Source organism: Schistocerca americana, chromosome 2, assembly GCF_021461395.2.
Source record: "Schistocerca americana isolate TAMUIC-IGC-003095 chromosome 2, iqSchAmer2.1, whole genome shotgun sequence".
NCBI lineage: Eukaryota > Metazoa > Arthropoda > Insecta > Orthoptera > Acrididae > Schistocerca > Schistocerca americana.
In genome coordinates this window covers 185,651,717-185,940,074 of record NC_060120.1, presented here as the reverse complement: position 1 = coordinate 185,940,074, position 288,358 = coordinate 185,651,717, and the positions used below count along the sequence as shown (strand labels likewise).

General features: G+C 44.0%; 1 protein-coding gene and 1 non-coding gene across 2 annotated transcripts; both read left to right on the top strand.

Moving 5' to 3' along the window:
* Nucleotides 1-50,619: 50,619 nt before the first annotated feature.
* LOC124593864 (carboxypeptidase B-like) lies at nucleotides 50,620-263,444 on the top strand. Its single transcript, XM_047132212.1, has 9 exons — nucleotides 50,620-50,673; nucleotides 50,716-50,817; nucleotides 50,875-50,996; nucleotides 178,862-178,961; nucleotides 226,889-226,994; nucleotides 233,469-233,636; nucleotides 242,027-242,402; nucleotides 243,565-243,926; nucleotides 261,551-263,444. The coding sequence occupies exons 1-9, from the start codon at nucleotides 50,620-50,622 to the stop codon at nucleotides 261,724-261,726; spliced, it is 1,566 nt and encodes a 521-aa protein (XP_046988168.1). The 3' UTR covers nucleotides 261,727-263,444.
* Nucleotides 113,045-113,117, top strand: Trnat-agu. Its single transcript has one exon. It is a non-coding gene; the product is annotated as a tRNA-Thr (tRNA).
* Nucleotides 263,445-288,358: the final 24,914 nt, after the last annotated feature.

Below are 288,358 nucleotides of genomic sequence, written 5' to 3'. Positions count from 1 at the left end.
GATCACATAGATAATATTGTGGGTAGAGGAAGCCAAAGACTGCGATTCATTGGCAGAACACTTAGAAGGTGCAACAGCTCTACTAAAGAGACTGCTTACACCACGCCTGTCCGCATCAGGTGGGACTGACGGATGACATCGAAAATGTACAAAGAAGGGCAGCTCGGTTTGTATTGGGAGGAGGAGGTTAGTGTTTAACGTCCCGTCGACAACGAGGTCATTAGAGACGGAGCACAAGCTCGGGTTAGGAAAGGATGGGGAAGGAAATCGGCCGTGCCCTTTCAAAGGAACCATCCCGGCATTTGCCTGAAGTGATCTAGGGAAATCACGGAAAACCTAAATCAGGATGGCCGGACGCGGGATTGAACCGTCGTGCTCCCGAATGCGAGTCCATCGTTTTGTATTATCGCGAAATAGGGGAGAGAGTGTCACAGACATGATACGCAAATTGGAGTGGCAATTTTTAATACAAAGGCGTTTTTCGTTGTGACTGGATCTTCTCACGAAATTTCTACCAGCAGTTTTCTCCTCCGATTGCGAAAACATTCTGCTGGCACCCACTTACATAGGGAGAAATAATCATCACGATAAAATAAGAGAAATCAGGGCTCGCACAGAAAAACTTAAGTGCTCGTTTTTCCCGCGTGCCGTTCGAGAATGGAACGGTAGAGAGACAGCTTGAAGGTGGTTCCTTGAACCCAGTGCCAGGCACTTTATCGTGAATAGCAGAGTAATCACGTAGATGTAGATGTAGATAGACAAAAACCACGAACAGGCAGAACGAGGAGATTTAATCCCTCCACACATGCAAAGCATTAACGAGGAGAGGAGGGCATAAAAACTTATATTAGTACAGGTAAAGAGGACATTCCTGGCCAAGAGAACTCTACTACAGTAGTATCTAAGATAGTTCTTAATCTGAGGAATAAATTTCTGATAATGTACTTTTGGAGCACAGTATTCTTTAACAGTAAATTATGGCCTGTGGGAAAACCAGAACGGAAGAGAAAGCAAGCGTCTGAGATGTGGCGGTACAGAAATGTGATGAAACTGGGGAACTCTTAAGATTAAAAATGAAGAGGTTCTCCTGAGGAACTCGAAGAAAGGAACATATGGGAAACACTGGAAAGAAGAAGGGACAGGACATGTGTAAAGACATCAGGGAATAACTTACCATGGTATTAGAGGGAAAGGTAGAGGGTAAAAACTGCAGGCAAAGACAGATATTAGAATATGTGCAGCAAATGTTTGAGAAAGTACGGTATACTGATACTCTGAGATCAAGAGGTTGCCACAAGAGAAACCACTCTGGTGATTAAATTAAAAAAAAGACCATCTATCCTCTCCACCAGAATTTTACTACTATGTCCAAATCGTCAACGCCACGCGTCGTCTTCCATATCCATCTAACCTCCCACATTAGGGGACTGTATGAACTTATTAGTTTAGCCCTGTTCCCTCTTTTACATGGAACCTGCTCAGAATTACTACGTTTTTCTCAAATTTGAAACCAACCACTATCACCCTTCAGTTCCACGTTATCAACCCTCATACACTTTCACGTTTGTACCGACGCATTCCCCTATGTTTACTCTTACACACTCTCCACACCCTATCCCAACGAAACATTGACTACCTCCCACCACCTAATCATGATATCCTTCCAGACTTAATAGAACACACCATGTCCATGCGAAGGCTCATCTTTGCCCCACTTTACTCCCTCGCTTTCCAGCAGCTCGTTTCAGGGCCATCTTCTCCAACTTCTCCATCCAACAATCTAGTAATGTGAAGTGCACAATTTTGATAAAGGCTATCATCAGCTTTCTGTATTTTAAAAGACTGAGCCGCGTGCGGCTCGCGTTCATGCCGTTTGTTCTTTGGCATTTTGTCACATCGAGTGGCGTCTTGTTTCTTCCTTACTTACTGGCGTAACGAAGTTGCTGGCTTGCCTCCTTGAGTGGCAGCAGCAGCGCTTATCGGTACTAGTACTGTCGTACTACTTTTGGTGTGACCGCTAGTATTTCCGGGTGGTGGTGAAGTGTGTGGTGGTCAGTCAGCTGGGACGCAGCACCGAGGAAGTCCCCGTGGCGCGAGGCCAAGCAGGAGCAGGTGGGAGAGAGACAAAAAGCTTAAGGACAAGTCCGAAAAACGATGGAAGAATACAGTCTCTCTCCCTTTTATAAAGAAAGTAACGGATCAGATTGGAAAGATTTTAAGTAAACATGATATTAGACCTGTTTTTAGACCAACGAAGAAAATTTGTCATGTTCTTCGGTCTGTAAAAGATAAACGCGCTCCTCTATCAGCCAGTGGCGTATATAAAATTCCGTGTACATGTGGTAAAGTTTATGTTGGAGCAACAAAAAGAAGCGTAAATACACGGTTAAAAGAACACAGAAGTCTTTGCCGATTAGGAAAAACAGATAAATCGGCTGTAGCAGAACACGCTTTTCAGCCAGGAAATCATCAAGTGAAGTTTTCCGAAACAAAAATTTTATCTACGACGACGAACTATTACCCACGGCTTTGTAGAGAAGCAATTGAAATATATAAACATAGGGATAATTTTAATCGGAAAGAAGAGACCATGAAACTTAGTGATATTTGGACAGTAGCACTACAGAATTGCTAGACAGTTTTATCCGTGACAAGATTACGATCGATAGTTAAGTTTTATCTCTGACAAAGGTTATCTCTGCATATCACGTGTAACTCTGGTCACGCCCACTTTCTACGATACATAAGTCGCTCTCAGACGTCCGACCCGTCAGCCGGCAAGACTCACCGGAGGAGAAACACCCCTCTGAAGATGTCCAGCGCAGCTCTGGACGAAACGTTAGGAGCTGAAGAGTTTCATGGACCACGACCTTACATCCCGCAAGGTTTACCAGAAGATAACTCTTCGTTCATTTGCGGGTTGTTGCTCCCTGGGCCGTTAGGGCTAGCAGCAACGTATGATGTGTTGGAATCTTGCAGTCGTCTTCCTATATTATGATTGATTACTAAACTGACTGTTACTTGCCAGTGAAGTGCACCAGCGGTATTTTCTGCCCTGTGGCCGTTACCGCCCCAGTTACCCGCCCTGGTCGTTAGCGTAGTTTTCTGGCAGTGTGCCTTTCCTCGTCGTGTTGATGCTGTCTGGCACGGCGTGTAGTTCGACAGCCTTATAAGTTATTTGGTTCGTATTTTGCTTAGAGTGGTTATTGTTCCCTCGGCTGTTTTTAGACTCCAATTTCTGAAGACATAGTGCTGTTGGTATCCTCGTCCTCGGCCGATATTTTCCATCATTGTGTCGTTGGTCGGAGAGAAGGGAATTGGTTAAATTTTGGGTCGGTCCTTAGGCGGTCCGTAGTTTGGATTGTCATCCAGTTATTTAACTTCAACTCTTGGCTGCCTGTCTCACCTCACCTTACGTTTGAGCTACCTTCTCAGGCCGACCCTTGGAACACTTCTGAGCACCACTTGTTCTGTTTGTTTTACATTGTGATTTTCATTTTAGTTTGAAGTATTGTGCGAGGCCTTCGGCCGTGTATTAATTCAGTTCTTAAATTTTACATAAAGGCCTTCAGCCGCGTTAAATTAAAATTTTGAAGGTTGATTTTTTTAAAAATATTTTTTCCTTTTTGTTGTATCTGAAATTATTTGTAATCCAGGCCCTAAGCCGTTAATTGTTCGATGTATTATGTGTGGCCTTCAGCCGAGGATTTACGTGAGCCCCTTTTAATAAGGTCTTCAGCCGTCTGTATTCTTTAAAGGAAAATTTTTTATAAGAAGGAAGGGGTTTATTTCAAATTGTTGTCTGACTTGTTGTTCACGTCTTCAGCAGTTGTTTCAAATTAGTTTGTGGCCTTTAGCCGTGCAATAAGTTAATATTTCTTTAATTAGGCTTTCGGCCGTTCTGTTGTAAGTTTAAAAAGAAATTTCTTTGTTAGAAAAATTGTTTATTAATGTGTTTTAGTTAAAGTTGTCGTCCTTCAGACATGTAGTGTAGGCCTTCAGCCGCTAATTGCTTTCAATTGCATGTTTTTTTTTTAAGTTTTACCTTCTATTTTTAATTGCCTTTGATTTCTAAGCCAGGCCTTCAGCCGTTCTTGTTTTTGGTATGGTTTTGGGCGTCCAGCCCAGAAAGCATCTCAAGTTGTCTTTAACTAGGCCTTCAGCCGTATCGTCTAATTGTGATCTTTTAAAGCAATGTGTAAATAAGTGGTTCTTAGAAAACTAAAGCTGTGTGTTTGATTGTGCAACTCACAGTAGTCTTAACTGTTTACGGCCCCATCCACAATCGTAACCTTATTCTGTGTGCTCTCTGAGTACCTACCAACCAGGTTTCAAAGACAACAGTATTTTACTTAAAATCTTCAATGTAGAATTGGCCATTTTATTAAGTTTAAAAGTGGTATATTCTAGACTCTTAATTGTTTTTAGAAAGCCTTACTTATATATTACAGAAATTTTCTCGGATGAAAAGCGGCAATGTAATGCTGCAAGAACAAAGAACCAAAGAGATGGGTTGGATAGTAAAATATCAGTCAATAACAGAAAAGAGATCATCGCATCCTACAAGATACTTTTTGACCAACTGAATTAGATCCTGTGAAAATAGTTGATCGAGCTGGAGTCACTGGAAATGAAGTGAAATGACGTTAAGAAAAACCGGTTAATATCAATGGTGTTTCCAGCTACGATTTCCTGACAGTACTGTCGGATGTTCTCCCATGGGGAATGCGGAAAAGGTACTCTGGCTTACCTTGCCTTAACCGTATTTTACGCACTGTAAGACACTTTTTTCTTCGAAAAATTGCCTGCACTATTCAGTTGCGTCTTATATTCGAAATTAATATCAATATGTCCAGTGTTTGACTTAAAATTCCCGCAAGTCGTAAAGATGTCATATATTTGATGTCACGGGAAACCAATCTCTGTGTGGCAACACTGGATTAAACAGGCAGCAGCAGTGCATCGATGTGTCGGTCATGAGTTACGGGGATTCACAAGCTTGCTAACACTGCCTCCCTCCCGCCGCGCCATCACAAACCCAGTACACTGTGTAGTTTATGATGCGTCATTGGAGTCTAGGCTGCCAGTGAACTAGAATTCAAAGTGATTTGTGTTCTACATCTACATCCATACTCCTCAAGCCACCTAACGGTGTGTGGCGGAGAGTACCTTGAGTACCTCTATCGGTTCTCCCTTCTATTCCAGTCTCGTATAGCTCGTGGAAAGAAAGATTGTCGGTATGCCTCTGTGTGGGCTCTAATCTCTCTGATTTTATCCTCGTGGTCTCTTCGCGAGATATAAGTAGGAGGCATCAATATGCTGCTTGACTCCTCGGTGAAGGTATGTTCTCGAAACTTCAACAAAAGCGCGCTGCTCTCCGTTGGATCTTCTCTTCTATCAACCCTATCTGGTACGGATCCCACACCGGTGAGCAGTATTCATGCAGTGGGCGAACAAGTGTACTGTAACCTACTTCCTTTTGTTTTCGGATTGCATTTCCTTACGATTCTTCCAATGAATCTGTCCGGAATCTGCTTTACCGACGATTAATTTTATATGGTCATTCCATTTTGAATCACTCTTAATGCCTACTCCCAGATAATTTATGGAATTAACTGCTTCCAGTTGCTGACCTGCTATATTGTAGCTAAATGATAAAGGATCTTTCTTTCTATCTATTCGCAGCACATTACACTTGCCTACATTGAGATTAAATTGCCATTCCCTGCACCATGCCTCAATTCGATACAGATCCTCTGCATTTCAGTAAAATTTTCCATTGTTACAACCTCTCGATATACTACAGCATCATCCGCAAAAAAACTCAGTGAACTTCCGACGTTATCCACAAGATCATTTATATATACTGTGAATAGCAACGGTCCTACGACACTCCCCTGCGGCACACCTGAAATCACTCTTACTTCGGAAGACTTCTCTCCATTGAGAATGACATGCTGCGTTCTGTTATCTAGGAACTCTTCAATCCAAGTGTTCTCGGTAACAGTATAATATTTTTGTTAGTAGCTAGTTTCGTGTTGGAAAAAATAAAAGGTATTCATACGATGCGGACTATAAACTGAAAGTAATAGTATATGCAGAATAATATGGAAACAGAGCAGCTGAGCGGCATTTCACCCCTCCACCAACAGAAAAAAACATTCGCGACTGCTGGGCTACTAAAGAAGAACTGAGAAAAATGAGGAAGACTAGATGTGCAAGTAGAGGACTCAATGGAAAATGGGCAATACTGGAAGATGACACATTGAAATGGACTCGAGGACACCTTAAAATGGTATTGGAATTAATACAAAAATGATTCAAATACACGCTTGTAAACTAGCGCTAGAGTGGAACTTAACAGACTTTAAGCGTTGAGTTGGTTGCTGCTACAGGTTTATGAAGCGTCGTGGACTTAGCATGCGAACCAATTCTCAAATATCTGAGAAAATGTCACAGTGAGTATGAAGAGAAAATGTTAATCTTACTTCCCTTTAATATCTGACATTGAAAGAAAACCAGAGTGTAATTAAGCCAAACAGCTAATGTGGACGAAACTTCTCCGACATTTGATGTTCCGAGTAACAGAATCACATGAAAGGTGCTCAAACTGTAACTATAAAAACAAGTGGACATGAAAAACTGCACTACACTGGTGTCCTTTCATGCTGTGCCAACGGTACTAAGTTTAATCAAGTGATCGTTTTCAAGCGCAAAACAACGCCAAAACCTTCAGAAAGGTGCTTCACTAAACAAGAGTTTCTTTTCTTGTGCTAGATCAGTTTAGTAATCTTTTGAAAAATTCTATGAGAGAGAAACTGAGACAGGGAAATACAGAGCTTGGTGTTACTCCGAGAGGACTTACTTTACAATTGCAGCCTCTTGATTTATCGATAACAAAACCATTAAAAGTGTATATGAGAGAGCAGTGGAACAATTCACGCCGAAGTGAGCTTTAAAACGACCTGCAATCAAGCAAGTGTCAGTGGATAAAACAGCTCTGGTCTAGAGTGACAGAAGACATTATTGTTAAATTTTTCTAAAAGAGCGACGTAAATAATGCTCTCGGTGGCAGTGAAGAACATCTTATATATGAAGAAGTCAAAGGTGACGACGAAGAGGAAGAAGAAGAAGGTAGAGGAGAACATAGTTCAGAAGAAAATTTTCATGGATTTGAAAGACGAGAATGAGATTTTCACTCTGCAGCGGAGTGTTGGCAGAAGTAAAGCTGTGAGGACGGGGCGTGAGCCTTGCTTGGGTAGCTCAGTTGGTAGAGCACTTGCCCGCGAAAGGGAAAGGTCCCGAGTTCGAGTCTCGGTCCGGCACACAGTTTTAATCTGTCAGGAAGTTTCAATTCAGCGCACACTACGCTACAGAGTGAAAATCTCATTCTGGAAACATCCCCCAGGATGTGGCTAAGCCATGTTTCCGCAATATCCTTTCTTTCAGGAGTGCTAGTTCTGCATGATTCGCAGGAGAGCTTCTGTTAAGTTTGGAAGGTAGGAGACGAGGTACTGGCAGAAGTAAGGCTGTGAGTAGGGGGCGTGAGTCGTGCTTGGGTAGCTCAGTTGGTACAGCACTTGCCCGCGAAAGGCAAAGGTCCCGAGTTCGAGTCTCGGTCCGGCACACAGTTTTAATCTGCCAGGAAGTTTCATTTTAAAGACGAGTTTGGTTTTATAAGCGAAGATTTCTTTTTTAGTCTGGCTTTGTAATCTAAAAGAAATTGCTTAAAACATTAAGGTGTGTCTTATAGTCCGCAGCGTTTTATAGTCCGTAAAATACGGTACGCCGATAAGCCAAAAAGTTGTGACCACTGTCCACCTCGAGACATAACGCCACCTGGTGGCGTAGCGAGCATGTGGCGCTGCAAGGAAAGTATACATGCGGAGCAGAGACGATTGAGGAATCATTCTAGCGAGGATATGACTCGAAAATGGGGAAATCCACAGACGTAGAACCGATGGCCTTTGAAGTCTGGTCCCTTCAACTCTCAAAAACCAACCAACCAACCACAGACATAAGTGACTTTGACAAATGAAATTTGTTACGGCCCGGCAGCTGGGAACTACCATCACGGAAAGTGGTCGAAGGGTGGTGAAACCACGAGTGGCGAGCATGCCTCATCGTAGTACGTGTGAGTTGTGGCCTGACACCGATTTCATGTCTGGTTGTGACATCAATTTCCTTCCACAGTCTGAGCACCTTTACAGGTTGTATCAGGTATAACTGCGGATTTTTTCCATATTTGGTGTTCCGGCGTAACGGCGGGCGACGGCACGAAGATGAAGAATGCAAGAGCAGAGAAGGCTGTGAGACGACGTCAGCCAGTACTTCTCTGACTAAGACCGCACTACGGCAGTAGCTGCCCCTAGCCGAAAAGAATATAAGCACCGCTCCTGCAAGGCCCCGGCCGGACAGTAGAAGACAGACGCTATCAGAGGCACTAGCAGAGGGTACTAGAGGAGCAGTGATATTACCGATAGAACTGACTTGTGGGCGAGTGTGAATAACCTGCATAGACATTGTAATTAGCGAAGGACTTTGATTATTTGCATGTCGCCATTTGATTACGACCCAAAGTTAAGCATTGTCAATTTACTTTATTGTAATAAAAACCATTCATGTGATTTCCTTGAATTGTTGTATAGCTATCCGAGGAAGCAGCCTCCTTTAGGCACCCTCTAAGAGATGAGTGGGCAGGACCCCACATTTGGTACCTTAATAAGCACACACGTCACTGTATTGGCTGTTTTTCTCTGCGTCGAACAGTCTTCCTACCAACACGTCACAAAATTTACACCCTGATGTGCCCTACATGGCTGTAACTGCACCACTAAGTGATCTACGCCTCTCACTATGAACTAACCGTTTTGCGTCCATGCCTCCACACTTCAACATTGGACCTCCTGTCGAAGGGAAAATAAGCGTTAACGGAATGCTCTTGTCCCATTTACTTGGAGGTACTAACCAACCGAACAATATACTACTCTATAGGGCGTAGAAAAATTTCCGGTACCAGTCACAATAAAAGGTTATTTATTTGTCACACGATCGGTTTCGGGCTTGCGCCCATCCTCAGGCGTTTATACATTCACGTACATGTTTATATTGCTGGAGATCACTGTATAAATACAAAAAAATTGTTTGCTGCTTAGTCACCAGCAAATAATTTTTTTTGTATTTATGCAGTGATCTCCAGCAATATAAACATGTACGTGAATGTATAAACGCCTGAGGATGGGCGCAAGCCCGAAACCGATCGTGTGACAAGTAAATAACCTTTTATTGTGACTGGTACCGGAAATTTTTCTACGCCCTATAAAGGAACAGTCACGGAGTTCAACAGCATCCACTATGGATAAAATTCATTTAATATACTACTCAATCATAACTACAGTTATTAGTCTACAAATGAAGCAAATACTGATGTAATGTTGTTTAGGACATCGTTCTCATTCACCATTAAAAATATCTGCACTTACCTGTTACACCGTGTAAGCTTGTGCATGTCAGTACTGCGTGGGGCAAATAAAAGTGACACAGAGTTCCAGGGCACGAAGAAAGACACCAGAGGAAAGGAAATACAGTACCAACCTGACTATAGCAGCTGTAGAAAGCGAGCACTTTTTATCTCTTGGCACTTTTGGGTCCTGGTCTGCGTTAGTGAAGGCGGTTCGAAGCTGGACTGATGAAATTGTTAAAATCTCATCCGAAATGTTCTGCAGTAGTTCTTGACGACTATGAGGGCTATTGCGATGTACCTTACTTACACTCGAGGGCTCTGTACACAAAGTAATCGCACACTGACAGATCAGGTGACCTGGGTGGCCAGTTAGGGCCGCGACCAAATTGAAATCTTGTAACAACTCTGTCAGGCGTGAAGACTATGTAAATATGCTCCAAAATGTTCAGTGGTTCACATGGCGGGTGTATACGTGGTGTGCGCACCACGGGCCGTGGTTATGTTCATACATTCACGACCCGTCGTATCCAGTTGTCCTGCCCACTTTCATTTGCCCACCTGTATGTAACCGAGACTTTGTTACAAGGCAAATGATTAAAACAAATTAGGTGTTGAATAAAAGCATAGTCACTATGCTTTAACACCTGGAAAAGGCAGATGTAGGCTATGTTGCTCTTCATGTCTGCGTGAGAGTTGCAACTCAACTTTCCTAATCAAATATTATTAACTGGTGGACCTTACAAGTTGTGATGACACTTTCGCACCCACAGACACAGTAAACTGACACCGACATTCAGTTTAAATAAAATTATTACGTAGACTGACTCAGAAGAAATACATTAGAAATAACGCAACAAGTAACTAAACAAGTAGCAAATTATTTACACAGCTAATTATAGAGACTCGTCCATGTGAGCTGCCGCACTTCCATGGAACTCACACGCAGCAAGTCCCTGGCTGGTGCCGCCTAGCACTTCATTGCACTATCTTGAAACAAGCCAATCGGCGTTCGCTAGATCCCGCACGTCCCCTTGTTCCAATTATACTGACTTCAGAATGAGATTTCCACTCTGCAGCGGAATGTGTGCTGATATAACTTCATGGCAGATTAAAATTGTGTGCCGGACCGAGATTCGAACTTCGGACCTTTGCCTTTCGCGGGCAAGTGCTCTACCATCTGAGCTACCCAAGCACGACTCACGACCCGTCCTTACAGCTTTAATTCCGCCAGTACGTCGTCTCCTACCTTCCAAACTTCACAGAAGCTCTCCTGCAGGAGAGCACCTGCCCGTGAAAGGAAAAGGTCCCGAGTTCGAGTCTCGGTCCGGCACACAGTTTTAATCTGCCAGGCAGTTTTTTTATACTGACTTATTGACCAATATTTATAAAGTATGACTCTCCCTTTAGTAGGAGTCTTTATTTTTTAAACTTCATATTGCTTTATATCGGCTTTAAATATGGCTGCTGTTCAGTAATCCTACTTTCTAGAGCTTGAATGGATTGGAAATAACAGCCAACTAGTTGCGACGTAAAGGTTTACTAAACCTTGACTGTGGTTTCGATAGTTTTAAAACTGTCTTCTTCAGAAGGTATTGTACATAGAATTACATATCCATATCCGATGTAGGAGTCATTGACTCTTTGTTGTATATATGTGTGTCATCCAGTTAATCACCATTTGAAACATGTGACTTAAAGGTAGTAGTTGGATCAATTGTCAAAAAATCTTCAAATGTGTGTGAAATCTTATGGGACTTAACTGCTGAGGTCATCAGTCCCTAAGCTTACACACTACTTAACCTTAATTATCCTAAGGACAAACACACACACCCATGCCCGAGGGAGGACTCCGCCGGGATCAGCCGCACAGTCTATGACTGCTGCGCCTTAGGCCGCGCGGCATCAATTGTCATATGTGTCGTATTTTAAGAAGTTTTAAGACAAAGCCTTACAATACAGAGCTACTACTTTTAAATTATGTATTTTAAATTTTGATTAAGTGGTTGATGTGCAAAGTACTAGACAGAATTAATGATTAGCACGTGGAATATACATTGAACAGCCAAAGGAACTGGTACATTTGCCTAATATCGTGTAGGGCCCCCGCGAGTACGCAGAAGTGTCGCAACACGACGTGGCATGGACTCGACTAATGTCTGAAGTAGTGCTGGAGGGAACTGACACCATTAATCCTGCAGGGCTGTCCATAAATCCGTAAGAGTACGAGGGGGTGGAGATCTCTTCTGAACAGCACGTTGCAAGGCATCCCAGCTACGCCCAATAATGTTCATGTCTGGGGAGTTTGGTGGCCAGCGGAATTGTTTAAACTCAGAAGAGTGTTTCTACTACCACCCTGTAGCCATTGTGGACGTGTGGGGTGTTGCACTGTCCTGCTGGAATAGCCCAATCCGTCAGAATGCACAATGGACATGAATGGATGAAGGCTGCCTCCATGCCCGTACGCATCCATCCGCTCGATAAAATTTGAAACGACGCTAGTCCAATCAAGCAACATGCTTCCAGTCACCAACAGTCCAGTGTCTATGTTGACGGGCCCAGGCGAAGCGTAAGGCTTTGTGTCGTGCAGTCATCGAGGGTACCCGAGAGGGACGTCGGGTCCGAAAGCTAATATCGGTGATGTTTCGTTGAATGGTTTGTTCGCTGACACATGTCAATGGCCCAGCACTGAAATCTGCAGCAATTTGCGGAAGAGTTGCACTTGTGTCACGTTGAACGATTCTCTTCGGTCGTCATTGGTCCCGTTCTTGCAGGATCTTTTTCCGCACGCAGCGATGTCGGAGATTTGATGTTTCACCGGATTCCTGATATTCACGATGTTGTTGTTGTTGTTGTTGTTGTTGTGGTCTTCAGTCCTGAGACTGGTTTGATGCAGCTCTCCATGCTACCCTATCCTGTGCAAGTCTCTTCATCTCCCAGTACCTACTGCAACCTACATCCTTCTGAATCTGCTTAGTGTATTCATCTATTGGTCTCCCTCTACGATTTTTACCCTCTACGCTGCCCTCCAATACTAAATTGGTGATCCCTTGATGCCTCAGAACATGTCCTACTAATCGGTCTCTTCTTCTCGTCAAGTTGTGCCACAAACTTCTCTTCTCCCCAATTCTGTTCAATACCTCCTCATTAGTTATGCGATCTACCCATCTAATCTTCAGCATTCTTCTGTAGCACCACATTTCGAAAGCTTCTATTCTCTTCTTGTCTAAACTATTTATCGTCCATGTTTCACTTCCATACATGACTACACTCCATACAAATACTTTCAGGAACGACTTCCTGACACTTAAACCTACACTCGATGGTAACAAATTTCTCATCTTCAGAAACGCTTTCCTTGCCATTGCCAGTCTACATTTTATATCCTCTCTACTTCGACCATCATCAGTTATTTTACTCCCCAAATAGCAAAACTCCTTTACTACTTTAAGTGTCTTATTTCCTAATCTAATTCCCTCAGCATCACCCGACTTAATTCGACTACATTCCATTATCCTCGTTTTGCTTTTGTTGATGTTCATCTTATATCCTCCTTTCAAGACACTGTCCTTTCCGTTTAGCTGCTCTTCCAGGTCCTTTGCTGTCTCTGACATTGTCGTACGGGAAAATCCTTATTTCATCGCTACCTCGGAGATGCCGTGTCCCATCGCTCGAGCGCCGACTGTAACACCACGATCAAACTCACATCTTGATAACCTCCCACTGTATCAGCAGTAACCGATCTAACAACTGCACCAGACACTTGTTGTCGAATTTATATTGGCGTTGCCGACCGCAGCGCCGTATTCTGCCTGCTTACATATCTCTTGCATGCCTATACCGGTTTCTTTGGCGCTACAGTGTGGGATACAACGCCGTGACTTTGCCCTTAATTTCTTGGCGCGTGTTGAAATGGAATGACTTGGCCGGAGAATATTCTCTGGACGGACGAGGCACATTTTACTCTGCATGGTGCCGTGAATGCACGGAACTGTCGCATGTGGGGTCCTACTCCGGCATATGTTGTGCAGGAACATCCACAGCAGTCAGCTTATGTGACTGTGTGGTGTGGTTTCACAAGCTCCTTCATTCTCGGTCCTTTTTTCTTCAACGAGATGACACCTAAAAATGGTTCAAATGGCTCTGAGCACTATGGGACTAACTGCTGTGGTCATCAGTCCCCTAGAACTCAGAAATACTTAAACCTAACTAACCTAAGGACATCACACACATCCATGCCCGAGGCAGGATTCGAACCTGCGACCGTAGCAGCAGCGGGGTTCCGGACTGAAGCGCCTAGAACCGCTCGGCCACCCCGGCCGACGGATGACACCTCGTTGGCCTCTTAGGTGTACGGCGACATCTGCATATTGTATGGATCTGCTTGTGCAAATGTGATTCCAGCTTTGCAGGAACGCTACTGTCTCCACAAGCAACATGGGGCGACACCACATGTCGTTTACCATGTAAAAGATTTGCTTCGAGAAACTTTCGGTAATGGCCGTATAGCCCGTAGGCAATTTGAAGGTGTATGTTCTTCCAGATCCCCCGGCCTAAATCCATCTTACTTCCAAATGTGGTGATAACTGAACGGTCGTGTCTATCAGGGATGTACCCGGAGTCTTCCTGATTTTAAGGACAGCACACGACGGCATATCGCTCTGATTACACCAGATACGCTGCGATCAACTGTCGACCGTGCCACGCTTATTGCGAGCGGCCGCCTTACCATTTGGCTGTCCGAGCACGGTTCACGGCCATAACCAAACTTTCATAAGGCTTCAAGCAACCATTATGTATATTCCCGTACAGGGAAGACATTGTCAGGTGTCGGCCGGATAAATACGATATTGCACTGCCTGTGTTATTCCGAATTACGATCCAATTGTGATGTCGTCAGTCATACAGCCACACCGCCACCTGAGAGATCGATCCGTCGGATGCGATTCTCCCGATAAACGGAACTGAAGAACGGCTGTGCTAGCCAAACAGTACACAGCCAGTCGCTAGGCCACTTCATGTGCAGCAGGAGAGTAGAGCAGTGGTGCCAGTCTACAGTTCGTAGCCGCGCTCAGTGGTCAGCCAGCGCCGATGTTAGTGAGTCATCGTCTGCAGCTCAGTCATTGCTGCCATCAAGTCTTTGTAGCTCCGTTCCAGGTTAGTCTTCACATTCACCGGATTGGACATTCAAGATTACGAGAGATCAATTCTTCACTGCAGGATTTGTGACTTTAAATTATGTCATTCTACAGACGCTTAGTCTAGTCGCGTCTTCTATAATTGTCAATCAACTGATCATGGACTACAGCAAAGTAATAAATACTTTCTTATTTGGTACTCCTGCTAATTAATTGTGTTTTCCTGTTGTAGCTACCAAGCAGTCTTGGCATAGTAGAACCCACTTTTCCACCTTCTTGGCTACCTCATATTTGCCACCTCATGTTGATGGACTCGATTATGGTGGAAGATCTAGAGCCATCACCAATGATCCTTCGGATATGCATGCATGCCCAAAGGAAAAGGCACAGCGGCGACTACAATCGTTACGATGCTATATTCCTTCGGACGTTTCATGTTTCTCACAACGGCTGTAGCTGCTGCAAAAAAATGGCTCTGAGCACTATGGGACTTAACATCTGAGGTCATCAGTGCCCTAGAACTTAGAACTACATAAACCTAACTAACCTAAGGACATCACACGCACCCATGCCCGAGTCAGGATTCGAACCTGCGACCGTAGCGGTCGCGCGGTTCCAGACTGTAGCGCCTAGAACCGCTCGGTCACTCTGCCCGGCTGTAGTTGCTGCAGCGTCACTGAACATTAATCAGTATTTTGTAATAATACAGGCACTGCAATATCGAATTCATCCGCACGAGAACATACAAACTGGATGTATGAATACTGATTGTAGACACATGGTTGACGACATGTGGAAGTTTTGGTATGGCAGTGAGTCGTGCTCGGATAGCCAAGTGGTATCCGTGTTCGAGTCAGGGTCCGGCATAAATTTCCATTGTCGTCATTCCATTATACAGTTGATGGTTGTCCACGTACGCAACTGCGAATACATTTCTTGTATTTGATGACGGCTGTAGTCAGAAAATTGTCTGCAGAAAGACTGGTGTCCACATAGATCGTACAAAAAAGCCTACAGGGTCACGGACGGGCAATACGGTGACCATTGTTGCGGCTTGCCTTGACGTGGCAAAAGATAGAGGCGCGACGACAACGGCAACAAAACTGGCCACATGAGTGGCGCCACGTCGTCCTATCGGACGAGTGCCAGTTGACTTACAGTATAGCAATGAACGTATCCCCGTCTGAGGAGGAACCGAAGAGTACGAACGTTGCTACGTTCCATAGGTCATCATTGTAATGAACTCATCATGTGACGTGGTAGTATGGATACAAAGCCGAATCCCTTCTGGTTAGCCTAGCAGGTAATGTGGCTGAAATTTTTCCATTTCTGACATGTTAATTCTATAATCCGTTCATCATAAGAATAAACCTGATGTAAACATTGCACTATGTATTTTTCCGCGTTTACTGGAACCTCAATGGATTTCCGTTTCGCGTGGGACTGCAGTCAAGCTCTCTCGAGTATAGTCAAGTACGATAATAAGGGTACGTTTTGTGCCGTGCGTTACGCGCACATCCACTTAGCGATAATACTGGACAACAGCTTTACCTGCGCGTTTAACTTCGACAGCACTGGCCGGTGAGCTGGTATAGCTAGCCTGCAGTGACGTGGTGAGCTGCAGTTCACACGTAGAGAGACGAGCGGAGGAGCAATACAGCTTCGAATGTCATCTAATTTTTAAGCAGAATGAAATACTACACTGCAAATCTCCCACTATACGCTTCTTAGATGACTAGACGGAAACCGCAACACGTTATCGTTTTTATCTAACGTACTATTGTAATTAAAAACTAGAATGATGAAAATTCCTGTCTTAACGACAGGGTAATTTTTCTGTATAAGCTGTGTGTGACGTAAGAGAGTACGGTATTGAAGGGTTTCACCGTATAGTTAAATACTGAAGTCACTGAAGGTATTACTTACAGTCAGTCGTCTGGTAAATTCTTAGCTCCTTCCTTATCCGAATCCGAGAAATACATTTCAGTTCTGGAAGTGTCACCTGCTACGCTCGTAACGAGCCTATCAACAACTGAATCCACGAAGCCATTTTCTCTTCTTCTTTTATGATGAGCCGTTCTATATACCGCCAGCGTTCGGCAGTGACAAGTGAGAAAGTTGCATGCGTTTTATTCCAGAACGACTGGCAGCAAAACAGTCTGGTTACTTCTCGGGCCAAAGCCCCGCAGCTTGGCTCCAGATCTGTTCTGCTGGGTTCATATTGTAATGGTACAGCAGCAAGTGCGAAAATGCAGTATTTGTATGATGTGCTCGATGCTGTGAAAATGATTGTTTTTCATCTTACTACGATACTTACAGGGTGTTTCAAAAATGACCGGTATATTTGAAACGGCAATAAAAACTAAACGAGCAGCGATAGAAATACACCGTTTGTTGCAATATGCTTGGGACAACAGTACATTTTCAGGCAGACAAACTTTCGAAATTACAGTAGTTACAATTTTCAACAACAGATGGCGCTGCAAGTGATGTGAAAGATATAGAAGACAACGCAGTCTGTGGGTGCGCCATTCTGTACGTCGTCTTTCTGCTGTAAGCGTGTGCTGTTCACAACGTGCAAGTGTGCTGTAGACAACATCGTTTATTCCCTAGAACAGAGGATTTTTCTGGTGTTGGAATTCCACCGCCTATAACACAGTGTTGTTGCAACAAGACGAAGTTTTCAACGGAGGTTTAATGTAACCAAAGGACCGAAAAGCGATACAATAAAGGATCTGTTTGAAAAATTTCAACGGACTGGGAACGTGACGGATGAACGTGCTGGAAAGGTAGGGCGACCGCGTACGGCAACCACAGAGGGCAACGCGCAGCTAGTGCAGCAGGTGATCCAACAGCAACCTCGGGTTTCCATTCGCCGTGTTGCAGCTGCGGTCCAAATGACGCCAACGTCCACGAATCGTCTCATGCGCCAGAGTTTACACCTCTATCCATACAAAATTCAAACGCGGCAACCCCTCAGCGCCGCTACCATTGCTGCACGAGAGACATTCGCTAACGATATAGTGCACAGGATTGATGACGGCGATATGCATGTGGGCAGCATTTGGTTTACTGACGAAGCTTATTTTTACCTGGACGGCTTCGTCAATAAACAGAACTGGCGCATATGGGGAACCCAAAAGCCCCATGTTGCAGTCCCATCGTCCCTGCATCCTCAAAAAGTACTGGTCTGGGCCGCCACTTCTTCCAAAGGAATCATTGGCCCATTTTTCAGATCCGAAACGATTACTGCATCACGCTATCTGGACATTCTTCGTGAATTTGTGGCGGTACAAACTGCCTTAGACGACACTGCGAACACCTCGTGGTTTATGCAAGATGGTGCCCGGCCACATCGCACGGCCGACGTCTTTAATTTCCTGAATGAATATTTCGATGATCGGGTGATTGCTTTGGGCTATCCGAAACATACAGGAGGCGGCGTGGATTGGCCTCCCTATTCGCCAGACATGAACCCCTGTGACTTCTTTCTGTGGGGACACTTGAAAGACCAGGTGTACCGCCAGAATCCAGAAACAATTGAACAGCTGAAGCAGTACATCTCATCTGCATGTGAAGCCATTCCGCCAGACACGTTGTCAAAGGTTTCGGGTAATTTCATTCAGAGACTACGCCATATTATTCCTACGCATGGTGGATATGTGGAAAATATCGTACTATAGAGTTTCCCAGACCGCAGCGCCATCTGTTGTTGAAAATTGTAACTACTGTAATTTCGAAAGTTTGTCTGCCTGGAAATGTACTATTGTCCCAAGCATATTGCAACAAACGGTGTATTTCTATCGCTGCTCGTTTAGTTTTTATTGCCGTTTCAAATATACCGGTCATTTTAAACACCCTGTATCTACCTCTATGGTATAAAACGATGAACATAGTGCAAATAAAGAGGATTTGATTTTTCAGATATACCTTAAAAAATTAAATTGTTATGTTTTCTTAATTTAAACAACTTTTATAAATAATCTTTCATAAAACATCGATAATTAAGATTTTGTATTTGCAATGAAAACAGGAATTTCTCGTCCAACATGTAGCTCAAATTGAACGAGAAAAAAACTGCACTACGCGTTGCCAGTATGGTTGTTTATCAACTGCGTTATGTACAACGGTGGGGAAACTTCAAAGCCGATTATCTCCGGCAATTTATTAAGAACAGCTTATTTCTCGTCACTTTTTAAGCGTGTTCCACGCGCGCCATTTTCATACTGCGCATTAAAAGCGCGACAATCAGACCACAACTCTGCAGAGGCCGTGTCTGTACACGATTTTTGAAATAAAAACTACGTAGCTAAAGCGTGATTGAGAAAAACGTTGATGGCTGTTAATACATTTGAATATCTTAAAAGTTTCATTTAACATAATTTATTAATAGTATATCTAATACATAAGTAGGACCTACTTTCAGGAGCGTAACAACACCAGTGCACATGTGCTACGGCTTCTGACAAATCACCGCGTTTGTGTTTGTTTACATCAGGTTTATTCTTATGATGAACGTTTTATAGTGGCTGTGACCTGTGTACGAGGTCTACGTGATGTTATCTTTCTACGGGATAAAAAAGACCGCTAATTACGAGGGTTGCCCAGAAAGTACTACTCCGGCTTTTTTTTTTTCAACAATTCTTTATTGGACATAATGAGAATTACACACATAAAAGTGTGATATTTTATCTACACACCCTATTTTTCCACGTAATCTCCACCCCATTCTATGGCCTTTCTCTTCCACGAAACAAGGGCGTATATGCCCCGTCAATACCAAACCTTGTCCTGGTACGGAGCCAATGCTTCACCGTGTGAATCACCTCCTCATCGTCCTCAAAATGTCCAAACAAGTGGACGTCCGAGGGGGCTAGGTCAGGGCTGTAGGATGGATGGGGTAACACTGCCCAACCCTGTTTTGCGCTGTGTTCAGCAGTTCTCAGACTTCTTTGGGGATCGAGCGAGGTGGCGCAGTGGTTAGCACACTGGACTCGCATTCAGGAGGACCACGGTTCAATCCCACATCCGGCCATCCTGATTTAGGTTTTCCGTGATTTCCCTAAATCGCTCCAGGCAATTGCCGGGATGGTTCCTTTGAAAGGGCACGGCCGACTTCCTTTCCCGTCCTTCCCTAATCCGATGACACCGATGACCTCGCTGTTTGGTGTCTTCCCCTAAACAACCCAACCCAACTTGTTTGGGGCCGAGTATTATCGTGTTGCAGCAACACATCTCCCCGTTTTCTGTGGTATCGAAGCCGTCTGAAGCGCTTACCACCTCTTGCCATCACATCAATGAGAATCACGCGTTCACAGTCCCAGAACACGGTGATCAAGACCCTACCGACGGAAGCAGTTGCTTTCAATTTTTTCTTCTGTGGGGAGTGGGAATGGCGCCATTCCATCGACTGTCGTTTTGTTTTGGGCTCAAAATGGTGAACCTAGGTTTCATCACCTGTCACAATCCGGGACAATTAGGCCTCATCCTCAGGTTCAAAACGTTGCAACAAATCAAGACAAATGTTTTTTTCTGTGCGATTTGTGATCCACCGTTAGACACTGTGAGACCCAACTTGCACACACTTTTGAATATCTAAGCGTGCAGATAATTGCATCCCCACTTCCTTTGCTGATTGACAGATGCAGCGCCAACTGCCGAGTCGTAATGCGTCTGTCTTCGCGAATGACATCATCAGCTCACTGCAGAATGTCGGGTGTGACAGCCGTGGTGGTCTCCCCAACCACTGCAAATCGTGGAGCTCCATCGAACCGCCTTCTGATGACCTCACTCTCCGTGTCCAGCGACTAACTGTACTTCTGTCGACAGCAGATGCTTCATAGACTTTGCACAAGCGTTTGTGAACATTCCTCACAGTTTCTTTCTCTGCAGTGAGAAATTCAATGATGACACCTTACTTGAAGCGTACATCACCTACGAACGCCATTTTGAAACTGTCCTACAGCTATGCTATCTATCAGAAGTGACGAAATCTTGGCGCGCTCACTCAGAATACTTCAAATAATACATAAGTAACGATTCGCATTCGTAGCATTGTTTTCGGCTGAGAAAAAAAATGCGGTGCGTTACTTTCTGGGCAACCCTCGTACACCTGCTTCGAAGCTGATCTGCTGTTGCCCTTGCCAGCACGTTCCTCCGATCTCTCACCCACTGGAAGCTTCTGGTCGTGGATCGCCGAGAGACTTCCGCGCCACTACTCGCCAGCCACTACGATTTGGAGCTAAACGAATGACATAACCCTTTCTATCACTCACGCTCAGTTCGACTTGACGCCATAGTAGCCATTCTTGCTTACGGAGGTAGCAGCTCCGTCAGTTAAATTTCGCTTCCCGTGCAGCCCCAATCACCTACAAATCTATTCATGTATCTTTCCGAATTTCGTTGTTTTCTATTCTTCCCAGTGCTTCAATTTTAATGCCTAGCAGTGTGATGCCTCTGGAAGCAGTTGTTTGTTTATGTGTGTGTGTTTATATGTGCCAGTGCGTTTTGTGTGTGCAGTGTTGCCAACGTACCTGTTAGTTCTGGTTATCACTATATCTTAAAATGTTCTTTCAACGTGTGCTTTGCGTTGTATGTGTGATGCTGTTTTGTTTTTGTTCATGTGTATTTATTTAATAGGTAAGTGGATGAAGGAGTAGTGTAGGAATTAGAGGATGCATTGGACGAGGAGGTGAGAGACAAATATGAGCAAAAGTAGTGAACAGTGAATGGATAGCAGAGGAGGAGAGAGTGAATGGTAAAGAGGGTGAGACGAGGGGAGCGGGTGGAGCTGAAAAGAGGGGAGAGAAAGAGAGAGAGAGAGAGAGAGAGAGAGAGAGAGAGAGAGAGAGAGACGAACCAACAATCGGATATAAGTCGAACAGGCTCAGTAAGATCATTCTAAACACTCCAGATTACCAAAAAGCGATAGAGCATTGAAAACGGAGCAAAAAAACCATAGTAGATATTGAACAATTCCCATACGTATTTTGTGCGAGCACACGTCAGTGGAGAAAGGATATTGCGGAGATTTGGCTTAGCTACAGCCTCGAGGATTGCTTCCAGAATCATGTTTTCACTCTTAAGCTCAAGGTGAAACATTGTAGCAGAGCAAAACTAAGTGCTGCACCGAGACTCGAACCTGGAAGCATAATTTCCGCGGATGACAAGAGCTATTCCAGCAGTGGATAGGCGACAACATCTGCGAAATTTGAAAGGTATGAGAAATGATACTGATCGAAGTAAAGCTAAGAGGACGGATAGTGAGTCATGTTTGGATAGTTCATTCGGTAAGAGCATTGCATGTCCCATTAACAGTAACAGTCGAGCATACAGTTTTAATTTGCCGGGAAGGGTCAACTGTAGACAAGATTTATGTTGTTGTTGTTGTGGTCTTCAGTCCTGAGACTGGTTTGATGCAGCTCTCCATACTACTCTATCCTGTTTAAGCTTTTTCATCTCCCAGTACCTACTGCAACCTACATCCTTCTGAATCTGCTTAGTGTATTCATCTCTTGGTCTCCCTCTACGATTTTTACCCTCCACGCTGCCCTCCAAGATTTAGAGGTTCAGTAAAACACTGCCGGAAGAAAGACTGTTTTCTCTGAGAAAAGCTCGCAGATTTAGTATGAAACGATTGTAAAACTTGACGATGCATCTTACGTTGCTACCTTTCATCAAGTTTCGACTCAAAATTCGTTAATGACTTTTTACATATTTTTTATTCTTTCTTTTGCTGTCTCAGTTGCTCGCTATTTTTATGGCGTGACTAGTTTCGATAAAAGTTGTCGTCCTCAGGTGTATGTTTGTCCCATAAGTAACCTGTTGTGTGAATATGAGACTATAGATTTCATGCAGTCGACAGTATTCTGATGTGTATTTCGATACGACTGGTTACTTACACGACAAACATAGACCTGAGGATGATAAAAAAAAAATTGTTCAAATGGCTCTGACATCTGAGGTCATCAGTCCCCTAGACTTAGAACTACTTATACCTTACTAACCTAAGGACATCACACACATCCATGCCCGAGGCAGGATTCGAACCTGCGACCGTAGCGCAGCGCCCAAAACCGCTCGGCCACACCGGCCGGCGAGGATGATCAACTTTGATCGAAACTAGTCGTACCATAAAAATAATGTACAACTGTGACGGCCGGTTATTCAGTTTCATTTTCCATTGACCATTTGTACGAATGATCGTAATGCTGCGGAACGAATAATTTTACATCCACATTATGCGTTAATATGTAAATGTGGTTATATGCTGACCATTTAAAACTAGTAATTACTTCCCACCTCTGTTTAAACTTTACAAAAATAGAAATTCTGCTACGGGATGGAAGGAGCTGTCAAGGAGAAACTTTCTTAATTTATTTACAGATTTAACTTTCCCGTTTGTCAGACATTTTATGTCACTGGGCAGGTGATCAAGGATTTTAATGAAAGCGTTGAGCACCACTTTCTGTGCTGAAGACAAGCTTAATGTGGAATAATGAATATCATTTCTTATTACGATAATATAATCATGTGCATCATTGTTTCTTTTGCACTGCTGTGGATTATTTTGTAACAAACTAGGAGGGAATAAATGCACAGTGAAGTAGCAATCAAAATGCCAAACTTCTTAAGCAGATATCTATAAGATGATCGTGGTTCAGTACCACATACTATTCATAGAGCGTGTTTTTGAGCACTGAAGATTTCCTTTCTTTCCCCCAAAACATTATTCCGTATGACATTATTGAATGAAATTAAGCAAAATATGTCAACATACAGATTTGATCTCTCCATGATCTTTAATTATTCGAAGTGCAAATGTAACTGAACTAAATTATTTTAGGAATTCAAAAATGTGTTTTTTCCCAGTCTAAATTCTCACCAACATTGTTCAGTCTCCGCTGCACATTTTTTAAATTGGAATACATGTATGATCACCCTGTATCTTCTTTAGAAGTAAGTAGTTGCGTCAGCAACCCATCTTGTCTACCACACGTCAGAGTACTTCAGTGCTGGTTGCTAACGCAACTACTTATGTTTGAAGATGATCCAGAATGAGCGAAAAATGTAATCCAACATTAAAAATGTGCAACTGAAACACACACTCACTCACTCACTCACTGGTCATACCGGGCTCGAGAGTCCATTACTGCAGCGACGTATTTTCGTCATCTGTCCCTGTCTTGGGCTATTTCCTTCCATTCACCTTCAATACCTAGGCTCCTCAAATCAGCCTTCACATTGTCTTCCCATCTACGCCTCGGTCTCCCCACAGGACGTTTTCCCCCTAAGTGCACTACCAGTACTCTGCGCGCTGCCCTACCCTCAACCATTCGAGCTACGTGACCCGCCCATCGCAGCCTACGTGATTTAATAATACTGATTATGTCAGGGCTTGAATAGAGTTCGTGAACCTCTTCGTTATGCAGTTTTCGCCACTCTCCGCTAATGTTATCCCTTTTTGCTCCGAAAATTTTCCTCAAAGTTTTTTTTTTCGAATACTCGAAACGGCTTTTCATTTTGCACAGTGGGAGACCACGTCTCACATCCATACAGCGTAACTGGTTGAATATTAGTTTTGTATATTCTAATCCCTAAATTCCTAGACAATATCCGTGATGAAAGTAATCTATTCGGTGAAGTAGCACGCATTTCCCGCCCGTAATCTCTTCTTCAGTTCGGATTCAATCTCATTTCTCGAAGTGATGTCCACACCTAGATACTTAAAAATGTCCACTTTTTCAAACTGCATGTCTCCAACTCTTAACATTTCCTGATCTACTGCTACTAGTAGTAACCAGGTATTTAGTTTTGTCTTCGCTTATCCTTAGACCCACATCTTCACTAGCCTTGATTAACGCATTCGCATTTGCTGTTACAGATTTTTTTCTATCGCTAATGATGTTTAGATCATGTGCATACCCTAATATCTTAATATTTCCATTTAACTCCACACCCTCTGAATTATCTGCTGCCATTCGTACAATATATTCTAGGATTAAATTAAAAAGTAGCGGAGACAGGGTATCTCTCTGCTTAAGTCCGTTCTTTATTTTACAAATTCTTCTGACTCCAGTTTCCCCAAACGTACTCTACCTTATGTGTTTTTCAAACTCGCTTCTATAAGTCTAACATACTCTTTGGTATTCCAAGTTCCAAAAGAATTCTGTACAATTTTGATTGCAATACTGAATCATATACTTTTGTAAAATCTATTAAAAGATTATGAACTGGTTTATTGTATTCCCATTTCTTTTCCAAAATTTGACGCAGGGTGAATATTTGGTCTATAGATGATCTGTTCCTCCGAAAGCCAGCTTGGCAATCCCCAACTGAAACAGAACAATAAATGAGAATTACATTAATCATCTAAAACAATTGCCGATTCTCTCAAGACGATTACGTCGACCGCAGTGTAAATACGATATTGCAGTGCGTTTGTTATTCGGAATTGCGGTGCAATGCATGCATACATGCAAAAGAGCACTGCGGTGACTGCAGCAATTATGAAATACACGAATGTACTCGCAGCTGCGAATATGGACAACCATTAGCTGTATAATGGAATGACGACAGTGAAAATTTGTGCTGGACCGTGACTCGAACTCGGATTTCCGGCTCGCGATAAGCTGATGGTGGTCCATATTCGCAGCAGCTAATAAATTTCGTATAGTGTAAAGTCTCATCAATATGGATACCTATAATTTTTAAGGTTGCCAACCTACTTCTTATATCCTCACCACACGTTAACATTTTTGGTGAAGTGCCTCAAAGACGTACAGAACTGAATGTTTTGAGTCTTTGTGAAATTGGGAGTGAGATCATTCACACAAAACGACTCAGCAATACTTTTAAGAACATTATTTGCCATTTATTCTGTTGTTGAAGATAAATTTTAAATTGATTTTCAGTATCACGAGGAAAAATAACTACACTCATGCTAATAAATTAAGTATAATTGCAGAATGTGGTGCCACACAACACGGCACTACAGAAAACTGGCGCTAATAGCATAGGCACACAGGGAACACACACGACACAGATCTGTTAAGTCCACGGTATTGGTAATAAGTTGAGAAAACTGTCCCGAAACATATGTGCTACAAAACGCCACTGTTTCCTGCGCATGTACCCCAACATCAATATGAAATATGATCATCATGCACATGTACACAGACCGCACAACGGGTTGGCATACTCTGGATCAGGTGGTCGAACATCTGCTGGGGTATAGCCTCCCATTCTTGCACCAGTGCCAGTCGGAACTGCTGAAGTGTCCCAGAGGTTTGAAGACGTGCAGCGATACGTCGACCGAGATCATCCCAGACGTGCTCGATGGGGTTTAGGTCTGTAGAACAGGCAGGCCGCTCCATTCGTCTGATATCTTCAGTTCCAAGGTACTCCTTCACGATGGCAGCTCGGTGGGGCCGTGCGTTATCATCCATCAGGAGGAAGGTGGGACCCACTGCACCCCTGGAAAGGCGGACATACTGGTGCAAAATGACGTCCCAATATATCTGACGTGTTACAGTTCCTCTGTCAAAGACATGTAGGTGTGTACGTGCACCAGTCATAATCCCACCGCACAGCATCAAACCACGACCTCCATACAGGTCCCTTTCAAGGACATTAAGGGGTTGGTATCTGGTTCCTGGTTCACGCCATATGAAAACCAGGCGAGAATCACTGTTCATACTATACCTCGACTCGTCCCTGAACATAACCTGGGACCACTGCTCCAATGACCATGTACTGCGTTCTTGACACCAGGCTTTAAGGGCTCTCCTGTGACCAGGGGTCAGTTGATTGCACCTTGCAGGTCTCCAGGCGAATAAACCATATCTGTTCAGTCGTCTGTAGACTGAGCGTCTAGACAACTGTTCCAATGGCTGCAGTAAGTTCCCGAGCAAAGCTACCTGTGGTACTCCGTGGCTGTCTGCGGGCACTGATGGCGAGATATCAGTCTTGTGTGGTGTTGCACACTGTGGACGTCCCATACTGTAGCGCCTGGACACGTTTCCTGTCTGCTGGAATCCATTTTCAACACACAGTTACAATTAGCACGTCTGAAAACGTCTGCACACTTGCTGCGCCGTACACTTACATGCACCAACACACTTCTGCGTATGTGGACTGCTGTCAGCGCCACCGTGCGACGACCGCAGGCCAAATGCACCGCATGGTCAAACCCCGAGGTGATTTAAACCCGCAAACCGCCCATCAGAGCGTTGTTTCACCATGTATCAGCATTATCCTTAATTTATGAGCATGAGTGTAATTATGCTCGTTGTATTTTGGGCGGATGATATTTTGGGCGGATGGTCGTTTACATGTGACGGGAACAACAGTGGACCTAATATTGAGTCTTGGGTAACCCCATAATCGATACCTGCGGTGTCAGAAGAATCTCCCCTGCTTACATTGGTTCTTTTCGTTGGTTAAGACATTATGCATGACTCGGCTATACCATTAAGTCCACAGAACCACAATACATGTAGGAGAAAATTATGAGTCACGCATTTAGAGGCCTTAGATAGATCACAGAAAATACCAAGTGGCACTGTTTTGTGATAAAAAAAATAGACGATAAAATTTTTAAATATGAACGCAGTTGCTGAATAGAACCCAGTACGCTGTCCTCGATGGTGAGTGTTCATCGGAGGTGAGGGTATCACCGGGAGTGCCCCAGGGAAGTGTGGTCTTTTGGATGAGGTGGATAGCAATGTGCGGCTGTTTGCTGATGATGCTGTGGTGTACGGGAAGGTGTCGTCGTGAGTGACTGTAGGAGGATTCAAGATGACTTGGACAGGATTTGTGAATGGTGTAAAGAATGGCAGCTAACTCTAAATATAGACAAATGTAAATTAATGCAGATGAGTAGGAAAAAGAATCCTGTAATGTTTGAATACTCCGTTAGTAGTGTAGCGCTTGACAGTCACGTCGATTAAATATTTGGGCGTAACATTGCAGAGCGATATAAAGTGGGACAAGCATGTAGTGGCAGTTGTGGGGAAGGCGGATAGTCGTCTTCGGTTGATTGGTAGAATTTTGGGAAGATGTGGTTCATCTGTAAAGGAGACCGCTTATAAAACACTAATACGACCGATTCTTGAGTACTGCTCGAGTGTTTGGGACCCCTATCAGGTCGGATTGAGGGAGGACGAAGAAGCAATTCAGAGGCGGTCTGCTAGATTTGTTACTGGTAGGTTTGATCATCACGCGAGTGTTACCGAAATGCTTCAGGAACTCGGGTGGGAGTCTCTGGAGGAAAGGAGGCGTTCTTTTCGTGAATCGCTACTAAGGAAATTTAGAGAACCAGCATTTGAGGCTGACTGCAGTACAATTTTACTGCCGCCAACTTACATTTCGCGGAAAGACCACAAAGATAAGATAAGAGAGATTAGGGCTCGTACAGAGGCATATAGGCAGTCATTTTTCCGTCGTTCTGTTTGGGAGTGGAACAGGGAGAGATGATGAGATTTTCAGTCTGCAGCAGAGTATGTGCTGATATGAAACTTCCTGGCAGATTAAAACGGTGTGCCGGACCGAGACTCGAACTCGGGACCTTTGCCTTTCGCGGGTAAGTGCTCTACCAACTTAGCTACCCAAGCACGACTCACGCCCCGTACTCACAGCTTTACTTCTGCCAGTACCTCGTCTCCTACCTTCCAAACTTTATACAGAAGCTCTTCTACGAACCTTGCAGAAGTAGCACTCCTGAAAGAAAGGATATTGCGGAGACATGGCTTAGCCACAGCCTGGGGGATGTTTCCAGAATGATTGTACATGTCCTCTCCTACGACAAGGGTAACACTGAGCTTCTCGGGAGGGGCAGTCTTGGCGTTTGTGTCATGAGTAACACCGAGGGCAAGGCTTAATTCTGTTCGCCTGTGTAGCCGCCTGTTTAGCGAGTGGTTTACGCGCTGTGGAACATTGTTTACTCGCCATGACTAGCACAAGCTGCTGCTGAATGTGTCGATTGCGAACAAGAGACTCAACCCAACAAATAGCTGGCTGAAACTTCCTGGCAGATTAAAACGGTGTTGCGGACAGAGACTCGAAATCAGGACCTTCGCCTTTCGCTTGCAAGTGCTGTACCAACTTAGCTACCCAAGCACGACTCACGCCCCGTGCTCACAGCTTTACTTCTGCCAGTACCTCGTCTCCTACCTTCCAAACTTTATACAGAAGCTCTTCTACGAACCTTGCAGAAGTAGCACTCCTGAAAGAAAGGATATTGCGGAGACATGGCTTAGCCACAGCCTGGGGGATGTTTCCAGAATGATTGTACATGTCCTCTCCTACGACAAGGGTAACACTGAGCTTCTCGGGAGGGGCAGTCTTGGCGTTTGTGTCATGAGTAACACCGAGGGCAAGGCTTAATTCTGTTCGCCTGTGTAGCCGCCTGTTTAGCGAGTGGTTTACGCGCTGTGGAACATTGTTTACTCGCCATGACTAGCACAAGCTGCTGCTGAATGTGTCGATTGCGAACAAGAGACTCAACCCAACAAATAGCTGGCTGAAACTTCCTGGCAGATTAAAACGGTGTTGCGGACAGAGACTCGAACTCAGGACCTTCGCCTTTCGCTTGCAAGTGCTGTACCAACTTAGCTACCCAAGCACGACTCACGCCCCGTACTCACAGCTTTACTTCTGCCAGTACCTCGTCTCCTACCTTCCAAACTTTATACAGAAGCTCTTCTACGAACCTTGCAGAAGTAGCACTCCTGAAAGAAAGGATATTGCGGAGACATGGCTTAGCCACAGCCTGGGGGATGTTTCCAGAATGATTGTACATGTCCTCTCCTACGACAAGGGTAACACTGAGCTTCTCGGGAGGGGCAGTCTTGGCGTTTGTGTCATGAGTAACACCGAGGGCAAGGCTTAATTCTGTTCGCCTGTGTAGCCGCCTGTTTAGCGAGTGGTTTACGCGCTGTGGAACATTGTTTACTCGCCATGACTAGCACAAGCTGCTGCTGAATGTGTCGATTGCGAACAAGAGACTCAACCCAACAAATAGCTGGCTGAAACTTCCTGGCAGATTAAAACGGTGTTGCGGACAGAGACTCGAACTCAGGACCTTCGCCTTTCGCTTGCAAGTGCTGTACCAACTTAGCTACCCAAGCACGACTCACGCCCCGTACTCACAGCTTTACTTCTGCCAGTACCTCGTCTCCTACCTTCCAAACTTTATACAGAAGCTCTTCTACGAACCTTGCAGAAGTAGCACTCCTGAAAGAAAGGATATTGCGGAGACATGGCTTAGCCACAGCCTGGGGGATGTTTCCAGAATGATTGTACATGTCCTCTCCTACGACAAGGGTAACACTGAGCTTCTCGGGAGGGGCAGTCTTGGCGTTTGTGTCATGAGTAACACCGAGGGCAAGGCTTAATTCTGTTCGCCTGTGTAGCCGCCTGTTTAGCGAGTGGTTTACGCGCTGTGGAACATTTTTTACTCGCCATGACTAGCACAAACTGCTGCTGAATGTGTCGATTGCGAACAAGAGACTCAACCCAACAAATAGCTGGCTGAAACTTCCTGGCAGATTAAAACGGTGTTGCGGACAGAGACTCGAACTCAGGACCTTCGCCTTTCGCTTGCAAGTGCTGTACCAACTTAGCTACCCAAGCACGACTCACGCCCCGTACTCACAGCTTTACTTCTGCCAGTACCTCGTCTCCTACCTTCCAAACTTTATACAGAAGCTCTTCTACGAACCTTGCAGAAGTAGCACTCCTGAAAGAAAGGATATTGCGGAGACATGGCTTAGCCACAGCCTGGGGGATGTTTCCAGAATGATTGTACATGTCCTCTCCTACGACAAGGGTAACACTGAGCTTCTCGGGAGGGGCAGTCTTGGCGTTTGTGTCATGAGTAACACCGAGGGCAAGGCTTAATTCTGTTCGCCTGTGTAGCCGCCTGTTTAGCGAGTGGTTTACGCGTTGTGGAACATTGTTTACTCGCCATGACTAGCACAAGCTGCTGCTGAATGTGTCGATTGCGAACAAGAGACTGAACCCAACAAATAGCTGGCTGAAACTTCCTGGCAGATTAAAACGGTGTTGCGGACAGAGACTCGAACTCAGGACCTTCGCCTTTCGCTTGCAAGTGCTGTACCAACTTAGCTACCCAAGCACGACTCACGCCCCGTACTCACAGCTTTACTTCTGCCAGTACCTCGTCTCCTACCTTCCAAACTTTATACAGAAGCTCTTCTACGAACCTTGCAGAAGTAGCACTCCTGAAAGAAAGGATATTGCGGAGACATGGCTTAGCCACAGCCTGGGGGATGTTTCCAGAATGATTGTACATGTCCTCTCCTACGACAAGGGTAACACTGAGCTTCTCGGGAGGGGCAGTCTTGGCGTTTGTGTCATGAGTAACACCGAGGGCAAGGCTTAATTCTGTTCGCCTGTGTAGCCGCCTGTTTAGCGAGTGGTTTACGCGCTGTGGAACATTGTTTACTCGCCATGACTAGCACAAGCTGCTGCTGAATGTGTCGATTGCGAACAAGAGACTCAACCCAACAAACAGCTGGCTGAAACTTCCTGGCAGATTAAAACGGTGTTGCGGACAGAGACTCGAACTCAGGACTTTCGCCTTTCGCTTGCAAGTGCTGTACCAACTTAGCTACCCAAGCACGACTCACGCCCCGTAGTCACAGCTTTACTTCTGCCAGTACCTCGTCTCCTACCTTCCAAACTTTATACAGAAGCTCTTCTACGAACCTTGCAGAAGTAGCACTCCTGAAAGAAAGGATATTGCGGAGACATGGCTTAGCCACAGCCTGGGGGATGTTTCCAGAATGATTGTACATGTCCTCTCCTACGACAAGGGTAACACTGAGCTTCTCGGGAGGGGCAGTCTTGGCGTTTGTGTCATGAGTAACACCGAGGGCAAGGCTTAATTCTGTTCGCCTGTGTAGCCGCCTGTTTAGCGAGTGGTTTACGCGCTGTGGAACATTGTTTACTCGCCATGACTAGCACAAGCTGCTGCTGAATGTGTCGATTGCGAACAAGAGACTCAACCCAACAAACAGCTGGCTGAAACTTCCTGGCAGATTAAAACGGTGTTGCGGACAGAGACTCGAACTCAGGACCTTCGCCTTTCGCTTGCAAGTGCTGTACCAACTTAGCTACCCAAGCACGACTCACGCCCCGTACTCACAGCTTTACTTCTGCCAGTACCTCGTCTCCTACCTTCCAAACTTTATACAGAAGCTCTTCTACGAACCTTGCAGAAGTAGCACTCCTGAAAGAAAGGATATTGCGGAGACATGGCTTAGCCACAGCCTGGGGGATGTTTCCAGAATGATTGTACATGTCCTCTCCTACGACAAGGGTAACACTGAGCTTCTCGGGAGGGGCAGTCTTGGCGTTTGTGTCATGAGTAACACCGAGGGCAAGGCTTAATTCTGTTCGGCTGTGTAGCCGCCTGTTTAGCGAGTGGTTTACGCGCTGTGGAACATTGTTTACTCGCCATGACTAGCACAAGCTGCTGCTGAATGTGTCGATTGCGAACAAGAGACTCAACCCAACAAATAGCTGGCTGAAACTTCCTGGCAGATTAAAACGGTGTTGCGGACAGAGACTCGAACTCAGGACCTTCGCCTTTCGCTTGCAAGTGCTGTACCAACTTAGCTACCCAAGCACGACTCACGCCCCGTACTCACAGCTTTACTTCTGCCAGTACCTCGTCTCCTACCTTCCAAACTTTATACAGAAGCTCTTCTACGAACCTTGCAGAAGTAGCACTCCTGAAAGAAAGGATATTGCGGAGACATGGCTTAGCCACAGCCTGGGGGATGTTTCCAGAATGATTGTACATGTCCTCTCCTACGACAAGGGTAACACTGAGCTTCTCGGGAGGGGCAGTCTTGGCGTTTGTGTCATGAGTAACACCGAGGGCAAGGCTTAATTCTGTTCGCCTGTGTAGCCGCCTGTTTAGCGAGTGGTTTACGCGCTGTGGAACATTTTTTACTCGCCATGACTAGCACAAACTGCTGCTGAATGTGTCGATTGCGAACAAGAGACTCAACCCAACAAATAGCTGGCTGAAACTTCCTGGCAGATGAAAACGGTGTTGCGGACAGAGACTCGAACTCAGGACCTTCGCCTTTCGCTTGCAAGTGCTGTACCAACTTAGCTACCCAAGCACGACTCACGCCCCGTACTCACAGCTTTACTTCTGCCAGTACCTCGTCTCCTACCTTCCAAACTTTATACAGAAGCTCTTCTACGAACCTTGCAGAAGTAGCACTCCTGAAAGAAAGGATATTGCGGAGACATGGCTTAGCCACAGCCTGGGGGATGTTTCCAGAATGATTGTACATGTCCTCTCCTACGACAAGGGTAACACTGAGCTTCTCGGGAGGGGCAGTCTTGGCGTTTGTGTCATGAGTAACACCGAGGGCAAGGCTTAATTCTGTTCGCCTGTGTAGCCGCCTGTTTAGCGAGTGGTTTACGCGTTGTGGAACATTGTTTACTCGCCATGACTAGCACAAGCTGCTGCTGAATGTGTCGATTGCGAACAAGAGACTGAACCCAACAAATAGCTGGCTGAAACTTCCTGGCAGATTAAAACGGTGTTGCGGACAGAGACTCGAACTCAGGACCTTCGCCTTTCGCTTGCAAGTGCTGTACCAACTTAGCTACCCAAGCACGACTCACGCCCCGTACTCACAGCTTTACTTCTGCCAGTACCTCGTCTCCTACCTTCCAAACTTTATACAGAAGCTCTTCTACGAACCTTGCAGAAGTAGCACTCCTGAAAGAAAGGATATTGCGGAGACATGGCTTAGCCACAGCCTGGGGGATGTTTCCAGAATGATTGTACATGTCCTCTCCTACGACAAGGGTAACACTGAGCTTCTCGGGAGGGGCAGTCTTGGCGTTTGTGTCATGAGTAACACCGAGGGCAAGGCTTAATTCTGTTCGCCTGTGTAGCCGCCTGTTTAGCGAGTGGTTTACGCGCTGTGGAACATTGTTTACTCGCCATGACTAGCACAAGCTGCTGCTGAATGTGTCGATTGCGAACAAGAGGCTCAACCCAACAAACAGCTGGCTGAAACTTCCTGGCAGATTAAAACGGTGTTGCGGACAGAGACTCGAACTCAGGACTTTCGCCTTTCGCTTGCAAGTGCTGTACCAACTTAGCTACCCAAGCACGACTCACGCCCCGTAGTCACAGCTTTACTTCTGCCAGTACCTCGTCTCCTACCTTCCAAACTTTATACAGAAGCTCTTCTACGAACCTTGCAGAAGTAGCACTCCTGAAAGAAAGGATATTGCGGAGACATGGCTTAGCCACAGCCTGGGGGATGTTTCCAGAATGATTGTACATGTCCTCTCCTACGACAAGGGTAACACTGAGCTTCTCGGGAGGGGCAGTCTTGGCGTTTGTGTCATGAGTAACACCGAGGGCAAGGCTTAATTCTGTTCGCCTGTGTAGCCGCCTGTTTAGCGAGTGGTTTACGCGCTGTGGAACATTGTTTACTCGCCATGACTAGCACAAGCTGCTGCTGAATGTGTCGATTGCGAACAAGAGACTCAACCCAACAAACAGCTGGCTGAAACTTCCTGGCAGATTAAAACGGTGTTGCGGACAGAGACTCGAACTCAGGACCTTCGCCTTTCGCTTGCAAGTGCTGTACCAACTTAGCTACCCAAGCACGACTCACGCCCCGTACTCACAGCTTTACTTCTGCCAGTACCTCGTCTCCTACCTTCCAAACTTTATACAGAAGCTCTTCTACGAACCTTGCAGAAGTAGCACTCCTGAAAGAAAGGATATTGCGGAGACATGGCTTAGCCACAGCCTGGGGGATGTTTCCAGAATGATTGTACATGTCCTCTCCTACGACAAGGGTAACACTGAGCTTCTCGGGAGGGGCAGTCTTGGCGTTTGTGTCATGAGTAACACCGAGGGCAAGGCTTAATTCTGTTCGCCTGTGTAGCCGCCTGTTTAGCGAGTGGTTTACGCGCTGTGGAACATTGTTTACTCGCCATGACTAGCACAAGCTGCTGCTGAATGTGTCGATTGCGAACAAGAGACTCAACCCAACAAATAGCTGGCTGAAACTTCCTGGCAGATTAAAACGGTGTTGCGGACAGAGACTCGAACTCAGGACCTTCGCCTTTCGCTTGCAAGTGCTGTACCAACTTAGCTACCCAAGCACGACTCACGCCCCGTACTCACAGCTTTACTTCTGCCAGTACCTCGTCTCCTACCTTCCAAACTTTATACAGAAGCTCTTCTACGAACCTTGCAGAAGTAGCACTCCTGAAAGAAAGGATATTGCGGAGACATGGCTTAGCCACAGCCTGGGGGATGTTTCCAGAATGATTGTACATGTCCTCTCCTACGACAAGGGTAACACTGAGCTTCTCGGGAGGGGCAGTCTTGGCGTTTGTGTCATGAGTAACACCGAGGGCAAGGCTTAATTCTGTTCGCCTGTGTAGCCGCCTGTTTAGCGAGTGGTTTACGCGCTGTGGAACATTGTTTACTCGCCATGACTAGCACAAGCTGCTGCTGAATGTGTCGATTACGAACAAGAGACTCAACCCAACAAATAGCTGGCTGAAACTTCCTGGCAGATTAAAACGGTGTTGCGGACAGAGACTCGAACTCAGGACCTTCGCCTTTCGCTTGCAAGTGCTGTACCAACTTAGCTACCCAAGCACGACTCACGCCCCGTACTCACAGCTTTACTTCTGCCAGTACCTCGTCTCCTACCTTCCAAACTTTATACAGAAGCTCTTCTACGAACCTTGCAGAAGTAGCACTCCTGAAAGAAAGGATATTGCGGAGACATGGCTTAGCCACAGCCTGGGGGATGTTTCCAGAATGATTGTACATGTCCTCTCCTACGACAAGGGTAACACTGAGCTTCTCGGGAGGGGCAGTCTTGGCGTTTGTGTCATGAGTAACACCGAGGGCAACTCTTAATTCTGTTCGCCTGTGTAGCCGCCTGTTTAGCGAGTGGTTTACGCGCTGTGGAACATTGTTTACTCGCCATGACTAGCACAAGCTGCTGCTGAATGTGTCGATTGCGAACAAGAGACTCAACCCAACAAATAGCTGGCTGAAACTTCCTGGCAGATTAAAACGGTGTTGCGGACAGAGACTCGAACTCAGGACCTTCGCCTTTCGCTTGCAAGTGCTGTACCAACTTAGCTACCCAAGCACGACTCACGCCCCGTACTCACAGCTTTACTTCTGCCAGTACCTCGTCTCCTACCTTCCGAACTTTATACAGAAGCTCTTCTACGAACCTTGCAGAAGTAGCACTCCTGAAAGAAAGGATATTGCGGAGACATGGCTTAGCCACAGCCTGGGGGATGTTTCCAGAATGATTGTACATGTCCTCTCCTACGACAAGGGTAACACTGAGCTTCTCGGGAGGGGCAGTCTTGGCGTTTGTGTCATGAGTAACACCGAGGGCAAGGCTTAATTCTGTTCGCCTGTGTAGCCGCCTGTTTAGCGAGTGGTTTACGCGCTGTGGAACATTGTTTACTCGCCATGACTAGCACAAACAGCTGCTGAATGTGTCGATTGCGAACAAGAGACTCAACCCAACAAATAGCTGGCTGAAACTTCCTGGCAGATGAAAACGGTGTTGCGGACAGAGACTCGAACTCAGGACCTTCGCCTTTCGCTTGCAAGTGCTGTACCAACTTAGCTACCCAAGCACGACTCACGCCCCGTACTCACAGCTTTACTTCTGCCAGTACCTCGTCTCCTACCTTCCAAACTTTATACAGAAGCTCTTCTACGAACCTTGCAGAAGTAGCACTCCTGAAAGAAAGGATATTGCGGAGACATGGCTTAGCCACAGCCTGGGGGATGTTTCCAGAATGATTGTACATGTCCTCTCCTACGACAAGGGTAACACTGAGCTTCTCGGGAGGGGCAGTCTTGGCGTTTGTGTTATGAGTAACACCGAGGGCAAGGCTTAATTCTGTTCGCCTGTGTAGCCGCCTGTTTAGCGAGTGGTTTACGCGCTGTGGAACATTGTTTACTCGCCATGACTAGCACAAGCTGCTGCTGAATGTGTCGATTGCGAACAAGAGACTCAACCCAACAAATAGCTGGCTGAAACTTCCTGGCAGATTAAAACGGTGTTGCGGACAGAGACTCGAACTCAGGACCTTCGCCTTTCGCTTGCAAGTGCTGTACCAACTTAGCTACCCAAGCACGACTCACGCCCCGTACTCACAGCTTTACTTCTGCCAGTACCTCGTCTCCTACCTTCCAAACTTTATACAGAAGCTCTTCTACGAACCTTGCAGAAGTAGCACTCCTGAAAGAAAGGATATTGCGGAGACATGGCTTAGCCACAGCCTGGGGGATGTTTCCAGAATGATTGTACATGTCCTCTCCTACGACAAGGGTAACACTGAGCTCCTCGGGAGGGGCAGTCTTGGCGTTTGTGTCATGAGTAACACCGAGGGCAAGGCTTAATTCTGTTCGCCTGTGTAGCCGCCTGTTTAGCGAGTGGTTTACGCGCTGTGGAACATTGTTTACTCGCCATGACTAGCACAAGCTGCTGCTGAATGTGTCGATTGCGAACAAGAGACTCAACCCAACAAACAGCTGGCTGAAACTTCCTGGCAGATTAAAACGGTGTTGCGGACAGAGACTCGAACTCAGGACTTTCGCCTTTCGCTTGCAAGTGCTGTACCAACTTAGCTACCCTAGCACGACTCACGCCCCGTAGTCACAGCTTTACTTCTGCCAGTACCTCGTCTCCTACCTTCCAAACTTTATACAGAAGCTCTTCTACGAACCTTGCAGAAGTAGCACTCCTGAAAGAAAGGATATTGCGGAGACATGGCTTAGCCACAGCCTGGGGGATGTTTCCAGAATGATTGTACATGTCCTCTCCTACGACAAGGGTAACACTGAGCTTCTCGGGAGGGGCAGTCTTGGCGTTTGTGTCATGAGTAACACCGAGGGCAAGGCTTAATTCTGTTCGCCTGTGTAGCCGCCTGTTTAGCGAGTGGTTTACGCGCTGTGGAACATTGTTTACTCGCCATGACTAGCACAAGCTGCTGCTGAATGTGTCGATTGCGAACAAGAGACTCAACCAAACAAACAGCTGGCTGAAACTTCCTGGCAGATTAAAACGGTGTTGCGGACAGAGACTCGAACTCAGGACCTTCGCCTTTCGCTTGCAAGTGCTGTACCAACTTAGCTACCCAAGCACGACTCACGCCCCGTACTCACAGCTTTACTTCTGCCAGTACCTCGTCTCCTACCTTCCAAACTTTATACAGAAGCTCTTCTACGAACCTTGCAGAAGTAGCACTCCTGAAAGAAAGGATATTGCGGAGACATGGCTTAGCCACAGCCTGGGGGATGTTTCCAGAATGATTGTACATGTCCTCTCCTACGACAAGGGTAACACTGAGCTTCTCGGGAGGGGCAGTCTTGGCGTTTGTGTCATGAGTAACACCGAGGGCAAGGCTTAATTCTGTTCGCCTGTGTAGCCGCCTGTTTAGCGAGTGGTTTACGCGCTGTGGAACATTGTTTACTCGCCATGACTAGCACAAGCTGCTGCTGAATGTGTCGATTGCGAACAAGAGACTCAACCCAACAAATAGCTGGCTGAAACTTCCTGGCAGATTAAAACGGTGTTGCGGACAGAGACTCGATCTCAGGACCTTCGCCTTTCGCTTGCAAGTGCTGTACCAACTTAGCTACCCAAGCACGACTCACGCCCCGTACTCACAGCTTTACTTCTGCCAGTACCTCGTCTCCTACCTTCCAAACTTTATACAGAAGCTCTTCTACGAACCTTGCAGAAGTAGCACTCCTGAAAGAAAGGATATTGCGGAGACATGGCTTAGCCACAGCCTGGGGGATGTTTCCAGAATGATTGTACATGTCCTCTCCTACGACAAGGGTAACACTGAGCTTCTCGGGAGGGGCAGTCTTGGCGTTTGTGTCATGAGTAACACCGAGGGCAAGGCTTAATTCTGTTCGCCTGTGTAGCCGCCTGTTTAGCGAGTGGTTTACGCGCTGTGGAACATTGTTTACTCGCCATGACTAGCACAAGCTGCTGCTGAATGTGTCGATTGCGAACAAGAGACTCAACCCAACAAATAGCTGGCTGAAACTTCCTGGCAGATTAAAACGGTGTTGCGGACAGAGACTCGAACTCAGGACCTTCGCCTTTCGCTTGCAAGTGCTGTACCAACTTAGCTACCCAAGCACGACTCACGCCCCGTACTCACAGCTTTACTTCTGCCAGTACCTCGTCTCCTACCTTCCAAACTTTATACAGAAGCTCTTCTACGAACCTTGCAGAAGTAGCACTCCTGAAAGAAAGGATATTGCGGAGACATGGCTTAGCCACAGCCTGGGGGATGTTTCCAGAATGATTGTACATGTCCTCTCCTACGACAAGGGTAACACTGAGCTTCTCGGGAGGGGCAGTCTTGGCGTTTGTGTCATGAGTAACACCGAGGGCAAGGCTTAATTCTGTTCGCCTGTGTAGCCGCCTGTTTAGCGAGTGGTTTACGCGCGGTGGAACATTGTTTACTCGCCATGACTAGCACAAGCTGCTGCTGAATGTGTCGATTGCGAACAAGAGACTCAACCCAACAAATAGCTGGCTGAAACTTCCTGGCAGATTAAAACGGTGTTGCGGACAGAGACTCGAACTCAGGACCTTCGCCTTTCGCTTGCAAGTGCTGTACCAACTTAGCTACCCAAGCACGACTCACGCCCCGTACTCACAGCTTTACTTCTGCCAGTACCTCGTCTCCTACCTTCCAAACTTTATACAGAAGCTCTTCTACGAACCTTGCAGAAGTAGCACTCCTGAAAGAAAGGATATTGCGGAGACATGGCTTAGCCACAGCCTGGGGGATGTTTCCAGAATGATTGTACATGTCCTCTCCTACGACAAGGGTAACACTGAGCTTCTCGGGAGGGGCAGTCTTGGCGTTTGTGTCATGAGTAACACCGAGGGCAAGGCTTAATTCTGTTCGCCTGTGTAGCCGCCTGTTTAGCGAGTGGTTTACGCGCTGTGGAACATTGTTTACTCGCCATGACTAGCACAAGCTGCTGCTGAATGTGTCGATTGCGAACAAGAGACTCAACCCAACAAATAGCTGGCTGAAACTTCCTGGCAGATTAAAACGGTGTTGCGGACAGAGACTCGATCTCAGGACCTTCGCCTTTCGCTTGCAAGTGCTGTACCAACTTAGCTACCCAAGCACGACTCACGCCCCGTACTCACAGCTTTACTTCTGCCAGTACCTCGTCTCCTACCTTCCAAACTTTATACAGAAGCTCTTCTACGAACCTTGCAGAAGTAGCACTCCTGAAAGAAAGGATATTGCGGAGACATGGCTTAGCCACAGCCTGGGGGATGTTTCCAGAATGATTGTACATGTCCTCTCCTACGACAAGGGTAACACTGAGCTTCTCGGGAGGGGCAGTCTTGGCGTTTGTGTCATGAGTAACACCGAGGGCAAGGCTTAATTCTGTTCGCCTGTGTAGCCGCCTGTTTAGCGAGTGGTTTACGCGCTGTGGAACATTGTTTACTCGCCATGACTAGCACAAGCTGCTGCTGAATGTGTCGATTGCGAACAAGAGACTCAACCCAACAAACAGCTGGCTGAAACTTCCTGGCAGATTAAAACGGTGTTGCGGACAGAGACTCGAACTCAGGACCTTCGCCTTTCGCTTGCAAGTGCTGTACCAACTTAGCTACCCAAGCACGACTCACGCCCCGTACTCACAGCTTTACTTCTGCCAGTACCTCGTCTCCTACCTTCCAAACTTTATACAGAAGCTCTTCTACGAACCTTGCAGAAGTAGCACTCCTGAAAGAAAGGATATTGCGGAGACATGGCTTAGCCACAGCCTGGGGGATGTTTCCAGAATGATTGTACATGTCCTCTCCTACGACAAGGGTAACACTGAGCTTCTCGGGAGGGGCAGTCTTGGCGTTTGTGTCATGAGTAACACCGAGGGCAAGGCTTAATTCTGTTCGCCTGTGTAGCCGCCTGTTTAGCGAGTGGTTTACGCGCTGTGGAACATTGTTTACTCGCCATGACTAGCACAAGCTGCTGCTGAATGTGTCGATTGCGAACAAGAGACTCAACCCAACAAATAGCTGGCTGAAACTTCCTGGCAGATTAAAACGGTGTTGCGGACAGAGACTCGAACTCAGGACCTTCGCCTTTCGCTTGCAAGTGCTGTACCAACTTAGCTACCCAAGCACGACTCACGCCCCGTACTCACAGCTTTACTTCTGCCAGTACCTCGTCTCCTACCTTCCGAACTTTATACAGAAGCTCTTCTACGAACCTTGCAGAAGTAGCACTCCTGAAAGAAAGGATATTGCGGAGACATGGCTTAGCCACAGCCTGGGGGATGTTTCCAGAATGATTGTACATGTCCTCTCCTACGACAAGGGTAACACTGAGCTTCTCGGGAGGGGCAGTCTTGGCGTTTGTGTCATGAGTAACACCGAGGGCAAGGCTTAATTCTGTTCGCCTGTGTAGCCGCCTGTTTAGCGAGTGGTTTACGCGCTGTGGAACATTGTTTACTCGCCATGACTAGCACAAGCTGCTGCTGAATGTGTCGATTGCGAACAAGAGACTCAACCCAACAAATAGCTGGCTGAAACTTCCTGGCAGATTAAAACGGTGTTGCGGACAGAGACTCGAACTCAGGACCTTCGCCTTTCGCTTGCAAGTGCTGTACCAACTTAGCTACCCAAGCACGACTCACGCCCCGTACTCACAGCTTTACTTCTGCCAGTACCTCGTCTCCTACCTTCCAAACTTTATACAGAAGCTCTTCTACGAACCTTGCAGAAGTAGCACTCCTGAAAGAAAGGATATTGCGGAGACATGGCTTAGCCACAGCCTGGGGGATGTTTCCAGAATGATTGTACATGTCCTCTCCTACGACAAGGGTAACACTGAGCTTCTCGGGAGGGGCAGTCTTGGCGTTTGTGTCATGAGTAACACCGAGGGCAAGGCTTAATTCTGTTCGCCTGTGTAGCCGCCTGTTTAGCGAGTGGTTTACGCGCTGTGGAACATTGTTTACTCGCCATGACTAGCACAAGCTGCTGCTGAATGTGTCGATTGCGAACAAGAGACTGAACCCAACAAATTGCTGGCTGAAACTTCCTGGCAGATTAGAACGGTGTTGCGGACAGAGACTCGAACTCAGGACCTTCGCCTTTCGCTTGCAAGTGCTGTAGCAACTTAGCTACCCAAGCACGACTCACGCCCCGTACTCACAGCTTTACTTCTGCCAGTACCTCGTCTCCTACCTTCCAAACTTTATACAGAAGCTCTTCTACGAACCTTGCAGAAGTAGCACTCCTGAAAGAAAGGATATTGCGGAGACATGGCTTAGCCACAGCCTGGGGGATGTTTCCAGAATGATTGTACATGTCCTCTCCTACGACAAGGGTAACACTGAGCTTCTCGGGAGGGGCAGTCTTGGCGTTTGTGTCATGAGTAACACCGAGGGCAAGGCTTAATTCTGTTCGCCTGTGTAGCCGCCTGTTTAGCGAGTGGTTTACGCGCTGTGGAACATTGTTTACTCGCCATGACTAGCACAAGCTGCTGCTGAATGTGTCGATTGCGAACAAGAGACTCAACCCAACAAATAGCTGGCTGAAACTTCCTGGCAGATTAAAACGGTGTTGCGGACAGAGACTCGAACTCAGGACCTTCGCCTTTCGCTTGCAAGTGCTGTACCAACTTAGCTACCCAAGCACGACTCACGCCCCGTACTCACAGCTTTACTTCTGCCAGTACCTCGTCTCCTACCTTCCAAACTTTATACAGAAGCTCTTCTACGAACCTTGCAGAAGTAGCACTCCTGAAAGAAAGGATATTGCGGAGACATGGCTTAGCCACAGCCTGGGGGATGTTTCCAGAATGATTGTACATGTCCTCTCCTACGACAAGGGTAACACTGAGCTTCTCGGGAGGGGCAGTCTTGGCGTTTGTGTCATGAGTAACACCGAGGGCAAGGCTTAATTCTGTTCGCCTGTGTAGCCGCCTGTTTAGCGAGTGGTTTACGCGCTGTGGAACATTGTTTACTCGCCATGACTAGCACAAGCTGCTGCTGAATGTGTCGATTGCGAACAAGAGACTCAACCCAACAAATAGCTGGCTGAAACTTCCTGGCAGATTAAAACGGTGTTGCGGACAGAGACTCGAACTCAGGACCTTCGCCTTTCGCTTGCAAGTGCTGTACCAACTTAGCTACCCAAGCACGACTCACGCCCCGTACTCACAGCTTTACTTCTGCCAGTACCTCGTCTCCTACCTTCCAAACTTTATACAGAAGCTCTTCTACGAACCTTGCAGAAGTAGCACTCCTGAAAGAAAGGATATTGCGGAGACATGGCTTAGCCACAGCCTGGGGGATGTTTCCAGAATGATTGTACATGTCCTCTCCTACGACAAGGGTAACACTGAGCTTCTCGGGAGGGGCAGTCTTGGCGTTTGTGTCATGAGTAACACCGAGGGCAAGGCTTAATTCTGTTCGCCTGTGTAGCCGCCTGTTTAGCGAGTGGTTTACGCGCTGTGGAACATTGTTTACTCGCCATGACTAGCACAAGCTGCTGCTGAATGTGTCGATTGCGAACAAGAGACTCAACCCAACAAATAGCTGGCTGAAACTTCCTGGCAGATTAAAACGGTGTTGCGGACAGAGACTCGAACTCAGGACCTTCGCCTTTCGCTTGCAAGTGCTGTACCAACTTAGCTACCCAAGCACGACTCACGCCCCGTACTCACAGCTTTACTTCTGCCAGTACCTCGTCTCCTACCTTCCAAACTTTATACAGAAGCTCTTCTACGAACCTTGCAGAAGTAGCACTCCTGAAAGAAAGGATATTGCGGAGACATGGCTTAGCCACAGCCTGGGGGATGTTTCCAGAATGATTGTACATGTCCTCTCCTACGACAAGGGTAACACTGAGCTTCTCGGGAGGGGCAGTCTTGGCGTTTGTGTCATGAGTAACACCGAGGGCAAGGCTTAATTCTGTTCGCCTGTGTAGCCGCCTGTTTAGCGAGTGGTTTACGCGCTGTGGAACATTGTTTACTCGCCATGACTAGCACAAGCTGCTGCTGAATGTGTCGATTGCGAACAAGAGACTCAACCCAACAAATAGCTGGCTGAAACTTCCTGGCAGATTAAAACGGTGTTGCGGACAGAGACTCGAACTCAGGACCTTCGCCTTTCGCTTGCAAGTGCTGTACCAACTTAGCTACCCAAGCACGACTCACGCCCCGTACTCACAGCTTTACTTCTGCCAGTACCTCGTCTCCTACCTTCCAAACTTTATACAGAAGCTCTTCTACGAACCTTGCAGAAGTAGCACTCCTGAAAGAAAGGATATTGCGGAGACATGGCTTAGCCACAGCCTGGGGGATGTTTCCAGAATGATTGTACATGTCCTCTCCTACGACAAGGGTAACACTGAGCTTCTCGGGAGGGGCAGTCTTGGCGTTTGTGTCATGAGTAACACCGAGGGCAAGGCTTAATTCTGTTCGCCTGTGTAGCCGCCTGTTTAGCGAGTGGTTTACGCGCTGTGGAACATTGTTTACTCGCCATGACTAGCACAAGCTGCTGCTGAATGTGTCGATTGCGAACAAGAGACTCAACCCAACAAATAGCTGGCTGAAACTTCCTGGCAGATTAAAACGGTGTTGCGGACAGAGACTCGAACTCAGGACCTTCGCCTTTCGCTTGCAAGTGCTGTACCAACTTAGCTACCCAAGCACGACTCACGCCCCGTACTCACAGCTTTACTTCTGCCAGTACCTCGTCTCCTACCTTCCAAACTTTATACAGAAGCTCTTCTACGAACCTTGCAGAAGTAGCACTCCTGAAAGAAAGGATATTGCGGAGACATGGCTTAGCCACAGCCTGGGGGATGTTTCCAGAATGATTGTACATGTCCTCTCCTACGACAAGGGTAACACTGAGCTTCTCGGGAGGGGCAGTCTTGGCGTTTGTGTCATGAGTAACACCGAGGGCAAGGCTTAATTCTGTTCGCCTGTGTAGCCGCCTGTTTAGCGAGTGGTTTACGCGCTGTGGAACATTGTTTACTCGCCATGACTAGCACAAGCTGCTGCTGAATGTGTCGATTGCGAACAAGAGACTCAACCCAACAAATAGCTGGCTGAAACTTCCTGGCAGATTAAAACGGTGTTGCGGACAGAGACTCGAACTCAGGACCTTCGCCTTTCGCTTGCAAGTGCTGTACCAACTTAGCTACCCAAGCACGACTCACGCCCCGTACTCACAGCTTTACTTCTGCCAGTACCTCGTCTCCTACCTTCCAAACTTTATACAGAAGCTCTTCTACGAACCTTGCAGAAGTAGCACTCCTGAAAGAAAGGATATTGCGGAGACATGGCTTAGCCACAGCCTGGGGGATGTTTCCAGAATGATTGTACATGTCCTCTCCTACGACAAGGGTAACACTGAGCTTCTCGGAAGGGGCAGTCTTGGCGTTTGTGTCATGAGTAACACCGAGGGCAAGGCTTAATTCTGTTCGCCTGTGTAGCCGCCTGTTTAGCGAGTGGTTTACGCGCTGTGGAACATTGTTTACTCGCCATGACTAGCACAAGCTGCTGCTGAATGTGTCGATTGCGAACAAAAGACTCAACCCAACAAATAGCTGGCTGAAACTTCCTGGCAGATTAAAACGGTGTTGCGGACAGAGACTCGAACTCAGGACCTTCGCCTTTCGCTTGCAAGTGCTGTACCAACTTAGCTACCCAAGCACGACTCACGCCCCGTACTCACAGCTTTACTTCTGCCAGTACCTCGTCTCCTACCTTCCAAACTTTATACAGAAGCTCTTCTACGAACCTTGCAGAAGTAGCACTCCTGAAAGAAAGGATATTGCGGAGACATGGCTTAGCCACAGCCTGGGGGATGTTTCCAGAATGATTGTACATGTCCTCTCCTACGACAAGGGTAACACTGAGCTTCTCGGGAGGGGCAGTCTTGGCGTTTGTGTCATGAGTAACACCGAGGGCAAGGCTTAATTCTGTTCGCCTGTGTAGCCGCCTGTTTAGCGAGTGGTTTACGCGCTGTGGAACATTGTTTACTCGCCATGACTAGCACAAGCTGCTGCTGAATGTGTCGATTGCGAACAAGAGACTCAACCCAACAAATAGCTGGCTGAAACTTCCTGGCAGATTAAAACGGTGTTGCGGACAGAGACTCGAACTCAGGACCTTCGCCTTTCGTTTGCAAGTGCTGTACCAACTTAGCTACCCAAGCACGACTCACGCCCCGTACTCACAGCTTTACTTCTGCCAGTACCTCGTCTCCTACCTTCCAAACTTTATACAGAAGCTCTTCTACGAACCTTGCAGAAGTAGCACTCCTGAAAGAAAGGATATTGCGGAGACATGGCTTAGCCACAGCCTGGGGGATGTTTCCAGAATGATTGTACATGTCCTCTCCTACGACAAGGGTAACACTGAGCTTCTCGGGAGGGGCAGTCTTGGCGTTTGTGTCATGAGTAACACCGAGGGCAAGGCTTAATTCTGTTCGCCTGTGTAGCCGCCTGTTTAGCGAGTGGTTTACGCGCTGTGGAACATTGTTTACTCGCCATGACTAGCACAAACTGCTGCTGAATGTGTCGATTGCGAACAAGAGACTCAACCCAACAAATAGCTGGCTGAAACTTCCTGGCAGATTAAAACGGTGTTGCGGACAGAGACTCGAACTCAGGACCTTCGCCTTTCGCTTGCAAGTGCTGTACCAACTTAGCTACCCAAGCACGACTCACGCCCCGTACTCACAGCTTTACTTCTGCCAGTACCTCGTCTCCTACCTTCCAAACTTTATACAGAAGCTCTTCTACGAACCTTGCAGAAGTAGCACTCCTGAAAGAAAGGATATTGCGGAGACATGGCTTAGCCACAGCCTGGGGGATGTTTCCAGAATGATTGTACATGTCCTCTCCTACGACAAGGGTAACACTGAGCTTCTCGGGAGGGGCAGTCTTGGCGTTTGTGTCATGAGTAACACCGAGGGCAAGGCTTAATTCTGTTCGCCTGTGTAGCCGCCTGTTTAGCGAGTGGTTTACGCGCTGTGGAACATTGTTTACTCGCCATGACTAGCACAAGCTGCTGCTGAATGTGTCGATTGCGAACAAGAGACTCAACCCAACAAATAGCTGGCTGAAACTTCCTGGCAGATTAAAACGGTGTTGCGGACAGAGACTCGAACTCAGGACCTTCGCCTTTCGCTTGCAAGTGCTGTACCAACTTAGCTACCCAAGCACGACTCACGCCCCGTACTCACAGCTTTACTTCTGCCAGTACCTCGTCTCCTACCTTCCAAACTTTATACAGAAGCTCTTCTACGAACCTTGCAGAAGTAGCACTCCTGAAAGAAAGGATATTGCGGAGACATGGCTTAGCCACAGCCTGGGGGATGTTTCCAGAATGATTGTACATGTCCTCTCCTACGACAAGGGTAACACTGAGCTTCTCGGGAGGGGCAGTCTTGGCGTTTGTGTCATGAGTAACACCGAGGGCAAGGCTTAATTCTGTTCGCCTGTGTAGCCGCCTGTTTAGCGAGTGGTTTACGCGCTGTGGAACATTGTTTACTCGCCATGACTAGCACAAGCTGCTGCTGAATGTGTCGATTGCGAACAAGAGACTCAACCCAACAAATAGCTGGCTGAAACTTCCTGGCAGATTAAAACGGTGTTGCGGACAGAGACTCGAACTCAGCACCTTCGCCTTTCGCTTGCAAGTGCTGTACCAACTTAGCTACCCAAGCACGACTCACGCCCCGTACTCACAGCTTTACTTCTGCCAGTACCTCGTCTCCTACCTTCCAAACTTTATACAGAAGCTCTTCTACGAACCTTGCAGAAGTAGCACTCCTGAAAGAAAGGATATTGCGGAGACATGGCTTAGCCACAGCCTGGGGGATGTTTCCAGAATGATTGTACATGTCCTCTCCTACGACAAGGGTAACACTGAGCTTCTCGGGAGGGGCAGTCTTGGCGTTTGTGTCATGAGTAACACCGAGGGCAAGGCTTAATTCTGTTCGCCTGTGTAGCCGCCTGTTTAGCGAGTGGTTTACGCGCTGTGGAACATTGTTTACTCGCCATAACTAGCACAAGCTGCTGCTGAATGTGTCGATTGCGAACAAGAGACTCAACCCAACAAATAGCTGGCTGAAACTTCCTGGCAGATTAAAACGGTGTTGCGGACAGAGACTCGAACTCAGGACCTTCGCCTTTCGCTTGCAAGTGCTGTACCAACTTAGCTACCCAAGCACGACTCACGCCCCGTACTCACAGCTTTACTTCTGCCAGTACCTCGTCTCCTACCTTCCAAACTTTATACAGAAGCTCTTCTACGAACCTTGCAGAAGTAGCACTCCTGAAAGAAAGGATATTGCGGAGACATGGCTTAGCCACAGCCTGGGGGATGTTTCCAGAATGATTGTACATGTCCTCTCCTACGACAAGGGTAACACTGAGCTTCTCGGGAGGGGCAGTCTTGGCGTTTGTGTCATGAGTAACACCGAGGGCAAGGCTTAATTCTGTTCGCCTGTGTAGCCGCCTGTTTAGCGAGTGGTTTACGCGCTGTGGAACATTGTTTACTCGCCATGACTAGCACAAGCTGCTGCTGAATGTGTCGATTGCGAACAAGAGACTCAACCCAACAAATAGCTGGCTGAAACTTCCTGGCAGATTAAAACGGTGTTGCGGACAGAGACTCGAACTCAGGACCTTCGCCTTTCGCTTGCAAGTGCTGTACCAACTTAGCTACCCAAGCACGACTCACGCCCCGTACTCACAGCTTTACTTCTGCCAGTACCTCGTCTCCTACCTTCCAAACTTTATACAGAAGCTCTTCTACGAACCTTGCAGAAGTAGCACTCCTGAAAGAAAGGATATTGCGGAGACATGGCTTAGCCACAGCCTGGGGGATGTTTCCAGAATGATTGTACATGTCCTCTCCTACGACAAGGGTAACACTGAGCTTCTCGGGAGGGGCAGTCTTGGCGTTTGTGTCATGAGTAACACCGAGGGCAAGGCTTAATTCTGTTCGCCTGTGTAGCCGCCTGTTTAGCGAGTGGTTTACGCGCTGTGGAACATTGTTTACTCGCCATAACTAGCACAAGCTGCTGCTGAATGTGTCGATTGCGAACAAGAGACTCAACCCAACAAATAGCTGGCTGAAACTTCCTGGCAGATTAAAACGGTGTTGCGGACAGAGACTCGAACTCAGGACCTTCGCCTTTCGCTTGCAAGTGCTGTACCAACTTAGCTACCCAAGCACGACTCACGCCCCGTACTCACAGCTTTACTTCTGCCAGTACCTCGTCTCCTACCTTCCAAACTTTATACAGAAGCTCTTCTACGAACCTTGCAGAAGTAGCACTCCTGAAAGAAAGGATATTGCGGAGACATGGCTTAGCCACAGCCTGGGGGATGTTTCCAGAATGATTGTACATGTCCTCTCCTACGACAAGGGTAACACTGAGCTCTTCGGGAGGGGCAGTCTTGGCGTTTGTGTCATGAGTAACACCGAGGGCAAGGCTTAATTCTGTTCGCCTGTGTAGCCGCCTGTTTAGCGAGTGGTTTACGCGCTGTGGAACATTGTTTACTCGGCATGACTAGCACAAACTGCTGCTGAATGTGTCGATTGCGAACAAGAGACTCAACCCAACAAATAGCTGGCTGAAACTTCCTGGCAGATTAAAACGGTGTTGCGGACAGAGACTCGAACTCAGGACCTTCGCCTTTCGCTTGCAAGTGCTGTACCAACTTAGCTACCCAAGCACGACTCACGCCCCGTACTCACAGCTTTACTTCTGCCAGTACCTCGTCTCCTACCTTCCAAACTTTATACAGAAGCTCTTCTGTGAACCTTGCAGAGCTAGCACTCCTGAAAGAAAGGCTAAGCCATGTCTCCGCAACACCCTTCCTTTCAGGAGTGCTAGTTCTGCAAGGTTCACAGAAGAGCTTCTGTAAAGTTTGGAAGGTAGGAGACGAGGTACTGGCAGAAATAAAGCTGTGAGGACGGGTCGTGAGTCGTGCTTGGGTAACTCAGTTGGTGGAGCACTTTCCCGCGAGAGGCAAAGGTCCCGAGTTCGAGTCTCGGTCCGGCACACCGTTTTAATCTGCCAGGAAGTTTCAGGGAGAGAAGATGATTGTTGTGGTACGAGGTACCCTCCGCCACGCACGGTATGGTGGACTGCGGAGTATGTATGTAGATGTAGATTCTTTCGCGACGAACATGTCGGCAATAGTTAGATTTTTTTTCCGCTAGCTAGATTCGAAACAGTTACTTTCGCCTTGGTTGTTGCAAGGTACCGTAAAACGGCGACTGTGGCCACGGAGGTGGGATTTTCGGGGTAGCAGCGACCGTAGCTACTTGCAGTCGTAATGACAGCTTCCGGTGCGTCCCACCCGGCGCCCTCAGCGGCGCGTGGCGCCCACACATGCATTGTCCAGCGCTATCTGGGTCGCGCCGCGTTAATATGCACGTACGCTGATGGAGCGCGCACTGGCTGGGAGGTCCAGGGGACACGCCCCGCCGTGCACTGCCCCCCCCCTCCTCCCCCTCCCCCCGCCCAACTGTCGCCACCACGGCCGGCGGCCTCGACCGTGGCCCAGAAAACTGTCCGAGCTCATACACAGCCGCTACGAGGCGGCGCAGTGGCTCAGTCGCGGTCCGGGCAGCACGCGAACAGGTTAGACTAGACACCTGTTACCGGCCAAGCGGAGGGAGGCGCACACGCGCACCTGTTGCTAGCGGACTGGACACTCGAGGAGTCATCAACTGCTAAGACCAGTCCTCCGTACTGTGGAACTGCATTCGGTTACTCGTTCGCTGGTTGTGGTGGTTAGATAGTTGTGACCGAATTTGGAAAACACTGGACTGGTTCCGTGTCGTATGTCGCGAGTTCGCGGTAGGCGAACTGGTGCGGGTGTCCGCTGTCTGTGATGACCGCGGTGGAGCCTGGCGCGATGTGAGATGCGCCGCCCGCCGCCGCCGCTGGTGTTGATGACGGCGCTGCTGCTGGGGGCGGCAGCCGCGGCCGCTTCCGCCCCCGGGCCGGGGGCGGCGCAGGCGCAGGAGAGCCCGCGCGGTGGACCGCTGAGCGTGCTGTCCGCGCTGGTGGAGTACTTCAAGACGGGGCTGCGCGTCGTCGTGGGCGCCGCCGTGGGGGCGGTCACGGGCTCGGGGGCTAGGGACAAGGCCTCCGGGGGCGGGCGCGTCTCGTACCAGCGGTGGCAGGTGCTGCGCGCCACCGCGCCCACGCAAGACGCCGCCGACCAGCTGGAGTCCATGCTCAACGAGCTCGAGGAGGACGGCGCCGCCGCTATCTGGGCAGACGTCGCCTCCAACAGGTAAGCGGGCAACCCTCTGTCTGGGCAAAGACACCTCCAAAGTCAAAGCTGACGGCTGAGTCCTGCCTTGACACTCTCATTCATAGCCATTCTGTCCGTCCCGATAGCTGAATGGTCAGCGTGACGGTCTGCCGTGCTAAGGGGCCCGGGTTCGATTCCCGGCTGGGTCGGGGTTTTCCTCCGCTCAGGGACTGGGTGTTGTGCTGTCTTCACCATCATTTCATCCGCATCCGGCGCGCAGGTCTCCCAATGTGGCGTCGAATGTAATAAGACCTGCACCAAGGCGACCGAGCGCGCCCCGCAGGGGTCTCCCGGCCAATGACGCCAAACGCTCATTTCATTTCATAGCCATTCTATCACCACAAAAGTGTACGCTTCCAATTCATTTAGTGACGAAGTTATGGAAAGGTATATAAGTAAAGGAGCATGAGATGCTAGTAACTTACTACCACGACATTTCGGCGCAGAGTCTTCTGGCCATCTTCAGGCATACGCATATAGGCGACAGTATATTGCGTTCCGTTATTTAAGCCATAGTCTACCAAAGAGTCACATGTGTGCCACGATAGGTCATCAGAGTACAGAGTATCAATTGGAATTTGCTGCCATGTTATTGCTATGTATGTGTCCCACTGGTAACGGGAAGCCTACTAATGAGGTAAGAATTCTTATGATTTACAGACTGCACCTGTGAGCTCGGAGTATTGTCACAACAAATTAGTTTGCACCAATAGATAGACAACCCAGTTACCAGATTATCAAAGTGGGCTTCCTTCACGCCTACACGGACACATGGCACCAACGACTTGCACCGGCAAATTGACGATTGCCACATCACAAACGGAGCCGATATTGAGCACTTGTAGTACTAGTTACGAACTTGGAGAGATACTCTGGCCAATTGTGTGTGACTGGTTTCAGTATGTCGTCTAGGGTTTTGCGCAGTCGCATTCTGAAACACTGGAGTTGTTTATGAATAATTCTGTATGTCCTACCTTCCCCCCCCCTCTCCCCACAACCCCTTTCTAAGCGAAAAGTCGTGAATAATCTTGTATGTCCTACCCTCCTCCTCCCCCTCCCCCTCCACCAACCCCTTTCGAAACGAAACGACAGGAAAAATTCTTTTCATATTGTTACTTCTAAGTTACTAATTAGTATAACGGTACATGGATGTTTTTGAAATAAAACTGGCAGTCAAAGTGTTAAGACTCCGCCGGCGCATGCTTGGTGCATCCAGTTGTCGATGCGGATGCGCCTGTTCAGGCCGTGTGCTTCTACTGTAAGTCTGCGTGCTGCTGAGAGATCACTCTAGGGTGGAAATTCGCCTATAAGTCAAATAGTTTACAGGCCAGGAAAGTCTCAAGCTTAAAAAAGACATCAGTTGGCACACCATGAAGCGAATAGATAGGAGTGAATATGTAATCCTGCGTGCGGCACTTAAACAGTAAACCTATCCTTCATTAACATCTTCTCGGGTATACACCTGCGTCAAGTGGTTGAACAACCAGCTGTAGGCCGAATGCTTCTCGGCCATTGTCAAGGATCACTCGACCGGAAGCTCGTGGATGTAAAGCCAGTTGATGTGGCTGGAAGCCCGAACACATTTTATTCAGTCATATCACCGCGAGTCCATGCATGCATTCATCCAGTTCTAACTCTTGTTTCAAATGTGAATACCATCCGTGTGAACTTATAAAGGACGTGCAACAAAGACGGTAGTGAACAGGCGCGTCTCCATCCACTGGTTCCGTCACTGAACACCTTTGTCCCCCTTTCACCCCAAATGTAAGTCACCGTCACCCGCACTTTAACGAGCGAGAGATGCCTAATATTATAAAAATAATGACATTATTATTATTATTATTTGCGAATAAATGCATTAGGACTAGACAAAGTACAAAGAGGTGGGCATTTGCCTTCTTCTGTGCCCATATTTCTTTCAAAGACTTCCTGTGGGCTTCCTTTCTTTTTTCAGACCATATAGTTCCAGTCTTCTTTTGTTTCTTCCCTTGGTCATCTTGCCATTTGTGAATTTTGGACCTAAATATTCCGTAGTTTTCGACATCTTTTGGTGTAATTTCTGCCTATTTCGATGAGTTTTTAGTCTCGCCAGGTCATTTCGTCGTGTTCGTTTCAGCTTCACTCCTGTCGTCAAAGATTAGGACTATTTTATTTGTAAGTCTCTCCGAGTACATTCTTTTAATGTGTCCATAGAATCTTAACATGCGTTTTCTAATGTCACTATGGATGTTTGTAGATTGTTTGAGTTCCTGTTTGCCTCTCAGTCGGTACTGCTCGTCTACAAGTGTTGAACCTAGAATTTTTCTTACGGTTTTGTGTTTTTTATCATTGTTTACAGCCTCTGTTTCCCTGTTCGAATATTATTACTATTATCATTCTTATTACAGTATTAACACATTTCATATAATTCTGACAACAATGTCTAAAACATCGCTTTAGCATAGCATCCAAAACTCAGTAATTCAGATAAATGCATCTTCTGAAACTCATTCTTCCAAAACTTTGAGAAGTACCTGCCTCATGTAATTGTTTTAAGAACTACCTTATAACTGCAGCAAACTTCCACAATTTTGACACCTTAATGTGTGCACTTACCCTTATCAGAACTTCACTTAGCTCTAAGATTATTACACATGTATGCCTATTGCGGCTAAACGAGTGTGTAATGAGGGGAATGCGGTTACTTGCTGTCGTTTGGACCTAAATACGTGAAAGTAAGGATTTATGTTATTTTGTTTTAGTGGGGCGTCATCCCCCTTCTGTTTTGCCTCCCGTCAGCTTACTGTGGTTTCCCAATTGCACATGTGGACTCACGACCTGTGTCAGATTAGTTGTTGACAGCACATATGGTCAACCCGTGACTGGGAACCTTTTCGTGGATAGCACGTTTCCCACAAGCAGTCAGGCCGCAAGTTATCCACGTGGACTAGCCATCAGGAACACAAGGGAAATGTATCCTAAGTTACACGAAGCTCGTAATTTTTTAGAATTATTGGCGTTTTTGAGACCCTTACTTCTCACGATACTATATTTTCCGAAAGTTAGCTGAAAAATGTGGGAATTAACGCTTGTAGTAAAATGTTGTTTGGATCCTCACATGATGGCGAATCGACATGGGACACGACCACACAAATCTTACGATTCAAGCACGCTAGTGCGACCAGATCTACTGTGCTGCTCTCACGTTCGAAGTTCTTATCAATCGGGCGTCACGACAGACCTAGAATGAATATAGAGACGTGCTACTACGATCGTAATAGGTGAGATCAGCCTATACGAAGACATAAGAGAGAAACATAGTTAACTCAAATATTGTGAGAAGAACCGACGTTGTTCTCGCAAAACCCCGTGGTACTTCAGAAAGACTTCGATCGTCCGTGGACTACATCAGTCGTTTCATGTGAATCCGATTGTGCGATCTATAAATAAGTTAAGCTTCGATTTTCTTACCTAGAGACCATTACTTTATCCAATATTAAATGTTTCGAAGAGTGTTATAGCAAACTCGATTTAAAAGGTTTGAAATTACTGCGAAAGACATGAGTGTTTAGTTTATGCAGATTGAACATCAATCTGTAGATTGTTAAGATCGGAAAGTAGACAAGCGTCTTGGTTATGGCAAGTAAGGTATGGTCCTCCTACAACCTTGACTCCTGTTTTGCTATTCCCACATTCTCTTGGGAACATCTCTGTACGTAGCATTCCGAGATAATAGCAGTGAATATCAGTGACAATGAAAGTTAGATTCAGGTCTGCAGGCATATTCAGATAGCCTAATAAACAACAAATGTTTGAGTCCACTACTCGCTATAAACAGCACATCCGTTTTCGAATCCCGGTGGTGCAAAAGTTTCATTTGTCGCGACATATTTCAAAAATAGAATATTTATGATTGGTACAAGTGAGGGAATATTTTATTTGCATGGACCTCGTCGTCAGAGGGGGATTAAATAAGTTCTTTCCTTCTATTCAGACCCAAGAGTCGGAACACGGGACAATACCAATGCCGGTATATCCATCGAGTGTTTTGGCATTGCTTGCATTTTATTACCGAGACTTTAAGTGTAATTGTGAAGGCGATAGTCATGTCAATGTGCAATAAATGATTTTTTTCTTAAGGAATTCATGATTTGGCACAATATATGTATTCTAATTTACTAAAACTGCTTGTTTCTTTCAAGCAACATAAAACGACACAAGCACATAAATCGACATTAATTAGGGAACATGCGGCCAATTATCATTTGTTTCTACATCAGTGGTACACTCGTGCATTCAATGCATCAAAATTTGAAAACGGAGGAAATTGCCCGATTTATACAGTGGGCAACAAGTTAACAGATCAGGCTGGGTCTATATGTGGGTCCATAGCTGGAGAAGTATTTTCCCTGGAAATAACAGGTCCTTAACACAGCAATTTATTTCACTATTTGCTGCTAGTTTCGGAATCGCAGCGCCATTCTCAAGCGCTGATTCTCATTCAGATCATCCAAGCTTCCGTGATGCAAGATGGTATCATCACTGCCCCTAATTAGAGTAAGGCTGCAAACGAACAAGCCATACGCTAAACAGCACATACATTTTCAAGTGTTGACACTAAATGTGCTCAGTACCTTTCCAACAAGTAACTGGTATTGTCACTAACTTATGAAACTGATGTCCATTGCTGCACGTTGTTTGTGGTGGAGGACAAACCAGGAAAGAAAAATAAGCAAATTCCCAGTAAGCGTCGTTTAATCAACGCTTAACTTAAATGAGCCTGTGATAGAATTGATTAAACGACGCTTATTGGGAATTTGCTAAGCGTCGTTTAATCAATTCTATCGCAGACTCATTTAAGTTAAGCAACCCAGTTTTCTTTGTCTGCACTGTGTGTGGATGATGCAAGTTGGGCTGCCTGTCTAATAGTACGTAAATTATATTCCAGGCAAGTTTTATTTTTAAAGCACTTCTTATTTATTCTTCCGTCTCAGTTCCATATTTTTAAATGCATAACATGTTTCGATCTCTTTGGATCATCTTCAGATCTATGCAGTTCCATCAGTAACCCGTCGTGTCTGTGTCAGAACCTCAAATCAGACAGTACTCTGATATCAGGTTCTGACAGAGAAACAAGGGGTTACTGTTTCAACTACACAAATCCGAAGATGATCTAGCGAGACTGAAACATATCACGTACTTAAAAATTGGCAAGTGACACTGAAGAATGAATCAGAATTGTTTTAAATAACAATACAGCTGCTGTTTTCTCGCGAAGAATATGTCGGCTATAACGAAGCTTTACTTTGCGTACACTGGCCGATGCTGCGGAGAAACTCCTCATTCCTTATCTTTTCAGTCCACCTAATTTTCAACATTCCTCTGTAGCATCACATCTAAAATACTTTTGATTCTCTCCTGTTCCGGTTTACCCATGGTCAATATTTCACTACCATACAATGCTGTGCTCCAAACGTACAGTCTCATAAATTTCCTCCTCAAATTGAGGCCTATGTTTGATACTGCTGGACTTCTCTTGGCTAGGAATGCCCTTTTTCCAGTGCTACTCTGATTTTTAAGTCATCTTATAATTTCTGCTACTTCCCATTACTTTCGTCTTTCTTCGATTTACTCTCAATTCACATTGTGTAGTCATCATAATATTTATTCCATTGAACAGATTTTATAATTTTTCTGCTCTTTCGCTTTGGATAGCAATGTCATCACCGAATCTTATCATTGACACTCTTTCACCCTGAATTTTAATCCCACTCATGACTCTTTTATTTCCGAGTGCTTCTTGGATGTGTAGATTGAACGGTATGAGTGAAAGACTGCATCCTGTCTTACACCCTTTTTAATCCGAGCACTCGGTTTTTGGTCTTCTACTCGTATTGTTCCCTCTTGGTTCTTATACATATTATACATTACCCGTCTCTCCCTACAGCTTACCCCTATTTTTCTTAGAATTTAGAAAATCGTCCCCATTTTACATTGCCGAAAGCTTTTTCCAGGCAGACAGATCCTATGAACGTCTTTTGCTTCTATTATCAACGCAACGTCAGAACTGCCCCTCTGGTGCCTTTACCTTCCTTAAAACCAAACTGATCGTCATCTAACACATCCTTGATTTTCTTTTCCATTCTTCTCTATGTTATACTCGGATGCATGAGCTGTTAATCTGATTGTGCGGTAATTCGCGCACTTGTCTCATGCAATCTTCGGAATTGTGTCAATGACGTTTTTCTGAAAGTCTGGTGGTATATCGACTGTTCCATACATTCCGCACACCGAAGTAGAAAAGCTGTTTTGTTGCCATTTTTGTCAATGATTTTATAAATTCCGATTGAAGCTATCCGTCCCTTCTGCCTTATTTGATCTCCAAGCTTTTTGTAATTCTAGTGATCGGTACTCTATCTTTTCACTGTCGACACCTGTTTCTTCTTTTATCATGTCATCATACAAGTATTTCTCTTCATAGAGGCCTTCAATGTACTCTTTCCACCTATTCGTTCTCTCCTCTGCATTTAAAAATGGAATTCACATTGCACTGGCAATGTTATCGCCCCTGCTTTTAATCTCACCGAAGGCTGTTTTTACTTTTCTGTATCCTGAATCAGTCCTTCCATTTCGCCTTAGTGTCTCTGCATTTACTGTTCATTAAGTTCCTAAGTGACTAGTTTATCTACATTCCTAAATTTCCCTGAACATTTTTGTACTGTCTTCTTTCGTCGATCAACTGAAATATTTCTTCTATTACTCATAGTTTCCTCGCAGTTACCTTCCTTGTACCTCTACGTCTACTATTGCTGTTTTTAGAGATGTTAACTGTCAATAAACGTTGAAAGGACCCACTACATGCATTTCAGAACCTGTAAAAGATTTCCATCCAGCATGTGTGTAACGTATGAAGACATGCAAATCGAAGAGGTACACATTGTTATATTTCTGGGATTACAACACGATAGTAAATTCAGATGGGAAGGGCATACTACAGAACTGCTGAAGCGCTTAACGAGGTCTGTCTTTGCAGAGAGAATGATGTCAGATTTAGGAGATATAAATATAAGAAACTTTCATACTTTGCTTATTTTCATTTTATTATGTCATGTGGGCTCATATTCTGGGGTGACTTGTCAAACAGAGTAAAAGTTTTTAGCGTGCAAAAGTGGGTAATAAGATTCATTTGTGGTGTAAATTCAAGAACATCATGTCTGTTTAAGTAAATTTGTTTCTTACCACTGCTTCCTAGTTTATTCATTCCTTAATGAAATTCGCTGCAAGTAATATGTGCCTATTTCCAACCAACAGCTCAATACACACTATCAATACTAGGAATAAGAACAATCTATGTAAAGACCTAAAGTCAATTCCTTTGGTCCAGAAAGAGGTCCAATATTCAGGAAGACACATTTTCAATAAATTGCCAACAACCATTCAAAACCTGGTTTCATATAAGGCCCTGTCCAATATTCAGGAAGACACATTTTCAATAAATTGCCAACAACCATTAAAAACCTGGTTTCATATAAAGCGCTGTTTAAACAGAGTTTGAAAGACTTTTTGATAGGCAACTCCTTGTACTCTATAGATGAATATCTTAACAGAGACTGTTAGATCAACTTAAATAAAAATGTCTGTTAGATTTCAGTTTTGACTGCACTTGGTCACAACAGTCAACATTAGGTATTTTGTGTATGATAAATTTATTAAAAGTGCATAACTATGTTTCATTCTGACAGGGTATTAATTCTGTAAAAATAAGCAGTTCCACTTCACTGTAATGTATTCACATATTTTGACAATCACCTGACAAATAGTCAGGGTAGTGAGCATTATATTCAAATGTTTTATTTTTTTATTTTAACTTATCTGACTTGTTCCACACCCACGAAAATCATCTCATTTTTGGGTCTATGCAACGAAAACGGAATCTAATATCATCTAATCTAATCCGATCTAATCTGAACCGCCTACTGAGCTATTCGTCATCGCAGAATCTATTGCCTTAGAAAGCTTCAAACGCATCTCTTTATTTCTTAGTATTTCCGCACCCCACTTCCCTGTACATTGATTCTTTCTGACTAGTCTCTTAAACTTCAGCCTATTCTTACAATATTAATGATTTATTGAAAACACCTTAGCTGAGTGATTACACATTTATAGTGGTACGACCGGTTTCGTTCTTAGAACATTTTCAGGTTGCTCAGCTGTGCTGCTACCTGGAGATATTCGAACCGGTCGTACCGCTATAAATGTGCAGTCATGCAGCTGAACTGGTTTTCAGTAATCATTAAAATTTGTCAGGTATTGTGCTCAATACTGTCTATATTGTCAACAACGATACTTACAGCGCATCATCTTGTTGCACCAGCCGTCTCACACTGTATGGTGACTCGTGGAGTGCTGTAGATGTTGACGACGAACTCCTAAAAAATGAAGGAAGGAAGATTAGGGTTTATCGTCCCGTCGACGTCGAGTTCGTTAGAGACGAAGCATGCACTCGAAATGTTCCGAGTACGGGGAAGGAAGTCGTCCGTGCCCTTTCAAAGGAACGACCCCGGGATTTTCTTGGATGGAGAGATCTAAGAAAATGACGGAAAACCTACATCTGGATGGGCGGATTTGAACCGTCGTCCTCCCAGATCCGTGTCCAGCGCCCTAACCAATACGCCACCTCGCTCAGTCGACGAACTTCTGGTTTTCTGACTGGAACAAGTGAGATCACAGGACAAAATGTCGTTCACGCCCTTACAGAGAACACTGACTGCTTTCGACGGTGATATATGTACAGTACTTAATAATCACTTTCTGAATATAGCAGGTGAACTAAATAGAAACCTAGTCCCAACAGGGAATCATATAGCGCTCTTAGAATAAAGAGTTCCGAGACTGTTACCTGAAATGCTCCTCCATGATACTGACAAGAGGGAGATTGAGTTAATAATTAAATCACTAAAGACCAAGAACTCTCATGGATATGACGGGGTATCTAGCAGAATACTGAAGTATTGTTCCACGTATGTTAGCTCAGTACTTAGCCATATCTGTAACTTTTCCTTTAGGAGTGGTCGGTTTCCTGACCGATTAAAGTATTCAGTAGTGAAGCCACTTTATAAAAAGGGAGACAGGGATAATGTTGACAATTATAGACCTATTTCTATGCCATCGGTGTTTGCTAAAGTTATCGAGAGCGTTGTATATACAAGGTTACTGCAGCATTTAAATTCACATAATTTGCTGTCAAATGTACAGTTTGGTTTTAGAAATGGCTTAACAACTGAAAATGCTATAGTCTCTTTTCTCTGTGAGGTTTTGGACGGATTAAATAAAAGGTTGCGAACGTTAGGTGTTTTCTTTGATTTAACGAAGGCTTTTGACTGTGTTGACCACAAAATATTACTGCAGAAGTTGGAACATTATGGAGTAAGGGGAGTAGCTTACAATTGGTTCGCCTCCTACTTTAAGAACAGAAAGCAGAAGGTAATCCTCCGCAATATTGAGAGTGGTAATGATGTTCAGTTCCAATGGGGCACTGTTAAATGGGGCGTTCCCCAAGGGTCGGTGCTGGGGCCACTGCTGTTTCTTATTTATGTAAATAGTAGTAAATAATGTAAATAATCTAGTATTACAGGTGATTCAAAAATATTTCTGTGTGCTGATGACACCACCTTGGTAGTGAAGGATCTTGTGTGTAATATTGAAACATTATCAAATAATGTAGTTCATGATATAAGTTCGTGGCTTGTGGAAAATAATTTGATGCTAAATCACAGTAAGACTCAGTTTTTACAGTTTCTAACCCACAATTCAACAAGAACTGACATTTTAATCAGACAGAATGGGCATGTTATAAGCGAGACGGAACAGTTAAAGTCCCTAGGCGTACGGATAGATAGTAAGCTGTTGTGGAAAGCCCATGTTCAGGATCTTGTTCAGAAACTAAATGCCGCTTTATTTACCATTAGAACAGTATCTGAAATAAGTGACATTTCAACACGAAAAGTAGTATACTTCGCATATTTTCATACGCTTATGTCATACGGTATTATTTTTTGGGGTAATTCTTCTGATTCAAAAAGGGTATTTTTGGCTCAAAAACGGGCTGTTCGAGCTATGTATGGTGTAAGTTCGAAAACCTCTTGTCGACCCCTATTCAATAGTCTGGGAATTTTGACATTGCCCTCACAGTATGTATTTTCTTTAATGTCGTTTGTTGTTAGCAATATTAGCTTATTCCCAAGAGTTAGCAGCTTTCACTCAGTTAATACTAGGCAGAAATCAAATCTGCATGTGGAATGCACTTCCTTGACTCTTGTGCAGAAAGGAGTGCAGTATTCTGCTGCATCAATTTTCAATATGCTACCACAAGAACTCAAAAATCTTAGCAGTAGCCCAAACACTTTTAAGTCTAAACTGAAGAGTGTCCTCATGACTCACTCCTTCTATTCTGTCGAGGAGCTCCTGGAAGAGCTAAAAAATTAAGCAAATTCCAGTGTTACATTCTTGATTTTCTTTATTTAAACTAACGACTTGTCACCTGAATATGTTTCTTATATTTCATTTTATCTGTTTCTACAATCGTGTTATAATTTCATGTATTGACTCGTTCCATGACCATGGAGACTTCTCCTAAATGTGGTCCCACGGAACAATAAATAAATAAATAAATAAATAGACGGTAGAGAATTGGTAACAGGCGCTCATGCGACACTCACGACTGACGAAGTCATGACAGCAAGGTAGTGTGTATCTGTCAGTCATTTGTATGCAGTCAGCGGTATAAGATGGGTCGATCTGGTGATGCTACTGTATGGTTAAAGAGCATTGTGTGTGCATGTCCCCATGGGCACATAAAAGGTTATCCGATTTGTTGGGGGTATCACTGGCGAATGCCCAACGTCTCTATAGCGACTGGCGCACCAGTCGCAGCCACCTAGCATAGCGTAGTAACAGTCGTCGAGAAAACATTCAAACCAACAGGGATCTTGTCAGTGACACCCAGTTTCACGACATGAACATCTGCTCTCAGTGAATCCACGTCCCTCCCAACACGCTTCCGAGCGAACATTACAGTGGTCAATTGAAGTCTCACTGTATGCTGGATCGGCAACTGCTAAGGTTACAAGACAGGCCCTTCTGTAAATTTAAAAATTATTGTATGCAGTAAAAGTGAAGATATCTGTTGGACGTAGTCATCACAGTACATGCTACACATCATAGGAAATGTTGTGCAATTTCGATATGGGCCAACAGGGTTCGAATAACTGGCACTGAAGATGGTCACACAGTGACCGAAATCGAGCTGTAAAATAAAGTATTTCAGTATTTACGACTGATGCTACCACTTATCCAAAATATATCGGTGGTGAGCACTGTTTTCAGTATAATTAGACGTCAATAAATGCACATGTCAGCAATGGATCAGACAGCACAGAAGCTTGACCGCGGCTGACTGGGGGTACACAGTAAGACACGACAAGTGGTGATTTCGCCTCTTTTCAAACGTTGTAAGATGTAGAGAGCACCAACGGCCATATAAGTCGTTGAACCTGCAACATGTGGTGGGAGCAGTTCGAACCGGAGGTAGCTCAGTGACGTTTTAGTGTTTTTCCTACCACAAACTGAGTTTCTCATTCAGATTATTGCGAACATTATAATCCCTCTTTCTCTTAATTAGAAGATTAAAGGTGATTATATCTAATTATTAGCAAGAAGAGAAAGCGTAATTATCTTAATGATGTGAGCTACAGCAGAAATAGGTGTAATCAGTGATCGCTGGCTCGTTGCTAATAGGGTGACGCGTGACCTTGACTCGGTATTTTAATGCTTCTAGGGGAATTACAATGCAATGATTCTTTATAAGGTATAGTGTGATAAATTTATAATACACGCAGGTCCTATTATTGACCTTACTATGTGCATTTAAGGCTGATACAATGGTACCTGATCAATGGCATCGCCATATTAGCAACGTCCAGCTTAATTCGTTGCTGACCGTCACAAAAAGCTTCAAAAGCATTTAAAACCAATGTTTGAACAAGGAATCATGATATAAATGGAAATGCCGTGTGGCTAGGGCCTCCCGTCGGGTAGACCGTTCGCCTGGTGCAAGTCTTTCGAGTTGACGCCACTTCGGCAATTTGCGTGTCGATGGGGATGAACTGATGAAGATAAGGAAAACACAACACCCAGTCCATAAAGAGGAGAAAATCTCCGACCCACCCAGGCATCGAACCCGGGACGTTAGGTATGACATGCCGTCGCGCTGACCACTCAGCTACCAGGGGCGGACGGAATCATGATAATGTTATATAAAAGCTTCTCCTACAAACTATTATTAATCTAAGAAGTATAAAAACTAGGACGTAACCACCTTTTACTAGCCGTTCGGAGGCGCGCTGAAAAGAGTGTTTGATTCCTCAATTATTTTTTAACAAAATCCCAACGATTATCCATAATTTACACACATATTTTCTGAGAATTCATAAGGCTGTATAGCTTTTATTATAATATGAACAAGGATGTTTATTTCAACACTCTCGGTAACCTTCTCCTACACCTTCATGGTGAGAATGTAACGGACACTCTCGTCTTCCAAGATGACAACAACCGTGTTGCCTGGTTTGACGGTTGGTTGGTTGGTGAATTTGCGGGAAGGGGCCAAACCGCGAAGTCATCAGTCCCAGCGGATTAGGGAAGGATGAGAAAAGAAGTCGGCGGCGCCCTTTCAGAGGAACCATCCCGGCACTTGCCGGAAGCGATTTAGGGAAATCACGGAAAACCTAAATGAGGATGGACGGACGCGGGTTTGAACCGTCGCCCTCCCGAATGCGAGTCCAGTGTGCTAACCACTGCGCCACCTCGCGCTGTGCTTTGAGGGAAACCGCAATGCCTCTCCACTGACCCACTAAATCATCTTGTATTAAAATCATAGGAAACGCCTGGGGGTAATTGGAAAACAGGTGAACGTAGTATCCACGTTACACTGTACATTCACAGTAATGTGGCCATCGCCAAAGTCCTGAATAACCACATTTTTCAGTGCAGATCGCTGAGAGATGTGCAGAAAGAAAGTCAGTGAGGTTCTGGAAGGGAGATGGAGCCATGCCGACTTCGGTGCCGTGACCAGGTGCGCTAGGTTTCTGGGCCTAGAATCCGTGGGGCTAACAGCCCAATCGAGGTGGTCCCACAAATTCTCGAGTGGGTTCAAATCCGAGGAGTTTGGGGACCGGGGGAGTACGGTAAACTCATGCTAGTTCTCCTCGAACCACACGCTTACACTGTGAGCTGTGTGACACGTTGCATTGACTTGCTGGTAGATGTCATTGTCCCGATAAAAAAACGAACTCCATGTCGGGGTGGACATGGTCCCCAAGGATAGATGTCTTGATCCATTGTGCCTTCAACAAACACGAGGTCAGCCAGGGAATGCCACGAAAATATTCCCCAGACTTCATGCTCCCGCCTCCGCTCTTTCAGATCTTTCACGCCGTATATGCCGACGGCCATCTGTCCGATCGAGCACAAAGCGCGATTCCTCTGAAAAGGCTACCTGTCGCCCCTCAGTGGACGTGCAGTTGCGATATTGGCGTGCAAATCCAAGCCTTCGTTGTCGATGAATAACAGTCAGCATGGGTCTATCCACCAGACGTCTGCTTCGGAGATCCACGCGCAGTTGCTTAACAGTTCCACATCTATTCACCCGTACACATCTCCGCAGTCTCCCTGTCATCTGTCATCTGCCGGCCGGTGTGGCCGAGCGGTTCTAGGCGCTACAGTCGAGAACCGCGCGACCGCTACGGTCGCAGGTTCGAATCCTGCCTCGGGCATGGATATGTGTGATGTCCTTAGGTTTAAGTAGTTCTAAGTTCTAGGGGACTGATGATCTCAGATGTTAAGCCCCATAGTGCTCAGATCCATTTCTTTCCCTGTCATCTATGGCCCGTGGAGCACCACAGTTAGTCGGCGCCGCTTTTGGGTAGCGCCATTTTGCCATTCACATTATATTTTAACCACGGCGTCAGGTGAACAGTTTAAAAACCTAGCCGTTTCGGAAATTCTCCCGCTCTTGACCCAAAAGCCAATGATCATGTCCTTTTGGACGTCAGACAAATCTCTCTGATTCCGCGTTACGACGACTACACAGCTTTCCACATCCCTCCGACACGCTTTATATACCGTCCATAGCCAGTGCTGCCACCTGCCATCTGTGATCACATTGATATGACTGGGCCGTGTATCTTCAGTTATTAGCATGTCTTTCGGCCTAATTGAAGAGTATTTGAGGATTCTGTATATACTCAAAAGATTCCGTAAAGGTTAGTGTGCAGATTCTTACAGTCGTTTCACAGAATTTTTTTTAAAATAATATACATGTGAATACAAATTGTATTCTGCGATTGCGTATTAATTTCTACATTTTAATATATCAAAGATTATTACGAGAGTTCACATTTTAATATCAGTGTAACATATTTGAAACTCATCTTTGATACACTAACATCTTTGATAGTAGTTTGGCGCCAAGTCTGGCAGAGAGAGTTGTTGTGAGCTATGGATAAGACAGCGATGTTGGTAATAAAAGTAGCAAGCGCGGACCAAATTTTTAAAATATCTGCGTGGAATTTGACTGCCCCTGGCCATTGACACCACAGGGAGATGAATATTTTTTCTTTACTTTGCTTTCTGGCACCTCTACTACGCTATTATTTACTCCAGCGCTATAAATGTGTTCGTCACATATGACCAATGTAATTTTTCGTTCTTTAGACGACATTTGTAATAACACTGAAGAGCCAAAGAAACTGGTACACCTGCCTCATATCGTGTAGGGCCCCCGAGAGCACGCAGAAGTGCAGCAACACGACGTGGCATGGACTCGAATAATGTGTGAAGTAGTGTTGGAGGGAACTGAAGCCATGAATCCTGCAGGGCTGTTCATAAATCCGCAAGGGAACGAGGCGGTGAAGATCTCTTCTGAACAACACGTAGCAAGGCATCCCAGATAGGCTCAATAACGTTGTCTGGAGGGTTTGGTAGCCAGCGGAAGTGTTTAAACTCAGTAGAGTTTTCCAGGAGCCACTCTGTAGGAATTCTGGACGTGGGGATGTCGCATTGTCCTGCTGGAATTGCCCAATTCCGTCGGAATGACCAGTGGACATGAATGGATGCAGATGATCAGACAGGATGCTCATCTGCCGGCCGGTGTGGCCGAGCGGTTCTAGGCGCTACAGTCTGGAACCGCGCGACCGCTACAGTCGCAGGTTCGATTCCTACCTCGGGCATTGATGTGTGTGATGTCCTTAGGTTAGTTAGGTTTAAGTAGTTCTAAGTTATAGGGGACTGATGACCTCAGAAGTTAAGTCCCATAGTGCTCAGAGCTATCTGAACCATTTTGATGCTTATCTACGTGTCACCCATCAGAGTCGTATCTAGACGTATCAGGGTCCCATATCAATCCAACTGCACACGCCGCACACCACGACAGAGCCTCCACCAGCTTGAACAGTCGCCTACTGATATACAGGGTCCATGGATTCATGTGGTTGTGTCCATACACGTACACGTCCATCCGCTCGATACAATTTGAAACGAGACTCGTCCGACCAGACAACATGTTTCCGGTGATCAACAGACCACTGTTGATGTTGACCGATCCAGGCGAGGCGTAAAGCTTTGTGTCGTGCAGCCATAACGGTACACGAGTGGCTCTTCGGCTCCGAAAGCCCGTATCGATTATGTTTTGTTGAATGGTTTGCACGCTGACACAAGTTGATGGCGCAGCAATGAAATCTGCAGCAATTTGCTCAAGGGTTTCACTTCAGTCACGTTGAACGATTCTCTTCAGCCGTCGTTGATCCCGTTCTTGCAGGATCTTTTTCCGGCTGAAGCGATGTCGGAAATTTGATGTTTCACCGGATTCCTGATATTCACGATACACTCGCGAAATGGTCGTACAGGGAAATGCGCACTTCATCGCTACCTCGGAGATGCTGTGTCCCATCGGTCGTGCGGCCGACTATAACATGATGTTCAGACTTACTTAAAACTTGATAACCTGCCATTGTAGGAGCTGTAACAACTGATCTTCAAAAAAAAAAAAAAAAAAAAAAAAAAAAAAAAAGAGTTCAAATGTGTGTGAAATCTTATGGGACTTAACTGCTAAGGCACCAGTCCCTAAGCTTACACACTACTTAATGTGTGTGTTTGTCCTTAGGATAATTTATATCCTAAGGACAAACACGCACACCCATGCCCGAGGGAGGACTCGAACCTCCGCCGGGACCAGCCGCACAGTCCATGACTGCAGCGCCCTAGACTGCTCGGCTAATCCCGTGCGGCTGTAACCGATCTAGCAACTGCACCAGACACTTATGAGGGCATTGCTGAACGCAGCGCCATATTCTGCCTGTTTACATATCTCTGTATTTGAACACGCGTGCCTATACCAGTTTCTTAAAAAACGGTTCAAATGGCTCTGAGCACTATGGGACTTAAGATATGTCATCAATTCCCTAGACTTAGAACTACTTAAACCCAATTAATCTAAAGACATCACACACATCCATGCCCGAGTCAGGATTCGAACCTGCGACCGTAGCAGCAGCGCGGTTCCGGACTGAAGCGCCTAGAACCGCTCGGCCACAGCGGCCGGCTTACTAGTTTCTCACTTCAGTATATAATCCAACAGCACTGGGATTGAATCATCTTGCGTTTTCAGAAGGAACTGGAGGCTTCACTGCATTGCCTAATAACACTGTAATTTCGTGATGTTTTACTTGGTATGAACAGTTTTTTTGTCTCGTGCCCTTACGCTAGACAATTAATTAAGCTTGTTAGGAAGACATGTTGTGACACCCGTGGAGTCTGATTTTTAGACGTTCGCAGCGCAGAAAGCAAAAGTTTTGTGCGAAGTTTCGAGAAGCTGCGCGACAGGGCTGTGGGGACGGCGACACTGAGCCAGCCGCTGGTTGCTGACGTCACAGCCGCGGGTCTGCTCTCCGGTTTCTTCCGCTGGCCGGCCTCTGGAGGTAGGACGGCGACCGTGCTCGACGCTCCACTGGCGCAGTCCTGTCACAGGAGGTTACGCGGCCGGGCCGGGCACCGCCGGCGAACGCCGGGTTCAAAGGCGCAGCCAGCGCCGAGCGTTAGCGCAAAGCTCGCGGGTTCCCTGCAGCCCCTTCCCGGCGAGCAGAAATACAATCCACTACAGCAGCAAGAGAAATCGGGATGCAAAGACAACAGAAAAGAACAGTAGAGAAACTATCTTCGTCGTCCCAGATGCGCAATAGACATGCTTTCAGATCCGGTTGCGGGGGAACGGGACCACTTAGACAAACAAAGACTAAAAAACAGGAGAAGAAAAAAAGTAGGATATTGCCTTGCTCGCGTGGAATGACAGTGAGAAGAAGTAGTTACATTTTACCACAGTCAGTCGCCCCACGTTTCAATACAAGATGAGTTTTTTTCCCTTTCCATAGTAACTGCTCGTGAAGTGATATGCATACATACTTTGCATGCCACCATGTAATGCATGGCAGAGCGTCCCTGTACCACTCACTGCAATTCATCCCCTTTCCTGCTCCACTGGCAAACGGAGCGAGGTAAAAGCAGCTGTCCATATGCTTCTGTCGAGCTCTGATTTCTCTTGCCTTGTCTTCGCAGTTCTTACGTTACATAAATTTAGACATCATTGTCCGTGGAGCTCAGCAATCTGGTGCTATACTTTGGCTAAAACAACAGCCTGTGGGGCTGTGGGTGGAAAATAAAGTTATTATTTCTATTATTTGTATGTTGCCGTTCTCAACACCGGCTCTCTAACTATAATTTTGGCAACCAGAAAGTAATTAGCAAAAATGTGTTGCCTGTAATTAGAGTTCACTGTGCCTACTCTGATGGAGAATAAAAGTTATTGATTATTGAAGTTCATTACTCTGAGGATTTAGGATGATATCTGGGATTCACAGAAAATGCAGTTTACTATAACAATTTTCACTATATTCTGAAAACGATAAAGCGTAAAATTCCAGACAAATGATTACTCATATCACCTATTGTACTATCTGAGCTGTTCAGTGTCTATTGCGTGGATCCTATTCTCCCTAGATGACGAAACTGTTCAATAATCATTATCGATGTAAATGTTCAAAGCGAATGCTCGCCAAAATTTGATGATAATACTCATCAAACGCCACGCTAGTAATGGTAGAAAGTCTGTCCTGCGGCGACACGTGAATATACGACATACGCAACTGAGAAAAATTCACTGGAGTCGTTCCGCTATTAACTCTTTACCTCAATGCGAACTCATTGTTAAGTGCATAAATTATCGAGTTACGTAATACGGCATCCAAGGCTGTTCCTGGCAACTGAACAAACGCGACGCAGCTTCCGACATGGAGTGCACACTGATATCAATCTAGATGAGAACTAGGGCCTTACTCTAGCTCGCATGCTCTTATTTATATAGCCGCGGTGCGTACCGCCGAAGGCGCAGCCGACAACATTGCCTTACTGACTAGCCGCTGGGCTAGCAAAACACCACTTCAAGTTGCTAAATAATTAATTGCTTCATTCGCTGAAGGTCAATGAAGCTCTCGATTTAATTGTACACTCAACACACAGGTAAGTATCTATAATAAAATTCTAATGTGGCTAGGTTAAATACTTTTGGCGAGAGAATTATTTTGGTTGTACTGCACGCAATAGATGAGCTCTGAACTTGCCCTTTGGAGAGACGCTACAGCTATAGTTTTATTGCTACCTTTTTGAAACTTCTCACATCTTTCTTATTATAGCGTATCTCCATTCTACCTAAATATAAACATCCTAGCTTTATCTAATCACTTACTTAATCTATCTCGCTTCCGAACTTTTAGGACACAGAAACAGAAAATCATGAATTTCAACCAAAATATTAATTTGTGAGACCCAGCATGCTGCTTCCATTAAATTACAATGAAAAAGGAATCCGAATATAAATTTTGAAGTTGCTAGCTCCTTCCTGTTGCACCGATGATTTTTACGTAAAACATCCAAATTTCGAAAACTGTTAAAGTTACCAAACTGAAACTTAACACATTATCATTTTAGTATCACTCCTGACATGCTATCAACATTTCAGATTATTTACTTTATTTTTAAGGTCTTGCACAACATTCATGACGTCATAGCTAGTTACAGTGGTCTAGGTTGGCACACAATGGAAAGCATATGAATTTTATATGGCGTGAGTAGGCTGCTTCCCTACAAGCTGAGATCGCAATTTTGCTTGATTATTGTGACCGGTTTCGTCTTAAAGCCAACTCAGATTTTTTTTTGTTTCGACGTTAACGTAAGCCGAAACCGGTCGTAATAAACAAATGTTATTGCGATCTCGACTGTAGTTTTAAGAAAACTTCTTACGTTAGATGTATGTTGGTGGGAGTACAGTAATTCTCCAGTTTGTCGCCAGTTTCAGTTGCCTGAACGCCTGCTCCCCACCAGGGATTCCCCGTTTGAGCTTACGAAGCAGTTCCTGCAATCCGCGTGTTGATCGAACCTACAATCTGTCGGCACCCTCTGAATTGCTTGAATGTCTTCTTATAATCTGACGTGGGGAATCCACACACTCTAGCAGTACTTAAGATCGGGTCGCACAAGTGTTCTATACTCCGACTCTCAATAAACTAAAGTCGACCAATCGCGTTGCCCACTACGATCGTTAAGTGACTGTTCCATGTCATATCACTTTACAACGTTATGCATACATATATAAATGATACAATTTCACTGTTTCCAGTGACTGTTTATCTTCACTACGCGGTCCGCCCCGATAGCTGAGTGGTTTGCGTCTTTGGACTTTAGTCAAGCTTTTGATAGGGTTGACCATTCGTTCCTTACGGCCGTTCTCCACCATATGGGTTTCCCAGTCGCCGTTATCACGGTGGTGATGCGCCTTCTGCGGGGTGCCTCATCCAGGATTATGTACAATGGCAGACTCACTCCTCGATAACAATAAGTCGATCCGTACGTCAAGGTTGCCCTCTATCAGCGATTTTGTACGCCTTTTCCTTGGAATCCCTGCTATGTGGCCTACGACAACGTTTGGTAGAGTCGTCCATAGATCGCTACCGATTCTGTTGCACGGTCTATGCTGACGGTGTAGTCATTTGTTTACGTAATGCCGACGATGTTCGAGCTGTTTTGACGTGGGTAGCGACTTATGGTGAGGCGTCGGGTAGCTCTTTAAACGTACGTAAGTCACAAGTTATGTTCATTGGCACGGGACTTCCCGTGGAGTGCGTTACACCTCTCACCGCCGTTGATACCATTCGCTGTTTGGGAATAGATTTTTCATCTGATCTCCGGCGTTCAGCCACCATCAACTGCCGTCGCCTCCTTTTAATGATCACAGCAGGTCTTATGGACCATCGCCTTCGATCCCTAGATATTCTCCAACGAGCTCGATATGTAAATATATATATCGCATCCCGAGTTCCCCATGTAGCACAAGTTCTACCTTTCCCGCTTACTGTGGCACGTCGCATGTTGACAGCATTGGCATCTTTCGTCAGCTCTGGGCTGTTGTTCAAAGTTAACTATGCAACCCTTACTCTTCCCCGTGAACGAGGTGGGATAGGTCTGTTTCACGTGCCGGATAGTGCTCGCGCCCTATTTGTCAGCTCCCAGATGACGATATGGACACGTTGCCCAACGAGCCTCACTGGTCTCCTCCGGTCAGCATATACGCCGGTCTCATTGTCAGCCCCAGTGATGATCTCGGATGTTCCGGCCCAGTTCCATTATATACGATATTTCTTTCTTGAACTCAGTTATCTACGCCTCACCTTGCCAAGACAGCGTTTACTCAAGACAAAGGCAGTATACAACGTCCTCCAGTTAGGTCGTCCACCTAATCCGATTGAACAAAAGTTCCCCCAGGTTGACTGGGGTCATATATGGCGCGCGGTGTTCGCCTGTTACCATGACACGAATGTTCAATCTGTCTGGTACCTAACTGTCAATGGTAAACAAATCAACCAATCTCGCCTTCATCGTATCCACCTCGCCCAATCACCTCTATGTTCCATGTGTGGAGTGCCAGACAATGACGAACATCGGTTTGTTTGCGGACCGGCGGCGGAGGTTTGGCAATTGATTCGTCGTATTGTGGCTTTTCTAACGCGGGACATTCCGGATCGGATTACTCCCCTTTCATTATTATTTCCGGAACGTGACTATTTTCCTCGGACAAAGACCAATGTTGTGAATTGGATTAGCGGACATGCCATTCACTACCTATTTGGTCAAACTGTAGACTCTGTACTCGATTTTTGGACATACCTCAATGACCGTCATTATGTCGTTGTCGTTGTCCCAAAATACAGACAATTTTTCTCGAACTTCCTTGCGAGTACTTTCCACGACCCGCCTGGCAGCTGGAATGTGTTAAGCCAAGAGAGAAGAAGGTTTCCTGTTTGAACCAACATTTCTGAACAATTGAACGGAACACATGAATTTCGAGAAGACGTGAGTCAACATATTACCAACGGAGCGCAGAAGGCCTCTGATCAATTACACAACAAATATAAACAAAAAAAAAAAATACAAATAAAAATAAAATTCAGAAAAAGGAAGATTTTTGTTTTAACCTTGAATTCCCATATTTCCCCTGGTAGGGTATATATAGGCAGCTCTCTGGGGTAGGTTTAGTCAGGAGCCAACGCCTGAAGTGGACCAGATTTTTTTGTTATAGGATGAAAAGTGGCGGTGGCACTTAGTTTCTTTTTTTAGTTCCATTTTCCTAAGGGGCTTTAAAATAGAGGAAAAAAAAGTGGTCAGCGTGACGGGTTACCGTCCTACGGGCCAGCATTCGATTTCCGGTTGGGTCGGGAAATTTTTTCCGCTCAGGGACTGGGTGATGTGTTGTCTTCATCATCATTTCATCCTCATCCGGCCCGCAGATCGCCCAATGTGGCGTCGAATGTATTAAGACCTGCACCAAGGCGGCCGGACCTGCCCCGCAAGGGGCCTCCCGCCCCATGACGCCAAACGCTCATTTCCATTTTTCACTACGCGTTTCAAAGTTTTAAACCTCCGTCATCAGGTGGATTTACATTCGTTAGTATGACATATGTGTGTGTTGTGTTTCGAGTTTTTGGAGGACCTTGTGGCACTGTCTCCAGTGGTCACAGGTCCCTTTCACTGCCGTAACAAGTCAGATGTATACTGACATATTTTGTAAACAAAGTTTACAGAAGTGCAACCCTTGCTCAGATCGCTACAGATTTCAGTGCTGGGCCATCAACAACTGTCATCGTGAGAACCATTCAACGAAACATCATCGATATGGGCTTTCGGAGTCGAAGGCCCACTCGTGTACCCTTGATGACTGCACGACACAAAGCTTTACACTTCGTCTGGGCTCGTCAACACCAACATTGGACTGTTGATGAATGGAAACATGTTGTCTGGTCGGACGAATCTCGAGCAGTTGAATCCAGGGACCCTGCATGTCAGCAGGGGACTGTCCAAGCTGGTGGAGGCTCTGTTATGGTGTGGGGCGTGTGCAGTTGTATTGATGCAGGACGCCTGATACCTCCAATATGACTCCGACGGGTGACACCTACGTTAGCAACCTGTCTGATCAACTGCATCCATTCATGCCCATTGTGCATTCCGACGGAGTTGGGCGATTCCAGCAGGACAATGCGACACCCCACACGTCCAGAACTGTAACAGATTGGCTCCAGGAACACTCTTCGGAGTTTAAACACTGCCCTGGCCATCAAACTCCCCAGACATGAACATTATTGAGCGTATCTGGGATTCCTCGCAACGTTCTGCTCTGAAGAAATCTCCACCCCCTCGTACTCTTACGGATTTATGGACAGCCCGGCAGGATTCATGGTGTCAGTTCCCTCCAGCACTACTTCAGACATTAGTCGAGTCCATGCCACGTCGTGTTGCGACACTTCTTCTTGCTCGCGGGGGTCCTACACGATATTAGGGAGGTGGAGCAGTTTCTTTGGCTCTTCAGTGTATAATCAGTGTATATTCGAATATTACAGGATTCTGTTTCATACTTAATATTTTCACATTTAGCACAAGCTGCCATTCATCACACGAAATAGAAATTCTCTCAAGGCCACCCAGTATCCTCATACAGTCACTCAGAGACGATATTTACTCGTTCACTACAGTGTCATCAGCAAACAGTCCCACGTTACTGGTCAGCTTATCCGCCGGGTAGTTTATGTGTATAGAGAACAAGAACGGTGGTATCACATTCCGCTAGAACAGTCATGACGATACAAAAAGAAAAAAAAAATATTTTAGCGAAATAACCTGCGAACAGGATCTTTTGGTGCACACCTCAACCACTTTTCCATCTTAGATCCACATCAGTTCCGTATTACATGACGCATAGTAATGATTCCTACACTTCAATGAACCTGGCATCCCTTCAGCTTCCAAACAACAGATTACTTGCGAATAGCTCACATATCACTATTTCAGGCCTTCTTTTTACTGTCATCATTTTGGCTGATCAATTCCACTGGCCCAAAATCGTACTGCATGTTAGTCACCACCTCGCACGAATCTTCCAGAACGGTTAGTTGTTCTACATGACTATCATTCTACAAGAATTTATGATAACGCTGTAGAAGCTGTTCGTGAAAACAGCACATCGTATTATGAGTGAGTAACTACAGTCACTTTGCTTGATTCTGAGCTACGTAATCGTAGCAAAGTTTAATAAACGTAAACATCGTCCGTAGCAGGCTGTAATGCAATGTTTATTGAATCGTGCGATTATCTAATTTTGACTAAGTGTCGTTGTCAAGCATATTTGTAACATCTGTATTCATGTCATTCTCAAATCACTCTTCATTGAAAGATACAATTACAATACAGATGTTGCACAAATGTGTCTGACAATGATTCTTAGTCGAAATTAGCTAACCGCACGATTAAATAAGCATCGTATTACAGCCTACTGAGGACCAAGTTTACGTTTGTTAACATCTGGAGGCTGTAGATCCCCCACAAATTCAAAATTTTTAGCAGCAAAGTTCTTATCGCATGTCTCATGTCAATGCAATGTGTGATGTTTCTGGCGTTACCTGAAATATTTCACGGGATTACGTTCATTGTATTTCACTTGTGATTATAAGACAGGATAAGATCTGGTAATAAATGAAAAATATTTTTTGTGCTGTAAGTAGGGTAAGTATCTCGTAGCTGCCACCCTGTTTAATTTTTCCCTCTCTCCTCCCCCAGTTTTTCCTTCGCATATCTTTTATCGTTTGAATATGACACATCATGAAACGAAAATTATTTTCTCTGCTAACGGAATGGGAAAGTGATGGAGTACTCCTACTGCCATTATAGTGTACAAGAATAGACACAGCTCAAGTGATGCAGCTTTTAAGAGTGATAGTGGCTCATCTTTACTTCAGCTGGCATATCCATAAACATTCTTGTTGAACTGGAAACTAAAATGTTGCTACTAACATCTTAAAAATTACTTACTGTTTCATATTACAACAGCACGTAATGGTCTCTGTGTGTCCTTCTGTACAGAGATGGTTGCGGGACTCGGGTGTTCAGTACAGAATGTCAAATCAGACACATATCAGTCGTCTAATTTCCAAACCGTTATTTTATTGAGCTACCAGTTTCGGCGATACATTACGCCATCTTCTAGCCCCTGACCGACGTTAGGAAGATTCCAATCTCGGTGACGGTCAAAATTGGAGCCAGCATTCAAGGACTGTTATCCGTAGATTTCCGTTTGATACAGCGGTGCTGGCCGGAGTGGCCGAGCGGTTCTAGGCGCTACAGTCTGGAACCGCGTGACTGCTACGGTCGCAGGTTCGAATCCTGCCTCGGGCATGGATGTTTGTGATGTCCTTCGTTAGGTTTAAGTAGTTCTAAGTTCTAGGGGACTGATGACCTCAGATGTTAAGTCCCATAGTGCTCAGAGCCATTTGATACAGCGGTCACTTCAAACATCATCTGCCGACCAGGAACCTGAAGATGGTGTAATATATCGCCGAAACTGGAAGCCCAGTTAATAACAGTTTGGAAATTAGACGGCTGAAAAGTGTTTGATTTGACATTCTCACAGGATGGTGGTTAATTGGTGTTGAAAATTGTGCCAATATGTTACTTTTTTTTCGAAATCTAATTTCCCCGAATCGAATGAATGCTTTGCTCTGCAGGTGAGTGCGTGCTATTATAAAGCCTGCTAGCGTGTAGGAAGGGTGACAGGCCGGGCGCTGAACCCGGCGCGTTGCCTTGCGACTCATGAGTTGTCCTTAGATAACTCGGTGAGAGCGCTGTCCACGAAAAGCGACCGTGTTTGAATGCCGGTGCGTCACACGGTTTTGATCTTTCTGTAAGCGGCAAACATCAAAATGATTCCAAAGAACGAGCCCTGTAGAATAATGAAGGAAAGAATACAATTCTTTAGAAAAGTATTTGGCTAAGGAGATGAGAGAGGGTACTGGGACGAAGAGAGTCAAACACGAACAACACTTAGGAGCTTCCTACAGGCCGACAATTATTGAACTATATGAAAAAAAGTAAATTGATTGCAAACTACGGCGTGTTCACATTTTATTAAACACGTAAACATATCTACAAATATTCGAATTTCGCTTATGACAAGTTCGATATGCCTGCCATCATTGGTGATTAGCGAAACTCTGCATGACCCGCTGAAGTGCCGCAACATCGATGCAGTGTATAATCTCCTAATTGGTTGTTTTCAGCTCAGCAATGGTTTTGGGGTTATTGCTGTACACCTTGTCTTTAACATAGCCCCACAAAAAGGAGTCATATGTGTTCAGATCAGGAGAATATGGCGGCTAATCGAAGCCCGTTCCAGTGGCCTCTGCATTCCCCAGAGCGAGAATGTAGTCCCCAAAGTGCTGCTCCAGGACATCAGACACTCTTCTGCTTCGATGGGGTCGAGCTCCGTCTTGCATGGATCACATCTTGTCGAAGTCAGTGTCACTTTGGATAACGGGAATGAAATCATCTTCTAAAAGCTACACGTACCGTTCGGTAGTCACCGTGCTGTCAAGGAATATCGCATCGATTATTCCGTGACTGGATACGCACACCACCCAGTCACCCGTTGAGGGTGAACAGGCTCCTCGATCGTGATATTCGGATTCTCAGTCCCCAAAATGTGTCAATTTTGCTTATTCTCGAATCCATTCACGTGAAAGTGGGCTTCGTCGCTAAACCAAACCATGCATGCACATACTAATTTCCATCATGCCCCCGGCCAACTGTGCAGTTTGAACATCCTAACGCAAACAGTTCAGAAGTGATGACGATTTTATTTCACATAGTTCAATACTTGTTACCCTGTATGTACAGGACGAAGACAACATAATACAGACAAGTGTGAAAATAAGGAAGGAAGGAGCATTAGCGTTTAACATCCTGTCGACATCGAGGACATTAGTGACGGACATATGAAACGAGACAAAATATTACTCACCTTCCACGCTTATGACATAATACAATCCTTTTAAATTGGTTTTTTAGAATCTTTCCCCTTGATAAAAGACAATCTTTCTTTTTTAACAAGACGTATTTCTGTGAAATTAAAGCATCAACAGACGATTTTTATTTGTTTTTATATCAAATAACAGGAAAAGTTGCTTTATGTGTCGTAAGTACAGTATTTCAAATTTTAAGCGAATTTTTCACCAGTCTGAAACAGTTGAAAATACAATAAAATAAAATAAAATTCCAGCAGCAGAGATGAGGTTCGTAAGAAAGAAGAAGGGCTGCAGAAGACGAGGCATGATCAGAAATGAAGATATTAGAATAGGATTAAATATTGTCAATATGAATGAAAAAATTCAAAAACATCGTGAATATTGGAGACAGCTCATGAGAATACCAGCTCACAGAATTCCCAGAAGTTCCTAAACTAGAAGACGAATGGGAAAAGAGATATTGGAAGACCTCGAAAAAGATGGAAATGATTTTGTTTGTGATTTCGTAACGGGCAACAGCCTAATCCCAGAAAGGATGATGATGATGATGATGATGATGATGATGAAACAGAAATTTTTTAATTCCTTCTTAATACTTGCTGTGGTATCTGTAGCTTTCTATACTTTGCACTATAGCAGTTACTTTTTCATAGCTTGTCATCAGAAACCATGGAGGACTTAAATACAGAAAAGCTACATACATCAAAAATTGCGTCTAGTTAGCTTCAGCCTCAAGACGCAATCCGTTTAGTTTTCTTGATCGCCGCGAGGCATTAGCCGAGCGGTCTAGGGCGATGCATTCCTGGACTGTGTGGCTGGTCCCGGCGGAGGTTCGAGTCCTCCCTCGGGCATGGGTGTGTGTGTGTGTTTGTTTGTCCTTAGGATAATTTAGGTTAAGTAGTGTGTAAGCTTAGGGACTGATGACCTAAGCAGTTAAGTCCCATAAGATTTCACACACCAAAATACTATTAGACACATATTATTTGACATTCTGTATCTTTCTGTATCTTTTGCAATCGATTAGGCGCTCACTTGAGCAAGATACATCTTTGCCGCCAAGCGGTTCTCAATTGTCATCCGCAAAAGATGAAATAATTGAAAGTGGAAAAAAACGTCGTTCTTGTCGTGTGCCAGCCTTGTAGCGCGGGCGCATGTCAAGAAGCTCCCTCGTATTTGTAACAGATTGACAATAGGAATAGCGAATTTCTTTCAAATTTGCGTTGCTTAAAGCACTTAAAGCACCATCATTCAGTTTTATATTCTGAAGCAATAAAATCAGAAATCAGTTCAGTAGCCAAACGGGAGCAGGTACTTACTACCGACCATCCTTTTTCGTGAACTACAGCTTGTATTCGACATGCAAGTCACGTGAAACAATCAGAGGGACACATAACCATTCCTTTTGCATAAATTTCCGTAATTCAGGTACTGTCTTTGACAGAAGAAATTAGTCACGCTGCATGTGATCCAAAATCCCACACTGACGTTCATTTCTGTTACGAAAAAGAGACCAGAGAACTACAGAGGATGTTGCACTTGATCGCTTTCTTTTAAGCCAGTCTTGTACAGCTCGGTATGTTTGAATATCGGCGTTATCGTAAACCTATAGCGACGGCTGACAAATTTACGCGACATTTGGTTATCTGTGGTCGCCACGAGAGCTGCCTGAAACTGCCGTTGTCACTGATCTTAAGACCTGTGATTTATGAACACTACCACAAGAGTTTCTGGCACGGGGTATGTCGGAATGACATCGCTGGTGGCACGAAATCGGAGCGTTGGAAACCAGTGATGGTGACGAGTTTGACACGGTCATTCTGGTGTGTTCACGTAACCTAAGTGTCCGTTTATCCGATCGATATAAGTGCGCAACAAAATATGTTAAGCTGCGTTTGGTTGGGCGCGCCACCAGACGCCTGTCGCTACTGCACGAGCAGAGAGTAAGCTATTACGGCGTCCAATGCTAAAATGAAATCAACAATTATTGGTTTCACTGCGGCCGCTGCATTGAATATCAAAAAAAGAAGAAAACGGGCATTATAGGTAAAAAATGAATGAACAGACGGAAGAGTATTGAAAGCGTGACATCTTTCCAAAACATATTCGTTCGGAGAGCATATCGCTAAAAGTAATAAACATGACCGGTATCATCATACGTAAATAAATATTTTCTGCTGTAAATAATCGAGTGTATTTATTCAGCGATCCGATCCTAGCTGCAGATTACACACACTACTCCCATCTGTTAAGAGTGTGTTTGAAAAATAAAGTCTGCCTGACATCATTTTCGAAAATTTTTGAGAAGGTGATGTGTTTTAGAATAGTATCTCATTTTAGCAACAATAATATCCTCAACAAAACACAATTCGGGTTTCAGAAGAGATTGCCTTTTGCATTTTCACTCACCAGATTTTACAAGCAACAAATTATCGCAAGTTGGTATTTTCTGCAACCTACCTAAGGCATTTGACTGTGTGAGTCAGAATATTCTCCTAGATAAATAGAAGTTTCGTGGGATGGATGGTAAACCAACCAATGGACGATGTCATATCTACCCAAAAGAATGCAGAAAGTTGTACTTAGCAATTCAACAAATGGAGTCAGAGGACATAATTCTGACTGGGAACAAATCACACATGGGATTCCTCAAGGCTCAGTGTTAGGTCCACTATTATTCCTCACATATGTAAAAGATCTTCCACCTAAAATACAATAAGCAGAATTACTTCTTTTTCCAGGTGCTACCAGTATTGTAATCAATCCAAGCATACGTACAGAAACAGAAGAATTGTAAATAAAGTTCTTAATTGACTGATTTTCTGCGAATGGTTTCACCCTCAGTTTTAGAAAGACCCAACGTATTCAGTTCTGCACGTCTTTTCGGGTGTCCATATTTATGAGAATTTAAATTGGAAAAAGCACATTTTGGAACTCCTAAAACGACTTAGTTCAGCCACATTTGCACTTACAATCGTTGCAGATCTTAGGAAGAGAGACATATCAGTAAGTTGACATAGTTTGTATATTTTCATTCAATAATGTCATATGGAATAATGTCCTAGGGTAACTCAGCTTTACGAAAGTCTTCATTGCTCAAAAAAGCTCTGTAAGAATAATACGTGGTGCTCAACCACAATCATATTGTTGACATTTGTTTAAGGAGTTGGGCATTCGACTACTGCTTCACAGTATAATTATTCCCTCATGAAGTTTGTTGTAAACAATCCACAATGGTTAAAAAGGAACAATGATGTACGTAATTACAAAATTACAATACCAGAAGGATAAAATGACATTCATCACTCCACACTGAGGTTGACTTTAACATAAAAAAGGATGCACTAGGCTGCAACGAAAATTTGCGATCACCTAGCCAGTGATATAAAAGTCTGACAAACAGCAAAGTAAAATGTGAAAACAAACTGAGAAAGTTTCTCCTTGACGACTCCTTCAATTCTGTAGAAGAATTTCTATAACTGTAACCTGTAAAAGGCGGTATATCTCTTTCCTTTTTGTAATATATATATATATATATATATATATATATATATATATATATATATATATATATACACAGGGTGTTTCAAAAATGACCAGTATATTTGAAACGGCAATAAAAACTAAACGAGCAGCGATAGAAATACACCGTTTGTTGCAATATGCTTGGGACAACAGAACATTTTCAGGCAGACAAACTTTCGATATTACAGTAGTTACAATTTTCAACAACAGATGGCGCTGCAAGTGATGTGAAAGATATAGAAGACAATGCAGTCTGTGGGTGCGCCATTCTGTACGTCGTCTTTCTGCTGTAAGCGTGTGCTGTTCACAACGTGCAAGTGTGCTGTAGACAACATGGTTTATCCCTTAGAACAGAGGATTTTTCTGGTGTTGGAATTCCACCGCCTAGAACACAGTGTTGTTGCAACAAGACGAAGTTTTCAACGGAGGTTTAATGTAACCAAAGGACGGCAATTAACAGACTTTGAACACGGAATGTTAGTTGAAGCTAGACGCATGGGACGTTTCATTTCGGAAATCGTTTGGGAATTCTTTATTCCGAGATCCAAAGTGTCAAAATTGTGTCGCAGATACCAAATTTCAGGCATTATCTTTCACCACGGAAAACGCAGTGGCCAACGGCCCTTCAATTAAAGACCGAGACCCGGGTTCCCGGGTTCGATTCCCGGCGGGGTCAGGGATTTTCTCTGCCTCGTGATTACTGGGTGTTGTGTGATGTCCTTAGGTTAGTTAGGTTTAAGTAGTTCTAAGTTCTAGGGGACTGATGACCATAGCTGTTAAGTCCCATAGTGCTCAGAGCCAAAGACCGAGAGCAGCGGCGTTTGCGTAAAGTTGTGAGTGCCAACAGACAAGCAACACAGAATGAGATGACCGCAGATATCAATGTGGGACGTACGTCGAACGTATCCGTTAGGACTGTGCGGCGAAATCTGACGTTAATGGGCTATGGCAGCAGACACCCGACGCGAGGGCCTTTTGCTAACAGCGCGACGTCGCCTGCAGAGCCTCTCCTGGGCTCGTGACCATGTTGGTTGGACAAGAGACGACGGGAGAACAGTGGCCTGGGCAGAAGAGTCCCGGTTTCATTTGGTAAGAGCTGATGGTAGGGTTCGAGCGTGGCGCAGACGCCAGGAAGCCATGGACCCCTCGAAGCCATGGACTCAAGGTGTCAGCAAGGCACTGTGCAAGCTAGTAGTGGATGCACAATGATGTGGGCTCTGTTGCTGGAAATGGACTCGGTCCTCTGGTCCAACTGAACCGATCATTGACTGGAAATAGTTATGTTAGGCTACTTGGGGATCATTTTCAGTCATTCACGGACTTCATGTCCCGAAACACCGAAGGAATTTTTGTGGATTATTATTATTATTATTATCGTATGCATCAATCACACTAATACACACTTAGCAAAGCAAAGAAATATATACAAAATGAACATGTGAAATTATATACAGTACACAAGTTTTAAAACGGCTCAGAGTACACTCGGGTGCTGATGAACTCGATCCAGCGGAGTGCCTCGTGGGATGCTTGATGGAGCTTCCCAATGCCACCAGGGAAGCGTCTAATTGGGCATTCATTCACAATGTGGCTCATTGTTTGGGTGTCACCACAGTCACACACCCTGTCACTTGAAAAGTCCCACTTGTGCATGTTGTATTTGCACCTACCCTCTTCAGTCCGATATCTGTTTAACTGCACCCACACCTCCCTTGGTTTGTGGAAGCCTGGAACTGGGATTGTTGGATTGTCTACATGTTCGTGGTTTCGGGTTCTTGTAGCTTGCCACTCGCATTTACACTCTGCGTCCTGGACAAATCCTGTGGATAGCATATGGACTCCCATTTCATATGCTGGTCTTCTAGATTTGAGGCGTTTCCTGGACAGTGACAGCAAATCGTCATGAAGAGGGATCGAGTTGTCTTCAGAAACTTGCTGACAGTGGTTGTAAAGAGCAACCTTTCGACGGAGGTCTGGTGGACAGATGTTTGAAAGCACTGGTAGCCAGCAAGTAGGTGTGGGTGTGTACCGCTAATTACTCTCATAACTGAGTTCAGTTGGACGTCTACTTTCACTACGTGGGCGCTTCGGAGCCAAACTGGTGCACAGTATTCTGCTGCGGAATATACCAGTGCAATGCGCCATGTCACCAGGCCACAGCTGATCGCTATTGTTTTGAGGAAGATTCTGGACAATTCGAACTAATGTCTTGGTTACCCAGATCGACATAATCGAGAGGTCAGTTCGTGCACAAAATCCTGCAATGGCAACACTTTCCCAGTTATGGACGGCTATAGAGGCAATGTGGCTCAGTATAAATGTAGGGGAATTGCAACGCCTTGTTGAGTGCACGCCACGTCGTGTTGCTGCTCTATACTGGGAAAACGGAGCTCCGACACGATATTAGGAGGTATTCCATTACTTTTGCCACCTCGGTGTACACTTGCTTTTGGTTCCGTGCAACATGCAGCAGTGAAGGATAAGGGAGGGTTTAGGCAGTCTGCAAACATGGTGTCTTGCTGTACACCAAAAAGAACCTGTAAATAGGCGCTAAGGGTTATGATGACGATGATGATGATGTCCTCCTCACCGTGTTCGGCGACAGCGACTCCGTCAGTCGTTTAGTCCGTATTGTGGCGGGCTCGGATGTGGCTTGCCAAGCCGAGCTTTTCTCTGTAGATCCGGTCGCACGAAGAGCAATACGAGGTGCATTCAAGTTCTAAGGCCTCCGATTTTTTTTTTAATTAACTACTCACCCGAAATCGATGAAACTGGCGTTACTTCTCGACGTAATCGCCCTGCAGACGTACACATTTTTCACAACGCTGACGCCATAATTCCATGGCAGCTGCGAAGCCTTCTTTAGGAGTCTGTTTTGACCACTGGAAAATCGCTGAGGCAATAGCAGCACGGCTGGTGAATGTTCGGCCATGGAGAGTGTCTTTCATTGTTGGAAAAAGCCAAAAGTCACTAGGAGCCAGGTCAGGTGAGTAGGGAGCATGAGGAATCACTTCAAAGATGTTATCACGAAGAAACTGTTGCGTAACGTTAGCTCGATGTGCGGGTGCGTTGTCTTGGTGAAACAGCACACACGCAGCCCTTCCCAGACGTTTTTGCTGCAGTGCAGGAAGGAATTTGTTCTTCAAAACATTTTCGTAGGATGCACCTGTTATCGTAGTGCCCTTTGGAACTCAATGGGCAAGGATTACGACCTCGCTGTCCCAGAACATGGGCACCATCATTTTTTCAGCACTGGCGGTTACCCGAAATTTTTTTGGTGGCGGTGAATCTGTGTGCTTCCATTGAGCTGACTGGCGATTTGTTTCTGGATTGAAAAATGGCATCCACGTCTCATCCATTGTCACAACCGATGAAAAGGAAGTCCCATTAATGCTGTCATTGTGCGTCAACATTGCTTGGCAACATGCCACATGCGCAGCCGTGTAGTCGTCCGTCAGCATTCGTGGCACCCACCTGGATGACACTTTTCGCATTTTCAGGTCGTCATGCAGGATTGTGTGCACAGAACCCACAGAAATGCCAACTCTGGAGTCGATCTGTTCAACAGTTATTCAGCGATCCCCCAAAACAATTCTCTCCACTTTCTCGATCATGTCGTCAGACCGACTTGTGCGAGCCCGAGGTTGTTTCGGTTTGTTGTCACACGATGTTCTGCCTTCATTAAACTGTCGCACTTTCGACACATCCATAACTCCATCACCACATGTCTCCTTCAACTGTCGACGAATTTCAATTGGTTTCGCACCACGCTAATTCAGGAAACGAATGATTGCACGCTGTTCAAGTAAGGAAAACGTCGCCATTTTAAGTATTTAAAACAGTTCTCATTCTCGCCGCTGGCGGTAAAATTCCATCTGCCGTACGGTGCTGCCATCTCTGGGATGTATTGACAATGAACGCGGCCTCATTTTAAAACAATGCGCATGTTTCTATCTCTTTCCAGTCCAGAGAAAAAAAATAGGAGGCCTTAGAACTTGAATGTACCTCGTACAGTTGCCCAGTGGAGTTAAACGTATAGATATAATTAGGCTTGGGCTTAGATCTGCGGAGCTTTCGTTTATCGTCCAGGTTCTTTAGGCGGATATGCTCGAATTGTTCCACACTCTTGTGCACAGTTGAGCGCCACTCTGATCGGTGCAATTCAAGCTCCTCCCAACCTTTTCTCGGAATGCCACAGCCAGTGAGGAGGCGTTTGATGGTGTCTTTGTATCGCAGGTGTTGGCCACCCTGCCGTCGCTTTCTGCACGAGAGCTCTGAGTAGAACACCGCTTTGGGAAGTCTGCTGTCGTCCATTCGTATGGTAGGGCCACTCCATCTCAGTTGGTGTTTCATTAAGAGAGCTTCAATGCCAGGCAATATCACACGACGCAAAATCTCCGTGTTTGGAACACGGTCTTCCCATTTTATGCGGAGAATTGATCTCAGACAGCGAAGATGAAAGGTGTCTAGCCTCCTAATGTCAGATTTATAACAGCACCACGTTTCCGAGGCGTAGAGTAAAGTTGATAATATTATTGCTTTGTAGACCGCAATTTTAGTTTGTAGTCTGAGATCATGTGATTTCCATACTCGGTGATTCAGTTTGCCGAAAACTGAGGCTGCATTGGCTATACGAGCTGCAATTTCTGTTGTCAGGCTGTTGTTGCTTCTAATTTCGCCCAAAATCAAGGAAGATAGCACCCATTTAAGACATCACTCATCATTTATGATATCACTCTGTTGACGCAACAGAGTGATATCCTTGCTCGGTGGGCAGAACATTTTGATGACGTTCTTAATTCCAACCACCAGACGACTGATATTCCATACATAGAATCACTTGAAGGCCTGCCAGTCGATGAACAACTTGCTGATGCCCCTCCGTTCAGTGAATTCATTTCAGCACTGGCTAAGCTGAAAAATAACAAATCAGCAGGATTAGACAACTTACACTCAGAACTTTATAAATATGGTGGACCAAACATTACGAACCCACTGTTTGTTCTAATTTCAAAGATTTGGGACTGCGAAATAATTCCACAAGATTGGAAAGATTCCTGCATTTGCAAGATTTACAAAGGCAAAGGCGCTAAGGGTTAAAGCAAGCTCGCAATAAGCAGGAAATCCGGATCCGAATCCCGCTCTGGGATAGATTTTCAGTTGCTACCGTACGGTTTTTAGGTAGTAATTAGAGAATCTATGAATGCGCAGATATCATTTCATGTCGTTTCATCTGGAATGATTATATCTCCATCGATCCATTAAGTTCATTTAACGGCATTTAATGCTTAATGGGCGTTAGCCCTTTAGTACAGAAGCCGTTCACCAGAGACAGTTTCTACTAATGGGTGAAAGTGGTCGATAAGAAACCCGCCCTGTAACCTGACCATGCAGAACGACAAGTGCTCGAAGGTCACTGTCCTGCACTGAGACTCATAGTGTCACTGAAACGTCGCCATGCTTCATAGTAAGGCGGAGAGCGTCAACGTGATAAGCTTCTGCTGTGTTCTCTAACGGTAAACTCGTCGACTGCCAGAGAAAAATGTGAACGTGCTTCTTCTGACCAGATCCCGTTCTCTCACCGTTTTCGTGCCAAATTTGTGTTTATCATTTCAGGTCACTACGGAGCGAAAAGCAATAATTTCGAAACAACTGTTCTACTGTGTAAGTATTCCGCGTGAAGCTCGAGTGGACGCTGTTATTTCTAAAAAAAGGTACTGCCTCTGGTCTAAGTATTTTCATTTCGTATGTTATCTGGAACGTTCTGTAGACTCGTTGGGTGTTAAATGCACTACTGGTCATTAAAATTGCTACACCAAGAAGAAATGCAGATGATAAACGGGTATTCATTGGACAAATATATTAAACTAGAACTGACATGTGATTACATTTTGACGCAATTTGGGTGCAGAGATCCTGAGAAATCAGTACCCAGAACAACCACCTCTAGCCGTAATAACGACCTTGATACGCCTGGGCATTGAGTCAAACAGACCTTGGATGGTGTGTACAGGTACAGCTGCCCATGCAGCTTCAACACGATACCACAGTTCATTAAGAGTAGGGACTGGGGTATTGTGACGAGCCAGTTGCTCGGCCACCATCGACCAGACGTTTTCAATTGGTGAGAGATCTGGAGAATGTGCTGGCTAGGGCAGCAGTCGAACATTTTCTGTATCCAGAAAGGCCCGTACAGGACCTGCAACATGCGGTCGTGCTTTATCCTGCTGAAATGTAGCGTTTCGCAGGGATCGAATGAAGGGTAGAGCCACGGGTCGTAACACATCTGAAATGTAACGTCCACTGTTCAAAGTGCCGTCAATGCGAACAAGAAGTGACCGAGACGTGTAACCACTGGCACCCCATACCATCACGCCAGGTGGTGCGGCAGGATGGCGATGACGAATACACGCTTCCAACGTGCGTTCACCGCGATGTCGCCAAACACGGATGCGACCATCATGATGCTGTAAACAGAACCTGGAGTCATCCGAAAAAATGACGTTTTGCCATTCGTGCACCCAGATTCGTCGTCGAGTACACCATCGCAGGCGCTCCTGTCTGTGATGCAGCGTCAAGGGTAACCGCAGCCATGGTCTCCGAGCTGATAGTCCATGCTGCTGCAAACGCCGTCGAACTGTTCGTGCAGATGGTTGCTATCTTGCAAACGTCCCCATCTGTTGACTCAGAGCTCGAGACGTGGCTGCACGATCCGTTACAGCCATGCGGATAAGATGCCTGTCATCTCGACTGCTAGTAATACGAGGTCGTTGGGATCCAGCACGGCGTTCCGTATTACCCTCCTGAACCCACCGATTGCATATTCCGCTAACAGTCATTGGATCTCGACCAACGCAAGCATCAATGTGGCGATACGATAAACTACAATCGCGATAGGCTATAATCCGAACTTTATCAAAGTCGGAAAGGTGATGGTACGCATTTCTCCTCCTTACACGAGCCATCATAACGACGTTTCACCAGGCAACGCCGGTCATCTTCTGTTTGTGTACCAGAAATCGGTTGGAAACTTTCGTAATGTCAGCACGTTGTAGGCGCCGCCACCGGCGCCAATCTTGTGTGAATGCTCTTTAAAGCTAATTATTTGCATATCACAGCATCTTCTTCCTGTCGTTTAAATTTCGCGTCTGTAACACGTCATCTTCGTGGTGTAGCAATTTTAATGGCCTGTAGTGTAGTTCTCTGAAAGATCTTCGGGACAATTCTCGAATGGAGAAATGTGTAGCTTACGTGTCCTTGACCCACAAAAGCAGCAGTAAAGTAGCTCGCCTCAAGGATGCAGCGAGAGGGTGAGACAGCTGGTGCGTGTGTTGTGGCGACGGCGGAACTGAGGCTCACGAACCACAGCGCCTCGCCGTCTTCACGCGTCAGCTCGGGTCTAATTGGCGGCATCTCGATCCATCTCTGCCTGTGCTGGAGCCGTGAGACACGCAACTTCCTCGCCGCTTCTGGTGCGCGGGAGCGCAGCATCCGCCCGCTTCGCTTGAGAGCCGCACCGTGTAATTCCCGCACTCTTGCGTATCCCCACTGCCATGTAAACTGAAACGACAACATTCGGTGTATCAGATGTCGCTTAGGGCTAGGCGCACAGTGCTACGCAGGCGACGCAGGGTAGGGTAATTCAGCGCATACGTTAGCAGTTTACAGGTTTGTTTATGCACACACATCAAAAAAAGTTTTGCATCACCTCGGTTCCGAGAGTTCCGGAACCTGTACAGAAAATTGGAATAGAGGTCAACATAAGCATCATTTTCGCCCTTATTATTGATTGCTCATGAAAACCACACATTGCATTTTGTACCACCATACAGAGAGACCTTCAGAGGTGGTGGTCCAGATTGCTGTACGCACCGGTACCTCTAATACCCAGTAGCACGTCCTCTTGCACTGATGCTATACTATCCACAAGTTCGTCAAGGCACTGTTGATCCAGATTGTCCCACTCCTCAACGGCGATTCGGCGTAGAACCCTCAGAGTGGTTGGTGGGTCACGTCGTCCATAACAGCCCTTTTCAATCTATCACAGGCATGTTCGATAGGGTTCATGTCGGAAGAACATGCTGTTGACTAGTCGAGCGATGTCGTTATCCTGAAGGAAGTCATTCACAAGATGTGCACGCGAATTGTCGTCCATGAAGACGAATTCCTCGTCAATATGCTGCCGATATGGTTGCACTACTGGTCGGAGGGTGGCAGTTACGTATCGTACAGCCGTTACGGCGCCTTCCGTGACCACCAGCAACGTACGTCGGCCCCACATAATGCCAAGTCAAAACAGCAGCGAACCTCCACCTTGCTGCACTCGCTGGATAGTGTGTCTAAGGCGTTCAGCCTGATCAGATTGCCTCCAAACACGTCTCCGACGACTGTCTAGTTGAAGACATATGCGACACTCATCGGTGAAGAGAATGTGATGCCAATCCTGAGCAGTCCATTCGGCATGTTGTTGGACCCATCTTTACCGCGCTGCATAGTGTTCTGGTTGCAAAGATGGACCTTGACATGGACGTCGGGAGTGAAGTTGCGCATCAATCAGCCTACTGCGCACAGTTTGAGTCGTAACAAGACGACCTGTGGCTGCACGAAAAGCATTATTCAACATGGGTGGCGTTGCTGTCAGGGTTCCTCCGAGCCATAGTCCGTAGGTAGCGGTCAACCGCCGCAGTAGTAGCCCTTGGGCGGCCTGAGCACGACATGTCATCGACAGTTCCTGTCTCTCTGTATCTCCTCCATGTCCGAAGAACATCGCTTTGATTCACTCCGAGACGTCTGGACACTTCCCTTGTTGAGAGCCCTTCCTAGTGCAAAGTAACAGCCGGCCTCGGGGGCCGAGCGGTTCTAGGCGCTTCAGTTTGGAACCGCGCGACCGCTACAGTCGCAGGTTCGAATCCTGCTTCGGGCATGGATGTGTGTGATGTCTTTAGGTTAGTTAGGTTTAAGTTGTTCTTAGTTCTAGGGGACTGGTGACATCAGATGTTAAGTTCCACAGTGCTCAGAGCCATTTGAACCATCTGAACGAAGTAACAATGCGGACGCGATCGAACCACGGTATTGACCATCTAGGCATAGTTGACCTATAGACAACACGTGCCGTATACCTCCTTCCTAGTGGAATGACTGGATCTGATTGGCTGTCGTACCCCTTCGTCTAATAGGCGCTGCTCATGTATAATTGTTTACATCTTTGGGCGGGTTTAGTGGAGTCTCTGAACAGTCAAAGGGACTGTATCTGTGATGCAATATCCACAGTCAACGTCTGTCGTCAGGAGATCTGGGAACCGGACGATGCAAAACTTTTTTTGATGTGTGTACAACAGTGCGACTTTAGGGAATGACAGCACAGCATAGCTGAATACTGCACCTGCTTCTACCAGCGCCACGCCGTGTTCGCGACACAGTTCATCCGCGACATAATTCACTGCGCGCGTGTCACGAAGTTCTCATTGAGACTATAACTTCACCAAAAAAAATACGTGGGGTAAAGAACCTTCTCTTTCATTTCGCTTCGACTAAGGATCATGTGGAGATAATTATTTCTATTCTCCGTCATCCTTCTCTGTAACTCTTTAATTTTTCTCAGAAAGAGCTCGTTCCGTTTCATCTGACAATTTTTCAGAGGTTTTTGCATTTGTTCTATATTCCCGAAAACATTTTCTACATCTACATCTACATCCATACTCCGCAAGCCACCTGACGGTGTGTAGTGTAGGGTACCTTGAGTACCTCCATCGATTCTCCCTTCTATTCCAGTCTCGTACTGTTCGTGGAAAGAAAGATTGTCGGTATGCCTCTGTGTGGGCTCTAATCTCTCTGATTTTATCTTCATGGTCTCTTCGCGAGATATACGTAAGAGGGAGCAATATACAGCCTGACTCCTCGGTGAAGGTATGTTCTCGAAACTTCAACAAAAGCCCGTACCGAGCTACTGAGCGTCTCTCTTGCAGAGTCTTCCACTTAAGTTTATCTATCACGTCCGTAACGCTTTCGCGATTACTAACTGATCCTGTAACGAAGCGCGCTGCTCTCCGTCGGATCTTCTTTATCTCTTCCGTCAACCTTATCTGGTACGTATCCCACACTGGTGAGCAATATTCAAGCAGTGGGCAAACAAGTGTACTGTAACCTACTTCCTTTGTTTTCGGACTGCATTTCCTTCGGATTCTTCGAATGAATCTCAGTCTGGCATCTGCTTTACCGACGATTAATTTTATATGGTCATTCCATTTTAAATCACCCCTAATGCCTACTGCCAGATAATGTATGGAATTAATTGCTTCCAGTTGCCGACGTGCTATATTGGAGCTAAATGATAAAGGATCTTTCTTTCCATGTATTCGCAGCACACTACACTTGTCTACATTGAGATTCAATTACCATTCCTTGCACCATGCGTCAATTCGTTGCAGATCCTCCTGTATTTCAGTACAATTTTCCATTGTTACAACCTCTTGATATACTACAGCATCATGCGCAAAAAGCCTCAGTGAGCTTCCGATGTTATCCACAAGGTCATATATATATATATATATATATATATATATATATATATATATATATATATATATATATATATATATATATATATTTTGTGAATAGCAACGGTCCTACGACACTCCCCTGCGGCACACCCGAAATCACTCTTACTTCGGAAGACTTCTCTCCATTGAGAATGACATGCTGCGTTCTGTTATCTAGGAACTCTTCAATCCAATCACACAATTGGTCAGATAGTCCATATGCTCTTACTTCAATTTCTTGACTTATAATTTTAAATAGTCTAAGTTGAGTACGGTCTCCTATTCAGTCTACATTTCTTCTAACTCCTCTTCCGTCTTGCCTCCCCACTCTTTGTTTTCCTGTTTTGAAATGGCGTGTAAGTCTTCTTTCTTAATTTATCTTCCTTCAGTCTCTCTACAGGCTGTCGCAGGAGGAATACTCAGAAAAAATTGCCAGGTAAATGTTGGCTCTAAGACGCATATGAACGCTTGTTCACTAGAAAAGATGTGTTTCAGAGTAGCGAAGATGAAGTGGCCATAGCTCTTGCGGTACGCACTTTACAGCTAACGTTTACTGGACTTATCTGCTTCGAATGGCCGTTCCTGTCATATCCCTGAGTAATGGCCATTCCTCATGGGGTGCAGATGTCCGCAGAATGCAACTCGCTTTCTCCAGACCCGATTTTAAATGCTTTCTTCTCACTTCGTATGTTTATATTTACAGCCAATTAGTTAATATTGGCTGCCTTCTTAATATTGCTAGGCTTCATTTTTAAAATCCTATTCTGCAGCTGCCTTTGCGGCTGTATCCTTCAGAAGTTCTAGTGTTTTCCTTACATTCTCTGAGGTTCAACTATTATCACAAGATTGTCCGCAAAGACCAAATAATTTACTGATTTTTTTCGATCTCCCAGCTTTATGTAGTTTTTGATTTACTTCCTTCATTTCCAGTCTCTTATAAGTCACAGAACTGAATAATAGTGGTGGAAAACAATCTCTATGTTTGACTCCTGATGCGGTTTGAAGTCTTAATTATCCTCAGAAAAAATCAAGCAGTCACCATGAAACTTGGTGACGTGCCGATCTTCTGTCCACCCTTCAATGCGACATACGGAGCTACTATAAATGATTCATTCGCTTTCGAAGCTCTATATTTTCCAAAGTACTACGTGTAAAAATATTATTGATGCATGAGTAGAACTGTAAACTAATCAAGTTTGCCTTCTGCATTCTTCAAACGTTCTATGAGTGCCCCTCTAGTCATACGACACAGGCCCGAGCGGTAATTAATTTCGTTCAGTATGTTGTGTAGCGACTAGGACTGTTGCTATTTTTAAAAATATCGGGAATCCAATATATATCAGTATTTAAAATATATCGTTATCGGTCCTAGATACATCAGGGAAAGTATCGATATATCGACAGAAAAAATGTCGGCGAACTGACGTGTAAAAATATCGTAAATATACCGAAGTTTTAGAGCCGTATATTTAAGTATTTAGTTATCATTAGACATTCTGTACATCAACAAGCTAGCAGTCTGGTTATCTCCCTTAGACCAAGAATTGAGAGGGAAACGATGAGCGTTCACACTTGGCCATATCCACTTTTCTAACAATGGAAACTACATGTAAGCGGCACAATGAAAGCTAAAATTAGAATGAAGGTCAGCGTTGGCCATAATTTTGAATATTTATTAACAGCAAAATAGATTTTCGATCACATAATCATCGTCTTCAGTGCTTTAGCGTACAAATTAAAGCTCGTAGGCACTGGTGTCTAGTTATTAGCAGTAGCAAAAGCTATGAAACCATCACAATAACTCCCTTCTAATTTTACTTATCATATGGTGGTTGTGCACACAGCACTCTATGGAGTCGCCAATTAATACAATGAAAGCTGTCCGAATGGACCGTCGTTCGATTCCGTCACATATAGGATTTGTCCGGAACACTTCATGTCGACTTCTCTATTTTTTTCATTTCTGCAAACGCCAGTGACCTAACAGATGTAGTGTCAATACTGGATGTGAAGATAAATGATGCAGGTTCTGTTGGTAGCGACGAGCGTCAATTACGTCAGCATTTCCCCCCACACGTCTCTGCCCACCGGAAAGACCAATCTTATCATTTAGATTTTTGTTCGTCAGTTTCAGCACCTGGTTTTGAAGAAAGCCGAATTGAGGAAATTGCACACAAATTGTATTAAAATTGTTGTGCTATTTCTTCACATCGGAAATTTTGTTATTCCATTCGCACCACCACCCTCCACTGCAATCTGAATTATTCTTTGTGCCATCTGTTCTTGCTTCACACAATCAAAGAGAAAGACTGTACTTGAGGAAAGCTCAAAACCTAATGACACTCCCTGACACAGTGAAAGTAAATTTATGTCCTACTACAATTTCAAAGGACAATTTCAAATATTTACCGATAACTTCGAAAAAAATAATATAAAATAAAATAGATGTCATTCCAGAAAAAAGAAAATTCAATATGAAACCTCCACACCGTAAATATGATGTACAAAAGATAAATGGTAATGAATAATTTATAAAAGAAACACAAAATTTAAAACCACAAAATTGGCAACAACTGCAAGCAGGACTTTTAAAAGCAGCTGAAACTGTAGCACCGCAAACAAGAACACGTAGAGACCCATGGTGGACAGATGAGTGCGACCAGCTGATAAATCTCAGACAACAGGCGTGGCAAAATAGGTTGTGCAACAAAAATCGAAAGACCCTGGAAGATCTCAAAGATACCAGGAAAACAGTCATAAAAGCAATACGAACAGTCCGTAAACACTAAAATTACAAGACATAGAAAATCATTTCAAGAAAAACAATTCCCGAAATTTCTACAGAGTATTCAAACAAAAATTAACAAAGTACTCGCCTCCATCACTCCAATTCAGAAATTAACATGGGGAAATTGCCCATACCAACACCGAAAAATGTGAAATTTTTGCTAAATACTTTTCTAAATTACTGAATTGTGGAAAGCCTGCAGAAAAAATCTGAGTTCAGTCACACACAACGAAACCCAGACTCAAAGCCACCAACTTTACAGCAGATTAAAGAGATAATTCAGTCACTGAAAAATAACAAAGCATCAGGAGAAGACCAGATCATCGCAGAATTATGGAAAAATGCAGGAGAAAATCTTACTGCAAAACTCAAAGAAATTGTATCAGAACGATTTTCACTTATAAGTCTCGAGTCGACAGTTTTCAGACCAGGGTCCTTTGTCTCAGACTGATACATTTACCCTTCTCCATCATCCCTGAAAGTCTGTGACATCACGGTATCGCCTCCTATAGCTGACACGGCCGTGGTTTCATTCGCCTGTTTCATTCGACTGAAAAAACCGAGTGAACGGAAAAACAATCGGCTGGCCAATCGATTGTTAAAACCAGTCTAATCATCACAGCAACAGTAACAAATTGAAATTCCAGTGAGATGACCTCTAAGGACGCGAGTTCGACGGTCACACGTGTGTGGAACTGCTGCTCCAGATGTGAGGGCGTGTCGCGTCCGCATTCCCGCCTCCAGCCGAGGACCAGACGGGCAGGCAGCTGGCGCCGCTTTGGTGACTACTTGTCCTACTAACCACTCCGCCCCGCCAGGTCAGCGGGAGGTCAAGGTGGGCCGCTTACCTGTGGTACAGAAGCTAAAAATAGGGAGACAGCCTGGAGTTTGTCACGACGATGGGGAAGGATGAAACGCGCGTTTCTTACGAGGGAACTCAAGGAACAAAGTTACACAGTGTTATGGTAAGCGAAGTAATTTTTATTGAATGTTACAACCCACCTCGAAGTGTCACAGATACATGACACTATTTTTCGACTTAGTAACTAATCTCCGTGAACAACGGTCGGGATGTTTTATCAATCGTCCAGTTTCTCGACGACACACATCCGCCCCTTGGTCAAAGAGCCATTCCAGAACCGCTGTAATGACCGTCCTCAATGTTGGAAAGTCTCTGTGCCCCAGATGTTCTTTGAGTTTATCGAAAAGATGGCCACCGCACGATCCAAGATCTGGACGTCCTGATCAGCATCAACCACGTCTCTGCTGTCTTGGTCAACTTGCTGGCACCACTTTACTACTGCTGGACATGAATTTGCATTTGGTCCATACACCAACAGAATTTCACCATGAATCTGCGTTTAATTTAGACGTTTAGGCCACAGGAATCGGACTGTCACGCGTACTTCAATTTTTGAGCACGTTCTCAGTTGCTTTGGCATTTTATTCGCACACTGTGATGCACATGTTATCCGTACCGCAGCAGAAGTGGGTCTGCAGGTGCCTTGGAACATGTAATCTCTTCTGACAATGCACCACACTCGTTACGGAATGGTTATTTCATTTACTGGCATAAACGGCAAGAAAGGTATACCATAATTTGAACAAAAGTAATTTTCTCTTTTAAGCACGTCACAGTACGTAAAAAATTTCTCACTATAATGACTGTTTACAATAATTTTCGTCGAGAAGCAAGACCACATCGACAGCTAGTAAAACTCTAACAGATATATAAACTATATTGTATTTATAAGAAAAAACGGTTTGAAGTGACAAAGAGATTAGTACCCTCTACATAGCAAAGTTACACCAACCATCCATTTGGCTAATATTTGACGCCAACTATGAACTATTTAGTAAATAAGAGGAACAATATACCTGTTATGATGTTTAAATAGAGGGAGAAAAATAATACAAAGATAAAAACATTTAAATCAAATCAACTCTAATAGTTGCATATAGCACGTGCCTTCTTGTGTCTTATAAATAGTTTTTAAAAAAGGTTTTACCCATCTGATGTTACTTAGATGCTTAAAGAATAAAACAACTGTCTCACAAGGAGTGAACCTGGAAATTTTCTTATATATATATTTTCTATATTTAATAGCAAACATGAAACAAGTCGGACAGCAATGTAAAGAATTTTACTTATGTCTTATTTTATACACGGCAACGGCCTTGCTGCATTGGATACACCGGTTCCCGTGATATCACCGAAGTTAAGCGCTGTCGGGCACGGTCGGCACTTGGATGGGTGACCATCCAGGCCGCCATGCGCTGTTGCCATTTTTCGGGGTGCACTTAGCCTCGTGATGCCAATTGAGGAGCTACTCGACCGAATAGTAGCGGCTTCGGTCAAGAATACCATCATAACGACCGGGAGAGCAGTGTGTTGACCGCATGCCCCTCCTATCAGCATCCTCCACTGAGGATGACACGGCGGTCGGATGGTCCCGGTAGGCCACTCGTGGCCTGAAGACGGAGTACTTTTTATTTTATATAATTACGATGTAAATTTGAAGTGTTTTACCCCCCTTAAATATTATATACGTAGTCTTTTAGAGGGCGCCATACAACCAACCAATGGGTTCTCCACACAGCCTACCTTCTTTATACAGTAGTATTCTAAGAACTGTGACTGACGCCCGAAGAACAGGGACTTACATGCACTGAAAATAGAAAATAGTGCTATGTGATATACAAGCCATATAAGTTATACCATTAGTTGTAACTTTTTATTATATCATCTGACTATGTGCTTCTTGTATTTTTAGTACTGAGAATGGGTAGCTACTAGCCGAAATCTGGATTTGCGTAATAAAATCTAAAAAAGGACGACTGATTGCTGCACTCTATAACTTTTAACTCACATGACGGTCGCTGAGTGCACCCAGTTTCCGAATGGAAGGTAACACTGACAGATGTCACTAAGACAAACAGTCACGGGTACAGTCAAAGACAATGCCATGGCCGGCCGGTGTGGCCGCGCGGTTCTAGGCGCTTCAGTCTGGAACCGCGTTACCACTACGGTCGCAGGTTCGAATCCTGTCTCGGGCATGGATGTGTGTGATGTCCTTAGGTTAGTTAGGTTTAAGTAGTTCTAAGTTCTAGGGGACTGATGACCACAGATGTTAAGTCCCATAGTGCTCAGAGCCATTTGAACCATTTTTGAACAATGCCATATCAGAGATAAAACTCTAGTATATGCTAGCAATTGCAGTATCAATCTACTACAGGATACATTATAATATTTGGTTCCCAGTAAACACTGTACATTATGAGCTAGATCGTGAAATTCCATATGTACAAACGTAATACATCAAGAAATGTCACACTGGCAGCTTTTGTAATCTAAAATACATCATAACTGCCGAAAATAAATCAGATTAAACCGTAGAAAACAATTTAATGACATCAAAAGACCAGATAAAGCCACACTGGCGAAATTTTGTATATTACAAAACATCGTAATTGCCGAAAAATAAGTCAGCTAGAATATATTACTCGGCTAGGATGTTATATTAACAGATAAAAACAAAAATAGCGTATACTAGCGGGTAAACATCACCTCACAGAATGATGCATCTTAAAATTTCATGTACAGTGTGAGTAAAAAGAAAGCCATCCTCACACAGTATCTTACACCAAAACATACTATCACAGTAGCATGTATTTCTCTTGAACGCAGACGGTAATTCCACACACCGAATGGAAGATCTGGATGGGAGTCGAGATAGTAGTAAGGGGGGAGGGGCTTAGTACTTTCTAGACAGTAGACATTTTATGATGAATGTGAGTATAGAACACACTACAGAGAAAGCAGGAGGAAACAGTACTACTCGCCCTAAAGAGGGGGACGATCAGCTGATAGAACGATAGGGATAAACAGTCGAATACGCCTACAGCTTGAATAGTGACATAAATAAATTAATTTTAGAGAGACTTAACAGGTGGGAATAGAGGGGGAGAGGGAGATTGATTAAAAAAAAATTATCAAAATTACAGAGCACCTCTAAGATCTGGCGGTCAAGATCTAACCAAATAAACCCATGCAAGATGTAGGAACCCAGGGGGGTTACTCCTTTTTAAGAGAGCGATTGTACTTGAGTAGTCATGATTTCTTCTTTCTTCGTTCTCCCCAAATTCTCTTCATACGTTCACTGTGTTCTCTGCGCGGGAAGCGAGAACGCCAAGGCAAGACCAAGAACTGCGTACGATATGTGCTTGTACGGAGTTATATTAACATCCGACCATCTTATGGGTGCTTCATTTTTTTGTGAGGCAGTGTAATTTGGTGTAGATTATGTTAAATAAATACCTATTCAATAAGTATATCTTTATGTTGCTGTAGAAATACAATTATTCTCAAGAGAAAGATTTCTTCCTGCCAGTCCTTGTTTGTTATATGAGAGTACTCACACATCGATGTGAATACTACCATGCGCCAATGATGCTACTTTTTCTTTGCGATAACGTATGGAAACTTAAAGAGAGTCTGACCAAGAAATACATTCATTATTGCGACACAGCAGCAAGGTCGTACGCACTGGCATATGTTTTAGTAGGGGGTCTGTTTTGTGACAGGTTACAAAAAACAGGAAGGGTAAACGAAGGGGATAGTGGGGGGACTATGGTGGAGGGGGCAGAAGAAGGAGGAAAAATGCTTAAACGAACGGAAGGTACTACTCATTGTATGAAACATTGAAACATGTACTTTTGTAGTAACGTAACTGACAGTAGCCTGCAACATATCTGTTAGAATAGGAAGGGCATGCGCTTCGTCCTGTACTGAACTTATCTGAATGCGAGAATGTAAACTGTCAATAAATTTAAACCAAACTACATCTGCATAAATTTACGTAACACAAAAACTGAATCTGATACAACACTATTGATTTGAATTTGGCCCTGGTAATAAAACAAAACTTGATAAATTTGAAAATAATGGTCCCTCTGCTTAATGAATTCTATCGTTGAAATAATAAGATTTCTTACCTGTATCTGCGCAATGGTAACGCTCTTCGCACTGCTTCTTGTTAGTACTTTATATTGTATAGTTGGCAAACAGCTATTGTGCAAGGCTGTTGTTTAGCATTCATTTTAATAAAATCGACTATGAGTTAGACAATAACTTCTTGAGCAAAATAGTTAATCAAAAATGACATGAATCTGGGAAGTGGTATTGACTTTTACTGACTTGGGGTAAGTAACAATATGGCACTAACTTTAAAACTTGTATATTGACTCTTTGAAAATTAATAATGCTCTCAATTAACAGACAATAAACTGATTATACATCAACAATTAGCTTTACAAAATCACTGGATGTGAGGGCTATATATTGTCTTAATCATCACTTAGGAATACTCTCATTTCAATGGTAACGAAACAACTTTCTTTACCTTAATTATTTCCAGTATGGTGTCCTGCAAATAAAAAATCCTTACCGCCCGTAGCGAATAAGTATATATCCAGCAGACATCAGATACAACACGTCTTGATACTTGAGACTCTTCCATACATCTCTCTAAGTTAGTTCTAACATATTACTCCTAATACCTTGAACCAGAGATCTCAGTTGAGCAGCGTCGCTACTATTCAATCAATACTACATTTGACCACCTCTGGTTTAGTGTAAAATTTTCTCACAAAATTTTATCCTGTGTATACACCTTTCAAATTAAAAACTTCGGCTTTCTTCTCAGCACATGAGGGCTATGCTGCGATGCTGACAAGGAGAACCCGAGGAAAGTTTTGACAAAATTTACAGTCGCGATGCTGATGGTGAACAAAGTACTAGGCAAGTCTCACAAAAAAATCCAGCGCAGTTGAATATGACGTAAGAATGTTGGACGCTAGTGCCATTTCCTCCTCGGTGTTACCACTGGGTCCATTTGCACTGCGGTAGCGGGACGTGTAGGTGGCCTAGTTTTGATTTGCCGCGTCAAAGCGAAACGTCCATCGACCCGGCATTTTCAAGCGATGTCGTCCCAGCATGGAGAGAGGACGATCTTGAGTGCGCTGCTTTTGCTGTGAGGCCTTAGTAGCACTGCCAAGAAAGAGGTTCTCTTTCATTGAAATAATGTTTTCCGGTCGCCAGTCATTTTTTACTGTGCACGTTTCTCCAGACGAAACTGAGAACTGTACAATGACGTGGTGTCGTAAATGTGTACGTCTACAGAAGTAAGACGCAAAGTTACTAATCATTCTTACTGGTAATACTACAATTCTTTCTCATTTTCATTCAAGTAATCTATATTGTTAACATTTCAAAAACCAAATTACACATTCCTAAATTCAGTTATTCCCTGCAATGCTAGCAGAGTCAAGATTTTAGACGCTCTCAGCAAGCCATCCAACCTGACTGTGCGACCTCTCCACCAACAACAGAACAGTTCGTCGCGAAATATTTCGCTAGTCGGTCGTCGGCGTGAAGCCGATGACACACGAAGTGACTCAGCTCTTTCTAGTTAATTAAATGTTTTCTCAAAGTTAATAATAATGGCCGGCCGTTGTGGCCGAAAGGTTCTAGGCGCTTCAGTCCGGAACCGCGCTGCTGCTACGGTCGCAGGTTCGAATCCTGCCTCGGGCATGGATGTGTGTGCTGTCCTTAGGTTAGTTTGGTTTAAGTAGTTCTACGTCTAGGGGACTGATGACCTCAGATGTTAGGTCCCATAGTGCTCAGAGCCATTTAATAATGATGTTTTGATTACTTAGTGATGCCGCAATACTAAGAGCATCTTCCGTATCACTATACAAAAATCTGAATGTCAGTTTGGTAGTAACTGACAAATGAAATTAAGTTTCGTTACGCTGACTGGAGCGGAGAAATTTCCCAGAATTGCTGTAACTTTGTCGTAGCATCTGTCGCTCCTTGCGATGTCAAGCGTTAGTTATTGTATCTTCCCTCAACTGAGAAGTGTTACGTGGGAGTACCAAAGTCCGGAGGCGTTACAGTATGCCGGATTCTGTGATCAACGACGGATTCCATCCAGCTATCAGGACCTCAAGGACTCTTGCAGCTCAATGTTGAACATTCTGACAAAAGCGTCTTCCCAAATTGAACAATGGTCATCAGACTCATATTATTAGGTGCTGTCTCCATGTCTAGCTGCGAGATACACTCCTGGAAATGGAAAAAAGAACACATTGACACCGGGGTGTCAGACCCACCATACTTGCTCCGGACACTGCGAGAGGGCTGTACAAGCAATGATCACACGCACGGCACAGCGGACACACCAGGAACCGCGGTGTTGGCCGTCGAATGGCGCTAGCTGCGCAGCATTTGTGCACCGCCGCCGTCAGTGTCAGCCAGTTTCCCGTGGCATACGGAGCTCCATCGCAGTCTTTAACACTGGTAGCATGCCGCGGCAGCGTGGACGTGAACCGTATGTGCAGTTGACGGACTTTAAGCGAGGGCGTATAGTGGGCATGCGGGAGGCCGGGTGGACGTACCGCCGAATTGCTCAACACGTGGGGCGTGAAGTCTCCACAGTACATCGATGTTGTCGCCAGTGGTCGGCGGAAGGTGCACGTGCCCGTCGACCTGGGACCGGACCGCAGCGACGCACGGATGCACGCCAAGACCGTAGGATCCTACGCAGTGCCGTAGGGGACCGCACCGCCACTTCCCAGCAAATTAGGGACACTGTTGCTCCTGGGGTATCGGCGAGGACCATTCGCAACCGTCTCCATGAAGCTGGGCTACGGTCCCGCACACCGTTAGGCCGTCTTCCGCTCACGCCCCAACATCGTGCAGCCCGCCTCCAGTGGTGTCGCGACAGGCGTGAATGGAGGGATGAATGGAGACGTGTCGTCTTCAGCGATGAGAGTCGCTTCTGCCTTGGTGCCAATGATGGTCGTATGCGTGTTTGGCGCTGTGCAGGTGAGCGCCACAATCAGGACTGCATACGACCGAGGCACACAGGGCCAACACCCGGCATCATGGTGTGGGGAGCGATCTCCTACACTGGCCGTACACCACTGGAGATCGTCGAGGGGACACTGAATAGTGCACGGTACATCCAAACCGTCATCGAACCCATCGTTCTACCATTCCTAGACCGGCAAGGGAACTTGCTGTTCCAACAGGACAATGCACGTCCGCATTTATCCCGTGCCACCCAACGTGCTCTAGAAGGTGTAAGTCAACTACCCTGGCCAGCAAGATCTCCGGATCTGTCCCCCATTGAGCATGTTTGGGACTGGATGAAGCGTCGTCTCACGGGGTCTGCACGTCCAGCACGAACGCTGGTCCAACTGAGGCGCCAGGTGGAAATGGCATGGCAAGCCGTTCCACAGGACTACATGCAGCATCTCTACGATCGTCTCCATGGGAGAATAGCAGCCTGCATTGCTGCGAAAGGTGGATATACACTGTACTAGTGCCGACATTGTGCATGCTCTGTTGCCTGTGTCTATGTGCCTGTGGTTCTGTCAGTGTGATCATGTGATGTATCTGACCCCAGGAATGTGTCAATAAAGTTTCCCCTTCCTGGGACAATGAATTCACGGTGTTCTTATTTCAATTTCCAGGAGTGTATTTTAGCAAACCTAACCTCATAGTGTTGTATCTCGTGGTACCTATGGGACGAAGCTGTTTCGCTGAAAAGCTGGTCCACTGAACTTTCTTTGGTTACTATTGAATATGATGAGACAAAAAAAAAGTAATTTGATGCAATTATTGAGCAGTTAGAGCAGCGAAATAGCGAAAAGCATTTTTTTATTTGCGTCAATCAGGTGTTATATATGTTAAAATTTTACTGCTTTTGTAGTTAACACACACACACACACACACACACACACATATATATATATATATATATATATATATATATATATATATATATATAATGTTGGTTTATCACAGAATATTGGTCACGATACGCTGTGATTCATTAAAGTGATCGCTAGATGGGTCAGGTGACTTTTAGAATTGATAAATCGTCACGTGATGCATGTGAGGAACATGTGTCCTTTCCAGGCTGATTATAATGAATTTCTGGTCAGAGTGTTTGCGGGATATGAAACGTGACTGCACTATCACCAAACTGAAACCAAACACTCGAGCAAGGAATGGCACCATGTCTCTTCCCCAAAACAAAAAAAATTCGCACTGCACCGTCGGCAGCAAAAGCAATCCACTTTCCATTTTGGGATGCAAAAGAGATAATTTTGGACCATTACATGATAAATGGGTTAGAAGTAATCAATAATTCCTATTCAAATCCACTGCGAAGTCACCTTCGGTTTGCCATCAGGAGTAAAGGACTGTAAGTGTTTTGTTGCAACATGGAAGTGCTCGGTCCCATACTGCCCGCTCAACTGTAGCAACATTACAGGACAGTAAATCTGAATGTCTCTGCGCTACTGCAGAAAGACGTGGAGGAATGTAGCCACTGTAGATGACTGCTGGCAGCCGTGGTCAAGGGAAATCACGGTGGCAAGAAGACCTGGCTCGGGAGACCACGTGACCCTACCGAGAGGGAAGACCATCGTGTTTGGTGTATGGCCCTGGCACATCGTACTACACCTGCGGCAGCAATCTGAGCAGTAGTTGGCACTACAGTGACACAAAGTACTGTTACTAATCTATTACTCCAATGCCAGCTCCGGGTCAGACACCCTGTAGTGTGCATCCCACTGACCCCAAATCACCGTCGTTTGCGACTTCAATGGTGTTCAAATGGTTCAAATGGCTCTAAGCACTATGGAACTTCACATCTGAGGTCATCAGTTCCCTAGACTTAGAACTACTTAAACCTAACTAACCTACGGACATCACACACATCCATGCCCGAGGCAGGATTCGAACCTGCGACCGTAGTGGTCGTGCGGTTCCAGACTGTAGCACCTAGAACCACCATCCACAAACAGCTTTAACAGTCCCTGTACTGACCGACCAAGCGCTACGGGTATGGAAGTCCGTCCAGGTGCTGACATCCAGCAAGCAGCTGTGCAGCGCAATGCATGCATGTTTGCATATATTCAACATTCTGGCGGTTACACCGGTTCTTAATGTACCAGCATATCGCACTTGCAATGGCTGGTATGCCTCATGCATTAACCTGTGGTCTTGCAATGTCAATCACTTGAATATGTTACCCAGACAAATGCATTCCCGCAATTTCGTTATTGTACATTACTTATTTTTTGGTATTGCGATTTTTTTCGTCAGTGTATTTATCATTAGTGGTTAGGCCATCGGACAACGGGGAGAGATGAATTAGATAACCATGTAGACAACGTAAGGAAACAAGCAAATGGATCAGGAGGGAAATTGGAGTGTGTAACCCTACCACAACAAAGGTCAAACATTTAATGATGATAGTGGTGTTGCTCACGCTGCTAAATACTACATTTTCGGGCAACAACAAAGTTATATTATGTGGCAGGTGTCATTAGAGCACAGTTAATAAAGTCATTTCATGTAATAATGAATAAACTAGGCACTCATCTTTTCGTGTTTCCCACGCTGGTCTCGTTGTAAAATCATGGCTCAATCGTCGAAAATCTAGGTGGTGGTGATGATTCCAAGCTCGGATGCAAAGAGGCCTAGGTTTTATTCTGATACATTCAAAAGTTTTATAGATGTGTTTCACAAACCATTCTTGGAGATTAAACCTTTCAAAGTTAGCACAATGGTAATGTAAAAAAATAATCAGCACTCCGAATTTAAGTTACACTTCCTTTTTATTGCTTTTGCTGCAATATCACGTAACACACAAAACATCACTTCACAATACAAAACATACTTGAAAACATCTTCCTCACTGTTAAAGTTCACATTTTATAAGCTGACTACAATATGCGTCTTTCCAACATGACGTCCAAGACTTGACTTTCTCATGGTACGACTCTCTAACTAGTAATAATCGCTTACGCGCCCAAAAATCAGAGTTACAAGTACATCAAAGAACATAGTGACAAAAGAAAGAATACACATAAGAATAATATCATTGCAATATAAACATATCGATGTATCAAAGTACCTCTACATTAATCAAATCAAATCTGAATGTTGTCTCAGAAATATGTCAACTACTTTACAGAAACTCAGTAGAATATTGCTGGTATCGAGATGTTCTGGTGAGCTGCCGTAATGGTTACGTAATTCAAGTACCATTACAAGTGGAAGACGAAATTGTGACAAATTAAAATGAAATGGAAGAGGGTGGGGCATTCAGGGGGAGGGGGACGGAACACAATAAAAGTTGAGACGATCTAATGGGAATTTGGTGGAATACATTGGAAATACGGCGGAGCATCATAGGTGTATATCGCTGAAGCCTGTATGACATGGAAAAGCGTAGAGGTCTTTATCAGCAGTGGCTGTCGAATGCTTGATGATTATAATGATGCTGCTAAAGATTAGTGTTCATGAGATATCACATCTCGTTGCAGTATATGCAAATTTTGCGAAGAGTTCAGGCGTTGAGTTTTCGTTGCGCCACGGGAAGCTACACACAGTGTGGCAATGCCGCAACACATTTAAGCCTCCCGCGTCACACTCCGTTGTTTTATTAGCGACGTTGACATTGCGGGGTCACAGAACGACCGTTGCAAGAGTTGGCATCTTGTTCCCTCGCTGCCGTAACTTGCTGGACCTGTTCTCAGCTTCTTGCACGCGGCTCTGAGTGCCAGCAGCAGATCTTCGGACACACAGACTACGTGAGGGACGACTGAAAGGACACGCTGCATTTGCTTACTTTATCAATGACGTAGACGGCGTTTTTTTTTCATTGTGCTTCTTTTTCTGGCGTTTGGTGCACATGTCACGCATACAGCACATTATTACAAAGGTGGTACGTCTGATCATTCGAAAAATTATATATGAGCCAAAGGATACACAAGAGTTCGAGTTGTTGTTGTGGTCTTCAGTCCTGAGACTGGTTTGATGCAGCTCTCCATGCTACTCTATCCTGTACAAGCTTCTTCATCTCCCAGTACCTACTGCAGCCTACATCCTTCTGAATCTGCTTAGTGTACTCATCTCTTGGTCTCCCTCTACGACTTTTACCCTCCACGCTGCCCCCCAATACTAAATTGGTGATCCCTCGATGTCTCAGAACATGTCCTTACCAACCGATCCCTTCTTCTAGTCACGTTGTGCCACAAGCTCCTCTTCTCCCCAATTCTACCAATTCTACCCTCCTTCCAAGACACTGTCCATTCCGTTCAACTGCTCTTCCAAGTCCTTTGCTGTCTCTGACAGGATTACAATGTCATCGGCGAACCTCAAAGTTTTTATTTCTTCTCCATGGATTTTAATACCTATTCCGAACTTATCTTTTGTTTCCTTTATTGCTTGCTCAATATACAGATTGAATAACATCGGGGATAGGCTACAACCCTGTCTCACTCCCTTCCGAACCACTGCTTCCCTTTCACACCCCTCGACTCTTATAACTGCCATCTGCTTTCTGTACAAATTGTAAATAGCCTTTCGCTCCCTGTATTTTACCCCTTCCACCTTCAGAATTTGAAAGAGTATTCCAATCAACATTGTCAAAAGCTTTCTCTAACTGACCATAAGAAAATACCTTAGTAAATAGCAACGAATGCAATTTCTTTTAAATTATTGACGAAAAATATGTACACTAATATAAATACATTAATTTGCTAGCAAATGAAATTCTTATTTAATCGTCTGGTATTGCTTTTTACGAAGCCTATGTCGACTGGTAGAGAGGAGTACAAATGTTATATAATTAAATGTAACTGTGTATGTTTACATCGCTAGAATTAAGCACTACTTTTCCACCAAAGAAACGAAACAAGATATCAAATGAAAGCACTTGCCATGCAGGATAACGTGCAAATGACATTTTTCAAACCCTATGTAAAAAGGTTTGATTCTTTGTTGTCTGGAGAGGAAACCGTGTCCTGACACCCAGAGCACAATGCTGGACCGTCGTATACTCTGTCCTGCGCAGTCGCGTCAGGTGCTCTAGTTTCTTCCGATCATCTTACTGCCCTTTTGCTGTGAGCCAGGAACGCTCATCAAGTCCCAATCAAATACACTCCTGGAAATGGAAAAAAGAACACATTGACACCGGTGTGTCAGACCCACCATACTTGCTCCGGACACTGCGAGAGGGCTGTACAAGCAATGATCACACGCACGGCACAGCGGACACACCAGGAACCGCGGTGTTGGCCGTCGAATGGCGCTAGCTGCGCAGCATTTGTGCACCGCCGCCGTCAGTGTCAGCCAGTTTGCCGTGGCATACGGAGCTCCATCGCAGTCTTTAACACTGGTAGCATGCCGCGACAGCGTGGACGTGAACCGTATGTGCAGTTGACGGACTTTGAGCGAGGGCGTATAGTGGGCATGCGGGAGGCCGGGTGGATGTACCGCCGAATTGCTCAACACGTGGGGCGTGAGGTCTCCACAGTACATCGATGGTGTCGCCAGTGGACGGTGGAAGGTGCACGTGCCCGTCGACCTGGGACCGGACCGCAGCGACGCACGGATGACGGCAAGACCGTAGGATCCTACGCAGTGCCGTAGGGGACCGCACCGCCACTTCCCAGCAAATTAGGGACACTGTTGCTCCTGGGGTATCGGCGAGGACCATTCGCAACCGTCTCCATGAAGCTGGGCTACGGTCCCGCACACCGTTAGGCCGTCTTCCGCTCACGCCCCAACATCGTGCAGCCCGCCTCCAGTGGTGTCGCGACAGGCGTGAATGGAGGGACGAATGGAGACGTGTCGTCTTCAGCGATGAGAGTCGCTTCTGCCTTGGTGCCAATGATGGTCGTATGCGTGTTTAGCGCCGTGCAGGTGAGCGCCACAATCAGGACTGCATACGACCGAGTCACACAGGGCCAACACCCGGCATCATGGTGTGGGGAGCGATCTCCTACACTGGCCGTACACCACTGGTGATCGTCGAGGGGACACTGAATAGTGCACGGTACATCCAAACCGTCATCGAACCCATCGTTCTACCATTCCTAGACCGGCAAGGGAACTTGCTGTTCCAACAGGACAATGCACGTCCGCATGTATCCCGTGCCACCCAACGTGCTCTAGAAGGTGTAAGTCAACTACCCTGGCCAGCAAGATCTCCGGATCTGTCCCCCATTGAGCATGTTTGGGACTGGATGAAGCGTCGTCTCACGCGGTCTGCACGTCCAGCACGAACGCTGGTCCAACTGAGGCGCCAGGTGGAAATGGCAAGGCAAGCCGTTCCACAGGACTACATCCAGCATCTCTACGATCGTCTCCATGGGAGAATAGCAGCCTGCATTGCTGCGAAAGGTGGATATACACTGTACTAGTGCCGACATTGTGCATGCTCTGTTGCCTGTGTCTATGTGCCTGTGGATCTGTCAGTGTGATCATGTGATGTATCTGACCCCAGGAATGTGTCAATAAAGTTTCCCCTTCCTGGGACAATGAATTCACGGTGTTCTTATTTCAATTTCCAGGAGTGTATCTTCGAAGTTAAAAGTCGAGCCCACTACGGCTCAGGTGTGTATTCCTGAAAGTCATCTGCGGTTATTTAATATCACGGCTAGTTGAAGATTCTACTATCAGCTTCTCTGATAATAAGGACTGTGAGACCTCGGGGAAGATCAGTTTGGATTCCGTAGAAATGTTTGAACACGTGAGGCAATACTGACCCTATTACTTATCTTAGAAGATAGATTAAGGAAAGGCAAACATACTTTTCTAGCATTTGTAGACTTGGAGAAAGCTTTTCACAGTGTTGACTGGAATACACTCTTTCAAATTCTGAAGGTGGCAGGGGTCAAATACAGGGAGCGAAAGGTAATTTACAATTTGTACAGAAACCACATAGTAGTTATAAGAGTCGAGGAGCACGAAAGGGAAGCAGTGGTTGGGAAGGGAGTCGGACAGGATTGTAGTCTCTCCCCGATGTTATTCAATGTGTATATTGAGCAAGCAGTATAGGAAACAAAAGAAAAATCTGGAGTAGGAATTAAAATCCAGGAGAAGAAATAAAAACCTAGAGGTTTGCCGATGACATTGTAATTCTGTCAGAGACAGCAAAGGACCTGGAAGATCAGTTGAACGGAATGGACAGTATCTTGAAAGGAGGATATAAAATGAACATCAACAAAAGCAACACGAGGATAATGGAATGTAGTCGAATTAAATCGGGTGATGCTGAGGGAATTAGAGTAGGAAATGAGACACTTAAAGTAGTAGATAAGTTTTGCTATTTGGGGAGCAAAGTAACTGATGATGGTCGAAATAGCGAGGATAGGAAACGTAGACTGGCAATGGTAAGGAAAGCGTTTCTGAAGAAGAGAAATTTGTTAACATCGAGTATATATTTAAGTGTTAGGGGAAGTGTTCCCTGGAAGTATTGGTATGGAGTGTAGCCGTGTATGGAAGTGAAACATGGACGATAAACAGTTTAGACAAGAAGAGGATAGAAGCTTTCGAAATGTGGTGCTACAGAAGAATGCTGAAGACTAGATGGGTAGATCACATTATTAATGAGGAGGTACTGAATGGAATTGGGGAGAAGAGAAATTTGTGGCACATCTGGACTATAAGAAGGGATCGGTTGGTAGGGCATGTTCTGAGGCATCAAGGGATCGCGAATTTAATACTGGAGGGTAAAAATCGTAGAGGGAGAAGAAGAGATGAATACACTAAGCAGATTCAGAAGGATGTATGTTGCAGTAGGTACTGGGAGATGAAGAAGCTTCCACAGGATAGGGTAGCATGGAGAGCTGCATCAAACCAGTCTCTGAACTGAAGATCACAACAACAACAACTTAGATCTTTCAGTAGCAGTGTTGCATATGAACGAGTACAAAGGTGCAGCTCGTGTCGTGGCTCCAGATTGCAAACGTTCAAGTTTTAATGGAATTCTGATTTATTCAGTTGCGTCCTCGGTATTTGTTACGTGTTAGCGGGATGTGCCTCTAGTTGGATACGAGTGTGAGTAGAGACGACAAGCAATCGGTCACTCACACTGCTAGAGTGATAAAATGAAATATATAAAAACCCTAGCCATCCATACGAACATTTAATACTTTAGAACGCATGTAACAACGACAGCGGCAGCGTAACCATTCTTACTATATGGCTCTTTTTTTCACGTTGTAGGGGAGAAGCATCAGTCAAAAATGGTTCAAGTGGCTCTGAGCACTATGGGAATTCACAGGTCATCAGTCCCCTAGAACTTAGAACTACTTAAAACTAACTAACCTAAGAACAACACACACATCCACGCCCGAGGCAGGATTCGAACCTGCGACCGTAGCGGTCGCGCGGTTCCAGACTGTAGGGCCTAGAACCGCTCGGTCACTCCGACCGGCAGCATCAGTCATCTGACTGGTTTGATGCGACCCGCCTTGAATTACTCTCCTGTGTCAATCTTTTACTCTGAAAGTAGTATTTGCACCGAACGTCATGAATCATTTATTGAATACTCCGACTTTTCCATACAGTTTTTTCTTACCTCAGCTCTCTCTAGTGCCACAAAAAGTTATTTCCTGGTGTATTAACATACGTCGTAGCATCATCTGTCTTTATCTAGTCAGTTATTCCTTTTTACACCGTTCCCGCGAATGATTTCCCCGGTTTTACTATGTTACTCACACCCAATTTTCTGAAACGTTCTGTACGTCGCGTCTCAAACATCTCTTTTTTTTCCGGCTTTCCCACAGTCCACGATACACTCCGTAGAATGTCGTCTTCCAGAGGTACTCTCTCAGAAAGAAAAGCTATGCAAAGCTTCGTGTTCTTGCCCTAATGCGCCCATCAGAACCGACCGATCGTCATGTCATCCTCTGCTAATGGCGTCAATGGATACAGTACGGACGGTCAAGTGCTCTGCTTTCTTGACCGTGGAGCCACTATTTCTCACGCAAGCAGCTCCTGAATTGGCTTCACGAAGCCGAGTGCACTCCAGTCCAGTCCTCTCATCCAGGAAAAATCCCTGCTAATACCGGGTATCGAATCTGGATCTTTCACATAGCGGCCAGGCTGCCCTATGAAAACGGACATTCTCAAAGAAAGTATATGTATTTTTGTATGTGTGTGGCGGTTCCACCTGCTTTTACTTCTTCGTTTGTTGTTGATTGTCCTCGGTGTCGACTCGACGTAATGCGTTGCCGCGCTGGCTGAAAAATGGGTTGTGGATTCCGACACACACCACTGTGAATCGTGTAGCCGACAGGTGCACAGTTGCGTTTCACAGTACTTCAATTTTCACTTTGTCCAACCCCCAATAATACACAGTTATATGGCCAGTGCACTACTGTTTAACTTGCGATAAGCGTCATAATACTTTGCAGGCGAAACTCCACATACTGTTGAACATCTACAGGCAGTAAAACCTATCCACAAAGTTTACAGTTCTTGAATAATAATCATATACATATAGAAACAGTCACTGTCAGTGTTTTAAGACATGGTCTAATTGTTTAACACTTATTTCACAGTTTAATTGAAGCATTGTTGTTGTTCTAACCAGCACACGTTACTCGTCTGAAGCTCGGCCGTGGACAGTGTCTCGTGACCAAAAATGGGACCCTTATATATTAAATTTACAGAAATTACAATTAAAACTTAACTCATTCAATTAACTGAATACATCGAAAAATTGCGTCTGTTTAGCAATTTCTCCTACTAAGAGGTTTCGGCTGAATTATTTGTTTAAATCATGAAACTAGCAACTATATTATGCAAACAATACTTTTGACAAAACTGTTAATTACTTTGGAATTAATGAACGCCTGGTTTTGCTAACATGTTTTTGAATAGAGCTAAATAGATACTTTAAGATTATTAGTACTTCGTCTTCAAATGTTTACAATTGTTACAAACTTTATACTTGTTTATATGTCAATAATGATATTTAAGTTACGAAACAGTCACCGATTTCACCCTGTAACAAACGATACTAACTAGGAATAGTCAAAATAAATTAGAAAAATTACATACATAAAACTAAGCACAATATTAGATCTGGTGTCATATCCTTTAAAACTGAGGGTCAACCTTTCTCTTTATTGAAAATGTCGATTATATTCACGTATGCTAATGGTAAACAGTTAAAATTGACAAAATGAATTTAAGTAGGCAGATGGTAAAAAAAGAGGCTTGCTTCGTCATATGTGGTGCCGGTTTTCTCGGACATGTCCGAAAGAACTAAGACAGTTTTGATTGTACAATCGCTATGAATCGGTACACAAAAGATACAAAGACATCAGCTTCCAGTGGGGATTAATTCATATCAATGGGACAAGGTAGATGTGCTGACCACTACGGCATCCGGACACTGGTTACCACAACTACACGGATTACCCCAGCATACCTCCCGTCAGACTCAAATTCTCAGCTTATACCACACACTACTGATGTAGTGCCCCAGCCCATTAGCCTCATTACTCACGGCATCTCGCCGATTCCCATACGAGTTCAAGCTTGGTATGCATCCACTCTGAAGGAATCATGACCCGTCATTGCCATTTTGATCCTCCAGCACCTATGAATCAAGACACAAAGGAATTAAAGACGTTATGATATCTTCATTGCAGATTTACGCCAACTTCGAACTCTCACGGGAATTGGCGAGATGCCACGAGTATTGAGGCTAATGAGGAGGGGCACTACATCAGTAATGTGTGGTTTAAGTTGAGAATTTGTGTCTGACATGAGACGTGCTAGGTAGTCCGTGAGGTTGTGAAGGCCACTGCGTCCGGATGGCGTAGCGGTCAGCGCATCTGCCTAGTAAGCAGGAGACCTGGGTTTGAATCCCGGTCCGGCACAAATTTTCAACTAATTTCATTGTTATAAATGAAGCCTACTGGCAGCTAATGCCTTGAATTCCTTTGTGTCTTGGTCTCTGCTTTACTGGTAGGTTTCTTTTATCAAGGAATGCCACGTTTGCCTGTGCTAGGGAGCTTCCTACGTCCTCTTTGCTTCGTCCGAAGTGCTTTAATGTGCTTCCTAAGAAGCACAATCCTTCCTCTTCGTCTAATGAGTGGTCCGCAATTTTATCCCTAACATCGTTAATGTTACTCATTACTTTCATCTTTGGTCTACTCTCAGCCCACATACTGCGCTCGTGGTACTGCACATACTCTAGAACAGGTGCTGTAATTCTTCCTCACTTTCGGTGAAGACAGCAGTGACAACAATGAATCTCATCATTGATATCCTTGCCGGCCGCGGTGGTCTAGCCGTTCTAGGCGCTCAGTCCGGAACCGCGCGACTGCTACGGTCGCAGGTTCGAATCATGTCTCGGGCGTGGGTGTGTGTGATGTCCTTAGGTTAGTTAGGTTTAAGTAGTTCTAAGTTCTAGGGGACTGATGACCACAGATGTTAAGTCTCATAGTGCTCAGAGCCATTTGAACCACTGATATCCTTTCACCCTTAATTTTAATCCCATTCCCACAACTAGCGTTAATTACCGTCATTCAGTGTTTGGTAGAACAGTAGCCAGGGGCGGGTTAGTGGATGGGATGCAATGGGTGGAGAGAAATACTGCACGCCTGTCTTGTGCTCTATGTGTCACGCTTCTTCTATTTATGTAATTATTTCGATCTAGGTTTATAACACTACCGTCCGCTGCTACTGCTATACCATAACCTTAAAGTTGGAGGCAGATCGTATAATGAAACTATCTTGTTAAAGCAATTATAGTATAAAGCATCTGTGCAGTGTTACCCTCTGAAAGGAATTTAGTTGCGTTGACCGTGATATACCTAACTGAGGTGGCTTATCGGAAGTGAAAGTCAGAATTACGTAAATATTTAAACAGTAACAAGCAATAATTTACCTATCCACACTGTCCAAATGATAATAAAAACGGTCACCAGCCTAATTAGGCATAAGAATGAGTAACATTCTTGTTCAAGAAACTGAAAATAAGCACCTTTAATGGGCAAACACAGCCTATACTTTGTCACACGAGAGTGCAATGAATTCAGGCATCTGCATATGTTCACGTTAAGGTTGGAGCTGACAGAGCAGAACAAACTATTTGCATAAATATAACATAATGATACACACTATTACCTTCAGGACTTAGTCAAAATGAATGGTCTCAATAACATTACTATTAATATTCACTGTAGAATCATAAATCGGACATAGGTTCAGTATTATTTTTCAAACATTTTCCTATCTGTCAAATTGTAAATGTAGTTCACTGCAAAATTATGAACTGGGCATAGGTTAGGTCTCTCTCAGCTAAATACTTTTTTATTTAGAATGGAAGTTAAACGTATTTCACTAACAAACACTTTCTCACTGACCTTGGAATAAAAGAAGTCTATTAATCGTTAATTAGCTTAGCACAATAGACAAACTGTGGGTCCTGTTACATTGTTAATAAGCACTTTCAAGAGGAACCCAGTGCTGTACCGAACTTGACAGGAATAGCGGGAGTAATTGAAACTTTCTATAATTAAGTAACTTTGTGCATTTGGACTACTTTCAATGGGGGGGGGGGGGCTTAATCTTGACCACTGTAATAGAGCAAAATAAACGCACTTTCATTACATTAGTGAAACAAGCACTTAGCAAGCATGTAACTCTCAACAGTTGCAGTTCTGAACTTTTGCTGCAGTGGAGCACAAAATTGAGATATTTGTAAGATCCTTTCAACAAACAATATTAATTTTAGCACATTCTATTGCCACATTAACTGTAATATGCTTTCAATAAAGGACACTCGGTAAGTACTTTAGCGTGGGAGGGATCCTAAGTGGATATGTCACTGAGGATAAATCATGGTAGGTACATGAGTTCAGTTAAAATTTAGCTTATATTTGACTACATTATTACATCCAATGAGCTGATCCTTCACTGTACATTACTATAGTTTATCTGTTCCATTACAGTGATTGCGCAATGTGGTGGCGAGTGCATGTTGGTAGGTGGATTTGCAGGTAGAATTGCAGGACTCTGTCATTTCTTGGTGGCGGTGATAGATATCAATTCCAACATAATTCCAGCTAGTTATGAAACGTCCCCTTAGAAAAATTATGCATGACTGTGCTTAAACTGACACACAATATTTTTAGCGCAACGTAATATGACTTTCAAAAATCCCTACAAAAGAATGGCCCTGACTAACATTAACCTATACGTTTCACAAATCACTTACCTCACAAAAATCTTGGTTACTCGAACTACTGCAATACAGCGACCGCCACTACTGCCAGCTAAATAAAAGATTCAAACTACGGAAGGCACTAACTACTGATACGCATAGTTAGCAAATGAAAGATTTCAATAGAGAACAAACAATGTATTTACCTTATTAGTCATCAAAAGTCATAATATATATAGCAGTTCATGAAATCCAGTCTCACAAATTTCAAAATTCCGCCATTTCTCTCCCCACATCCACCACTGCTGGCGGCTCACCTCCAACTGCGCAACGCTACGCGCTGTTAACAGCCAACTGCCCAACACTACAATGGCAAATTCCAACAATGCCACCCAGCCACAGACTGCCAGTGATTTTCACACAGAGCGCTACGTGGCGTTACCATTAAAAAAACCTAAACAGCCTACTTACAATTACTGCATCCATCCGAGGCTTTGGCACATTGGAAAACGGCACAAAAAGCCGCTCTCGGCACCAGCACAAATCACAACCTTTTCGTGAGCGTTGGTGGTTCAGTAGCTCAGCCCCGACTGACTCTGCCTTCCACCTTTCTATCCATGCCAACCACATTTTGCCCACGCTACGAAGTTCCGTTCCCGAGGGGAACCACAACACTTTTTACATACGAAATAACTAAGAACCCTAAGCGAAGGTCAGCAGTTTACATAACAGCAACCAAACATACACTCCTGGAAATGGAAAAAAGAACATATTGACACCGGTGTGTCAGACCCACCATACTTGCTCCGGACACTGCGAGAGGGCTGTACAAGCAATGATCACACGCACGGCACAGCGGACACACCAGGAACCGCGGTGTTGGCCGTCGAATGGCGCTAGCTGCGCAGCATTTGTGCACCGCCGCCGTCAGTGTCAGCCAGTTTGCCGTGGCATACGGAGCTCCATCGCAGTCTTTAACACTGGTAGCATGCTGCGACAGCGTGGACGTGAACCGTATGTGCAGTTGACGGACTTTGAGCGAGGGCGTATAGTGGGCATGCGGGAGGCCGGGTGGACGTACCGCCGAATTGCTCAACACGTGGGGCGTGAGGTCTCCACAGTACATCGATGTTGTCGCCAGTGGTCGGCGGAAGGTGCACGTGCCCGTCGACCTGGGACCGGACCGCAGCGACGCACGGATGCACGCCAAGACCGTAGGATCCTACGCAGTGCCGTAGGGGACCGCACCGCCACTTCCCAGCAAATTAGGGACACTGTTGCTCCTGGGGTATCGGCGAGGACCATTCGCAACCGTCTCCATGAAGCTGGGCTACGGTCCCGCACACCGTTAGGCCGTCTTCCGCTCACGCCCCAACATCATGCAGCCCGCCTCCAGTGGTGTCGCGACAGGCGTGAATGGAGGGACGAATGGAGACGTGTCGTCTTCAGCGATGAGAGTCGCTTCTGCCTTGGTGCCAATGATGGTCATATGCGTGTTTGGCGCCGTGCAGGTGAGCGCCACAATCAGGACTGCATACGACCGAGGCACACAGGGCCAACACCCGGCATCATGGTGTGGGGAGCGATCTCCTACACTGGCCGTACACCACTGGTGATCGTCGAGGGGACACTGAATAGTGCACGGTACATCCAAACCGTCATCGAACCCATCGTTCTACCATTCCTAGACCGGCAAGGGAACTTGCTGTTCCAACAGCACAATGCACGTCCGCATGTATCCCGTGCCACCCAACGTGCTCTAGAAGGTGTAAGTCAACTACCCTGGCCAGCAAGATCTCCGGATCTGTCCCCCATTGAGCATGTTTGGGACTGGATGAAGCGTCGTTTCACGCGGTCTGCACGTCCAGCACGAACGCTGGTCCAACTGAGGCGCCAGGTGGAAATGGCATGGCAAGCCGTTCCACAGGACTACATCCAGCATCTCTACGATCGTCTCCATGGGAGAATAGCAGCCTGCATTGCTGCGAAAGGTGGATATACACTTTACTAGTGCCGACATTGTGCATGCTCTGTTGCCTGTGCCTATGTGCCTGTGGTTCTGTCAGTGTGATCATGTGATGTATCTGACCCCAGTAATGTGTCAATAAAGTTTCCCCTTCCTGGGACAATGAATTCACGGTGTTCTTATTTCAATTTCCAGGAGTGTATTAAATAAAACAGAACATTTTCACATATCGACGTTTCTACAAAAAAATATTCACCCAAATTCCAGATACATACAGTAATGATAGATACACTACATTGCATATAATCAAACAATGACATCAAAGTTTTTACAAAGGAAAAAGCGAACACTCTTGTGCTATCAGTGCAATCGAACAGTACTTGCAATACAATGAAGGCTTTCACGACCGGATGGTACTGTTGTTGATAATTCTTCCGGGTTACGTGGCCGTGGTCCGTGGAATTCTTCTATTCCTAACGTTTCGTCCAATACTACGTTGGACATCTTTAGAGGTATGGCTGGTCCTGCTGAGTCCTGCCGACTGACGAGTCGGGCGTCGGAGAGCGGCCTAAATACTGAGGAAAGTGGGCGTGGTCTAGCTTGCACATAGTAGCAGAGAGAAAACTAGTCAAAGATAAAATTTAACTATCGATAATAATCACCCATAGATGAAAATCACTTTTGAATTTTGTAACGCCACTGTCCATATTAATTTCAAGGCCTCTTCTTTTCTATTAATATCTTCATGTTTATAAATTTCAATAGCCTCCCTATACAGTTCGTGGTAGCACTTAAAACTGTAGTTTCAGAAAACTTAACTACATGGTCACCTGACTGAAGTGCATGTTCCGCAACGGACGATTTATCTATTTTTCCCAGTCGGCAAAGACTTTTATGCTCCTTTACCCTCGTATTCACACTTATTTTCGTAGTACCACAAGTACCACAAGTACACGGAATTTTATATACACCGCTAGATGATAATGGTGGCCTTCTTATCTTTAACAGAACGAAGTACTTGTCCCATTTTTCTGGTAGGTTTGAATACCGGTTTCACTTTATGTTTCAGCAAAATTTTGCCGATTCGATCTGTAACCTTACAGGGAAAGACACCGTGTTCTTCCATTGCTGTGTTCCAGCCTTGTCCTTTGGCCTGCTGTGATTAGGTCTCAAAACTCTATTCAAAAATGGTTCAAATGGCTCTGAGCACTATGGGACTTAACATCTATGGTCATCAGTCCCCTAGAACTTAGAACTACTTAAACCCAACTAACCTAAGGACAGCACACAACACCCAGCCATCACGAGGCAGAGAAAATCCCTGACCCCGCCGGGAATCGAACCCGGGAACCCGGGAACCCGGGCGTGGGAAGCGAGAACGCTACCGCACGACCACGAGATGCGGGCTAAAACTCTATTAATTTCTTTGTTTGATAGAAGGCAGAACAGACAAAAAAATTGTGTCAGTAGAGCTATGGAACTCTGGTGTTACAGGTTCATGGCAGTGCAACAGAAGAAACTATTAAACTGTTCACGAGTCAGATGAACTGAGACGAAGAGCCAGACCAACCAAATCAACATATTTATTTGACATAATTTGTAAACACGTTGGCTATACACTGACGGACCTGCCTTTATTATGCTCTCTCTAACCTCAATCTACAACGCATCTGGTTCTTTGTGTAGTCCCCTCGCTACACGATCGACTGGGACGATTGAAGTACGGGCGTCATTCACAGTAATTATGACGTGTTTAGAAATGGGCCACATGCAAAGAAAGGCTCCAGATCTCCTTTCATGTTACGAGGTGAGCGGCACGGGCGGACTTAGGCCAAATGGTGATACGAGAGCAGTGGGTTGCCTGGCCGCCTACGTGCCAATGCTTGGCGACGAGGAGAGGCAGGCGGCCAACAACGAAACATAATATCATAGCGTGAGCCTGCAGAAATGTGTTCTGCGAAGACGTCATTGGAAATTCCGTACTGAGTGGTTGTGGTGATTATAATAGGAAGCAGTTAGGAGAGTGGCAATGTAGTATTGGCACCTACAATTGGCTTCGTCTTGGATTTTAATTCTTCAGAAAAATTGTCATTGAAACTTCCTGGCAGATTAAAACTGTGTGCCCGTCATTGTTTGGTTTGGAAGCTCTAAGGTCAGTTGTGTTTCCTGTAGGGCTATTGATAAAATATCGATACAGCGACACTTTTTCCAAAATGTGTCGATACACAAAGATGTCAATACCGAGTCCCGATATTTTTATTTTATATGATTTTTTTCGCAATTTTCTATAAATATATGAAGTTATTCTTTTGAAATTGTTGTAGAACATAATGTTACTTTCATTGTGTGAAGGAATCTTACTAATTTTTGAGCTTTGATCACGTCCAGTCTTTCTCTTTGAGCCGACCGGGATGGCCGAGCGGTTCTAGGCGCTACAGTCTGGAACCGCGCGACCGCTACGGTCGCAGGTTCGAATCCTGCCTCGGGCATGGATGAGTGTGATGTCCTTAGGTTGGTTAGGCTTAAGTAGTTCTAAGTTCTAGGGGACTGATGATCTCAGAAGTTAAGTCCCATACTGCTCAGAGCCATTTGAACATCTCTCTTTGTTTGCGTGAAGCAAGTATAGAAGTCCGATTCTTTGGGAGGGTATAACGGTGATATGGCGATGTAAGTGCTGTTCCGTCACCGTAAGACATATATATCGATAGTATGTACACGTACTATTTGTTCTAGTCCTGCGTAAAGGCCGCCTACAACGCTAACGGTTTCTACCCTTGCAATTACGTTTAGTGCTTCAGATGTTATTCTAGCTTCGATAATTGAAGCTCTTAAACACAACTACCTCCTTAACAACCGCTAGTGACCTCAGATGCCCCGTAACGGATAAAGGTGGGTCAAATGTGAAGTTACTGTATAGTTTTGATTGCAGCTTTTCTTTTTCGTCAAACTACTTCTTGCTAGTGATAATAATACTGAAAAACACGGTTGCCAGCCAAAACGACGAATCGATTGACGTTGTTCAAGAAATTCAATAAATTCGGTCTTTACTATATTTTGGTTCTTATTAAAACTTTTTCTCCTTTAATAATTTCTATCACCGAAGGAACAGGTCAATTCACGTAGATAGCGGAAGAATGACTGCTTTCAGAATTGGTCACGCGCACACACTTAAAAAGTTTTGGTCCATGAAAACAACGCCGGAACGACAATAATGCCTACTTACGTTTCTGAAGGTAAGATCAGCAACACTGCCTCTGAAGACATGTATTATAAACAAGCAATATTTTACGATACTTTTGTAAGTATCGAAATGATTGCAAAAGCCTGTATATTTGGTTTTCCTCAGTTTTATTGAAACAGTTACTTTACGTAATTTCTTGGACAGTAGGTCCCAATAACCCAGTTCACGCGCTAGGTACGTAGAATTGTTATTTACTTTACTTACTTTCAAGGCAATCTACAATTCTCCGCATTTACTTTAACTGCCGCACTTGAGTGATACATTAAATTTGCTTCGAAAGAAAACACTCAGTTGCGCAATAATGTTTCTCCCAAATGGATTCTCGGTTTCATCCCTTTAGTGTAGGAAAGGAGTCCTACTTGGAACACTATAGGTTAGATGAGTAGTTTAGCGTAAAGAAGAAAACAATTAAATGATTATTGAACAAAACAAGCAAAAACTTGTCAGCACAGCTCGTATACAAAACTATGGACGGTTAATTTCTGTAGTGTCGTTGCGAGCACAGTTGGTGGAGATTTAGGTGCTCTGAAGGCACGTACCGTTTAGCAGCGACGGAGATTATTATTTGTCTTCGTGGCGTCGAATTATGCGACTTATACCATCGCCAATATGAATTTGGCTTTCCTGGATATCTGCGTCAGTCTAAGTAATGGATGCCTTAGACCATTTCACGTCCAGGAACGAACACTCGTTGCAGATGTAATTTTATACCTCCCCTAAAGCGTTGCAAACTTGTACCTTAGCACTTCCCCTTCACTCACATCTATTAAGCAAATAAACTTTAGCTTTGTATAAACAGTACTGCGGAGTACAGCGCGCATCAGCTTTAGCCACGTGCCTCCACAGTGTCTTGCGCCTGTCTGACTCGCTCCACTTCCCCCTCTCCTACCTGCTTCCTTTACCAGCAAAAAATCTCCACCTTTTCCGACCTTCCAGAACGTCGGTAAATCCCTACTGGTTTTCACCTATATTTAACTTTAGCCCTGAGCTGGTGTTGACTTCACGTTACAAACAATTACACATAGTTGAGTAAAATATACTTATTGTTACTTACATAACATTATAAACATTTGTTAATTACATGCACTACTGGCCATTAAAATTGCTACACCGAGAAGAAATGCAGATGATAAACGTGTATTCATGGGACAAATATATTACACTAGAACTGACATGTGATTACATTTTCACGCAATTTGTGTGCATAGATCCTGAGAAATCAGTACCCAGAACAACCACCTCTGGCCGTAATAACGGCATTGATACGCCTGGGCATTGAGTCAAACAGAGCTTGAATGGCGTGTACAGGTACAGCTGCTCATGCAGCTTCAACACGATACCACGGTTAGTCAAGAGTAGTGACTGGCGTATTGTGACGAGCCAGTTGCTCGGCCACCATTGACCAGACGTTTTCAATTGGTGAGGGATCTGGAGAATGTGCTGGCCAGTCTAGCAGTCGAACATTTTCTGTATACAGAAAGGCCAGTACAGGACCTGCAACATGCGGCCGTGCATTATCATGCTGAAATATAGGGTTTCGCAGGGATCGAATGAAGGGTAGAGTCACGGGTCGTAACACACATCAAATGTAACGTCCACTGTTCAAAGTGCCGTCAATGCGAACAAGAGGTGACCGAGAGGTGTAACCAATGGCACCCCTTACCATCACGCCGAGTGATATGCCAGTATGGCGATGAAGAATACACGCTTCCAATGTGCGTTCACCGTGATGTCGCGAAACACGGATGCGTCCATCACGATGCTCTAAACAGAACCTGGATTCATCCGAAAAAATGACATTTTGCCATTCGTGCACCCAGGTTCGTCGTCGAGTACACCATCACAGGCTCTCCTGTCTGTGATGCAGCGTCAAGGGTAACCGCAGCCATGGTCTCCGAGCTGATAGTCCATGTTGCTGCAAACGTCGTCGAACTGTTCGTGCAGATGGTTGTTGTCTTGCAAACGTCCCCATCTGTTGACTCAGGGATCGAGGCGTGGCTGCACGATCCGTTACAGCCATGCGGATAAGATGCCTGTCATCTCGACTGCTAGTGATACGAGGCCGTTGGGATCCAGCACGGCGTTCCGTATTACCCTACTGAACCCACCGATTCCATATTCTGCTAACAGTCATTGGATCTCGACCAACGCGAGCAGCAATGTCGCGATACGATAAACCGCAATCGCGATAGGCCACAATCGGGGCTTTATCAAAGTCGGAAACGTGATGGTACTCATTTTTCCTCCTTACACGAGGCATCACAACAACGTTTCACCAGGCAACGCCGGTCAATTGCTATTTGTGTATGAGAAATCGGTTGGAAACTTTCCTCATGTCAGCACTTTGTAGGTGTCGCCACCGGAGCCAATCTTGTGTGAATGCTCTGAAAAGGTAATCATTTGCATATCACAGCATCTTCTTCCTGTCTGTTAAATTTCGCGTCTGTAGCAGGTCATCTTTGTGGTGTAGAAATTTTAATGGCCAGTAGTGTATAAACGTTAAACTTCACACAGTGAAAGAATATTGTCTTCTGCAGACCCTCTTATACACTGCATACTGTACTAATCTCATTCTTTGCTTCATTAGTGCAAAGTCTCTTGACTCTAAAAAGGTTGATAGTATTACAAGGGTGGCTGTGTAAATGGAGTAACAAGATTTCTGATGTGAAGAAATAGCACACCAGTTGCATCAAAAAACAGTTTTTAACGCAACTAGTGTACTATTTCTTCACATCGGTATTCTTCAAACACGGTTGCTGAAAATGATGAACAAAAGTATAAATGACAAGATTGATCTTTGCAGTGGGCGGAGACGCTTAAGGGGAAATGCTGACGTAATCGACGCTCGACGCTACCAACAAAAACTGCAACGTTTAACTTCTCTGGCGTTTTGCAGAAATGAAAAAAAACATGAAGCGATCCAGACAACGACGTACCCATCGGACATCTATCATTATGTTACTTACGCGCATTTACCATTGTTAGCAAAGTGGTTATCGCCAAGAGTGAACGCACATCGTTTTCGTTTCAATTCTTGCTCTAAGGGGGATAAAAAGGCAGATAACTTGTTGATGTACTGAATATCTAATAAATCAATACTTAAATATGCAGCTCTAAATCTGGGAGTATATTTACAACGTGCAGCCGTAATTTTTTTTTTTGGCCGGTAACCGATATTTTTTCCTTCGACATACTAATAGTCTTTTGCGAAATATCGACGGTCGATAATGATGTTTTTTATAATATCTGTATTTGCGATTCCCGATGTTCAAAAATGGTTCAAATGGCTCTGAGCACTATGGGACTTAACATCTATGGTCATCATTCCCATAGAACTTAGAACTACTTAAACCTAACTAACCTAAGGACAGCACACGACACCCAGCCATCGCGAGGCAGAGAAAATCCCTGACCCCGCCGGGAATCGATTCCCGATGTTTTTAATAATATAAACAGTCCTAGTTTGAGGATTAAATTACGAGTATTCGCGTGGATTGCTGGTGCAAGGGACTATCATCCTTAATGCCCAAATATGTTCCAGCACATTGCGCCATCATCACTGAATACCTGTATTCACGTCAGTAAAGTACAAACATGGTGTGGGTCATAATCACTGAAAAAAAAATTAGGCATAAAAGCTTTTTATGTCTGTCGTGACTTACCTTAGTCTGCAGAATGTTAATGTCTGTAGAACCTCTTTTTGCATTTTTACATAGCTGTCCATCTGTAACGAAATGATAATGTGAGTTTGTGTGGAGAGCTAACAAATCGGTTTATTATTGAAATAATTATGTTACCCGACCAGATTTTTCTCTTTACTTGTACATATTTTCATGGTACGTACCCCCATCTGCCCGCTCATTTATTGTAGCTACACACGCGAAAATACACGTTTTTATGGATCATACTCGTAATTCAAAAAGTCGAACCTCACAAAATGGCGCTTATGTGACTATTGTGTTTTTCGTCCATGTTGTAGTTCACCTGTTTTCACGCCTCATTTTAACTTCACCTACCTCATCTTGATAAGTCAAGATGTTTTTGTTGGAAATCAGGAATTTATGTTCCCTGGGAGTCAACACCACTAGAAATAGAGTATACTCAACCAGAAAAAAAAAAAAAAAAAAAAATACGGCTGCAGAAGCTGAGAGGGGTTGCTTTAAGAAATGATTCAGACATCTGTTGGAACTATAACTTTCCATATCGTTATGAAGGCATTGCGAAACCATACTTATAGATTTCCAGAAGGCTTTGGACACCATTCGTCACAAGAGATTTTAATCAAGTAGCGTACCTGTGGAGTATCGCCTCGGTTGTGCGACCGGATCCGAAATGTCGTCTCAGAAAGGTCAGAGTTCGTAGTAATCGACGGAAAATCATCGACTAAAACAGAAGTGATATTCGTCCCTCTGCTGTTCCTAATCTGGATTAACGATTTAGGAGATAATCTGAGCAGCCCTCTTAGATTGTTTGCAGATGATGTTGTCATTTACGGTTTAATAAGGTCATCAGAAGATCAGAATGAATCTGAAATGACTTAGACACGATATATGAATGGTGTGAAAAGTGGCAACTGCCTCTCAGTAAAAAAAAGTGTGAGGTTATCCACATGAGTATAAAAAGAAGTCGGTTAAATTTCGATAACACGGTAAATCACACAAATTTAAAGGCTGTGAATTTGACTAAATACCTATGAATTACAATTACGAAAAACTTATAATGGAACGGTCACATAGATAACTTTGTGGCACGTTTTACTGCCAGAACAGTTAGTAGGTGCAATAGGTCTTCTAACGAGATTGCCTACACATAGCTTGTGCACACCTCTCCTAGAGTACTGCTGTGTCGTATAGGATCCTTACCAGATAGGACAGACGGAGGACATCGAAAAAGTTCAAAGAAGGGCAGCACGTTTTGTATTATCTCGAAATAGGTGAGAGAGTGTCACGGATATGATAAGCTACTTGGGATGGCAATCATTAAAACAAAGGTGTTTTTCGTTCAGCGAGATCTTTTCATGAATGTGGAAGTATTTTACTGTCGTGAGCCTACATAGGGAGAAATGATCATCATAATATGAGAAATAAGAGCTCGCTCAGAAAGATTTGAGTGTTACTTTTCCCAAGTGCTGTTAAAGAGTGGAACGGTAGAAAAACAGCTTGAAGGTGGTTCGAAGAACTCTCTGCCAGGCACTTAAGTGGTGAACTGCAGAGGAGACATCTAGATGAAGATAAGTTCAAGTCCTTTCTACTATGGGACATTTGTCCTGCAATAGGCTCTGACATACTAAGTCACATTTAAAACTGTCTGATAACATGTTCGCTAGCATTCGCATCTGGAGTCAGTTACTACATAATTGTTCTGAATTGTAGACCGCTTCATATCATAACATGATTAAGTACTGTATCGTCACTAAGCGAGTGGTTTTCGTTAGGGTACGTAGTACTACTAAAGTAATGTTACTTCAACTTTAACATAGTGCCTTCTCTCTTGCCCCAATAATCACTTAACAGGAGATCGCTATGGTCCACCAAAAATACCACCGGGTCGAGAATTCATGTGATTAGCTACGACTGTGTGGTAGTTTACGTCGGAAAGACGGGGCGACCTGTTAGATCACGGCTAAAACAGCATCACATACAGCTCGGTCAAATCGTAAATACATTCCTGGAAATTGAAATAAGAACACCGTGAATTCATTGTCCCAGGAAGGGGAAACTTTATTGACACATTACTGGGGGCAGATACATCACATGATCACACTGACAGAACCACCGGCACATAGACACAGGCAACAGAGCATGCACAATGTCGGCACTAGTACAGTGTATATCCACCTTTCGCAGCAATGCAGGCTGCTATTCTCCCATGGAGACGATCGTAGAGATGCTGGATGTAGTCCTGTGGAACGGCTTGCCATGCCATTTCCACCTGGCGCCTCAGTTGGACCAGCGTTCGTGCTGGACGTGCAGACCGCGTGAGACGACGCTTCATCCAGTCCCAAACATGCTCAATGGGGGACAGATCCGGAGATCTTGCTGGCCAGGGTAGTTGACTTACACCTTCTAGAGCACGTTGGGTGGCACGGGATACATGCGGACGTGCATTGTCCTGTTGGAACAGCAAGTTCCCTTTCCGGTCTAGGAATGGTAGAACGATGGGTTCGATGACGGTTTGGATGTACCGTGCACTATTCAGTGTCCCCTCGACGATCACCAGTGGTGTACGGCCAGTGTAGGAGATCGCTCCCCACACCATGATGCCGGGTGTTGGCCCTGTGTGCCTCGGTCGTATGCAGTCCTGATTGTGGCGCTCACCTGCACGGCGCCAAACACGCATACGACCATCATTGGCACCAAGGCAGAAGCGACTCTCATCGCTGAAGACGACACGTCTCCATTCGTCCCTCCATTCACGCCTGTCGCGACACCACTGGAGGCGGGCTGCACGATGTTGGGGCGTGAGCGGAAGACGGCCTAACGGTGTGCGGGACCGTAGCCCAGCTTCATGGAGACGGTTGCGAATGGTCCTCGCCGATACCCCAGGAGCAACAGTGTCCCTAATTTGCTGGGAAGTGGCGGTGCGGTCCCCTACGGCACTGCGTAGGATCCTACGGTCTTGGCGTGCATCCGTGCGTAACTGCGGTCCGGTCCCAGGTCGACGGGCACGCGCACCTTCCGCCGACCACTGGCGACAACATCGATGTACTGTGGAGACCTCACGCCCCACGTGTTGAGCAATTCGGCGGTACGTCCACCCGGCCTCCCGCATGCCCACTATACGCCCTCGCTCAAAGTCCGTCAACTGCACATACGGTTCACGTCCACGCTGTCGCGGCATGCTACCAGTGTTAAAGACTGCGATGGAGCTCCGTATGCCACGGCAAACTGGCTGACACTGACGGCGGCGGTGCACAAATGCTGCGCAGCTAGCGCCATTCGACGGCCAACACCGCGGTTCCTGGTGTGTCCGCTGTGCCGTGCGTGTGATCATTGCTTGTACAGCCCTCTCGCAGTGTCCGGAGCAAGTATGGTGGGTCTGACACACCGGTGTCAGTGTGTTCTTTTTTCCATTTCTAGGAGTGTACGTAACTTTAAAATGTGCCCCGAGGAGAGTTGTATGACAGCCGTCAGCCACTTTAGAAATAAACATAAGGGAGCGACGGTGAGACTCAAGCGGCCTTTCATCGTGACCACAGATACGCGCTTCCATTCGGCTGCTTGCTTACGGACAAAGTCCGTTCATGAGATGCCCCACGCGCGACCGTAAACATTTCCGAGGTAGTGAAACACACAACGCACTGGTCCGTCATAACAGCCAGCAGCACCATGTTGCACAAGCAGTTCCTTCCTATTCGCCAAAGTGGGCCAATAAACGTTAGGCAAAGACAGATCTCTTGGACCAGGGCCTAATGCCCATAAAACAAAAATCATCAAGCTGCTATGAACCCAGGTTGTTGGTATAAACGGTAAGACGCGTATGTCAACAAAAAATAAATATTCATCCCCGACGATTAGTTCGTTGTCTCAAAGTATTCACCTTAGGATCCCCTGCCTACTGTATAATTTTGACGCTACAGACTGACCTTGTAGATGATGTACGTGTATGTATTAAACTTATCCGAATGATTTTATTGTTTGAGTAATTAATCTATATCCGACTGTCATACCCGGGATGGGTGGCAAAAAACTGAGCAAACGATCCGGAATTAAACTTTCTCTCTCTGTACATTATCTGAAACAAACGTTTTTTCAGCTATACCGAGCCGAGACTCATCACAAACTGCACCGTGAAGCAAGCTCGGACATCTCAGTTCGTAGATCGTTGCTGATATAAAATAAAAAAGAAAGCTCAGACAAATTCAGCAACGCTGGAATATGTCACCTCACATGCAACTCCTGTCAGACCCAATACATAGGACAAACAAGCAGAAATTTCCGAACGAGGTACACAAAGCACATGAGTGATAGCACACATTCAACTTTCGCAGAACACCTAATGAACAAAAACCGTAACCCCACTAATATCGAAAATGATCTACACATTCTGAAACACAACAGCTGTCTATACTGACAACTAACACTAGAAGAAAATTACTACACACAAAAGGCTATAGTGGCAGGGAAAAATGTATTAAACGAAAACACAACACTTCGCAACAACACAGTCTTTACCGCTCTGAGAGAACTGACCAAAGACACAGAACAGAAAGCACACACACGCAAAAGAACCACTTCCCCATCACTCACAGAGACATAAATAAGGAACAGAAGCCGTCGTAACTCCCGCTACAATTTTCATAGCCTTCTCGCAACATGCGATATATCTCCCGCGACACACGCGAATAGCAAGATGGCGTAATGTTCTTAATCATAACCAAAGTGCGAAAGTTTTGTTTTTCTGTGTATAGAATCAGCTACATGCCGTCCAACGAACGTGAGAGCACGAATAACTAAGTAACAGCCCAGGACACACCAAAACTGTATTCCACAACACCAACGCAGCCCCAAGTGTAAACGATGACACACGTTAAGTTCCTCTCTTAGTACTTGTTTACTAACAGCCGCTCGTACAGTTGCAGATGACATGATGTACGCTGAGAAAAAACGGCAACAGAATAAAGCACAGAAAATATGGCACAAACAGTGACAATAATTCTTAAAAACATGCCATAATATACAATAAATAAGGTGGTACGAAACTATCCGTAGAAAACTATGTTTCAAAAAAAGAACAGTAAAAATGTAATAATGTGTCACTGTGCTTGTATAACATTGCTATTTTCTACATGTTTAGATTTAAAGAACCCACTGATGATGGTGACACTTGTCGCCGAAACTAATTTGGGGAATAAATAAGTAAACAAATAACGAGGTGTTTCGCATCAAGGCGGACTCACAAATCCGATATTGTTGGATGAAGAAGTGTTACTACGGCAAGACTTCTACTGTAAGTGGTCTTAAACTTCCGTTTATCGGAAGGAGTGATTGAAAGAGACCTGCAACAACAACAGCAACAACAACAACGATTGCTACTACCAGTACTAATACTACGACTATTACTACTACTACTACTACTACAAGTACGATAGTATTACCGGGGTAAAATTAACGATAGTGTTACCAGGATAAAATTTATGAGTAACTACTTCAATTTAGTTAGTAGAGAGTATATCTTGTACGAAGTTATATGCTAATTTCTGCATTTCTGGAAGAAAGGATATTGCTTCGGTGACCAGATGAACTGTAGCATATTTCGTTTTTCCAAGGATGTCACTTTCGGTAACTTGGCTTACCCTCCGAGTCTCAGTGATGTACAACATATATATGCTAAATTTCAAGAGGATTGGCTAATATTTAGCGGCTGCACACACTGATCACTTTTATCTCAAGTTAGCGATATTTCTAATATTGAAGAGCTTTGCAGTAATGAGCTTCTCATGTATGTCTTTCATCTGTTGCAGGTAACTGAACTTTGAAATGGAACCAAAAATAGAACATGGCTGCTAGGAAAGAAGCATAGTGGTGAGTTATTAGGAGCTTGGCTCCGCTCGAAAGAACTAGTACTTATAGTTTTTATTTATCTTCACAAGGAAATGAAAGGATAACTTTCGAATGCTGCTAGTGTAACGTCCCCTGTGCTTGTAAACTTCTACGTTCTTTGATTTTCAAACAGCTGAGCAAAACTCAACATACTCAAACAGTTTTCTCTTTACTTATTCTCATCATCACTAAACTGACACACAATATTTTTAGAGCAACGCAATCTGATTTTCAATAATCCCTACAAAAGAATGGCACTGACTAACACTAACCTATACCTTTCATGAGTCACTTACGTCACAAAAATCTTCGTTACTCGAACTACTGCAATACAGCGACCGTCAATACTGCCAGCTAAATAAAAGATTCTAACTACTGAAGGCACTAACTACTGATAGGCATAGTTAGCAAATGAAAGGCTTTGATAAATAACGAACAATGTATTTACCTTAATAGTGTTCAAAAGTCATAATATATATATCAGTTCATGACATCCAGTATTACAAATTTACTGTCTCGGATGGACACACGTCCAGATCATCCGCTCTCAAAACTCCGCCATCTCTCTCCCCACATCCACCACTGCTGGCGGCTCACCTCCTATTGCGCAACACTACAGGCTGTTCACATCCAACTGCCCAACACTACAATAGCGAATATTCCAACAATGCCAACCAGCCACAGACTGCACACAGCACAGTCAGTGATTTTCATACAGAGCGCTACGTGGCCTTACCAACATAAAAACCGAAACAGCCTATTCACACTAGATCTACCAAACTACAGGAAGAGCGGAGAAAAGCAAATATCCCAGTTAGGATGGGGGAGAATATCCTTGCTGTTATAGACAAGCTGTACAGAGAATACCAAAATCTGCGAAAGCGAAATCCAGAAACACAGATAAAGCGAATGTGAAATGGCAGGTTGGGAAAGGTGATGCCGTAGAGTTATTTAACATTTCCCGGCAAAATGTGATGTACATGACTAGCGTGCTTCAAGACGATAAAGAATTTCTTAGCTCATAAAGAGAAGATCGTGGAGTAGACAGGGATTCCGCCTCGAAGATGAGAACTAAGTGCAGAAAAGGAGAAAAAAGTTCTATATAATAATAAACATTAGAAAGCTATCACTGAAATCAGTAAATAAGTTGTACTGGAAGATTTACCTCCACCATCATCAACAGCACCTAGTGACGAAGAGACAGAGATTTCGCCTCTTGCAACGAAAAAGTTATGTTCAAGTCCTAGATTGTAACCTCTTTATTATTTCTTAGCTCATGTCTGTATGGGATCGAGAACAACTTTCTATTCGACAAGCAAGTACTTCATTTGCATCAGCTGCTAAGAGCCTTGGCCACGATGGTGCAGAAATTTCCGTGTCTCCAGCTACCGTTTACAGAAAATCGAAGAGTTTCTCTTTGAAAATCCTCCTCATTTGGTCTTGCACAGGGATAGTAAATTGTTGCCTTCAGTTCCCTCTTGGGAGTGTCAAAACTGTGGAACACAGAGTTGCAGTTCAAGTGACTTGAATAGATTCTGAACATTTGCTAGCCGTATGTGTTGCCAGGAAGGCACTGGTGAGCAGATCGCTGAAGGAGGTATGTGGGATACACAAGGTGTTAGAAAAAGGTACGGCCAAACTTTCAGGAAACATTCCTCACACACAAATAAAGAACAGATGTTATGTAGACATGTGTCCGGAAACGCTTAATTTCCATGTTAGAGCTCATTTTAGTTTCGTCAGTATGTACTGTACTTCCTCGATTCACCGCCAGTTGGCCAAATTGAAGGAAGGTAATGTTGACTTCGGTGCTTGCGTTGACATGCAACTCATTGCTCTACAGTACTAGCATCAAGCACATCAGTACGTAGCATCAACAGATTAGTGTTCATCACGAACGTGGTTTTGCAGTCAGTGCAATGTTTACAAATGCGGAGTTGGCAGATGCCCATTTGATGTACCGGGCCAATAGCCGTGGCGCGGTACGTTTGAATCGAGACAGATTTCCAGAACGAAGGTATCCCGACAGGAAGACGTTCGAAGCAATTGATCGGCGTATTAGGGAGCACGGAACATTCCAGCCTATGACTCGCGACTGGGGAAGATCTAGAACGACGAGGATACCTGCAGTGGACGAGGCAATTCTTCGTGCAGATGACGATAACCGTAATGTCAGCGTCAGAGAAGCTGCTGCTGTACAAGGTAACGTTGACCACGTCACTGTATGGAGAGTGCTACGGGAGAACCAGTTGTTTCCGTACCGCGTACAGCGTGTGCAGGCACTATCAGCAGCTGATTGGCCTCCACTGGTACACTTCTGCGAATGGTTCACCCAACAATGTGTCAATCCTCATTTCAGTGAAAATGTTCTCCGGATGAGTCTTCATTCCAACGTGATCAAATTGTAAATTTTCACAATCAACATGTGTGGGCTGGCGAATATCCGCACGCAATTGTGCAATCACGTCATCAACACAGATTTTCTGTGAACGTTTGGGCAGGCATTGTTGGTGATGTCTTGATTGGGCCCCATGTTCTTCCACCTACGCTCAATGGAGCACGTTATCATGATTTCATACGGGATACTCTACCTGTGCTGCTATAACATGTGCCTTTACAAGTACGACACAACATGTGGTTCATGCACGATGGAGCTCCTGCACATTTCAGTCGATGTATTCGTACGCTTCTCAACAACAGATTCGGTGACCGATGGATTGGTGGAGGCGGACCAATTCCATGGCCTCCACGCTCTCCTGACCTCAACCCTCTTGACTTTCATTTATGGGAGCATTTGAAAGCTCTTGTCTACGCAACCCCGGTACCAAATGTAGAGACTCTTCGTGCTCGTATTGTGGACGGCTGTGATACAATAAGCCATTCTCCAGGGCTGCTTCAGCGCATCAGGGATTCCATGCGACGGAGGGTGGATGCATGTATCCTCGCTAACGGAGGACATTTTGAACATTTCCTGTAACAAAGTGTTTGAAGTCAGGCTGGTACGTTCTGTTGCTGTGTGTTTCCATTCCATGATTAATGTGACTTGAAGAGAAGTAATAAAATGAGCTCTAGCATGGAAAGTAAGCGTTTCCGGACACATGTCCACATAACATCTTTTCTTTATTTGTGTGTGAGGAATGTTTCCTGAAAGTTTGGCCGTACCTTTTTTTAACACCCTGTAGATGCCGCGCGGGATTAGCCGAGCGGTCAGGGGCACTGCGGTCATGGACTGTGCGGCTGGTCCCGGCGGAGGTTCGAGTCCTCCCTCGGGCAGGGGTGTGTGAGTTTCTCCTTAGGATAATTTAGTTTAAGTAGTGTGTAAGCTTAGGGACTGATGACCTTAGCAGTTAAGTCCCATAAGATTTCACACACATTTGAACATTTTTTTGGGATATAGACGGTTTGAGCTACGTGACAATATCATCGGTATATCTTTCGATACTACAGCATCTCACACAGGACTGATCCAAGGGACATGTACCAGAATTGAAAGGGAATTCGGACGAACATTGCTGTGGTTGGCGTGCCCTCATCACACCCGTGAAGTGGTTCAAATGGCTCTGAGCACTACGGGACTTAACTTCTGAGGTCATCAGTCCCCTAGAACTTAGAACTACTTAAACCTAACTAACCTAAGGACATCACACACATCCATACACGAGGCAGGATTTGAACCTGCGACCGTAGCGGTCGCGCGGTCCCAGACTCTAGCGCCTAGAACCGCTCGGCCACCAAGGCCCGCACACCCGTGAACTAATATTGAAAGGAGTGTTTTAGGTGTCGTTGTGGAATACCATCAAACAGGCCTGACGTCCAGATACGTCTTCGGCCTTTAATCCCATTGACTAGAGAAGAACTGTCTCCAGTGCTGAGTGCCGCTTCGAACTGAGCCCTCCGTGACTAGCGAAGACGTTTCTAGAGAGGACAGCGATGGGATGTCAACCTGACCGTTGCCCGCAATACGGCCCCACAATCAGGAGTGATGGTCTGAGGTGTCATTTCATTTTACAGCAGAACCGCTTTGGTTGTCATCGGCGGCACCCTTACATATGGTTCAAATGGCTCTGAGCACTATGGGACTTAACATCTGTGGTCATCAGTCCCCTAGAACTTAGAACTACTTAAACCTAACTAACCTAAGGACATCACACACATCCATGCCCGAGGCAGGATTCGAACCTGCGACCGTAGCAGTCGCGCGGTTCCGGACTGAGCGCCTAGAACCGCTAGACCACCGCGGCCGACGGCACCCTTACAGCAAAACGGTACGTCGACGATAGTTCAACACGACACGACGTCCGAAGTCAGCAGGAGCCAAAGAATGCATGTTCTGTGGGTGTTGGGGGTGTAGCTGCCTTTTTCGCAACACTCGGCACTCGGTACTCTGCGAAACATTTCGCGTGCAACTGATCGAGTGCAGATTGCAGCCGCCTCATCCACTGCATTTTGTCGGTCAGATCGCCGTGTGGCTTGTCCTCCTCCCTCGTTGTACTGCTGTGCCAACTACCCTATTTCACTTAATTGTTGGAACAGTTTTGGAAACATGGTGAGAGCCGGATGTCTTCCACGCGAATATCTGGTCCTGTGCGAACTTCCTGCTTCTCTATTGCGTCCATCTGCTTGACCGCAAGCGAAAATCACGTGCGCGAATTCCGTCACCGGGTGCAACTCCATTTAGTTAGGGCTGATCGTTGTTAGTACTTCATATGGTAAACAGATACTGCAGTCCATTACATTGCAGACATTGTACACCAGGACTGCTCACGTCAGCCGGCCGGAGTGGCCGTACGGTTCTAGGCCCTACAGTCTGGAGCCGAGCGACCGCTCCTGTCGCAGGTTCGAATCCTGCCTCGGGCATGGATGTGTGTGATGTCCTTAGGTTAGTTAGGTTTAATTAGTTCTAAGTTCTAGGCGACTGATGACCTCAGAAGTTAAGTCGCATAGTGCTCAGAGCCATTTTGCTCACGTCAGTACACAGTGCGACACCTGCAATGGATTAGTTGAGCTAATATCCCAACCTCTACACCTAAATGTTTGTCGGGATTGCCTACCCAACCATCTTAGCTACATCAGAATCGGTACACGCTTTCCACTGTCAGAGATACCATAACGACTTACGCTTGTAACTTCAGACTCTGTCGTTTCTGGACTAGGGTCTTTTACCTCAGATTAAAAAATTTACCCTTCTCTATTATCCCTGAAAGTTTGTATCATCATCACGGTATGTGTATGGCATTGTAGAGAAAACTGTACGTCACATTAAGCACTGCTGTCTAGATGGCAAGCAGTTTTTAATTTTAAAGATCTTACAAAAAATCACATTTCTTGGAGAAAAAAGAACACTTTCTCACTAATGTCCACTGCAGTATCAATTTCGGCTGCAAATACTTTTCAGCAACGGCGTCGGCGGTTATTGTTGTATACCACAGTCGAGAAATGAAACTTCTGCGTCTGTTTGCAACATTCACATTAACACTGATCAACATGCGGTCCGTGATGAAACCTCCTAGTTCATAAAAATGTTTCGTGTTTATGTTGCTCTTAAAGTACCTCCATAGCAATGAACAGAGTAGTCTCAACTATCAAATCAGTCATTAAACGGCGTGGTACATCATCATCATCTCCATCATCATCATCATCATCATCATCATCATCATCGTCATTATCCTTTCAGTGATTAGGCCCTTCGGCCTGTTCCTACCTCAATCCGTCTTTGCCCCGGTCCTCCTGTGTCTCTTCTACCAGTAAGTCTGTATGAGAGTGCTACTTCTGGAATCCTTGAATTGTCAATTCTTTCTAAACGCTCTTCCCACTTGCCTCTACATTTGTCCACTTTATCCCGTATTGCAGACATTTGTAACTGATTCCGCATACCTGTTTTATCAAGGCAAGTGTGTCCCAGTAGTGTCCTAAGTAATCCCATTTCTGTGGCTTGCATAGGGCTGTGGTGTTTCTGTAACTTCCACATTTCACTGCCGTATAATAACCGTCTCTGTCAACATCTTGTGTAGCTTCATATGTGTTCCGCACATTACCTGTTATCTTTTTAATTTATTATTATACCACAATCGTAATCATACGAGATACCACAGCCTAAATAATTAAAATGTTGAACCTGTTCTAAAATTTTGTCATCCAAAATAATCTTTGCTCTTAATGGGTGTTTGCCCTAGAATGCCACGCTTACTGATTTTGAGGTAGAAATTTTAAAATTATGTTCTTTACAAATTTTATGTAGTGAATAGGTAGTTCTTTGAAGATAGCCTTCAGTGTTTTCCATAGTCACTAGGCCATCACCATATGCTAGCACGTTTAAAGCGGTCTTAACATACACTACGTGATCAAAAGTATCTGGAAACCTGGCTGAAAATGTCATACAAGTTCGTGGCGCTCTCCATCGGAAAAGGTGGAATTCAATATGATGTTCGCCCACCGTTGGCCTTGATGACAGCTTCCACTCTCGCAGGCATGCGTTCAGTCAGGTGCTGGAAGGTTTCTTCGGGAATGGCAGCCCATTCTTCACAGAGTGCTGCACTAAGGAGAGGTATCGATGTCGGTCGGTGAGGCCTGGGACCAAATAGGAATTCCAAAACATCCCAGAGGTGTTCTGTAGGAATCAGGTCAGGACTCCATGCAGGCCAGTCCATTACAGGGATGTTATTGTCGTGTAACCACTCCGCCACAGGTCGTGCATTATGAACAGGTGCTCGATCGTGTTGAAAGATGCAATCGTCATCTCCGAATTGCTCTTCAACAATGAGAAGCAAATAGGTGCTTAAAACGTCAATGTAGGCCTGTTATGTGGTAGTGGCATGCAAAGCAACAGGGAGTGCAAGCCCCCTACACGAAAAACACGACCAGACCATAACACCACAGCCTCCGAATTTTACTGCTGCCGCTATACACGCTGGCAGATAACATTCACCGGGCATTCGCCATACCCACACCCTGCCATCGGATCGCCACATTGTGTACCGTGATTCGTCACTCCACACAACGTTTTTCCGCTGTTCAATCGTACAATATTTATCCTCCTTACACCTAGCGAGGCGTCGTATGGCATTTACCGGCGTGATGTTTGGCTTATGAGCAACCGCTCGACCATGAAATCCAAGTTTCCTCACCTCCCGCCTAACTTTCATAGTACTTGCAATGGATTGTGATGTGGTCTGGAATTCCTGTGTGATGGTCTGGATAGATGTCTGCCTATTACACATTACGACCCTCTTCAACAGTCAGCGGTCTCCGTCAGTCAGCAGATGACGTCGGCCCGTACGCTTTTGTGCTGTAAGTGTCCCTTCACATTTCCACTGCACTATCACATCGGAAACAGTGGACCTAGGGATGTTTAGGAGCGTGGAAATCTGGCGTACAGACGTAGGACGTAAGTGAAACTGAAACACCTGACCGCGTTCGAAGTCCATGAGTTCCGCAGAGCGCCCCATTCTGCTCTCTCACGACGTCTAGTGACTACTGAGACCGCTGATATGGAGTACCTGGCAGTAGGTGGCAGCACACTGCACCTAATGCTAGAGAGCCTCCATACGGAGAAAGTGGCCAACCGGACGTTACGGCGGCCATTTTTCTGCCAACTGCGGGGGGGACTTTTGAAGGTCCAGTACTGGAGTAGTGGAGTACACATTCACCGAATCAAAAGCAAAAGACAATATGGCGAAATCATTCGTTAAATGCATTTCTTTACGGCTATAATGTACTCGTAGTAGCCTATTACGTACAGCACAGGAAAATTTGATACAGTGGCTGTAAAAGTTATTCGTTACTCGCATTTATCTCCTTTAAAGTTCGTTTACTAGACATATTACAATGGAAGTAACGTAAATTAAAAAAAATAGTGTATAGCATTTGTTTTGTATCGGAAGTGCATAACGCTAAAGATTTAACGCACCTGTATTACGTCAGATTTTATATGTAGTAAAAAGCAAAAACTACTTACTTCGCATAGGTAAGAGTACTTGGTTGGTTTCCACAAGGCTCCTGTTTGATTTATGTCAGTCCTGTTGACTGCGACTGCCCACTGCTTTCGTCTTTCTTCATTGCGTGGAAATGCTAACATCCGAAATCCACCTTCGCCTCTATTGGAACAACCAAATACAGCACAACCTGGCATCGTTTACGAACGTCTGCAGAACGAATTACAGATGTCAAAAACAATACTGTACAATTACTAACGTGTTTCTTCAAACATGTAGGCCTACCGACTTCATCACAAAACGCTTCACTATTTCAACTCGTATTTAAGATCGCAAATGCTAATTACGTACTAAAAACGATATACGACTAAATCGAACATTCACGCACAACGCATAACAAGTCTCTCAATAATTCAAATACCTTTTAATCATTTTCAAAAGTCCTCTTAACTTCAACTCAAAAAACACGGCGAACATAGGAAGCGGGAGAGACGTTTGGCAGAAAAATGGTGCCAAAGCTAATCAACCAATCACGGGCAACTTCACCTATGGCCACTCTCTGTATACAGGCTCTCTACCTAATAAGAGAAACGTATGTTTTTGGGGATGTCCGGATACTTTTGATCACATAGTGTAATTCTAGATGGTGCCTTATCCATGCATTTCTGTAGGATGTCGTCCATATAAACGTTAAAAAGAGTGAGTGATAATACACACTATTTCCTAATTCCATTATTAATAGCTGTATTTACCCCACTGTAATTGGGTAAACTGAGTCTGAAATGATGAACCTGTGGAAGTTCGGCCGACGAGTCGTAAATTTTTCAGCTGACGCCACATTTGGCGGCTTGCGTGTCGATGATGAGGAAATGATGATGAGGACAACACAACACCCCTTTCCCGAGCGGAGAAAATCCCCGAATCGGCTGGGAATCGAACCAAGGTCCGCTGCAGGGTGGAAAAACGCGCTAACCACTCAGCTAAGGAGGCGCAGATTGAGTCTTATTACGTGTTGAGGGTAGCCCCGTTTAGCCATTATATTTCGTAATTCGTGACTGTCTACTATCGAAGGTCTTCTCTACGAGGTACATTCAAGTTCTAAGAACTCCAATTTTTTTTTCTCCGGACTGGAAAGAGATAGAAACATGCGCATTGTTTTAAAATGAGGCCGCGTTCATTGTCAATACGTCCCAGAGATGGCAGCACCGTACGGCAGATGGAATTTTACTGCCAATGGCGAGAATGAGAACTGCTTTAAATACTTAAAATGGCGACGTTTTCCTTACTTGAACAGCGTGCAATAATTCGTTTTCTGAATTTGCGTGGTGTGAAACCAATTGAAATTCGTCGACAGTTGAAGGAGACATGTGGTGATGGAGTTATGGAAGTGTCGAAAGTGCGTTCGTGGGTGCGACAGTTTAATGAAGGCAGAACATCGTGTGACAACAAACCGAAACAACCTCCGGCTCGCACAAGCCCGTCTGACGACATGATCGAGAAAGTAGAGAGAATTGTTTTGGGGGATCGCCGAATGACTGTTGAACAGATCGCCTCCAGAGTTGGCATTTCTGTGGGTTCTGTGCACACAATCCTGCAGGACGACCTGAAAATGCGAAAAGTGTCATCGAGGTGGGTGCCACGAATGCTGACGGACGACCACACGGCTGCCCGTGCGGCATGTTGCCAAGCAATGTTGACGCGCAACGACAGCACGAATGGGACTTTCTTTTCGTCGGTTGTGACAATGGATGAGACGTGAATGCCATTTTTCAATCCAGAAACAAATCGCCAGTCAGCTCAATGGAAGCACACAGATTCACCGCCACCAAAAAAATTTCGGGTAACCGCCAGTGCTGAAAAAGTGATGGTGTCCATGTTCTGGGACAGCGAGGGCGTAATCCTTACCCATTGCGTTCCAAAAGGCACTATGGTAACAGGTGCATCCTACGAACATGTTTTGAAGAGCAAATTCCTTCCTGCACTGCAACAAGAACGTCCGGGAAGGCCTGCGTGTGTGCTGTTTCACCAAGACAACACACCCGCACATCGAGCTAACGTTACGCAACAGTTTCTTCGTGATAACAACTTTGAAGTGATTCCTCATGCTCCCTACTCACCTGACCTGGCTCCTAGTGACTTTTGGCTTTTTCCAACAATGAAAGACACTCTCCGTGGCCTCGCATTCACCAGCCGTGCTGCTATTGCCTCAGCGATTTTCCAGTGGTCAAAACAGACTCCTAAAGAAGCCTTCGCCGCTGCCATGGAATCATGGCGTCAGCGTTGTGAAAAATGTGTACGTCTGCAGGGCGATTACATCGAGAAGTAACGCCAGTTTCATCGATTTCGGGTGAGTAGTTAATTAGAAAAAAAATCGGGGGCCTTAGAACTTGAATGCACCTCGTAGATCTAGGAATGCCATATAGGTGGGAAAATTGTATTGCCTTTTTTCTGTAATACATGTTTTACAGTGCACGGACTGCCAATAAAAGGTCTTCCTTTTGAAAAACATTCTCCTCTTCTTGCAACAGTGACTCTAACATTAGATATACTCGGATATTTAATATAGTGGGTTGAAAATGGAATAGTTCATTTTGTGAAATCACGCCTCCAAGGTACCGTCGCAGACCACACGGCGGAGACTGGAATGTGAGAGGAGCCGATGGTAGCAGCTTGGCGCTAGGCTAGGTTAGTGGACTAGGCAGTCGCTTGCGGGCCCCGGATACTGACCGACCCGCCGCCCGCGGCGAGTCAGCTGTAAACAAAGAGACGGCCAAAAAACCCGCGGCGCAGAGTGTCGGCTAATTATACAGGAAGGAGGCTGCAGCAGCGGACGCCGTCCCAGTAGTAGGCGAGTGGGCAACCTCTCTGCGTTCACTGTGTCCCGACCGTGACAGGTAACAGGATAGAGGGCGCCGGGCTGCTCGAGGACTCGCTCAGCACAGGAAGGGAGGGGGCTGCACCCACATCTGCACTCCGCAGCCACCGTGCAGTCAGTGGCGGAGGGTACCTCAGGCGCGGGTCCGGGAGGAGGCGGACGGCAGGGGTCACTGAAAGAAACTCCATTCCCTTCATTTAGACGCTCCTGCAACCACAGTTCACAGAACCGTGTTCACAGCCATGGTGATAAGTGGAACGCTGATAATTACAGGGTGACAGTTATTGAACTACTTGAAATATAATCGTCATAACTTCTGAACGGTTTCAGTTTTTTTTTTTTTTTTTTTTTTTTTTTTTTTTTTTTTTTTTTTTTTTTTTTTGTCATCAGTCTACTGACTGGTTTGATGCGGCCCGCCACGAATTCCTTTCCTGTGGTAGCCTCTTCATCTCGCATCTCGGAGTAGCACTTGCAACCTACGTCCTCAATTATTTGCTTGACGTATTCCAATCTCTGTCTTCCTCTACAGTTTTTGCCCTCTACAGCTCCCTCTAGTACCATGGAAGTCATTCCCTCATGTCCTAGCAGATGTCCTATCATCCTGTCCCTTCTTCTTATCAGTGTTTTCCACATATTCCTTTCCTCTCCGATTCTGCGTAGAACCTCCTCATTCCTTACCTTATCAGTCCACCTAATTTTCAACATTCGTCTATAGCACCACATCTCAAATGCTTCGATTCTCTTCTATTCCGGTTTTCCCACAGTCCATGTTTCACTACCATACAATGCTGTACTCCAGACGTACATCCTCAGAAATTTCTTCCTCAAATTAAGGCCGGTATTTGATATTAGTAGAGTTCTCTTGACCAGAAATGCCTTTTTTGCCATAGCGAGTCTGCTTTTGATGTCCTCCTTGCTCCATCCGCCATTGGTTATTTTACTGCCTAGGTAGCAGAATTTCTTAACTTCATTGACTTCGTGACCATCAATCCTGATGTTAAGTTTCTCGCTGTTCTCATTTCTACTACTTCTCATTACCTTGGTCTTTCTCCGATTTACTCTCAAACCATACTGTGTACTCATTAGACTGTTCATTCCGTTCAGCAGATCATTTAATTCTTCTTCACTTTCACTCAGGATAGCAATGTCATCGGCGAATCGTATCATTGATATCCTTTCACCTTGTATTTTAATTCCACTCCTGAACCTTTCTTTTATTTGCAGCATTGCTTCCTCGATGTACAGATTGAAGAGTAGGGGCGAAAGGCTACAGCCTTGTCTTACACTCTTCTTAATACGAGCACTTCGTTCTTGATTGTCCACTCTTATTATTCCCTCTTGGTTGTTGTACATATTGTATATGACCCGTCTCTCCCTGTAGCTTACCCCTACTTTTTTCAGAATCTCGAACAGCTTGCACCATTTTATATTGTCGAACGCTTTTTCCAGGTCGACAAATCCTATGAAAGTGTCTTGATTTTTCTTTAGCCTTGCTTCCATTATTAGCTGTAACGTCAGAATTGCCTCTCTCGTCCCTTTACTTTTCCTAAAGCCAAACTGATCGTCACCTAGCGCATTCTCAATTTTCTTTTCCATTCTTCTGTATATTATTCTTGTAAGCAGTTTCGATGCATGAGCTGTTAAGCTGATTGTGCGATAATTCTCGCACTTGTCAGCTCTTGCCGTCTTCGGAATTGTGTGGATGATGCTTTTCCGAAAGTCAGGTGGTATATCGCCAGACTCATATCCGGTTTGCCGCGGAGCATGATGGGAATTACTATGCGCTGCATGGTTTCGTTTAGCGACGAAGCCATGTTTCATTTGGATGGGTTCGTCAATAAGCAAAACTGGCGCATCTGGGGGACTGAGAATCATTTCGCGATCGAGAAGTCTCCTCGTCGTCAACTGGGACCGCGTGGTGTGCAGTGTCCAATCAAGGAATAATATTCCTAGATGGCTCGGTGGCTACCGAATTGTACAGTGAAGGTTCTGCAAGACGATTTCATCCCCAGCATCCAAAGACACACTGATTTCGACAAGATGTGGTTCATGCAAAACGGAGCTCGACCCCATCGCAGCGGGAGAGTGTTAGATGTTCTGCAGAAACACTTTGGCGACCGCATTCTGGCTCGGGGGTACCCAGAGGCCACTTTCACAGGCCTCGATTGCCCTTATATTTCAGGATCTGAACACATACGACTCCTCTTTGTGGGGCAATAACCCCTAAACTGTCGCTGAGCTGAAAACAGCCATTCACGAGGTCATCGGCAGCGTCGGTGTTCCGACACTTTAGCGGGCCGTGCAGAATTTCGCTATTCGTCTGCGTCACATCATCGTCAATGATGGCAGGCACTTGTCAGAACCTAAATCCGTATATCTGTAATAACGTTTACATGTTGAATATATTGTGTGCACGCCGTCGTTTATAACTAATTTACGTTTCCTTTTCATACAGTTCAATAATTGTCACCCTGTGTAACTGCACACTTCGACTTTATAGTGAGTAAATTATGACGTTATCATAGTTGTCAGAGTCTGTTGTTACTATAGGTGTTAAATCGATTCAATGTCACATATAACTGTCAAACTCTCTGATGTCTGCTTTTCAAAGTCTATATTTTTCTGAACTACAGTTTCTTTGACGTTATGCTAAAGCAATGTGTTTCCACTGATGTAGAAAAATTATTGTTGTTGCGTTAAAATATTTTATGCAAGTTGTCTTCTCTGTTTTTCGGCTTCTTCTTTCCACAAGTGCAATCATTAGTTTTATAGGTTAATTACTGTGTTTTGCAACTGATGTAGAAAAATTATTGTTGTTGCGTTAAAATATTTTATGCAAGTTGTCTTCTCTGTTTTTCGGCTTCTTCTTTCCACAAGTGCAATCATTAGTTTTATAGGTTAATTACTGTGTTTTGCAACTGTAATCAAAGTCTTATTAAGACCAGACGCGTTTCACCTTATTCTAAAGAATCTTCAGTGGCTACTGTAACAATATAGTTTCATCTCTTTCTAGGATCAGGAAGAGTCCGCATGCTTTTCTTACTACTACAAAAAATTTCAATTCTTATCGTTATACACTGTTTTTTATATACTTTTGTTTACTACATTCATCTTGTTCTTCAACGTGTGTATGTTCGGTTTCCAGGACACAGCACAAAATATATTCACGTTTCTGTGTTGAGAAGAACCACTGTCATCTAGCCATTTCGTGTGTTTTGTTTTGCTAATTCGGGTGCGTAAGTCTTTTGTTTTGGTATGGTGGGAGTGTCTGATATCTCTCTGTAAGAATATTTTCCGGCTTTTGTGTGTGGTGTGTTTGTGTGTGTGTTTATATTGGCATTTTTTTCGGCCACACACACACACACACACACACACACACACACACAGATATATACATACATACACACGACTACCAGCAACAATAAAACTGAGCTATGTTCGTGTAAGGCGCAGATTGAACGAACTCACTGTACCAGTAAAAATGGCATCAGTCGTTAACTTGCTGTTGTATTAGAGGCAAGTTAAGCGAAAAATCTTTTAAATTTTGGAAATTTGTGGCAAAATCTTATGTGACCAAACAGCTAAGCTCATCGGTCCCTAAGCTTACACACTACTTAATCTAACTTATACTAAGGAGGAGGAGGAGATTAGTGTTTAACGTCCCGTCGACAACGAGGTCATTAGAGACGGAGCGCAAGCTCGGGTGAGGGAAGGATGGGGAAGGAAATCGGCCGTGCCCTTTCAAAGGCACCATCCCGGCATTTGCCTGAAGCGATTTTAGGGAAATCACGGAAAACCTAAATCAGGATGGCCGGAGACGGAATTGAAACGTCGTCCTCCCGAATGCGAGTCCAGTGTGCTAACCACTGCGCCACCTCGCTCGGTTAACTTAAACTAACTTACGCTAAGGACAACAGACACACACACACTCACACACACACACACACATGGCCGCGGGAGGACTCGAGCCTCCAAGGGGGTTGAGTGGGAGGGGTGGGGGGTGGGGGGGTGGGGGGAGCCGTGCGAATCGTGACATGGCGCCTTGGACCTGGCGGCGAGAAATCTTTTATGCAATACCACAACAATTAAGAATGGTTCTTTACCCTCCTTAACAAAATCTTAGTCAAACATAAAATATAAAATGCCCGTCGTTACATCACGTAACTCGTCGGCAACGAAGTAAAATGATTGTATGTCCAGCCAGACTAACCTAACTATCTTCATTCAAAGTCAAAACATAACTCAGGTTGAATCAATCAGATAATCGTTTTCTCTTAAATACTAGCATTGGTGGCACATACATGGCAGAAACACTGAAACAACCAAGGTATGTAGTATTTATTCGCCTTTCTGCACTATTTATAGCCCCCACTTGGTGCTTTCCTCTTTGAGCAATGGTCATTTGAGGCTTCTGCGCTGTGGATAGGCTAGTCTAGTCCGTATTGAATATCTGCATAGCCTGAAAACCGTATTTGTCCACTAGATCTCAGAGAACTTGGTAAAGTTTCATTACAACTTCTTTACTTAAGCCGTCTTAACTGTCGAAGCAGCTTGTGGCTGATGCCGAGATAATTCAGGACACCGACAGGTAAAGCTATGATATCATTGATTACTTGCTACCCCAGTCTTAAATCCGTGTGTAATTCCATATGTTTTTGCCAAATCAAAGGCTATCCTTTGAAATTCTGCGTGAGAACATCCAAATATCTGGGATTCAAGCGGCGGAGAGTGACCCACATGTAGGATTCAGAATAAGTTTTTCACTCTGCAGCGGAGTGTGCGCTGGTATGAAACTTCTTGGCAGATTAAAACTGTGTGCCGGACCTAAACTCGAACTCGGGACCTCTGCCTTTGGCGGGCAAGTCTTCTACCAACTGAGCTACCCAAGCACGACTCACTACCCGTCCTCACAGCATCAATTCTGCCAGTACCTCGTCTCCTACCTTCCAAACTTCACAGAAGCTCTTCTACCAGTCCTCACAGCATCAGTTCTGCCAGTACCTCGTCTCCTACCTTCCAGACTTCACAGAAGCTTTCCTGTGAAGTTTGGAAGGTAGGAGACGAGGTACTGGCATAATTGATGTTGTGAGGACGGGTCGTGAGTCGTGCTTGGGTAGCTCAGTTGGTAGAGCACTTTCCCGCGAAAGCCAAAGGTTCCGAGTTCGAGTCTCGGTCCGGCACACAGTTTTAACACATGTAGGACTGTTCCATACCCAAATTTATTCAAATTATAACGCTACGTAACATTTTTATTCTCCAGCCTCTGTTTCAAAGTGGGCTTTGGAAAATCGTACGTAGTACAAATTTCGTTCATGCCAGCATCGGCGTTTCGGAAAGAATCGTTACCTTTCTTCATACCTTCTTGGTACCATAAAACTTACTTCGTACCTGCTATTACCTCAAAAAAATTGTAATTTTCTAAGAAAAGAGACACTCTGATAATATTCCTAATAATAATAATAATAATAATAATAATAATAATAATAATAATAATAGTAGTAGTAGTAGCGTTTAATACGTGATGCAGCACACTTTTTTGAAAGCAGGTTAGCTGTCCGCTATGGCCGAGTGGTTCTAGGCGCTTCAGTCCGGAACCGCGCTGCTGCTACGGTCGCAGGTTCTAATCCTGCCTCGGGGATGGATGTGTCCGCTGTCCTTAGGTTAGTTAGGTTTAAGTAGTTCTAAGTCTAGAGGACTTGATGACCTCAGATGTTAAGTCCCATAGTGCTTAGAGCTATTTGAACGTTTAAAAGCAGGTTAGTATTGTTTAGCGTCCCAACACATCACATCATTCCCCACTTTTTGGCTACAAAACCCCATTTTTCGACATAATCTCCGTTCAAAGCGACGGCCTTAATCTCCGTTGAAAGCGACGGCCTTATGACACCTTATTGGGAGGGCCTGTATGGCCACATGGTACCACTCCACTGGTCGACATCAGAACTAATGTCATGCTGCATCAAAAAGATCCCCACATCCACGTACTGCTGCCTGCGGAGTGCATCCTTCGTTGGGCCAAACAGATGGAACACAAAGGGTGTGAGGTACGGGCTGTGGGGTGAATGAGAAAGAACAGTCCAGTGAGGCTCTGTGAGCTCCTCGCGAGTGTATAGACTTGTTTCGGACCCTGCGTTGTCGTGGAAAGGATAAGTTCATTTGCATCTTTCTGGCGACAAACACGTTGAACTGGTTTCTTCAGTTTCCTGAGGATAGCACGATACACTTCCGAGTTGAGCGTTGCACCATGAAGGAGGAGATCAAACAGAATAACGCCTTCAGAGTTCCAAAAGACCGTCGTCATTTCTTTGGAGGAGAGGTGGTGTGGCGCTATCCATGGACTGCCGTTGTCTCTCCGGTTCAAAGTGATGAACCCCTGTGACGACGTTCGACAAACTATTCTTACGCTCAGCCTCGTAACGCGCAAGCAATTCTGCACAGATAGTCCTTATGGTCCCTTATTAGGCGGGGAGACAGCGGGAACAAACCTCTGACTACCCCAACTGGTGGATCAGTGAATCACCACCACCACCAAGAGAGAAGTCCAATAACGCGGCGAGGTGTTTCATTGTGATCCGTTGATCACCCTCGAATGAGAGTGTCCGCACGTTCCAACACTGCAAGAGCCGCAGCTGCGTGCGACCGGCCGCCACGCTGGAGATCGGACAGGTTTGCGCGACCTGGTTGCCATGATGACAGACGCCTCGCTCAGCGGCTCATCGTACTTTTGTTCACTGCCGGGTCTACGTAGCATTTTGCAAGTGATCTGGTTTTCCACCGAAAGAAGCTCAATGATAGTTCTCTGCTTGGAACGCACCTCCGTCGCAGACGCCATTTTGAAGGATAGAGGCCATTTTGAAGACTACATATAGCGCCGACACGTATTGGAAATTCATGAAATTGCAGGGTCTGAAGCGGGAATATTCCATGATGTCCCACAATAAATTCCGCGTTTTTTCCAACCAAAATTGGCCGAGAAAAAATGTGTCACATTACTTACTGAATGCCACTCGTATTTATAATGAATATTTCACTGTCACTACTTTTTGGGAGTCTAGTAAGTAAAGGACCATGCTTTTTTCCAGTGGAGAAGAATACATTTGTCCTCTCCTTTTTTTTTGCCTTTTTTTGCGTGCTTGCCCACTAACGTATCTTATGATTATGTGTTACAGTAAAATGATGCAGCACATGTAGTGTAGTAAGACAATATTTGAAAACTGATTATAGATTAAACATAATCCGTTTCGTTGTCTCGTTTTCTATATATTTTTACATTCTGCAACACAAATAGCAGTACAATGGGTAGATCAAATCAATTATAAATTCACGCATTGTGAACTTTATTTTAAACTGAATCTGTGCCCTTTATAAAGGTAGTGGTACAATTTGTTGAATGACACCATACTTTTTTTTTCCTTTATTGTGACTTCGAAACCTTTACAATAAAGGTAGGCTGGCAGCGGCCTATCTACGCCGCTCTTCGGCCATAGATAATACAGACAGAAACAGAAAAACAAACAAACATTGTGGATAAAAACGGAGGACAGACATAGTAAAATACATGAAACCGTTAACAGGCACACTGTCCGGGTAAAAACGTTCATAACTGTAAACAATCGGAGAAGACAGAAAGTACACACGTGAACAGAGGAGTACAAACGGAGAGACACTAAAGCATTGACGCTAAGACACACACAAGCACTGGCGACGATCTTTGGGCACGAGGATTCACTGTTCACGCACAAAGCCGGGGACCTGCCAAAGGGAAGAGGTGCGGGTAGGAGGGAGAGGGGGAGGGTGTTGATGCCAGTGGGAGAGGAGAAGGGAGGGGGAGGGGAGAAGGTGGGGGGGTAGTGGAAGCCCAGGGGGGAGGGGAGGGAGGGAGGAAGAGAGGAGGGAGAGAGGGTGCCCTGGGGGAAAAACACAGGGGAAGGAAGGGGTGGATCAAAGTTGGTAGGAGGGGTAGATGGAGGGTATGAGCTACCTCGGGCAAGTTTATGGAGTTTGGAGAGTTGGAGGGCGGGTGGGATGTGGGAGTACAGGTGCGGCAGTGGACAGGAGTGGAAAAGGATGGGAGAGACAAGTGGGTGAGGGGGATCAAGTTTGCAGGTGGTGCAAAGGATCTATATCCGTTCAAGGAAAAGGAGGAAGTGTGGGAATGGAATTAAGTCATACAGGATCCGCATGGGGGAGGGGAGGCGGATGCGATAGGCGAGGTGGAGCACATGGCATTCCAGGACTTGAAGGGATTTGTAGAAGGTACGAGGGTTAGAAATCCAGGCAGGATGGACATAGCAGAGGATAGGGTGGATGAGGGATTTATAGGTGTGGAGGACGGTGGAGGTGTCCAGACCCCATGTGCGGCCAGAAAGGAGGTTGAGGAGGCAGAGTCGGGAGCATGCCTTGGCTTGGATCGTCCGGAGATGGGGGGTCCAGGAGAGATGACGGTCAAGAGTGACACCAAGGTACTTGAGGGTGGGGGTGAGGTTGATAGTACGGCCATAGATGGTGAGATAGAAATCGAGGAGACGGAAGGAAGAGGTGGTTTTGCCTACAATGTCCACCTGGGTCTTGGAAGGATTGACCTTGAGCAGCCACTGGTTACATCAAGTGGTGAACTGGTCAAGATGGGATTGGAGAAGGTGCTGGGAGCGTTGCAGTGTGGGGGCAAGTGCAAGGAAGGCGGTGTCATCAGCATACTGGAGAAGGTGTAAGGGAGGTGAAGGCGGCAGCATGTCCGCCATGTAAAGAAGGTAGAGAAGGGTGGAGAGGACGGAACCTTGGGGCACACCGGCGGAGGGGTAGAAGGTGTAAGAATCCGTGTTTGGATGGTGACATAGGAAGGAGGGTTGGAAAGAAAGGAGGCAATCAGACAGACGTAGTTAATAGGAAGGGCGAAGGTTTGGAGCTCGAAGAGAAGACCGGAATGCCATACATGTTCAAGGTCGAGGAAGAGGAAGATGACGGAGCGACAGGAGTTGAGTTGTTCAGAGAGGAGGTGAGTGAGGTGAAGGAGAAGGTCATTGGCAGAGAAGGACGGTCGAAAGCCACATTGGGCAGAGGGAAGGAGGCTGTGCTGGCAGAGATGCTGGCGGATCCGTTGGGTGAGGATGGATTCCAGGACCTCGCTGAAGACTGAAATAAGGCTGATGGGGCGGTAGGAGGAGACAGTGGACAGCAGTCGTCGCATTTGAGGAACATCAGGATCTGGGAGGTTTTCCACAGGTCGGAGTAGAAGCCGGTGGACAAGACCACATTATATAGTCTGGCCAGGGTGGAAAAGAAGGAGGTGGTAGCTTCACCGAGGTGACCACAGTCGTGACCGGGAGCGATGTTGCGTTTCGTTCGGAGTGTAGATATGATATCCTGAGTAGCGATCGGGGCATTGAGTTCAGTGTGTGTACTGCTGTCCAGGTATTGGAAGCCAGGAGCGAATGGAGGGGCAGACGTGTCAGTTCCATCGCAGACATCAGGGAATAGGGAGTAATCGAACTGTGGATCGTCAGGGAGGGTAAAGGTATCGGAGAGGTAAGAAGCAAAATGATTGCCCTTACTGAGGTTATCAGGAAAGACGCCATACTTTTTTAATATAGTATTTACAGCACAGAAACTAGCAAATTTTAAATGTTTCTGTGCTGAATTATCACTGACTAAGGATAGTTACATGCTATATAAAATATATATGGTCTTTACATTCCTGTAAGAATGCACATGCGTAGCTTTAGAAAAAAATCTCTTTCTCAGAGCATAAAATAAAGTTGTGTCACTCCACGCCAGAATTCACAATGCTCTATCGAAGTGGTCATGTAAACCAGTGAGATACAACCTAATACACATTTTGTCCAACATGCGGCATCACCATGTAGATAGTTCGCTAGCTACGTTTGTGGTAAAATTTAAAAATCTACACTAATTACTTAATTTTTTCACCGCCAGCAGATCAATGGTAAACTGGAACTTCTCTTTTTCAATTGTAACTATAGGTTCAATCATATTCGGATGAGGGTTCTCTACAGGGTTGCATTTAACTACAGGCTCCTGTATGTAGTTGCAATCCAGGGGCCCACACTGCAAATGTTTAAAAAAGAAAAGCGTTTGTTTTAATATTCGGCTGTGATCCTCACCTCCCCTTACGTTCCTCTGTCCTTTTCCTAGGCTTCCTCTCCCCTCTCCCCTTCCATCCTGTTTTTTCCCTGCCTACCCTCTCTCTGCCTCCCTTCTCTTCCCCGAGTCCTTTTGCATTTCCTTCCTCTGCCTTTCCCCATTCCCTCTCGCGTCTGCCCTGCCCCCCTCCCCCCTGTGAGTCCTCTCCCTCCGTCCGTACCCCCTCCCCTTCGTTTTTCCTCTCCTCTCCCCTTTTTCTCCTCTGATCCGTCCAGATTTCCCCCCCCCCCCCCCCCATCTGCCCTTGGCTGTGGTGTGTCATCTTGGTGCCGACTTTTTAATGCAGTGTTTGCAGTGAGTGTTAAGTGTTGTGCGTCTTTTCCGAATTGTTGCTAACGGAAATCATACTGTTGCTGGGTGTGATTTTTATATCTCTTGTGAACAGAAACCAGACTGTCGCCGTGTTTTTTAATTCTCTGTCTACTATTTTACCTGTCTGCTTCCTGTGTATTTTATTAGCTTCGCCAACCCTTTGTTTTATGTTTTAACTTCCCACAATTTTACAGTTTAAGTCACCGTTTTATTGCCTGCTTTTATTGTTTCTTATCTTCTTCTTCCGCTTTGAAAATTCTGTAGGCTGAAGAGCAGCGTACTAAGCTGCTGCCAGCCCGTCCCCTTCGGGGGGAATCGAAATTCAATAAAGGAAAAAAAAAGTTTTAATATTCTGGCACAGGTCCTCTTAAAATCTTAACGAACGTAGACGTTATTATTTTATATTTGGCTTTCATCTGAATTTTTCAGTGCAGCTGACCCAAATTAAATCAGCGTTCACATTTAAAATACACCATTTCCTCGAAATTCCTAGTGCGCCTGTTCACAAAAGTGGCACTACAATTTGCAAAATCTTTAAGTTTTTTAAAAGAATGGTAACAGCATTTCGGAAGTTGGAAGCGAATTCGATTTCGCGGGAACATTTTCCAACCACAAACCAAATGTTATTCAAACTAGGTCCCATGAAATTTTTAACTGCCTATCGGCAGACGCGCTTTCTTGAACTCCTGAAGCTGCGGAAAATTATTTTCAGATAACTTTTTCCATGAACGAGATATTGCGGGAAACGAACAAGATGCCTTAGTATCCATAGCGTGTGTCAGATAGCTTACTGGCTCATGACGTTGTAGCAAATTCTCGCGGGCATGGAGAGCATTATAGCGGGAAATTCAAAGGTCTGTGACACAAATTCTGCCTTTTCAAATACGATGTATTACTGCCACGATACATGTGATACTGCCAGCTGCATGTTATGATGTGTTATTTTTAAAACTGAAATACGATTTTTGTTTGGACTTGAATGTTAGGTTACTGTTCTTGTTTTTAATACATTTTTTGTTGTGACGTTAATGAATTTTATTGAATACCCCAATGATTTTACCTTTTTAATTGTTTTAATCTCATCAGTTAGTTGAATTATTCAATTATACAGTAAAATTTTGTTCAATTAAGTAATAAATCCTGAAGTTGGATACTGTCTTTTAATTCCAAAACTGGTAAAAAATTCTGTTTTTGCGACTTACTTTCCATTGAAATTCTTCCAATCCATATCCATATGTGGCATACAGTAAACCAGTGCTTAACAGTATTGGTTGAAAACAGTCTTGGTTACAATTCTAGTTTTTTTATTTTTTAACTACGCGTTTCGCCTTATTTAGGCATCTTCAGGTTATCTTAATTTGGTATTTCTTAGAAGGATCCTTTGGACAGTGTAGCCAAAGGGCATCGTCGAATACATGAGGCCAACATCGCCTTCGTTAAACTCAGTAAAAACTCGCGTCCATCCAGAAAAGTTTTTACTGAGTTTAACGAGAGCGATGTTGGCCTGATATATTCGACGATGCCCTTTGGCTACACTGTCCGAAGGATCCTTCTAAGAAATACCAAATTAAGATAAGCTGAAGATGACTAAATAAGGCGAAACAAATAGTTAAAAGATATTAAAATTGCAACCAAGACTGTTTTTAACCAATACTTGCTTTCCACAAAATTTCCCCCTTTGTAACGGCCGCACCACTGGTTCAGCCTGGTGGTCTAAACTTGATGTCCCAGGGGGAATGGTGAGTATTCAGGGATATGACAGGAACGATCATTCCAAGCAAACGTTTGCAGCGAACATAGGCTCTAAAATGCATAGCTGTGAGCACTACATCTTGCATTCTATGAAACAAAGTTGTTCCACTGCAAGCTCTTCTCTTTCCATATTTTGGGAGGCGGTAGCATGGACCACAGAAAGAAAGAAATGTTCAGTAAACACAGTTTCTAAAGTGCATACGTTAAGGGCTATGAGCACTTGCTCATCTTCGCTACTGCGAAAGAAATCTCTTCTACTGAACAAGTGCTCGTAGGTCTGAAGATCTGCATTCCAGAGCCCATGTGTACTACACAATTTTTTCTTGTTTAGGTCCATATTACCTCTCCGCAGAATATGGAAAGCATAGAGCTTACAGCGTATGAGTATTGTTTCACAGTATCGAAGATGAAGAAGTACTCATAGCTCTTAACGTACAAATTTTGAAGCCCATGTTTGCTAGATTTTTTTACTTCGAATAATCGTACCTGTCATATCTCCGAATACTGACCGTTCCTCCTGCGGCACCCTGTAGATTTTAAATAGGGGGCTGTTTCACAGTCTCCAATGATACTTTTGCGCACATCAGTTAGGTCCGACAGTTTCTGTCTACCTCGTGGAACACACTCCAGTAGTGAGCAACTGTCCAGTCTTATTAAATATTAACGGTCCTTGTGGATGTTGCAGCTTTCTTTTTTTCTCGAGCAGTTCAGATTTCTCGGAGGCGGCATGAATGTTGGGCTGGCGGAAATCCGTTCCAGCCATTCTGGGTTCCTACGCACGGCATTCCTTTCACAACACATCCGGCCCTTCGCGACCTAGCCAGCTGTGTGTTTCACCAGAAAATAAGCAGCACACGCTCCTGTTAGGCTAGTAGCCAATTACGGTTCTTAACAGCCTGTACAAGGAACCGATCGCAGCAGCTGTCTAGTGGACAACAGGACCTGTCAGCGCTAAAGCAAGAATGGAAGCCTCATTTTCTTTTATAGTTCATTTTCCCTGCATGTTTCGTGCTCTAACACGTGAAATCACTTTCAACACGCAGTTGCCCAACGAACCATTCACTTTGTTACTTAGTTACGTGTTACGTAATTACATCCAAGACGAACATTATGATGTGGAACGTGACAACTGAGCAAACAATTACAACGTGGTTCAAAAACGTCTCATACATTCCTGTATGAGGTGGCAGTGGTCAAAAGTAGAAGTTCCTACAATGATGTGTCTAGAAACTTATACCTGTTGCGATACCAGCCAATTTGCCCTATTTGCTCAGAATTAGTACGTGTACAAATTGAATTTCAATCATAGAATGAAGTACCCTTTAAACAACACAGGGTGTCCCAAGAAGAATGACCCGATTTTAACTAGTAATAATATTGAGACAAATGTCACTAGGTAACTAAAACAGCGCTGGATGTAATCGGCATAGTCTAGAGTTTCAGAAAAAATGCTCTAAATGTCGCTACGAGCGCTGACCTGGAGCCTGCAGCCAGTCTCGCGCAATATGGCGTCCGCGCAACCGAAGGCGTATTGTGTTATTGAAGTTAGTCATACTCTGTGGTGTCACCGCCAGACACCACACTTGCTAGGTGGTAGCTTTAAATCGGCCGCGGTCCATTTAGTACATGTCGGACCCGCGTGTCGCCACTGTGTGATCGCAGACCGAGCGCCACCACAAGGCAGGTCTCGAGATACGGAATAGCACTCGCCCCAGTTGTACGGACGACATTGCTAGCGACTACACTGACGAAGCATCGCTCATTAGCCGAGCAGATAGTTAGAATAGCCTTCAGCTAAGTCCATGGCTACGACCTAGCAAGGCGCCATTAGCCTTACATAGCAATTGATAGTTTGATAGTTATCGTATGAAATGTCTCATCAAGAACGATGTATACAACAAGGATGGATTAAAGTTAAGTATTCCCAAAGCAACGTACTTTTCTTTATTGCATTCATTGGGCGTCCTGTTTCAGACTTCAAGATATTCTGCGGGAGCTTATAGCATGCATATCGGCCCCCTCAAAATAACACTGTGTCGGCACTTCTGTCGACACATCACATGGCGACGAGGATGGGATCCATGTGATGTGTCGACAGAAGTGCCGACACAGCGTTATTTTGAGGGGGCCGATATGCACGCTATAAGCTCCCGCAGAATATCTTGAAGTCTGAAACAGGACGCCCAATGAATGCAATAAAGAAAAGTACGTTGCTTTGGGAATACTTAACTTTAATCCATCCTTGTTGTATACATCGTTCTTGATGAGACATTTCATACGATAACTATCAAACTATCAATTGCTATGTAAGGCTAATGGCGCCTTGCTAGGTCGTAGCCATGGACTTAGCTGAAGGCTATTCTAACTATCTGCTCGGCAAAGGAGCGAGGCTTCGTCAGTGTAGTCGCTAGCAAAGTCGTCCGTACAACTGGGGCGAGTGCTATTCCGTATCTCGAGACCTGCCTTGTGGTGGCGCTCGGTCTGCGATCACACAGTGGCGACACGCGGGTCCGACATGTACTAAATGGACCGCGGCCGATTTAAAGCTACCACCTAGCAAGTGTGGTGTCTGGCGGTGACACCACATACTCAATGATCGCAGTTCAGTGGGCGTTTCATATTCGATTTCGTGATAAACCACCATCACCAAAGAACATTCGACGGTGGTATAAACGGTTTGATGAAACAGGGTGCCTCTGTAAAGGCAAAAGTCCTGGCCGGCCAAGCGTTCCTGAACAAACAGTCGAACAAATCCGACGAGCATTAGAACGGAGCCCCCGCAAGTGTACGCGTCGTGCTAGCCGAGAACTTGCGTTACCGCGCCTGACAGTTTGGCCTGTGTTACGGCGTCGTTTAGCCCTCAAACCACACCGATAACAATTGGTACAAGCTCTTCGAGATACTGACAAAGTGAAGCGAGTGGACTTTAGCAGTGCTATTTTAGAGAACATAGAAGATGAAACTTTTATGTCACGGTTGATAATCAGCGATGAGGAAATTTCCCATATTAGCGGTAAGGTTCACCGTCATAATGTGCGTATATGGCGGCTCGAAAATCCTCATGAAACAACTAAACACAACCGTGATTGTTTTTTGTGCCGTTTCGTAAAGCAAAGTTTATGGACCCTACTTTTTTGAGGAAGAAACCGTAACAGGACAATCATATCTTGCAGTGCTACGGAACTGGTTATTCCCACAACTTGACTCGGACAATTTCATCTTTCAGCAAGATGAAACACCACCGTATTGGCACAACAGCGTGCGCAGTTTCCTCAATGCCAACGTGCCTCAACATTGGATAGGGCGTACAGGACCGCGAGACCAGGTTTTACACTCTTGGCCTCCTAGGTCCCCTGACTTAACACCATGTGATTTCTTCCTGTGGGTATATGTTAAACAACTTGTTTACGTTCCTCCCTTACCTCATGACGTTGATGAACTACAAACCAGAATATCAGCTGCTGTCGCTTCAGTGACAGAAGACGCCTTACGCTCAGTTTGGGATGAATTCGGCTATCGGCTAGATGTCGTCCTTGAGCCAATGGAGGACATATTGAACATTTATGATGAATTTTTATGAACTTCTGTCTTTTCCGAGTTGTTTAGTAGGCAATTTGTCGGTGTTAAGCCCTTCTTCCTAAGAAATGATTCTATTTAAAATTGGGTCTTTTTTTTGGGACACACTATATTATAAAAAACTCAATTTTCGATACAGAGTTAGTAACAAGTAAAGGGGACACCTGATAAGTGTAGCAAATACAGAATGAAGAATTCACACTGTCGGCCCACAGATGTTACAATCGAGCTCCGACTCAATATAGCAGAACAAATTATTGAAATCAGAGTAATATCTACTTCTACTAGTCAGCACTTTCGCTACTACTAGAATCAACCAGGCTACAAATCTGCCTACGCTATGGACAAAAGTAATCACAAGAAATTCGGAAACTTCTACTGTATACAATATTACACCACCACCACAACAAATTATACACAGAAATCTCCTTTTCAGAAACGTTAACACGCGCCAGCGGGGCATAAAGAAACAACATACAAGACAGACTATTCTGTCCTCACTGCCACGCCGTTTTTAATAGGCCACGGGCATTTAGGATGAAAAAATACAGAAATTGTTGTGGGACATCGTGGAATATTCCCGCTTCAGCTCTTATAGCTTCATGAATTTCCCGTTGGTGGTGGCGTTATACACTACTGGCCATTAAAGTTGCTACACCACGAAGAGCCGGCCGCTGTAGCCGTGCGGTTCTAGGCGCTCCAGTCCGGAGCCGCGCTGCTGCTACGGTCGCTGGTTCGAATCCTGCCTCGGGCATGGGTGTGTGTGATGTCCTTAGGTTAGTTAGGTTTAAGTAGTTCTAAGTTCTATGGGACTGATGACCACAGCAGTTGAGTCCCATAGTGCTCAGAGCCATTTGAACCATCTGAACATCACGAAGGTGACATGCTACAGAAGCGAAATTTAACCGACAGGAAGAAGATGTTGTGATATGCAAATGATTAGCTTTTCAGAACATTCACACAAGGTTGACGCCGGTGGCGACACCAACAACGTGCTGACATGAGGAAAGTATCCAACCGATTTCTCATACACAAACAGCAGTTGACCGCCGTTGCCTGGTGAAACGTTGTTGTGATGCCTCGTGTAAGGAGGAGAAATGCGTACCATCACGTTTTCGACTTTGACAAAGGTCGGATTGTAGCCCATCGCGATTGCGGTTTACCGTATCGCGACATCGCTGATAGCGTTGGTCGAGATCCAATGACTGTTAGCAGAATATGGAATCGGTGGGTTCAGGAGGGTAATACGGAACGCCGTGCTGGATCCAACGGCCTCGTGTCACTACCAGTCGAAATGACAGGCATCTTTTCCGCATGGCTGTAACGAATCGTGCAGCCATGTTTCGATCCCTGAGTCAACAGATGGGGACGTTTGCAAGTCAATAACCATGCCTGTAACGGATCGTGCAGCCATGTCTCGATCCCTGAGTCAACAGATGGGGACGTTTGCAAGACAACAACCATCTGCACGAACAGTTCGACGACGTTTGCAGCAGCATGTACTATCAGCTTGGAGACCATGGCTGCAGTTACCATTGACGCTGCATCACAGACAGGAGCGCCTGCGATGGTGTACTCAATGACGAACCTGGTTGCACGAAAGGCACAACGTCATTTTTTCGGATGAACCCAGGTTCTTTTTACAGCATGATGATGGTCACATCCGTGTTTGGCAACTTCGCAGTGAACGCACATTGGAAGCGTGTATTCGTCATAGCCATACTGGCGTATCACACGTCGTGATGGTATGGGGTGCCATTGGTTACACGTCTCGGTCAGCTCTTGTTGCATTGACGGCACTTTGAACAGTGAACGTTACATTTCATATGTGTTACCACCCGTGGCTCTAACCTTCATTCGATCCCTGCGAAACCCTACATTTCAGCAGGATAATGCACGACCGCATGTTGCAGGTCCTGTACGGGCCTTTCTGGATACAGAAAATGTTCGACTGCTTCCCTGGCCAGCACATTCTCCAGATCTCTCACTAATTGAAAACGTCTGGTCAATGGTGGCCGAGCATCTGGCTCGTCACAATACGCCAGTCACTACTTTTGATGAACTGTGGTATCGTGTTGAAGCTGCATGGGCAGCTGTACCTGTACACGCCACCCAAGCTCTGTTTGACTCAATGCCCAAGCGTATCTAGGCAGTTATTACGGCCTTAGGTGGTTGTTCTGGGTACTGATTTCTCAGGATCTATGCACTCAAATTGCCTGAAAATGTAATCACATGTCAGTTCTAGTATAATACATTTGTCCAATGAATACCCGTTTATTATCTGCATTTCTTCTTGGTGTAGCAATATTAATGGCCAGTAGTGTACGCAAACTTCACTATGGCGTCTGTAACGAAGGTGTGTTCCAGGCAGAGGGCTGTCACTGAATTTCTTTTGGCGGAAAACAAGACCATCGCAGATAGTGATAGCCTCTTGCAGAATGTCTACGGAGACCTGCCAGAGAACAAAAGCACGGAGGGTCGTTGGGCGAGGCGTCTGTCATCATCGCAACAAGGTCGCGCAAACCTGTCCGCTCTCCCGCTTGGCGGCCGGCAGCACACAGCTTTGACTCCTGCAGTGTTGCAGTGTGCGGACACTCTAATTCGAGGTGATCGAATAATCAGTCACCTTGCCACTCAACTGGACGTCTCTGTTGGTAGAGCTGTCCACCAGTCGGGATACTCAAACGTGTGCGTCCGCTGGGTTTCTCGCTGCTTAACAGAAGACCATAAAAAGCAGGCAAGAACCAGTCTGCGAAATTCCTTGCGCGTTGCGAGGCTGATCACGACAGCTTTTTGTCGAACGTTGTCACAGGTGATGGAAAATGAAACAAAATGACAATCCATGGAGTAGCGCTACACCACCACTCCTCCGAATAAAAAAGTTCAAAGTCGCACGCTCTGCCGGTAAAGTAATCGCGACAGTCTTGTGGGACTCGGAAGGTGGTATTCTGTTTGATGTCCTCCCTCATGATGCAACGATCACCTCTGAAGTGAACTGCGATACCCTCGAGAAATTGAAGAAACGACTTCATCGTGTTCGTCGACAGAAAAATGCAAACTAATTTCTCCTCGAAGAAAACGCAATGCCTCTCATAAGTTTGTGCACTTTACGGGAGCTCACAAAAGTTCATTAGACTGTTCTTCCTCATTCACACTATAGCCCTCATCCCTCAGCTTGCGACTTCCGTTTGGCAGCTCAGTCCCTGTTCACACATTAGAATAACAGACAAAACATTTACCGGATTTTAATCAGCTTAAAAGCTAGACGAAAAATTCAGTTGAAACAATCAGGAGAATGAATCAAGAATTAAATGAGGAACAAATGTAATGCATGGTATTGAAATGACTGTAATTTTTATCGCGAGAATGAATTACAGCGCCAATATCCGTCTTAGAAATAATACCGTCAGACATCACTAGATCGCAGGACGAACAAAAACCTTGAGAATTGAACATCATCATGATTGCAATCTTTTATGTATTTATTAGTTGTCGTTCTTAGGCATGACCTGCGCCATATAAGATATTTCAGTCCACGTTTCACAGTTATTTTTATTATTAAAATTCATAGTGCATTAAAAAGGCTAAGACACGTAGTTGTGGTAGCACCAACAAAAGTCGGTAGATCACAGGCCGATCAAATGATTGAACAGAACCCGAAACGTAATCTGTTCGGACAATTCGAGTCATCTGGAAACATCCCCCAGGCTGTGGCTAAGCCATGTCTCCGCAGTATCCTTTCTTTCAGGAGTGCTAGTTCTGCAAGGTTCGCAGGAGAGCTTCTGTAAAGTTTGGAAGGTAGGAGACGAGATACTGGCAGAAGTAAGGCTGTGAGTACCGGTCGTGAGTCGTGCTTCGGTAGCTCAGTTGGTAGAGCACTTGCCCGCGAAAGACAAAGGTCCCGAGTTCGAGTCTCGGTCGGGCACATAGTTTTAATCTGCCAGTAAGTTTCAATTCGAGTCATGTTCAAACGCAGCCCTAAGTGAAGCAGTATCGGAACTGCGACACCAATGCTGCTGGACGGTCGAACGAAAAGGTACTTCCTTTCCGATCACGCCCCATTCATCATAAAACGTGTTCCAAAATTACACAACAGACAAACATAAAAATTTAATTTTTTATAGTTAGTTTGTTTTTATTTAATTTTTTAGAAATAAATACTAACTTATAAGCCTATAGTTTCGTGCGTAGGTTCGACGACCCTTCCTGAAAACGGGAATGATCTGTGCTTTCTTCTGGTTATCAGGAACGTTTCATTGCTCATACAAGATGAGCTAGTTCTTTACCACACTCTCAGTAGAACCGTACTGGTATTCTACCAGTTCCTTTGGCCTTTTCTACGTAGATATACAGTACAGAAAGGGCAACAGCCTCAAAGGGTGCGGGGCAAAGTCAGGACATGCGGGGACCAAGCAGCAACTGGTATTGTAAATGTAAACTGTCGAAGCTGCGTTGGTAAAGTACCGGAACTTCTAGCGCTGATAGAAAGCACCGAAGCTAAAATCGCTATAGGTACGGAAAGCTGGCTGAAGCCAGAGATAAATTCTGCCGAAATTTTTACAAAGGCACAGCCGATGTTTAGAAAGGATAGATTGCATGCAAACGGTGGTGGCGTGTTTGTCGCTGTTAGTAGTAGTTTATCCTGTAGTGAAGTAGAAGTGGATAGTTCCTGTGAATTATTATGGGTGGAGGTTACACTCAACAACCGAGATAGGTTAATAATTGGCTCCTTTTACCGACCTCCCGACTCAGCAGCATTAGTGTCTGAACAACTGAGAGAAAATCTGGAATACATTTCACATAAATTTTCTCAGCATGTTATAGTCTTAGGTGGAGATAGTGCACTATCCGAAAATTACCTCGAGCAATTAAACAGAGAACCGACTAATGGAGATAACATCTTGGACCTACTGATAACAAACAGACCCGAACTTTTCGACTCTGTATGTGCAGAACAGGGAATCAGTGATCATAAGGCTGTTGCAGCATCCCTGAATATAGAAGTAAATAGGAACATAAAAAAAGGGAGGAAGGTTTATTTGTTTAGCAAGAGTAATAGAAGGCAGATTTCAGACTACCTAAGAGCTCAAAACGAAAATTTCTGCTCCGACACTGATAATGTTGACTGTTTATGGAAAAAGTTCAAGGCAATCGTAAAATGCGTTTTAGACAGGCACGTGTCGAGTAAAACTGTGAGGGACGGGAAAAACCCACCGTGGTTCAACAACAAAGTTAGGAAAATGGTTCAAATGGCTCTGAGCACTATGGGACTCAACTGCTGAGGTCATTAATCCCCTAGAACTTAGAACTAGTTAAACCTAACTAACCTAAGGGCATCACAAACATCCATGCCCGAGGCAGGATTCGAACCTGCGACCGTAGCGGTCTTGCGGGTCCAGACTGCAGCGCCTTTAACCGCACGGCCACTTCGGCCGGCCAAATTTAGGAAACTACTGCGAAAGCAAAGAGAGCTTCACTGCAAGTTTAAACGCAGCCAAAACCTCTCAGACAAACAGAAGCTAAACGATGTCAAAGTTAGCGTAGGGAGGGCTATGAGTGAAGCGTTCAGTAAATTCGAAAGTAAAATTCTATGTACCGACTTGACAGAAAATCCTAGGAAGTTCTGGTCTTACGTTAAATCAGTAAGTGGCTCGAAACAGCATATCCAGACACTCTGGGACGATGATGGCATTGAAACAGAAGATGACGCGCGTAATACTGAAATACTAAACACCTTTTTCCAAAGCTGTTTCACAGAGGAAGATCGCACTGCAGTTCCTTCTCTAAATCCTTACACGAAAGAAAAAATGGCTGACATCGAAATAAGTGTCCAAGGAATAGAAAAGCAACTGAAGTCACTCAACAGAGGAAAGTCCACTGGACCTGACGGGATACCAATTCGATTCTACACAGAGTACGCGAAAGAACTTGTCCCCCTTCTAACAGCCGTGTACCGCAAGTCTCTAGAGGAACGGAAGGTTCGAAATGTTTGGAAAAGAGCACAGGTAGTCCCAGTCTTCAAGAAGGGTAGTCGAGCAGATGCGCAAAACTATAGACCTGAACGTCTAACATCGATCTGTTGTAGAATTTTAGAACATGTTTTTTGCTCGCGTATCATGTCATTTCTGGAAACCCAGAATCTACTCTGTAGGAATCAACATGGATTCCGGAAACATCGATCGTGTGAGACCCAACTCGCTTTATTTGTTCACGAGACCCAGAAAATATTAGATACAGGCTCCCAGGTAGATGCTATTTTCCTTGACTTCCGGGAGGAGTTCGATACAGTTCCGCACTGTCGCCTGATAAACAAAGTAAGAGCCTACGGAATATCAGACCAGCTGTGTGGCTGGATTGAAGAGTTTTTAGCAAACAGAACACAGCATGTTGTTCTCAATGGAGAGACGTCTACAGACGTTAAAGTAACCTCTGGCGTGCCACAGGGGAGTGTTATGGGACCATTGCTTTTCACAATATATATAAACGACCTAGTAGATAGTGTAGGAAGTTCCATGCGCCTTTTCGCGGATGATGGTATACAGAGAAGTTGCAGCATCAGAAAATTGCAGCGAAATGCAAGAAGATCTGCAGCGGATAGGCACTTGGTGCAGGGAGTGGCAACTGACCCTTAACATAGACAAATGTAATGTATTGCGAAGACATAGAAAGAAAGGTTATATGTCAGCGGAACAAACACTGGTAGCAGTTACTTCTGTAAAATATCTTGGAGTATGCGTGCGGAACGATTTGAAGTGGAATGATCATATAAAATTAATTGTTGGTAAGGCGGTTGCCAGGTTGAGATTCATTGTGAGAGTCCTTAGAAAATGTAGTCCACCACCAAAGGAGGTAGCTTACAAAACACTCGTTCGACCTATACTTGAGTATTGCTCATCAGTGTGGGATCCGTACCAGGTCGGGTTGACGGAGGAGATAGAGAAGATCCAAAGAAGAGTGGCACGTTTTGTCACAGGGTTATTTGGTAAGCGTGATAGCGTTACGGAGATGTTTAGCAAACTCAAGTGGCAGACTCTGCAAGAGAGACGCTCTGCATCGCGGTGTAGCTTGCTGTTCAGGTTTCGAGAGGGTGCGTTTCTGGATGAGGTATCGAATATATTGCTTCCCCCTACTTATACCTCCCGAGGAGATCACGAATGTAAAATTAGAGAGATTCGAGAGCGCGCGGAGGCTTTCCGGCTGTCGTTCTTCCCGCGAACAATACGCGACTGGAACAGGAAAGGGAGGTAATGACAGTGGCACGTACAGTGTCCTCCGCCACACACCGTTGGGTGGCTTGCGGAGTATAAATGTAGATGTAGATATTTCAGTTGATTTTCTATCTCATTGCCACTCACTACGATATCTGTCATTTTGGCTTTAGTCCGACGATTTAGAGGAGGAATTATAGTACGCTCTTCCTCAGTGAGGCAATTTTGGAAGAAGGGGTTTAGTATTGCGGCCTTTTCTGTGCCATACGCCATTTCAGTACCGTTATGGTCACAGCTGGTCTGGACAGATGGTTTCGATCTGTTTACTGGTTTAACGTAAGATCAAAATTTGTTAGAATTTTATGTAGGATGTTCCGTCACACTAATGTAGACCAGTCTACAATCGCAGCTAAGCTAGTATGCTTTTGAGGTGTGAAAGTTCCACGGGATCTTAACGGAATATAGTTTCTCATTTTGTTGTTGCCGTATAAAGTAGGTTAGTTCAGTTCCCTTCAGCGTAGAATGTTGCCCATCCCACAAATAACAGTTGGTACGCATGGCAGTTGGGCGATTTGGCGTGACAGTCCTCCCAGGCTACTCTTGATTTTGTCCCTTGTTTCAATTTCTTTTCTTTTGAGTCATTAGTCTTCTGTCTTCTGAGTGGTTTGATGCGGCCCGCCACGAATTCCTCTCCTCCGCCATCTTCATCTCGAAGTAGAACTTGCAAGCTACGTCCTCAATTATTTGCTGGATGTACGGCAGTCTCTTCCCTCCTCTATCGTTTTTAACTTCTACACCTCGTTCTAGTACCATGGAAGTCATTCCCTGATGACTTAACATATGTCCTATCATCCTGTCTCTTCTTCTTGTCAGTGTTTTCCATATATTCCTTTCCTCGCCGATCCTGCAGGGAATTCATTTTTTAGTTTACCAGTCCACCTAATTTTTAGCATTCTTCTGTAGCACCAATTCTCGAATGCTTCGATTCTCTTCAGTTCCGGTTTACCCACAGTCAATGTTTCAGTACCATACAATGTTATGCTTCAAACGTACATTCTCAAAAATTTCTTCCTCAAATTGAGGTCTATGTTTGATACTGGTAATCTTATCTTTTGCCAGTGCTAGTCCGCTTTTGATGTCCTCCTTGCTCCGTCAATGATGGGTTATTTTGCTCTTTAGGTTGCAGAATCCTGATGTTTCTTTTGCTTCTTCCGCTTCAAACACAGTCCAGTCCGCCATAACGATTAGATATTCGATTAATGCATTGAATTATCCGTTCAGTATCGTCATGTACTTTCTCTATCTCTTCACCTTCTGCTTGCGACGTCGGTATGTATACAATGATGAGCCAAAACATTATAACCACCCGCTTAATAGCATGTTTGATCGTCTTTGGAACGAAATATATCACTGATCCAGCGTATGAAACTATCGGTTGTTGGTACTTTTCTGGAGATATGTGACATTGGATGTTTACCCACAGACAACGTAACTCGCGTAAATAACGGGCCGCTGATTGCGTACGCGGTGATGGTGCCAGATAGCGACTCAGATGGGTTCAATAGGATTTACATCAGGCGAATTTGGTTGCCGAGACATCAGTGTGAGTTCACTATAATGCTCCTCAAACCAGTGTAGCACGGTTATGGCTCCGAAACGCGGACAATTATACTGCTGAAAGATGACATCGCCGTCGGAGAAGACGTCAAGCGTGAGGGAGTGTAGGTGGCTCGTTGCTGTCAGCTTGTCTTCGGTTACTACCATACGTCCCACGCAAGCGCAGTAGAATGTCTCCCATAGCATAATACTACTCCCACCAGCCTATGTCCGCGGTGAGCTGCACGTTTTGATGATGATGTTCGTGGAGAAGGCTATCGACCTAGAGTAGCAAAACTATGATTGAACAGAAGAGCTGACAGGTTTCCATTGATCGATGGTCGAATCCCGATGATCCCGAGCCTACTGCAATCGTAATTGACGAAGTAGTTGAGTCAACATGTGGACACGTAGTGTTGGTCTGCTGTGGAGCTCCATGTTGTACAAAGTACGATGAACGGTGTACTAAGGGAAAAAAAGCACTTGTGCATGTACCAGCGTTGTGATCTTTCGGCAGAGATGCCTCAAATCACCATCTATGTTACTTTACAGAGCAGATAACCCCACGTTCTATGAAGAGTCGTGGATGTCCAAACATTTAGCACCTAGTGGTAGTTTCACTGTTCTTCTGCCTCTCTCCGTAGATGCTCGCGATAGTAGCACATCAACATTCGACCAGCTTCGTCGTTTTCGAGAAACTCGTCCACAGGCTCTGCGTAATAACAGACTGCCTATGTCATAGTCAGCCTGTAGCTTCGCTAGGGTGATCCTCCGTCCGTGTCTGCACCGCCTACATACTTTTTTTTTTATTTCGTCACGTGTCCGCAACGCTACCAGACGGCATCCAACGTCGCGGTGAGCAGTGGTCTTAATGTTTTGACTTATTAGTGTAGCTTTTTTTAAGGTACTCTCTTTGTAGCGATTTTCCTTGAAGGTAGTTCGTAGCTTGTGAAATTCACCCTGCAAGGTGTCGATATCACTCATCCTACGTGCCCTCATTGTTAATTTTTGGAATGGAAAATGGAAATGAAGTTCCATACTTCTTGACAGAGCGTGGGGGAACGATGTGGGAGACGCGCCCCTCCGTACTAGGCAAGGTCCTAATGGAGATGGTTTGCCGTTGCCTTCCTCAGACCGTAATGGGGATCAATGATGATGAAGACGACACAACAACACCCAGTCATCTCGGGGCAGGATAATGGTTCAAATGGCTCTGAGCACTATGGGACTCAACTGCTAAGGTCATTAGTCCCCTAGAACTTAGAACTAGTTAAACCTAACTAACCTAAGGACATCACAAACATCCATGCCCGAGGCAGGATTCGAACCTGCGACCGTAGCGGTCTTGCGGTTCCAGACTGCAGCGCCTTTAACCGCACGGCCACTTCGGCCGGCGGGGCAGGATAAAATCCCTGCCCCGCAGGGGATCGAACCCGGGACCCCGTGCTCGGGAAGCGAGAACGCTACCGAGAGACCGCGAGCTGCGAATTGCTAATGTTTGAGCCACGATTCTTTGTATGAATTAGTTGTAATAAACATAAAACACGGCACCATATACATGCTATTCAAATCACTGCGACGTTACCGTCTGAATGTTAATGTTCTTATGTAAATCATCCGCTACTTCATTTGAAGCAGGAGGCAGAATCAGTCTTCTTTGCGGATGATACAAGCATTGTTGTGGAACAGAGCAATGAATCATAAACAAAGAAAATAGTAAATTACGTTTTCGTGAAAGTTGCTGACTGGTTTTGCACAAATGGGCTAGCGTTCTTCTCTGAAACACAGCAGCTGAATCATTCTTATGTTGTCAAAAATATCCCATCTCCCGTTAACCTAGTATAAAGCAAGCAAAGCCCGCCCGGATGGCCGTGCGGTCTAACGCACGGCTATCCGGGCGGGAAGGAGCGCCTGGTCCCCAGCACGAATCCGCCCGGCGGATTTGTGTCGAGGTCCGGTGAACCGGCCAGTCTGTGGGTGGTTTTTAGGCGGTTTTCTACCTGCCTCGACGAATGCGGGCTGGTTCCCCTTATTCCGCCTTAGTCACACTACGTCGGCGATTGCTGCGCAAACAAGTTCTCCACGTACGCGTACACCACCATTACTCTACCACGCAAACATAGGGGTTACACTCGTCTGGTGGAGACGTTCCATGGGGGGATCCACCGGGGGCCGAACCGCACAATAACCCTGGGTTCGGTGTGGGGCGGCGGAGGGGTGAAGTGGACTGCGATAGTCGTCGTGGGGTTGTGGACTACGGCGGCTGCGGCGGGGACGGAGCCTCTCCCTCGTTTCTAGGTCCCCGGTTAACATACAATACAATACAAGCAAGCAAAGCCCGGCGTTCTGCCCCTGATGAGTAGCAGAATGCGGTATGTTCTAACCTAGCTTTCACCTAGTCCACGTCTATGTTCTCAGGGTCCAGGACAATAGGGTCGTTGTCCTCTTTATCTCCAAGAGCCAATGTCCTCCACGCTCTCCCCTTGCATTCCGGAGCAACTGTGTGACTTAAAAGTGACTGGAAATTTAAAAAAAAGGTGGGAAATTCAAATAATGCCTTCTTATTACATGAGGCATTACTTTGATAGTTATGTGACTTAAAAATAATGGTATACCACTTTTATTAATTACTTTAATTAATGACCTATCATTAGTAATTTAGGGCGCTCACGTAAATCACCGTTGTTTATTTAGGAAGTTATAGTGATTTATGTCCCAAAAATGGCTGCCATGGGTTTTCCCTCCAAAATAGTGTCCTATAAATACACAATTGAGAATACTATAGGAAATGAAAGCGCCGGTAGCAGCAGCAGTCAATCAGACAGAATGGGAGAGGGAAAACGGACATGTAAGTACTAACACATTCCTCTCATTGGACATAGACCCATGGCTGGAAGTCCACTTACACACATACAAAACCCTATATAATACCTGCAATGCAAGTGATACACGCAGAGGATCACAAAAAATTACACTGACAGCTCCTTGTTACAATTATTGCAGTTTTTTTTTCTAACCGATGGGGACCGGATTCGATTCCCGGGTGGGCTGCGAGCGCTGAGTCGTATACTCAGCGCCCGCGGCCCACCTGTCTGGCCCGTTGGTGTGGCCTGTCGGCAAAACATCAGTAGAAGTGACGCAGTCTTATGACTGTGTACTGTAGCACCAACATTTTAAGTTTGATAAGGCCAATATCCGACATGTTTTAATTTAATTTTAAATTGCGACATTTCCGAAGAAGGCTACATTATTATAGCCGAAACCTAGGTAAAGTGTCTTTGCTTATGCAACTGGAGGTTGAAATTTAATGTAATTACATTTTACAGTTGCTGACTCTGCTGCACCATGTTAAAAATTTTCAGATTGTAATAATACTTACAAAGTGTATCTTTTGTGCAAATATACACTCCTTAAATGGAACAATGCCTATTGGCATTAACAAACTAAAAGTAGCGCAAACTACAATGTCAGTGGTGTCCGTTGCAGGAGTCCTTTACGAGGTATCGTATTTTGAAAAGTTTCTACACCGACACTTGTTTGTGCCACTCAACATATGTAGTTCTTAACTACGATGTTGTTACGTTTGTTTACAGCGTACTTGCGTGTTCCTTGAGTGCATTGCGCCTTGCTAGTCTGTTAGTGTGTGACAGTCCAAGCAATAGGTCGTGAGAGGAGAATGGACTTACCAATGCAGATGTACGGAGAGGGTAGGAAATTTTAGTTCGTTCCTGTACGGTGTATCCGGCAAGATATACCAATAGACGTCAACAATCTCTGAAATTGTTTATCGAGGCCTTCAACCAGTTACGTGGAAATAGCAGTGTAACACCCAGACAACTTAACAGAACGAAACAATTGATGGCAGAAGAGATGAAAATTATTGTTCTTGCTGCTGTTGCAGTTGATCCGCACGTTAGCTCCCACGCAACCGCACTAGGAAATGGCATGAATCAGGAAAATCTCCTATACATTCTCCATCGCCGAAAGTTGCATCCCTACCATACCTCTCTCCATCAAGAGCTACATAGAAACGATTATGAGAATCTTGCTAACTTCTGTATAAGGGCATTAAGACACGATACTCGAGACGTATCATTTATCTTGTTTCGCGATGAATCCATATTTACCAATCATGGCCAGGTAAGCCGCCGAAACATGCACTGTTGGTTTGTTGACAATCCCCGTTGGCTTCGTCAGGCGGAACGTGAGCGTCCATAGAGTGTAAACGTGTGACATGAAACGCCACAGCGGCCGGCAGACGCAGAGGCCACGTACCTTTGCCAGCCCGTTCTCCGGATTTGACACCCGTGGACATTTTCGACGGACAAAGCTGAAAGACGCTGTTTACGAGGACATACCAACAACACCCGATGATATGCAACAACCACCGAATTACATATAAGTATGTGTGTGTGTGTGTGTGTAGTATACACTGAAGAGCCAAACAGGCGGGTGTGAGTCATCCCAGATATGCTCAATAATCTTCATGTCTGGGGAGTTTCCTGGCCAGCGGAAGTGTTTAAACTCAGAAGAGTGTTCCTGGAGCCGTTCTGTAGCAATTCTTGACGTTTAGGGTGTCGAATTGTCCTGTTGGAATTTCCCAAATCCGTCGGAATGTCCAATGAACATAAATGGATGCAGGTGTTTAGACGTACCTGTCAGAGTCGTATGTAGACGTATCAGGGCTCCCATATGACTCCAACTGCACACGCCCCACACCGTTACAGAGCCTCCACCAACCTGAACAGTCCGGTGCTTACATACAGGGTCCATGGACTCATAAAGTTAGTCTCCATACCCGTACACGTCATCGGCTCGATACAATTTGAAACGAGACTCGCTCGACCAGACAACGTGTTTCCAGTCGTCAACAGTCCAATGTCGGTGTTCACGGACCAAGGCGATGCGTAAAGCTTTGTATTGTGTAGTTATCAAGGTTTCACGAATGGCCCTTCCACTCCTAAAGCCCATAGCGATGATGTTTCGTTGCATGGTTCGCACGCTGACACTTGTTGATGGCCCAGCATTGAATTCTGCAGCAATTTGCGGAAGGGTTGCACTTCCATCACGTTGAACGATTCTCTTCAGTCGTCGTTGGTCCCGTTTTTGCGGGATCCTTTTCCGGCCACAGCTGTGTCGCAGATTTGATGTTTTACTGGATTACTGATATTCACAGTAAACTCGTGAAACGGAAGTACGGGAAAATCCCAGCTTCATAGCTACCTCAGAGATGGTGTGTCCCATCGCTCGTGCGTCGACTGTAATACCACGTTCAAACTCACTTAAATCTCGATAACATTCCATTGTAGCAACAGTATCCGAACAAACAACTGCGCCAGACACTTACATAGGCATTGCCGACCGCAGCGGCGTATTCTGCCTGTTTACGTATCTCTCTATTTGAATACGCATGCCTACACCAGTTTCTCTGGCGCTTCTGTGTATAATTCGCAAAGGTTATTACCAAAAATCTCGGAAAATTGTTGATTGATTTACATTAAATTTTCACATAATACTCTAACGAAGATTCTGACAGACACAGAGTATCTATAAAACCGAAACGTTGTCAGCAAACAGCAGAGTCGTATTGATGGCTTATTGGCTTACGATTAGAATACTGCTACAGAAAATGAATATTCAACAAGAATAAAAGTTTCAAAGTCAGAGAGAGGGGGAAGAGAAGATGGATAGTAGGGTGGCAGGAAATGGAGACAGAAAGTGAAAAGGTAGAGATTTTAACATTCTACGTGGTGTCTGTTTGTTCTAAGTCGTGTCTCCCTACCACTTTCGCGCAACGACGCTCTGAGCGTGTTTATTAGGGAATTGACTAGTTTGAACCTGGGACCTTTTGCTGGTAAGAAGACGCCAGACCGCACATGACATGTAGAATGGACCGAAGGATGACCTATGCCATATCACATCTATAATCTAGGTTTAAATTAAGTTTCATAAAAGAGAAAACTATTAAAAATGGTCTACAACGACCCTCAATTATCTTTAATTACTTATTTAACGTGTTGTAAATTACAGTGGCTGATGTGGCTTCTCAATAATTATATAACAGAAAAATCATCGCGTTTCAGATTGTAACTTCAAGTAGCAAATGTGAATACCATGAAGTTTAATTTACGATCGGCACTAGTATTTCGTAAAAAGGGGATGTAACAGATGAGACTTCTGCAGTTCTGAGTGAAGCCTTATGCGCTCATTACCTTGTGCGTTCATTACCTTGTCTGTGGTTAGGCAGTGTCAGGGGCGGCTGGCGGTGCAGCTCCACACACCTCGCCGTCGCGGTAGGATCTCTCTCGAACTTATCCTTACTACTCTTTACCGAAGTTGATTTAAGAAAAAGGTATCTGGCTGTGTTTTCAACTGACCAATCAGCGTCTCAATGTTAACCTTAAGCTCCGCCTACAAAAATTCTGTCTATCCAATGAGAAACGTTATACTTTTCGTGGTGGGGTAATGTTTTTTATGTTTGCTACGTAACAGAGAAGGGTATAGTCTCACTCTAAAACTTGCAGTTGATGTGGCCGTTTTAGTGTTATCGTAAGATCTATACTGTTCTTCTGGAGGGCTCTCTCTTTTAACATGGGCTGGGGGATGGACCTTTTGCCGGTCGGCCGGCGATGTGGGTGTCCCATTGTCCCGCTCTTCTCGTAGGACCTTCTAGCCTACACGTCCCTGCTCTCGGCTTCTGTTCTCCTTTCTCCCCTTGGAACTGCGGCTGTTTCAAGGTGGGAAGGTATGACATGCATTTAGGCGTTCTTGTGCTAGTCTGTGGTATTCCATTTGCTCAGTCGTTGATTGTATTACTTTGGTTAATTTAATGTCAGGATTTATTCGGAGCTACGTGACATATTGCCGGATTTGCTGTCATGTCAGGGTTTTCATGGAAGGTGTTGGACTTGCCTGACACCTTACAAGACGAGTAAAGAGAGGGAGCTGGAAAAGATAGGAGAGGAGAAGATAGAGAGGGGAGGAGGTGATGATCAGAGGGGGAGGGAGAGGGGCAGGAGGAGATGGAAGGGAGAGGAGAAGACGGACAGAGAGGGGACGTGATGGACAGAGGGAGGAGGAGAGAGAGGGGAGGAAGAGATGAAGGGGGAGGAGAAGATGGACAGAGAAGGGACGTGATGGACAGAGGGAGAAGGAGAGAGAGGGGAGGAGGAGATGGAGGGGGAGGAGAAGACGGACAGAGAGGGGACGTGATGGACAGAGGGAGGAGGAGAGAGAGGGAAGGAGGAGATGGAGGGGGAGGAGAAGACGGACAGAGAGGGGAGGTGATGGACAGAGTGAGGAGGAGAGAGAAGAGAGGAGGATATGTAGGGAGGAGTGGAAGACGGACAGAGAGGGGAGGTGATGGACAGAGGGAGGAGGCGAGAGAGGGGAGGAGAAGATGGAAATAGATGGGGATGAGAAGATGGTCAGATAGAGAGGGAAGGTGATGGACAGAGAGGGGAAGGCGAAGGAGAGAGGAGGGAGGAAGAGGAGATCGACAAAGAGAAGCTGAAGAGAAGATAAATAGAGACAGAGGAGAGAAGAAGATTGCTACGTACGTCCAATTCCCGTGCGTATTAGAAACACGTGCATTCTCTTTTGTTTCTTTTTGATTAAACCAGCTTGCGGCACAGCAGCGCATGGCTGGAAACAGCCGGAATTTGTGTTTATCTTACTTCTAAAATCTATTGGGGCCGAGGGTTGACCTAGCCAGTGGTGGGGGTTTCGGCTCTTCGTAGGTCAGTGAAAGAACCGGCTTCCTCTTGCGGACGTGGGCTGTACAGGTGGTGATGACCGGTACCGCTCGAATAGCCATTAATGGGACATCTTTGTTTATAATAGTGCTTTATTGATTTCAGTACAGAGACAAGATCGCAGCAAGCTGGATGCTATTGCCCCACTGATGACGTCGGTGCCTGCCGGCGCACTGGGCTCCGAGGTCATCAGCTGCAGGCTCTGGGGAGAGCACAGCACGCGTCAGTAGCGACGCGCCGTGACGTCAGCGTAGCTGCGCCGAAGTGTTGCAGACGCGGCTGCTAGCAGTCTGAATAACTAGCGGTCGCCACGTACCACACCGGGAAGGGCGGTTTTTGAAACGGAACATCAAACATGACGGAAGTCGAAAGTGTATGACCACACCGTGAAATGATCTACAACGATGAGGGCTCTCACGACCGCTGTACACCAACAGAGCGGGCAGGCCTAGCCAAGGATCGAATGTGCGACCCACCGTGGAGGTGGCTCCAGTAAAAGATAGTAATCCTGCAGGTACAAAGGAGACAAGTTCTCTCCACGCTCCCTCCAGTCCAAGCTACCGGTGCTGTACACTAAGAAATGACCTCCGTACACTGGCTTTAAACTCATCAGCTACTCCTGTGACGTCATCTCCGAACCCGCCGTCTCCTGTGCCCGTCTCCCCCGCAGCCCACACGTCACCTGCTTTCCCGCACATGCGCTACCATTTTGAATGGAATTTTCACCATTAATCTGTAAATTATTACTCATTTATTTCACACAATCATGATTGCAGCTTTACAGCCATTCTCAAGTGCAAGTTGAAACGCCACAAAATGTCCGATATGCCTAAATGACAGAAGCAAGTTATATGGCAATATAACGACATCGGTTAGCAGTGAATATGGTTCCCTTTATAGATATTTTTGTAGATAAAACTTTTTCGAAGACAGCTGTAAATTTATTTTAGTAGTTAATATCTATTCAGAGAATGTTTAACAATTGTATTTAACATACACACTTTCGAAGCGTTACCAAGTCTGAAACGGCAGTACCGGAAAATGTGTCACAAGGATGAAGTACAGTCTCTAAACTGTGATTAATTATTAAAACAAACTACAGAAATGTACGATAAGCTACACAAACCACTGTTAGTTCATAAACGCCAGCTGCCAGGATGAAAATCAGGAGCACCTCTTAGTAAATACACTACTGGCCATTAAAATTGCTACACCAAGAAGTAATGCAGATGATAACCGGGTATTCATTGGAAAAATATATTATACTAGAACTGACATGTGATTACATTTTCACGCAATGTGAGTGCATACATCCTGAGAAATCAGTACCCAGAACAACCATCTCTGGCCGTAATAACGGCCTTGATACGCCTGGACATTGAGTCAAACAGAGCTTGGATGGCGTGTACAGGTACAGCTACCCATGCAGCTTCAACACGATACCACAGTTCATCAAGAATAGTGATTGGCGTATTGTGACGAGCCAGTTGCTCGGCCACCATGGACCAGACGTTTTCAATTGGTGAGAGATCTGGAGAATGTGCTGGCCAGGGCAGCAGTCGAACATTTTCTGTATCCAGAAAGGCCCGTACAGGACCTGCAACATGTGGTCGTGCATTATCCTGCTGAAATGTAGCGTTTCGCAGGGTTTCGGTCGTAACACATCTGAAATGTAACGTCCACTGTTCGAAGTACCGTCAGTGCGAACAAGAGGTGACCGAGACGTGTAACCATTGGCACCCCATACCATCACGCCGGGTGATAGGCCAGTATGGTGATGACGAATACACGCTTCCAATGCGCGTTCACCGCGATGTCGCCAAACACGGATGCGACTATCATGATGCTGTAAACAGAACCTGGATTCATCCGAAAAAATGACGTTTTGCCATTCGTGCACCCAGGTTCGTCGTTGAGTACACCATTGCACGCGCTCCTGTCTGTGATGCAACGTCAAGGGTAACCGCAGCCATGGTCTCCGAGCTGATAGTCCATGCTGCTGCAAACGTCGTCGAACTGTTCGTGCAGATGGTTGTTGTCTTGCAAACGTCCCCATATGTTGACTCAGGGATCGAGACGTTACAGTCATGCGGATAAGATTCCTGTCATCTCGACTGCTAGTGATACGAGGCCTTCGGTATTCAGCACGGCGTTCCTTATTACCCTCCTGATTCAAAATACGAGTATGTAAGCAGGCATAAGATTTTATAAGTCGATTTTCTCGGAAACGGTTGATAGTTACGCCTTTCTGCCCCAGTTGTGTTCTGGTCTTGTCCGACACATCCTGTCAAAGTGGATCAAATCGGCGAGGGGAAGTTCGTGCAGTCCCTTGCTTGATAGTGCCGGTGCACGATAACGCTCGGCCACACGCGACTCCGTGCACAGCATAGCTCTTGCAGAACGTTCGGCTATAAGATCTTTGATCATCCACCTTGCTCCCAGTTATTTCCACCTCTTCCGGAACCCCATGAAATTCCTGTCCGCTAGGAGTCAGCGTTTTCAGGGTGCAGGTAGAGATGGTGGTAACACATTGGCTCTAGCCTCAGACGACAGATTTCTATGACACAGGGACACAAAAGTTGGTCTCAGGTATGGCAAATGTCTGAACTCCAGTGGTTCCAATAAATCATTCAATTACACTCATGATCAGAAAAAACCGAACACCTTGAACTACTAGAGATACGACGTTCATATTCACAGAACATACACATTAGTATGTTCTGCAGAAATGATTAGCATTTCAGTCACCTTGTAACACCATAACTTACATACAACATACCTTTTCTTGATTCATTTTGCTTTCTGTTTTGCTCAACAATGGAATGTTGAGCAAAACAGAAAGCAAAATGAATCAACAAAAGGTATGTAGTATCTAAGTTATGGTGTTACGCAAGTCCCATGTTTCGTAGAGGTTTCCCGTAAGGGATACTTCAAGGAAACATCTATAACACCTAAGTGGTGTTGCCTACAAAATAAAAATTGTACCATCGAACTTCAGTTGGGGCAAAAAAAATACACGTATTACAGACATACAGTATATACACTAAGAAATTTCATACATTTCTTCCAAAACATTTTCAAAATAAGACATTTACAGTAATTTTCATTTCCACACTGGTTTAGGGAAACTAATTTTCATCATTACACAGGGCATAGATTAAAATTTTTTGTCTCTTCTACATATATACTATATCACAGACAGACAAGCAGTATACAAAATAATCTGCGCATTAGTAAAACAGGCATAGTATTCTAGAAAAAAATATGCATATACAAAAACATACATTAGCAAAAACACAAATATTTTTTTCAATATTATCAATTTTAAAGGTGGTCTTCTTTTATAGCAGTTCCAAAATGTTTGTTGTGCATAAACGCACTAACAAATTCAGAACCTATCTTTAATTATGACTGCTGTGTTTTAAAACAAGACAGTCCAAAACTTTAAGATATTCCAGAAAACCTAGTCTCGAAAAAATCTACATCCATTTGAATGAGATTCCATATATATTTTATAATAACTTCCCACTGACTTCAGTAAGAATAGTCAGTCCATAACACGTTGGTCAAAAAACCTAACTTACTTCACTGCTTGCCTCAGCACTAGCAGTCCATGTTATAAATAACTAAACACAATTTTCTATATATACAAAAAATATTTAAAAAGAATCATTACAAATACACATTCTGCCCATTATTGGTTTGGCAGTCGTTGTATGTAAACATTTAGGCACAGAAACACAATTTAGAGTAAGAACACTAAAAGAACACCTTTTTAAGTTGACACACTGCCCCATCCTCTAGGTTTGGTAGTTCGTGACCACTTATCAACTCCCTTCTCCACATTGGCAAGCCCTTGGATTATTGCTCACATCGCATTTTAGGTAGGTTTTTACTCCAGAACTACTTGGCGTTTCATTAGATTGGTTAGTTACCCAACAGTACAACTTCTGGGTATTCTGGTTCATTCCGAACTGCAGTAATTTTATCACTGCAGTTGTCTTTCCATCATCTCCAGTACACATGTTAAATATTATGTACAATTATATCCTTTTATGTTACAATGAATCTGAACCTCGCTTCGGCATATGCTCTGTTGCCTTGCAGGCACAGGGCCCGCCATGGGCCCTGATAACGTGTTCCATGCGTAACGGTGTTGACACACAATAGGCGTAAATGTCGTCTTGTGGTATAGCCAACCATGCTGCATTCACCTAGTTCCAAAGTTCATCTGTGGTGGGTGCCTTTGAACCACAGCGCTGCACCCGTCGTTTCAACGTATCCCACACATTTTCGATTGGCGACAAGTCTGGTAATCCGCCAGGGCAGGACAAAAGGCTGACATCCTGTGACGCCAAGAAAACGCACACTTGTTCGTGCACCAACACATGATAGTGCATTGTCTTGCTGAAAAATGAAGTCTGGGGCATTCCGCAGAATGGCCGTGGTTGCGGGTCGCAGGATGTCATTTACGTAGGTCACTCTAGTCACAGTGCCCTGGATACGCACCAACTGTGATTTGTGGTTGTACCCAACAGCATCCCACGCCTTAAGGCTTTAAGTTGGCGCTGTATGTCTTGTACGAATGCAATCACTGTGATGCCTCTACCTCTGTCTGCGACGAACCAAAATGCGGCCTTCACTTTCAAACAAACAGAACCTCGATTCGTCCGAAAACACTGTCTGATGCCGTTCCTGTCCTCAGCGACGTCTTTCATTACACCATTTCTGCACATTCTTCAAACGTAGGAGGAGAAGTGGACGACGAGCACGTTACGCACGCGGAAATAAACAGCGACAGACAAAGTTACCCCTGATAGTGTACGATTTGTACCAATGTTCCACTGTTGCGCCAGAGCCGAGGAGGACGCAGATCTGTCCTGCAATGCCATTCGGATGAGATGTGGATCTTCTTAAGGGGTGATTGTGTGGTGCGACCTGATCCGCCTCGTTGTATTATACGGCCTTCCGTGAATCATTCTGCACACACCGGTTGCTCTGCCGAAACAGTTAGTCCCACACGAGTAGCAGTTTCCCAGATGGATGCATCACATTTTCTCATGCCAATAATGCTCCGTCTTTCAAACTCACTGATTTGCGGTACCGTTCGCTAATACGTCTCCGAGTGTCCTGCGCGTCTGCTCAAGCCACACTGATCCATTACCTTCGATTTATAGCGCAACGAGAGCCGCAGACACATTTCACGGTGTTGGCCTGCGATCTCGGTGTTGACCTTGAAACCGCTGGCCGATATGTTTCAAATGCTTGCCTTTTTTGCAGAAAATACTAATGTACATACCCAGTGGACATGTACGTCCTATCTCTGGTCGTTCAACGTGTTTGTTTTCTGAACGTGAGAATAAATTGCGTTTCTTGGCATGAGCCCAGGGAATCTTACTTCACGGATGGGCCTCGTTTTTGGTCGCAGTTAGGTTGCCTATTGAAATGCACATAGTAAGACAGTACTGGTACATCCGTTCTCCTTGCTTCTTCCGGTTGTCGTCAGCAGCAATTCTCCAGAGCTTCCTTGTCTGTTCCAGGTCGGCGGACTTCGCAGTCTCCCCGGACATCCTTGAGGATGTCAAGGACTTCCTGGAGGAGCACGCTATCCCTCACACTGTCATGATTCCCGACCTGCAGGTGAGCCAAACACTGTATAATTTACTGATTGTACTGTCGCAAAATCGGCGTCTGATTGTTCTGACGGTACAGTTTAATTGTTGGACTCGCCTGTGCGAATATTAAATGACGGCGTTGCCTTGTCCCAGAAAGTTTCTGATAGTTGATAGTACTTCATACTATTACTTAAGAATGGCGCTTTTATTGAGGACAGTTTGTACGGATGCTATATGTATTTAATTCACGATTCAAGTCTATTTATTTTCTTCAAGAAACCGTTCTTAGATAGAACACCTTTCTCATGGCTTCCCCTTCTTATTCATAGATATTTCTCCGTAAACAGCGAGCGGAGCAATACCAGAGATATGATGCAACCTACCGATTGGGAGAAGACGATGTAAAAAGGGCGTTTGCTATGTAATGCAACACACTTTATCTGTGCTATTTTCCGTTGAAAAACTGAGGAATTTTTTGTAGCACATCGTGGAATATTCCCGCTTCAGTCCCTATAGTTCAGATACGTGGCAGCCCATACGTAGCCTTCAAAATGGCGTCTGTAATGGAAGTGCGTTCCAAACGGGGAGCTGTCACTTGAAACGTTCCCTTTGAAAATTAATTACTAGTGACAGTGCTGGAACAACTCTTACGTTATTTGATATAGTGACAGCTGAGTAAAACTGAACGTACTCAGACAGTTCTCTCTTTACTTATTCTGATCATCACTAAACTGACACACAATATTTTTTAGCACAATGCAATCTGACTCAATAATCGCTACAAAAGAATGGCCCTGACTAACAATAACTTATACCTTTCATGAATCACCTACCTAACAAAAATCTTCGTTACTCGAACTACTGCAATACATCCAGTGCCAATTCTGCCAGCTAAATTAAAGAGTCTAACTACTGAAGGCACTAACTACTGATAGGCATAGTTAGCAAATGAAAGATTTTGATAGAGAACAAACACTGTATTTACCTTAATAGTGTTCAAAAGTCATCATATATATATCTGTCAATTCATGACATCCATCTTTACAAATTTCCTTTTTCTGGCGGACACACGTCGGGATCGTCCGCTTACAGCAACCTCTCAAAACTTTGGCATCTCCCTCTCCCCATCCACCACTGTGGCGGCTCACCTCCAACTGCCCAACACTACACAAGCGTATATTCCAACAGTGAGTCCAATCAGCCACAGACTGCACACAGCGCAGTCAGCGATTTTCATACAGAGCACTACGTGGCGTTAGCAACATAAAAACCTAAACAGCCTACTTACACATTGAGTATCGTTTGGTGGAAAACCAGAGCATCGCAGGTATTCATAGGCGCTTGTAGAGCGTCTACAGCGACCCAGCAGTGAACAAAAGCACTGTGAGTCGTTGGGCGTGGCGTCTGTCATCATCGCAACGAGGTCGCGCAAACCTGACCGATCCCCCTTGTGCCTGCCGGCCGTGCACAGCAGTGACTCCTGAAATGGAAAGTGCGGACACTCTCATTCGAGGTGATCGACGGGTCACAATCAAACACATTCATCACAACGCAAGGCGTCTGCGCACCCGAGAGGACTTCGCAAAACTTCCAGTAAGCTGGCGTAAGGCTGCCGCATTGAACGGAGATTATACTGGAAAAGAGGGTTTTGGTAGCAAAAGAGCGGAGAAATAATACGGTTTATTGGAATCCCGAATGAAACCAACCTGCACCCGGAAAAAAAGAAAATGTGTGGTGTTACTTATTGAACGCCGCTTGTACAACGTGTCACTATTCTAAAAGGTGTCGTTGGATGTTACTCCACTCGTTTGAAGTGAGATGACGAGATGGTGCTCATTGTAGACAAAATGAAAAGTTCACTGTCCCGGCGGAGGTTCGAGTCCTCCCTCGGGCATGGGTGTGTGTGTTTGTCCTTAGGATAATTTAGGTTAAGTAGTGTGAAAGCTTAGGGTCTGGTGACCTTCGCAGTTAAGTCCCATAAGATTTCGCACACATTTGAACATTTTTTTGAAAAGTTCACTGTATTTTCTGCAGGTGGTGTCCACAGCTGGTAAATATATGAAGAAAATGGTTTTTACTAACACAAAGGACCGCTAATAAAAAATTTATTTCCTACTGATTTTCGTCACTGTGCATCACTAGCCAAACTGTTTATCACCGAAGCGAATGCATGGTATACATTTCACTATCTATCAGTGCAGTGAAAATGCTTACAAAATTATAATGACGTAAATTTAGCATACTGACATGAAACTGTTTTAGGTGTCATTCCTGCAGGGCCATCAGTAACGAAAATGAAATCATAAAAAGTCATTCTGCGTCGCCGAAACTAAAATATATAGTACCAAGTAATTAAACCGTCATTATCCAAACATATGAATGAAACAGTTGAATATAACACACTTGCACAGAACAACGTGTCACCGAGAGTGAAATACTTTAACACAGTCCAATAAGGGAGAGTTTTGTACCTTGACGATAGAGTATCTAGGAACGCACGATATTTCCTCGACTGTGTTTCAATCTAATGACCAATTTCAGAATCACATGAAGGGTTGCTCACTAGGAACCGAGCAGTTTCCGATTTCTCCACTGTCTCTGTTGTTGTGAGACATAAAGTTGTGTTTTGTGCAACATTGGTAAGTATACAGAGTTCTACATATTTATGATCTGTATAATTTACTAAAGCTATTTGGAAGGTCCTGTAGGTCCTTTCGTTATAACATTTTATGGTGAGTAAAATTCGATACTATTTTCATAAATACTTATATAGCTTGTGGATGGTTAAGCAATAAATTGTAAGTCGTGTGCACCATCTTGTACCTTGAAACAGAAGGTTTTCTACCACCTGGAACATGTGACATTTGCAAATTAACTTAGTTTCTTTTAGCTGCTGTTTCAAAATATGTTTGACTTGTAATTCCTTTTTGGTAACATTTGTACTCAATTTGATTTCACTTACTGAATAACGGTGTGTAGTAGAGCAATAAAGTAACAGACAGACTATTAAACATAGTTCTTAAACATCTAAATAATAAAATCGTTTTAAAAAACCACCATAGGCTGTCAGTTTTATTATTCAAGATGACTTTATTGCACCATGTATGCAAATCACATTATTGGCGAGTTTCGGCCTTTGTCCATTTGAAAATGTCTGTGAATAGAATACCAAAAGGACAGTAAACAGATATTTTAGTGAACATAGCTATGCTAGCACATTACAACTGTTGTTAAATTACTTACATATCATTGGTAATGTCTACATCACATATAAAACCGGTTTCGTGCAAACATCGTTGTGGCAAGATTTTTTTAGAACTATCTCATGCGTTCCTTTTCCCTAAAATAGAATATTGGAATTAACTGTTTACGTCATTAGTAAAAATACAAAAACCACCGCTACAGAGAGACACAAAGTTGCTCCGCAACCACTGCCAGATTTCATGACGGCAAAAACAGTCACTGTTGTCAATTAATTCACATAGAACTTAAAATATGACTAAAATTGTCTTAAAATCTATTCTGCAATTTTGTCTGCACGTTTAATATAATAAATCCCATTCCAGAAAAAGCAGCTGAAGATATTGTTAAGGATGCCTTTCAAAGAATTGTTAAGTGGTTATCAGAAAATGGACTCTCCATTAATTTTGAAAAAACTCACTATATCCAGTTCTGTACACCGAATAGCGTCATACCGACAATTAATGTAGCATATGAGCAGGGCTCAGTTAACAGGATAGATTTCTCCATATTTTTGGGTGTATTAATGTTAGCACTATTCATGTGTGTATACAGATCTTGAATTCTGCCTTTTTCCACATCATATCGATAAAATAATTGTGAAAATGATCTACGGAACTTGACATAACTAAACTAAACTAACTGGCTGCTTTATAAGATGTTCGTATATCTGTATCTCTCCCAAGACGTCCATGGTTTTTCCTTACCTGCTCTGTGCAAAATTATTAATGGTTTTTATAAAAAAGCATTTTTATTTGCCAATCAGCTGTATAAATTATATTTATTCTGCCGGTTTCGGTTCTTTCGACCATCATCATCTGAAAGAACTGAACAAACATAAGAAATCAAATGTAATATACACAGACAAGAAAAATTAGTGTTGACCTCTGAAACCAACATAATACTTACATGAAACTTCCTGGCAGATTAAAACTGTGTGCCCGACCGAGACTCGAACTCGGGACCTTTGCCTTTCGCGGGCAAGTGCTCTTCCATCTGAGCTACCGAAGCACGACTCACGCTCGGTACTCACAGCTTTACTTCTGCCAGTATCTCGTCTCCTACCTTCCAAACTTTACAGAAGCTCTCCTGCGAACCTGCAGAACTAGCACTATAATACTTACATAATTATATTGTTGGTTTAAAATTGCATATTTTTCACAGAAGGCACTTTTGTACACCAAATGGAGCAATGGGAAAACGGAAAATGAAACATAACTACTGTAGATTTTGACAAATTCTTAATAAGTTTCGACAAGTTACACATGCACTCTTGACAGTTAACAGGCGACTGACATCTCAGGCCTATGTACCTTCAGGTGTCCAACTTGTCTAATACCATAGAGTAAAAACATACTTGGTACAATAAAAGCATTGCTGAAATCGGAGGGGAGACTAGTTCACAAGATTATTTACAATGTTGGCATTATGTGGTGCTGTGAACAAACAACACGCTATGTGTATAGGATAAGGAACACGAAGAACGAACGTCAACTTATAGGACATGCACATGTGAAAATAATGTCATGCAAGAGCCGGCCACGGTGGCCGAGCGGTTCTAGGCGCTTCAGTCCTGAACCGCTTGACCGCTGCGGTCGCAGGTTCGAATCCTGCCTCGGGCATGGATGTATGTGATGTCCTTAGGTTAGTTAGGTTTAAGTAGTTCTAAGTTCTAGGGGACTGATAACCTCAGATGTTAAGTCCCATAGTGCTCAGAGCCATTTGAACCACTTGTCATGCAAGAACCATATACTGGTATAACACAATAACGGCGTTGATAAACTACACTTCTAGAAAATAATTCAGCTTATCATTCAATGAGGAAGTGTCAAGGTTACAATTTTCGTTGCAAAAACAAGCGTCAATTTTATCACCAATAAAATGACAAGTCAACAACTGTAATAGTTAATGACAGTCAATTTTGGTATTGTAAATAGTATGATGTTATTGTAGATAGTATGTACTCTGTTATATTAGACTCCTTGGGCGTCTGAAGGCACAGAGGTCTGAGATGTCAGTTGCATGCGAACTGTCAAAAGTGCGTGTGTAACTTGTCGAAGCTTTTTAAGAGTTTGTCAAAAGCTTGTTGCCTTGCATTTTAAGTATGCACATTATTACATTTCGTATATGAAAGAGTGTTCTAAGAGAAATGCGCACATTTAAACCAAAAGATACTACACTTTCGTAAGTACTGCGTATGATGTTGGTTTGAGAGGTGCGGCTGTAAGTTTTCTTTTTTGTCTGTGTATATTACATATGCTTTCTTCTGTTTGTTCAGTTTTTCCTTTTGAGGACGATCGAAACAATCGAAATCGGTCGAATAAATATAATTTATGCAGCTGAATGGCAAATAAAAATGCTTTTTATAAATAGCTCACAGTTGTAGCCAGTTATCCACATAAATTCTTTATTAATGTTTCGTTTATGTCTAACGTGGGTTGTTGTGTTTACAAAGAGGATGTTGACACATAAATCAAGAAATTAATAGTTCCGAAGATTTTCTTGATTGGAACACTTTTAAATTCGAACGGAAAGCGCGTTCCTAGGTACCTCATCGTGTTGTGCCTTGGAACTTTTTTTTCATGTTCTGTAAAAAATCCTAAGTTTCCCTTGTAAATTCAGGAAAAAACTATAGAACAGAGAAACTTAGACCTGTCGTGTAAGAATGGAATAACAAAATATATTACACTTATGTTACAGGGCTAGAGGCGAGTCTTGAGAAGTGCTCCAAGGTCTTCTCTGTGTTAGTAAACTGCTTTTTCCTATGCTCGCTGCTGTTAGATGAAGTGCCCTACGCATACTGACGACCTGGGAAGCTGATTTCAGTACACTTGCTCAATGTAAAGGAGGCACAGTGCGATATGGAGAGAGTCTAGTAATAGCAATGTTTATGATTATATATTATTTATTATTATATATTGTTTATGATTATATATTATACGTGCAGCCACAACGGAGGGGTATCTGTTGAGAGGCCAGACAAACGTGTGGTTCCTGAAGAGGGGCAGCAGCCTTTTCAGTAGTTGCAGGGGCATCAGTCTGGATGATTGACTGATCTGGCATTGTAACCCTAACCAAAACGGCCTTGCTGTGCTGATACTGCGAACGGCTGAAAGCAAGGGGAAACGACAGCCGTAATTTTTCCCGAGGGCACGCAGCTTTGCTGTATGGTTAAATGATGATGGCATCCACTTGGGTAAAATATTCCGGAGGTAAAACAGTCCCCTATTCGGAACAATGGGCGGGGACAACTCAAGAGGACGTCGTTATCAGGAGAAAGAAAACTGGCATTCTACGGATCGGAGTGTGGAATGTCAGCTCCCTTAATCGGGCAGGTAGGTTAGAAAATTTAAAAAGGGAAATGGATAGGTTGAAGTTAGATATAGTGGAAATTAGTGAAGTTCGGTGGCAGGTGAATACAGGGTTATAAATACAAAATCAAATAGGGGTAATGCAGGAGAAGGTTTAATAATGAATAATAAAAAAATAGGAGTGCGGGTAAGCTACTACCAACAGCATAGTGAACGCATTATTGTGGCCAAGATAGACACGAAGCCCATGCCTACTACAGTAGTACAAGTTTATATGCCAACTAGCTCTGCAGATGACGAAGAAATTGAAGACGTGTATGATGAGATAAAAGAAATTATTCAGGTAGTGAAGGGAGACGAAAATTTAATAGTCATGGGTGACTGGAATTCGACAGTAGGAAAAGGGAGAGAAGGAAACATAGTAGGTGAATGTGGATTGGGGCTAAGCAATGAAAGAGGAAGCCAACTGACAGAATTTTGCACAGAGCATAACTTAATCATAACTAACACTTGGTTCAAGAATCATAAAAGAAGGTTGTATACATGGAAGAATCCTGGAGATACTAAAAGGTATCAGATAGATTATATAATGGTAAGACAGAGATTTAGGAACCAGGTTTTAAATTGTAGGACATTTTCAGGGGCAGATGTGGACTCTGACCACAATCTATTGGTTATGAACCGTAGATTAAAACTGAAGAAATTTAAAAAAGGTGGGAATTTACGGAGATGGGACCTGGATAAACTGACTAAACCAGAGGTTGTACAGAGTTTCAGGGACAGCATAAGGGAACAATTGACAGGAATGGGGGAAAGAAATACAGTAGAAGACGAATGGGTAACTTTGAGGGATGAAGTAGTGAAGGCAGCAGAGGATCAAGTAGGTAAAAAGACGAGGGCTAGTAGAAATCCTTGGGTAACAGAAGAAATATTGAATTTAATTGATGAAAGGAGAAAATATAAAAATGCAGTAAATGAAGCAGCCAAAAAGGAATACAAACGTCTCCAAAATGAGATCGACAGGAAGTGCAAAATGGCTAAGCAGGCATGGTTAGAGGACAAATGTAAGGATGTAGAGGCTTATCTCACTAGGGGTAAGATAGATACAGCCTACAGGAAAATTAAAGAGACCTTTGGAGAAAAGAGAGCCACTTGTATGAATATCAAGAGCTCAGATGGAATCCCAGTTCTAAGCAAAGAGGGGAAAGCAGAGAGGTGGAAGGAGTATATAGAGGGTCTATACAAGGGCGATGTACTTGAGGACAATATTATGGAAATGGAAGAGGATGTAGATGAAGATGAAATGGGAGATACGATACTGCGTGAAGAGTTTGACAGAGCACTGAAAGACCTGAGTCGAAACAAGGCCCCGGGAGTAGACAACATTCCATTAGAACTACTGACGGCCTTGGGAGAGCCAGTCCTGACAAAACTCTACCATCTGGTGAGCAAGATGTACGAGACAGGCGAAATACCCTCAGACTTCCAGAAGAATATAATAATTCCAATCCCAAAGAAGGCACGTGTTGACAGATGTGAAAATTACCGAACTATCAGTTTAATAGGCCACAGCTGCAAAATACTAACGCGAATTATTTACAGACGAATGAAAAAACTGGTAGAAGCCGACCTCGGGGAAGATCAGTTTGGACTCCGTAGAAATGTTGGAACACGTGAGGCAATACTGACCTTACGACTTACCTTAGAAGAAAGATTAAGGAAAGGCAAACCTACGTTTCTAGCATTTGTAGACTTAGAGAAAGCTTTTGACAATGTTGACTGGAATATCCTCTTTCATATTGTAAAGGTGGCAGGGGTAAAATACAGGGAGCGAAAGGCTATTTACAATTTGTACAGAAACCAGATGGCAGTTATAAGAGTCGAGGGGCATGAAAGGGAAGCAGTGATTAGGAAGGGAGTGAGACAGGGTTGTTGCCTCTCCCCGATGTTATTCAATCTGTATATTGAGCAAGCAGTAAAAGAAACAAAAGGAAAATTTTTAGTAGGTATTAAAATCCAGGGAGAAGAAATAAAATCTTTGAGGTTCGCCGATGACATTGTAATTCTGTCAGAGACAGCAAAGGACTTGGAAGAGTAGTTGAACGGAATCGACAGTGTCTTGAAGGGAGGATATAAGATGAACATCAACAAAAGTAAAACGAGGATAATGGAATGTAGTCGAATTAAATCGGGTGATGCTGAGTGATTAGATTAGGAAATGAGTCACTTAAAGTAGTAAAGGAGTTTTGCTATTTGGGGAGCAAAATAACTGATGATGGTCGAAGTAGAGAGGATATAAAATGTAGACTGGCAAGGCAAGGAAAGCGTTTCTGAGGAAGAGAAATATGTTAACATCGAGTATAGATTTAAGTGTCAGGAAGTCGTTTCTGAAAGTATTTGTATGGAGTGTAGCCATGTATCTAAGTGAAACATGGACAATAAATAGTTTGGACAAGAAGAGAATAGAAGATTTCGAAATGTGGTGCTACAGAAGAATGCTGAAGATTAGATGGGTAGATCGCGTAACTAATGAGGAGGTATTGAACAGGATTGGGGAGAAGAGGAGTTTGTGGCACAACTTGACTAGAAGAAGGGATCGGTTGATAAGACATGTCCTGAGGCATCAAGGGATCACAAATTTAGCATTGGAGGGCAGCGTGGAGGGTAAAAATCGTAGAGGGAGACCAAGAGACGAATACACTAAGCAGATTCAGAAGGATGTAGGTTGCAGTAGGTAGTGGGAGATGAAGGAGCTTGCACAGGATAGATTAGAATGAAGAGCTGCATCAAACCAGTCTCAGGACTGTTGACCACAACAACAACAACATGATTTTCTTCATATATACATGCTGCACAACTGAACACAAACTATGAGCTATTTGTGGCAGTCGGTTCCATTACTTTGTACCATTTTTTTGTTGCCAGTGACGCGGAAAGACGTTTTATAATTTTATTTTTGTTATTGTCACAAGAGCGGGAGAGACGCCTTACAGACTGATATAACAATTTAATGTCGGTATGTTAGATTTAGGTTCTGATAATTTCGTGAGCACGTTCGCTACTTATTGTTAATTCATAGTCAGATGATCAAAGAAACCTCATGTGTTCTTTCAATTTCTGTACAGGTTGCCTGATGACGATCAGTTCGGTCGAAACTGATAACGAATGAGTACTTGAATTTCCGCCCTTGACTTTAAATGAAGGTTATTTCTTTAAAATCTCACTGTTTCGTGGAAACTTAAAGTAATATAGTCTTGGAGTTTCCCGTGCTTTTCTAAAAGACACAAAACAAGTAATGCCGCATTGATACTTACGGACTCAATTTCTGTTACGTTCTACCTATTTTAGGTTTTCGTACCTCAATCGGTAAAAACAGAACCCACATGGAATCACTTTGTCGTGCGTCCATCTGTCTGTCTGTCTGTCCGACTGTTCAGAACCCTCTACCTCAGAAACTGGGACAAGTATCAAGTTGAAATTTATGTCACATATCAAGGTTCCTTGACGCTATAATAAACGTTAGCTTCTAAGTCAATGCAGCCAAAACATGTGGTCATTTATGTTACATAATTTGATGCATACTCAATTATCAAACTCAGAGGTTACTGCCCAGTTACCTAGAATGATGAAATTTGCCAAGAAACAAGGTTTCACATTACAAGCAAAGAAAAAGAACCGAAAATTGTTAATACCACACGAAAAAAAATTGTCGTTTGTTATTCGACTACCTTCACCTGTTAAGACGCCTGTTTCTGGGGAATGGATACACGTATCTCGTCACATATTGAGATCTGTAGTCCTTTGGTGCTGAAAAATATGAAGCCGCTAAGTCAGAACAATCAAAAGATGCGGTTATTTATGCCACATATTTTGATACTTGCAAACTCATTCCTGATAACCTGTAGGGTACTTCACCTTGATGGAGAATCATGAAATATGGCAGCAAGAGAGGTTTCACAGTACAAGTAGCGAAAAAAAAATCAGGAAATTGTTCATTCATGATTGTACCAAACGTAAAAATTATTTCTTTTGCCTGTTGTAATTCGACTTCAGACTTGAAACTGAAACACTCTCGAAGGTCTTGGAATCCTTGTGACCGATATTTTGACAGTATCAATGTCGACAACAGGCAAAAACTGTGGAGATTCTCGTTTCTCGGAATGAATGAACTGTCTGTATACATAATTACAATTATACGGACCTCTCAGTGCGCGAATCCTACTCGCATCCGGCCCTTTTTTTTCAGTAAGCACAGGCGCTTCCGACGATGACGATACTTGGTATCGAAAAAATTTGTGAGAGACTGCACTAGCAGCAGTAGTTCGAGACCCCGCCAGACCCACTTCGCTGAGTACGCAGCCTAATTAGGACTTGCTCTTATTTGAGTTCTGTCGACGAGTAGCCTGCTGAGGAAGTAAGTGGCCACATTTTCTGTAACGGGATAACGGCCACGGCCTCATTAAGGTATTTTTGCGGACAGCTCAAGTCCTGGTTGTGACACCGACGTTTGTAGGTTATGCAGTACGACGGCTAGTCAGAAAGTAATTCTTCATCCTGTTTTTCTTCTCTCCTTTGTTAAGCTGGTACGTAATGTGGTAATATTGAATTTGGTGCACTTCCGCAAACCTTCTTCTACGAGGTCCACTCCTGTAATAGCGTCGTACGTCAACAGCTGACTGCCCTGTAGAAGTATAGAAAATGGGGAACATTGACGAACTTGGCTGTGTGTTCCGCTCCCGGGAGTACTTATGCATACACACAAATACTCACTAAACACAGGAGTGGGAACTCGATATTTAACGACCGCGTGCGTAAGCTCAGTGTGCTCGGTTTTCTCGCGGCCATTGCCCTTCTCTCCTTGCACTGCCTGCTTCGATGTGTCCTTAAATAATTATTATCTAACAGAGTGCAGAGCCATTCACAAAAACAATGCCAACTTAGTCTTGGAGAATTAGTGTACCCTATTAATACACGTACAGAGGGCTGGGCTGCACTGCTCACAATTACATCTACATCTACATTTATACTCCGATAGCCACCCAACGGTGTGTGGCGGAGGGCACTTTGCGTGCCACTGTCATTATCTCCCTTTCCTGTTCCACTCGCGTATGGTTCGCGGGAAGAACGACGGCCGGAATAGTTCCATTTCAACCGCGTGATCCGTTGTGACGTACTAAACTTATCGCTCAAGTAATATTACCCAATTCAAATACGTGCAACACAGGAAGCGAATGCAATTCACTGTTCAAAAGGTGCATTATAACCACAGTTCTTCCAGTCAGTACTAAACAGTTCCCTCGTTCATTACAAGAGCGTGAGCATGAACGAATCATCTACATCTACATGGATACCCTGCAAATCACATTTAAGTGCCTGGCAGAGGATTCATCGAACCACCTTCATAGTTCTCTATTATTCCAATATCGTATAGCGCGCGGAAAGAATGAACACCTATATCTTTCCGTACGAGCTCTGATTTCCCTTATTTTATCGAGGTGATCGTTCCTCCCTATGGAGGTCGGTGTCAACAAAATATTTTCGCATTCGGAGGAGAAATTTCGAGAGAAGATTCCGCCGCAACGAAAAACGCCTTTGTTCTAATGATGTCCACCCCAAATCCTGCATCATTTCTGCGACACTCTCTCCGGTATTTCGCGATAATACAAAACGTGCTGCCTTCCTTTGAACTTTTTCGATGTACTCCGACAGTCCTATCTGGTAAGGATCCCACATGCCGCAGCAGTATTCTAAAAGAGGACGGACAAGCGTAGTGTATGCAGTCTCCTTAGTAGGTCTGGTACATTTTCTAAGTGTCCTGCCAGTGAAACGCAGTCTTTGGTTAGCCTTCCCCACAAAATTTTCTGTGTGTTCCTTCCAATGTAAGTTGTTCGTAATTGTAATAGCTAGGCATTTAGCTGAATTTACGGCTTTTAGATTAGACTGATTTATCGCATAACCGAAGTTTAACGAGTTCCTTTTAGCACTCATGTAGATGACCTCACACTTTTTGTTATTTAGGTTCAACTGCCACTATTCGCACCATTCAGATATCTTTTCTAAATCGTTTTGCAGTTTGCTTTGATCTAAAAAAATGGTTCAAATGGCTCTGAGCACTATGGGACTCAACATCTTAGGTCATAAGTCCCCTAGAACTTAGAACTACTTAAACCTAACTAACCTAAGGACAACACACACACCCATGCCCGAGGCAGGATTCGAACCTGCGACCGTAGCAGTCCCGCGGTTCCGGACTGCAGCGCCAGAACCGCTAGACCACCGCGGCCGGCTTGCTTTGATCTTCTGACGACCTTATAAGTCGATAAACGACAGCGTCATCTGCAAACAACCGAAGACGGCTGCTCAGATTGTCTCCCAAATCGTTTATGTAGATAAGGAACAGCAAAGGGCCTATAACACTACCTAGGGGAACAGCAGAAATCACTTCTGTTTAATCGATGACTTTCCGTCAATTACTACGAACTGTGACCTCTCTGACAGTAAATCACAAATTCAGTCACTGAGACGATATTCCATAAACACGCAATTTCACTACGAGCCACTTGTGTGGTACCGAGTCAAAAGCCTTCCGGCATGACGTGCATGTTTCAGAAAGTCGTTGTGCGATATCCGAAAAGAGGATGTACCTACGCTCGTGATATTCAGAGAGCCCAACCATACATGTTTGTTTCGGTTGGAACTTGTAATTAGAGTCAGGCCTGTAGCAACCACGACGCGGAGAGTTATAGATCTTCCTACACGACACACAAGATCGAAAATCGTCACCTTTCACAATAAACATTAATACTGAGCCCTGAACATTCATATGAAATGTACAACTTGCGTGGCAAACATCACATCACAACTTCAGAAATGCGTGCTGTAGTCACGGCCTCAACACTGCACGATGCCCACGCCTTCGTTAACTAAATTACGACTCCACTGTTGTGCTCTAGCCTCGCCAGGAAGGTGACCATCGACACGTCAGAGATACAACGTACGCTTCCAAGAGTTCTGTGATTGACTTTCTTACTGCAGAAAGTGAAACACTCAATCGCATTCATTGAACTCCGAAGAAGGTCTATGGAGATACGCCGGCCAACGACAATTCAATTGTGCCGCCAGTTATCCATTGGTAAAGGCAATGTGACGGCCACTATTAAAAAGACTTGTGGGCGCTGGCTACGGAAAATATTGACCGACCAGAATAAAGAAGCAAGCAAAACAACTGCATCCAGTCCGTTACACCGTCAGGGTTCTATCTTTTCATCCCACTCAAAGAAGCTCATCGGGGGCCTCATTTTGAAGACGTGGAGACCTTAAAAAAGTACATCAGTGGCTGAGAAGCAGAACCATCATCTTTACCACAGAGGTATGGTGCTCTTGTTTCAACGTAGAAAAAAACTTGTGGTCAATGGAGATGATTACACTGAAAAGTGAGAATTCAATGGTGAACGTTGTAGCTGTCATCCTATGAACGTGGAATTTACTTTTCTTGTAATATAAAAATAAAAACAGGAGACGTTACTTTTTGACTGATCCTCGTATCTCGTCTCATAAAAGACTCCCCTGTTTGTAACTTCCAAACAATGCCACTCCACCTCCGCGATGTAAAATCGCTCAAAAACATCAGACTTTTTAATGCGTATATCGCCGTCTGTACTTTCTATTACCCTGCCCAGAAGACAGCATGTTTAAAATCTTTGATATAAAGAGTTACAGTGATTTCTGGCAAGAAGTACTTGAATTCCAAGTTAAGACCTCTCAAAAAGTATTCCGAAGAAACGCCAGTGGTGAAAAAGAAGTGAGATTAGCGGTTTCCCGCAATCGGAAACGCCAAGATATTCATCCAGGAAACTTTCAGGTTCTCAAAACTTTAACAATATATAGGTAATTTAATTTTTTCTATATTTTGCAGCTCTGAACGTGACTGTATTCAGAACATACGAAATTTGAATAAAAACCGAACGACACATTTTGGGGCCTATGGGTCCATCTTAAGGTACAAATCGTTTAATACATAATTTACGTTGCTCTTGAGTGAGGTGAAATGCATTTTCCTGTTACGAGAAAATTAAATGTTACGTTTCGTATTTCATGAATCGATTGCGGAAATACGTGACAAACAGCGGAAAAAACAGCGAAAAACTTACCGAACAAACAAACAAAGAACATTTTTAACCTTTTGAGGTCATCATAAGTTGGTTTATTCATAAGTACGAGTGACTGGGGTCGCATATTTGTTTACAACACATATTAAAAGCAGTTCACAGTTGTAGTTTAACCTGATGTGATCAAAGATGAAGTTTATCAGATAGTGTCAGAGATCTGAGTTGTAAGAGCTATGCAAGGAATATATTTAAAATAAGTCTTTAAATTAACTAAAGTAACTATGGCTAGCAAAATCTGTTTGTTCGTTTAACATTTTATAATTTTACAGACTTATTTTAAATTTGTTCCTTGCAGCTATCAACTTCTTAAAACTCGAACTTCTAACACTATGTGATAAACTTCATCTTTGATCACATCAGATTAAATTACATCTGTGAAGTGTTTGAAAGAGCTGTAAGGAAATGACGCCTTGGCTGACGTGAGGTGCGACAGGTATATGAATAAACGAACGTAAACTGACATCAAAAGATTAAAAATGTTCTTCCTTGTTTGTTTTATAAGGTTTTCACTGTTTCTTCCACTGTTTCTCACATATTTCCGCACTCGATTCACACGATACGAATCCTAACATCTAAATTTCCCATAATAGGAAAATGGCTATCTCCTCACTCAAAGGCTATGTGTATTAAGCACTAGACTATTTACACCTGAAAATCGACCAACATGATCCGAAATGCATTGTGTAATTTAATAAAACACAAAAAAATTATGACTGACGACGTTTTTACTCCAACTTTCTATGTGCAGGTAGTACCGTACTGACAACATAGCAGCCTAGTGCAAAGACTAACCAATTACCTCCTAATGTCAAGATATGTAAGACTGAGCACATCACGGATCGCACAAATGCAATAAAATTTGACTACATAATTCATGTCTCATTAATAGTCATCCTAATATCTGCAAGGGAGAAACTGCTAAAACAGAATAAAATTTGTTTTAAAATACCCATACGTGTATTGAACACGATGCTCTTTTCATAAATACGAGATCGATTGCCACCACAGTCTACTCCAAATGGACTGCTTCAGTTGAAACCATAACCCAAAAATTTACATAATAAATCTTGGTTCCGATGATAACTGACATTTTTGGTCGTTGTATAAAATACTGCACACATCAAGAAAAGTTTTGCGTCACCTCGGTTCCGAGGTGAGATAATTGGAATAGAGATCAACATAAACATCATTCCCGACCTTTTTATTGCTCATGAAAACCACACATTGCATGTTGTGCCACCATACAGCGAGACCTTCAGAGGTGGTGGTCCAGATTGCTGTACACACACGTACCTCTAATACCCAGCAACATGTCCTCTTGCAGTGATGCATGCCTGTATTCGTCGTGGCATACTATCCACAAGTTCATCGAGGCACTGTTGGTCCAGATTGTCCCACTCCTCAACGGCGATTCGGCATATATCCCTCAGAGTAGTTGGTGGGTCACATCATCCATAAACAGACCTTTTCAATTTATCCCAGGAATGTTCGATAGGATTCATGTCTGGAAAACATGCTGGCCACTCTAGTCGAGCGATGTCGTTGTCCTGAAGGAAGTCATTTACAAGATGTGCAAGAGGCGCGAATTGTCGTCCATAAAGACGAATGCCTCGCCAATATGCTGCCGATATGGTTGCACTATTGGTCTGAGGATGGCATTCACTTATCGTACAGCCGTCACAGCGCCTTCCATGGCAACCAGCGGCGTACGTCGGCCCCACATAATGCCACCCCAAAACAGCAGGGAACCTCCATCTTGCTGCAATCGCTGGACAGTGTGTCTAAGGCGTTCAGTCTGATCAGGTTGCCTTCAAACACGTCTCCGACGATTGTCTGGTTGAAGGCATATGCGATTCTCATCGGTGAAGAGAACGTGATGCCAATCCTGAGCGGTCCATTCGGCATTTTGTTGGCCCCATCTGTACTGCGCTGCATGGTGTCGTGGTTGCTAAGATGGACCTTGCCGTGGACGTCGAGAGTGAAGTGGCGCATCATGCAGCCTATTGCGTCCAGTTTGAGTCCCAACACCACGTTATGTGGCTGCACGAAAAGCATTATTCAACATGGTGGCGTTGCTGTCAGGGGATCGTCCGAGCCATAATCCGTTGGTAGCGGTCATCCACTGCAGTAGTAACCCTCTGGCGGCCTGAGCAAGAGATGTCATCGACAGTTCCTGTCTCTCTGTATCTCCATGTCCGAACAATATCGCTTTGGTTCACTCCGCGACGCCTGGACACTTCCCTCGTTGAGACCCCTTCCTTGGCACAAAGTAACAATGCGAACACTATCGACTCGCGGTATTGACCAACTAGCCAGGTGTAATGACTGGAACTGATCGGTTGTCGGACCCCTCAGTATAATAGGCGCTGCTCATGGATGGGTGTTTACATCTTGGGTCCGGTTTAGTGACATCTTTGTACAGTCAAGAGACTGTGTCTGTGATACAACATCCACAGTCAACGTCTATCTTCAGGTGTTCTGGGAACCGGAGTGAAGCAAACCTTTATTTGATGTGTGTATATCTGTGTATATTCTACATTAATATTCCAGAAGCCACCTGACGGTGTTTGGCAGAGGGTACTTCTAGCACCACTAACTGATTTCTTTCACCAACGGCGCGTGGGAAGAATTATGGTCGGTAAGGCTCTGTATTAATTCTAATTTTCCCGAATTTTCTCATAGTGTTCATTTCGCGAGATGTGGGTGAGTGGAAGTCATATGTTGTCCTACTCTTCCCGGGAAGTACTCTCAGATTTACAATAGTAAACCTCTCGTTGATGCACAACGCCACTCTAGTAGCGTCTGCCACAGGCGTTTTTAAGCAACTTCGTAACGCTCTCTCGCTAGCTAAACGATCCCGTGACGAAATGCGGCGCTCTTCGTTGGATCTTCTCCATCTTTTCTATCAGTCCTACACGATAAGGGTCCCATATAATGAACAGTACTAAAAAAATACGTCGAACAAGAACCTTGTAAGCCACTTCTTTAGTGGATAAGTTATCTTTCCTTAAGCCTCTTCCTATGAAGCTCAGTCTGGTATATGCTTTTCTTCCTATTTTTTTTTTTTTTTTGTATAATTCCCCTTAAGAACACTCTGGATAGTTACTCCTAGATATTTTACGGTAGCTGCTGTTTCCAGGAATTTTTCGTCAGTAGTTTAGCTGTAATGTAGTGGATTTCTTTTCCTATGTGTGGGCAACATGTTACATTTATTTACGCTCAGGATCAACTGCCAGGGGCTGCACCATTCATCCAACCTCTCTATGCCGTTCTGCAGATCGATACTGTCTTCTGGCGTTGCTGATTTATTATAGACAACGGCATCATCAGCGAACAGTGTTAAAGAGCGTCCAATGCTTTCTGCTGGGTCATTTATATTCAGTTCTTCATTTGTGTGGCCATAGTGTCAATAGTTGCTTTACACACCATTGTATTCTGTTTATTTTTGTACTATAAGTATGTGTACAAAAACAAACAGAATAGAGTGGTGTGCATTAAAGTGTGTTGTGAAAAAAATGCATAGTGTCCAGGGTTTTTGTCAGATCGATTCACAACAGATTCGATAAATTCAGGTGTGCTTGTTGCTAGAAAGTGTAAGCCGTTACCTTCACGAGTTGGTTCTCTTGTTATCTGCTCGAAGTAATTTTCGGACAAGATATAAAAAATAATGTCGCACAAATCCCTGTCTCTGGCGCCAGTTTTGATAGGACGATTCTCCCCGTCTATGCCTGTCAAGTTTAAGTCACTCCTTATGTCAACGGCACGATCAGGATAGTTACTAACGATATTCTGCAAGTTCTCTCTGAAGCGCCCTACCACTAAAGCTGCTGACCAAGGCGGCCTAAACAAAGCATTCAGTTACCATTTTTACCAATTTTTGATGTTTAACTTCTTCCAATTTGATTCACATTCGGAATCCGTGATAACCTCGCTCGGTATTATCGAATTCTTTACTGCAAAAATACGCAGCCACTATTGGCGACTACCTATCCTTAAGACAAATATGACTGCTTGGAATTATCTTTTCCTTTTCATACCGAACTTTTTATTTGTATTTGCTTTTTTCAGCTTTTTCGTGTGGCTCAATTTATCGTATTTGGTTTTTCTTTTAGAAATTATCTCCAGCTTTACTAACGTATTGAAAATCATAACCACCTCTCATACGCAGTGCCATTACATGTTTTGTAGGTTATAGCTAATCCTGCAAATCCTCGTATGAGGATTAAGTCTGGCACAATTTTCAGAAAAGACTTTTGAAACAACTGAGGCATTTCAGTCGAAGCACGAGGTCAAAATCCCTCGAGTCTGGTAATTAGGTTCGCTTAATATACGATGATTTAATTACTGTTGATTAATTAAAACACCGATAAAAATTTATCGGTAACTCTCGTAATACTTTTCATAATCAAATGTGTCTGCGGGGTGACTTTACGCCGTACCGAAGACACACGATGTGCGAGGTAATGTATATTCACTATAAAAACCACGTTCTGGACATCTGAATGCTCACTCCGTAAGTGTTTCTACTCCATGTCGAACTGCAGCTCTCAGAACGAGATGACCACAGATCATCATACTTCGTGACTACCATGTTGTAACTAGCCAAGAAATGCAGTGTACAAGAGGAAATGCTGTCACTAGAGTGCAAATAAACTATACTGACTGATCCAAAATGCTAAGTACTTGCAACGAACAGTCTGATGTAGATACAATTTCGTACATGTCACTAGATTGTCGAAACTTCATACTTGAGTGACAGCTGTCGATGTTCAAGGAGCTTCAGAACGACCATCGCCCAACTTAGCTTCAGTTGTGAATGGTTCAAGAAAAATCTGCCGTTTATCAGTATTACGTCGTCCCCGCTGTGAGCATGTGGTGAAGAGGAGGATACCAAAGGTATTCCATTAAGTTGCATTCATCAGCGATAACTATAACTTTTCTGTATATAAATAAATACTAAGTTAAATATCGTGAACTATAACAGTACTGGACTGAACTGATATCTTTAACTTCGTGTGTGTCTGTTTCGTAATCCTGAGCAATGCAAGTGGTGTGATTACGACGGAAAGGCTATCTAATAAGAATGAGTCACCAAATTATATGAAAGCGTATGGCTGACTGTTGCCATTAACGTCAACCAAATTAATTAGAACACCAAAACTATAAATTAAAGAAGCGATCCTATGGAATTCTGTGCAGTGAACAGTGCTTCAGTGTGTGACGTCACAATACGTAACTTGTAATCCCAACGCACAAAACTAATGGTATAACAATGCTACCAAAAATTAAAGAGGAATTTGAAGGAATAAACAACCAAAATATTCTGTGAAAATACTCTCTAATATTACGTACGCAAACTGACCAAATAAATTCCAGTCGTTAAATGATACACACGCAAATGTAACACTGCACTGTATGAAAAAGTCTGTGTGCATGATAAATGAAATCTGAAATGACTTTACCTAATTTGAACCTGATAATAATTTTGAAATGCAAAGTGTGATGTTAAAAAGGCCCTAACTTATTTTTGTAGGGCTTACCTGTGACAACAGAAACTCAGTACTCCTCGAAGTGATGAACATAAAAAAAAATGCAGAACAGAAGCAAACTAGCTGAAGGAAAGAAAGCGTTGCACAGTGTAATGCAAAGACATGTAACGCTTCTAAACACATTAAGTTTTCGTTTTTGAGCACTGTGTTGCGCAGAGTGCAATGCGGCTAGATAGAATTAAAATTCCAAATTTTCGTGAGAAGACGGTGAAGGAATTGCATTTACTGAACAGTGTAAACAGACTAGCATTCAAAAACTATAATGAAATACTGATACCTTCGTTAACAGTTACAACCATTGTAAATCTACCGAATACTTTTAAATTAGTAATGTACCGATAATGTTACTCCAGTGAAAGGATTTTTATTTTTGTGATCGTGACCATGTGCAATGGGAAGATATCGGACTGTTTTTCGACTCTGGAAAGATTGCTATTGATAGGAAGTAATACTTTAAAAAACGGGAATCTAACCAAGGTTCATTTAGTAATAAAGTAAACTGTAATTACGTATGTAAAAGGAAACAGTCGCCAGCCTAATTAGGCAAAGTTTTATCCAGTACTATCATGGCCCATAAAGGAAATTAACTATTGGGGGTTGACGTTACTTAATACTGAACTACTGTTTTACTGTTAAGATACAAGACAGTAGAACATTGTAGCAAGTGATGTACAGTGATTTGACTTGTACTACACAGGAGGAGGATTAATATGTCTAGCCAACAACTGGCCCTCAATAACACTTACGATCTGTACATCACAGTAGGAAGACAATGATAATTGTAAGTAAATGGTAACTAGTGGTGGAGCCCAACTGACTTGAACAAGAGGTTCTTTTGTCAGTTTAATTACAGGAAATTACTACTACTTAGGTAGATATGAAGTAATTGTGTCTTTTATACTGATTATTATTTGCATTCTCAAAGAATATTCACTTTCTTATACTACTTAGTTTAAGTGAGACATGTGTTACCTGGATCTAGTATAGTCTGAATGTTTGTAGCCAGTTGCTCATTCTTGATTGCTGTTATTGTAATATTACATTCTTCATAATTTAAATCTGGCTCAACTATCAGCTTGAAGACCCAGACAGCAGTCTATCGGTAGAGTCAGATAAAGATGAACACCTTAGACACAACACTATTAACTACATAACACGTGAAATTCTAAACACTATTATTTCAAAAATCTTTGAACTAAATGCTGATTGATGACCTCAGATGTTAGGTCCCATAGAGCTCAGAGCCATTTGAACCATTTGAACTAAATACTTTAAATCTTCTCTTAGTAATTGTACTTTGATGAAACTTTACTGTCGATTTATAAAAACTGCGTGGAGTATTTTAAAACTTATGCTAACTAAATAATAAAGTACGCCAAAGTATGACATGAATAATAATAAGTAGTAGTTGTAGTAGTAGCTTTATTCATCTGTAGATCTCTTTTTACAAGGATATAGGACATGTCAAAGTATTTACAAGTTTAGAACAATTTAAAATAAGCTAAATCGTATACACATATGTTTACAGACTTCTAGTTAGACATAATCATTAGATTTAATCCGGGTATACAATACGTTTTTTACAAATAACTTATTAAATAATGTAATGCCACACAATGCCATTATAGGTAACATAGATAACAGTGTAACACCATCCTTACAAAACCTACTTTTTAGTACAAATTTGATTCTGCAGTGAAATCAATTAGTGAAATGGTAAAGGAGCAGTAAATCTATAACTTCTGAGTGGAAGCCATGTGAACTGTCAACTTTCCGTAATCAGGTCTCTGTTATCGAACTAACTAATCCGAATCAATAAAGAAAAATCGCCCTAAAACTTTCCGTTTTCCAAACACATCATAAATTCAGCAACAACATTACCCGAAAATCTCTTCTCAAATTGATCTTTACGAAACCATATTTACAAAATTCAACATTCTCTGTGCCGTTACCTCTATGCTCTTGAAGCTATTTCCAGACCTCTTGTTAGTGTGACCAACAAACAACTCACTCGCTTACTTCTCACAGAATGGTACTGCAACGAAAATGCTACCGACACCCAAAGATCACGGTGATTGTACTCAGAACATCTGTGGCACAATATGCCGACTGTTTGAAAAACGTCCAGATTACAATTATGAAGTGTGACACATCGAATGAAAACAGAGGTCACATCACATTCCTTGAATATACAATAATCCAGAAACCTCACATAACTCACATATACTCTAACGCAATATCTGCTAAAACTGAACTATTTCCATTTCATTACAATAGCTGGATGCTATACAGGCTATTCCACATCATTTTTGTCAACTTGAAAATCCTCTTTAATGTTGAAACGTATACAAAGTTGTTTGAAGTTGGTAGCAGTTTGGTCATTTGATTACGTTGTATAATTCATTACAAATGCAACAGCCTAGGAGAGACCCTTTCATACGCCAACAGAAAATTTCGCATACAGAAAAATAAGCGCATGGCGCACTCCAAATTTGGTCGAAAGTGTATGACCCATTCTTATCTCGAAATTTCCGCAGATTGCGAAATATGACACATAATTCAGCCAACACAAAGTATTGTGTTGCAAAGAAGGACAAACAAAAGCATCACGTGTACATTTTCAGACTTTTAAATTTCATTACCTGTACATCAAAAAATTTTAAAATCCCCCGCTGTTGGCATTTATCACGAATCTTCATAAAAAAAAGAACACTGTGCCATGTCTCCTTCAGATGCGCTTGCGGTTCATCAAGACTTGTTCATGGTCGTTGACACGATTTCATCATCGTTGCGGTAAAGTGGCAAGCTAATTAGCATAGTAACGACAACTTTAGAGCTCTTTTAGGAAACCGGTATATCGGGCAGTTACGTAGAAGTCAGGTCATAATCCACATATGCCGGAACAAACCAGTTCTCACAAGTGGTTGACAGCACATGTTGCAACGGGTTTGCAGCGTCCGTATTTTATTTTATCTAGTTCATGTCAATAGAGTCAATCGATTTTTCCCTGGACTTGTATTATGAGCTGGAATCTTGAAATTGTCAGCATTATTTAAGAATATGAATTCTGAGAAATTAAAAAGTGAGTAGGTTTGCAGTATCACCTTATTTTATCCAGCTCATGGTGATGGAGTCAGCCGATTTTTCCTGTAATTTTATTAAGAGCTAAAATATTGAGGCTGTCCGCAGTACTTGAGTACTAACTGTGAATACTGAGGCTCCCAAAAATTGAGTTTTCTGGATTGCGTGATATTTACCACTGAAAACGTCGGAAGCAAGTGATTGTTACGGACCACCTCAGAATAGTTCGAGGAATGATACAGTTAACTACAAAGTCTTTCAGTATGGTGTCGAAAGTCCACGACACTACAAACGTATTGTTTGACTTCCAGTAAAACACTGACCTCATACTCTCTAAGAACGCAGAATCAAACACTTTAAATGTGATGAATATCGAATAGGGAGTCCGCAGCTCGTGGTCGTGCGGTAGCGTTCTCGCTTCCCACGGTCGGGTTCCCGGGTTCGATTCCCGGCGGGGTCAGGGATTTTCTCTGCCTCGTGATGACTGGTTGTCGTGTGATGTCCTTAGGTTAGTTAGGTTTAAGTAGTTCTAAGTTCTGGGGGACTGATGACCATAGATGTTAAGTCCCATAGTGTTCAGAGCCAATTTATTGAATAGGGAACTTGATTTTTAACTCCACCAAATGATTGTCAATATCTAAGAGTGTTTCAAAAATACTTGTATAATATTTGTGGGAAAAGAAAAAGTTCGTACGTATATATGTCCGAAAATACTTCGTTTTCGAGTTATTAACGGAAGTTTGCAACTTACGTGATTGGAACTCATCAGCGTAGAAACCCTAACAAATGCTCGAAATGTCCTTCTCTTCTGAATACACATCCACTCTTCGAATCACGGACTATTGCGTCCGTTCAAGTGTTCCCTAATGGTATCGAATGATTTCACTGGCTTCCGTAACACGTCGACGAATAGTTTCTGCGTCTGTGGGGTCTGCTGCACAGACCAGTCGTTGAAGGTGCTCACAAAAGTAAGTCCAAAGGACTGAGGTCGGTGCCATTAAACTGGTGTTCCTCTACCTATCCATCGGTCATGGCAGTACCAGACAATGCCTCTCGACCACTGAGAATGAGATGTGCTGAAGCTCCATCACACATTTATTTTCAGGGTCACATCTTCTTGTAGTTCTTGAAGGGCGTTCTGAATAGTCCCTGTAAACAGCACTTGTAAGACGTGCTCGGAGAAAGTATGGTCCTACCAGACACTCACATACAATTCCATCCCATACATTACTCTGAAACTGATGCTGATGTCAAGCCTATATTTAAGCATGAGGTTGGAGTTCAGCCCATATGTGTTAGTTATGGACGTTTGTTATTCCATCTCCTCCAAATGTTGTCTGGTCTGTAAATAAAACTGAAGAGACAAACAAAGATTGGCAGTTTGTGCAATAAACCATCGGCAACTGTTCTCTTGTGGTGGGTGATCGGTAGGCCTAAGTCCCTGCACACGTTGAAGATGATACGGATATACGAGTATTCTCGTACGCTGAATTTAGAAATGTATGACATGCCAGGACCACCTGTTTTGCCCAGATACCTGTCTCTTCTTTGACAACTCTTACAACATGCTCTTTCTGGTCAGGCATATGAGCAACACGTGATCTTGCTCTGTCTGTGGTCTGCGGTGCTACTGATCCTGTCTTGGCAACACGTCTTTACACAACACCAACGGTTGAATAACTCGGCTGTCTTCGGTCTAAAAACTCCGTCTGATACAGCCGTGGAGCCTCGTGTCCATTGCCATTCGGGCGGTCGTACATAAAATCATGTCTGCCTGAGCGCGATATGAATATCTTGCATTGTTTAAACGGAGCACTTCCAGTTAACTAACTAGCTATAGTACATATACACAATGGACACGCTGAAGACAAACAAATGACGGACGTAACCAAGTCTCCCTGGCAACACAACGCCATCTAGGATAAATAAGTCAAATGGATGCACATGTAAGTGAAGTTGGTGTGTACCTGGAAAGCTGTTGGACGTTATTTTTCATGAATAAAATGAAAACGAATGGTTTTGGGACATAAGTTTCTAGGGGCTTTTTTTCTTGTTTTAGTGTAAGGAAGCTGTCCCCAAAGTTTATACAAGTGTTACTGAAACATCCCGTATATAAGACAATAGAATAAACATAAGAAAAACTTCATGAAGACCAGTTCGTATTCAAAATAGCGAGAGGTACGTGTAGTGCAACTTTTTTTTTTACTAATGGTAGGAATGATTAAAAAATATGAAGATATATTCACAGCACTAGTGCATTAGTCTTCAGTAACGCAAACTGAACATAAATAAATATGTCTTAAAACAGATTTCAACGTGTATTTATGTGGAAGAGGTAGTAATAAATGATGTGACACGTGACCCTCTTCCCTTTTGATACACGTAACCCAAATCAAAGATGGCGGATTTCAATATGGCTGCCGCTGTTGCCATAGCTCCTGTAAATTGCTCCCCCACCTACAGACACCCCATTCCAGACGCCATTTGACTTTTATAGTGGCGTATCCAGGCTTTTGCCTCACTCTATACATCGAACTAACCATGTATTAGGGTAAACACTCCGCTTGATCATTTCTCTACATGGAAGACGAAACTCTCTGTTTGCACGCATCTGTTGTCTGTAAACTATCCTGTATTCATTCAATTCCTCATATTGGATTCTTTTCTGGTTGACGCATTGTGAGGCTGTACGGAATCCTGGTGCTAAATACCACCGTTATTTGCAAATATGGCTATATGGAGGCAACTTGACATTGAATTTTTCGTCCAAGCGTTATTCGATATTTTGGATAGCTTTTGATTAATACTCCTAGACTTCTATGGCTATTATTCTGTTAATAAAAGGACATTCTGAAGTATTCCAGCTCGGCTGTTTTTTCAAAAGTATTCACTTTATTACGCCTCGCACGATTGACCAATTGCCAGTTTGGACAGTTGGTGTTCCACAGATTAGATTAGATTGGATTAGTACTTGTTCCATAGATCATGAAGACGACTTCGTAATGATGTGGAACGTGTCATGTTAATAAAAGGTATCTATGCAAGATATTACATTAGACAAAATATTACATGACACTTAATATTTTTTTGTGGGGGTTTGGGAAATTTCCCACTTACTATATCCAAAAATTCATCTAATGAGTAGAAGGAGTTGTAATTAAGAAATTCTTTAAATTTCCTTTTAAATGCTATTTGGCTATCTGTCAGACTTTTGATGCTATTAGGTAAGTGACCAAAGACTTTTGTGGCAGCATAATTTACCCCCTTCTGAGCGAAAGTTAGATTTAACTTTGAGTAGTGAAGATCATCCGTTCTCCTAGTGTTGCAGCCCTGTGCACTGCTATTACTTTTGAATTCGTTCGGATTGTTAATAAAAAATTTCATAAGTGAATATGTATATTGTGAGGCTACAGTGAAGATCTCTAGCTCTTTAAATAAGTGTCTGCAGGATGATCTTGGATGAACTCCAGCAACTATTCTGATTACACGCTTTTGTGCAATGATCACTCTTTTACTCAATGATGAGTTACCCTAGAATATGATGCCATACGAAAGCAGAGAATGAAAATAGGCGTGGTAAGCTAATTTACTCAGATGTATATCGCCAAAATTTGCAATGACCCTAATAGCATAAGTAGCTCAACTGAAACGTTTCAGCAGATCCTCAGTGTGTTTTTTCCAGTTCAACCCCTCATCAATGCATACACCTAGAAAGTACGAAAGCAAGCACATATATGTATGTCTTACAACGCGGCATTATCTATAAAAATTACCATTACTGCACGCAGTAAGCTTTCCGGTTTCAATTCTGACGCTTGCACGTCATATGTTCATTTCAAGATCGGCTACATCGCCATTTATGATAATAATTGTACAACAAACCGACATCTACCGTGCTTGAAAAAGGCCTGGAAGGCCGAAGTTGGCCAATCGTGCAAGATTTCGTAAATTAAATATTTGTGAAAAAAACACCCAAAGCGGTATACGAGGTGCGGCTAGAAAAAAACAGGACTGATGCTGGAAAAAACATTTATTTACAATTATTTACAATTTCATGTTATCTCCTTCAATGTACTCTCCTCCTCGGTCTGTACACCGCTCCATACGAATTTTCCACTGTTCATAGCAATGCTGCAGATCATTTTCGGTAAGTCTATACATTACTTCCGTCGCTTTTTCTTTTAGTGCTTCAACAGTCTCAAATCTAGTTCCTTTCAAAGCTGACTTGACTTTAGGGAAAAGAAAAGAGTCACAGGGGGCCAAATCAGGTGAGTAGGGTGGATGATCTAAGATGGGAATGTTGTGTTTTGCCAAAAACGTCTTCACTGACAACGCACTGTGAGCTGGGGCATTGTCTTGGTGAAGGATCCATGACTTTTTTCTCCACAAATCGTTCCGTTTTCTCCGTACTCGCTCACGTAGGGTAGCCAGGACGCTAATGTAGTAATGCTGATTCACTGTTTGTCCCTCTGGTACCCAATCAATGTGCACAATCCCTTTGATGTCAAAAAAAAAAACAATCATCATTGCCTTGAATTTCGATTTTGACATTCGTGCTTTTTTTGTCGTGGAGAACCAGGAGTTTTCCAATGCATCGATTGGCGTTTAGTTTCGGGATCGTAAGTAAAAAACCACGATTCATCGCAAGTAATAACATTTTCTAAGAAGGTGGGATCACTTTCAATGTTTTCCAGGATGTCAGAACAAATCATTCTTCGGCGTTCCTTCTGTTCAATTGTGAGACACTTTGGAACCATTTTTGAACACACTTTGTTCATGTTGAAACTTTCATGAAGAATCTGCCTAACACTTTCCTTGTCAACTCCTGTTAACTCAGACACTGCTCTGATTGTTAAACGGCGATCTTGTCGAACAAGGTTACCGATTTTTTCAATGTTTGCATCAGTTTTTGCTGACAATGGTCTGCCAGTGCGAGTGTCATCACTGGTGTCTTCGCGGCCATCTTTGAATCGTTTAAACCACTCAAACACTTGTGTTCGCGATAAACAATCATCGCCGTACACTTGTTGTAACAGTACAAACGTTTCACTTGCAGATTTTCCTAGTTTGAAATAAAATTTGATGTTAACACGCTGTTCTTTCTGTACACTCAACATTTTCCGACGCACAGACAAAACGTCAACTACTTAAATCAGACGCCACGGGCAGACTGAGTGCAGGAGGCAGATGAAACTCGAGCAGTAGGCGGAGCGAGAGTCACGTGACAGCCTTATTGCGTTCGTTTTATTGTTTCACCAGTACTAGTCCGGTTTTTTTCTAGCCACACCTCGTACTTCAACAAATATACGGCTGTGGGACCCCAAACGAAGAAAATGATCTGTCTAGTAGTTTACCTCCAATAGTACGATCGAAACGTCCACCAAAGGATGTCTGCGGAAGTATCTTGTTCACTCGAAAATGCAGTTTACCGTTCAATGATACTGCTGCTCATGTTGGTCGCTGTCCCACGACTGTCCGGAGAACAAGGAATGGATGGGATCACCAGTGTCACACTCAGTACCATGAAGGCACCCAATGGTGGTGCTCCACTAGCGCCCGAGACGAGGCACACACTGTTCACTCTGGGGTGCAGGATCGTACAACTCTGCCACTGACAAGGAACGTTCAATAAGCAACACTACACATTTCTTTTTTCGGCCAATTCGGGCTGAGAAAATGCGGAATTTTTCCTGGGACATCGTGGAATATTGCCGCTTCAGCCCTTACAGTTATCCGAAGTTCCGATAGGTGGCGACGCTATGCAGGGTTATTCTAAATGGTGGACCCATTTTCAAAAATTCGTATGTGTTCAAGTAGAAATCCAAAATGAACAAACTTTATACCAATTAAAAGTGAAAGTTTCAAAGTTTTTTTTTTGGGGGGGGGGGGGGGCGGCAGGGGTGGGAGGTGATGGTTTCAGAAGCGGCCGGTAGAATGCGTGCGGCAATAGGGCCGTCATTCCGTTTCAATGTCATTTGTGAGAGAGAAGGCGACTGTGGAGCACAAGGTTTTCTGCGTTCTTGAGTTCGCGAAAAGTGAGTCGCAAATTGCAGTGCAATGGTCATTTCTTACCAATTTTGGTATTCAACCACCAACTCGAAAAAGCATTAGCCATTGGTTTAAGCAATTTAAACAGACTGGGAGTGTGTGCAAAGGAAACAGTACAGGCCGACAGCGTGTGTCAGAGGATGATGTCCGACGGATTCAAGAAAGTTTCGTGCGCAGTCTCAGTAAGTCTACCAATAGAGTCAGTCGAGAATTTGGAATACTCCAACCAACTGTATGGAAAGTTCTGAGACGGCATTGGTGTAGAAGCCCTACCGTTTACAACTTGTGCACGCTCTCAGCCCCAATGACAAAGAGGAGTGTCTCGCATTTTGTGGTTATGAGTTAGCAAAGATGGAGGATGGCGCATTTATACAGCGTGTAATTTTTAGCGATGAAGCGATGTTCCACCTTGGTGGAAAAGTCAACAGACACAATGTTCTCATATGGGGTTTGGAAAATCCACATTCACCATTGCAACACGAAAGTCAGTCAGCAAAGATCAACGGGTACTGTGCCGTATGCCGTACAAAGGTTTATGGACCATTTTTCTTTGCGGAAATAACTGTAACTGGAATCACATACCTGGACATGTTGGAACAATGGCTGTTCCCTCAAGTTATGGAAGATTCCCAGGACTTCATTTTCCAACAGGACGGAGCTCCGCCCCATTGGCACCATAATGTACGAGGCTTTTTGAATGACTCCCTTCTTCAGCGCTGGATCTGTCGCAGGTGACTTGAGGACCTGGCTCTGCACTTCTGGCCACCGAGATCTCCTGATCGCACAACCTGCGACTATTTCTTATAGGGTTATGTGAAGGAAGCTGTTTATGTCCCGCCTCTACCAACCACTCTGAAGGGTCTGCAGAACCGCGTCGCTGCTGCTGTACACTTAGTAACACCAATTATGCTTTCGCGTGTGTGGGTCGAATTTGGCTACCGTGTAGATGTTTGCCGTCTAGCCAACAGTGGCCACACTGAACATTTATAACATTTGTCACATTTCCAATTATTAAATAATTATTAAAACTAATTAATTACAAATTATTACATGTAATTACAAATTATTAAATATATTAAATTGATATCAATCAATATGAAAGAAAACTTTGAAACTTCCTGTTTTCATTGGTATAAAGCTTGTTCATTTTGGATTTATACTTAAATAATTACGAAAATTTTGAAAATGAGTCCATCATTTAGAATAACCCTGTAGTTAGCCTTCAAAACTCCGAGACCTGGCTGTGAACAAAAGCACGGAGAGTCGTTGGGTGAGATGTCTGTCATTGCAACAAAATCGAGCAAATCTGTGCGAACTCCAGTGTGACGTCAGGCCGCAAGCAGTTGTGACTACTGCAAAGCTGCAACGTTCAGACCCACTCATTAGAGGTGATGGACGAATCACAATCGGCTGCCTCATTACACAACTGGACGTCTCTGTTGGTAGTTCTGACACACTCGTCCACCATCTGGGGTACTCAAAGGTGGCTGCCCGCTGGGTTCCTTGCTGCCCAACATAAGACTATAAAGACCAGTGATGAACAACCTGTGCGGTATTGCGTAAGCGTTACGAGGCTGATGGCGATAACTTTTTGTCGAGCATCATCACAAGCGATGAAACATGGATTCATCACGTCCAGCAGGAAACAAAAGGCAACCCATGGAACGCCGCCACGCCGCCTTTCCTCTGAAGCAAAAGTTCAATGCCGCACCCTCAAACGATAAAGACATAGCCGCTTCTTTTTGGACCCTGAAAGGGTTATCCTGTTTGATCTCTTCCCTCACGGTACGATGATCAGTTCTTTATGCGTATTATGGCAACCACAGGAAACGAAGAAACGACTTCAGCGTGTTCGTCGCCACAAAAATGCAAACGAACTTCTCCTTCTCCGTGACAACGCAAGGCCTCCCACAAGTCTGCGCACTCGAGAGAATCTCACAAAGCTTCGTCGGACCGTTCTTTCTCGTCCTCCCAACGGCCACTTTAAAAATCGTTTTGTTTGTAACGGGAAACAAACCGAGGCTGCCCGTCGTCGCTGAGCGTCGTATGAAAGATGTGTGTAGCAGCATTTCCTTGGGTTGACTTCAGCAACAAGTAACAAAAATAATACTGAAAATATCCAGCGAAACACAAGGGAAAATACGCCTGACAACTTTTAGAAGAGGCACCTGGTGTATATGTGTTTGTGAAACGTATGTGAATGTGCATGAGGGCGATGCCGCAGCCGAGAGGCTACTTCCGATTACTTATATCAAAACAGTCACGTAATTCGTGTACAGTTGAAACGAATTTTGCCGGCCGTTGTGGCCGAGCAGTTCTAGACACTTCAGTCTGGAACCGTGCGACCGCTACGGTTGCAGGTTCGAATCCTGCCTCGGGCATGGATGTGTGTGATGTCCTTAGGTTAGTTAGGTTTAAGCAGTTCTAAGTTCTAGGGGACTGATGACCTCAGATGTTAAGTCCCATAGTGCTGAGAGCCATTTGAACCATATTTTTGAAACGAATTTTAAAAAGTGGAATGAAAATACAATGAAATGTGACTCATTCTGAAGTTGTTGATGCGTCCTGATCGATTTTGCCGCAGGCGCAATCGACTGCAGCGACATTGCTGATGGGTTGCTGGAGGCTGCATGCCCCATGCCGAACAACTTCAGAATGATTCACATTTCATTGTATTTTCATTTCACTTTCGGCTCTGAAGCTGCGCGCTGGACGAAGAGCTGTAGATTTACAGAGTGGGACGTTGGCCAGCGGGCCGCGAGATGGAGCGGAAGATTCTGGTGTCGTCAGTAGTTCTGTGTGTGGCTGTCACTAGAGATTGATGCACACAACGGGAGTGAGTGAGCACTGAGGATTGGATTAGACGCCTTGTTTTCATGAGATGCAATACTCCCTCGTCCTGTGAGGTGTGAGGCTTTCGGCAGCAAAGCTGGACGTCTGTTTCTATTCTGACAGAATTACAATGTCATCGGCGAACCTCAAAGTTTTTATTTCTTCTCCATAGATTTTAATACCTACTCCGAATTTTTCTTTTGATTCCTTTACTGCTTGCTCAATATACAGATTGAATAACATCGGGGAGAGGCTACAACCCTGTCTCACTCCCTTCCCAACCACTGCTTCACTTTCATGCCCCTCGACTCTTACAACTGCCATCTGGTTTCTGTACAAATTGTAAATAGCCTTTCGCTCCCTGTATTTTACCCCTGCCACCTTCAGAATTTGAAAGAGAGTATTCCAATCAACATTGTCAAAAGCTTTCTCTAAGTCTACAAATGCTAGAAACGTAGGTTTGTCTTTCCTTAATCTTTCTTCTAAGATAAGTCGTAAGATCTGCATTGCCTCACGTGTTCCAACATTTCTACGGAATCCAAATGATATTCCCCGAGGACCGCTTCTACTAGTTTTCCCATTCGTCTGTAAAGAATTCGCGTTAGTATTTTGCAGCTGTGACTTATTAAACAGATAGTTCGGTAATTTTCACATCTGTCAACACCTGCTTTCTTTGGGATTGGAATTATTATATTCTTCTTGAAGTCTGAGGGTATTTCGCCTGTCTCATACATCTTGCTCACCAGATGGTAGAGTTTTGTCATGACTGGCTCTCCCAAGGCCATCAGTAGTTCTAATGGAATGTTGTCTACTCCCGGGGCCTTGTTTCGACTCAGGTCTTTCAGTGCTCTGTCAAACTCTTCACGCAGTATATTATCTCCCATTTCATCTTCATCTGCATCCTCTTCCATTTCCATAATATTGTCCTCAAGTACATCGCCCTTGTATAAACCCTCTATATACTCCTTCCACCTTTCTGCCTTCACTTCTTTGTTTAGAACTGGGTGCCATCTGAGCTCTTGATATTCACACAAGTGGTTCTCTTCTCTCCAAAGGTCTCTTTAATTTTCCTGTAGGCAGTATCTATCTTACCCCTAGTGAGACAAGCCTCTACATCCTTACATTTGTCCTCTAGCCATCCCTGCTTAGCCATTTTGTACTTCCTGTCGATCTCATTTTTGAGACGTTTGTATTTCTTTTTGCCTGCTTCATTTACTGCATTTTTATATTTTCTCCTTTCATCAATTAAATTCAATATTTCTTCTGTTACCCAAGGATTTCTATTAGCCCTCGTCTTTTTAGCTACTTGATCCTCTGCTGCCTTCACTACTTCATCCCTCAGAGCTACCCATTCTTCTTCTACTGTATTCCTTTCCCCCATTCCTGTCAGTTGTTCCCTTTTGATGTCCCTGAAATTCTGTACAACCTGTGGTTTAGTCAGTTTATCCAGGTCCCATCTCCTTAAATTCCCACCTTTTTGCAGTTCATAACCAATAGATTGTGGTAGTTTGATTTGGTAAATAAGTTCTTTCATTTAAATTTTCTCCTAAATAATTTGTTTTCCGAATTTATTATCCCCATAAAATACTTTTGAGCAGTACTGTACATACATACAATGATGTTTATAAATATATGGATAGATAAAATTAATACAGCTGCTGGCAGCCTTCCCGTCTGGCATTAAGGGATGCAGTTAACGTCAGGAGCCTGGAAGTATAAGGCAGTTCTATAGCTACCAGCGTCGCTGTTGTATAATTTTTTTCCAGGATGTGAAGCATAGCACTGGAAATTAGCGAGATGAGTAGCGTTCAAGGCCGTGACGATGCGCCTTGAAGACAACGGGGGCGGAACGGACGGGGCTGCGGTTCGCGACGAGTGGGCGTCAGTAATGGCAGCCCTCAGAGCACAAGAGGAGGGCCATAAACAGAGAGTCTAGCAGGTCACCCACCTGTCCTCAAGCTGACGACTGGCTCGTACGCCGCGGTGTGGAGGTGTCTGCGTAATGCACTATACTGAGTGTTAGACAAAATGCACTCGAAACACCGACAAACGTTTACGGTCGCTGGTAGTCGAAAAGTAGCAAAGTCATACAACACAGGCTTTCACAGCCGGCACTTGAATCTTTGTCTATTTTTGTTTTATGGGCGCTAGGGCTTGGTCCAAGGAACATTTGTCTGCTTAACGTTCCGTCTTCCAGTGACGGAGACTTCATCAGAGACTATAACAACCCATAACATCAACCGAGTTCAGCAAGCCGAACTGTCGCTTGTTTACGATTTTTACTGCATTCTGATTTGTTATAGTCTATGATGGTGTCCGCTGCATTGGAAGAAGAAGCATAGCGAGAGAAACATGTCCTGGACCACGGACTAATAACCACAAAACAAAAATCACCGAATAGCAAAATCGTCAACAAACAAGTCCACTCAGATACAAAACGTTCTCGGTTTACTCGTCATGTCATATCGCCGTAAAATCTCAAGTTTTCGACAACATATTCCACCATCTTCCTCAGAAACAACTATGTGGTTGTGCTGTGTGAGATGGTGATAGCAACCACGGGCTTCTCATGTGGTACAGTGCACCTTCACCTCTGCTAATTCATCTCCTCTTACAGTAACTTCTTTTAATAACTTCCCGTGCAAGTGTAATTTTATTTTATCCTAATGTCTTTCGTGTATTCTGTGTTTTGCATTGTGTTTACACAATCGCTCCCAGCGTACAGAAACAGCCCGGGAGATTACATTACCAACACTGTCCATGTTTGGTTTCCGTTTCTAATAGAAAATTGGCGAAACGAATACCCTAGTATTGCCCGGTTTGTCAGCTAAATATCAATAGGTGACGAGGAACCTGAAGACTGCAGTTACGACAGCAAATGGTCTATTAGTTTTTTATGTTTTATTTATTTATTTACATGTCAAGTTCCGTAGGACCAAATTGAGGATCAAATCTCCAAGGTCATGGAACGTGTCAGTACATCAACTTACAACATAAAAGTAATAACAGATAAAAATAAATGTTCATGAACCTGAAAGAAAATCAGTCCATAAGTTTAAGCAAACTCTATCAGCAATACAATGAGCATCAGCTTAATTTTTCAGGGAATAGAAGGAGTGACCCATGAGGAAACTCTTCAGTTTCGATTTGAAAGCACGTGGATTACTGCTAAGATTTTTTAATTCAAGTGGCAGCTTATTGAAAATGGATGCAGCAGTATACTGCACACCTTTTTTCCCAAGAGTTAAGGAAGTCCGATCCAAATGGAGGTTTGATTCCTGCCGATGATGATCAGTAGGCCCTCGATGTAATCGACGCACGGAAAAACAAATAGGTACCATGACCAGATTCCATTCCTACCGAGATATTAAAGTATTTTGAAACAAGTGTTACTCTGACTTTAAGTAAGCTTTTCAATGAATCTAGGAAATATCGAAACATATGGAAATCTACACAAGTAATAATCCCTGAAGAATAAAGATCACGCCCAACCAAAATTGAAAGTTCAGGATAAAATATTTCAAAAAATATTGAACACTATACGTTGCCCAGAGCAGGACTGAATAACGTTCAGTATGGCTTTAGAAAGGACAAATATACTACGTATTGCTGTTAATAATGTTAGTACAGGATTCGAGACCTGATATGTCGCCTCTGTTATGATTGATATCTTTGGTACCTGTACCCTTGGCTGCCCAATCTTTGTGCAACTGACTTACATCCCTGTCTATGAAAGTATTATAAATGTATTCTAAGATATTGTGCATGCAGACAGGTTAGAAGTCCCAACAAGAATATGGCCCAAAAACTCACCGAACACTGCTGTCACAGCTCATTCCTTGCCCCTACATTCTAAGACATCAGCCCTGAGCCTCTTTTGCGCTAACTACAAGAAAAACCAAAGCACTGTTCGTGGTGTGTATTATCTCTTGCTGCTAGCCTAAGGTAATATCGGGCTGCAGTTGGAGACGAACGAAATATTTACGCTGAGCACCAGGCCTCAGAAATGTTGTAAGACAAACAGTAACTTACAACGTCAGTGCTATGGTTAAAATCAGTGACGGACATATATTCATAAATCTCAAACATCAAGTACTGCGTGGTGCACCCAAATGAAAAAAACATACTTTCATATCCACAAATTTGCAGAATAAAAAGTAACTTTCGGCTATCCTGCACTAAACTGTTAGCATTACACAAAGAACGAGAGGGGCTAAGAGCGTTCAAACATGGGTCAACGACCTTTACAACGTTAGTTAGTTAGTTAGTTAGTTAGTTGCGTGTTCCATTGATCAATCGCATGGTACGGTAGCCGTTATGATGTGGAACGTGTCGAGTGCACAAGAAATGCACATATGAAACAAGATTTTATAATTTTTTAATATATGGTGCGTCAAAAAATGTATATGCACACTTTGAAGCGTCATAGAAAATTTATTTCCCGTACTACAATGTTAAATTTCTGGTAATGGAAAGCTTAAAGTCCAACTGGAAAAATAAATTTATTTTGCAAATGTGATTAATGTTCAAACTGGTGGCATTCAGCATCAATACATTTCTGAGTACGAGTCACCACTGATTCCGTACATCGTACCAAAGTGTCCAATGAGATTTCTGCGCACACCGCCTGAATCTTATTCCAAAGTGTGTCCAGGTTACGTGGTTTACGTTTGTACACCTCATCTTTTACTGTGCCCCATAAGAAGAAATCCAGCGGCGTGAGGTCTGGAGAGCGCGCACGAAACTCGATTGGTGTCCTGCGTCCTATCCACTGGCCTGGCACATTGTGATCCAGGTATGCTCGTACGTCCCTAAGATAGTGCGGCGGGGCGCCATCTTGTTGGAAATAAACTTCATCATTACCGTATAATGTACGAATGGCAGGGAATATGGAGTCAGTAAGCATTGTTAGGCACGTTTCTCCAGTAACATTACCTTCAAAGCGGAAAGGCCCAATGACAAACCATACCACACATTTACACCAGGCAAATTCACAGCTTATTCAACTGTAATGTGAGGATTATCTTCAGCCCAGTACACACAATTGTGCCTATTGACAGTTCCATTGAGTTTGAATTGAGTTTCATCCGACCAAACTAAGCTACCCATAAATCCCGATTCACGTCTCACCATCTCCTGAACCCATTCCCAAAATTCTAACCTTCGAGCGGGTTCGTCGTCACTTATGTACCAGCCTTGGAATGTACACACGAAACTTGCCTTTCTTCAGAATGCGTAGCACACTACTAGCACTTAAATTACTCTCACGTGCAACTTGCCTTGAAGATTTTTGAGGCCAACTCTGAAACAGTTCCAAGACTGCAGCTGTGGAATCATCACTTGTAGCTGTACGAGGTCGCCCTGATCGACCTTTATGCACATCACGCACTGTTCCATGAATTTCGAATTTGTCTCGTAGACGTGTAATTGTTAACCTTGAAGGTGGTTCTGTACCATACTCACTTCTCCACTGTCTTCGAACTGCAGCTACATTCTCAAACTTCCAGTACCATTTAATTATATGCTTCCGCTCTTCAAAGCTCAAACGCACGTCCGCCATGATGCAGTTACTTCCTTGCCACTGCTGCCACCTGTTGAAGAAACATAACATTACTTTCTCACAGATATTTAACCTTGTAGAACGAGAACGGGAAATGAATTGTCTATGACAGTTCAAAGTGTGTATACATTTTTTTGATGCACCCTGTATATATTACAGTACAATGTTAACGATTAATATTTCTCTTATTTACCCCATTCCCTTAAATGGCACAATGTGCATATACTATATTTATAAATTTATTTATTCCTGTTCAAGAATTCATCTATGGTATAAAAGGAGTTGTCAAGGATATATGATTTCAATTTATTTTTGAAGCTATTACTGCTGTCTGTCAGACATTTTATTTCATCTGGTAATTTGTCAAAAAATTTTATAGCAGCATATTTTAGCCCTTTCTGTGCCAAAGATGGGTTGAGTAAAGGATAGTGTAAGTCTTTCTTTTTTCTGGTATTACAGTCATGAATGTCACTGTTCTTTTTATACTGGTCCATGTTGTTGAGAACAAATTTCATTAGTGAGTAAATGTACTGTGAGGCTGCTGTAATAATTTCCAATCTTTTAAAAATATGCCTACAAGATGTGCGACTATGAACCCCACACATTAATCTAACCACTTTCTCTTGAGCAGTGAACACTTTTTGTCTAAGTAGTGAGTACCCCAAAATATTATTCAGTATGACATCAGAGAGTGAAAGTATGCAAAGAGTGATAGCTTGCTAAATTCTGTATCCCCAAAATTGGCAATTATTCTGATTGCAAAAGTTGCTGAACCTAGTCGCTTTAGAAGAACCAAAATATGAATTTTCCAGTTAAGATTCTCATGTGTATGTACACCCAAAAACCTAGTATGTTCTACCTTGTCTACTGATTTCTGTTGACGTGTTATATTTATTAAAGGAGCTGTACTTTCTGTAGCAGAAAATTGGATGTATTGTGTTTTTTCAACGTTTAAAGCTAGCCCATTTGCAGAAAACCAATTAGCGACTTTTCCAAAGACCTTATTTATATCATTTTCAACTGGAGTTTCTTTTACTGGATTAATAATGATGCTTGTATCACCAGCAAACAGTGTCAGTTCTTTAAGATAAGAAGGAAGGTCGTTCACATATATCAAGAACACAAGGGCATCCATGATTGAACCCTGTGGAACACCTAATGTAATTTCACCCCAGGTAGACGAAGTAGCAAACTTATTTTAATCACTTGACCCATATAAAGAAACGTTTTGTTTCCTATTCTGTAGGTATGTCTTAAACCACTTATATGCTTTTCCATTTATACCATAGCATTGTAATTGCTGTAAGATAATGTCATGGTTCACACAATCAAATGCTTTGGACAAGTCACAGAAAATTCCTATTGGTGACATTTTACTATTTAAAGACTCTGTTATGTGGACAGTGAAATTGTATATTGATATCCGACTGGAACATCATTTTTGAAATCCGAACTGTGATTTACTAAGTGTCCCATTACTGTTGAGGTGGCTAACCACTCTTGAGTACATTACTTTCTCAAAGATTTTAGAAAATGCTGTAAGCAAGGATACTGGCCGTCTGTGGTGTCCCCCTTTTTGTAGAGAAGCATATTTTAACTTGTCTGGGAAAATACCTTGAATTAGTGATGCATTACATATGTGATTCAGAACATCAGCTGTAATTGCTCCATATTGTTTTAATATCTTGCCGGCCTGTTCTAGGCGCTACAGTGTGGAACTGCGCGACCGTTACGGTCGCAGGTTCGAACCCTGCCTTGGGCATAGGTGTGTGTGATGTCCTTAGGTTAGTTAGGTTTAAGTAGCTCTAAGTTCTAGGGGACTGATGACCTCAGAGGTTAAGTCCCATAGTACTCCGAGCCATTTGAACCATTTTTTAATATCTTATTAGAGATGTCATCTATTCCAACAGAACATTCATTTTTCAAAGATTTAATAATTTTACTTATTTCACGAGACGTAGTTGGGTGAAACTTAATGTGACTAAAATTTTTCAGAAATGACTCTTCTATGTACTGCCTAGCTTTTTATTTTGAACTATTCTCACCAATTTTTTCTCCTGCAGTTAAGAAATGGTTGTTAAATCCATTAGCTGCTTGTGTACTTGTTGATTAGGATGGCCTCATTCTCTTTAATAGCAATACTACTTACCCCAGTCGTTACTTTTCCTGCCTCCCTTCTAACAATATTACATACTGATTTGATTGCAGGAGTTGTTAATTTCTTCTCTAACATACATATTTCTTGATTTCTTTACAACCTTTCCCAGTGTGTTAAAAATAATTTTTACAGAGTAAAACTGCTTCTGGATCTTCACTAGTTCTTGCTGTCTCATACAGTTTTCTTTTTCTTTCTGAAGATACTTTAATACTTGCAGTAACAAAAGGTTTCTTTGAAAAGTGTATAGTGTTACATTTAGTAATTTTCTCTGGGGAACAATATTCAAAAAGGGACATAAATTTATCAAGAAATATGTTGCATTTATCATTAGCATTTAGCTCATTATATACATCTCCCCATTTAATATTTTTTAAACTTTCTCTGAAGTGCTCTATAGATACTGGGTTGAGCACCCTCACACTTTTACTTAATGGTTTCTGAACTGTACACCCTGTTAGGTTTTGTAAGTTAATCAATTGTGAATCATGGTCTAACAATCCATTTACCACAGGGAAAGCATGTGTTTGTTTTACATCCTCTTTCTGTACAAAAACATTATCTATTAGAGTGCTACTGTCTTGAGCTACACGTGAAGGGAAATTGACCACTGCTTCTAAGTCATATGTTGTTAATAACACTTCTAGTTCACTTTTCCTATCAGGATTACTTAGCAACATTACATTGAAATCACCACAGATTAATAACTTCTTCTTTTTGTCTGACAGACAGCATAATAGGGAGTCAAACTTTTTTATGAATAGCTCCCAGTCTCCTACACTGTTGCTAGTATCAATACTACATTATCTAGCTGAAGTTCACATGCACAAACCTCAAAGTGCTGATCACAAAATTTGCTTACTTCTACAGTTTTGTATTTATACCTTTGTTTTATGAAAATGGCAACTCCTCCTTTATCGATCGTAGATCTACAAGTGTAAGTTATTAAATGAAGCCTCTTTTCATTTATTTGGTTGTAACATAGACATACACCGTACACAGAGAGGTGACTTCGTCGTCAATGGGCATTTTAAAATGATCAACAAGTGGAAATAATTCAAAGTAGTTTCGCGCTTGCTGCTGCTCATCGTTTATGGCACTCCAATGAAGTGTAGTAAACGACAACCAACTACAAACTCGAAAGGAGTTCGAATGTACAGGGTGAGACAGCTGAGACAGGCAGCCCCAAATATATCCAGAACGAATAATACTATATATCGATGTGCAGTTTTCGTCAATTTATAGCGGACAATATAGTGAATTTCCTTATTTTCGCAAGTAATTTTTATCATTTAAGTCGCCGAATTACGACACCGACGCTGTTTTTATTATTATTATTATGGAACGATGTACTATATTCTGTTGCATTTGGAAGAAACTTCTAACAAGGGAAACTCCCCATCGTATCCTCCCTCAGATCTAGTGGTAAGATGGACCAGGAGATAGCCGGTCAAAAACTGAACACAGATCAAGCATGAAAACAGGAAGAAGGTGTACTAAAGTGTGAAAAAAAGTTAATTAGAAACAGTGAACTGTCCAAGGTTAACAAGCACAACATCGAGTGCACAGGAAGAGCGACGGCGTCTTGGTTAAGAGATGACGGTATTGGACTGTTACGCACACAACCCTGGTTCAAAATTATTTCGTGCCATTTATTTTGTTTTATTTTTTTCACAAAATTGTGAAGTTCAAAAATGTTCACATGTGTGTGAAATCTTATGGGACTAAACTGCTAAGGTCATCAGTCCCTAAGCTTACACACTACTTAACCTAAATTACCCTAAGGACAAACACACACACACACACCCATGCCCGAGGGAGGACTCGAACCTCCGTCGGGACCAGCCGCACAGTCCTTGACTACAGCGCGTAGACCGCTCGGCTAATCCCGCGCAAAATTGTGAAGTGTCCGTCAGGTCATTGAAATGATTGTTTTCTTTCTGTAGTCTTGGAAGTAGTCATACCATAAACTGGTTATAGAAAATGAGTCATGTGATAAGAATACAGTACCGTCGCAAGCACGAGGCGTGTTTTTTTTTAAGTAAGTACCATTTTGAAATTAAGAAAAGACGTTCTAAGATATCTCAAAAATTTTATTTTTGAATGAAAGCCTGTACCTTAATCTACTTTTCTACATAATTTCCGTCAATACTGAGGCACTTCTCATAACGTTATACCAGTTTCTGAATATCGTCCTCATAAAAGTCTGCCGCCTGGCTTGTTAACCACTGCATCACCACCATTTTGACTTCGTCATCGTCTTGAAGAAGCTGACCGCCCAGGTGTTTCTTCAAGTGCAGGAACAGATGGTAGTCACTGGGCGCAAGATAAAAGATGTGATGAGATCTTTAGTCTGAATCGCCGCATGTGGACGGGCATTGTCTTGCAGCAAAACTATGCCCTTGCTCAATTTCCATGGACTGTTGCTTTGGTTCTGGTGTGACATAGGCCACCCATGTTTCATCGCCCGTAACAGTTTGGCTTAAGAAATCATCACCGTCGTTGTGGTACCGCTCAAGGAAAGTCAATGCACTGTCTAAACGTTTGGTTTTGTGCACATTCGTCAACATTTTCGGTACCCAAGTGCGCACAATTTTCAGTAATTCAAGTGCTCGCTCACAATGCCATACACATCACTACGAGAAACAATAGGAAAGTCATCCCGCAAGGAGGAAATCGTAAATCGTCTGTTTTCTCTCACCTTATTGTCCACTTCCTGCACCAAACTTTCATTAACGACTGAAGGACGCCCACTCCGTTGTTCAACATGCACATTTGTGCGGCCATCTTCAAATGCTCTCACCCACTTTCTTACCATTCCATCACTCATAATGTTTTTTTTCCGTAAACTGCACAGATCTCACGATGAATATCGCTTTTAGGCCTTTAGCACTAAGAAATCTTATAACAGCCCGTACTTCACAGTCGGCGGGACTCACGATTATCGGAGGCACCTTAAACACTCAGTACACAACGTAAACAAGGAGCAATCAGACTGTAATGGCGTCAGTGCGTAGATTAAGGTACTGGCTTTCATATAAAAATAAAATTCTTGATATATTTTAGCACGTCTTTTTTTAATTTCAAAACAGTACTTACTTAAAAAACATGCCTCGTAAATGTGATAAAGACTGAGAGCTGGCGAGATACTACATAGACGTCTCACAGAAATGGAAGCAACAAGTAAGGGGTGTGAACTGTGATACAAAAAAGGAATTCAAGAGGCAAAACGTACAAAAGCGGAACGCAACGTCAATAACGTTGAAAAATATCAATTCTGACCGAGCACAGAGAAACTGTGTTGTTGTGAAACTGTTGCGTTCATTTGTTGCATCTTATGTGACAAACTATTGTGTTTTCATCATTTCTTTGGGAGTGATCACATTCACATTGATACGAACGCCTAAATCGGTAAGGAGGCATATCTCACTCAGTTACCAGTCGTACAAGTCAGTTCGTCGATAAGATATTTCTACCGTATGACAAACGTACTTCATTGATGCCGTGTGTGACACGCCAGACGTGTTTTGCGGTGGAGGGTTCGGTTGACTTGTCACCTTGTCATCAAACGTGTTGCGTTTCCCTTTCGAAAGCCGTTTCCTTTCGGCTGCTAATAGAGTAGTTGTGGAGAATCAACTTTCATGTAGGTCCCTTCCTCAGATATCGCTGCTGCAAACGGACGTTACACCACGAAACAGGCACAAATTTGAATACAGGAAACAGCGAGGGAAAAAAAAATTTGGACCAGTGAGTGTCTAACACTGTTACCACTGAACCACGACGCCATAGCGCTGCAATACTGCTCTGTATTGCACTTGCTGCGCTTTAGAATTCGGTACACCACCTTCATGATTTCATGCTTGATTTGAGTTCGGTTGTTCACGGGCTGTCAACTGCGGCGGAGGGGGGGGGGGGGGGGAGGGGGTGCGATAGGGAGTTCCCCTTGTAAGAGAACTCCAACGACATAACATGCATGGGACTTGATAAGATAACAGCGTTGGAAAACATTGTCCGGCCTTAAGGAAAAGAGGTTGCACAAACGTCTGCCCTATTATACCAAATGCAAGCAAACACGCAAGTCAGGTGCCTGTGCACGTGAAGCCTACCAGTCTGTGTTCTGCTGTTGTAGCAGATAACTTACCCGTAGGGCTATTGAGATATTCGCAACGTACATAACAGTCGAAAAAATAAATCTCGTTTATAGCGGATTTCGCCAAACCATTGCTGCAGCGATGCGGTTGCATGCTTCAGAGCCTCCAGATCGTGCCATGCACACACCATCCTCTTTGCGAACATTATAAAAAAAGTTCTGGAAACTGGAAGTGTGGAGTATAAAATACGCCAAGGAAGGACGAGAGCAACTGATGAAAGAAAGGAAAATAACATTTTAGCAACGGTAACAAGTAATGTAAGTGTCTCTAACAGACATGCCAGAAGCACGAGAGCGGCCAACCATCGTATTTCATCCTCACCACATTTCGCTCCATCTACAGCTTCATGGCAATGAGTTCCAAAACTGTTTACGGTTCTCCGAACGTTATCTACGAAATGTCCAAAGTGATGTGGCGTATCTATGCAAAATTTTGTTTGAAGAAGAAGCAACGTTTATAAACCACGTCCAAGTACACCCTCGCAATATGCACTAATCGTCAGTTGAAAATCCACCTAACGGAAAGAAGTGGGTAAAAGCAAAGCTCCTGGTATATCAAAGTATGGTGTGTGTTTTTGCAAGATCAGCAATCACTCGCCCCTGTTTTGCTGATGTTTCTCTGAGACATGCTGCAGCTATAGGAGAACACCCCACTGGACTTACGGCAGTCAGTGTGGTACCAACATGACAGTTGTCCCTCCAATTTCGCAGTTGTAATGACAGACCCTCATAAGAGAACGATTGCAGAGAAATGGAACGGTCGTTCAGGAAACGCAAAATGGGCTGCAGACTCACCAAACTTAACACTTCTATACGTTTATCTGTGGCCGCAATGAAAACAAGAGGTCTATCAGGAAAAAATGACGATTCCAGAAGACATGGTGTGCCTTGTAACATGGGACTGTACTCCCGCAGATGAAATTCAACATGCGGTGTTGTTCCTCCAGAATCACTGTATAGCGTGTAGCGATGCTCAAGGTCAACATTTTGAGCACTTGCTATGACAGGCGTGATAATAAACACCCGAACCGTACCTTAGGTAGGTGTTTGCTTACATTTGATATAACAAATGGTTCAAATGGCTCTGAGCACTATGGGACTCAACTGCTGTGGTCATAAGTCCCCTAGAACTTAGAACTACTTAAACCTAACTAACCTAAGGACATCACACACACCCATGCCCGAGGCAGGATTCGAACCTGCGACCGTAGCGGTCGTGCGGATCCAGACTGTAGCGCCTTTAACCGCTCGGCCACTCCGGCCGGCTTGATATAACAGGGCAGACGTTTGTAGAACCTTTTCTCCTGATGGCGGGACAATGGTTTCCGGCGCTGTTATCTTGATACTATGTAATGCATGTTATATCGTTGAAGTACTCTTACAAGATCCTTTCAAATGTCAGAGAAAAAGTATATAGTTCCTTTACCAAAACAACGTCAGTATCGTAATTCGGGACTATAAACGAAAAAAAATTACTTGCGAATGTCAGGAAATTCGCAATATTGTCCGCTATAACGTGGCGAATGCCGCGTCTCGATATATTGATTCATTTTAGATATATTTAGGGTGGGTGGCTGCCTCACTAAGTATACGAGAAGCGACAATAAAGTAGACTGATGTGAAAAAAATGTTGCTTACCGTTTTAGTCAAGTTTAGTGTTGTCTCCTTCAAAGTAGTTCCCTTTTGATTGCACACACTTTTTCCAGCGATTCTGCCATTGATGGTAACGTTTCTGGAAATCATCTTCTGTAATATCCTCCAAGACCCTCGTCACAGCTTTTTGGACATCTTGTGTTGTTTGAAAATAGTGTCCCTTGACCGCTGTTTTGACTCTTGGAAATAGAAAAAACTCGCACGGAGCGATATCTGGTGAATAAGGTGGCTGTGGTAATACTGAAATTTGTTTTGCGGTTAAGAATTGCTGTACTGACAGAGCAGTATGGGATGGCGCATTATCGTGATGCAGAATCACAATTATCAGCAGTGTTGGCACGGACACGCACTCTTTCACGAAGTCTTTCCAAAATTTCTCTGTAGTAATATTGGTTAACTGTTTGTCCAGGAGGCACCGACTCTTTATGAACAATTCCCTTGGAATCAAAGAAGCACACAAGCATGCGTTTCACTTTTGACTTTGACATGCGAGCTTTTTCTAGTCTGGGTGATCCCTTTGAGCACCATTGCGAACTTTGACGTTTTGTCTCTGGATCGTACTGAAAAAACCAACTTTCATAACCAGTGATAACACGGCTCAACAATTGTGGATTGATTTCCGTTTGCTCTAACAGATCGGCTGCCACATTTTCCCGTGTTTCTCGCTGTTGTGGTGTGAGATTTTAGAGGACCATTTTTGCACAAATCTTTCTCATACCAAGATCTTCAATTATTACTAGACGAACCGTTTCTCGATTGATGTTCAGTTCTTCTGCAATCATTTTCACGGATAACCTTCGATCAGATCGTACGAGTCCACGCACCCTGGCGAAGTTGACATCGGCCCGTGAACTTGATGTTCGTCCACTGCGGTCTTCATCTTCAACATTCGTTCTGCCTTCACTAAAAATTTTATGCCAACGAAAAACTTGAGCTCTTGACATAACCTCCTCTCCAAAAGCCTTCTGAAGCTTACCGTAAGTTGTCGTCGCGTTTTCACCTAATTTAACGCAAAAAGAAATCGCATACCGTTGCACAATATTATGCAATTCCATTTCTGTGACGAGAGACACAAACACATGTTAACTTATTACAGCACAATTCACGACTGAGCAGTTGTATCGATGTGCCACTTGGACTAGAAGCAGCTTATAGACCAAGGTCAAAGATGGGCCTACGCAAGCCTGCAGGGTTGCCACATCTTGCAAAGAAAATCAGTCTCATTACTTTATTGTCGCACTCCCCAGAAAGATTTTAAAATTCTCAATTGTGAATAATTAAAAATTTGTCCGAATTGATCCGAAATTAACTGATTTCGTTAGATGTATAGACTTCTGTCCATTTATTACAGCCAAATAAGGAGTTCAAATCTCAATCTGGACTTACACGTTTAGTTTGCCGTGGGTTCCCAAAGTCAGTTAAGGCAAATTCCCAGATGGTTTCTGTGAAACAGACAGTTCCAAGTTTATATTCCATTCTTGGGCAGTCTGACCTACTGAATAACGAACTCGTCTTGGATTGGGCATACCTTAATCCACCCTTGATTAGTCCCACTGGGTAAGTGAACACCCTATTTTCAGAATAAATTTTCACTCTGAAACTTCTTGTCGTGTTGCAAATGTGTCCTGTACTGGCACTCGAGCGGTTCTAGGCGCTTCAGTCCGGAACCACGTGGCTGCTACGGTCGCAGGTTCGAATCCTGTCATGGGCTTGCATGTGTGTGATGTCCTGAGGTTAGATCGGTTTAAGTAGTTCTAAGTCTAGGAGACTGATGACCTCAGATGTTAAGTCCCAGAGTGCTTAGAGCCATTTGAACTGTCGCTCGAACCTGGGACCTTTTCTTTCGGGGGCAAGTGCTCTACTGACTGAGATATTCTAGCAGTCAGTGGGGAACTTGCCAGCGAAAGGTAATGGATTCGAGTCCACGTCTACTACATACTTTTTATCTGCCTGGAAGTGAAAAACTTGTTGCTGATCATACCAAGAACGTGGCGGTTCACCAGTTTGGTGAAAGTAAATAAAAGCCGGTTCAGTGTTACGGTGACAATTTAATTTGTGTGATTTGTAGAAAACTGATGTCAGTTATTACGAAAGTATAAATTAACACTGTTTTCTTATATTTTGTAAAACAAAACTTTTTTTAGTTGCTGAATGAACCTTGCAAAAATTAAAAATATATTAGAGACATTATGATTTTTGTTCCAGAAGGCGATCATGGCGCAGAACCCTCGCCTGTCCAAGCAGCAGCGGAAGGAGCTGCGCACCATCCAGGGACATGACTTCACGTTCCGACGCTATCACAGATACGCAGGTAACACCAACAGAAACAGCCTGCTGACAGTGTGGCGAGGGAACGAAATGTCGTTAACGTTTACTGTTGGTGTTGTGGTCATTCATCAAATCCTGTCACTCCATTAATCAGTCAAAATTACATGGTTACGAACACGAATATTTTCTATTCCGCTTATAATCAACTACCTTATCCGCACTACAAATCCATTTAGAAACATTTTGCTTTGAGAACCCAGTGTAATGAACTCTGTAACTTCCACCTTCAAATTGTGATTGTTAAAATCTGGAATAATCTAGCTGCCTAACTTTAGACCCATGTGATTATGGCCTATTCGTTACAGAGGATTCGGTTTTAGCTCGTAAAATGCTACAACGTCTTTTGGCTGCTTACTTGCATTATAGTCGGGAAACTTAGGAGAGAATCACCACATTTACTCACGTCCAATCCCAACACAAGTTCAAATCACCGAAATGTTGTCACTCGCTACTATAGTAATCTATGCCTGTCGTTCATATTGCAGCCCATTAGCTGGTTGGGCTACACGAAAATGTGTATCGTCACTGTGTAATTTTTATATTCACTGTTTGCTTAAAAAAATACTTTTGTCAAGAACTGGAATAATTTTAACGATTTACTGTCAATCTATGGCGCCGGTGGTACACTTCCAATAAACCACCTTCTGCTACGCCATCACAACGACTCGCCACACTCTTAACGACTGCAGTATTACTGATGAGGGGCCTGACAGTCGATTCGTTACCTACTTGAGACGTGTGTCAATGAATGACGACTATCTTTAAGTAATCGACCGTGTGCTCTTTTCAACTCTTCCTAAAAATACAGCTGGAGGAGGTAAATTAAATGGAAAAGAATTCATACTCATTATCACGGTGCCCACAATCTCGGGTCTAACGGAGTATTGCTGGTACTCTAGCTGATACCGTATTTGCGTACCATGCACGTCGCGGACATCGGTACTTTTCCCGTAAAGCCGTGACGCCATGATTGTCGCTGCATCTTGACGCGCTGGTGATAGAGATCCAAACAACTGTAATTCACAAATGACAACTAGAAATTTTCTAAGACGCCTCAAAAGCTAAACCCTTCTAAACTGTGATGGGACCTGTTACAGTCAGCTTTTGTTTTCTGATAGTCCCTGTTGTCAGCTTCTATAAGTACTAAATGTGAATAATTTATACACATCAAAAAAAGTTTTGCATCACCCGGTTCCCAGATATCCTGAAGATAGACGTTGACATTGGATATCGTGTCACAGGCACAGTCCCTTTGTTCAGAGATGTCACTAAACCCGCCCAAAGTTGTAAACAACCATGCATGAACAGCGCCTATGAAACGGAGGGGGACCGACAGCCGATCAGTTACAGTCATTCCACCAGGAAAGATATACATGGCTCATGTTGTCTGTAGTTCAACCATGCCTAGACGGTCAATACCGCAGTTCGATCGCATCCGCATTGTTACTTTGTGCCAGGAAGGCCTCTCAAAGAGGAAAGTGTCCAGGCGTCTCGGAGTGAAGCAAACATATGTTATTCGGACATGGAGGAGATACAGAGAGACAGTAATTGTCGCTGACATGCCTCGCTCAGGCTGCCCAAGGGCTACTGCTGCAGAGGATGACCGCTACCTACGCATTTTTGCTTTGAGGAATCCTGACAGCAACGCCACCATGTTGAATAATGCTTTTCGTGCAGCCACAGGACGTCGTCTTACGACTCACACTGAGCGCAGTAGTCTGCATTATGCGCAACTTCACTCTCGACGTCCATGGCGAGGTCCATCTTAGCAACCACGACACCTTGCAGCGCAGTACAGATGGGTCCAACAAAATGCCGAATGGACCGCTCAGGATTGGCATCACGTTATCTTCACCGATGAGTGTCGCATATGCCTCTAACCAGACAATTGTCGGATATATGTTTGGAGGCAACCTGTTCAGGCTGAACGCCTTAGACACACTATCCAGCGAGTGCAGTGGAGGTTCCCTGCTGTTTAGGGGTGACATTATGTGGGGCCGACGTACGCCGCTGGTGGCCATGGAAGGCGCCGTAACGGCTGTACGATACGTGAACGCCATCCTCCGACCGATAGTGCAACCATATCGGCAGCATACCGGCGAGGAATTCATCTTCATAGACGACAATTCGCGCCCCCATCGTGCATATCTTGTGAATGACTTCCTTCAGGATAACGACATCGCTCGACTAGAGTGGCCAGCATACTTTCTATACATGAATCCTATGGAACGTGCCTGGGATAGATTGAAAAGGGCTGCTTATGAACGACGTGGCCCACCAACCACTCTGAGGGATATACGCCGAATCGCCGTTGAGGAGTGGGACAATCTGGAGCAACAGTGCCTTGATGAACTTGTGGATAGTATGCCACGACGAATACAGGCATGCATCAATGCAAGAGGACGTGTTACTGGGTATAAGAGGTACCGGTGTGTACAGCAATCTGGAGCACCACCTTTGAAGGTCTCTCTGTATGGTGTACAACATGCAATGTGTGGTTTTCATAAGCAATAAAAAGGGCGGAAATAATGTTTATGTTGATCTCTATTCCAATTTTCTGCACAGGTTCCGGAACTCTCGGAACCGAGGTGATGCAAAATTTTTTTGTGATGTGTGTCTTTATGTAGACGCTGAAGAGGGTGGACAAACAGAAGCTGATAATAACCTCGGAGTATCTTATGTCGAATCGAACAATATTTTCCAGATAACCATAGGTCGCAGATTTACTGTTGTGGAGCTATCGCCATAAAAAGACATTCAGTCGGCGCCGACCGTGGGGAAGTGGAAGTTTGTTCGATAAGCGAAAGTACTTAGCTGTGTCAGACAGCGCGATTTTGTCCATCGAATCTGCTGGTGTGTCGTGATGTTGCTGCCGCCTATCCAAGGAGAGGGGCGGGAAGTCAGTGGTTTCCACCGATCCCTACAAGGCAAAGAGCATTTCTCACCATTAAGTTTTATGTTTTCACCTGTTGAAACTGTCTTAGTCTTATAAGTCCGACTGAGCTGTGTCGTGCTACATAAACTGAGAACGTGCAGTGCTCGTTGCTTTCTAAGAATAATAGATAAGTTATCCTTGTACTTGAACACTATGGTTCGTCAAACCACTAATTTTGGATCTTTAAATAGATTCAGGTTTTAACATAATTTAATTTACGATTAAGTTCCACAAAGGTTGATCCAAGTTATGAAAGAAACAAGATTAATTCAATTACGAATTAAGTTGACAATAATTGACGCCTGCACTGTGGCAGTTGCCAGATGAAAGAAAGACTGCACGAAGAATGAAGCACCAAGATATCCTTATTTGTGCACATAACAGATAATCTAAACAAAACACAAATTCAAATTAAATCAGCACCGTAAGTTCTGTAGCATAAACGTGAGAGAAGACAGCTCCTCAGATTACGTATCGCACTGAAGCGAAAACTTCCATCCTCTCATGATCAGCAAATTGCGCGAAGATGTCCCAGATTGTTGTCAGTTCTCTTCCGAAGCTCCGTCCTCAGATCTCACCCCACATCTCAACGACCCATCCTCAAAGAGTTGCTTCCCTTGCTTCCTCCTGCCCGACTTCCAACGTTACAAAAAATTCAGTGAGAAGGGGACAACTTAAAGTTATTGCCAATGTGACGGACGAGAATTATAAGAAAATTTACAAAATCGGCGAAAAGAAGCAAACTTCTCGCTATTGTGTACACGATACATATTTTACCATCATGAAGTTGGCTCTGGAATGAAGAAATGTTACTATGATTGGTCGGCCTATGTACACCATGTGCCTGGTGGCACAATGCAATCTCATTGGATAAACGAAATTTTTGAAGTGTAACGTAACTCATGTTCCCAAAATAGCCGAGCGGCAGTGTGGTGTCTGGTCCTTTAAATTTAGCACAACGTTGTGTTCATATTAGCTCCAGGGGGGTTCGAAATAGGGGGTGGGGACGATTATCTGTGTACAGCACACTGACTGGCCCTGAATGTGTTCACCCAATGGAAGTGGAGCAGCCGGCCGAAGTGGCCGTGCGGTTAAAGGCGCTGCAGTCTGGAACCGCAAGACCGCTACGGTCGCAGGTTCGAATCCTGCCTCGGGCATGGATGTTTGTGATGTCCTTAGGTTAGTTAGGTTTAACTAGTTCTAAGTTCTAGGGGACTAATGACCTCAGCAGTTGAGTCCCATAGTGCTCAGAGCCATTTTTGAAGTGGAGCAAAACACAGTCTGGGTCCAGTGAAAGTTGCTCAACACGCCAAGGAGGCGATCTTGAGCATATCTATTATCAAAAACAGTCTTGATCAAAATTTATTTATTACGGTGACCGGTTTCGACCACTACTGTGGTCTCCAGCAGAAGGAGGTTCTTACTCATTGGTCTGAAGATGACCACAGTAGTGGTCGAAACCGGTCACCGTAATAAATAAATTGTGATCAAGACTGTTTTTGATAGTAAATATTTGTAACACATTGATCACTGTCCACTCCCACAATGTATTCAAAAATAATTGAGCATATGTGATTAATAGATTGCCCTTTGCCGATAAGGAAGACCAGAGACTATACCTGGCCCACCTGAAGTGCTAGGAGGCTACAAAGTTTCCTCTGCAAGAGCAAATTTCCAGAGCCCACAAATGCGACTGCATGAAAGTAGTTGAAGAATGAACTGATATTGCACAGCCATATATGTCGGTTATTTACAAGTTTATTAGATAATTTTTGGAAAACATAGTAGTATCCAAGCAGTTTAAACACGGAATTATGGAGATCTACAAGCTGTACTTAACACAAGAGTCTTCTGAGTTGCTTGATTTAAGGGCTACCACACATGGATGGGCTTACTGTCTGACTGGTTACAGAAACCATTCAAGCTAGGTAAATGAGTCCATTCATATGCTTGCCATACCTGTTATCGGCAACGTCGGACACCACAGAAAACTGAGTCAAGATAGACTGGAAGGGAAAGATCCTCCTCTAAAAAATAAGATAAACTGGAAGGGAAAGATCCTACTCTAAGAAAATAAAAAAATAACTGGATCAACTGTTACACTGTAAAAACATCGGGATGCATTAACTATCCTGACTGCAGATATAAACCACTGGATGAAGCAGCAGTACTCTCATTTCAACGATCACATACGCCACCCCATAGCCCCCAGGACGGAATCAGTGTACCCCAGCTGTCTGCGTCTAGTGTAAACCATGAAATAGTGCGGAAGTGTTACAAATGTCTGCGTGTCGTGTAACTGAGGTGGGATGTGGGTTCAAATGGCTCTGAGCACTATGGGACTTAACATCTATGGTCATCAGTCCCCTAGAACTTAGAACTACTTAAACCTAACTAACCTAAGGACATCACACAACACCCAGCCATCACGAGGCAGAGAAAATCCCTGACCCCGCCGGGAATCGAACCCGGGAACCCGGGCGTGGGAAGCGAGAACGTGGGATGTGGGGACCAGCCCGGTATTCACCTAGTGGGATGTGGAAAACCGCCTAAAAACCACATCCAGGCTGGCCGACACACCAGCCCACGTCGTTAATCCGCCAGGCGGATTCGATCCGGAGCCTGCACGCCTACCCGAATCCAGGAAGCAACACATTAGCGCTCTCGTCTAACCTGGCCATATTCTAAATCATATAACTAGTTCACCCAGCTGGTCAATGATCCACCTTCTCTTGTGCTGATGCACAAGCACGTCCGACCTCCTGTGGGAATATCCGTGTAGGAAATGGACAGGGACTCCGGATAGACGGCGCTTGATGGGAATGTGGATCGGTTCTGAGGCATGCCAAGATAGTTGCCACAGTGGCAATAACGGAGTCTCCCAGCTGGCGCAGTGATTAATACACCTGCATGGTGAGCAGGAGATCCTGGGTTCGAATCCCAGTCTGGTTACATATTTTCACCCGTCGCCGCTGATTCCACGTCATATCACGATACAGCTGACAGCAGTGTCCCCTCCCCCTCCCTTTCCACACCATAGCTCGTGGTTTATCGCTAGCGATTAGCCTCTGAATGACAAGGTCCCTGATTTGATTCCCGGAAGCGATGGGGATTTTCTCTGGCCGGGGACTGGGTGTTTGTGTTGTGCTCATCATTCCGTCATTATTTGTGACAGTGACTGGTTTGGATTGTGAATAAAAAATGGTCTGTGTAAAAATTGGGACTTTCTACGGACTGTGTAAGTAAATACGGGAATTTCATTTGCTGTATGTATTTAAGTTTGTTGCAGTCTTCCCATTCTGCGGCTAAAGACCATGGTTACCTGCACTCAGCAATCAAGAAATGTAAACGTGGCAATATCAAGCAGACTTCTGTCTGAACAACAAGCAATTTTTTTTGATTCCGCGAATGAATAAACAAGTTTACCATCCTACTAGTTCAACTACAAAATACTTTTGAGCGGTGCGGTACAGAAAAGTAGAGTTTTCGATCTATATATGTCTGCGTGTCTTCGCTTTTCAGACATCTTGCGCTACCTGAGTTACCTGAGCTCCGCGTATCCCAGCCTGGTGGAGGTGCTCACCATCGGCCACTCGTGGGAAGGTCTGCCCCTGAAGCTGGCCCGCGTCTCCACTGGGGGAACCATCAGCAAGGACGGGCGGCCCAAGCCAGCCGTCTGGATAGACGCAGGTCAGTACCCTCCGCCTGCCCAAACACACTAGATGCAGGGCAGCTCATACACTGACGAGCCGAAACATTATGAACTCCGCCGGCCGATGTGGCTGAGCGGTTCTAGGCGCCTCAGTCTGGAACCGCACGACCGCTACGGTCGCAGGTTCGAATCCTGCCTCGGGCATGGATATGTGTGATGTCCTTAGGTCAGTTGGGTTTAAGAAGTTCTAAGTTCTAGGGGACTGATGACCTCAGATGTTAAGTTCAAAATGGCTCTGAGCACTATGAGACTTAACATCTATGGTCATCAGTCCCCTAGAACTTAGAACTACTTAAACCTAACTAACCTAAAGACATCACACAACACCCAGCCATCACGAGGCAGAGAAAATCCCTGACCCCGCCGGGAATCGAACCCGGGAACCCGGGCATGGGAAGCGAGAACGCTACCGCACGACCACGAGATGCGGGCTCAGATGTTAAGTCCCATAGTGCTCAGAGTCAGCCATTATGAACTCCTCCTACTTCACGACGTATTGGTCCAAGTTTGGAACTCAGCGCAGCAGCGATTATGCATGGAATGGAGCTTTTTGTGCAGGACGGAAGTACGCTCGCCAATACAATAGTGGGTTCTTTGGCTCGCCCATAGAGGAGATTGAGTTGAACTATGACACGTTAGTTCACTTTATTAGAATATAGATATGAAAATTTACTTACCTTGGTAAAATCCATTTCCCCAGGAATGTTGTGAGTATTTACAACTGTCTCTGAATGTTTAGGTATCACATGAATTTACAAGGCTCTTCACTTGAAGAATAACTTACACAAAGTTCACACAAGAAAGGTACTTATGACGTAAAAAAGTTACTGTCTGTATGAAACCCCGGTACGATGCAAGAGAGAACCTGATGGCCCTAATCACATCAGGTTAAGTAAACAAATAAAGAGCCCGCCCGGTTAGCCACGCGGTCTAACGCACGGCCTTCCGGATTGGGAAGGAGCGCCTGGTCCCCGGCACGAATCCGCCCGGCCGAATTGTGCCGAGGTCCGGTGAGCGGGCCAGTCTGTGGATAGTCTTTAAGGCGGTTTTCCATCTGCCTCGGCGAATGCGGACTGGTTCCCCTTATTCCGCCTCAGCTACACTATGTCGGCGATTCCTGCGCAAACAAGTTCTCCACGTTACGCGTACACCACCATTACTCTACCACGTAAACATAGGGGTTACACTCGTCTGGTGTGAGACGTTCGATGGGGAGTCTACCGGGGACCAAACCGCACAATAACTCTGAAAGAGTGGTTCGGTGTGGGGCGGCGGAGGGGTGAAGTGGACTGCGGTAGTCGTCGTGGGGTTGTGGACCACTGCGGCTGCGGCGGGGACGGAGCCTCTCCGTCTTTTCTAGGCCCCGGTTAACATACAATACAAACAAATAAATACAAAAGGGAAGATGGGACTGGTGTCATCAGTTTGTCTTCTTCTTCCGAGTTTCAGGAACTGAAAACTCCCTTTATCGCCACTGCGAATAGTTTTGGTGATGGGAATCTCCATGCATGAATCAGATTTCAGTTCTGAACTTCGCGCTATCCTATCTAACTGACGGAAACTGTATCATTTAGGTATATCCTCCGCAGTATACCCTTTAGCGAACAAATTGTGTACTCATGTTTAGAAAAAAAGCGTAACGTAACACTTCGAACGATTAGAGGTAGGACGTTCATATTCACAGGACGTGTACACCAATAAGTTCTGCAGAAATGATTAGCATTTGAACCAAGTCGCCCTGCGGGTTCAAGGTCAACATTCATGTCACGGCGCAACACTATCTACAGGTAAAATGTGCCTGCCGCTCTCGTTATCGGTGTAAGCCGAAAAATGGTTCAAATGGCTCTGAGCACTATGGAACTTAACTTCTGAGGTCATCAGTCCCCTAGAACTTAGAACTACTTAAACCTAACTTAACCTAAGGACGTCACACACATCCATGCCCGAGGCAAGATTCGAACCTGCAACCGTAGCGGTCGCGCGGTTCCAGACTGTAGCGCCTAGAACCGCTCGGCCACCCCGGCCGGCGGTATAAGCCGAAGGTAATAAATCAGTGTGACTTGAGTAGACGTTAAGGATGTCTCGGAGACGTGTGAGCGAATGTCAAATCAGTGACTTTGAAAGAGGACTTGTTATTGGCAAAGTAGAATGTGATGCATCCATCCAGGAAATTGCTGTTCGTGTAGGCACTGCAGGACAGATCTGCGTCCTCCTAGGCTCTGGTGCAACAGGGGAACAGTGGAACAGCGTAACACAGCGTTTATTAACACCTTGATCCACCAGTCCGCGTACCTTTGAAGAATGTGCAGAAACATGCTAGACGGGAATGGTGTAACGACGTCAGTGGGGACAGGAATAGCATCAGATAGTGTTTTCAGACGAATACAGTTCCTGTTTGTTTGAAAATGAGGGCCGCATTTTGTTTAACCGCAAACAGGGGAAGCGGCATCACATTGACTGCATTCGCACAAGGCATACATCCACTTATGGTGTGGGGTGCTGTTTGGTACAACCACAAATCACAGTTGCTGCATGTCCAGGGCACTGTGACCACTGGACTCGCATTCGGGAGGACGACGGTTCAATCCCGCGTCCGGCCATCCTGATTTAGGTTTTCCGTGATTTCCCTAAATCACTCCAGACAAATGCCGGGATGGTTCCTCTGAAAGGACACGGCCGACTTCCTTCCCCACCCTTCCCTAATCCGATGAGACCGATGACCACGCTGTCTGGTCTCCTTCCCCAAACCAACCAACCACTGTGACCAGTGTGACGTACGTGAATGACAGCCTGCGACCCATAACCACACCGTTTCTGCGCCATAAACCAGACCCACGCTTTCAGCAAGACAATGCACGACCACATGTTGTTGCACGTGCACTTGCCTTCTTGGTGTCACAGGATGTCAGCCTTTTACCATGGCCAGCCAGATGACCAGACTTGCCGCCAATCGAAAATGTGTGGAATATGGAGAAACGATGGGTTCTGTGCTGTGATCGAGTGTGAAGCACCACAAATTACCTTCGGAACCAGGTGAATACAGCATGGATAGCTATATCACACGATACCATTCGCGCCTTATACACGCGGATGCCATCACGCATGAATAAATTATCAGGGCCCAAGGTGGGCCCCGTGCCTACAACGCAACAGGACACATGCTGACCACGGCGACTGAAATGCACTCATCTCTGCAGAACATACTAATGTACATCCTGTGAAAATGAATGTCATATCTCTAGTAGTTCAAGGTGTTCTGTCTTTTTTGAAAAAGAGTGTTCATTGAACGTTTGTTAATGTGGATTTAAATGACTAGAATAAAAAAAAACAACACGTTCTAACTTTTACATAAAATTATGCAATATACGCAACAGAAGCAGAGAAGAAGAGCTGTCTCGATGACCAACTGAACGTGACGAGCAACTTACTCTTTATGTTGATATAAAAAGCAGTAAAACTATATTCGAACATGCGACCATCAGAATACTATCACACAATATCTCTTCTTTCACTCCCCCGTCGTTCTCTCGAAGTATCTACTAAGAAAACCCAGTTGTATGAAAACCTCCAACGTACCCTTCCCCATTCTTTAACACCTATTCTAGGCATATCCAGCGCTCATACACAAACTAGAAAAAGCGCCAGGTGGGCAACACTTCCATACACAAAAAACCAACAAACCCCAAGTGAATAAACATGCCTTCCAACAACAAAAATCACCGAGCGAGATGGTGCAGTGGTTGGCACACTGGACGACGGTCCAAACCCGCACACTGAACGACGGTTCAAACCCGCGTCCGGCCATCCTTATTCAGGTTTTGCGTGATTCCTCTAAATAGCTTCAGTCAAATACCGGAATGGTTCCTTTGAACGTGCACGGCCGATTTCCTTCCCCATCCTTACCAAATCCGATGGGACCGATGACCTCGCTGTTTGGTCACCTCCTTCGAATCAACCAACCAACCAACAAAAAATCATCACGTACTATCAATCTGAACTAGATCATCAGTCAAAGGTTTCACGTCGTATACCACAAGCAAAACCAAGTGCGAAACACAAGAAAACAGAAAATATCAATGGAAGTGTATGTCGACTATTTTAAAGTGGAAGAGCGTCTCATAACCTACTACCAGATGAGAGGGAACACAAAATTTTGGAGCAGGGTAATAACAATTTACTGTGTGTGCATTATTTTAGGCCTTTCTTCCGCAGTCGCACTTTTAGAATAATGGCAATCATGCCGCCTTTTGTGAACGTGGGAAGTGCTGGTTCAAATAGTTCAAATGGCTCTGAGCACTATGTGACTTAACATCTGAGGTCTTCAGTCCCCTAGACTTAGAACTACTTAAACCTAACTAACCTAAGGACATCACACACATCCATGCCCGAGGCAGGATTCGAACCTGCGACCGTAGCGGTCAAGCGGTTCAGGACTGAAGCGCCTAGAACCGCTCGGCCACTAATGCCGGCGTGTGAAGTGTAATTTAGACTATACGGGCATCCTACTTTATGTAAATCATCACTGATAGTGAATGTAGCACTTATGTTCCTTTTTACCAATCGGTTTCTCAAGTTTAAAACTGCTTGTTAGGCCTCGCGTTTTTTTTTGAGTTCATTATTTTGTCCTATGTACAGGTGTCCAATTTTTAGCACATTGTACTGCACTTGCTATCTTATTTTCTCGTTTATGCGTTTTTATATCCCCATATTTAGCTAGCTTTTGACAATGTTGACTGGAATACTCTCTTTCAGATTCTGAAGGTGGCAGGGGTAAAATACAGGGAGCGAAAGGCTATTTACAATTTGTACAGAAACCAGATGGCAGTTATAAGAGTCGAGGGACATGAAAGGGAAGCAGTGGTTGGGAAGGGAGTAAGACAGGGTAGTAGCCTATCCCCGATGTTATTCAATCTGTATATTGAGAAAGCAGTAAAGGAAACAAAAGAAAAATTCGGAGTAGGTATTAAAATCCATGGAGAAGAAATAAAAACTTTGAGGTTCGCCGATGACATTGTAATTCTGTCAGAGACAGCAAAGGACTTGGAAGAGCAGTTGAACGGAATGGATGGTGTCTTGAAGGGAGGATATAAGATGAACATCAACAAAAGCAAAACGAGGATAATGGAATGTAGTCAAATTAAGTCGGGTGATTCTGAGGAAATTAAATTAGGAAATGAGACACTTAAAGTAGTAAAGGAGTTTTGCTATTTGGGGAGCAAAATAACTGATGATGGTCGAAGTAGAGAGGATATAAAATGTAGACTGGCAATGGCAAGGAAAGCGTTTCTGAAGAAGAGAAATTTGTTAACATCGAGTATAGATTTAAGTGTCAGGAAGTCGTTTCTGAAAGTATATGTATGGAGTGTAGCCATGTATGGAAGTGAAACATGGACGATAAATAGTTTGGACAAGAAGAGAATAGAAGCTTTCGAAATGTGGTGCTACAGAAGAATGCTGAAGATTAGATGGGTAGATCACATAACTAATGAGGAGGTACTGAATAGGATTGGGGAGAAGAGGAGTTTGTGGCACAACTTGACCAGAAGAAGGGATCGGTTGGTAGGACATGTTCTGAGGCATCAAGGGATCACCAATTTGGTATTGGAGGGCAGCGTGGAGGGTAAAAATCGTAGAGGGAGACCAAGAGATGAATACACTAAGCAGATTCAGAAGGATGTGGGTTGCAGTAGGTACTGGGAGATGAAGAAGCTTGCACAGGATAGAGTAGCATGGAGAGCTGCATCAAACCAGTCTCAGGACTGAAGACCACAACAACAACAACATTTAGCTAGTGATTATGTCTATCTTGTTACGTGTACAGAACCAAAGACGATTGCATTCCTGATCGAAACAACGTGCACTGCGAGGTGAATGTGGGTTCACAAAAATATTGTGACTAGGAGAAACGAGAAATATCGCCAACCTGCCGCCTGTACCATTTTTGTCACAATTGTGTGTGTGTGTGTGTGTGTGTGTGTGTGTGTGTGTTTGTGTGTGTGTGTGTGAGAGAGAGAGAGAGAGAGAGAGAGAGAGGGAGAGCTCGCGCGCTTGAGTGCGCACAGGGGTGTGAATACAGAAGCTTTCTTCTTTGCGAGAGTTGCGTTATGGGTATTGGGAGAAATGAGATATGTTGCAGAAAATTGGATGTACCTGGAATAGTAACAATAGTAACAGGGGATGTTTAAGGGTACGTCGGAGGTTTTTGGTTGTTATTTGAAGGCAATCGCTTGATAATAAGGGACTGTGTACCAGTCTTTTGATGATCACTTGTTGGAATATCGTTCTACTGCTTTTTCTGTTGATGTAAACAGTAAGTTGCTTGTCATGTTCACTTGGGCGCTGAGACAGGTCTTCTCCTCTGCTTTTGTTTTATATATTTCACAATTTTTTTGTAAATTTAGGAGTCGTTTATTACTGTTTAATGTGATCGTTTTACAGCTACGTGAACAAACGTTTGACGTACTATATGTCCACTAAAAGAATCACCAACCCGATTCTACGAGAGTGAGTCAAATGAAAACCTTAAATTTGTAATAACAAGCCAAAATTTCGCGCCGTTATCCTGTAAGTTGGTAAGCGTGCTACAAACAGCATGCAGAATGGCCTGTAGGTGGCAGCATAGTGCAGATGCACTCATACCGTCGCAGTATCAGTATAAAGATGGCCGCCCCACTTGCGACTTGCACCAGGGAAGAACAGCGTTCTGTCATTCGGTTTTTTCGTACCTATTGAAATTCATCGATGAATGAAGGTTGAGTACGGTGATGCATGTTTGTCACAGCAGAAAGTCTAAATTGGAGTAGGAAGTTCGCAAATAGTGTGACTTCAGTGGAAGATGCTCCTCGTCCAGGTCAGGCACAACGAGTTGTGACTCCACAGAACATTGCAGCAGTTGAAGCCATAGTGAAGGAAAACCGCCGAATGACATTGCAGCATGTTTACTGAATAGTCGTGGGTTAGCACACCACATTGTGCATGATGTGCTCCAGTTTCACAAAGTGTCTGCAAGATGGGTGCCACGGCAGCTGACTCCTGAAATGAGAGAACGACGTGTTGATGCTTGTGAAGAACTTCTCCGGCGCTTTGAACGAGAAGGTGATGGCTTCCTTGCAAAGAATCGTTACTGGGGACGAAACTTGGTTTCACTTCCACCAACCGGAAACGAAGAGAGCGAGCAGGGAATGGCGCCATTCTTCATCACCAAAGCCAAAGAAGTTTCGAACAGAACCAACAGCAGGGAAGGTTATGGTGGCTCTCTTTTGGGACGAAAAAGGCATCATTTTGGAGCATTACATGCCTAGAGGGACCACTGTCACCAGTGCATCATACACAGATCTCCTAAAAAATCATCTGCGGCCTACAGTCAAATCAAAGCGTCGTGGATTGTTGACAGCACGTGTCCTTTTGCAACATGACAATGCAAGGCCCCACACTGCCCATACAACAGTTGCAACAATCACCGACCTACATTTTGAGTGTCTTCCTCATCCACCATACTCACCAGACCTTGCCCCAGCGATTTCCATATGTTTCGACCACTCAAAGACGCAATGAGAGGAAAGAAGTTCCGTTCTGATGAAGAAGTACGCCACGCAGTGCATGAGTGGTTGCGCGGACTATCAAAAGAACTTTTTTCTAAAGGAATTTATGCACTTTGTAAGGGCTGGAGGACTTACATTGAGCGTGGGGGAGATTATGTTGAAAAGTGAAACAGCTTTGTACCACTTGTGCACAATAAATAATATCATAAAAAATATTTAAGGTTTTGATTTGACTCACCCTCGTACGTATTGATATTAAATAGCAATACTGCATTTTAAAAAAGGGGTATACTGTGTAAAAAAATGTTGTACATTAGTTACAGTAGTCTAATTGGTCTACTGTTTCTTTTACATCGTGTTCGTTTCCTTTCTTGTCAGTCTAATTATTGCATGATGTTTTGGTAGCTGTCATTTACACTAACATCCTGTCACACACGTGACACACTTATAACTGAACCTATGGAACGTCTACATCTACATCTACATCTACATTGATACTCCGCAAGCCACCCAACGGTGTGTGGCGGAGGGCACTTTACGTGCCACTGTTATTACCTCCCTTTCCTGTTCCAGTCGCGTATGGTTCGCGGGAAGAACGACTGTCTGAAAGCCTCCGTGCGCGCTCTAATCTCTCTAATTTTACATTCGTGATCTCCTCGGGAGGTATAAGTAGGGGGAAGCAATATATTCGATACCTCATCCAGAAACGCATCCTCTCGAAACATGTTTAAATGAGTTGTAGCTGTTATTAAAATCGGTACTGTTGCGGGTCGCGCCCGCCATTTGGCGTTCTCCACTGACGTGACTGGCTGTTTGGTTGCCGGCAGGCGGCCACGGCCGCGAGTGGGTGTCTCCCGCGGTGGCGCTGTTCGTGCTGCGCCAGCTGGTGGAGAACTACCAGGTGAACCGGCGCGTCGTCGACGCCGCCGAGTGGTTCGTGCTGCCCGTGGCCAACCCGGACGGCTACGAGTACAGCCACACCACCGACCGCCTGTGGCGCAAGACCCGCTCCACGCACACCTCGGCCGCCGCCAGGTACGTGCCCTCTGCCCCAGCTGCAAACGTGCCTCGCTGCAATGTTCTAAGGGTGACTCAGAGGCCCCTACCGATGCGTTCTATGCAACCCGCACTACGTCCTTACCGATGCCTTTTATGCAACCCGCACTATGTCCTTACCAGAATCGATATCCAGACAGGTCACAGGCACGTAATCGATGAAGTTCCCTCTCAAAGCTTTGTTTGCAAATTCAACCATGCGTAAAAAATACAAGTGAGGATTGGCCAGGAGTTAAACCGTGTTTTTGGCCCAAGAGACATCTTACTTCTGCCACACTTATCGAAGTGTCTCCAGTCCTTCCATGTGTTCAAAAATGGCTCTGAGCACTATGGGACTTAACTTCTGAGGTCATCAGTCCCCTAGAACTTAGAACTACTTAAACCTAACCAACGTAAGGACATCACACACATCCATGCCCGAGGCAGGATTCGAACCTGCGACCGTATCGATCGCGCGGTTCCAGACTGAAGCTCCTAGAACCGGTCGGCCACTTCGACCGGCTTTCTGTGTGTGATCAGCCGTGTAGTCTTACAGGTTTTGGATGTTTCTGTAAGTTTATTCCGTTTTTAGTGCTCAGTTTTTCGTAACTACTTCAAAGGTGTTGCTTTATGGAGTATGTATCACCATTGGAAACAACGAAACTAACAGGAGACATGAAAAGTGGAAGTGCAGAAGTAACAATCTGCAGGTATATAACCCTATGAAAAGATCAACACCGATGTCATTTAAGAAACTCCACATGACAGAACAATATTGTTGGCTATTTCGTTGTGGAAATCTGAAGCACATTGTCATAATGTCACACAGTAACTAGTAAAGTGTATGAAGGCATCTTTTGGGGTGACGAAATTTAGGGGCCATCTTCGGAAATTTTGTGGTGACATGTTCTGTTAGAATGCCTATGTAAGAATGAGGGGGGGGGGGGCGTAAGAGGAATTGCGAGCTTTGTTGAAGAACAGTTTGGATTTGCTTTTGATGGGTTCGGTAATTTATGGAAATTTGTTTGCGTCTAGAGATCTCTGATAGATGTGTAACGGGGTGCATTTAGTGCTAAGTGCAAAAATTTGTTTCGTGCGATCGAACTTTCTTAATATTAGCGACCCTGTACTCAATGAGCGAGAGAATGTGAAAATCTTGCGCGTGGTATTTGAAGGCGTTGCGGGTTGCATAAAACTGAGACTCAGGGGCCGCTGAACCACCCTGTCTAGCAGAATACATTGCTTCTTTACTCGGTGTTTAAGGGATGTTCCCCTGCTACCACGCTGGAGAAGAGACCTGGTGACTGGAGTGTGTGTGTGTGTGCGGCAGGTGGTTGTGGCGGCAGTGCGCGGGGGCGGACCTGAACCGCAACTGGGGCTTCCACTGGGGCGGCGCGGGCGCGTCTCGCGACCCCTGCTCGGAGCGGTTCGCGGGCCCGCGCGCCTTCAGCGAGCCCGAGGCGCGCGCCGCCGCAGACTTCCTGACGGACCGCGCGGGCCGCGTGCGCCTCTTCCTGTCGCTGCACGCCTACTCGCAGGCGTGGCTCGCGCCCTGGGGGCACTCGCGCAGACCCCCGCCCGACGCGCAGGACCTCATGGACGTCGCCCGGCTCGCCGTGGAGGCCGCCGCCCGCGTCACGGGCCAGCCCTACCGCATGGGCCACGCCCGGGACCTCGCCGCGCCCAGGGCCGGTCAGTGCCCTCTCCTCTACACCAGTTGCTGCCCGTACATTAAGGGCAGGCGAACAAAACTCCGACATGAAACTTCCTGGCAGATTAAAACTGTGTGCCGGACCGAGACTCGAACTCGTGACCTTTGCCTTTCGCGGGCAAGTGCTCTACCAACTGAGCTACCCAAGCACGACTCACGCCCCGTCCTCACAGTTATACTTCTACCAGTACCTCGTCTCCTAGCTTCCAAATTTACTAGAGCACATGCCCGCAAGGGTCCCGAGTTCGAGTCTCGGTCCGGCACACCGTTTTAATCTGCCAGGAAGTTTCATATCAGCGCACTCTCCGCTGCAGAGTGAAAAATCTCATTCTGGAAACATCCCCCAGGCTGTGGCTAAGCCATGTCTCCGCATATCCGTTCTTTCAGGAGTGCTAGTTCTGCAAGGTTCGCAGGAGAGCTTCTGTAAAGTTTGGAAGGTAGGAGACGAGGTACTGGCAGAAGTAACGCTGTGAGGACGGACGTAGCTCAGTTGGTAGAGCACTTGCCCGCAAAAGTCAAAGGTCCCTAGTTCGAGTCTCGGTCCTGCACACAGTTTTAATCTGCCAGGAAGTTTAATACTCTGACATTTTGCAGATCATGCAGTAACGGTATCTGATCAAAAGAATCTGGACACCATTCGTACACTTCGTAACGTATTACTATCTTTGCGACGTTTCTCATCGAGCCATATACGTTATCTCGTATTCCTAACTGCTTCTCTCATACAAATAATGATAAAAATTCAGAAATTCAGGGTCGCCACCAGTCCAAGCCCTTCCTAACAATTTAGAAAAAAATCGGAGCTGGAAAATTATTAGTTTAATTACTTTAATAATTTAACTACAAGTATGAACATTTCTTTAAGTAGCCAGATAAATAGCACTCCATGTCATGCATCAAGAAACACCACAGAATTTATCTTTCACGTAGATTATTTATTGTATCTAAGTAATTTGGTTGCACATCCTAATTACACATAACTGGTGCCTGACTAGAAATATTTAAGTAAGAATTACGTGAGAATGTAACTGTGGTGTGCGTGCTGTAAGACCTTCGGTACACACACCATCAGATTATTTGACTTGTCGCTCTAATGAAGTAGGCGAGTGTCAGCAATATGTCTCGTGGTCTTGTCGTGGCGTGTTTATCTTCTGCCGTTAGGTCAGACGATAGAAATGCCACTTGCACGCTTAGAGTAGCAGTTTGACGGTGACCAACTTTAAACAGAACTTGATTAATTTTCACACTCAACTATTAAAATAATAAAAAGCATAGATATTACGTAACTTGATTCTGCATGCTGTTTACAATTGACAATCTGAAGTTCCTTCGGTCTTGGTACGTTAATCTTATTCTCACATATCTCTGATACTTGACAAAGTGTCTATACATTTATCTTCATGGCTATGTACAGGAATATGATAATCTTCTTAGGTGCAGACTGAAACTTGGCTATAGACTGGTACAGACTAATGTAGACTGGTGCAGACAAATGCAGAGTGACTAACCGGAGGTCTGTACACTCGTTATAATACCTCGCGCGTTCAGGTATCACTGCGCGAGTGTGATCCGCGAGGAGAAAAGGTTCTACGTTAGTAGCAATCTCATTGGCTGCATTACATATTAATACGCGGATCGGCGGAAGCAGAATTTCGTGCGTCTCTAAGGCAGCGCCATCTCGTAGTGCGGAGTTGGACGAGCGCTGCGCCTGCGCTGTTGTGCTTAGCGGGGCGCGCTCTAGTGGGAAAGTTGTGTACGCGCTGACTACGCGGAACTACGTACACATCACTGATCTAAATAATCTGGACACTATTCGTACACTTTGTAACGTATTACTATCTTCACCACGTATCTCATCGAGCCGTATACGTTATCTCGCATTTCTAACTGCTTCTCTCACACAAATAGTGATAAAAATTCTGAAATTCAGGGTCGCCGCCAGCCCAAGCCCTTCCTGAAGCCGTCGGCAGACGGACCGTGCTGTCGAACGTTAACGTTGAGCGTGCCAGGTTCAACGTGCTGCTGAACGCTCAGGAACGATGCGACTTGTGCATACGGTACGTGGGCCCCAACGTGGCGCGATCGTAAAGCACTCCAGCGGCAGTCTGAGGGATGTTTCTAGTTCGTAAATCACACTGTTTACTCAAAGGGCGCGCGTAAAATTACCACGTTAGCTCTATTAAATCGCACATTTCCTCCATCGTCCACGAAAAGGAAAGTACCATGTCCAGTCAATAAGGACACAGGCATATAAAAGGTCCATTACAAACAGTGCGGTACAAATTTGGAATACTTCTCTGCGTAAGATAAACATTATTTCATCATTCCCACATTTTAGTAAAACCGCAAGGTCAGTCTTAGTTGATCACTGTTCTTACCCAGTAGCAGAATCTTTGCAACATGTGAATTACGAAGCGTAAAAGAAAAAGGAGCAAAATATCTTTATACAAGTAGCGCAAGCTGTCCTATAGATTAAGCCAATCGAACAAAGTCACTCCTCAAAAAAATGTGAACTTATATTTACATAACATCAAATATTATAGCATATACTTATATTAAACTAATGATAAAGTATCAGAACCTAATAAAAAAGGCAAATTTTGGGAAAAAAATTGGAATTTTTAAGACGCGAACCACCGCTTCAACAAAAACTTATTATTGAACAGCGACGCTACACATTACGTTAAACCAACAACAATAGCTTGTTGCTAAATAATAATGTCTTACGCCTTGCTAAAAACGTTAATCGTAGATAATTATGTTACTAATTGAAATTTAATTATAACAAATTGTACCAAGAACAATGCGTTTTGGGTGGATCTTCAGTGTGTCACTGCCTTCAAATAGCCTACTCTCATAACACGCAAGTTACAATAGTTGTTTTGCCACAAATATGATGTTTCTCATTATTTTATTGGAACGAATCACACAACTAACAACGGGGTTTCCCAGTGATTCTCAATTTGCTGGTTCTCAGAAACGGCATATATACGTATAGGCTTGAAATGTATGCCAATATGGCGTCCCATAACTCTGTACTGAAGGGAGACGGCGCGCGTGTGACGTAGGTAGCATTGTGCCATCTCATTTGTCAACGCTCAGACGCACGCTCAGAATATCTGACATGCCAGATATTGCTCTGCACGTTCGGAAAGACTCCCGAACGTGCTATTCCACGCTATGACGTCAGAAACTCGGCACGCTCAACGCTCAACGTTCGGATGCACGGTCCGTGTGCCGACGGCTTAACCATTTAGAAAAAAACGGAGCTGGAATGATTAGTTTAATTACTTTAATAATTTAACTACAAGTATGCAAATTTCTTTAAGTAGCCAGATAAATAACACTCCATGAAGCAACACCACAGAATCTATCTTTCACGTACATTATTTATTGTATCTAAGTATTTGGTTGCACATCCCAACTACTCAAAACTGGTGCCTGACTAGAAATATTTAAGTAAGAATTACGTGAGAATGTAACAGAGCACAATTTAACTACAGCAAGGAGAAACACAAAAAACGGGGGTGGGAGACAATGATACTATCATCTCCTTTGCATTAATACCATAAAAATATCTCAGTGAGATTCGCATTACGATTCTACACATGCACTATTCTGGACAGAGGTTTAACCAATGCACGAAGTTGTGCGATAATTATTCAACATACTAACTGCGTCTGCTGCTTGCAAACGGCCGAACTAGAGCACGTGCTACATTCCGAATCAAACGGTTGTGCTGCTTTGCAGAAAGCGCACGAAAGAACAGATATTCTTACAGAAATCATAGCTCATTAAAAAAGCAAGCTGTTAAAGCCTATTGCGGTGCCGTGGTGGACCAGAAGGGTAATTGATTACCAAACACGTGGCATAAAATCGACACACAAAGACAAAAAAAGCTTCCACAAAATATAAGATTAAAAATCATTAAAAATCACACTCGCTTCGACACAGTATTACACTCACGTACGGTTGAAGTGAACCTAACCAGCTTTTCCTAATCAGATTTACCGTTTGAAATTCTAGTACATTGTTGTTCAAAATGAACAAGGTAACTTCCACACTTTTCAACTCAACACCCAAAAATCGCCATTTAAAGCAATATAGTTATGGCACATTCGGAATAATAAATCGTTTCACACGCTTCAGTTAAGCTGAAGTTCTTAAGTATTTCAACAGTTATACATAACGAAGTCTTAACTCAACCTGCTTCCTATCATCTCAAACCCCCCTTAAGAGCTACGATCCATACTCACTAAGCGTTCACCTAAGAGTGCCGCTTTCTCTTTCGAGATTACCTAGCTCCCCGTGCAGCGGAAGCTGCCAGAGGCGTAGTCCTCCGTCAGCAACCGCACAAACAAAAAAACAGCCTTCGACTAAGATGCGTAAACCTCTCTGTTCAGGTATTGGAAACCTAAGTTGGTCATCCTGTGCTCGCCTTCGAACGAGAAGCAACATCGTCTGCTCCCAGCAGACGATGACCAACTCAGCGTTTCCCACAAAACAAAACCGAAACCCCACATTAAAACAAACATATAATATTCAATAGGCCTTATTTGAGTGTTCAGTCTTTCTGGAAGAGTTCATGAATTGAGCTAAAATCAGGTAGTAAAGTGAATAACTTGTACCGAATTCGACTAGCGTCTTATGAAACTACTTCACTGAGACATTTCAACTTATGAGGTGTACCCATCCTTTACTACGTCTTCATCTCTCTCGGGGACACTTTCAGTGAGATGTCTGAATGTCTACAGAGCAATGGAAGGCCATTCTTCCTCAAGGGCCCAAACCAGAGAAGGTAGTAATTCTGGAATCTCATACTTGGAGCAATGTCGGTTGGTTGGTTGATTTGGGGGAGAGGACAAAACAACGAGGTCCCATCAGATTGGGGAAAGAAGTCGGCTGTGCCCTTTCAAAGGAATCATCCTGGCTTTCGCCTGAAGTGATTTAGGGAAATCACGGAAAACCTAAATCAGGATTGGCGGACGTGGGTTTCAATCATTTTTGTCCTGAATGTGAGTCCATTATACTAACCATTGAGCCACCTCGCTCGGTGGAGCAAAGTCGACATTCTAACTCATCCCAAAGGTGTTCCATTAAGTTTAGGTATGAAGTCTGGGCAGGCCAGTCCATTTCAGGAATCTTGTTGACCAGAAACCATTGCCTCACTGGTGCTGCCTTCTGACAGGATGCAGTGTCACTCTGGTACAGTCATCGATTCCGAACCCTTCCCTTACTGTTCGCAGAATACAGTGCTGTTAAATAAGTTCATTCTCTTCCGCATTAAGCACAACAAGGGGATGATGCCCTGACCACGACAAACCGTAACACCACCTCCTTTGTACTTCACTGTTAGCACAACACATTGTTGTAGGCAAGGTTCTCCAGGCATTCGCCAAACCCAGAGCCTTCCACCGATTTGCAACAGGATATAGTACGTTTATCATCCCAAACCACTCCATTACAGTAGTTCACTGTCTAGACGGTTTCGCTCGTTTGAACTATCTCAAGAGTGTCAGCAGTGACTACAGAAACGCGTGCCTCATGATATGAGTTGCTCAACCACTGCAACCCAATATAATTCCCTGTGGACACTCACTGGGGTAGCTGGACTTTCGGTAGCACTTCGGAATTCAGGAGTCATTCCTTTCGTTGGTTTCCTGCGATTTTTTGTTCCTGATAAATTTGTTTCAGAGCAGGATTTTGCCTACCTGATTTAATTAACTTTCTAAGTTGCTCTGAAGATTTTCTTACCCCCTGTGTTATCCAAGTGTTAGTTCTAGTTTTTACTTTAATTTTATTTACAGGGAATGCATTTTCATAGTTATGTTTGTAGCAAGCTAAAAATACTTAAACTTCATATCTGCATTGTCATGTTTACCCTAATCCCAGTTTGAATTTTTTAACAGTGAATTAAAAATCCTAATATTGTCATCATTCATACGTCTTCTTTGGAAGTATTTCTCACTGTTCCTGGAATTTGCGCTGAGTACATTATTCACACTAAATTTTATTACTTTTGAGAATCCAGCGTCAATCATTCTACACTATGATCAAATGTTTGCAAGTCAAAAAAGTATTTGATCAATTGAAGTTTTAGTGCCAAGTCTAGTGTATTCACGGACAGCGGGTCATAAATTATGTGAATATAGCAAATTTTTCAGTTTATATTTTGACAGGTTATGTTAAAGTTTACATTGAAATCTCCAACTACAATAATGTTTTCTTTAAAATTTCTTAATTCGGTAAAGAGTCTTTATGCACTGTCCAAGAACACCATAAAGTTGCCTGATAGGGATCGGTACATGCAGACAATGATTATTTTGGGTTCTTTAATTTTGCAAACACGATATTTAAACACTTTACGTTACTGAACTTAAATTCTTTGCATTCAATTCCTTACTTAACATATATGCATGTTCCTCCTATGCAGTCTCTCTGCAGAAGCTACTAATAATTTCAAATCCTGTTGTTCTAGCAGTACAAGCTTGGTTATCCTTTAACCAATGTTCACTCACACATGAAACTGATATATCCTTTAGCTGATCAAGCAATAGTACTTATAAATTTGTTACTTCGCTGGCATCGAGTGACTATTTCATATTCGAAGTGACTGATATTTCCTGACCAAACTATTTTGCAGTTACTGCTTTCCTACTAACAACAAAATTCTCTTCACCACCTTTTATGCTGGCGGGTCCGCTTCTCGTGACACATATTCATCAATTTTGCGTTACATAGGGGTCTCCAGACTCTTTTGATCAGGTAGTGTATAAGGTGATCCGTGGATGTGGATAAACAGGCTTCACAGCTAAGCAATATGAGATTGGAGAGGCGAAAATCTGTGAGGTTTTGGTACCAACATGGCTGCCATTTCGTAAGCCGTCATCTTGGATATAACTCGAAATTTCCAAATGGAAAAGTAGTCAGTTGACATATGAAACCGATGCAGAATTACACAAGAACAAAATGGGGCCCATTTCAGTACAGCTTTCTCCTTTCTCGAGTTGTGAATGATGTTTCTTCCTTGCAAGTGACGTGGCTGTTGATTACATTAATACAAGAGGTACCGTACACATTTAAACTGACTGACAAGAAAAGTGGTGCACCCAAGAGACATAGTCAGATATCATTGTAAGTTCGTACACGTAGACTCAATCGATGGATGTGTAAACGATTATATTTGCAATTCTGTGTGAGAGGGAGAATGGCCACCAGAGAGCATTACTCTTGTTTATGTGTTTAGTGTTCTTACGAGGACTGGTAGAGTATATAAAGGGTGTGAGCAGCATCAGATGTTGAGAGATACTTGTGAATGACACAGAGGTGCTGCGTGCTTGTGCGAGACAGCGTTATCAGCAACTGACAGAGTTTGAATAGAGTCTTGTTGTCGTTGTGAGTCTCCATTTGTCTGACTGGTCTAATGCTGCAGTAACTGGATTTGTGGAGCATTCAGATGTGACAGCGGCCAAATATTGGACTGCATGGAAACGTGATGGTAGGCACATTCATCGTCAAGATTCCTGTCCAACACAGTCGGTCACCAGGAGGTAAGATCACCGTACTGTGCACCGAACAGATCATAATCGCTTACAACCACTAATGGACTCCCTTCGACAATTCTTGTCGTCCTGCATTATGCACCGCAATACAAATGGTATCGTTCGATGATGCCGTGTCAGGGACACATAAACTGTTGATGAACGTCGTCACATTGTGTTCAGTCATAAATCAAGGTTCTGCACTATCCCAGATGACCATTGGCAGCGAGTATGATGACGAACTGGAGATAGGTCCCATTCTTCCAACGTTTTGTATAGGCACAGTGATGTTATTTCTGGCGTCATTTTGTGGGAAGCCATCGGAGATCAGGTCATGGCTACTTGTGACTGAGGGAATTCAGAACGCACAACGGTACGCCACAGACATCTGCGGCCTCAGCTGTTGCCTCTCATGCGACAGGAGCCTCGTGCCAGACAGGACAATACTCATACACTTTCTGCCTGTGTTGAGGTACTCCTGTGCCAGCAGGATCACCAGATCCACGACAGAACATGTGTGCGACAGGTTCGGAAGTCGGCTTCGTCGAAGTGCCAGTATCCAGGACATAATGGACCAGTTAAGACAGTTGTGGGCCAGTTTGTCTCGGGAGAGCGTCCAGCAGCTGGATGACAACCTTGCCAAAGAATCAAGGCATGCATACAGATCCGAAGAGGTGCAACGTCTTAATGATAAGTGAGCTCATCCCGTCGTCTTCTTTGTAAATTCGACTTGATTTTGAAATCACTGAAATAACATCAAACACCCTCTCTAAACCCAAGAATTTTCCTTTTGGTTCCTCTTCTCCTTTTGCGTGCTTCATGTGTTTTGTCAAGCCGTTCAGATCGTCTTGGTAACAGAACAGAGGAGCATTTGAGTTATCGCAGAGGATTTCAACTGACGCTGTACAGACAAATCACTCATTACTCACAATCCTGTGGTGAAATCCTGCACTTCTAATGAAATTTTATTACTTGTCTCTTAATTGCAATATCTACTACATTCTGACAAAAATTTGTGTAAAGAAATATATCTTTGCAAGACTGATTACATACACTCAGATCTACGTTGTAGCCCTTATCCAGTTCTGCATCTACATCCATGCCAAAGACACCACTCTGAATGCATGGCAGAGGATACTTTCTGCAGTATCACATATTGGGATTTCTCTTTCCTTGCCACACGCATATGGAGTGAAGAATGATGTATTAAACATCTCTGTGTGAGCTGTAATTAGCGTAATCTTGTCTATGAGTTCCCAGTGGGAACTAACTTAAAATTTAGAGAGAGAAATTAAAAGCTATATGGTGCGCTGATAATATCGTAATCTACATCTACATGGTTACTCTGCAAATCAAACTTAAGTGCATGGCAGAGGGTTCATCGAACCACCTTCACAATAATTCTCTACTATTCCACTCTCGAACAGGTCGCGGGAAAAACTAACGCCTTTAGATAAAGGCGAGCTCTTAGTTCCCTTATTTTATTATGATGACCGTTTTCACCTAGGTACGTCGGCGTCAGCGAAATAGTTTCGCATTCGGAGGAGTAAGTTAGTGAATGAAATTTCGTGAGAAGATTCCGCCGCAACGAAAAACACCTTTGTTTTAATGGTGCCCATCCCGAGTCCTCTATCATTTCAATGACACTCTCTCCTCTATTTAGCGATAATATAAAACATGCTGCTCTTCTTTGAACTTTCTCAACGTATTCCGTTAATCCTATGTGGCAAAGATCCCAGAGCGCGATGCAGTACTCCAAAACACACTCCTGGAAATTGAAATAAGACCACCGTGAATTCATTGTCCCAGGAAGGGGAAACTTTATTGACACATTCCTGGGGTCAGATACATCACATGATCACACTGACAGAACCACAGGCACATAGACACAGGCAACAGAGCATGCACAATGTCGGCACTAGTACAGTGTATATCCACCTTTCGCAGCAATGCAGGCTGCTATTCTCCCATGGAGACGATCGTAGAGATGCTGGATGTAGTCCTGTGGAACGGCTTGCCATGCCGCGTGAGACGACGCTACATCCAGTCCCAAACATGCCCAATGGGGGACAGATCCGGAGATCTTGCTGGCCAGGGTAGTTGACTTACACCTCTAGAGCACGTTGGGTGGCACGGGATACATGCGGACGTGCACTGTCCTGTTGGAACACCAAGTTCCCTTGCCGGTCTAGGAATGGTAGAATGATGGTTTCAATGACGGTTTGGATGTACCGTGCACTATTCAGTGTCCCCTCGACGATCACCAGTGGTGTACGGCCAGTGTAGGAGATCGCTCCCCACACCATGATGCCGGGTGTTGGCCCTGTGTGCCTCGGTCGTATGCAGTCCTGACTGTGGCGCTCACCTGCACGGCGCCAAACACGAATACGACCATCATTGGCACCAAGGCAGAAGCGACTCTCATCGCTGAAGACGACACGTCTTCATTCGTCCCTCCATTCACGCCTGTCGCGACACCACTGTAGGCGGGCTGCACGATGTTGGGGCGTGAGCGGAAGACGGCCTAACGGTGTGCGGGACCGTAGCCCAGCTTCATGGAGACGGTTGCGAATGGTCCTCGCCGATACCCCAGGAGCAACAGTGTCCCTAATTTGCTGGGAAGTGGCGGTGCGGTCCCCTACGGCATTGCATAGGATCCTACGGTCTTGGCGTGCATCCGTGCGTCGCTGCGGTCCGGTCCAAGGTCGACGGGCACGTGCACCTTCCGCCGACCACTGGCGATAACATCGATGTACTGTGGAGACCTCACGCCCCACGTGTTGAGCAATTCGGCGGTACGTCCACCCGGCCTCCCGCATGCCCACTATACGCCCTCGCTCAAAGTCCGTCAACTGCACATACGGTTCACGTCCACGCTGTCGCGGCATGCTACCAGTGTTAAAGACTGCGATGGAGCTCCGTATGCCACGGCAAACTGGCTGACACTGACGGCGGCGGTGCACAAATGCTGCGCAGCTAGCACCATTCGACGGCCAACACCGCGGTTCCTGGTGTGTCCGCTGTGCCGTGCGTGTGATCATTGCTTGTACAGCCCTCTCGCAGTGTCCGGAGCAAGTATGGTGGGTCTGACACACCGGTGTCAATGTGTTCTTTTTTCCATTTCCAGGAGTGTAGGATGGACAAGTGTAGTGTAGGCAGTCTCTTTAGTAGAGCTAGTGTTCTGCCAATAAAACACAGTCTTTGCTTTGCTTTCCTCACAACATTTTCTGTGTGTCCTTTCCAATTTAAGTTGTTCGTAATTGTAATTGCTAGGTGTTTGAATTTACGGCCTTTAGATTTGACTGATTCATTGTGTAACCGAAATTTAACGCATTCCTTGTAACACTCATGTGGATGACCTCACACTTATCATTATTTAGATTCAATTGCCAATTTTCGCACCATACAAATATCTTTTCTAAATCTTTTTCCAATTTGTTTTGATCTTCTGATGACTTTACTAGACGATGAACGACAGCATCATCTGCAAACAATTTAAGACTGCTGCTCAGATTATCTCCTTAAATTGTTTATATAGATAAGGAACAGCAGAGGGCCTATAACACTAGCTTGGAGAACGCCAGAAATCACTTCTGTTTTACTTGCTGACTTTCCGTGAGCTACTTGGAACTGTGACCTCTCTGACAGGAAATCACTAATCCAGTCACATAACTGAGACGATATCCCATGAGCACGCAATTTCAGTACATGCTTGTGTGGCAAAGTCAAAAGCTTTCTCAGAGTTTAGAAATACAGAATGAATTTGTAATCCCTTGTCAATAGCCCTCAACACTTCGTGTGAATAAAGAGCTAGTTGTGTTTCACAAGAACGATGTTGTCTAAATTCGTGTTGACTGCGTGCCACAGAAGCTATAGAACCTGGAAAATCATTTGAATGGACTAAATAGTGTCTTGAAAATAAGTTATTAGATGAACATCAATAAAATTGAAAAAGGATAGCAGAGAATAGTCGAATTAATGCACGTGATGCTAGAAGAATTAGGCTATGAAATCAATCGATGCAGGTGGTAGATTAGTTTTCCTATTTGGACAGTGAAATAAGCGACAATGAACAAAAGTAAAGAGGATATAAAATGTAAACTGATAACAGCGAAAAACGCTCTTGTGATCAAGAGAAGTATGTTCAAACTGCATGTAAATCTACTTATTTCATTTATTTCACATGGCGAGTCTATAGGATTCACGTCCTCGCATGTATCCAATCACGCATCTTCAGTGAATTAGAATTAAAATGCGCGTAATAAATAACAGTACGTAATAACAATAGTAGTAGGCATAGTAATCAATATGTGATACCTGAAAACATGTATGTACTGAAGAATGAAGAAATGAAGAAACGTACACAGAACAGCCTAGCATTAAGAACTGCATCAGACCAGTCTCCAGACTAAAAACTAGGGAACAGCTCAGATAACAAGTGGGGTGAAAGTGGTCTTACGCGGAAAGGTGCGCAGGATTATTTAAGAAATCTGAGCAAAAAACAGCGTTGTGGTTGTCGCTCATTAACTTCAAGGAGTTGAACATAATCCTGTTTAAACAGTTACAAAAAGGCTTCAGCGATCAGTAATTACCTGCTAAACTAGCGTGGAGTACAACGCAGCACGGTTACTTCAACATGAATGTAAAATGAGCGTAACTGTTGATACATGAGTGGATGGGCGTAGGCATTGTTAGGGAACGTGTTACGTGACTAAAGGATAAAAAAAGAAGTTATATTATTAATCTGCACTGTTATTACTTCAAAGTGACATTTCCAGCCGGTCGGTGTGGCCGAGCGGTTAGGCGCTTCAGTCTGGAACCGCGCGACCGCTAAGGTCGCAGGTTCGAATCCTGCCTCTGGCATGGATGTGTGTGTGATGTCCTTAGGTTAGTTAGGTTTAAGTAGTTCTAAGTCTAGGGGCTGATGACCTCAGCTGTTAAGTCCCAAAGTGCTCAGAGCCATTTGAATTTTTGACAATTTCCTGTTTACGATTGCGAAACTTTAATCGTTGAAAAGTATAAGAGACACGTGATCATATTAGGCACTTGATCAATTTTATTTAGTAACGAAGCGCGTGCTTTCTGTAAAGTCTCCATACTCGAATCTGATGGCCACAAAAATAACTAAAATAACGTAAAAGAGCTTTGCATTTCTCTCTGTCACAGGATACATTTTACCATGGTAACAATGACCCCCATTATTACAGAGTGCAGGCAGTTATTTTTTCCTTCATCGTATTTGGGAACGATAGGAAATTTACTGCTCCAGAAGCGTGCCTGAAATACGATGGAATACCTATATCCGTGCACTCGCAAACCACAGTGCATGTCGGAGGATACTTTTCCCAAAGCTGTTTCACAGAGAAAGACTACACTGTACTTCCTTCTCCAGATTGTCGTACAGATGACAAAATGGTAGATATCGAAACAGATGACAGAGGGATAGCAAAACAATTAAAATCGCCCAAAAGAGGAAAGGCCGCTGGACCTGATGGGATACCAGTTCAATTTTACACAGAGTACGCGAATGAACTGGCCCCCCTTCTTGCAGCGGTGTACCGTAGGTCTCCAAAAGAGCGTAGCGTTCCAAAAGATTGGAAAAGGGCACAGGTCATCCCCGTTTTCAAGAAGGGACGTCGAACAGATGTGGAAGACTCTGCAAGAGAGACGCTCAGTAGCTCGGTACGGGCTTTTGTTGAAGTTTCGAGAACATACCTCCACCGAGGAGTCAAGCAGTATATTGCTCCCTCCTACGTATATCTCGCGAAGAGACCATGAGGATAAAATCAGAGAGATTAGAGCCCACACAGAGGCATAACAGAACACAGCATGTCATTCTCAATGGAGAGAAGTCTTCCGAAGTAAGAGTGATTTCAGGTGTGCCACAGGGGAGTGTCGTAGGACCGTTGCTATTTACAATATATATAAATGACCTCGTGGATAACATCGGAAGTTCACTGAGGCTTTTTGTGGATGATGCTGTAGTATATCGAGAGGTTGTAACAATGGAAAATTGTACTGAAATGCAGGAGGATCTGCAACGATTTGACGCGTGTTGCAGGGAATGGCAATTGAATCTCAATGTAGACAAGTGTAATGTGCTGCGAATACATAGAAAGAAAGATCCTTTATCATTTAGCTACAGTATAGCAGGTCAGCAACTGGAGGCAGTTTATTCCATAAATTATCTGGCAGTAGGCATTAGGAGTGATTTAAAGTGGAATTACCATATAAAATTAATCGTCGGTAAAGCAGATGCCGGATTGAGATTCATTGGAAGAATCCTAAGGAAATGCAGTCCGAAAACAAAGGAAGTAGGTTACAGTACACTTGTTCGGCCACTGCTTGTATACTGCTCACCGGTGTGGGATCCGTACCTGATAGGGTTAGTTCGTAGAAGAGATAGAGAAGATCCAACGGAGAGCAGCGCGCTTCGTTACAGGATCATTTAGTAATCGCGAAAGCTTTACGGAGATGATAGGTAAACTCCAGTGGAAGACTCTGCAAGAGAGACGCTCAGTAGCTCGGTACGGGCTTTTGTTGAAGTTTCGAGAACATACCTCCACCGAGGAGTCAAGCAGTATATTGCTCCCTCCTACGTATATCTCGCGAAGAGACCACGAGGATAAAATCAGAGAGATTAGAGCCCACACAGAGGCATACTGACAGGCTTTCTTTCCACGAACAATGCGAGACTATATCAGTTTGTGCCGTCATTTGATATTCATTTCATTTCTTAAACGTGAAGGAAATAATGTCACAGTTTCTACATCAGTGTAAGTTTTTGTGTACGAAATATGTAGAGCTTACGGAGTTGATACTTCTTTTAAGTAATAACTAGCAGCAGCTGTTTCTGAAATATTTCAATTTTTCCTCATATCACTTATTAAGTTTATTATAATTACTCTGATTACTTCCAGGCGATCAAATCTCTCTTTTCACAAGCTGCAACATCGTCGCGAAAAAACAGTGACCCGTACATGTTTCCTTTAATTTAAGTCTATGGTCACAACCTTTTTGTTAACAGGTTACCGGTTTCGGTCTTTAATTACCATCATCAGATCTGTTTCATGAGAACAAAGTCCTAATGTACTGCAGGAATAGTGGCATCGTCAAATGTTAAATACGGAATCAGCACCACCATCGTCAAATACATATAAATAACATCATATGGGTGCATGTAATTTTATTTATATGTATTTGACGATGGTGGTGCTGATTCCGTATTTAACATTTGAAGATGCCCTTATGCCTGCAGTACATTAGGACCTTGTTCTTATGAAACAGATCTGATGATGGTCATTAAAGACCAAAACCGGTAATCTGTTAACAAAAAGGTTGTGACCATAGACGTAAATTAAAGGAAACTTATTAAATCTATATTTGCAAAACTATACCTTAGGCTGGTTAGTTTGAGACCATAGACGTAAATTAAAGGAAACTTATTAAATCTATCTTTGCAAAACTATACCTTAGGCTGGTCAGTTTGAGACCAATCTGTCCATTTCCTACTCTTTGTCTGGCTATGAAAATTCGGGTAAAAATCCGTTGTGTGATTTCTAGGGACTCTTGCTTTCGTTCCGCTCAAACAGTTGACCGAATAAATTTAACAGCCGATAACGTGGTTGACGCCTGTTGATGTTGTGGTCTTCAGTCCTGAGACTGGTTTGATGCAGCTGGTCTCCCTCTACGATTTTTACCCTCCACGCTGCCCTCCAATACTAAATTGGTGATCCCTTGATGCCTCAGAACATGTCCCACCAACCGATCCCTTCTTCTGATCAAGCTGTGCCACAAACGTCTCTTCTTCCCAATCCTATTCAATACTTCCTCATTAGTTATGTGATCTACCCATCTAATCTTCAGCATTCTTCTGTAGCACCACATTTCGAAAGCTTCTATTCTCTTCTTGTCCAAACTATTTATCGTCCATGTTTCACTTCCATACATGGCTATACTCCATACAAATACTTTCAGAAATGACTTCCTGACACTTAAATCTATACTCGATGTTAACAAATTTCTCTTCTTCAGAAACGCTTTCCTTGCCATTGCCAGTCTACATTTTATATCCTCTCTACTTCGACCATCATCAGTTACTTTGCTCCCCAAATAGCAAAACCCCTTCACTACTTTAAGTGTCTCATTTCCTAATCCAATTCCCTCAGCATCACCCGACTTAATTCGACTACATTCCATTATCCTCGTTTTGCTTTTGTTGATGTTCATCTTATATCCTCCTTTCAAGACGCTATCCATTCCATTCAACTGCTCTTCCAAGTCCTTTGCTGTCTCTGACAGAATTACAATGTCAACGGCGAACCTTAAAGTTTTTATTTCTTCTCCATGGATTTTAATACCTACTCCGAATTTTTCTTTTGTTTCCTTTACTGCTTGCTCAATATACAGATTGAATAACATCGGAGAGAGGCTACAACCCTGTCTTATTCCCTTCCCAACAACTGCTTCCCTTTCATGTCCCTCGACTCTTATAACTGCCCTCTGGCTTCTGTACAAATTGTAAATAGCCTTTCGCTCCCTGTATTTTACCCCTGCCACCTTTAGAATTTGAAAGAGAGTATTCGAGTCAACATTGTCAAAAGCTTTCTCTAAGTCTACAAATGCTAGAAACGTAGGTTTGCCTTTCCTTAGTCTTTCTTCTAAGATAAGTCGTAAGGTCAGTATTGCCTCACGTGTTCCAGTATTTCTACGGAATCCAAACTGATCTTCCCCGAGGTCGGCTTCTACCAGTTTTTCCATTCGTCTGTAAAGAATTCGTGTGGCTTATTAAACTGATTGTTCGGTTATTTTCACGTCTGTCAACACCTGCTTTCTTTGGGATTGGGATTATTATATTCCTCCTGGAGTCTGAGGGTATTTCGCCTGTCTCATACATCTTGCTTACCAGATGGTAGAATTTTGTCAGGAGTGGCTCTCCCAAGGCCGTCAGTAGTTCCAATGGAATGTTGTCTACTCCAGGGGCCTTGTTTCGACTCAGGTCTTTCGTGCTCTGTCAAATTCTTCACGCAGTATCGTATCTCCCATTTCATCTTCATCTACATCCTCTTCCATTTCCATAATATTGTCCTCAAGTACATCGCCGTTGTATAGACCCTCTATATACCCCTTCCACCTTTCTGCTTTCCCTTCTTTGCTTAGAACTGGGTTTCCATCTGAGCTCTTGATGTTCATACAAGTGGTTCTCTTATCTCCAAAGGTCTCTTTAATTTTCCTGTAGGCAGTATCTATCTTACCCCTAGTGAGATAAACCTCTACATCTTTACATTTGTCCTGTAGCCATGCCTGCTTAGCCGGCCGCGGTGGTCTAACGGTCGCAGGTTCGAATCCTGCCTCGGGCATGGATGTGTGTGATGTCCTTAGGTTAGTTAGGTTTAAGTAGTTCTACGTTCTAGGCGACTGATGACCACAGATGTTAAGTCCCATAGTGCTCAGAGCCATTTGAACCATCCCTGCTTAGCCATTTTGCACTTCCTGTCGATCTCATTTTTGAGACGTTTGTATTCCTTTTTTCCGGCCTCGTTTACTGCATTTTTATATTTTCTCCTTTCAACAATTAAATTCAATATTTCTTCTGTTACCCAAGGATTTCTACTAGCCCTCGTCTTTTTACCTACTTGATCCTCTGCTGCCTTGACTATTTCATCCCTCAAAGCTACCCATTCTTCTTCTACTGTATTTCTTTCCCCCATTCCTGTCAATTGTTTTCTTATGCTCTCCCTGAAACTCTGTACAACCTCTGGTTCTTTCAGTTTATCCAGGTCCCATCTCCTTAAATTCCCACCTTTTTGCAGTTTCTTCAGATTTAATCTACAGGTAATAACCAATAGATTGTGGTCAGAGTCCACATCTGCCCCTGGAAATGTCTTACAATTTAAAACCTGGATCCTAAATCTCTGTATTACCATTATATAATCTATCTGATACCTTTTGACGTCTATAGTATACAAATTAGGATTATTCTCATATGAGAATAGTCATGAGTATCAACATGAGATGCTTTGTACACGCAGGCAGATGAACAGTGTGTTGCGGTGTTGTTGCAGGTTGCTCAGAGGACTGGGCCAAAGGCGTGGCGGGCATCAAGTACGCCTACGCCGTGGAGCTGAGGGACCGGGGAGACTTCGGCTTCCTGCTGCCCGCCTCGCAGATCATCTCCACGGGCCGAGAGACCTTCGCCGCCATCAAGGCCGCCGTGAGAGCGGTCATCGCCAGGATGTAGCCTCGCCCCGTTGGCTCCGTCCTCAGAAGGGAGTAGTCGCCTGGGAACAGAGGCTGGTCCGACTCTGTTTTGAACTGAATGCAAAGTATGTGATGTGCAGCTGTGTCGATTTTGCTGTGCTTCAAAGCATTGACTAGACGATACTTACAAGACACCTATTAGGACAGTATGACGTGTAAATTAGGATGATGCAGAGTTTGAAACGCAAATGAGGGGAAAACGTAGACGATACTAAATAATATGCTCTTTCGAACGGTGAATAGTCTGCCAATGTCTCTATTCCGTCGCTTCTCTTGCAGACGAGTATAACAGTGAAACTAGACTTCTAGATATTTTTTCCAGACTCAGTCGGTGTTTACACAACAAAAGCGTCTCCTCAGGATAAGCGCTGTCCATCTCTGGGAGCTGACACTCAGATTCAATACACCAAATTTCCATACGTCATTATCAATACCCCTTTAACAATAACATCTCCATTTCCAGGACTTCAAAACGCTGCCTCGTACAAAAAACGTTTTTCATTAGCAGTAAGTAACATTTTATTTCTAAACGACATTCATCTGTAATAACGTCACGGGTTTTCAACATAACCAATGTTTATAACCTTCTTAGGATTTGAATTGCTCAATAATTTGTAACAGACTGTTTCTAACAGCATCGGGTGGATTAAATATATTACACAATATGAAGGCGTGAAAATTATGCGGATAATAGTCCAAATTTATCAGGACAGAGTCTTACGTGTCAACAAACCTATGCAGGAGAATGTGATCACTACTATGCTGATCTCTGACAGTGAATTTAATTGCTGTGAAACTTGTCGACCATTTACCTCAAACAGAAATAGTTTAGCTACGATTGTTGTATACTTACCCCCATTTCAAGCTATCTGCATCAAAGAAAGGGTGAATTCAAAACTCGTCTTAATAGAAGTATCTCTGACAACAAGTGTGGCTTTAGAAAATGACCAGAATGCGTCGTTATTCAACAACAAATAAACAATCAATATTCAGGACTACTGCAAAAAAACAACGCCAAATACATATTTCTTCAAGTGAGTTTTAATTTGTGCATTGTTAGGTGCATGCTCTTGATTTTGGCACGTGAAACAAAAAATCGACACTATCTTGTAACATAAAGGCAGAAATTCCTATCCCAACCTTTATAACCATTATAACCATTTTATATTTAAAAAATGACAGTGTTCGATGAATTCTCATTTCAGTCTCAAGAATGCAGAACTGTGTAGATTAGCTTGAGTCACTTGAATGAAATGCCAAAAAACAATTAAATCGGATTATTCGGGCGAAAATGCAAAAGTTTCACGGCACTACCAAATATTAGGTTAAACATAGAGGTGACTTAATATGCAATGGCTGTAACAGCTACTGAAATACTGGTTTATGCAGCTTTTACGCCACGGCGGAGACGTCTGAAGACAGTATTTTGAAGTGAGCTGATTTTTCGTAAGAATGAAGTTTATCACTCGTCTTACAGTCAGATTCTTCTGAGAAACTAAAACCACCTGTCTTTTGTGTCTAAGGCAGCTGAATGAGCTGTGTTTAAACATGTACTCGTATTGTACCATCCAGTACGACAGTTCAGTAATTTGTGATCAAAGAGACACTCTTCTCACATGAATGCTACATTGTGAGTACCTATGCAGCAGAGAATTCATCAGCTGCAACCAACTGATTTGAATCACGCACAATTAATTTATAAACATATTTATTGCAATAAAGACATTTTATTAAAGTTTACACTTCCTTTATTTAGTTTTATCACCTTACTCCTTTTATGTGTGTTCACCTCTGTGTGCCAACAGGTGAATTCTAGGGCTGACAACATGCATATTTGTAACTCAGCATTCACTGCAGTTTAGGATACCTCATGTGTGGTATACGTTTTGTGTGCATTATCAGGTACTGTAAAATGTGCACTCTCTTTCTTTTTGGTTCTTTCTATCAATTGCTTACAGTTTTAACCCTTTCAGTAAGAGTACATAAACTAGTTTCCATCCTGATATTCGCTACAAGACTGATGGTGAGAAACAGAAGCACTGGTTTCTGTAATGTTTCTTACAAAAAAGTATTGCAGTGTGGTATGTATAGTAATGTAAAGGCACCTCTAGTCACCTAGTCACCACTTTTTATTGTTCTAACAATCATTGGCAGAAACAGTCATTTTCTGCTTTTCACTGTTGATCAATCTTCTGAAAACTAAAATAATAATCCTGCCCATCTTCTTAAAAACAGATACACTGTAGCATATTTATCACACACTCGTACATAAAGAAGCACTGTTATCACACGTTACGTATGTTTAATCCATGTCCTGTCAAAAAAATCTGTGAGGTTAATGACTCCTATTCTTCTTTAAGCACACTGAGTGTCACCCACAACTACATTAAGTTACCTACTCATTCCTGGGTAATTCTAATCCTACACAAGTAAGAGAGCATGTAAATATCCTTCAGTTTCCATAAAAAAGGTATAAAGAAATTACTAAAATATTATACGAGTTTAATAACTTTCACTCAATTCATTCTAAAATATGTCTCTATCAACTGTGAAATAACACAAAAATGGAGACATCAATACTAGTTCTTCCGTGAAAGGAAAGTACACTCCTGGAAATGGAAAAAAGAACACATTGACACCGGTGTGTCAGACCCACCATACTTGCTCCGGACACTGCGAGAGGGCTATACAAGCAATGATCACACGCACGGCACAGCGGACACACCAGGAACCGCGGTCTTGGCCGTCGAATGGCGCTAGCTGCGCAGCATTTGTGCACCGCCGCCGTCAGTGTCAGCCAGTTTGCCGTGGCATACGGAGCTCCATCGCAGTCTTTAACACTGGTAGCATGCCGCGACAGCGTGGACGTGAACCGTATGTGCAGTTGACGGACTTTGAGCGAGGGCGTATAGTGGGCATGCGGGAGGCCGGGTGGACGTACCGCCGAATTGCTCAACACGTGGGGCGTGAGATCTCCACAGTACATCGATGTTGTCGCCAGTGGTCGGCGGAAGGTGCACGTGCCCGTCGACCTGGGACCGGACCGCAGCGACGCACGGATGCACGCCAAGACCGTAGGATCCTACGCAGTGCCGTAGGGGACCGCACCGCCACTTCCCAGCAAATTAGGGACACTGTTGCTCCTGGGGTATCGGCGAGGACCATTCGCAACCGTCTCCATGAAGCTGGGCTACGGTCCCGCACACCGTTAGGCCGTCTTCCGCTCACGCCCCAACATCGTGCAGCCCGCCTCCAGTGGTGTCGCGACAGGCGTGAATGGAGGGACGAATGGAGACGTGTCGTCTTCAGCGATGAGAGTCGCTTCTGCCTTGGTGCCAATGATGGTCGTATGCGTGTTTGGCGCCGTGCAGGTGAGCGCCACAATCAGGACTGCATGCGACCAAGGCACACAGGGCCAACACCCGGCATCATGGTGTGGGGAGCGATCTCCTACACTGGCCGTACACCACTGGTGATCGTCGAGGGGACACTGAATAGTGCACGGTACATCCAAACCGTCATCGAACCCATCGTTCTACCATTCCTAGACCGGCAAGGGAACTAGCTGTTCCAACAGGACAATGCACGTCAGCATGTATCCCGTGCCACCCAACGTGCTCTAGAAGGTGTAAGTCAACTACCCTGGCCAGCAAGATCTCCGGATCTGTCCCCCATTGAGCATGTTTGGGACTGGATGAAGCGTCGTCTCACGCGGTCTGCACGTCCAGCACGAACGCTGGTCCAACTGAGGCGCCAGGTGGAAATGGCATGGCAAGCCGTTCCACAGCATCTCTACGATCGTCTCCATGGGAGAATAGCAGCCTGCATTGCTGCGAAAGGTGGGTATACACTGTACTAGTGCCGACATTGTGCATGCTCTGTTGCCTGTGTCTATGTGCCTGTGGTTCTGTCAGTGTGATCATGTGATGTATCTGACCCCAGGAATGTGTCAATAAAGTTTCCCCTTCCTGGGACAATGAATTCATGGTGTTCTTATTTCAATTTCCAGGAGTGTATTTCTATAGTCTGAAAAGCGTGCTTGACCTTTGGTAGTAGTTTTTCATTTTGTTTCTTGCTTTTCTTTCGATGATAAGTACGTGTGTCACTCGATGACCCAGAATGCTGGTGAAAGATTACCGATTCTGACTTGCAGGATTCGGTCCCCAGTTTCTCCCCCAGGACTTTTTCGGTGAGTCACGGTTTCTCTCGCTCCTGCAACGGATTTGTGTATGTGAAAAATGTCTGGTTACACAGAACTACATAGTTCACGTTAAACCTTATTTCTCTCTGTGCTTGGCTACGTAAGCCTATTCACAGGTCGGAGAAATGTTAGTTAATTAATCAGTTGCATGTGTAGTGTCATTTGAATGATTCTTCTATCGAAATTATGTGGAACAAGTACGTTTACAAGATATGAGTACACGATTAGCTTTAACATTAGTGAGTATATTATTTTGCAGTTCTCGTGCATTTATGCAATTAAATTTGAAAACTAGTCTTTTTTTATAGACTGCTAAGTTTTGTCCCGGAGAAATGACTTTGCGTTAGATTGTTAACTATCAAGCATTTTATGTTATTAGACAAATGATCAGTTATTGTTGTTGCTGCATAAAGAATTCCATTCTGAGTCACTGACAGATTTAATAATGGGTAAAAAGGCTCTTTTTTCCTCTAGTGTTGCTAATATGGACACTGATGTCCTTCTCAAATTGTAATGGATTATTTACAAAGTATTTCACTAGCGGTTATACGTACTATGATGGTGCAGTTGAAATGCCCAACTCCTTGAAGAGGTACCTATGTTACGACCGGTGGCAGATCATGCAAAATTTTGCCAGTGTGGTACAACGATTACATATAGCCATATGATTTACAATGGTAGTAATAGTAAATAAATTGAATATATTAATTTTACTCATATAAAGTGAACTGCTTAAATATATTTAAATTTTATCATGTAAGTTTAACATTGTGAGGAATAAAGTAAACTGAATGAAAAAAGAAAACGAACAACAACAGTACCATCCGGTACTGATCCAAGGCTATTGAACTGGCAGTTTGTTCAGTTGACCATTCAGCTGTAGTACTCTTACATGGGTAGACGTTCGAAAATTCCTGATACTCTAAACAGTAGTCTTTAGAGAACTTAGGTGTTATACGCGTCCCGTTCTGCTGACCCTCTTAGTGCTGTGAAAGAGTTATTTCCATATCTCAGTGAATAAAAGAGTTTTGATTCTTTATACGTAGCTCTTTGTGTGCTACTATTTGCAAAACAAACGCATTTCGATAACTTGAACCATTTGTGAAATATGATTCCAAATCTGCAGTGACGCAAATGGATGCACCGCGTCCGACTGTCTGCCTCAGATAAAAACCAATAGCCCGAGAATGAAATGAGAAATAGTTCTGCTCCCAATTTCAAATGAAATTTCGATATAGTATCTATATTTCATACACAGCAGTGTGTGGGCTAAAAGCAACCATAGGAAAAGTTAACGCATTGCCTTTGTACTTCTTCATACTCCTTAAAATTTTATGCCCTAATTTACTTAATTTGATGTAGAGCAGTAGCTATGACGAATATCGAAAAGAAGTTCAGTCTACATCTACATCTACATTTATGCTCCGCAAGCCACCCAACGGTGTGTGGCGGAGGGCACTTTACGTGCCACTGACATTACTTCCCTTTTCTGTTCCAGTCGCGTATGGTTCACGGGAAGAACGACTGTCTGAAAGCCTCCGTGCGCGCTCGAATCTCTCTAATTTTACATTCGTGATCTCCTCGGGAGGTATAAGTAGGGGGAAGCAATATATTCGATATCTCATCCAGAAGCGCACCCTCTCGAAACCTGGCGAGCAAGCTACACCGCGATGCAAAGCGCCTCTCTTGCAGAATCTGCCACTTCAGTTTGCTAAACATCTCCGTAACGCTATCACGGTTACCAAATAACCCTGTGACGAAACGCGCCGCTCTTCTTTGGATCTTCTCTATCTCCTCCGTCAACCCGATCTGGTACGGATCCCACACTGATGAGCAATACTCAAGTATAGGTCGAACGAGTGTTTTGTAAGCCAACTCCTTTGTTGATGGACTACATTTTCTAAGGACTCTCCCAATGAATTTCAACCTGGTACCCGCCTTACCAACAATTAATTTTATATGATCATTCCGCTTCAAATCGTTCCGCACGAATACTCCCAGATATTTTACAGAAGTAACTGTTACCAGTGTTTGTTCCGCTATCATGTAATCATACAATAAAGGATCCTTCTTTCTATGTATTCCTTAATCGAGCGAAGATATCAGACTGTAAGAAGTACAAAAATCAAATATTTTGCCTAAACGTTTTCCTAATATCCGCTGGTAAGTATTTCATGGTGGCCGGAACACCATCTCTTAACACATGTAACAGGATTAGGTGAGCTGTTCAGCGACAACAAAGCTGCTCTCATCACAGAATGCAGAGAACACATCTGTAGCAGTCAAAGCGTTAGAAATGAAATAAAAATGTTGATAGCAACAGGATTCGAGCCCCAGCTAGCGAATTGCCGGTCTATAGACTAGAAAATTCGGCCCCAGCGTCAATGTGCAAACTACTCCAGAATCCCTCATACACTGTACTTGCACCATACTTTACACACAGTGCTCAAAGAAAAATACTGACGTGGAGCTGTGAACAAGATAGCACCCTCAGTGCCAGTAGGGATGACGTCATATGAGACCATGTGCAGTCCAAAACAGACAATTGTGGTCCCCTCTCTGAGTTGATCGCAGTGTGGCTCACTGTCATTTCAGTGCTTGAAACTGGTTTCAAGTTATCACAGAGAGAGCACTACAAACCATGTTTTAGTACGTTTTATTTGCATACCGGCAGGCATTTTAAAAGAATTAGCGTAAATTTAGTGCGATTTCCGGCTCACATTCGAAGAGAAATTTCATAATTTTAGAGAGTTATTTACAATGTGCTCTAGTACATTAGCACATGAGCAACACCCACCACTAGTGACGTCAGCAGGTTAACAAAGCATACATTCTTAATGCTCACTTTTGTGCAATAAAGACTTTCTAAGTGATGAGTTACCACAGAAAATTATTCCATAAGCCATTATTGAGTGAAAACAAACAAAATATGTCAGTACATTGATTCAGTCGTTTCCAAGAATAGCAATTATACGTAAAGCAAAAGTTAATTTTTTGAACAGCTCAGTGTTTCTTCCAGCTCAGGTTTTTATCAGTATCAATATGTACATCCAACTATTTGCTGCATTCTGACCTGTTCATTGACCCCTGTTCATGTGCTATATCAATTGTTTGCATGTTGTACAGAACTGAACATAGTGTGTTTTCTAAAAATTTGAGGACAAACTACTTACAGAGAACCACTTAATAATTCTTTGAAAAACCTAATTTACCATCTCTTCTGTTGTTCTCTCTCTAATAGAAATTATTATAGCACTAGTATCAGTTGCAAGACGAATCAATTCTCTTTGACTTATGTTATGTGCAAGGTCATTTACATATACAAGGAATAGGAGTGGACCTAAAATTCAACCCTGTGGAACTCCTTTTCTGATATCTCCCCCATCACTACAATGTTCTGCCGTTCCAATATTGTTTGAATTACTAAGCACAATGTTTTGAATTCTGTTTGTTAAGTATGATTCAAATCAGTTGTGTGTAAGGCCATTAATTCCATAAAACGTAAGTTTTTCTATGAGGGTAACGTGATCTACAGAAACAATCGTAAGTGACTATACAAACTGTATTCTCATCTGAGAAACCCTTCTGGAGTGTGTGAATTCCTAAGGGACCAAACTGCTCAGGTCATCGCCCCTCGACTTACACACTATTTAAAGTAACTTAAACCAACTTACGCTAAGAACAACACACACACTCATGCCCGAGGGATGACTCGAATCTCCAGCTGGAGGGGCCACGCTGTCCGTGACATGATGCCTCAAAGCGCGCGGCCACTCCGCGTGGCAAACCCTCCTGGAGCCCAAACAGTCATGCTCTAAGTAAATAATTCTATTTAAACGTGAGACTACTATTGAGTAAATTACTTTTTCGAAGTATTTGGAAAGAGATGTGGGGCAACTGGACGATAATTATTTAAGTCTTTCTTGTCGCCTTTCTTATGAAGGGGATTAACAATTGCATATTTTAATCTGACTGGAAAAATTTCCTGTGTCAGTGATGCATTACACGTAGCACTAAGGACATTTTTATTGATTAAGAACAACATTTAAGAATGCTGTTTAAGATTCAATCAAAGCCAATTGATCTTTTTTTTTAGATTTTTTATAACTCCATTCAGTGGAAGATGTTGCTGCTACTTCCATTTGTTATAAGTTTTGTGGACTGCCTTTCTTAATATATTCTATTATTACTTCAGCTGAACCATTAAGTCTAGTTTTCCTGCTACATTTAAAAAGTGCTTATCAAAAGTACTTGCAACTTGTGAATCATCAGTCACAACATTGTCATTTTGTTTAATTGGTATGGTACTTAAATACTGAGTGGTTGTTCTGTCCGCTGTTCCACAATGTGGCATATAGTTTTAATCTTATTATTTGAATTACTAATTTCTGTCAGCATCCATACTTTTTAATAATTTGCCTTAAAATATTGCCACATTTTTGCAGAATGTCATGTCTCGATTTATCCTGGTCATTACGTAAATTTCGGATTTCCTCATATATAAGAATTGTTCCCTTCAGTTATCGATTGTTCACTTGTTTCTTTTTTTTCTTTTTCTTTTAATGGGCTTTCAGGACAATATTTTAGGAACTCTACCTTCAAATATTGAAACAAATTCACTATGGAACATACTGAATTACATACAGGGTGTTACAAAAAGGTAAGGCCAAACATTCAGGAAACATTCCTCACACACAAATAAAGAAAAGACGTTATGTGGACATGTGTCCGGAAACGCTTAATTTCCATGTTAGAGCTCATTTTAGTTTCTTCCACCTACGCTCAATGGAGCACGTTATCATGATTTCATACGGGATACTCTACCTGTGCTGCTAGAACATGTGCCTTTACAAGTACGACACAACATGTGGATCATGCACGATAGAGCTCCTGCACATTTCAGTCGAAGTGTTCGTACGCTTCTCAACAACAGTTTCGGTGACCGATGGATTGGTAGAGGCGGACCAATTCCATGGCCTCCACGCTCTCCTGACCTCAACCCTCTTGACTTTCATTTATGGGGGCATTTGAAAGCTCTTGTCTACGCAACCCCAGTACCAAATGTAGAGACTCTTCGAGCTCGTACTGTGGACGGCTGTGATACAATACGAAATTCTCCAGGGCTGCATCAGCGCATCAGGGATTCCATGCGACGGAGGGTGGATGCATGTATCCTCGCTAACGGAGGACATTTTGGAGATTTCCTGTAACAAAGTGTTTGAAGTCACGCTGGTACGTTCTGTTGCTGTGTGTTTCCATTCCATGATTAATGTGATTTGAAGAGACGTAATAAAATGAGCTCTAACATGGAAAGTAAGCATTTCCGGACACATGACCACATAACATATTTTCTTTCTTTGTGTGTGAGGAATGTTTCCTGAAAGTTTGGCCGTACCTTTTTGTAACACCCTGTATAAGCATCTCTTTCTATGTATACCTCATCTCATCCCAGATCTTTGAAATTGTTCCTAAAACAACGTAGCCTGTTCTCGTTAATGAGCCTTACTTCTATGTAGGATCACGCTCAGAGCTGTAAGCTGCTACTCTGTGTATTTCCATTAATTGCACATCACAATGAGATATCCATTCACAATTTGGTACACATTAAATGTTTCAGCTTGAGCCCTCTTTTTAAAAAAGTTATCAACCAGTGTACTGTCATCTAGCTGCAGGCGAGTTGGAAAACTCACACCTGAAATCTGATTGAAACAACCGGGTAATAATCCTGTTCACCCTTCTTGTCATAGTCTTGTAGGAAATGTACGCTGCTACACTCACAATAGAAGTATTCTGCAGTAACAAATCACGACAACATCCTTCTAGGTGTTGCTCTACAGACAAACTGCTTATGTCAATATTTCTGACTTTGTGTCCAATTTTTATATATATTACGAGTCCTTCTTTTCCCATGTCACCTCTGTAAGAAAATGATGCTAGTCTATAATCTGTGATATTTAACTTCTCTCTCCCTGCAAGGGGAATGGTATTTCCAGTAGGGCCATGCCTAGTGGAGGAATGTAGCTTTCAAACCAATGTTCAGGCTCATGTCAACTTCTTTTTAAACTGTAATAATTTTTCTTTCTAAATGATTGCTAATGTTAATCGTTTTGTAAGTAATTACATTAATTTCAAAATATATGCTCCTCTTGATTCACAGTGAAATTGACTTTCCAGCAGGAAACATGTTTAATTCTGAAGATGAGCAGTCGAGGTCGAAAGGAAAGGAGAGAACCTCAGGGTTTAACGTCCCATCGACAACGAGGTCATTTAAGACCAACTACTAGCTCACACTAAGGAACCATCCAATCATTTAAAAAAAGCACTCTGTCTTCAGGCCACAAGTGGCCCATCGGGACCACCCGACCACCGTGTCATCCTCAGTTGAAGATGCAGATAGGAGGGGCGTGTGGTCAGCACACCACTCTCCCGGCCGTTATGATGGTTTTCTTTGACGGGAGCCGCTACTATTCGGTCGAGTAGCTCCTCAATTGGCATCACGAGGCTGAGTGCACCCCGAAAAATGGCAACAGCGCATGGCGGCCTGGATGGTCACCCATCCAAGTGCCGGCCATGCCCGACAGCGCTTAACTTCAGTGATCTCACAGGAACCGGTGTATTCATTGCGGCAAGGCCGTTACCATCCAAGCATTTGCTTTAAGCGATTTTGGTAAACCACGAGAAATCTGGAGCTGGAAGGCCGGATGGGGGTCTGAATCTGCCCTCCTCCCAAATATGAGTCCATTGTCTAATCACGGTGTCACGGCGCGAACCATTAAAAAAGGCTACTCACACAGAAAGTTAAATTATCTGTCTGATGCGGGTCATAACAGATCTAAATTGTGCCCCGTGACATAGTCATCCGATATGTCATCATTCATCCTCGCCATCGCACTCACTGTATGACAAAAAAAAAAAAAAAAAAAAAAAAAAAAAAAAAAAAAAAAAAAAAAAAAAAAAAAAAAAAGGAAAGGAAAAATGAGAAGCACCCTCTAGACGTGTTCGGATGTCAATGTAACTTCATTCAAGTTGACTCCATCGGCGGATGTGTAAACGATTACAGTTGCAATTCTCTGCGACAGGAAGAACGGAAGACGGACGCTGTGTCCGAGCGGCTCTAGGCGCTTCAGACCGGAACAGCTTTGCTCCTACGGTCGCAGGTTCGAATCCTGCCTCTGGTATAGATGTGTGTGATGTCCTTAGGTTAGTTATGTTTAAGTAGTTCTAAGTGTAGGTGACTGATGACCTCAGATGGTAAGTCCCATAGTGCTTAGCGTTATTTGAACCAAGACAGAACGGACACCGGAGTACGTTAGTGTTGTTCATGTTTAGCGTTGTTGGCAGGACTGATAAGGTGTGTAAGAGGGTCTCATTGTGGTACTCCATTTGGCTGGTTGATCGAAGCGTTTAACATCCGCATTTGGATGTGACAGTGACCTGATGTGGGACTGCATAGGAATGTGAATGGAGGCATAATCGTTGTCAACGTTCGTGTCGACCACGTATGATCACCAGAAGGGAAGGCCCCGTATTTTGCACCAAGCACATCACAATCCCTACGCCTGCCACCCGAGAACAAATAATGGACTACCTTCAACATTCTGTGTCATACCAAACCACTGGTCAGAGACAAGCCGCAGCCAGAGTAGAGAATTGTCGTCCCATGCGTAAGCTGCCATTAACACCACAACACAAACGGCTGGAATGTTGCTGTGTATGAGAAACATGTGCTTCTAATGAAAAGCGTCGTATTGTGATCAGTGACGGCCGTGGTTTTGCCTTACCCCGGATGACCACCGCCGACGAATGTAGCGGCGACAACGGTACGTCATGGACTTCTTGCGCCCTTATCTGTTACTTCTCATGTATCTCATGTAACAATATCGTGGTGTCAGTTTTCAACAGGACAGTGCCCCTCAACTCGCGGCACCTGTCGGTATGAACTGTCTGCCTATCGTTGAGGTGATGCTATGGCCAACATATGTTGGAACAGCACCGACGTCAACACCGTCACAGTGCCGGTGTCCTGGATATCAAGGACCAGGACCAATGATCGTGGCTGAGGTTGCCTCGAGATAGAATGAAACACCTTTCTGACACCCATTCCAATAGATTCAGTGCATAAATCGAGACCAGAGTGTTATACTGATAAGTTAGGTCATACTGCCAAGGTACATGTAAATGTGACTCGATTTTGTAATCACTGAAATATCATCAAACACCCTCTCAAACCGTGAAATTGAAATCTTTCTCATCCTTTCGTTCTAAGTACTTCACACTTTTTTGTCAGTGAAATTCCAGCTGTCTGATCGAGTTTCTGAGTGATTTGTGACACCACCTTCTTTATCTTCCATATTCTACCAAAGTAACATGAGCATACCTTATACTACATCTACATGGTTACTATGTAAATCACACTTAGTGCTTGGCAGAGGGCTCATAGAACCACATTCCCAATAATTCTCTGTTATTCCACACTCAAACAGCGTGCGGAAGAGACGAGCACCTGTATCTATCCGAGCGAGCTCTGATTTCTCTTATTTTATTACGATGATCGTTTCTGCCTTTGTAGGTGGGCATCAACAAATTACCTTCGCATTTGGCGCAGAAAGGTGGTGATTGAAATTACGTGAGAAGATCCGGCTGCAACGAGAAACCTCGTTGTTTATTGATGTCCACCCAAAATCATGTATCATGTCCGTGACACTCTATCCCCTTCTACCCTATTTCGCCTTGCTTTGAACTTTCTCGATGAACTCCGTTAAACCTCTGTGGTAAGGATTCCAGACCGCGCAGCAGTACTCCACAAGAGGACGGACAAGCGTAGTGTAGGCAGTCTCTTTCGTAGTCTGTTCCATCTTCTAAATATTCTGCCAATAAAGGGCAGTCTTTGGTTCGCCTTCCCCACAACATTTTATATGCATTCTTTCCAATTTCATTTTATTCGTAATTGTAATTCCTATGTATTTAGTTGAATTTACGGCCTTTAGATTTGATTGATTTATCGTGTAACCGAAGTTTAACGAATTCCTTTTAGCACTCAAACTTTTCATTATTTAGCGTCAATTGCCAATTTCCGCACCATTCAGGTATCATATCTGCTTCGTTTTGCAATGTGCTTTGGTGGCTCTGAGCACTATGGGACTCAACATCTGAGGTCATCAGTCCCCTAGAACTTAGAATTACTTAAACCTAACTAACCTGAGGACATCACACACATCCATGCCCGAGGCAGGATTCGAACCTGCTACCGCAGCGGTCACGCGGTTACAGACTGTAGCCCTTAGAACCGCTCTGCCACCCCGGCCGGCGTGCTTTGATATTCTGATGAGTTTACTAGCCGATTAACCACAGTACCATCTGCAAACAACCTAAGATGGCTGCTCTCCTAAGTCGTTTATATAGACAAGGAACAGCAGAGGACTTATAACACTACCTAGGGGAACGCCAGAAGTCACTTCTGTTTTATTCTATGTTTTCCCTCAATTGCTAGGATGTGTGACCTCTCTGACAGGAAATCAAGAAATCAGATCGCGTAACTGAGACGACATCCCATAAGCAAGCAATCTGATTATAAGTCACTTATGACCTACGGTGTCAAAAGCCTTCTGGAAATCTAGAAATACGAAATCAATTTGAAACCCTTTGTCGACAACACTCAACTCTTCGTGTGAGTAAAGAGCTGGTTGTGTTCCATAAGAACGATGTTTTCCAAACAAGTGTTGACTATGTGTCAATAGACCGTTTTCTTCGAGGTAATTCATGATAATCGAACACAGTATATGTTCCAAAATCCTGCTGCATATCGGCTGTAATGATAGGGGCCTGTAATTTAGTGGATTACTCCTATTGCCTTTCTTGAATATTGGTGTGAGTTGTGCAACTTTCCAGTCTTCAGGGATGGCTCTTTCGTCGAGCGAGCGGTTGTACATGTTTGTTGAGTATGGAGCTATTGCGTCAACATACAATGAAAGGGACGTAACTAGAATACATTTTGAACCAGAAGACTTCCTTTTCTAAAGTTGCTTCACTAATCAGAGAATATCCACTTCTAAGTTACTAATGTTGGCAGCTGTTCTTGATTCGAATTCTGGAATGTTTACTTCGTCTTCTATGGTGAAGGAATTTCGGAAGGCTGTATTTCGTAACTCCGCTTTAGCAGCACTGTAATCTATAGTATTTCCATTGCTATCGATCAGAAAAGGCATTGATTGTATTTTGCCGCTAGCATACTTTACATACGACCAGACTCTCTTTGGATTTTCTACCAGTTTCGAGACAAAGTTTAGTTTTAGAAACTATTATAAGCATCTCGCATTTGAGTGCGCTAAGCTTCGAGCTTCTGTAAATGATAGTCAATCTTAGGGGTTTTACGTCCGCTTAAATTTGACATGTTTTTTCGTTGTTTCTGCAACAGTCTTCTGACCCGTTTTGTGTACCAAGGAGGATCAGCTCCGTCATTTGTTAATTTACTTGGCATTAATCTCTAATTTGCTGTCACTGCTATTTCTTTGAATTCATCCACATCTTGTCTATATTTACACTGGTAATTTGGAAGGAGTGGAGATTGCCTCTAATGAAGGCGTCAAGCGAATTTTTATCTGCTTTTTTCTGAATAGATATATTTTTCGTTTATTTTTGGTAGATTTTGCAGTTGCGGTATTCGGTCTCGCTACGACAACCATGTGTTCACTAATCCATGTATCCGTTTTAATGCTCGTTATTCGATCAGGATTATTTGATGCTAACAGGTCAAGCGTATTTTCACAACCATTAACTACACGAGTGGGCTTATAATTTTCAGCGAATGCGTTTAGCACAATTTCGGATGATGCTCTATGAGTACCTCCGGATTTAAACATGTGTTTTCGCCAAGATATTGAGGGTAAACTGAAGTCACCACCAACTATAATTGTATGAGTCAGGTACGTGTTTGAAAATAGACTCAAGTTTTCTTTAAAACTTTCACCAACTGTATCATCTGAGTTGGGAGATCCGTAAAAGCATCCAACTACTGTTTTATTTCGGTAGCCGAGAATGACGTCCACCCGTACTACGTAACTCAAAGGAACTATCTACTTCAATTTCTCTACAAGATAAGCTACTTCTGACAGCAACAAACACGCCACCGCCGCCATTACTGTATATCTAGCAATTACTTTTGGATTAAATTTTCCAATTTGTTTATTTTCAAGTACATTAATTGAAATATGAAACCTATAATCGTTATAAACTGATATTTTCACAAATAAAACCATTTTAGTGGGCAACGTGGAGACTTAAAAACTTTTTGTGGCCATTTCTCGTTATCGAATACGACAAGGTGGCCAAGGAGACAAGGAGCCAACATCTACATCTACATTCACGTAAATAACCCGCAAGCCACCGTGCGGTGCGCGAGGCAGGGTAACCTAAAACGCTGTTAGTCATTTTCTTTCATGTTCCACTTGTAAACAGAGAGAGGATTCTTTGCCAGGACATCCCCCAAAGAAGGACGAAGCCATACTGCGTCCCAAAATAGTGCCGCATATTTCTCTTTATTACGGCGTTGTCGTCATGGGAAACAAGGTATTACTTGTACCCAAAAGATAGCGTCTACTACTTCAAAATTTCGGATGAATCCTAAATCTTAGAAAATACAGACTAGAGAATAATACGAACGAGACAATGGAAACGGGAGGCTGTACGGGGGGTTTCAAGAGGAGCACGAAATGTATTAGGAGGTGATAGTACAGACTATTTCGAATACAACATTTTACGTAACATGTATCCAATTTTTTTTATAGGTTCCACAGTTACAGCTGTTAAAACGTGAGGCAAACAGATACTCATATAAGATGTTAAGAAATGCAAATGATTAAATTCAAAGCTTATTTTCATAAATTCCACCTCCAACTTCATTCTACTATCGCATTCTGAAAACTGCGAGAAAGAAGACAGCTGCAGCTGTAAATGTTAGTCGTCGTTCAGCACAGCGCTTAGTGCAAAATGTGTGTGAGCCTGTTACTTATTATGGTTCCGTACTTCAGTCGGTGAAAAAGGAACCCTTATAAGGTCATACTGTTCATCTGTCTGTGTGTCTTGTCTGCCCATTACAAACGATTTTTTTCTTAGGAACGGGTTGCCGTATTACGTTGAAATTTATGCCACATACTAAGGTCTACAATCCACCCGCGATGAACAAAACTGAAGCTTCTAAGTTAATGCAATGACAAGATACTGCCATTTATGTCACATGTTCTGAAGCTCGCAAACTCGCTCACCAAAACCTGTAGCACACTTCCCGTTGACCTAGGATCATGAAATTTGGCAAGAAACAAGATTGTTAATCTGTAATGTTATTGCTTTTATCGTTTGTTATCCGACTTCAAATTTAAATTAATACATACTCGAGAGTCTTGGAATTCCCGGGACCGATATCTTACCAGTATACTAACAATCGTCGACATTCCATTCTTGATCCTTGGTATGGATGAGTTATCGATATATCGTACGGAAACCTCAGGGCGCGAGTCCTACTTACACCTCGCCTTTTTTTTAGTATATATTTGCTAAGTTAGTTCCTTAATGACAACAATGACCCACTACATATATTTTGTGGATGAAAACATGGTCTAGGTAGCCTTGTTTCTTTTTATTACCTATGCGATTGGCTAAGTCCGACCTGTGGTCATTTTCAAGCATATATCTTTTCTTCCCCCCATCAACCATGGACCTTGCCGTTGGTGAGGAAGCTTGTGCACCTCAGCGATACAGATAGCCGTACCGTAGGTGCAACCACAACGGAGGGGTGTCTGTTGAGAGGCCAGACAAACGTGTGGTTCCTGAAGAGGGGCAGCAAACTTTTCTTTAGTTCCAGGGGCAACAGTCTGGATGATTGACTGATCTGGCCTTGTAACATAAACCAAAACAGCCTTGCTGTGCTGATACTGCGAACGGCTGAAAGCAAGGGGAAACTACAGCCGCAAGTTTTCCTGAGGGCATGCAGCTCTACTGTACGGGTAAATAGTGACAGCGTTCTCTTGGGTAAAATATTCCGAAGGTAAAATAATCCCCCATTCGAATCTCCGAGCGAGGCCTATTCAGGAGGATGCCATCATCAGGAGAAAGAAAACTGGCGTTCTACGGTTCGGAGCGTGGAATGTCAGATCCCTTAGTCGGGCAGGTAGGTTAGAAAATGTAAAAAGGTAAACAGAGAGGTTAAAGTTAGATATAGTGGGAACTTCTAAAGTTTGGTAGCAGGAGAAACAGGACTTCTGGTCAGGTGAATATAGGTTTAAAAACACAAAATCAAATAGGGGTAATGCAGAAGTATGTAAGGTGGCAGAATAAATGGTCAGATTCGCACCTTACATGATACCTTTACAAATCGCAATGAGAAGATGAAGATGACACTTTTTATGTTGGCGAGGTGAAAATTGTGTGAAAAGCTGTAATGTGGTGAGAAATATTGCGACCTCACACAGTTGTTCTCAATTCAGGAATAAGCAAGCAAAAAACGAAACTCCACAACAAGTAGGTTTAATAATGAGTAAAAAAATAGCAGTGAGGGTAAGCTACTGTAAACAGCATAGTGAAAGCATTATTGTGGCCAACATCGACATGAAGCCCACACCCACCACAGTAGTACAAGTTTATACGACAACAAGCTCCGCAGATGAGGAGGAGATAGAGGAACTGTACAATGAGATAAAACAAATTATTCAAATAGTTAAGGGGGACGAAAATTTAATAGTCATGAGGGACTGCAATTCGATAGTAGGAACAGGAAGAGAAGGAAAAGTAGTTGGTGAATATGGGCTGGGAGGAAAGGGATGAAAGAGGAAACTGTCTGGTAGAATTTTGCATAGAACATAATTTCATCATAGCTAACACTTGGTTTAAGAATCATGAAAAAAGGCTGTATACGTGGAAAAGACCTCAGAGACATCGCAAGGTTTCAGGTACAGAGATTTTGGAACCAGATTTTAATTGTAAGACTTTTCCAGGGGCAGATGTGGACTCTGACCAAAATTTACTGGTTATTAACTGCAAATTAAAACTGAATAAACTCCGAAAAGGAGAGAATTTAAGCAGATTGGACCTTGATAAACTGAATGACCCAGAGGTTGTTGAAAGTTTCAGAGGGATCATTAGGGAACAATTGACAAGGTCAGGGGAAAGGAATACAGTGGAAGTACAGTGGAAGTACAGTGGGTAGCTTTGAGAAATGAGCCGGCTGGTGTGGCCGAGCGGTTCTAGGCGCTTCAGTCTGGAACCGAGCGACCGCTCCGATCGCAGGTTCGAATCCTGCCTCGGGCATGGATGTTTGTGATATCCTTAGGTTAGTTAGGTTTAAGTAGTTCTAAGTTCTAGAGGGCTGATGACCTCAGATGTTAACTCAGATAGTGATCAGAGCCATATAAAGCATTTTTTTGAGAGATGAAATTGTGTACTCAGCAGAAGATCAAGTAGGTAAAAAGACGAGGGCTCGTATAAATCCTTGGGTAACACAAGTCGATGAAAGGAGAAAATATAAAAATTCAATACATGAGCCAGTCGAAAGGGAACATAAACGTCTAAAAAATGAGATCGACAGGAATTGCAAAATGACTAAGCGGGAATAGTTAGAGGACAAATGTAAAGCTGTAGAAGCATATATCACTAAGGGTAAGATGGATGATGCATACAGCAAAATTATAGAGATCTTTGGAGGAAAGAGAACCACCTGTATGAACAGAGCTCAGGTGGAAAACCAGTCCTAGGCAAAGAGGAGAAAGCAGAAAGGTGGACGGAGTAAATGGAGGGTCTATACAAGGGAGATGTACTTGAGGGCAATATTATGGAAATGGAAGAGGACGTAGATGAATATGAGATATGATACTGCGTGAGATTTTGACAAAGACCTAAGTCGAAACAAGGCCCCGGGAGTAGACAACATTCCGTTAGATCTACTGATAACCTTGGGAGAGCCAACCATGACAGTACTCTTCCATCTGGTGAGCAAGCCGTACGAGAAAGTTGAAATACCCATAGATTTCAAGAAGAATATAACGATTCCAATTCAAAAGAAAGCAGGAGCTGACAGGTGTGAGAATTACCGACTATCTGATTAATAAATCATGGAGCCAAAATATTAACACGAATCCTTTACAGAAAAATGGAAAAACTGGTAGCAGCCGACCTCGGGGAAGATCAGTTTGGATTTAGGAGAAATTTAGGAACACGAGAGGCAATACTGACCCTCCGACTTCGCATAGAAAATAGGTTAAGGAAAGGCAGACCTACGTTCATGGCATTTGTAGACTTAGAGAAAGCTTTTGACAATGTTGACTGGAATACTTTCTTTCAAATTCTGAAGGTGTTAGGGATAAACTACAGGGATCGAAAGGCTATTTACAATTTGTACAGAAACCAGATGGCACTTACCAGAGTCGACGGACACAAAAGGGAACGAGTGATTGAGAAGGGAGTGAGACAGGGTTGTAGCCGACCCCAGATGTTATTCAGTCTGTTTTATTGAGCAGACAGTAAAGGAAAGAAAAGAAAAATTTGGAGTAGCAATTAAGGTCCAGGGAGAATAAATAAAAACCTTGAAGTCTGCCGATGACGTTGTAATTACGTCAGATACAACAAAAGACTCGGAAGATCGGATCAGAACTAACAACACTGAAGACTGATGAATGTAAATAGACAGCAATAAAGGCTTTCTTGTATCCGCATGCTGCACTCTTCTGCTTCTCCCACATCCATTTCCCACATCATCGTCAACATCAAGCCATCCTAGGTACCCGATTACGTTTTAAGTCAGAAGTACTACTAAAGATGACAATGGACAAGCAGTCAGTTCCATGTTGCCACAGCAGGGGTATCCTACGCAGCAATATAAGAAAATGCCAACGTTACAGTTTTCTTGGGCCTGTATCAACGTTACAGTTTTCTTGATCCTGTATGTCTGTTTTTTTTCTATCTAAAAGATAGCTGCTTCCTTGTTTTAGGTATACTGTGTACTTGTGACGATACAAAGTGAGCAAGATGTTAAAAAAAGTGACGGCTAAGGATGCTGCATCAAGTAGTTCAGTTGCAGGCCAACTTAGGTAAACTGAGGGAGGAAAGGAGGGAACTGTCGCATTCTAGTTTGCCTGTCCTTGATACTAATGCTGCTTTCTCCTCAATCACATTTTCCGGATTATTTGGATACAGGTGCCAGGTTGGAAAATTTGAATAATGAGCAGTTATTAAGTGTAACTAGACTGAAATTAGAGGGGAATGCTGGCACTTACGTAATGTGCAACGAGAAATTAAGGAATACAAGGTTATCTGACGACGTAAGGGAACGGTTAGTTGAAGATAAATGAGAAGTTACACTGCTGGCCATTAAAATTGCTACACCACGAAGATGACGTGCTACAGACGCGAAATTTAACCGACAGGAAGAAGATGCTGTGATATGCAAATGATTAGCTTTTCAGAGCATTCACACAAGTTTGACGCCGGTGTTGACACCTACAACGTGCTGATTTGAGAAAAGTCTCCAACTGATTTCTCTTACACAAACAGCAGTCAGTTGTGATGCCTCGTGTAAGGAGAAGAAATGCATACCATCACGTTTCCGACTTTGATAAAGGTCGGATTGTAGCCCATCGCGATTGCGGTTTATCGTATCGCGACATTGCTGCTCGCGTTGGTCGAGATCCAATGACTGTTAGCAGAATATGGAATCGGTGGTTTCAGGAGGGTAATACGCAACGCCGTGCTGGATTCCAACGGCCTCGTATCACTAGCAGTCGAGATGACAGGCATCTTATCCGCATGGCTGTAACGGATCGTGCAGCCACGTCTCCATCCCTGAGTCAACAGATGGGGACGTTTACAAGACAACAACCAACTGCACTAACAGTTCGACGACGTTTGCAGCAGCATGGAGTATCAACTCGGAGACCATGGCTGCGGTTACCCTTGACGCTGGATCACAGACAGGAGCACCTGCGATGGTGTATTCAATGACGAACCTGGGTGCACGAATGGCAAACCGTCATTTTTTCGGATGAATCCGGGTTCTGTTTACGGCATCATGATGGTCGCATCCATGTTTGGCGACATCGCGGTGAACGCACATTGGAAGCGCGTATTCGTCATCGCCATACTGTCGTATCACCCGGCGTGATGGTATGGGGTGCCATTGGTTACACGTCTCGATCCCCTCTTGTTCCCATTGACGGCACTTTGAACAGTGGACGTTACATTTCAGATGTGTTACGACCCGTGGCTCTACCCTTCATTCGATCCCTGCGAAACCCTACATTTCAGCAGGATAATGCACGACCGCATGTTGCAGGTCCTGTACGGGCCTTTCTGGATACAGACAATGTTCGACTGCTGCCCTGGCCAGCACATACTCCAGATCTCACACCAATTGAAAACGTCTGGTCAATGGTGACCGAGCAACTGGCTCGTCACAATACGCCAGTCACTACTCCTGATGAACTGTGGTATCGTGTTGAAGCTGCGTGGGCAGCTGTACCTGTACACGCCATCCAAGCTCTGTTGCCCAGGCGTATCAAGGCCGTTATTACGGCCAGAGGTGGTTGTTCTGGGTACTGATTTCTCAGGATCTATGCGCCAAAATTGCGTGAAAATGTAATCACATGTCAGTTCTAGTATAATATATTTGTCCAATGAATACCCCTTTTATCATCTGCATTTCCTCTTGGTGTAGCAATTTTAATGGCCAGTAGTGTATTTATCAAGTTACATCTGTTCAAAAATGGTTCAAATGGCTCTGAGCACTATGGGACTTAACATCTGTGGTCATCAGTCCCCTAGAACTTAGAACTACTTAAACCTAACTAACCTAAGGACATCACACACATCCATGCCCGAGGCAGGATTCGAACCTGCGACCGTAGCAGTCGCGCGGTTCCGGACTTGAGCGCCTAGAACCGCTAGACCACCGCGGCCGGCCAGCTACATCTGTGATCAGACTAATTGGACGCTTCAGAAAAACGGAGTATCAGTAGAGAGTTTTATAAAATGCAATCAGTAAATTAATATTATTACATATTATATGAGTGAGGCTAGTAAAGCAAATTAGGCCATATTACCGGAACCTGAACAGGGCGTACTTCATGCTCTTTGCAAGGCCTCCCAACGGTGATGTAATGTTGGGTACGTAATAAATTCCCAAAGATTTTCAACGAAGTTTTAGATGCTATGGCATGTGATCACCAAACCAAAGGAAAAACGAATTGATATTTAATGTAGAAGTCAAGTGTTTTAAATGTGGTTGTCAATGTCATATTAAGCGTAATTTTGGGGGAACAACAGTGTCAAGCCTGTAAATGGTTTGGGAACTCCAAACCAAATTGTAGAAACAGAGGTTCACAGAGATGGGAAAGTTGGTGACAGGTTTAACCTCACATCCCTTACATTAAGAGAGACTGAGGGTGGTGTCTCCACTATAAATTGCTCCCAGTAAGAGCCAGCATAGGTCATTTCTGTGTGGAATCAGAGGCACATTTTCTTCTGGCCATCTATGTTAGAGAAAACTGTACAGCTTTTTATTTGATAGATCGTCGCAAGAATGTGTAGTAAGTAACACTATACTTGGTGACGTAGACTTGAGTCCGCCACACTGGAGGCTAAGCAGTGTAAGGGGGGGGGAGGGAGGTGTTATTCATTCACTCTGTTCTGTTCAGCAATGCTAGAATTCTCAAGGGATGGAAGTAACTTCCAAGTTAGTGCAGAGTATAGTTGGCAGTAGCTACAAGGCTATACAAGGTTTAGACCTCTTGGTTTTGTGTTATGCCAACGTTGACTTAGACTAGAGTGTAGTAGAACTGGGTGGAATAATATTTCATCAAGGTTTCATGGCCAGAGGCCCAACATTATTGCAAGGATAACCCGTAGTTCAGTGGTAGCCAGCTCAACTGCATACAGGGTCTCTCAAAGTCTACTTGCAGGATATCATACCAAAAGGTGCAGGAAAATTAATCTGGGGAAACAAGGAAGCTTATTTTCTGTTGGTTGGCTCTTGGTGTATGGTTGAGCCTTTGCCTGAAATGAAGAGAAAGGTACAGCACAAAATTTTTCGTAATGCAGTTTGTCTTACATATGGGAAATTGATGGATGTTCTTGAAGTACTGATAACTTCCCAAAAGGATAAAACTATAATGTGGAACTGTGATGGCCAGCGTAGAAGTGCTGAATGAGGATGAATCAGATTGGGATTTAATGTAAATCTGTGCAACATACGAGCAGTCTTTCAATTTAAATACGCTGAGCAGGTAAGTGTCACGTTTAGAGGGATAAGACAAGGAGAAACTGGAGAAAATATTTTAAGAATATGTTGGGTTATTTGATCCTCCTGGTCCTTTGCTTGCCATGCCGCTAAATCAATATCATATTTCCACTGGAGATGAGTTGCCTGTCTATAAGAAATCTTGTTTACAGCTTTTCATCGAAGCGTTCATGAATCGACAACTTGATTATGGAATCACTGAAGAGAGTAATAGCGTCTGGGCCACAATGGTTGTCATGCCAAAGAAATCATGAGATGGCAGTAAAGCATATATGTTGTTTAGTGACTAACATCAATTATACCAGTGCTACCCTAAGCAAGTTGTCGAGCTCCGTCGAACCATCTTCTGACGACCTCATCCTCAGGGCGCAGCGACTAACTGTAATTCCTTCAACAGCAGATGCTCCATAGACTTTGCACAAGCGTTTGTGAATATTCCCCACAGAAAATTAATGACGGCACGTTGCTCGAAACGTACATCGCCTACAGACTCCATTTTGAAACTGTCCTGAAGCTACGCTATCTGTCGGAAGTTACAGAAACTTCGCGCACTCAGTCAGGAAACTTCACATAATACATACGTAACGTTTCGGATTTGTAGCATTGTTTTCAGCTGAGAAAAGAAATGGGGTGCATTACTTTCTGGGCAACCCTCATATCAGTGTTTACGTTGCAGCCAGCTTACAACAGAAATCTGGAGCGGTAGATTTTTCTTGGGAAAAGAAAGAGCAACAGCAAGAGCTGCAGCCACTCTCAAGCATAGAATCTAGGGCATTCATAACTGTTCCCGACAGATGCTGTTGTTGACCTGCCGATACAACTGGAGTAGACTACTGTGACCCAACCACCTGGGACAGAGACCAACTTTCAGGTTCCTGGTTGCATTATGTGTTCGCATCTTTTTGCATGTGAGGGTACATCCAGCACTGCCGAACATGATCGTTTTGGTGGTCCAGTTGCTGTACAGTTGGGAGACAATATTGCGTGGTCACATTGACCTCCAAATCTTTGAACATAGTCCCTCATTGATCAGCCTTATTATGGCACTGTACTCCTTTAAGTGGATCTTTTCATGGGTGAATTTGATGCAGACTTCATTTTTATGGATTGCAGCGCGCCATTACACTGCAGTGTCAACGAGAATGGTATAGGCATGCATATTCAAATACAGTGATGTGTAAAAAGGCAGAACACAGCACCGTGGTCGGCAACGCCTACATAGAACAACACGTGTCTGGCGCCATCTGCTGCTACAATGGCAGGTTATCAAGATTTAAGTGAGTCTGAACGTAGTGCTATAGTCGGTGTACGAACGATGGGACACACCGTCTCCGAGGTAGCGATGAACCAGGGATTTTCCCGTACGGCCATTTCACGAGTGTACCGTGAATATCAGGAATCCCGTAAAAACATCAAACCTCCAACATCGTTGGAGCCGGAAAAAGTCCTGCAAGAACCGGACCAACGACGACTCAACAGAATCGTTCAAAGTGAGAGAACTGCCACCCTTCCGCAGATTGCTGCAGATCTCAATGTTGGGCCAACAACAAGTGTCAACTTGCGAAAAATTAAACGAAACATCAGCGATATGGGCTTTCGAAGATGAAGACCTACTCGTGTACCCTTGATGACCGCGCGACACAAAGCTTTACGCCTCGCTTGGGTCCGTCAACACCGGCATTGGAGTGTTAATGTTTGGAGACATGTTGCCTGGGCGGACGAGTCTCGTTTCAAATTGTATCAAGCGGGTGGACATGTATGGGTATGAAGACAACATCATGAATCCATGGACCCCGCATGTCAGCAGGGGTCTGTTCAAGCTGGTGGAGGCTCTGTAATAGTGTGGGGAGTGTGCAATTGGAGTGGCGTGGGACCCCTGATACTCCTAGATGCGACTCTGACGGCTAACACGTATGTAAGCATCCTGTCTGATCACCTCCATCCATTCATGTCCACTGTGCATTCAGACGGACTTAGCCAATTCCAGCAAGACAATGCGACACCCCACACGTCGACAATTGCTACAGAGTAGCTCCAGGAACACTCTTCTGAGTTTAAACCCTTCCGCTTACCACCAAACTCCCCAGACATGAACTTTATTGAACATATCTGGGGCCGGCCGGAGTGACCAAGCGGTTCTAGGCGTTTCAGTCCGGAACCGCGCGACCGCTACGGTCGCAGGTTCGAATCTTGCCTCAGGCATGGATGTGTGTGATGTCCTTAGGTTAGTTAGGTTTAAGTAGTTCTAAGTTCTAGGGGACTGATGACCTCAGATGTTAAGTCCCATAGTACTCAGAGCCATTTGAACCATTTGAGCATATCTGGGATGCCTTGCAACGTTGTTCCGACCTGCAATCCCACGTACTCCTATGGATTTATGGACAGCTCTGCAGGACTCATGGTGTCAATTCCCTACTTCAGACACTGGTCGAGTCCATACCACGTCGTGTTGCGGCATTTCTGCGTGCTCGTGAGGGGGGGGGGGGGGGGGAGGCCCTAAGCGATATTAGGCAGGTGTACCAGTTTCTTTGGCTCTTCGGTGTACACCAAACAGCACAGATGAAGGAGCTCCTGCAACGAGAGGATTTTCGGAGAATGGATTGGCCTGCCCATTCCTCCAAATTCAAATTCATATCAGTCACATGTGGGATGCGTTGCAGCCATCCACACGCCAACGACCATATAGAAGATCTCAACTGCGATGGTAGAAGAATGGAACGCCCTATCCAAAGAACTTCTTACCAGCCTAGTGGGCCAGCATGGGCGCACTTTGCAGAGCGAAACTGTCGCCTGCGGTGTTCGCATACCCTGTTAAGAACTATGTTGCATATTTTGTAATGCCCAGGGGCCACCGTGAACCATGGTGACTTCAGCGTAATTTTTTCTTTGAATGAAGGTGTCATATCTCCTCGTCTCACTGCTTATGTTGTTCAGGTACCGTGGTACTATATTGTAACAGTTATTTCTATGTTTGGCCAGGGTTACATTGAGCTATGTTACTTGCCAGTGACACATTACGGGAAAAGTACTTTCATCCTTAAGTTTTGTACACCAGTGCATTATAGTTCTGTTCTATGGATTTTAAGTACTTTTCAATTTGAAGTACTTTTCAATAAGTACTTTTCAATTGAAAAA

Bases quoted from the DNA above. Each gene is read 5' to 3' on its own strand.
- LOC124593864 (XM_047132212.1), top strand. From the start codon at position 50,620: ATGCGCCGCCCGCCGCCGCCGCTGGTGTTGATGACGGCGCTGCTGCTG. The intron at 50,997-178,861 runs GTAAGCGGGCAA...TGTCTGTTCCAG, and splicing joins GCAGACGTCGCCTCCAACAG to GTCGGCGGACTTCGCAGTCT. The intron at 226,995-233,468 runs GTAACACCAACA...TTCGCTTTTCAG, and splicing joins ACGCTATCACAGATACGCAG to ACATCTTGCGCTACCTGAGT.